This window comes from Stegodyphus dumicola, chromosome 5 (assembly GCF_044657685.1).
Source record: "Stegodyphus dumicola isolate Sdum_Otavi_A_Nest chromosome 5, ASM4465768v1".
NCBI classification, from domain to species: domain Eukaryota; kingdom Metazoa; phylum Arthropoda; class Arachnida; order Araneae; family Eresidae; genus Stegodyphus; species Stegodyphus dumicola.
This window is the reverse complement of record NC_140772.1, coordinates 232,100,171-232,388,528: the sequence shown is the minus strand read 5'-3', so window position 1 is coordinate 232,388,528 and position 288,358 is coordinate 232,100,171. Positions and strand designations below refer to the sequence as shown.

The following is a 288,358-nucleotide window of genomic DNA, read 5'->3' as shown; positions in this document are numbered from 1 at the left end:
TAAAAACGCCTCACCAGTGGTTTAGCGTTTAAGATTGCTGAATACTGTGAGTTCGACTCCGGCTGCGATCTCAGATAAGTGGGCTGGGTGCATGGTTAGTCTTCGTGAACCAATTCTCGCTTAGAAAGTCATCCATTAAGGCATCTTTTCCTTTATGGATTCCTTTCCAACTTATTTTTGTACAGCTTCGGAGTTTACCTAATTAGAATTAATTTAGTTTCTTATTTTCTATCTTAAGCGCAAGGCCCACCAGCGCCGTAGCGGTAAATTCGTTGAACACTAGTAGTTCGGTCCGAGATACGAATCCCGCGAACGGGCTAGCCGCATGGGCGTTTTCGTGGTTTTCCTCATGTGTAACGTGTATAAGGAGGCAGATTCCCTTAAAACGTCCTTCACGAAGGCATCCCTCTCCTTAGGCAGATAGCGCTCGCTTGAGGCTTAATCGCAAAAAACAAACCTTAGCAAACCATCTATCTTAAGCGCAAGTGGAGGCTTTCCTGTAAGCCCGAGAAGGGGCCGTCTGTTAGCATTTGGTTGAATAAAAGGGCATTTTAACCCTCCTTTGAACTTGTATTTTATAGTTGTAAGAAGACCAGCGAATAGTCTCTAGACACATCCTTAAGGTTCGGTAGCCAAGGACACATTAATTAACTAGAACTTTATAAGTTGTTTTTAAAAAGCTATCAGTTCCAAAGACGAATGCCTAACTTTTCTACTGTTATTGGCAATAACGCAGAGTCGTAACTCAAAATATGCAAGGTTACCCAGAAATAAATAGAGAATTAAAGGCAGTTTTAAAAAGCTTTAAAAATATACGTTTTCGCGCTGATGGACAAAATGTTTCTTAAAACAAAGAGTTTCTTAAAAACGTTTTAAGCATTTTTGTGATGGTTGCAGTACAAAACATTGTTAGACTTAGCTCCAAGCTTTTGAATTTACATAAAATATAGAAATAAAAGAAAAGATAAAACGCAACAAATTTTTTTTTTAAAAAAAAAATCTGAAAGTTATCAGATTTTACATTACGCTCAAAGGGGCGTTTTTTTAACGTTTTGTGTGTTACCTTTATTTATTAAATATCAGGTTCTTCGCACTTAAACCATAAAATTCAATTCAACAGCACTATCGCAAAATAATTTAAAAACCGCATTTCTTTAGAATTTCCGATACACAGTCTCGCGCGATGGAGATAAAATTATTTTTCTTTCCGGTTACAGTGTTGCCACTGCAAGTTTTGAAATCGTGGAGTTTGTTAATCAAAAATTCGTTGAAGTGTTATAAAATATAAAACCGATAATAAAACAAATTTCAAATTCCAAATTTGGGCTTCCAAATGGCCATATTCTGCTGGAAACGTACGTTATTTAAAATTAGATGGCTCTAGGTATCGTTGTTTTAACACAATGCGAGAATATAACACATTTATATAGATTCTCTGTTATTTAATTTCTTTAAATATAATCAGGTCTGCAATATTTGGTAGCAACATTTTGAAAAGTGATTCAACGCAGAATGCCTAAACGAAATTAATAGCCCTTCTGAGCTATTATGCCCTTTGGTCTAAAAATAGAAAAGTATACAAACAGCACTATAGATAGAGTAGAATGGAATAGCACTATAGAAAATTAACGCATGATCAGACATTAAAATGTAATTATTTTCAATGTAACTGAAAAAAATTAGAAAGTTAAGAATTCTTGAAGCGTAAAATAAACGGAAGACTTATTTTGAAGGCAGCAGCTGTACTGCAAACTATAGTTAAACACAAGTCGATAAAAAAAAATTCATTAAAAGTTTCCCCTTTTACTTGAAAATAAAGTTCATAGTTCATACCATTTTCATTTTTTATATAGATATAAAAATAGTAAAAAGACTGAAAAAAACCTTTGTGCAATTTTTTCAAAGTTAACCAATGCTTGTTTAACGCTTCAGATATCTTAAACTGCCGAAGCATGCAGAAAAAGTAAAAAAAGGAAGAAGAAATTTCACACTTTAAAATCGGAATGTGACGGCCACTTCAAAAACTGCATATTATTAGAGCATTAGAAAGATTTATTAATCTACTGTCTATTGAAATATTTATGAGACAATCGTCTCGGCAAGCGTTTTCCAACTTGCTCCGCCACACGCCATCGCCGTAATCGTGTGAGAAAATTTAAATTTCTAATTCTTCTTTCGCGCCTTCGGCTTTGCAGAACAATTACTAGCTTCGTAATTTATGGAAATCAATTCGACATGGGTCACGTGCGGTTAACGGTTAAAAAGTCCCTTCACTTTTGCGAGATTTTCTTTTCTCCCCGCCAGATGGCTCTCTGATGCAAATGAGCCTGATCTTCTTCTTTTCCAGATTGCACCAAACGGAGAAACGATTTCGAAATTAAGGCAGAGATTAATAAGTGTGGGAATAAAAGACGATTTCTGAGATTTCTTTTGAGAAAATGTATTCTGAATTGCATTTGCGTTTATTTGATTCTTCAAAATATAAGGTTTAGGAAAATCTTTCAGAGTCTATAGGAATTGCATTCAGATCTGATAAGTGTGGCACGATAATCGCACCAAGTACGACTTTTCTCAAATTTCAATTACCGATTTGTTTTTCTACATCGAGTCTATAGTTTTCTAGGTTGAATGAAGAGAAGTGAATGCACATTAAAAGAGATTCAATTTAAGTCAAATGCCAATAACGCGACAAATAATGTTTAAAAGATGTTGTAGTTAATTTTATAGGTTTTTCATAATCTATATAGTATATAAAGAAAAATGCCTGTGTGTTAGTATGCATGTTTGTTCGCGATTAACTCATTCACTGCTCTAGCTATTGTCACCAAACTTTCTACAATTCTTTTCTGGGTCTTGAGAAAGGTCGACGTCCACGTTTTTCAAAAAACAAAAATATCTAAAATCAGAGATATTAATTAAAAACTCGAAAAACGCTACTTTTCATCCTCATTTTTCCGAGTGGCAACAATATCGCACGCTGGGGATAAAAATCTGCTTTATTTCGAGAAGTGTTGCCACTGCTCGCTTTCAGTTCGTAGAATTTGTTAATAAAAATTTCTAAGTATTACGATGAAATAAAAATAGCATTGCGAAGCATTTAATACATTATTCCCGATTCCAAAAATTTGGGGAAGGCCATTTCGACTGTTCCCATCTTCGTACGACTTTAATTAGCCGAGATATTAATTAAAAATTCTAATTTTCGCACTCATTTTTCCGAATGGCAACAGTTTCGCTCGTTCGAGATAAAAATGTTTTATTTCGAAAAGTGTTGCCACTGCTCGCTTCCAAATTGTACAATTTGTTAATAAAAAATAAGTAAGTTTCGCAAAATCTCTATATATAAAGGAGAATGTCTGTTTGATTGATTGATTTCTTGTCAATTAAGATCCATTTTTTACCATAATTAATAGACTAAAACTGAAATATATATGAAATATTGGATGGAACTCGAGCTTTCACGATCATTTGATTAGAAAGACGATAATGATTAAAACTTCGTGCCATTGTTGCTGATATAATGAGAGAGAATTAGTTTATTTTTCGATCGCATTTTTTATGTGGGTTCCATATCGCATCAAATTGCAAAATATATGACTATGAATCGTATTTTTTACATCGTTACTAGAGAAGGATTACAGCGGTATCGTTCTCTCTATTGTAAAGTACATTACTCGCAATCTAACTTAACTGGCATCGGGTACTTCCGCTAGTACGCGATAAATGTAAGTCGTATTTCAAAATTTGTTTCTCTTTACGTATTTTATAACACGGTGCTTTTGTCATCTCTATTTTAATTCAGACAATTACGTACTCTTCATAAATTTAAAAATCATCGTCATGAACTTAAACCGTGATTGTCGTAAACTTAAAAGTCACTGCAAGAGACTAATGTTGTACATTTCAAAGTACATTCAAAAGTCATTTTCAAAGACTGTTATCACGTAATAAATGTAATACTAGATACTTATATAGTACTAGATCAATACATCCTAGGTGAAAACTGCATGGACAACCAATTAGAGTTTCTAAGACAATCAAATATTTGGGCATTACGATACTTTTATACCTCACCTAGATCAAATAAAGTTCGAATGCATCCATATTCTTAATAGACTTAGTAAAATGAATCTCCAAGGTAAAGTTCTTAAGAGTTCATATAAAAGAGCTATTGAGAGAAAGATCTTGTATGCATGTGGCGCATGGTGGATTGGAACGGTCCGAATGCGTAACAAAATTTTGCAAATTCAAAGAATCGCTTTATTGGAGATTAATAACTGTTTTAGAGCTGTTTCCACAGTAACTCTTCAGAATTTGGCTGGATGTCCTCCGATCTATATTTAAGCGGAAAAAGAATATGCTATCTTTAAATTAAAAGCTGGTAATAAAACTGTCCATTGTTTCAGTGAGAACTTCTCAGCTAGAGATTTTGACTTTGAGAAAGGTTTAGACATTAATCCAGCTTTATTGAAACGGTTGTTTTGGCATAAAGGCCTCCCTAATATGACAGGCTACACAGATTTTACAGATGGATCTGAATTAAATGGTCATGCGGCAGCCTTTTGTGTGTTTTCAAATGAGAAACTAAGTTTACAAAGGAAATATAGACTTTCTGACAATGCAAAGTTGGTGGCACAATGCAGATTTGGCTATCAGGCACAGTTGGTGGCCCTGCGAGAGTCCTTATATTGGCTTATTTCTAATTCTCCGCTAGATCCTGTAGAAATCTATAGTGACTGCGAAAGCGTAATTGTTTCAATTACGGATGTTTTCCCAAGTAACGATCTAAAAAAACATATAAAAGATATGCTCATTTTTCTTAGCGCTTTCAGAGATATTAAACTGTTTTGGACGAACAGTCATATTGGTACCATTGGTAACGAGTTAGCAGATAGATTGGCAAAGGCTGCCACTGAAAATCGAATTATTGATTTTGAAGACTTTAGACTTCTTTTGACAGTTTGAAATCCTTGTTGAAAAGAAACAGTTTGACTCTATGGCAAGCAAAGTGGAACGACCCAGATTCTAAAGGAAGATTCACATGTAATTTAATCTCAACTATAAGTGAGAGAAGATGCCTAAGTGACAAATATCTAAACCAAGCTTTAACTAATCATGGACACTTTTCTTTTTATTATAATAGGTTTTCGATTAAAAATTGTGCCTGTCCATGTGGCATGAGTAATGTCGATATTGAGCACCTGTTGTTTAGACTCTCTTCTATGAAAAATATTGTTCTAAGATTTATTTCAGATATTGCTAAATTTAATACTCTAAAGGATCTAAGTACAAATACAATGACTAAATTGAAATTATCAAATTTCATAAAATATGTATCTGCAAATGAAATGAATTTATATAGTGATTGTGTTTAAAATTTCCTTGTCTGTTTTAAGGAAAACTAGGATGTTTATGATATTCTGTTATTTTATTTCATTGTATATGTAAGTAACATATTTTTATGTATGTAAGTAACGTGTGTTATATTTTACAAAGTATGTAATAATGTGCTTTTGTTGGTGTAGCTGGTAAATCTCACCAGCTCCTAGACTTTAAGTTCATAATTTAGTTCTTTATTCTCTTTAAAGTTATTTCAGGTAGTATAGTGGTAGTTCTAGTGCTTAATGGTCCTAATTTAGCCCTTGTTTTAGATCTCAATGTTTCTTTAATTAAATAGCTTCACTAAGCCCTGTTAAGCCTCTAATGGCGGTACAGAAATCCTACCAAATGACCAATCATACTTAATAAGAAAACAAGAATACAATTTTAAAATCTCTTCTATGATCATGCAAAGCCATCTTATGTACGGTATAATAATTTTAGTATTCCAAGCCGATTCAGCAAATTAAAAATCAACGTCTTCTTTTGCACAGAGTCCATTGTTCACAGAGAGCCCAGTGTTACCAGTGTTCAAAGTCGTTTAACACTGGTAACATTCTGCAGTTCCATACAGCATCATTTACTAACATAGCGGAAATTTATATGCACTTACGTACATAAATAAAGGATGATGCCAGCTCCGGCAAATAAAGGTTCAGAAACAAAACAAACATGCTTTATTAATAAAGCCCATTTGTTAAACAAAAGATAAAGAACGAAAATGATGTTTTATGCATGATACCATTCATAAAAACTAGGATTTTGCTCCTTGGAACAACTGAAAAAAATATCTCCTTTATAAAACCTTAACATTACATTGTTGGTATGACGGCTAATAAATACATTGTATATCTCCCAGACGATGAAATACAGTCTCCACAATGCTTAGGCATGTTGAGTATCAAATTATCGAGCTGATCTTTGGGAAGATTACTCCACTCAGCAACAATGCTCTTTGAAGTTACTGTACACATGTAGGAAATGCTTGACAAGTTGCAATTCGTGGGCCAAGCATGTACCACACACGCTCTATCGGACTCAAGTCAGGTGAGAACACTGGCCATTCCATACGGGTGATTCCATACTCAGATTGAAGGCATTCCTTTACAATGCTTGCTCGGTAAAGAACGTGAGGATGGGCGTTCTCATCTATAAATACAAATTATGCTGTCAAGCCACCACTAAACAAACACACATGTTGTTGCAGAATGATGTCTCGATAAATTTTGCCTTTGATAGTTCCAATCTGAACATGTAGATCTGTTCTGCAGTTCAGTGCATTTCCAACCCAAACGAACATTCCTGCACCATCGTAACCGTGTTGTTTAATGATGTTGTCTTGGTTTTAACGGGTACCTGGAGTTCTCCATATGAAAGTCCGATGTAAATCAGACTGCAAGCTAAACCTGGACTCGTCGGAAAACATCACACAAGCCCACTTTGACAATGGCCACATTGCATGTTCTTTACTCCAGGCTAGCCGCTGGTGACAGTGAGTTGCCGTGAGCCGAACACATCTGACAAGCCTGCGAGAATATAGATTGAAGGCACGTCTATCTGAAACGTCTGTACGGAAAAAACTGTTTATCTCCAGCGCGCGAGACTGTATATTGGAAATTCTTAAGATATGCTGTTTTACTGTTTGCGCAATATAAAATCTGAAAGCTTTCAGATTTTTTTTTTCAATTTCCTGAATTTATCAGATGATTCCTTAAATTGTAAGATTATTTGAATTCTTTCGTTTTGTTTTGTTTTCCTTAAACACCATATAATATTGATGATTCAAAACGTCTGATGTTTTATGTTTTGTTTTCTTTAAACACCATGTAATATTCTAAACGTCTGATTTTGTTTTGTTTTGTTTTCTTTAAACACCATATAATATTGATGATTCAAAACGTTACTCTTTCTGACATTATTTCAAAGGGTCAGGTTATTTATTATAGTATTAGCAGAGCCGCTGCTAGAGTTAGTGAAGATTTTGCGCCCCTGACTGTGTGCTAAGAATGTAAAACATTTAATTCTAAAATTTTTTTAATCAGTTTGGTACCCTCTGGATGCCGCCCCCGGGAACAGATGTACCCCCTTCCCCCACCCTAGAACTGCTTTGAACCTAGAACTGCTAATAATGAAACTGCCACTGTGTATCATACTATCGCAAAGTGTCAGTCAGTCTATTACTATCAGATTTCTCAGATATTGAAATTGATAATTGGTTTCTATAAAACCAGGTGGAATTAAAATCGGAAATGGTCAAAAACCGAAACTGTAGCCTGCTTCGAAGTTGAGCTGAGCCTGCTGGGAGAATAATTCAGAGCTAAGCTGTTAACACAGCAGAATGCTGTGCAGTAGAGCATATGGTAATTGGTATTTTTGGTGATCTCATTCAAACAGATATGGTTTAGAAAAGACTTCGCATTGGATTTAATTTATTATTAAATAGATTAATAGTATCAAGAGTTACTGCTTGTTAAACATTTGGCTAGTAGTTGCGGAAAAGCGGTCATTAAAATTATCTAGAATCGTGTTCGGATCACTGCTCATATTTTAGAGATAGGTAGAATACATCCATAGTAATATGAGTGATACCAAACTCAATTAATCATCGTGAGTAATTTTCATTATTAGCAGTTCAAAAGCAGAAGCAGATGTTTGTGCTTATTCATAAGGTGCTATGATTTCGTATTTATGTTTGTTTTCTTTTCTGTTGTTTGCGCTTGTTTGATCAGAAAATCATAATCTCTAGAACACACCGCTTCTAATTTAAGTTACTTATACATCCATACGTTGAGGCGGAAAGCTTATGGCAAAAGCTGAGTTTAACACATAAGATGTCCTCTCCAAGACTGATTACTTAAAGTTTAATGAATGTGCCCAATAAGCAAATGTATGCTTGCTTTTACACCATACAATCATCTTGTGCTACAAAACGCCATGCTGACTGTTAACGACATCGAGATGAAATTTCTCAAAACTCTATGTTCTTAGTTGTTTTTAAATACTTTCTTTCCACCGACAGCGAGGCAGCCGATCCACTGGAGCAGTTGGCATATCGGCCAGGTAGCCCCGCTGACGGAATTAACTTGGTCCACACAGCACACTTTGGTGCATATTGTACTTAAGACGAATGCTGGGTAGGTGCAAACAAATGCTGGGCGAGTCAGTAGGGCAGTGATGGAAGAAAGGTGCATTGTGGGCGAGGAGAAGAATTTCAGATTCCCATTTACAGAGTTATAGACAAGTGGTTATAACTTAAGTGATGTCAATAGACATCCACAACGTGAACAATAAAGCAGTATTGTGGATAGTTAAAACACAGGTATAACTGAGTTATAATCCATTGAATCTCCCAAATACTGCAAACTTTCTCAAACGGTTTTTACCGTGCGCTGGATTTTGACGAGATTTGGTATGGAAGTTTAGCGAACTTTTGGACATTGTCAGCCCTAGCGGCGTTTCTAGAGTAAATTTTTTTTAAGGGGGCTCATACACCTTAAACCCCTCATGATCTTCAAATATGCGACTGTTGCAAGAATTGTGATATTTTATTTATAAAAGCAATTACTTCCAATATTTTACAGCTGACTACGTAACATAGCTGTTTTGGGAACTAGTAACCAGAAAGTTTGTGTTGCCATAAATATTTTTGTAATTTAATTCGCTTTGTGATAAAATTTTTCGTTATGTTTCCACCTTGCGTGCATGACATTTTAAAAATGGTTAATGGTACATACTTGAAAATTGATGGAATTCTTTATATGGGCACTATGTTCTAATTGAACCAAAAATTTGACAAATATTTTAATATTAAAAAATTTAAGTACGAAAACATTACAGATTTTTTTAATAAAATATATTTTATAAACTCTAATCCAAATAAAATAAAAATTTAACATGAAAGTCTTAGAATTTTTGGTTCACAGTAGTTTCCAAATGTTATAAAAGCTATATATTAAATATGGAATTAAATTATGGAACAGAATGTTTTAAACTGTGCTCGCAAGATGGGAACATGACGAAAAATTTTGTCACAAAGCGGATTAAATTATGAAAATATTTTTGGCAACACAAACTTTCTGATTACTATTTGAGAAAGCAGCTATATTATGTAGTCAACTGTAAAAAGTTGGAAGTAATTGCTTTTTTAAAATAAGTAAGTTATCCCAATTCTTGCAACAGTCAAATATTTGAAGATCTTATGGGTTTCAAGGTGTATGAGTCCCCTTAAGAATCTTCTGAATCAACAACGGCTATCGTACAAAATTGATGGCCATCTTGCAAATTCAACATACTAATTTTAACCTTAACCAGCTCTTAAGAGTTATTCTATCATGAAATAAATTTACATAAATGTATGTCCAATAGTAAAAGTACTGTAATGTCTACATATAAACAAAAGAAAGAGTCTGTGTGTCTTTCGTTCGCGCTGCGCGTAAGCTAATAGACCCAGGACTACGAAATTTGGTATACAGGTGCATCTAGACAGGAGCCAGTTCACCTCAAGCGATTTTTTCAAAATTCGAATCAGATATTTTTTTATTTTATCGCATCATTTTGAATAATTTCAAATTTAGAACTGTGGTTTTGGCAATAGTTTTTCATTCAAATTGTATACTGGACTGTTGATTATTGAAAATCAGCATTGTTGCCACTTGGAAAAATGAGGGCGATCATTCTGTGCAGTTTTTAAATTTCATGTTTTTCATGGCTACTGGACGTTCTGGCAATGTAGCTACTAGTAGATAATAAAAGTACTGTGAACATATAATAAAAACGAAACAAACATTTTTCTCCTCCCGAGAGACAAGAGAATGTAATATAGAATTCTGGTAACATTACTTCCTTACCTATTAAACTTCAATTTGCTAGAAACAGTTACTAACTTAATGTTAATAGGCAGCAAAGCTATGTTTTGTCATGTCGTGGTTATTTATCTCCCGCATCCACTTCTATTTGAAAATATTTGCATTCAATGCTACTAATAGTTCAAAGGTCAACTTTCACTCTTTCGGTTTTAAATGAACGCTTAGGGGGAAGTGAAGTGCATCCATCCCTCCCAAAGAAAAATCTCTTGTGGATGGGGGGGGGAATTGAAGTTTGGAAGGCCCATGAATAAAAAAAGAGGCGGAGCACGCGGTAAAAGCATGATTCTCTTGCAAGCTTCTTGAGAAAGGAAGGGAGATTCTGGTTGTCATGACGACGGCACGAGGACCCCTCCGAAGGGAGGTGCGAGGGATCGATCCCTTCCGTACATACAGGTGTTCTTCCAGATTTAGTTCCAACATCTCGCCAGAATACTTCAGAATACACTTCAGAATGTGCCCGAAATGCACTCTTCGTAAGATGAGGGCTGGAATACTAAACGGCGGACTGCAGAGCGGTTCAATTGATAATACATCTTCCACGGAGCAATGGTGCAACAGCTTGTGCGATCGCTGTCCTGTTGGCCATTGTGTGGCACATTCTCAGATTCTTCGACTTTCAGCAGTTTTATTACGCGATTAAATGTTAATGAGAAATGAACGTCCAGTCTTGTCGTTGCTCAGTTTTATTTGATGGATCTTTTAACATTATTCTTTGCTTGAAACTTCGATTTAAGCGCTGATTTGAACATCGATATTTAAATCTGTGTGCTTACATTATTCCCAAAATATCTAGTCATGAATTTCTATCGCGTATTTTAATAAAGATTTCAAAAGACGCAAATGAATTCGGGTTTCTGAATGAATAAACATAACTTATTTGAGTCTTGAAACATAACTTACTTGATTATTTGGCTATTATTTTTAAAAACGTAGCCTAGCCAGGTACTGTATCTGTGTTTATATGCATATTCCCATACATTCTAAATAACAACCGCCATCTAAACGATATGGTGAATACGAAACCTTCCACTATTTCTACATTTCCTGACATAGGAATTATATAATACAGATAAACTAAATTATATAAGAACGCACTACATTGAAAACAGCACCATAAAGTTTTACTTCCTTGTGCAAAGTAAAGTAAGTATTGTAATCAAGAAAAATTCCGGATATCATATTTTCAACGAAAATATCCATTTTAACGGCTATCTAATGCAATTTAACGACGTTTTTGCATGACATTTGTAAGGAAAGACAGAATAAAGGACTCTTTTTAACCAAACGGATAATAAAATTGATTTAAAATGGATTCAAAAGACATTTTTTTCGTGATGTCTGTACGTACGTATGTATGTATGTATGTAAACTCAAAAACGAATAGCCTCAAAAGAATGAAATTTTATATGTAAGACTGCTATAACATGTGGTTGTGCACCTACATTTTCAGCTGCAATCTGACGCACCATAAGTATATATATATATAAAGTGAGATCTGAATTATTTGAATGGGAAATATAGCTCTAATGAATTTCGAGGAAATAAGTTTAAATAAAATGCAGCAAAAAATGCTTGTTATTTACTATTCCGGTGCAAGGAAGTCGTGGGGCCGCATCAGATTTTTATACTGAGTAAATGACATATGTAAGCTTTTTTTGTTCCGGCTAACTATTAAAAAAATTAGGTTTACTTTGGAAATCCGAAGACATAACTGGTAAATGATTCGTTTCGATGGAAAAAATCTAAAGCCAAGTTTAACTTTATTTATGAATTTTAAAAATGCAGGAAAAAATGCTTTTGTTTAGTCCAATGCGGCTCAAATCAGTGAATTAGTTTTATTTGTGAATTAGTTTTAAAAAATATTTTTCTTATTGTTATAAAAAACATAATTAATAAATTTAATGGTAAAATACCTAACCAATTTTCTACCCATCTTCCCCTAACCTATTTACATGATGAGATAACCTCGTTTAACGCTGTTTCATATTATGCTCTACTTTGATGGATCGTATACCCCGCGTTAAGCGGGGTCTTACAGTACCTTCAAGTTACGGAAAGTACCCAAAGTCATTTTAAGATAAAACTAATTGAATAATTAGTACTGTTTACTCATTCAATATAAAGCAACACGCTTTAGCATTTCACCAATGAAAAAAATTACGTATGGTGTCTTTAAAACATTATATTCCTGTATGTTCACACGAATTTTGTGTTTTTAGATATTCTGAACTTTTATGGAATTTTTAGTTGTTTGTTAATCGAGTATCAAACAAAGATAAACCTCTCTTTGCAAATTAACAACAATATCAAAAAATTAAACGAATTTTGCAGCTCATTCAAATAATTTCTGGCGAAAAAGAATAAAAAAATCTGAAATGATTCAGATTTTAAATTACGTCCAAAAGGACGTTTTTTCAACGTTTTGTGTGTTACCTTTATTTATTAAATATCATGTTCTTTTCACTTTAAACCATAAAATTTAGTTCAATAGCAATGTCGCAAAATAATTTTAAAATGAGCCTATCTTTAGAATTTCCGATACACAGTTCGACGCGCTGGAGGTAAAAAGGTTCCCCCCCCCCGTAGAGTGTTTCCATTGTTCGCTTTTAAATCGTTGAATTTGCTACTAAAAATTCATTAAAATTTTGCAAAATATGATATCGATCATAAAACAAATTCCAAATTTCAAATTTGAGATATCAGATGCCCATACCGCAGTAGGATTACGCCTTTCAAAATTGGATGGCTCTAGATACCGTTATTTTATCACAACGCGAGAAATATACATACATTTATGCAGATTTTTCGTTATTTAATTTCTTCAAACATAATGCAGGACTCTAACATTTTGTGGCAACAGTTTGAAAAGTGAACCGACATTTATAGGAGTCCGACGCAAAATGCCAAAACGAAAGTAATAGTCCTTCGGGACTCAAATCGCTTTGAACTAAAAAGAGACTAATTATGCAGCTTGAAAAAAGAGTTGAGTTGGCAACAACTGTTTTGGTGACGTCATCCCACACACCTCTTCTACCTATGCGGCTAGTTTCGACTCAACCGATCACACCAGTTGGAAGTACTGCGTCATTGAGCGAACATGTGCAACCGCACTCTGCCTGAAAAAAATGTCTAATGTAAAAACCGAACAGCGAATCACATCAAGTTTCTTGCGAAACTTAAGAAATCACCCACGGAAACATTTCAAATGTTAACTGAGTCTTATGGAGATGAAACTTTGTCTCGTGCACATGCGTTTGAATGGCATAAACGGTTTTCAGGAGGAAGGAACTAAGCACACATGTCAAAATCAAAATCCAATGCAATCTCTTCTTCGACATTAATGGAATGGTAATTATTGAGTGGGATGCCAGCAGCCAGACTGTTAATCAGCATTACTGCATTGAAATTCTAAAAAGACTTCGTGGGGAAAAAAGGCCATAGTTGGGGAGTGATGGATGGTGTTGCACCAGAGCAATGCACCTGCTCACACCGCCCTATCTGTTAAGCTGTTTATGATCAGTAAAAACATTACTGTGATGGGGCATCCTCCTTATGCACCTGATTTGGCTCCATGCGACATTTTCTTTTATTTCCTAAAGTTAAATCTTGCTTAAAGGGAACCCATTTTACCTCAGCTGAAGATGTTTAGGCAAAAACGAAGAATCTCCTGAAGGGCCTTCCGAAAACCTAGTTCCAGAACTGTGACCAGCAATGTCAGCACAGAATGCAGAAGTGTGTGAATGCTGAAGGGGACTACTTTGAAGGTGATAATGTAACGAAGAACTGACTATCTGTTATACCAGTCTCGTTCTTTTTGTGTGTGTGTCACACCTTGTTATCTCGACACATCATATTTTAATTAAGTAAAATATTCTGAACCGCGCAGGTCCCTCAAAGAGATTTTTTATTTTCTCTCCTTTGATTACTGCGGTATTAAATGTCATTTTGACAAGGCAATTTGTGTTATTTTCTAGAAATGGCATATTTCTGCTTTTAATTACAGTAATTACTGCTTCTCATTGACAGAGGCTTCAGACTTTTATAGGTTAATAAGTCGAAAAATTGCATTAACCTCAGTTTATCGATTTAAGATCTGACTGTACTTCTCGTGGCATTCTCGTTTGCATGAAGTTAAAAATGAGTTTTTGACATAACTGGAAATACGTTTTTTTATTTTTATGCAGGTATAAAATTAACATTTTTTTGTATTTAAATAATTACCTAATTTCAAAAATTAAGAGTTAAAATTGAATATCAGTGTCATTCTTTATTTTTAATTCTAAGTTCTTTAAAATGTGAATTTACTTCAAATAAATCTGAAAGAAATTTAATTCTTCTTTTCAGTAAGAATTTTTGAAGAAAGGGTGAAAAGGCATTTAAGAAGGTTTTAGAAGAAGGTTTTTTCCTCCTTTTCCAACTTTGATATTTTTGTGATTTTATATACATTATTCATTATTCCGTGAAATATGTTAAAAATGCGTAACAAATTAGTGACATAAAAATGTTTTTGCACTGAAATAGAAGCAAACGTACCAAGTTTTTTTTTTTCACATGTTTCACAAAAGTTTACTTTTTCTGATATTAGAGACAGTTTTACGGTAATATGTTTCGTCTGACACGCCTGCACGTCGTTTGACACGATCGACTTGAGCCCACCAGGGGGCGAGCGGTAAAGTCGCCGAATACTGGTAGTTCGGTTTGAGGTACGAATTCTGCGAACGGGCTTGATGCATGGGAGTTTTCATGATTTTCCCCATGTGTACCCTGTAAACGAGCCAATTTCTCGTAGAAAGACCTCCGCGAAGGCATCCCTTCTCTTAGGCAGATAGCCCTCGAGGTCTTTGCAGTAAACAAATACGCACACACTCGATCGACTTGAATCAATAACTGCGAAGACTATTAAGGCCAGAGGAGAATGGATGAACAAAAGGCAAATCCGAACAACATTCTCTAAGAAAATTCACATAGGATTAAATCCGAAGATTCGGCTGGGCACTCCCTTTTTGCTGTGCTTTCGATCCAACTCTTCGGCAAATTTTGATTGATATATTTTTGAAAATGGGTTCTTGTTTTCGAGATAAAATTTTGACTGAAATATTCCTGCAAACAGTCTCAACAATGGTATCAGTTTCACATATCCGAACAACTTCGTTTATCATATGTCTCCAATACCTTAAGCATTTACAGTCAGTCACGATTGATGTATTAAAAAAGTAACCATGATTAGCTAAATTTCAAATCGATTTAAATACTCCAGCAGGAAATGCGGAAAATCCGAAATCTTTGAATGTGTAGTTATAAAACTCCATATTGTCATTTCTCCTATCACAGTTAAAAAAAATCAATGTTAAAAAATCTAAACGCTTTCAGATTGTACATTAAGCCCAAAGGGACTTTTTTTAACGTTTTGTGTGTTACCTTTCATTATTTAATACCATGTGATTCGCACTTAAACCATAAAATTCAATTCAACAACAATATCGCAAAATAATTTTAAAATGAGCCTATCTTGAGAATTTTCGACACAGTCTCGCGCGCTGGAGATAATTTTTTTTCCCGTACAGTGTTGCCATGGCTGGCTTTTAAATAGCTGAGTTTCTTAATCAAAAATTCTTTAATGTCTGACAAAATATGAAATAGATAATAAAAAATATTCCAAATTAAGGCATCCATATGCCCATATTTGCTGGAGGAATACGTTGTTCAAAACTGGATGGCTCTACAAACCGTTGTTTTATCACAATGCATACATTTACACAGATTCTTCATTATTTAATTTCTTTAAATATAAGGCAGGGCTCTAATAATTGCTGGCAACAGTTTGAAAACTAAATCGACGCAAAATGCCAAAACGAAATGAATAGCCCTTCTGGCATCATAATCATAATCTGTGACAACGTATATTAGAAACCATCATAATCTGTGACAACTTATATTAGATTTTACTATTTTTTTTAAAACTCTTAATCACAACTACTGATATTGATTCGCAGAGCATCACGCAAACTCTTCGAAATACAAAATAAAAGAACGGGAGAGAAGAGCCCTTGTCAAAGCTGTACGTAACCTTGCTATTTTTAAGAAATTTATTTTCTCTGTTAAGCTTTCTGTGTAACGTGGTAATATATCGAACGCATTAATATATTCTTAATGTGTGGTACATAAACAGAAACTGAAGGAACGCCTTCTGTGGACCTTATCTGACAGCAGCGAAGATGGAACATCCATCATTCTCTCCTCTAGGTGCCAAGCGCGGGCACGAAAACCGGAAGTTGAACCTCTTTAAATCTTCGAAACTAGTATTTTTACAGTAACAGGAAGTATTCCATGTTAGTGGAACGTGTCCCGTCGAACAATGAAAACGGTAAAGAAGTGATTTTTGTGTCATTCTATAAGAAATTCATTTTAGGAAATTGGTGAGAGAGAAAACGTTCCTGTTAAGAAGTTTGAGGATATTTCTTTTTGAATTCTATTTAACTGACATTCGTTTTCGCTACGATGTCATGCTACAAAGGTATCACTCGGAGAATAGAAGGTTTTAATTACGTCATTTGCAGGAAAAAATTACCTAAATGAAACTATGCTAAATGGCTCAACTACGTTTTTTAAGCTAAGTTATATTATTCACGAAGCATGGCATCTGCTATTAAATACAAAAGATTTTAAGTATTTCTGCTGTATGCTGTTTATTTGTTTTATTTATTATTTTTTTATTTTTTTATTTCATTTTAATGTTCCAACAGTTTCATTTATCTACGCAATGCTGATGGACGAAAGCTCCAAAGACTTGCTTATTTCTCCTTCCGCCTTAGAAAAGACATTTATTCTTACATTTATGCTTTTGGAAGCATCAGTTGTTGAACTTTTCAAGGACAGTCTTTTCTCAATATGATTTGTGTACACTATTAATACCAGAACTCAGTTATCTCAGAAAGTCCTCTCAAGTGGTTGATGGTAAAAGAAAAAAAAAAGAGAGAGAGAGAGGGGCGGGAGAACCTCGGACCACCCCCCGGGGTGTTCTCCCTCAAAATTGGGGTGGGAAGTTTAACAGTTAGCTAGGTTCAGCAATACCTCAATTACCTGTGGTACTACGGATGTGCTGGCCTAGCTTCTACCTGTACCTGTATGCTGTTTCGGTGCAAGGGTTGAAGTAACTATCATGAGATATGAGGGACGCAGCTCGACCCTCCTGCCAGACATTACGTCGCCCTATGGCCTTTTGAGGGCTGCGCAGAGCAAGCTAGAAGCAACACCTTCAACAAACAGACATAAAGAACATAACTAAAAAACAAAATTAAAATTAAAATCCCTACTGCAAGCTTATCGTGATTAATCTTCTCCATCATTTTCCAGTCTTTTAAAATCATTTAAAATATCATATATATTAAAAATATAATTTTTCATAAACTCGTTCCTGATATCAGTAAAATATTTACATGTTTCCACAGAATGCTCCGCAGTGCCCGGTTCTTTACAGATATCACAGAGGTCAGACTCTTGTAATTTAAATCTTTTAAAATAGAAAGGAAAACGGCCATGATCTGTAATGATTTGGTTAACGTCAATATCTGAATAGCATAAACCTTTTTTTAAGTTTAACAAATTTCATATAACCTTTATTTCTATCAGACCTTTCCCACTCACTCCTCCCTCCATTTATCATAAATATAATTTTTCGTAATAGTCACAGCTTTCCTTGTTGATCTCTGTACATCAATATCACGAGCATTAATTGATTATTTTTGCGATAGCGGCCATGTTTACTTACGTTTGAAACTTGGCAGAATAACGGATTTGTTGCCAATCTAGAGAAATTAAGCTTCGCAGCAACAAAGATAACGCCTGCTTTTATTACTGCGAATTAAATCATGCTCAGTCCATTCTGGAATTTATTCGAGGAAATAAGTGTTTAAAATTTACTTCGTAATTTTTAATAAAGATATTTTGAGCTTTTATGTATTTTTGCCTTGTCGCGAAGTGAGAACTGAATTCATTGAATGAGAAATACTGAATTGTCTGTGAAAAACTCTTCCTTTTTTGTTTTGTTTGCTTAATTTCTTTTATACATCGCTGTAGATTTATTGTAGTATTTGAATAGAACATTGTGGCAACGATTAAATAATTCTTTAAATGATATAAACTTTGTGCATTCTGATATTCTGATTTATAATATGAACGAAATATAACGTTGTTAAGTGATCCTAGCGATAGAGTGTCGCTATAATAAACAAATATAATAAATTTTAAAGAGTGCATTTATTCTATTGTAGTTTATGCGCGATCGACGAAGCAGATTTAATTGAATCCGATAAGTTTAAATGAAATGCAAGAAAAAATGCGTATAATTTAATATTCCATGGAAGAAAGTCATGTGGTATACAAATGAGATTTTTTTAAATATATTATAAGACTTGCGAATAATGACTGTTTATTAGGAATTCTCACCTGCGGTAAAAATTAATTTTATAACAACTTATAAATAATATTACATGATTGTGATAGACGGGATTGTAATATTTAACAAAAGTAAAAGGCAACTGTAAGACAGAGTTCTAAAGTTTTTAAAGTGTATGGAATTAAAGAATTGTAGCTTTATAAAGTTGGATGAAGCCGATGTCAAGTCCCATTATGTAGCGAAAGTTCTTCCCATATTTCTGTGTTAATGCGATAATAATATATGTTTAAAATACGAGTATAACCTTTTAAAATTTTCTTTGCTTATTAAAATAAATAAATAGCATTGTAGATTATGCAGTAATATATCTAGGACAAAAGCTCTTCGCAGCAGGTCAAGCATATGTCGTCTTGAGTCATGTGAGTGTATACGAGCCAGTTTCCCTTAGAAAGTCCTCCACGAAGGCATCCATCCCCTTAGGCAGATAGCTCTCGAGCCTTTGCCGTAATTAAATAACCTAACCTAACCTGGGTTATAATCAATAACCTAATCAATGGAGATGGAATATTAATTGAAGAACTGGACTGCTCGAAACTCATTGGAAAGGTCCCTTGCAATAATGAAGCATTACATGAGATGGATAGAAGGATAAATTATAGACCACCATCAGCTTCATAAGTTAGAAAAGAAATAAATGTAATGATATTAATAAAAAGTAACTAAAATAAAAATTTTCTTTTTTGACCTAAGTAGGAATTGTTGTAAAAAAATTTCTTTTACATTACTTGTTATACCGGAATTCCGTCAGTTTAAGGCCCCTGCCTCAAAACTGCATCGTTTACACATCTCAAGGCAAAAATAATGTATTTTTTCAATACATCACTGAAAAGTATAATATAAACATCAAATAACCATAAAGTTTCAAACCTAAATGCAACAATGCAGGAAATCTAAACGTATATTTTTATCAGAAACACCACGCATTTCCCATTTTTATGAGAAACATTGCATCTTTTCATGACAACTAATTAGGAAAACTTCAAAATCATCAAATTACCTGTAATTGTAAAAGAAGATGAAATGCAATCAATCAAACATTGCATTAAACGCATTGAGCAGTCTTTGTATTGAATGCATGTAAATGCAATTAATCAGTTTTGTAATGGAGACTTGAAATTCAATTAAGCACCCTTTTTGTTAAAGTGAAAGAAAGTCTCAAAATAGCGTATGAGTTTCAGATAGTAGTGAGTTCACTTTTAACTTTTGTATTAGAAATAGTTAATTATCTTAGCAGATTCTTTTCATGAAAATTCTGCTTTAATTTAAAAGACAGTACTCTCCGAATTATAATATACTCTTCCTCTCCAGACATATCATAAGTATTCACTACAGCAGCATATCTTTTATAACGAAATTCAATTAGTCCTGAAGAATTTTTTTAATCTTTTATGACTTTTTAAGCAAGGAAGTTTCAGATAGTAGTGAGTTCACTTTTAACTTTTGTATTAGAAATAGTTAATTATCTTAGCAGATTCTTTTCATGAAAATTCTGCTTTAATTTAAAAGACAGTACTCTCCGAATTATAATATACTCTTCCTCTCCAGACATATCATAAGTATTCACTACAGCAGCATATCTTTTATAACGAAATTCAATTAGTCCTGAAGAATTTTTTTAATCTTTTATGACTTTTTAAGCAAGGAAGTTTCAGATAGTAGTGAGTTCACTTTTAACTTTTGTATTAGAAATAGTTAATTATCTTAGCAGATTCTTTTCATGAAAATTCTGCTTTAATTTAAAAGACAGTACTCTCCGAATTATAATATACTCTTCCTCTCCAGACATATCATAAGTATTCACTACAGCAGCATATCTTTTATAACGAAATTCAATTAGTCCTGAAGAATTTTTTTAATCTTTTATGACTTTTTAAGCAAGGAAGTTTCAGATAGTAGTGAGTTCACTTTTAACTTTTGTATTAGAAATAGTTAATTATCTTAGCAGATTCTTTTCATGAAAATTCTGCTTTAATTTAAAAGACAGTACTCTCCGAATTATAATATACTCTTCCTCTCCAGACATATCATAAGTATTCACTACAGCAGCATATCTTTTATAACGAAATTCAATTAGTCCTGAAGAATTTTTTAATCTTTTATGACTTTTTAAGCAAGGAAGTTTTCGCGGCTTATTAAAGACAAGTCCACGCTCTTTCGTCTCTTCAAATTCCAAAGTGATAAATCAATTTCGCACCTTCCGTGGAGGTGTAACATTGCGGGGGTGAGGAGAGTTAAAAAAAAATTATAAGAGAAATTCTGTACTTTTTGTCTTTTTTTGATGGAGAAAGCATTTGTAGGGTTTCAGTTCCCCCAGACTTCATTTCAGACGGTGGACTTTGATCTGATGGGAGCGGTGCTCTTTGAAAGAAGACCCCCAGTGAGTCATAGCGTACGATAAAGCAAAATCAACAACGGCTGACTGAGTGAAACATTGATTAGTGGCTCTTTCTCGTAGTGAGCATGCGCGAAACCGCACGGCTGTATCATTCTATATCATTTTACGGATGTCCATCCAAATGCTCCCCTCCCTCCAGATTATTTTTATGTATGATAATACTTACTATATTTGCGACAATAAATCAGTTTTCCGGCTGAGAGACTATTTTAGTTGAATATCGCTTCACTAATCTCTCTCTATATATAAAGATAAATGGCTGTCCGTGCGTTTATTTGTTTGTTTGTGATTAACTTAGTCAGTACTACAGCCCTATCGTCACCAAATAATTTTCTACAAATCTTTTCTGGGTCCTGGGAAAGGTCGACGTCCCATTTTTTCCGAAAAAAAAAGGGCTAAAATCAGAGCTATTATTTAAAAACTATAAAAATGCTAATTTTCAACGTCTTTTTTTCGAGTGGCAACAGTATCGCACGCCGGAGATAAAAATTTGCTTTATTTCCAAAAGTGTTGCCACTACTCGCTTTCAAATCGTAGAAATTGTTAATAAAAAATTTCTAAGTTTTGCAATGAAATAAAAACAACATTGCCAAACATTCAATACTTTATTCCCTATTCCAATAATTCGTGGGAAGGCATTTCGACTTGTCGCATCTTTGTGCGGCTTTAATAATAAGCCGAAAAATAATTAAATAACTCTGAAAACACTCATTTTCGTACCCATTTTTCCGAGTGGCAACAGTGTCGCGCGTCGGAGATAAAAATGCTTTATTTCGATAAGTGTCGCTACTGCTCGCTTTCAAATCGTAGAGTTTGTTAATCAAACATTTGTAAGTTTTACAGAATCTTTATATATAAAGAAGAATGTCTGTTTGTGTGTTTGTTTGCGTTATTGATTTCTGAGCAGTTATGAACCATTTTTTTGCCACATTTAATCGACTGAAACTGCATGTGAAATATTCGTTGGAACGACCCTTTGATTCTGCGTGCCATTGTTGCTGATATAATGAGAGAGAATTAGTTTATTTTTCTATCGAAATTTTTTATGTGGTTTTCCATATAGCAACAAAGTGAAAAATGTATGACTATGAATCGTATTTTTTGCATCGTTATTAAAGAAGGATTACAACGGTATCGTTCTCTCTTGTTAGATACATTACTTTTAATCTTATTTAACTGGCAACGGGTACTTCCGACAGTGTTATTTAAAGAAGACAATGGACGACGACATGAAGTATCATTTATTATGAGCAGATTTTCAATTTTATTAATAGAGAAAACATAAGTGGATTGTTCAATATACATCTCTTCCCCGGGAAAAACAATTATACCTTTTGAGCAGAGTATTACAACGAATAGTGGTTCAATGTTTTGTGATTAACAAATGAGAGTTCTGCGTGGACATGATTCGCTACTAACCGTAAATGGTTGGACCACGAAGCGAAGCTAACATTCGCGCTTCTATTGGTGTTAAGTGCAAATGGGGTCGTTAAAACATAATAATCAATTTACTGATTCGGTCGGCCGTATTTTATTTCGCCGTACAGCTTCCTAAATTTGGGTCAGTGGAGGACTCGGCGGTGTTGTTTTGTCACGAAATGCTGCACCACTTATCCGCTAAACTTATCGACCCGCAGGAGAAAGAAATCCTATGCCATATGATATGTAAAGACCATTATACGGCCCATCTGATGGTAAGAACAAAATATCTATTGAAACAACATCTTTTCTCACCGAGAATTACTATACATTTAATTTACTTGAATCGAACTTTCTGCGAATAAATATTTTTAGTCCAAAGGGGTTTTGTCCTGAGGGATTATTGCTTCCGTTTTGCAATTTTGCGTCAAATCACTCTGAATGTCCGTTTCGCTTTTCAAACTGTTGCCACCGAATATTATCGCCCTGTGTTATATTTCAAGAAATTAAATAATGAAGAATCTGCATAAATGTATGTAGGTCTCGCATTGTGATAAAAACAATGGGACCTAGAGCCATCCAATTATGAATAACGTAATACTCCTGCGAATATGGGCATCTGAAAGCCCAAATTTAAAATTTGGGATTTGTTTTATTATTGATTTCACATTTTGTAAAACTTTAACGAAATTTCTATTAACAAATTCAAGGATTTTATAGCGAGCCATGTCAACGTTGTACAGAAAAAAACATTTTTATGTTCAGCGCGCGAGACTGTATCAGAAATTCTAAATATTTAAATTTATTATTTAAAATAAATTTAAAATTTAAAATCGCAAATTAAAATTATTTTGCGATATAGCTCTTGAACTGAATTTTATGGTTTAACCGCGAGGAACGTGATATTTAATAAATAAACGTAATACATAAATGGTAAAAAAACTTTCCTTTGGACGTAATTTTATAAGGTATTTTTCCCACCTTCTTAGCGTGCCTTCGTGGTGAAGTGGTCTGCACTCTCGACGCGTGTTCGAGAGGTCCGTGGTTCGATTCCCGGCGAAGGCATTACTCATTTTTCAAGTCTCCTGATTCCAAAAAATCCTAATGTCTCTAGAATAGAGCTTCTTAATCTTTTGACTAACGCGTGCCATCTAAAAAAAAAAAAAAAAAAAAAAAATTGAAAACCTTTAGTAGCACCACTACAAAGTACTACTGCCACCACCACTTTTGAACAAAGTTTAGATCGCATCAATTTATGAGTTAATCAGGATGTCGGGTTTTAATTATTGAATTTAATAGTTAAAAATAGTTTGCTTCTTTGTATACCACTTATTTTTCTCTTGCGTACCACCAGTGGTACGCGTACCACTGGTTGAGAACTCCTGCTCTAGAATTTAAAATCTGAAAGCTTTTAGATTTTCTTTTTAACTTGTTGCTTTGAACATTTTGTACCATAATAAAGTCTATCATTCAAGGCAAATGGAGCAAAAGAGCTAATGATGCAAAATACGCCGAAATTCGGAATTTTGGATCAGTTCATCAGATCGTCGCAACGTTAAATAAGAGAAGCTGGAATACTGGCTTTATAATAAGTTTTTAAGAGTATTTAATCCTGCATCAGACAGGTCATCTATTTTAGATAGGACGGTACCTTTACAAGTCCCAGCTATAACCGTGAAAGTTAAGCAGAAGAGACACTAACCTTTGATTCTTATGCTGTAGATCTCCAACAAACGAAATAAACCAAGTATGAAAGCCAACAAAGAAATTAACGGAAAAAAGATTTTGATGCGTTCTTTTTCTCTCTGAAAATGGAAGCTAATTTCTTCTTTAACTGTAATTTTAAGTTGAAAATTAACGATATTCCTTTTAATGTTTTTGTATACTTTTTATATTTTCAAACAGTGATACATTTAAGGTAAAAAATATGGGTCGAGAAGTGTTACTGCGAACTAGTTTAAGTAATCATATTGCCTTTAATTTTTTTCTAACATCTTTGCGGTACCTACCTCGTTATGTCTAACACTTCCAGCAGTTTGTCTTTCCTCATCTTGAGTCATTCTAAGTGTGTCCTCATCTTAAGTCATTCTGGATACAGGTTGTATATATACATATATACATATATATGATCATCTAAGTTCGAAAATAAGTTATTCTAATACTTGCGCAATAGCTGCAAAGTAAGATAATAATAATTTATTTACTAAAGAAATATTGATTATATTATCTCCTAATATTAATTTTAGTAGATGTATCTAAAAAGAGTGAATCCATAGGTAGGAAGTGTAATTCCGAAAATTGTTTTAAAGTAACTTGAATGTAAATTGTTAAATATGTTTTATGGGGACTTGAAGCAAATCATGAATAACAAAATTTCAATTGGAAAAAAAAATTAAATTAAAAGCAAGCAATTGATCGGAAATTAGTTGACTTTTTAAGGGAAACAAACCAACTCCCGTTCAATGAACAACAATTAATAAATAAATACGAAGGTGTTTCGTCTTTTAATCAAGTAATAATGGTGATGCCACACTGGCAAATTAAGTTAGGCCAAACACTTCCGTGAAGTGAAGATATTTAGAACCAAAGTAGAGTACCAAAGAACTCATTCTTATTAAGCATTTTTGCTAATACAATTTTGAGTGAAAAGCAATTTATGTAGTAAAATTGATAAAACGAGTAATTGTCCCCCGACACCCTCGTTTTTATGCATTTTAATTGAAAACTATTTGTAAAAAATTAAGCATTGGTAATCTTAATTGGAATTATGAAATATAATGCAATCTTTGCAAAAACAAATGAAATAATAAAAATTGAAAATTAATATATATATATATAATAAGAAAAGGGAATGTACATGAAGATATAAAAGGCCAGAAAAAGCATTAATTAACTTACGTTCTTTCTAGTGGGATTGGCTTCGGTGTCTTACTCAGAAGGGTTGTGTGTCCGAAATTCTTTATCGGCGCCGGGGGCTTTGAATTATTTCAGGCGAAGAATCCTGCGCCTAGGCTGCAATGATTTAATTAAACATAATTAGGAAATACTCCTATTAAACATAATTAGGAAATACTCCTATTAAACATAATTAGGAAATACTCCTATCAAACGTAATTAGGAAATACTCCTATTAATAACTCCTACTAAAATACTCCTATTAATAACTCCTACTAAAATACTCCTATTAATAACTCCTACTAAAATACTCCTATTAATAACTCCTACTAAAATACTCCTATATTCCTAATTAGGAAATACTCCTGATAAAATACTCCTATAAGCGGAAATACTACTATTAAAATTATTTTTCAAATTAAATTAAAAATAACTTGTGAAGCAAAAGTAAGATATGTATAATTTTAACACATTTCTAGAGTTACAGCGAAATAATTCAAATATTCGCAAATGGCCGACATAATAGGAAAACACATTAAGAATTAAAAGAATTCCCTAAGATAAAACTACGCGTTTATTTTCTTTATTTTCAAAGTACCAATCAAAAATCTTTTTTTTTTTTTTTTTTTTTTTTTTTTTCACCAGTAAAACACCGTTAAAGTTTTGTTGTGGCAAGCTTTGTTTTGTAATCTCATCCTCAGTTGTTTCACACAGAGACCAACGGAGAAACCTTACAAGTACAGGGAAACTTATGACGCACTTAATACGTTCGTTTAAAGTAACCGCATTGCGGTAAACAAACAACGATATTGGTAAATTGAATAACCATTCTAAAAAAGGGAGGCGTAATTACGAATTACTTAAATGTGGAGCAGCAAGAATTTCACAGAGCTGCAATCGGTAGAATCTTTCGTTACCAAAGTTATTCACAACGCTTGGGAAAATTCTAAAATTGCCATCTCATAAATGAGGATAGAAATCTCTCCCCTACGCGGGATTTACGAGAATATACGGACAGAATAATTAAACTAATGAAGAAATCTTAACAGATGCGCGAAAAGCAAAGTTTAATTTTGAAAGACATTAGAATAGCTAATAAACCTTCGTAATATAAACACTTGTAGATGAAGTTTAAAAGTTCATTATTCTCTGAGCAAACATCGCCCACTAACTGCGCTGTCTTATTTCATAGCTCAAATATTATTACTCCCGCACTCGAATAAAGAGAAAATATTTCAGTGAGGACAATTATATACACGAATGCAAACAGGTAAAAATACGAAGAGTGAATATTTTCTGTATCATATAGCATACCCAAATTAAAGCTGTGCTGATGAATTTTGGTTCTGTAAATAAACAGTGGAAATATTATGTAATAAATCTTCGGATACTAAAATAATTATATTTATTTTGCATATACGAACCATTGTTAGCTACGACTTTCTGACTTTTCTGCGGCAAATAAAGATACTTGTCTTTCTCATCCGACCCTTTAAAATACTGATATGTATGTACACCACATCGTTTTCTTGTACGGAATATTAAATTACACGCAATTTTTCCTGCATTTCATTTAAACTTATTTCCTCGAATTTTATTAGAGATGTATTTCTCATTTAATTAATTTAGTGCTCTTTTCGCAGCAAGGCAAAAATTCCTAAACTTCAAAATCTTTTCATTAAAAATTGAAAGATATAGAAAAACATAAAACACCAAATGCAGTTAAAACAACTAAAGAAACAATTTTTACAACTAAAATTACAGTTTGCACGTAAAAACAAGCAATTCGGCCAGCGGGCAAGAAGGCAGATTTTTTTCCGTGCACAAAACTTATAAGGTATTTCTCCCGCCTTCCTAGCGTGCCTTCGTGGTGTAGTGGTTCTGAAAGCTATGCCAGAATTCCAGAGGTCCGTGGTTCGATTCCCGGCGAAGGCGATTGATCATTTTTCCTCTTGCCTGCTTCTAAAAATATCCTAATGTTTCTACAGTGGCGCCCGAACTAAAAGGGCATTGGATGAGGATTCTCCACACCCAGGATTTGGCGATTGGGTCCCCTAAAACCCCAGTCGCCCTTTAAAAGGGGGAGTACATAAGGTATTTCTCCAACTTTCCTAGCGTGCCTTCGTGCTGTAGTGGTTCTGCATGCTGGGCCGGTCTTCCAGAGGTCCGTGGTTCGATTCCCGGCGAAGGCAGTTGCTAATTTTTCATCTCTCCGTCTTCCAAAAAATTCTAATGTCTCTACAAACTGAATGTTTCCTTTTGGTCCCACTCGGCAAAACAACACTGAAGGCGCAGAAAGACTTAATTCCCCATGCTGCTAAGTTTTAAATGTATACAAATATGGCTGTTATGGTAAAAAAAATAGGCTTAGCCGCAATCAAACAACTGTTAAACTGTTGATAATTCTATAACTATTGCATGCAGATTATTTCAAGGCATAAAAACTTTAACTGTAAAATAAGAATAACATAATTCAATCATTTTGAAAGCAAAAAATGCACAATTTACCAACATATAAGAATAAAAGAAATGACCTCACGGAGCGGAGTAATATATATGTACTTTTTGTGCGGCTGATTGCAACCAAAAAGGGAGGTGCACAGCTACATGTTGCAACAGCCCTGTATACAAAATTTCAGCGTTTTCAAAAGGCTGCTCTTTTTTTTAGTGATGCGAGGTACATACATACGTGACGTACAGTAACGTTAAATCAGTTTTATAATTCGTTTTGATGAAAAGAGTTCTTTATTCTGTTCCTAAGTACAGATGTCACACAAAAACATTTTTGAATTGCATTCGATAGCGATCAAAATGGATATTTTTGTTGAAATAATGGTACCCGGAATTTTTCATGTTTACAATGCTTCCTTTACTTCGTACAAGGAAGTAAAAATTATATAAAACATGTCATTTACCTGAATTCTGGGAATTATATGCTACCTAAGCATTCAGTAGTTATCCGAGTAACTTCATGTGTTATGAGAATCGTTTCTAAGATTGATTCAAAAGAGAATTTCAAATGAAAAAAAAATTTAAAAAGAAAATCTGAAAGGTTTCGGATTTTAAATTACGTCCAAAGGGGCTTTTTTTTAACATTTTGTGTGTTACCTTTATTTATTAAATAACACGTTCTTCGCACTTAAACCATAAAATTCAGTTCAAGAGCAATATCGCAAAATAATTTTAAATTGAGCCTGTCTTTAGAATTTCCGATACACAATCTCCCGGTCTGGAGATTAAAATGCTTTTTCTGTACAACTTTGCCACTGCTCGCTTTGAAATCCTCGAATTTGTTTTAATCTGAAATTCGTTGAAGTTTTACAAAATATGAAATCGATAATAAAACAAATTTCAAATTTGGGCTTTCAGATGCCCATATTTGCAGTAGGATTACGTCATTCAAAACTGGATGGCTGTAGGTACCGTTGTTTTATCACAGTGCGAGAAACATACATACAGTTATGCAGGTTCTTCATTATTTAATTTCTTCAAATATAATACAGGGCGATAATATTTGGTGGTAACAGTTTAAAAAATTATACAACTTTTTAAAGATTTCAACGCAAAATGCCAAAACGAAAACGATATTCCCTCAAGCACAAAACCCCTTTGGACTAATAAGTAGATGAGCTTGATTTTTGTTAACTTGATATATCAGCGTGCTAGAAAAGTGAGTACTTATTGCAAAGGATTTCGTCGTTTATTTTTTATTGTTTGCGGCAATACACGTCATAGTTCATTCTATTTGTTTTTCAAATCTGAAGTACAACATTTCTAAGAGATCTCACTAGTAACACAATCTTAATCTTTGATCAAAATTCTTGATTTTCATAACTTTTGACCATTGTTAAATTACTTTATTTTTCTGCTTTTGATAAACGTAGAAAATTTGTTTGCTGTTATTAAGATTTAATAAGAAAAAACGATTTAGTGAATGAGCAAAAAATTAAAGCACACGCTAGAATTAATTTTTGTAAATAGGTGAAAAGTTCTAGGCGTTTTAATCTGAATTCTTAATTAAATCATTGCACAGCCAGAGAATCAACATTACTAAGCACTTCAAGATATTAATTAAGTTTATTTTGTGACATTTTGCTTGAGCTTAATTCTAAAATTTTTTCTATCTTCAGCAATAAAATTAGACTTTGAAAAATTTTCTTTTTTCGTGTATTTCATGTTAAAAGAAAATGTTTTTTTATTTTTTTTTTCTCTTTCTCTCAAGACTTAAAATTTAAACTTTGAAAGACAGAAAAGGAAATTATTCTTGAATTTTTCTTTCTGTTGAGCTTAACGGACCTTGAAGCCGTCATTTTCTTACAGTGAGAGAAAGATAAGAAAATACGCCTAAACGGGCTTTTTTAACGTTTTGTGTGTTACCTTTATTTATTAAATATCATGCTCTTCTCACTTAAACCATAAAATTTAATTCAACAGCAATATCACAAAATAATTTAAAAAGGACATATATTTAGAATTTCGCATACACAGTCTCGCGCGGTGGAGATAAGAATGTTTTTTTTTCTCCGTACAGCGCTGCCGTTTCTCGCTTTGAAATCGTTGAGTTTCTTAGTCAAAAACTCATAAAAGCTTTACAAATTAAGGTATTTCTCCTGCTTTCCTAGCGTGCCTTCGTGGTGTAGTGGTTCTGTACGCTGGGCCGGTATTCCAGAGGTCCATGGTTCGATTCCCGGCGAAGACGTTGTTAATTTTTCATCTTGCCTGCTTCCAATTAACCTAATGTCTCTACAAGATAATAAAACAAATTTCAAAGTTGGGCTTCCAGATGCCCATATTCGGGTGGAGACGTACGTTATTCAAACGTGGATGGCTCTAGGTACCGTTGTTATACGTATAACAATGCAAGAAATATACATACATTTCTGCAGATTAGTTTTTTAATTTCTTTAAATATAATACAAGGCTTTAATATTTGGTTTCGACAATTTGAAAAGTGAGTCGAAATTTATAGTGAACCCGACGTAAAATGCCAAAACGAAATTAATAACCGTTTTAGGCCAATTGCACCTTTGGGCTAATAAAGGTATAGCCTTGGGAAAGATAGTAACCTTGGTCCGATTTCAAACAGATTCCCCATCACAAAAACATACGCACATAAAAATAAATAAATAAATAAAATAAAATAAAACAAAAGTAAATAAATCCTAAAATTCCTAGCGCGCTGCTTTCAGAAATTAGCAAGAAAATCAAAGCTGGAATTCAGAGTGTCATTTATATTATTTAAGAAAAGCCCTCGGGCGACCAAAATCAGAGGCGGCCGGACTCTCGCAATACCACGCCTAACTATTTTAAATTCATTGTAAGTACTTGTACTTGTCTTTTACGTAATTTGTCACGTGTAAGTACTTAATGAGTATGAAATAAAAATTTTATTAATCATTCAGCATTTTTTTTTTTAATTTGGGGGTGGTAATCTTTGAAAATCCGAGCAGCCAATGGCCTTGGAACGGACCTGATTATATGTAAGTAACGCTACGTGATTGGTAACGAACAAAGCTGAAGATAAAAATTCTGAATCTAGTTGCCGAATCTGGTTCTGAATTTGGAATATGGTTCTGAATCTGGTTAAAATTCTTAATCTGGTTGCTAACAGTGTTTTTCATAATTAGAGGAGCTAGTATCTAATTGTTACAGGAGTTAGTAGTAACACGCACGCTATGGTGGGGTGCTTAAAGGTTTTAGTCAGCATTTTCACTAAACATGATTATTCATGTTAAAAATGTTATGATTCATGTTAATTCATGATAAAGGACATTCAAATGACAAAGACTTATTAAAAGAAAGAACTTTTCAATTTAAAAACTTTCAAATGCTAAAGACTTACTTAAAGAAAGACAAAGACTTTTAAAGACAGACGATATTGTAAGGATTATGTTAATTTTATTAACAGTTAAATTTTGAGTTAAAGTTCCTTTCCTGTCGATTCTTAACTTCAACTTACTTCTTCCGGCCAGAACGTAGTTTTAGAATCACGTCTGAATACATAATGAGGAAGAGTGGTATTTAACCCCGAAGTTCTTCGGTCTTAGAGAGAGAGATACCAGGTATTATGTCTGCATGCGTCCGCCTTTTTAGGCTACTCTCTGGTAAGCTATTAGTATCACGCTAGGCCGTACTTTAGGCCCTTGATAGCTTCACAGTCTATTAACGTTACGGGGTAACTCTGTTAGAATTTTGATAGCTTCGGCTATACGTCTTTAGTTTAGATTAGTTTAGTATTATCCTTAGTCTCTTAAGTTCAAAGCCCAAGTGTCGGCTTTATTGTACACTCCAAGACGGAGTTTTTTGTTAAACCTTAGTTGGAATAATAAAGGGTTATTTTACCATTATATCTTGTTGTTTCCTGTCACACGAACTCGATCGATTATTCGCTTATCAGTTCTTAAGATTCTTCACTTACAACAGTAACTTAGAATTTACAAAGTAAGGAACTCTACAATATTATGAAGTTTATTTTCCTTTAACTATCATTTCATTTTAATTTAATTTTGTTCCTTATTTATGAATTTCTAAGCTATATTGTCATATTACATTAACAAAATTATTGCAAACGATATTATATGCACCGCTGTAAATGGTACCAATTGTAAAATTTGTACAAAATTAATGAATGCCGAGCCAACGAATGAAAGGCCCGATCCCCACCGGAGGGGATGGTCCTGGAGATATGGGTAACGATCATGCGCCGCTTGTTGAGCCACTCGAGCCTTTTGAGCCGTGTAGGGTGTTTTGTACTTGTACAATAGTACGACGAGCAATACAAATTGTAAATTTTGTACAAATTTAATAAATGCTAAACCAACCCATGAAGGGCCTGATTCCCACCGGAGGGGATCGCTCTGGAGATATTGTAGCGATCATTCGCTGCTTCGTGTTGCGCCACTCGAGCCTTTTGGGCCCTGTGGGGGTGTTTTTGAACTTGTACAGTAGCGACAGAGCAATACGTGTGTGAACAAATGCAAAGTCCTGGTGCTCCGTCCACTTTTCCCTGTCCCTGCATCAGTACGATGGAATATCATATTAGACACAATGCTTCGAACTGAGTAGTTGTCATTAAACTCTTCCAGATATTAAATTAGTACTCTCATCCTTTTCAATAGTAGAATTGCTTTTATCCCAACTGATGCACTAAATTATCAAGAATATGGATAATTATGCATCATTCCGTATATTTGCTCCATTAATGTATGCAATACATACTGTTAATCTTAACTGTGTATTTAATTTCTATACATTGTTTAGTATCTCGCAATTAGTTATTTATACTGAAATAATCTAATTATGTCTGTCTGTATATGTACCATTTGCCCTGTTTAATTTTCATATTCTGCCTATTGGTACAGGATATAGATTACATTTGCCAAGTTGGTAGCCATACTTATACGGTTAATATCAGGGCAAACACCAGGGAAGCTTTCTATTTTTTTTTCCTGTTAAAATTTATACCAATTTCACTATTAATATATTTGTAAAAGCAAGAAATACGGGTTTCTCTTCACAATGACTTCATTCGAATTCATTCGAACCTCGGACCGAACTACCAGTGATCAGCGACTTTTCCGCTAGGCCGCTGGTGGGCCCTTGGACGAAATATGTGAAGTTTGCTGATTATTATTGTATAAATGTATTTACCTTTTTTTAATTCATGTTAGTGGTCCACCAAATATAAAATTATATATGTAGTGGTTCGTGAAGTTCTATGACCGCTGCTTTAAACAATTATATTAAAGTGTATTTGTATCATTAATTATTAAATTGTTGAAGTTATTCTTATCAACACAGTATATATTTTTCCCCACTAGATCCAGAAAACAAACAGTATAGCTGTCTTTTATCTGACTCTATTATGGAGCTGATTTTCATATTTCCTCCTTTGTGCTCTTGTATTAGTTTAATGGTTCTTTTACGTTAACGAGATATGGTGATAATGTTCTTTAGTTCTTTTTCTGAAGTGACTCGTCTGAAAGTAGCGCTAAATCCTTTTACAGGTTCCTTAGTTCTTACAGAATTTATTTTGGAATTGTTATAAATAAACTAAGGCAATTTATTTCAAAGCGTTAACTTCACAAATTAACCTAGATGATAAAAAGTTTTTTCTTTTGAAAAAAATAAAGCAAGTTTAAGATGAAAAATTCAGCCTTAAAATAAATGGGAAATTACTTTAAGGCGGTAAAATAAAAAGATGTTTCGATCCATTTTTTTAGTTCCAAAGAAGATTCAGAGTAGTTTAAAATTCTAACAATTCCTGCTAAGCGCAGGAAAAAATTTCACAAATTCTTATCTTTTAAGTAAAACATATAAAGACCTGCCTGTCATCTGATCGTGCTAAGAAGCGCAAAGAATCTTATTTTGTTTAGAAAGCTGATGATTTTAGGATGTTATAATCATCCTCATCTTTTAAGAAAGTGAAGTATCACTTTGTAATATGTTTTCTGTTGCAAACGTTATGAATATTCAATATTTTAAGGTTTGGATTATAAGGTATACCTCCCGCCTTCTTAGCATCCCGCGCGCATCGAGAGGTGCGCGGTCCGAGTTCCGGCCAAAAGCATTGCACATTTCTTCAGTTTTCTGACATCGAAAAAATTCTAAATAACCCTACAGTGGCGCCCGAACTAAAAAAAAAAAAAAAAAAGTGGATGGTGATTCTCCACCACAAGGATTTGGCGATTGGGTCCCCTAATCACCAGTCGCCCTTTGGAAGGGGAGAATATGCGGTATTTCTCCCGCCTTCTTAGCCTACTTTCATGGTGTAGTGGTCAGCACACTCGGCGCGTATTCGAGAGGTCCGTGGTTCGAGTCCCGGCTAGGCATTGCTCATTTTTCATGTCTCTTGTTTCGAAATAATCTAATGTATCTACAGGATAAAAAATTAACTAATATTGTTACTTTTTTTTGCATTTATTTAGCTATTTTAGTAGAATTTTTAATTGAGATTGTTTTATATCCTCGTGCAATACAGCATGAAACCTATTTGAAGAAAAAGCTACGCCGAAAAATTAAAAATACAGGAGCATACGGAGCTTGTAATTGTACACTTTGGTTGCCGGAAAAATCGAGAAAATACCAGAATATTCTCGTGCTTGATTTAAAAAGCTTACAAAAGCTGGAAAAAGAAATCTCAATTCAGGAGTTGTTTAGAAAACTGTTGTTGTTTACTGTAGTGAATTCGCGGTGAGATTGGATCAGCTTTCTCTGTTTTGAGTTGTGTTCTGTAAAGCGTTATAGTTGTTTAAAATACACTGAAGTGACAAAAGTCATGGGATAGCAATATGCAAATATACAGATGGCAGTAGTATCGCGTAGAAAATGTATATATGCGAAGTGCTTTGGCAGGACTTTCATTTGTGTTCAAGTTATTCATGTGAAGAGGCTTTGACGTGATTATGGCCGCACGACGAGAATTAACAGACTTTGATGGCGGAATGGTAGATGGAGCTAGACGCATGGGTCATTCCAATTCGGATATCGTTAGGGAATTCAACATTCCGAGATCCACAGTGTCAAGAGTGTGCCGAGAGTATCTAATTTCAGGCACAACATCTCACCATGGACAGCGCAGTGGCCGACCACCTGCACTTAACGACCGAGACCAGCGACGTCTGCGTAGAGTTGTCAATGTTCACAGACAAGCAACACTGCGTCAAATAACCGCAGAAATCAATGTGAGACGTACGAGGGACGTGTCCGATAGGACAGTGCGGCGAAATTTGTCTTCCTTGGGCTATGCCAGCAGAAGACCGACTCGAGTGCTTTTACTGACAGCACGACATCGCCTGCAGCGACTCTCGTGGACTCGTGAGCATATCGGTTGGTTTCTAAACGAATGGAAAACCGTGGCTTGGTCAGATGAGTCACGATTTCAGTTGGTAAGAGCTGATGGTAAAGTTCGACTGTGGCGCAGACCCCACGAAGCCATGGACCCAAGTTGCCAACAAGGCACTGTTCAAGCTGGTGGTAGTTCCATAATGGTCTGGGCTGTTTTTACATGGCATGGACTCGGTTCTCTGGTGCCACTGAACCGATCATTGACTGGAAATGGATACCTTCAGCTACTTGGAGATCACTTACAGCCATTCATGGACTTCACGTACTCAAACAACGATGGGATTTTTGTGGATGACAATGCGCCATGTCACCGGGCCTTAATTGTTGGCGATTGGTTAGAAGAACATTCTGGACAATTCCAGCGAATGATCTGGCCACCTAGATCGCCCGACATGAATCCCATCGAACATTTATGGTTCATTATCGAGAGGTCAGTTCGTTCCCAAAACCCTGCACCGTTAACATTTTCACAATTATGGACGTCTATAGAGGCAGCATGGCTCAATATTCCTGCAGGGGACTTCCAACGACTTGTTGAGTCCATGCCACGTCGAGTTGCTGCACTTCGCCGGGCAAAAGAAGGACTGACAAAGTATTAGGAGGTATCCCATGACTTTTGTCACTTCAGTGTATAACTACTGTTGAGATATTGCGATATTGTACGAGTATCTCTGAGAAAACTTAAGCATTTTGTTTTTAATCTTGTGACAAGAATAAATTTTATTCACTTTTCATCGCACTTGTACATTCAATTTATTACGAACCCCTACGTACCCAACAATATATTTCATTTGCTTCTAAAATAAAATTTCGTGGCCTGCCATTGTAAGGATGATAATTATAATAACTGTTAAATTATCTGTTAATGAAAGATTAATAGATACGAGAATACACGGAACCTATTCGTCTCTAAAGACGATCACCTCTGAAACTCATCAGTATTACAGAGAATTAAAAATAAACATACATCATCTCTAAGTGGTGTTTTCCAGAGAAGACCAAAATTACCCAGAAATGCTAGTATCCGTCTAGGATACTGTATATTATTCTAAATTTGACTTACTTTTAAACGTATATTGTCGGTATCCCAATGATGCACAGTTTTCAAATGTTTTTCGTTTGTATCTTTTTAAAATTGTGATATACGAGTTTTGGGGTTCGTAGATTGTTTACCAGTTTGAGTCGAATCTTGAAATTAGTTTTAATCCAAATTTAACAAACGAAATTCATTGAAATTTCGGACACTGATACAAATGCAGTGGTAATCCGTTCCACGATGGCTTTCACTATGGGAATTGCCGTGAAACTGCTATTATGACATTCATTATGATTATGCGAGCTGTTGTTTACATTTAGTTATTATGGGGATAATTTTAATCTTTTCTTGAAACCATTCCAAAATCGCAAAATGTAATGGTCAGCACGCTCTGCGCATACGAGAGGTCCGAAGTTGGAGTTCCGGCGAAGGCATTGCTTATTTTTCACATCTCTTCTGCTTTCAAAATAATCCTAATGACTCTACAGTGGCGCCCGAACGAAAAAAAGTCGTGGATGATGATTCTCCACCACCAGGATTTGGCACGTAGGAATAAGGAATTTTTGATTAAGAAATTCAACGATTTCAAATCGAACAATGACAACACTGTACGGGAAAAAAATTATCTCCAGGGCGCGACACTGTGCACCTGAAATTCTAAAGTTATGATGCTTTGCTGTTCTTAAACATTTTGTGATAGTGCTGTTGAATTGAATTTTATGTGTTTTAACTGCGGAGAACATGATATTCAATAAATAAAGATAACGCACAAAACTTTAAAAAACGCCTTTTTGGAGATTAATATAAAATCTGAAAGCTTTCAGTTTTTTCTTTTGCTTAATTTTGTATTTTGCTAATTTTATACCAGATTTCTGCTTATTTAGTACTAAGTCCTAAAACTGATTAACATGGAAATGCATTTAATGTATTCCTGACTGACCAATTTTTGTAAATTATTTATATTTGTAGGCTATCGTATTATTTTAAACTTTCTTGAAATTCTTGCACCTCTTTACAGTATGTTTACATTATGTTTATTGAAAATATCTGCGTGTAAGAAGCCAGTTTACTGTCTGCAATATAACACCGTTTACCGTTTACTGTCTGCAATATAACAATCTATCGTAAAATTACGCATGTCTCTTTAAGGATACCATGAGCCTGTTTTTTTCAATTTCACGTGCTTCTTTTCGATATATTATGAAACTATAGTCTGAAAATTAAACGTTACGGTTAAAATTAGTAATTATTGCAAGCTAGAAAATATACATGAAAATGGTTTTATGTTAATAATAATTTCTGCAATTAAACAATTTAAGTATATTGATTTTTTTTATTTTCAATTTAATCGTAGTTCTTCAACTTTACCGTATACTTCTAGAATGAAAAAGCTAAAAAATTGCTGAAAATTCGAATTTCTAAAGCAGATCCAAATATAAGAATTAATAAATAAGGTATTTCTCTCGCCTTCTTAGCATGCCTTCGTGGTCTAATGGTCAGCACGCTCGGCGCGTATTCAAGAGTTTCGTGGTTCGAGTCCCGGCGAGGGCACTGCTCATTTTTCATTTCTCCTGCTTCCAAAAAATCCTATTGTCTCTACAGTGGTGCCCGAGCTAAAAAATAGATGAAGGTGGCGGATGATGATTCTCCACCACCAGGATTTAGCGACTGGACCTCCTAATCACCATTCGCCCTTTAAAAGGGGGGAGTATATACCGTATTTCTCCCGACTTCTTAGCATGCCTTCGTGGTGCATCGGTCAGCATGCTCGGCACGTATTCGATATTCGAGAGGTCCGTGGTTTCTAGTCCCGGCGAGAGCATTGCTCATTTTTCACATCTATTGCTTCCAAAAAATCCTAATGTCTCTACAAATATTAACAAAAATACATCAAATGAAAAATGTGTCTTGGATTATTGAAATGTTTATCTGAAATCAGTATTTTAAACTTCAACGTGATTTTATTTTGATGATTTTTGTGACTTTTTGCGTCATTTCTAAAATAAAAAATTCACTCTATTTGTTCTAGAATATTTTAGATCTTGTTCTGCGAACTTGTTAACGGCGCCTTAAAACTTGCTCTGTTCAAACAAAAAGCTTCATTTCGAAATTTAAAAAAAATCGAGCTTAAGATAAATAATAGTTAATTGACCTTCAAAGACTGCCACTTGAGTAAAAACTTTAAAAGATTTTTGTATGCTTTTACCTAAGGCTCAGATCTCTTTTCATAATAAAATGTAAATAGTTCCTAATTATGATAAAAGATGAAAAAAAGAACTCGAAATTGAAAAACTAAATTTGATTAATAAGCAAGAAAAAAATCCAGCATATCAATAAGCGAAAAAAACTATCTTATCCCTCGGCATTGAATTTTCCTTAATAATTGTATTAGGTGCAAAAAATTAGTATTTCGCGTAATTGCAAAGGCGTTAAATGAATCTTTAATTAATGTCATTGACAACAGTATTTTAGTTGCATCGCTACTTTGCATTTTATTGTGTTTCCTTAATTTTGCTTTTGTTACTCATTTCAACGAATTTTACAATGCCCCGGATGCAATAAAGTTGCTATGAGCGTTTATTTCACTTTTAATGAAAAAATACTGAGTTAACTTCTTTTAAAAAAATACACGTATATAATTTTTTAAAAACTGAAATCTCCGCACATGTTTCAAAATTAGTTCAAGTAAGTTATTAATGTAAGATATTGTCCATGGGCATAATTTCTATACATGCAAGTTAAGTGAAATAAATATATTTAAGATAAAAAATATGCAAATCAGCTTTATAATTTAATTTAGCAAAAGCCTCTTAATTTCTCATTTTCAATTTGGGTATTTCCCCTCTATATTCTAAAAATAGCAATAACTTTTCTGGACTGCGTCACTTCTAGATCAATCTATGTCACGTGGCTTGCATAACGCTGATGACGTAGCTGATTCGTAACCTAAATTCAAAAGTTCTAGAACTGAAGCACTTTACTTAATAGGCTGCCATTCTGGAAAATTGTGCACTTTAGCTTCCACCCTCTTCCTGTTAAGACGCTATTTCGTTCTTCTCTCTTCCTGTCGTAACATTATCAAAAATGTAAATGTTCTTAAGTAGACACGATTAGAATGCAAATGTCAATTGAGATAAAGGTGATTATTTATCTTACTCGAATGCCAAGTTTTTTTACTTCAGTGTGGATCTACGTTCTACGCCATTAGCATTACTACGTTTTTTTTTTTTATTTATTTTTTATTACACATATACTGTGCTCTACGCGATCAGGAAACCTCTAATTAACTTTAATCAATTTCAGGATCTTCCCCCTAGACCAATACTTTCGAGAACATTCTGGTATGTTATGTAACCGCTAGTATAAATACCGAATACGAGCCATTTTTTAATCAGACTGCTTCCTACAAGACTCTGCGCTACTCTTTCCATTACTCTTCCCTTGCTAGAATAGTTACGACGTCAAAATCCATTTAGCCTTAGTTTAATTTAAATCATTATTAGATATGTAATTTGGAGAATTTCATCTAAAGTAAAAATGATCTGCCATTTGAATTGAATAAAGTTCTGGAATTAAAACAGCTAAATTCTTCTTTGTCGTCATTAGATGCCACCTTACACTCAGCTACAACAATGCCCGGACTCTGAAGTAATTAAATCGTCCAGCTTTGACATTGTGCCTATCCGCAAAATCATCACACATAATAATATAAATATGTGGTCGATGGGACATAGATAGGATGTTCTTAGGATATAATGAAACGTGTTTAGGAGGTTAGTGTGATATCCCGGGATGTCCTGAGGATGTAGTAAGTAGGAGTTCATATCCTAATAACATCCCGTACGCTGTCGATGGTACTTAGTTAGGATGTCCTGAGGATATACTGGGATGTGACATTAAGCACTCGGGAGGAGGTGTTTAGGAGGTTCGAGAGATATTGCGGGATGTCCTGAGGATGTGCGCATATCTGCGAGCAACATCCTCGGGATGTCCCAAGGATGTTTTTTGTGCTATGCGGGATATATATATATATATATATATATATATACAGGGTGTACAGCGGTGACAAACTTTCAGGAGAGACAGAGTACGTCTACACAATGGGAAATCACATAGAAATGCGTGATCGGAAACGCTTTCCTGTCGCAATAGTGACGACATAAAAGTCAAGAAAACAAGGACACGAACGGGGTGAGAAAACATGTTTATTATTCGAAGTACAAGAAAAACAAAGAAAAACAACTTAAAGAGAATGTAATCATCATCAAGGAAGGTGTTCGAAATGACGACCCGGACCGTGATGCAGGAACCGTGCGTCATGCATCTTCCAAACAATCTTCCATGGGTCAGAGAAGTGAAGCCTGCATCACGGTCCGGGGCCATAATTTCGAACACCTTTTTTAATGACGATCGTTGTTCGTTTTTGTTCTTATTTGTAGGTTTGTTCTGTGTTAAACACGATAAAACATGTTTTGTCTCACCGTTTGTGTTCTTTTTTTGCATTTTGTGTCGTCGCTAACGCTCCAAGAAAGCGTTTCCGACCATACAATTGCTATGTGATTTTCCATCGCCTATGTGTACTCTGTATCTCCTGAAAGTTTGTCAACGCTTTACTGATACACCCTGTATAAAAAGGAAATGTCGTAATTAATTGAAAATATTTTGTTCCTTCTATATGAAGGCCTTAACTATTTCTTCTCCAGGTAAGGAATTACCAAACGGAGTACATGTAAATTTCATGAATCTTTAAATACGTTATCATAACGGAAATTAATATGATCAAGAAGAAAAAAAGTTCAAAAAAATCTAGAGAACATCATAAAAACAAAATAACATTTTACTAATCTCCTCTGTTTAACGCTTCAAACAGAACTTCTGTGTTTTGAAGCCTTAAACCAAGTTGATTAATGAGTTGTGAATACATGTTTCGTTCCTCTCTGAATCATTTGTGACTCAAAAACCACATTGTAGCATCAAACGCTTGGCTTGAAAATAACATTTTAATCGTTCTCAAATGCTCAGATCTTTGCCTACATGTATTCGTATACAATATACACTGGTGTGCAAAAATTAAGGACGAGGTCTAAAAATTAGCATATCAGCTGAACGAAGAGGCAGAGCGGACAGAAAGACCAATCAGGAGATTAAGTAAGGTGATGTACGGTAGCACATGCGCAGATATGCAGGTAGACGTAATGGGGGAGTGTCTGAGTAGTATAAAGCATGTTGTCGGTGTAAGATCAGTATTTCTGGCAAAGCGATTGCACGCCGTATAGCAGTTAAAATCACACCGAGTTGCTGCCTCAGCGAGAAATGGCGAATAATCAATCTGTTAGATGACATCTGGATGCTTTTACTCGAGGTCGAATCATTGGGAAGTTGGAGGAAGGCCGCAGTGTGACAAGTATGGCTGCAGAGTTCGGCATTGCTCACAGCATCGTTTCACGACTTTGGAGACAATTTCAAACTACAGGAACAGCTATCCGGGGATTTAGTAGTGGTCGTCCACGAGGAACCACACCCGCAGATGACCGGTATATTGCCTTACAGGCCAGAAGAAACAGGCGGCAGACAGCGGGAGAAATCGCTAGACACACGACACAGGCGACTGGACGACCGATATCGCGTTTTACCGTGGCCAGAAGACTGCGCGGTGGTGGTCTGTTTGCACGACGCTCTGTACGGTGTGTACTTCTAACGCCTGCCCATTGGAGAAAGCGTTTTCTGTGCTGCTGGGAACACCGGAATTGGAGAGACAATGAATGGGGACGAGTATTCTTTACAGATGAGAGCAGATTCAGTGTGAGTAGCGATTCTCATCGCATACTCATCTGGAGAGAGCGGGGAAGCCGCAATCATCCCTCGAACATCATTGAAAGGGACAGGTATGGAGGTGGCGGTGTTCTCGTTTGGGGAGGCATCATGCTTGGTAGTCGTACAGACCTTTACATCTTCGACGCAGGTTCAGTCAACGGGACCCGTTATTGTAACGAGATTCTTCTTCCATGTGTGCGTCTTTTTAGAGGCGCTATGGGTCCGCAGTTGCTTTTCATGGACGACAATGCACCATGGCATCGCACAGTAGCTGCCGAACAGCTCTTAGAGAGTGAGGATATTGAACGTATGGATTGACCGGCACGATCTCGGATCTCAATCTCATCCAGCATGTATGGGATTTTCTAGGCAGACGCTTGGCAGCTCGTACCTTACCACCAGTAACGATTCCGGAGCTTCGATTGGCGTTGAGCAATGCCTCAACAACTCATTGACACCCTCATTCTCAGCATGGGCAGACGCTGTGAAACCTGCCTAGCAGTCAGGGGAGATCATATCCCCTATTAAAGACCGAATGTTTCTTGCTGGACACCTTCAGTCGCATTGCGCTAAATGCTACTTTTTCAATAAAGCTTCTTTTTATCCCTCTGATTTCTCTTTTAGTAAGTGTTGCTTACATTACTCATGTTCTTACGTATTGGGGATCTTACGGCATTAAATGTGTTAATTTGGAAAGCTTTTGTACAAAGTTATATTGAAAAAACCGTCTCGTCCTTAATTTTTGCACACCAGTGTATATATATATATATGTAATAGATTCGCTAGTAGAACTCAGGCGATTGAATCCGTAATGAAAAGAAAGAAATTTGATTTCTTAGAGATGTTGAAACTCCAATCCACAATGAATAAGAAATTTGACAGTCGAGGTAAATTTAATTCAACTCAATTCAATTTCAGCAAACATGTTGCGGCCAGAAACAAGTTGGCACATTATTTATGACTGTTCCAAAAGTTTGCATTTTTGATAAATCTACAGTAAGAAAGAAGGAGCAGACAGACTGCAGTCCAGCTAGGCCAAAGCGTAGAAAGCAAGTGCGTTGTTTTCAGGCTGAAATCTTAATTCACATTGACTTAGTTTGAGTTCTCAATGCATTTTGATTGGATAATTAACACCGCTGTAAAATTACTATTGGGTGTTTGAGTTTTAATTCCATTTACATCACCAGAATTATGTAAGAGTCATACGACATGAATTAATCTCGAGATGACGCAGGGCAGAGAGATTATTGTATGTAAGATATAACAAACTACGATTTGCGACCTCAAAATTAACTATTCTATATTTGGTGCGCTTCCCCTAAATTCATTTGCTCTCCGAAATTCGAGATCTTTCCATGTCATATAATACCGCTTGAAAAAGGTAACTGAAACTAAAATTAACCAATCATAGCTTAGAATACTTTTTGCACTTAAGATGTTTAACTATCAATCTGGCCGTACTTCTAAAATTCCATCCGATCATCCATCACGCTATAATGGCCAGTCATCTACGCGGCAGTTTCTTCGGCCATGACTAAACGTGAATTGTTTTGACCTTCTGCCAAAAGTACAACATATTGCATATATATAATAATTTCCGTAAATATCTTGACCATTAGAAGATGGTTGCAGTGGATTTACTGTACCGTTAGATTGATAGCTCAATCTTTTAACTTGCAAGAGCTGGTAGCGTAGTGGATGCAAAAAGAGAATTAAAACTTGCAGACGTGACGTAGACAAGATATAATTTATTACAGGACAGTCTTGAGATACGTTTGCTCAATCACACATCATCATGAGTGCGATATGCATAACACAATTTTATATAGCTTATCACATCTTTAGTAAAGGGACGGCACCGAGCGGTGAAATAACACGTGCTACCAGAGCGTAAGGAAAGCAGCAGTGATATTTACAGTTGGGTCTTTGTTGAAATTTGTATCATTGATTGGATAAGAGCTGTCGCATTGCAGGATTACAAAAGATATCATGGCAGAATAATTTTGAGATTATTCTGCCCTTTAACTTCTTCAGGACAGGAACGGGAAATAACCAAATTAAAATTAGGAATAAAATGATCTATTTCCAAATTAAAGTTACTATATAGGAACTGACAAAGAATTAAATAATTGGCTTAGCATAAAAATCATAGTAATATATAATTTGATCATATTAAAGTTATTAGGGATGCTTTCTTAGAGTTGGCAACAAGAATTAAAATTCAAAAGCCAGATGTAAAATATCAGTAGTTTTCTATTATTATCTTGCATTTTGTATTTTGTGTGTCGTATGTGTATTTGCTGTCTGTTCAGTTCCATTAAAATGTATTTGTAATCAGAAAACCTCGTAGATTTAACTTCTGCCGCCCACATGGACTCTACATATATATATATATATATATATAGAGAGAGAGAGAGAGAGAGAGAGAATTGAGTGAAAAGTGCCTATATTTGAATTAATATTAATTTTCTTTTGCAGGCTTACTATCCATTAATATTTCCATCACAATAAATTAAACCATAAATATTTTAAATTATTATTAGCCCAAAAGGGAGATAGCCCATAAGGGTTATTAGTGTTAAAACAGCATTTTCTGGCGCTTCACTGTAAACGGCGAATCATTTAAAAAAATTTTGTCACCTAATAATATTATGGCCCTAATAAATATCGTATTATATTTAAAGAAATTAAATAATAAATAGTGAATAATCTGCATGAATGTATGTATGTTTCTCGCACTGTGGAAAAGTAACGGTACCTAGAGCCATGAGCTTTTGAGTAGCGTAATTCTCTACCCGAACATACCACCTGGACGCCCGAATTTGGAATTTGTTTTATTATCTATTTTATACTTTGTAAAACTTTAGCAAATTTTCGATTAACAAACAATGATTTCAAAGTGAGCAATGACAGTACTGTACGGGGGGAAAAAACTATCTCTAGCGCGCGAGACTATGTATCGGAAATTCTAAAGATATGCTGTTTTTAAATAATTTGAGGTATTGCTGTCGAATGGAATTTTGTGTGCTTTAAGTGCGAAGAACATGATATTTAATAAGTAAAGGTAACACACAAAATATTAAAAAAAAGACGCTCCTTTGGGCACAATATAAAATCTGAAAGCTTTCAGAATGTTTTTTTTTTTTTTTGGCTTTGTTTTTCTTCGTTTGAGTAATTGTTTTACTGGAAATACATTTGAGTTAATGATTTATTTTGTCAAAAACTCTCTGAACACTGCGGAAAAATAAAAATAAATGCTTTTATTCCAGTTTATCATTACAAACACTTTACTCTCAGTAAGTTAAGTATATGAACAATTTTTTGACATTTACAGAATGGGTTATATACTTATTTTTCTTTTCTTATTAATTTTTATGAAAGAAATACGCATTTTAGTCTCTTGATAGTAAATAGTGTCCCAAAATTAACGCAAGATTTGAATTTGGCGCCGTTTTTGCATTAAGTTGTTGGCAATGCTGAAAAAAGAACAGTTTGAAAGCCGAGAGTTTAGGATTAGTGAAAGTGGAGCGTTATACGATACAATAATGTGTCTTCATTATTGAATAATATAATGAAAGTTTAGTGACCGCAGTTCGAAAATTTTATACAAAATATGGTAAAAATAGTGTTTTAACCTCGTCAACTGTGAAAAGATTAATTGAAAAATTCGGGGAGACTGGATAAGTTGGAGACGCTAAACACACCGGTCGTCCAAAAGCAAGCCGTTCAAATCTCAATATTGAAGCAGTGCGTGAGAGTGTTGATGAAAAGCCAGGAACATCAATTCGGCGTCGTGGACAAGAATAGCAAATTTCAAGAAGCTCTCTACAGCGTATACTCACCATAGATCTTCATGCTTACAAAAATCAATTAACACAACAACTGCAGCCTAATGACTATGGACAGCGAAGAGAGTTCGTGGAATGGATCATTAATCATCAAAACGTGAATGCTGGTTTTTCGAGCAAAATAATCCTAAGCGATGAAGCACATTTTATCACGATGGCTTTACTAATCGTCAAAATTGCCATGTTTGGGGTTCGGAGAACCCACGTGTGATTAGCGAAAAACAAATGCATCCACAACGTGTCACTGTTTGGTGCGGATTTTGGGCAGGAGGCATCATTGGACCATACTTTTTTTAGAATGAAGCTGGTCAAGCAGCTTGGGCAAGTGTTAATGGTGCTCGGTATCGCGACATGATAACACAGTTCTTTCAGCCGAAATTGGATGATATAGATGTGGCCAATATGCGGTTTCAACAAGACGGTGCCACATGACATACAGCCAATGAAACAATTCAATTACTGTATGAGGCATTTTCTAATCGTGTAATCTCCCGTTTCGGTGATCAGAATTGGCCCTCTAAATCATGTGATTTAACAGCATTAGATTTGAAGTCAAAGATCCACGTCAACAATCCCACAACCACACGTGCATTACAAGAGGAAATTAAACGCTGCATCAGCGAAGTTCAGCTACAATTATGCAGAAAGGTCATGAAAAATTTCGACGAAAGGGTGTGTATGTGCCAGCAAAGCCGTGGAGGCCATTTGCCGATGTGTTATTCCATAAAAGCCCTATCCTATGTACTTTATGATTCCCTTAAAAAATATATATCTAAAGACTAAAAACTATCCTTTATGTTGAATTCAAATCTTGCGTTAATTTTGGGACACCCTTTATGTTAATATAAGTGACCGTATATGTGCCAAAAGCAATGAGCCTTTGTACTCGTGATTTCCTCTCGACAGCGAACAAAATGGTCTGGCAAAGGGTCATCCATTTTGATCTCCTTTTAACTTTTCACTTAAGAGCCATGTCATTGAAGGAAAGAAGTGTACTCTTTAATTAAGTGACCAATTGAAACAGGCAGTTCAAATACATTGTCTTGCTTTGTTTCGGGAAGTGGCGAAGCTCCCGAAACAAAGAGAAGAAGATGTTTGGAGGTTTTCCGGAATGTTGGTCTTAATAAATTAAGTTCCTTTCTGATGTTAAACTTAGGCATTTTTTTTTAAATTTTAGATGATGTTTACTCTGAGTAAACATTACATAATTTCAGAAATGCATTTAAGTAGAGTACGTGCCACAGCTAATTAAATAACAGCGTTACAAGTACCAGTTATATTGAATCATTATAAATGTGTGTGTAAATTGTATGCAAATTGTATAGAGACATGCAAATTGTCTCAAAATAGCCGTTATTTAAATTTTTCCTCCCCCCTCCTCCGTTTTAGCACAGATGGGCTATTAATTTCGTTTTGGCATGTCGCATAGGTTCACTAAAAAGGTCTCAATAACTTTTCATATTGTTGCCACCAAATATTATCGCCCTGTATCATATTTAAAAAAATTACATAATGAAAAATCTGCATGAATGCATGTATGTTTATCGCACTGTGGAAACACAACGACACGTAAAAGACATCAAGTTTTTAATAACTTCGTAGTCCTCCACTCGGATATGGGCATCTGTAAACTCTAATTTGGAATTTGTTTTATTATCTATTTCATATTTTGTAAAACTTTAACGAATGTTTGATTCACAAACTCAACGATTTCAAAATGTTCCATGAACATCAACATCATGTACAACTTCAAGCACGGATAATTTATAAGCGAGGAATTATGCTGGCACCGTTACAATGACTTACGGTATTTTGCGTCGAATGCCAGTATCACTTTTCAAATCCCGTTTTGAATCCCCCTTGAGAAACGCCCCCTTTGGGCATAATACAAAATCTGAAAGCTTTCTTTCCAGAAGCTTTTCCTCTGAGAGCTTTCCTTTTTGTTTTTATTTTTCCTTGTTTTAGTCCAAAGGGGCAATTTGCCCAGAAAGACTATTAATTTCGTTTTGGCATTTTGCGTTGGTTCACTATAAATGTCTGTTGACTTTTCAAATTCTGGCCACCAAACGTTAGAGCTCTGTATTGCATTTAACGAAATTAACTAATGAAGAATCTCCATAGATAAATGAATGTTTCTCGCATTGTGATGTAACAACGGTACCTAGAACCATCTAATTTTGAATAACGTAATCCTCCACCCGAATATGGGCATCTAGAAGTCCTAATTTGGAATTTATTTTATTATCTATTCTAAAGTTTGTAAAACTTTAACGAATTGTTGGTTAAGAAATTCAATGATTTCAAAGCGAGCAATAGCAATACAGTACGGAGGAAAAAAAATATATCGTATCGGAAATTCTAAAGATAGGCTCATTTAAAAAAAATTTTGTGATATTGCTGTTGAGCTGAATTTTATGGTTTAAGTGCGAAGAACATGATTTTTGATAAACAAAAGTAACGCTTAAAATAAAATGTTAAAAAAACGCCCCTTTGGGCGTAATGTTAAAATATGAAAGCTTTCAGATTTTTTTGGGGTATATGTTTTTATTAATTCAAAGAAAAGAAAGAGAAGTAAAAGTATCTCAGAGCATGTTTATCAAACTTTCATGAAACATAACTAAATATTAATCTTATTCTTAAATATGTTGCGAAGATGGCTTACCTATTTAATGAGATCTTGTTTAAACTTAAACATGTAATCCTGAAAATGAAATGAGTAATTCACGAAAGATAAAATTTACCCAATATGCCAACAATATTTTTTACAAAGCTAAAATATATTTTTTATGTGTATATTTCCTCTTCAAAAATTAACCTACAATTAGTCTAAACAAAAGCATCACTTATTTTTCTTTCTTTTAGTTGAAAATTAATGCTCTCCTTGGTTGATTTAATTAACTTTTATCTGAAAAGTATTTACTCGCTATTTTAGTAAAATTAGTTGCCTAAAATTTCGAAATGTTTGCATTCTGATCATTAACAAGTGAGTTATTAATAGATAAACAGACGTATTTTTCGCAATTATTTATTACAGGTGTAAAATTCTTTCTCCGTTTAATTTTCTGCTACTAGAATGAATTCTGAATTAGAAATATTTATTCTTTCAAAAGAGAACTAATGATTTCTCCACATTACAATTTCCTTCAATTTGAATCTGTTGTTTTTAACTTTCTTGCAAATATTAATATTGTTACGTTTTTTTCTGACACTAGTTATTACGTTATTTTCTTCCTTCACGTTCGTAAGGGGTTCGTGGGGATTTGGAGTGAATAATGACGACACTGGATGAAGTATCGAAATACACTTCATTTAGTCAATATTAATCAGAACAGCTCCAAAGTCATGTTTTACAGTCGTCGAAGATCTACTATAAACTCGCTAGAACAATCAGCGACACAGCCTTCACACTATCAGGCTATACCGGTAGAGACAGCTTCAAAGCACCAGAGTACAGCTCCCAACTCAGCTTGGTCGTTCTTGGAACTCTACGTACTCTCGAGACTCTCCACGCTACAACTCGCGATGCACTCGACGACACACAGAGCACAGCTCCCGACTCTTCGATTCAGTCGTTCCCGGAGCTCAGCATACTTTCTCGACGATGCACTAACCGCGATACTCTACGAGACTCCTTCGTTGAACTCGACGACCCACTCGGCACTCACTGCCCGGCTGTCAATTCGATCGACTCCGCAGGGATTGACTCGTAGACGAGACACACTCTCGATGAGGGACACACCCTCACTGACTGCGGACCAGCAAGGTTTATATAGCTTTCGGCTTGTGTTCGAGAATATTCTGGGGATAAACCGGTAAGAATTCGTTCCAGAAGGTTCTCCATCCGTCCGTGGCATATTGCCAATTTTGTCGCCAAATGTCGACAAATATGGTAACCCTGCCTTCCCTTGCCTTTTTATGGCAACCCTAAAACTGCTTTACGGGGAAGCTAACTGCATGTACATTTCGTAACAATATGTTTGTGACTTTTGCTTTACACTGAAGACCAGCTGAATTAAGGATACCTTGTACATACATTAGATACTTTTTGAAGCAGGGAAGATGAAAAATGAGCAATGCAAAGAGTTGTTTAAAAGAAAAATACACAAAAAAAATCAGTTTATCAAAGATAATAGCAAAATTTCAAAGATATAATAATAGAAAAATCTAACGCCGCAAAACCGCCAGAGACTCGCATAGATTTTCACGTATGTGACTTACACAGCAGCTTGCTGGAATATATAGCTGTACCAACTTGTGCATCTTGAATACGTAAAAATTCGTCGCCGCACTTGGCCCATTTCTTGGCAATGAAAAAGTATGATGCCAGAAATGGTCCCATAATTTGACAGAAAAAAATCGTAAGGCAGGAATTTATATAAGGAGTTTTTAGACGACTTTTATTGTAAGGATTAGGCCTTTTATAGCAGAGCTGGAGACAAAAAATGTGCAGTGTCCGCACTGGGATTCGAACTCTGGACCTTGCAACTGCTGGCTGTGCGTGCTTTCCATTTACCCCAAGAAGGCACGTGGTGAGGAGGGAGAATAATTTTACATTCTCTTTTACTTTTACAAAGTCGAAATGAAAGGCCGGTACCCAATCGCCAACCATTTTGGTAACGAATTATCATCCACCACCCTTTCATTCGGGCATCGTCATAAAATTTTTGTAAAGCAAGAAACCGGGAAAATCTGCACTAAACTCGCCAGGATTCGAAATTCGTGTCACCTTACAGTGTTTCTGGACCTATTTAAATATTTACGTAATAATTTGCTGACTACAAGAGATGAATTTTAGAAAATCATCTTCAACAGGTGTAGAAGCTAAGGTTTGTAGTTTATAGATATTCGTTGGATACCTCCAGAGACATAAACATGTCTGACAAGGTCGCTTTTCGTCACAATTTTAATATGTGAAATTTTAAATTTTAGTTGTCTTTAATATGTGGAAAAAACTATATTAACATAAAGTGTCATCCACTGCAAGTTTAAAAAATGTATTGAACTTGAGTGGATGAATAAAAAGTATTTTATTAACGACTGAAAATTTGAGCAAGATATAGGGAGAGTGTGAGCTAATAGTAGGAATTTAATAACTGCTATAAACTTAGGATAAACCTTACAATCTAAAGAATATAATTTTTAAAAAATTATAAATTCCATTAATGTTTCTTAAATGGCGAGTTTTAAGATTTCAATTACTATGGATAAAATGTTTTTCGCCCGTCACTCTTCGTTTTATTGGATTGTTAAAAAGTTCCCGTTTTTTATGGTTCCTGTATTTTGTTGGTGATATTTTTTAGGTGCACCAGTATACCTTTTGCATGCTAACAAACAGAAACCTGAGCGTTCGAAATTATAAATATGCGAGGCTACTATTTTATAATGGGCAGCAGCCAAACACCTCGTATTACAAAATATCTCTCGTCCCACTCCTTCCTCATAAAGCCCGACTAGTGACACAACACATTCAAACGAAGATCTTTGTGTGTGTAGATTGATCAGCTCGATTACTGTAATTAAATCCAATGAACATGTGTTGGATACTCGAGACAACCTTCAAGCTGCCAACCATTGCCACCGAACAACTTATTTCTACTTAAAAGTAATAATAATCATTACTTCTTTTGAGTTTATTAACTTCATCATAAACAGAAAAGAAAGACCAACTGTTCCTGCGTTACTGCAAAAACGGACCACATTTTTATTGCGTTGCCCCAACTTATTTTGTGCAAAGTCTTCTTTTAGCTAATGATCCGATGAAAAATACTTCCCGTATAATATATTTTATGCGATTTTAAAACTTACATATTTTCTGTCAAATTCCTTCTATAATTTTTTATTTTGTTTGTTTTTCCGATTATTCCATAATTTATGGAATTACTATAGTTGCTTTAATTTATGCATCATAGTTTATACAAGAACATTAGGAAAATTTTTAAGTATAGAATACAAAATAAAACTCAAGTTATATATCACTTATGAAATTTAAATATACTATAACTTATGAACTTATTAAAACTTATGAAATTCAAATAAATTACGAGTATAGCAATAATCTTATCTGAAAGAACGGAAGAGAGGAATTTTTTTCAAATCCGAGCAAAACTATTTTTATTCATAAAATAAAAATAATTACATAAATAAAAATAATTACATAATTAGGAAAACATAAAATGTTATAAAAAATGAGTTAAAATATAAATGATATTTGAAGTTGATCCAATTACGTATTAAATGAATTTTGAATATGGGTAGAAAACAATGTAATTCAGAAGAAAATATCTTTCAGTTATGAACGTGAGTTGGGTTTAATGTATAATAATTTCTTATTAACCGAATAAATGTTAAGGAAGAATAGTAATTTGAATAAAAAAAAAAAAATTCTGATGTGTGCACCACGTGACTTCCTTGTACAGCCTATTAAATTATACACATTTTTGGCTGCATTTCATTTAAACTTATTTCCCCTAATTTTATTAGAGATATAGTTCTCACCCAATCGGTTCTCACTTCGCGGCAAGAAAAAGAAACACGGAAAAACTCTATATCTTCATTAGAGATTTAAAAATAAGGAAAAAAATAAAACGCCAGATACAGTTAAAACAATTAAAAAACAATTTTTACAATTAGAATATAATAATAACTGCGCAATAACCAGCAGTTCTCCCAACGTGTAAAAAGGCAGATTTTTCGGTGCACACAACTGAAAGTTTCCTTTTGCTTCCATTCGGCAAAAAGACACTAAATGTGCAAAAACTGAATTCAGTATTCTGCCGAGTTTCAAATGTAAACAAATATAGCTGCTATGATAAGAAAAATTGCGTAGCAGCGATATTTGTTTAAATTTGAAACTTTGCAGAATTTTGACTTAATTCAGCGTCTGCACCTTCAATGTTTTTTTGCCGAGTGGGACGAAAGTAAACTTTCAGTTTTGTGCACCGAAAATTTTGCCTTCTTTGTCAGCTGAGCCGAACTGCTTGTTTTTATGTAGAAACTCTAATTTTAATTGTAAAAATTGTTTTTTAATTATTGTAACTGTATTTTCTGTTTATATTTTTCTATATTATTCAATTTTTAGTAGATGTGTTTTGAGGTTTTATGTATTTTTGCCTTGTCACGAAGTGAGCACGCAATTAATTGAATGGGAAATCTATCTCTAATGAAATTCGAGGAAATAAGTTTAAAAGAAACGCAGGAAAAAATGCGTATCATTTAATATTCCGTGCAAGGAAGTCATGTTTTGTACACATCAGATTTTTTGAATAATGGGATTTTAATACTTCTCCTCGGAAAGCGCAGAAACGTATCCTTCAATCCTCAGTCTGTTTACATGCGACATTTTGAACGAAGAATAAATTTCAAAGTAGCAGACGTTATTCTCATTTCAAATAACAAGCTGTCGTAAAAACTTCTTATTCTGAAACGTTTACTTTTGTTTTTTAATCTTTAACGGCATCATTCTAAAAATATGCTAACGCCCTCTGTATTACGCAAAGCGGTAAAGTGCATTTCTTCAAATAAAATGCAAACAAATGTGAACGAAATTTGAATTGTTTAAAACACTAAATTCTGGAATATTGTCAAACTGTGGTCTCAATTATGATCACTCGCCTCCTTGGTGATGGAATGACATCGTTTGTTTTAAACTGGTGATGTTATTATTCTTAAATATCGGATTTTTTTAATTAAAGATTTATTTTGATAAGTTACATGTAGTTCCTAACTCTGGATATTTTTTACGTTACTGCGTTTAAGAAAAAAAAAATGTCTTCAAACCAATGTTCAGATACTCCGCGTGCAAACTAATTGACCATTTCATTTACTATAATGATAATCATTAATTCATTTGACGCTATTTCGGCATACGCCATTAAAATTAGCGATTGACCGATAAATTTAATTGGAAGCGTTAACTGCTGTGGCGACGAGAATACCAAAAAATGCGTATTTAACGAGTCGTGACATCTAATCACCACGCGACTCGCTAAATGTCATTTATGCTTCGCTGTCATTAACAGGATGAGAATGCAGCCTCTAAATCATCGCCAACAGACTAGCTACGTCAGATGAACTTGTTCGGATTCTGCAACAAAGTTTAAACAACACCAGAATTAGCTTCAGATTCAGTTATATTATCTGTTGAGTTATGATGCGAGATACCGCTTTGGACCTCTTTTAAATTATTGTGCGTTTAAGGACAATTGTTTTGAGAACTGACACTGAGTCATATGACTGTTGCAAGCGATTTCTTGTAAGATATAACCTGAAGAGGCATTTTGCAAATACATAGTATTTGTAATTGCATTAAGTAGTGTAAAATGTTTCTCGTGCTTTACGAGAAGAATTTTATAACTACTTATGTAGAATCGTTAGGTTATTTTGAAGCAGAAGTTGTAGGATTCCCCACTGTGTACTTCTAAGTTACGGATGAATTTGAAGAATCTTAAGAAACTAGTAAGCGTACAATCACTTGAGTTCGTGAGAGAGAAAACAACAAGTGAGAAGGCTGAAATAACCCTTTACTATTCCAACTAAAGTTTAACAAAACTCCGTCTTGGAGTTGTACAATAAAGCCGACACTCGGGCTTCAACTTAGGAAACTAAGAATTAACTAATCTTAACTAAAGAGATGTAGCCGAAGCTATCAAAATTCTAACACAGTTGGCCCCTTAATGCTAATTGACTGCGAAGCTATCATCAAGGGCGTAAAGTACGGCCAAGCGTAATAATAGCTTACCGAAGACTAGCCTAAAAAGGCGGATGCGTGCTGCCAGAATATCTGATATCTCTCTCACTAAGACAGTAGAACTTTGCGGTTAAATTCCGCTCTTCCTCATTTGCATTCAGATGTGATTCTAAAACTACGTTCTGGCCGGAAATGGTAAGTTGAAATTAAGAAGCGATAGGAAAGGAAGTTTAAAATTTAACTGTTAATAAAATTAATATATTCCTTACAAAGTACATGAAAAATGAGTAAGGTCCAGGTTCGAGTCCCTTGCCGGGACTCGAACCTGGACCTTTCAAATACACTTCGAGCGTGCTACCGTTTCACCAAGAATGCATGCTGGAATAACTGTCTTTTATTGCATTTTTATTTGCATTAAGAACACTCTTAGAATTTTATATATTTTTATTTCGATTTTTTTACTTATAATTTTATTTATTCGGATACTAATTTTATGCCTTGTGATATTTTAATTCTATATGTCCTTGTTTTCTTTTACTTGATATGTGTTAATAGTTTGGGTTCTAATGTCGTGATTGTGCTTGAGTTTGGTTTTGACGTGGGATTCCTTGGTCGTATTCCTCTCATTTGTAATCTATCATTTGTAACCTTATGTACTCCCCCCCAACTCTCGAAACGGCAAGGCCGTATATATACGGCCTAGAATATTTTTTGTTATATTTGTAAGGACGTATATATACGTGCATATTAAAATATGGCCAAAAAATTAAGGCAATATATTAAAAGTATACAAATCCAGGTATAAAATACCAGAATAAATTTTACATTAAAATCAAGAAAATAATTTTTCTCATAGTAGTTTTGGGAAATTTGTGCTTTCTTACCGAAAACCCTGGCCGGTCAGAGGGTTAAAGGGCGACTGGGGATTAGGAGAAGCAATCGCCAAATCCCGATGGTGACGAATTATTGTCCACCACCTTTTTTAGTTCGGGTGCCACTGTAGAGTCATTAGGTTATTTTGAAGCAGGAGACATGAAAAATGACTCTCCCCAGAACTCGGAACCTGGATCTCTCGTATACGCGGCGCGTGTGCTACCATTATACCACGAAGACATGCAGAAAGGAGAGAGAAAATACTTGTTACTGTGTAAGCAAGTGCTAAAGAAACGTTCTGAATTACAAACAGTTTTAAAATAACAATGCATGTACATGTTATGTTTTCTTTCTTTTCCTTAAATCTTATGAATAAATTATTGAGCACCTAATTATTAATGCAACATTCAAGTACTTTTTTTTTTTTTTTTTTACTTCCTTGTACGAAGTAAAAAGGTCGTAACATCCTCAAGTAAGAACAGAGTAAAGGACCCTTTTCCCCACAAAAATTATAAAACTGATTTAAAATGAATTCTAAAGAGAAATTTTCGTGGCGTCTGTGCATACGTACGTACCTCGCATAACTCATAAACGAGTAGTCTCAGAACATTGAAATTTTGTACGTAGGACTTCTATAACATGTAGATGTGCACCTCGTATTTTGGTTGCAATATCCACTCTGTTACTCGGCTCAGTGATCTCAGTTGCGTTATCCTTATATGTTTGTAAATTGTGCATTTTTTACTTTAAAAATGATTGAATTATGTTGTTCTTATCTTCCGGTTAAGGTTTTTATGCTTTAATAAATCTGCATGCATTATTTGTGGACTTATCAACAATTTAAAAGTTGTTTAAGTGCAACTAAGCCTAATGAATTTTGCGATGGCGGACATGTTTGTTCACATTTTAAACTTGGAAAAATAGCGGATTTGTTGCCACTGTAGAGAAACTATCTGTGAAAAACTGTTTCTTTTTTGTTTTGTTTGCTGAACTTCTTTTATACATCGTTTTAGATTTAATTATAGTATTTGAATAGAACATGTGGCGCAACGATTAGATAATTCTTGAAATGATATAAATTTATATGCATTCTGAGTTATAATATGGACGAAATGTAACGCTGTTAAGTGAACCTAGCGCCAGAGTGTCGCTATGGTAAACAAATATAGTGAATTTTAAAAAGTGCATTTATTCTATTGTAGTTTATGCGCTATCGACTATGTAGATTTAATTCAATCTAATAAGTTTAAATGAAATGCAAGAAAAAATGCATATAATTTAATATTCCATGCAAGGAAGTCATGTAGTGTACACATCAGTTTTTTTTTTTTTTTTTTTTTTTTTTTTGGTAGTTATAGAATTGGTACCGGAATTTGTAATATGGAGATATATTTAGCATCGTTTCCCATTCCTATACCTGGAGACTTTAAAAATGCTAAACTTATAGAAATCGAGCTTCTATTAAGAACTCGTGTTCTCTGTCCGTAGTTATCTTGTATAAGAAAGACATTGTTAGAGTCTTTGTTTAGCTCACTAATATTTCAGCAAAATACATATGTCTTCAGGGTGTGAATTTAGTTTCATTTTTATCACCTGGTTTGCTTTAGTATATTTAATTAAGGGAAAGCACTCAAGAGATGTCTTCGTGGATGACATTTAAAGGAAGCTAGCTCAGGAGCTACACAATGGGAAAACCTCGAAAACGGGCCTTCAGCAGGCCCGTTCACAGGCATTCGACCCCAGGATCGAACTATCAAATTTCAGTGACTATTTGGGTACTAGGCGCTATTTGGGTTTATCGTTAATTCATTTGGAGTATACTGATATATTTTAGGACGAATTTAAGATTATTTATTATTGATGTATTTAGAAAATTTTCATATTATTAGGATATTTTAATATAATTTACAATTATAATTATTAATTTTTATATTATTACCATATTTTTATATTTAAGTATATTTTTATATAGGACATTTTTTAAATTATTGTATTTTAGGATATTTTTTAGTCCAAAGGGGCAATTTGCCCAGAAGAACTATTAATTTCGTTTTGGCATTTTGCGTCAATTCACGATAAGCGTTGTTTCACTTTTCAAATTGGTACCATTCAATGTTATCGCCCTGTGTTATATTTAAAGAAATTAAATGATGAAGAATCTGCATAAATGTATGTATGTTTCTCGCATTGTGATAAAACAACGGTAGCTAGAGCCATCCAAATTTGAATAACGTAATCTTCCATAGAATATGGGCATGTGGAAGCCCTAATTTGAATTTGAAATTAGTTTTCTTATCGACTTCATATTTTGTAACACTTCAACGAATTTTTGATTAAAAAGAAAGAACGATTTCAAAGCGAGCCATGGGAACACTATGCGGAAAAAAATTTTTTTTTTCCTCCAGCGCGCGGGTCTCTGTATCGGAAAATCTAAAGATAGGCTCATTTTAAAATTATTTTGCGATGTTGTTGTTGAACTGAATTTTATGGATTGAGTACGTAAAACATGATATTTAATAAACAAAGGTAACACACAAAACGTTAGAAAAACGGCCCTTCGGACGTATTTTAAATCTGAAATATTCGAAATTTTTTAATTTCGCATTACACTGTTTAGTCTTGGAATAAAAAGTGATAATTTCGTTTCTCCCATTACGAAGATTTTTCGGTAATATCTTTAGTGATATGTTTCACTGCTGAGTGTTCGGTACGTGTTGCTTTGAAGACTTTACTAAAAGCAAAATGATTTTTGCCATCAGACTATTCATTCAGTAAATGTTATAATAAATAGGAGAACACAAAAGTATTCAAGGGTAAAACATTTTTAATTTGCAGTATGAAATTTATTACATTAATTAATATTTACAAGCGGAACAGAAAATTATAATTATTTCCTGTTAAATCCAAGTAAAAATTTCTCAGTGATAAGAATTAGATCGAAAACATTATTTAAAAATGAATTACGTTTGGAATATATTTGTAGCAGGTAAATTCTGCTAAACCAGACTTGCTAAGTCACTAACAAAGTCTTAAATACTTTGTTATCAAGTTCAAGAAAGTAATGAAAGTCATTCATTACAATCTTTTGAGTCCAAACTGTTATGTTCACATTTTCTTCACCGGTTAATGAGTTTTGAAGCGTAAAGATCTCATTGATGTAAGACGGAATATTAATAATTAATCTCCTTCAGTATTTTCCAAAGAACGATCGAATCGAAAATATTTTAACTTAATGAGTTTTAAAGTGCCGGCGTGTATTCTTGATCTGATAAAGCACTCTTCCCAAAATACCTCGTTTAGAATGGAAAATAGAACAGAACATTAATAACGAAAATTGCGACTTTTTGCCTTTAATTTAACCTTTATTGGCATATTCGACTTTCGTTTGGCATTTGGTTGGAGGAACGATTAAGAACTTTTTGAGCTAATTCCGTTCTTTGTTTTTCGAAATTAATTCCAAAGAAAGGCTGTTACTGAATATTTAAATTAAAATAAGAAATTATAGATTTACTGCCTGATACGAAAGTCGAACGTTTTGACAAAAAACATTAATTTTATGTAACAGCAAACATTTAAATAAGCTCAGGTGCATGAGCTATAGCGAAGTAGGAGTATGTTTGCGAATGATAAAAAAAAATCCGCTTCTTTCTTTGAAACTGGAAACATAAAAGAATTCCAAATATTTTAAACAGCTACATATTATTATTTATTAAATGTGCATGATGCAGAATACTTTACATTTTGAATGACATCGTAATAGATACCCTCTTATCAATCGTTTAAATTTGGTTAAGAAAAGCACATTAACAAAATTAAATAAAGTTTATTCTTCTCGAAGATTTTGTGTCACACCATTTTCACGTTTTTCTTTTAAAAAATTTTTCCTGAATGCGTTTCCTCAACAAAATCGTCCTCAGGGCCATTATTACTAGTAGTAGTAGTAGTCAGTAGTAGTCTTTGTTCGTCGTCGTGTTAGTAGTAGTAGTAGTAATAGTAGTTTTTGTCGAACCGAAATCGAAGGTTTTGTGTCACATCATTTTCACAATAAGCATTGTTTCACTTCTCAAATTGTTACCGCTAAATATTATCGCCCTGTGTCATATTTATAGAAATTAAATAACGAAGAATTTTCACAAATGTATGTATTCTTGTCGCACTGTGATAGAACAACGGTATCTAGAACCATCCAATTTTGAATAACGTACGTTTCCACTCGAAAATGAGCGTCTGGAAGCCCAAATTTGGAATTTATTTTTTATTGATTTCATATTTTGTAACACTTCAACGAATTTTTGGTTAACAAACTCCACGATTTCAAAGCAAACAATGTTCGAAAAAGGAAACATTTTTATCTCCAGCGCGCGAGACTATGTGTCGGAAATTCTAAAGATAGGCTCATTTTAAAATTATTTTGCGATATTACTGTTGAACTGAATTTTATGGTTTAAGTGCAAAGCACGTTTAAGAAATAAAGGTAACACACAAAAGGTTAAAAAAAAAAGTCCCTTTGGGCGTAATGTAAAATCTGAAAACTTTCAGATTTTTTTATATTTAATTTTTAGTTATTGTTAGTATTATTATGAGTAGTAGTAGTATCATAAGAGTAGTAGCTAGTGGTAGTAGTAGTGCCAGGACTACTGTTCCTTTTACTTGCCTTTGGAAACATCTGCAAATCCTGAATGGAAACAGGAAGCTTAGTGAAACTTTAAAGTTTACGGCATTAACTACAAATGCAGTTAATGCCGTAAACTTTAAAGTAAAATGTAATTACTACTACTCATAATACAACTAGTAATTACTACTACTCATAATAATACTAACATAAATATCATTTATTTTAAAAACTTATGAATCCTTTTATTTAAATTACTTTACTTCGATTGTTCCGGGTAAAATCCTGGAAATTTACCTTTGGTAAATAAAATTTTAACAGAATTTTAATGAAACATCCTTTCTTGCTGATATTAAACTTCTATTGAATTTTTCATAAACGCTCATCTGAAAGAATAGAAATAAAGTTTAAAACTGTTCTGCGACTGTTTGCATTTAATAGAAAAAAATTTAAATAACGGTAATAAAAAATAAAGGGATTATTTGTAATATAAATTTTACATTTTAATGAAAGAGATTTTTCAGCCTTGTGCTTACTGTTTGTTAAAGTTTCGTATTTGTTTTAGTTTGCATTTTATAATTACCGATTCATAACTTTTATCTAAAACTATCCCCAAAGGAATATTTTGCCCTTTTTAGCTTAAAATATACACGATTATGGAATTGTAATCAAAGGAATATTTTTCAGTATGATAAGCTACTGCAGTTAATTTCGTTCGAAATAGGAAAATTAAAGATATCTAAACTAAAAGATCTACGTATGGAAGATTTTATTTGTTTTATCTCATCGTTCAATATTTAAAGCGATTCTTTGCCTTTAAACACATTCGCGTGATAGGAATAATTTTTATTTATTGCGTATTAGAAGCTATTAAATTTTTTAGAGATTGGAAATTACGTCTCGTTTCTGACAAATAATCAGTGCCCATAATTCCTCCGTAACTTTGCTAAAATCTTAATGAGCTCGATCATTCGCCTTTAGTTATGTTTCCCTTGCCATTACTAAAAGGTATTTTTTCGCAAACAGCCTCCATTAACTTTCTGTATTATGCAATCCAAATGACATTAGGGCAAATTTTTAAAAATGGCACCATGTCGATCTTTTTTAATAGCGCGGAAAACCAAAACAGAAATCTGACTAAAAAAGAAAGAAAAGAAAAAAAAAGAAATCTGAATAGGTCTTTTCCATTCCTTTCACCTTTTCCCCGATCGCGAACTACATTTCGCGGCAAGCGGTGTTCTGACTCCAGCGCACTTTGGACCGACACGTTGCAAAGAGGATGAATGCGGAGGGATACAACGAGTATCGATTTTCCCCCAACTTCCCCACTCCACGAGCGCGAACAATCCCTATCCACAGCAGCCAAAGAGACTCAGGAGCCGTTGGGAGAAGACGCCTCTACAGGGGCTCGTGCGGATTCTGCTACCGCCACCAATATGTCGTGAGTCGTTCAGTGAGCACGCTTTGGAATGGCTTCATAAGATGGCGCGTGAGTGAGGTGAGTAACATTCTTCTAAATGTGGCGTCGTTACTCGAAAACACTTCATTGACATTTGAGAACGAAATGGCTCACATGCACGAGACGGTTCCGCTCATTTCCATGAATGGAAAGACTTTTGTCACGGTAACGAGTTTAAGAGCTGTTATCGCCATCAAATTAGAGCCATTAATGCATATAACATTTGGTGAAGGTTTTATGACTATCACGGGGATTGGTAAAACATGAGCATTTTTTCCGTTTTCTTCACTCTAAACGTTTGCCGTAGGTTAGAGCATTTTAATTACGATACGACAGATACACGCTGATATATTTCGTCTTTTTTAATTTTTTTTTTCACTTTCACTGTTTATTTGCATTGTAATTTTTTCATTTGATTCCAAACATATTTAAATTCGTGACTGAGAAATAAAAATTTATGTTATTTAGTAAATTAAGCTTTTCTTGAAACAAGTTAATTTTTTAAATTTCCTTTAATTTGGCAGTAGTTCTAAAATCATGGGGAAATATGCAAATTCTGTTTGTTTCCAATTAAAAATAGAAGAAATATCTTAAGAAAAATTAACACATAGTTCATGTTTAAGTTAACTCCTACACCTTAAAACCATAAGGTGACTGTTGCAAGAATTGGGATAACTTATTTATTTTAAAAGCAATTAAAACACCTTTTTACAGCTCACTACGTAATATAGCTGCATTCTGAAATGGCAATCAGAAAGTTTGTGTTGCCACAAATATTTTTATAAATTAATCCGCTTTGTGACAAAATTTTTCGCCATGTTTCCACCTTGCGCGCACAGTTTAAAACATTCTGTTGCATAATTTAATTCCGTATTTAATATATAGCTTTTATAACATTTGGAAACTATTGTGATCCAAAGATTCTAAGAATTTCATGTCAAATTTTTATTTTATGTGGAGTTGAGTTTATAAAATATATTTTATTAAAAAAAATCTGTAATGTTTTCGTCCATAACATTTTTTAATATTAAAATATTCATCAGATTGTTGGTTCAGTTAGAAAATAGTGCCCATATAAAGAATTTCATCAAATTTCAAGTATGTACCATTGTCCATTTATAAAATATCCTGCGCGCAAGGTGGAAACAGGACGAAACATTTTGTCACAAAGCGGATTAAAATTACAAAAATATTTGTGGCCACACAAACTTTCTGGTTACTAGTTTCTAAACCAGCTATATTATGTAGTCAGCTGTAAAAAGTTGGAAGTAATTGCTTTTAAAATAAGTAAAATATCCCAACTCTTGCAACAGTCACATATTCTAAGATCATAAGGGGTTTGAGGTGTATGAGCCCCCTTAAAATATTTTTAGTCCAAAGGGCGTTAGCACATAAGGGCTATGAGTTATTAATTTCGTTTTGGTATTTTGCGTCGAAAACTTTAAACGTTAGAATTGTTGCCACTAAATATTATTGCCCTCTATTATATTTAACGAAACAAAATAATCAAAAATCATAAATATATGTATGTTTCTCGCATTGTGATAAAACAATGGTATCTATGGTAAACAGCCATCCGATTTTTAATAACATACGTCTCCACTCGAATATGGGCATCTGGAAGCCCTAATTTGGAATTTGTTTCATTATCGATTTCATATGTTGTCAGGCATAACGAATTTTTTATTAAGAAACTCAACGATTTCGAAGCGAGCCATGGTAACACTGCACGGGAAAAAATTCATCTTCCAGCGCGCGAGACTGTGTATCAGAAATTCTAAAGATATAATGTTTTTAAATTATTTTGCGATATCACTGTTAATTTGAATTTTATTTCTAAGTGAGAAGAACATGATATTTAATAAAAGTAACACACAAAACTTTAAAAACATGATATTTAATAACAGCTTTACAGACTTTACATTATGGCCAAAGGGGCGTCCCCTTTGGCCATAATGTAAAGTCTGTAAGCTTTCAGATTTTTTTTTTATTTATTTCATCACGTGTGAGAATTTAAGTAACTTCTGTTTCAAAACGCATCGACATAAAAAGCTTTGTGTTACTAATGGGCAAAGTGTTTTGTGTTTCAAATTTAATCAGAAAGGTCTGCAATATAAAAGATGCGTGTCATTACTCGGTTAAGCATAAAAAATTTGTCTTTCGAATTTAATCAAAAAATGAAAAAGAAAAGAAATCTGAAAGAAATGTGTTGCCACTACATGAATTAAAATATTATCTTGCATGCGGTAGTGCATTGTCGTTCGGCAAAGCGTAAGATTGTATTCAACTTTTCCTTCGAGTTTATTCTGTTATTAATTAACAAACTAAGTGATTTAAAAGCAATAAATTCAGGTCCATTTCAGTTATTATTAATTACTAACTTGACGCATGAAATCCTATTATCTGGAGTTATTAAAATCATTATACCTATTTCTATCTTTTATAATAACTATGTTACGTGGTTGGCCGCTCAAGCGACTAGTTATCTAAAAAGAAAACGAAATCTTAGCAGTTTAAAGGAATTGAAGCGTTAAATTAAAAAAAAAATAAATAAATATTACTAAAAGTTAAGTACTTATCTTATAACTTTATGAAAAATCCGAATCTTTTTAAAGATTTAATTTCCTTCTTCGATTTTGTTTTCATGACTTGTTTCATGCAACTGAGTTGTTAAAAAAATTAAGCACATTATTGATACGGTGGTGGTAATATTACGATCCAATAATTAAAAATTTTCAAAGCGGGAATACACTTCAACGGAAAGGTCTCAGAAGGTAAACGTAAGTTTACATTCTACTTAAGCAAGATAAACCGATATTTTCGTTTTGGCTAAGTTCAACTGCGGCGAGCTTCTTCAGTGTGAATATGATGAATTATCAAGGAAAACGTTGATCAATCAAAATAAAAAGCAAATGCTTTTAAGGAGTGTTGGAGCCCAAAAATCTTCAAAAAATTGTCATTTTGGATTTTTACATTTTCAAATTCTCTACACTTTTATTTTTTTTTAAATACCATTCTTTAATCTTTATGAAAATTAGAATTGTAAAAAAATCTAGTTTTAATTTGTCATCGAATGCTTTGATCAATGAGGATTTTTACATAAAAACGCGTTTTTCTCCCAACGTGATTTTTTTTATACTCGATGTACCTTTTCTCAGGAACTACTGCTCACAGGTATCTAAAATTTTTATGGATTATTTATTAGGTTTCCTAATATTTACTGAAATGAGCTTTTTGTGATAAACTAAGAAAACAAAATTAGCAATTTTTTTTTGTGTGAGAAAAGTGCTAAATTTTACTATGCCTAACAAAATATTCTGTAAATTGCTCTAGAATTCAAAATGTTTCAAAAGCTTATTTCAGTACAATTAGATAGGTATACTTTAATCACACAAGAAATTTCAAGCGTGTATTTACAGCAGACTTTGAGAAAAGGTACATCAAAAATGACCAATTTAACAATGTCAATATAGGGGTTGCTGATACCCCTTAATCAAAAAACCCCCGAAAAATACACCCGAAAATTTTGTACTTGATATGCATCTTCTCTTTCTCATAACAGAAAGAAATTTGTTAGTATAGTAAAAATTTCTAGGATTTCTGGAATATCAAATAGAATAATTTTGATGAAATTCTGATAATTTTCTTTGAATTTCAGAATAAAAAGACTGATATGCGAAGAGTCATTCGAACTATAAGAGAATAAGTAGGGTAATAACTCCTTTTTCTTATCATTCATCGGATAAAAAAATACCTAAACGGGCATTTAATGAGCCATTTAACAATAAAAGCTTTTATCGCAAGCATGTTGGCGGAGGACTTAATCCATTTACGTAGCAGAAAGACTATCTTCCCACAAACAGCTTTTTTGAAAGAACTTAACAGTTAGGTACGAGAAGGTTAGGTGCGTTGCATGTAACACGCATTTGGCTGTCTCGTTAATAATATCTACCAGCTGCCAAGCGGTAAAAATTACTGAACACTGGTAATTCTGTCCGAGTTTCGAATCCCACGAACAGCTGGCTACATGGGCGTTTTCGTAGTTTTCCCCATGTATAGCGTGTTATACGAGCCAATTTCCCTTAGACAGACCTTCCCGAAGGCATCCCTCCTCTTAGGCAGATAGCTCTTTAGGCTTTGCCATAATCACATACACCTCTCATTAATCATACGGTTTCACTGCTAATTACTAGGTTCTTAAGCAGCATTTCGATTGCTATTACTATATGGTACTTTTAGATTTTCTTCGTACTCATTTTTCAGAATGGCAACAGTCTGGCGAGTTGGAGATAAAATGCTTTATTTCGAAAAGAGTTGCGACTGCTCGCTTTCAAATCGTAAAGTTTTTTAATCAAAAATTTGTAAGTTTTACGAAATCGATGTATATAATTTACAAAGAAGAATGTCAGTTTGCGTGTTTGTTCGCTTTATTGATTTCTCATCAATTAGGATCTATTTTTGAGCACACTTAATCGACCAAAATTAAATATAGGTGAAATATTGGACGGAACTGGAGCTTTTACGACCCTTTGATTACAAAGCCGAAAATCGTTCAAAACTGCGTGCCATTGTTGCTGATATAATGGGGAAGAGTTAGTTTGCTTTTCTATCGAATTTTTTACTTGCGTTCCCTGTCGCATCAGACGGACAAATGCACGACTATGAATCTTATTTTTTGCATCGTTATTGGAGATGGATTACAGCAGTATCGTTTCTCTCTGTTGTTAGACACATTACTCTTAGTCTAACTTAACTGGCATCAGGTACTTTCGCTGGTTATATAACAAAGAAAATAACATGGGTCCTGCTTACGGAGAATAATGGACTGTTTCATAACTAATACGGTGAGAGTAATACGTTGGCTGTTTTATTTTTCATTAAGAGTTTTTTAATAGCAGTAAAAGGGAATAAATTTTGGCGTTTTATGATTAAATTAAGGAGAAATCCTCTTCAAAAGCCTTCAAATACTTGATTTTGTACCAACAGAAGGTTGTCAAAAACAAACGAAACACAGGAACAACAGGAAGCCAAGTTCTGTTAGCATGAACGGACTGGCTGCACTGCATGGGCGTTTTCGTAGTTTTTCCCATTTGTAAGGTGTATATGAGCCTGTTTCCATCAGAAAATCCTCCACGAAGGCAATCCTTCTCTTAGGAAGGTAGTTAATTTTGATTATGTGCTTTGCCGTAATCATACTAAACCAAACCAAGCCAAAATGAAATTTATTAAATATATCTGACACTGTCCTACGAATTATTTGAATCGAATGTTCTCCATTTTTCTCTTCAGACTGAAAATAAATTTACACATAAACGTACACCATATGTAAATAGCGTTAGTATTCGTAATATAAATGAATCTTAAAAAAAACTGAGTGGCTCATTTTACCGATATCAGCATTAAGTGTCCCAAACTTCAACTTTTATCTAACACTAAGATAAATTAATAATTGATTAATATAATTTACTTTGTGATTTTACTTGGAAATATCTATTATTGTAGTGGGAGACGCATCAGTCAAGAAAAACTGAGTTCTGACTCTAGGATATAAACAGTTCTCAAACTTTACCTGAAACAATTTCCATTACAGTATTTCAGACCTCAAATCTGATGAATTTTAAAATTTTATTGTGTGTATTTCATTATTTTATATGTTGCACAATATTTAACACTATAATAATGAGCAAACACTATAGCCAACTTTCGAATATATGTAATTCTAACTTCCATCTGTTAATATTTTTAATTTGGGGTTCAGCAGCAGGGCCTTTATGAAAACTTAGGCTAGGACCCTGGCGCACAAAAATATTTAGCTTGAAATTTGATCTAAAAATACGCTTACGTAACGACATACATAAATATATTAGTTTTTACTTCTAAAGGAAGTATTGTTATCGCGAAAATTTTCGAGTATCATATTTCAACGAAAATATCCATTCTGACCGATATCGAATACAATTTAATGATATTTTTGCGTGATATCTGTACGTAAGGACAGAACAAAGGACTCTTTTTCCCAAAATGGGTTGAAAAAATAATTTAACTTTTAATTTTTGTTTTCAAAATGAAAATGAAAATGATTAACTAAAGGCATAAAGCTTACACAGAAGATAAGAATATGTTATTCTTATCTTCTGGGTAAGCTTTTTATGCCTTTAGTTAATCTACATGGAATAGTTGTAGATTTATCGGCATTTTAAAAGCTGTTTACTTGCGGCTACGTCTAATTTTTTGTTACTATAGCAGCCATATTTGTTTACATTTCAAACTTAGCAGAACAGTGAATTAAGTTAATTTGTGTACCTTCAGTATCATTTTGTCCAGTGCAATCAAACGTAAACTTTCAGTGTGCACCGAAAAATTTGCTTTCTTACCCGATGACCGAATGGCTTGTTTTTGCGTAGAAACTCTAATTTTTAATTATTTTAACTGAATCTGGTATTTTATATTTTTCAATTTTTAGTAGATATATTTTGAGGTTTTAAGTTTATTTGTCTTGCCGCGAAGTGAGGGCTGAATTAATGGAACGAAAAATATATCCCTAATGAAATAAGTTTAAATGAAATGCAGCAAAAAATGCGTATAATTTAATATTCCGTACAAGGAAGTCATGTGGTGAACAACATCAGAATTCTCCCCCCCCATAAAAAGTTAAATATCGTATTAATTTGCATATTGCTTTCGGCTGTTTTAATATGCAACCTCAAACAATAAGTAGCACTTATTTTCTACCTAAGAAGCGTAATATGAAAAATAATTTCGCATTTTACCGTGTAATTTATTTTGTTTTCAGTTCCATTTCGGTTAATACTTCGCTTTTTTTATTTCAAAAATTACGATCATTGTTTCTAAAAACACTGTATTACTTGCATCAGCCTAAGGAAAGCACTGTAGCTATAAGGAATAGCTTTTCTTTCTCAAACACGAATTTTACACTAATACTCTAGAACAGCGGTTCTCAACCTTTTAACTAACGCGCACCAACTAAACAAAAACTGAAACACTTTACCAGCACTACATTTTACGATAATTATCTTTTAATTTCTCAATAGAAATATTTAAAAAATGTATTTTGCCATTTGAACAACCTATTGGTTATTTGTATTTAATGCGCACATATAAAAAAATTAGATTAAAATTAGGCTACCATTTAAATTATCAAAATATAAGTTATAATACTTTAATTCTAAAATTTAGCGTGAAATTTTGTCCTGTTTAAGCGAAATTAATTTCTTTATGTCTGTCTTATATCACTTAGCTTTAACCGGGAATTGGGAACCACTTTTAATTTTGTTCTGTATTTATTTTTCGAATATAACGTGGAGTATTTAATTATGGCAAGGCACACTAGGGCTATCTGCCTAAGAGGAGGGATGCCTTCGTGGAGGACTTTCTAAGGGAAACTGGCTCGTATACACGTTACACATGGGGAAAACCACGAAAACGCCCATGCAGCCAGCCCGTTCGCGGGATTCGAACCTCGGACCGAACTACCAGTGTTCAGCGACTTTACCGCTCGGCCGCTGGTGGGCAAATATATAACGTGGAAACAAATCCTTGTTCACACAAATAGGTTGTTCAAAGAGGCAATAAAAATTAGATAGCTTTATTTGAAATGCTTGAAATTATTTTTACAATTGCAACATTTTTCGGGTGTTATATTTCAACGAAAATATTCATTTCCACCGCTATCGAATGAAATTTAACGATGTTTTTGAGCGACATCTGTAGGTGTAGTCTTTTCCCGAAAATGGGTTGCAAAAAGAATTTAAAATGGATTCAGAAGAGAATTTTTTCGTGACCTCTATACGTACGTGTGTATGTATCTCAAAAACGAGTATCTTCACAACGCTGAAATTTTGTATATAGGACTGCTATAAGATGTAATTACGCACATCACTCTTTGATTGCAATTGGCTGCACCACAAGTATATAAATATATGTATACACCCAATCTGTTACTCAGTTTTTTTATTCTTATATTGGTAAATTGTGCATTTGTTGCTTTAAAAATTGCTTTAATTATGTTGTAGAGACATTAGAAATATTTTTGGAAGCAGGCAAGATGAAAAAATTCTAGTAACGCTTTCGCCAGGAATCGAACCACGAACCTGGAATACCGGCCCAGCATGCAGAACCACTACACTACGAAGGTGGGAAAAATACCTTATATACTCCCCCTTTTAAAGAGCGACTGGGGTTTTTAGGGGACCCAATCGCCAAATCCTGGCTGTGGAGAATCCTTACCCAACACCATTTTAGTTCGGGGGCCACTGTAGAGACATTAGATATTTTTTGAAAGCAGGCAAGATGAAAAATTAGCAAACGCCTTCGCCGGGAATCGAACCGCGGACCTCTGGAATACCGGCCCAGTGTGCAGAACCATTACACTACGAAGGCATGCGAGGAAGGTGGGAGAAATACCTTATAATGTTGTTCTTATGTTCTGGTTAAAGTATTTATGCCTTTAGTTACTCTGCATACAATAGTTGCAAAATTATTAACAACAACTTAAAAGTTCTTTAAGTGCGGCTAAGAATAGTGAATTAAGTCAGTTTCTGCACCTTCAGTGTCTTTTTGCCGAGTGGGACCTAAAGTAAACTTTCAGCTTTTTGCACCAAAAACTCTGCCTTCCCTCTGGCCGAATAGCTTGTTTTTGCATAGAAATTCTTCTTTTAAGTGTTTTATATATTTTTCAATTTGTAATTAATATATTTTGAGGTTTTAAGTATTTTTGCCTCGCCGCGAGGTGAGAACTGAATTAATTGAAAGGGAAATATATCTGCAATGAAATTCGAGGAAATAAGTTTAAATGAAATGCAGCAAAAATATGCGTATAATTTAATATTCCATAAGTAATGCTGTGTACACATCAGATTTTTTTTTTTTTTTTTAGATCTTCAGTTAGAGTTTGATCACAGAAAATCAGGAAATTTCTATCAGTTGTTCTTTTTCTTCACGAGATTTTTTTTTAAATTTAATTGCTAAAAATAATTTGTTTCTTTTCGTACCACCTATTTTTCTCTTACGTACCACCGGTTGAGAATCGCTGCTATAGAAAACAGAATAGTATGGAAGCAATAGTGGAAATTAAACAACCCGTTACTGAATTTAACACGGGTTCTGAAATAGGTGGATATATTGATCGACGCACTACAGCAGAACATAGAACGAATGTGTTAATTCTTTATAATTCGATTTATTCAGCTCTCTGCAGGATTTCATCATGATCTCTGACCTGAATTTTAGAGGGAAAAAAGAAAGACTCTCCTCAGTAACTGTTAAAAACGTATAACGCAGCTCTTTAGTGCTATTTTATTTTGTTATCGCTCAGGTTTTTGGAAGATACGCAGTGTTACATCAATCAGCTGTCATATTATCTTTTGGGGATAAGAATCGCCAGTTAGTTCGTAAGAAGTTTCATTTTCAGATATACTTTCTTTACATCAAGTCTGATAAAACTAGAATAATAATTGCTGATATTGCATTATCGAGGAAAAAATAAGAACGTAAAATTTGCTAAAATCGCTCTCTTTTACTATGAATCTTTCATAAGACAGCTGCTCTGGCTTTTTGTGGTTTCTGACTTGGGCATTGATCCTTCATGTATTATGTGAGTTGGAGATCTAAGCATCTATGAACTCAGTTTTTAAAGGGTTTCTAAGGAAAATAATTGCTTTAGTATTTGCATGGCTTCTGCAGAAAATAATTTCCGAAAAGATACCATTAAAAGAATGTAGTAGGTAGTTTCATTTTATATCTTTCAATGGATCCGTGAAACATTCTGGGGTGGGAAAGTTAACATACACAAGCGTCGTGAAGATAAAATCATATTTAGTATTCAACAGTACCAAAAAAGCTGACTTTGTTATAAGGTTAATAACTAGGGTCACGTCTTTTCTTGAAAACCATAAACCCATAGTCGCTAAATTTTTTTCGTGGAATATATACGATGGGGGACTTGGGTACCATGCCTTTAGCATTGTGGTTAATCGGCGTAGCGCCACATCTACCTATATCTAGAGTCAGCCAGAGACAGTGCTTAAATTACCCCGGAGCGCGGCTCCGGTACTTCTCAGTTTTTAAGATAAATTACAATTCTAGCCGGAGCGCACAGGAGCTCAAAATAAGATCAGCTCCGGTACTTCTTTTTATAAAACTTGTAGAGTTCCTCACTTTCTAATTCTAAGTTAATGTTGAAAGTGAAGGATCTTAAGAACTGATAAGCGAATAATCGCTTAAGTTCGGGCGACAAGAAACAACAAGATAGAAGGGTAACTAACCCTTTATTATTCCAATAAGATTTAACAAAACTCCGCCTCGGAGTGTACAAACAAAGCCCTCACTCGGGCTTGAACTTAAGAGACTAAGAATTAAACTAAAACTAACATTAACTAAAGAAATATAGCCGAAGCTATCAAGGTTCAAATCGCGTTGGCCCCTTAACTTATTTGACTACGAAGCTTAGCAAGGGCCTGAGTACGGCCGAGCGTTATAACAGCTTCAGAGAGAGAGTGGCCAAAAAGGCAGACGTGCGTAAATCAGAAACTCTGATTCTCTCTGACTCAGTAAGTAACTTCGTTGTTTAAATACCGCTCCTCCTCATTAAATATTCAAAAAGATTCAAAAACTACGTTCTGGCCGGAAGTAGTAAGTTGAAATTTAAGAATGTGACAGAAAAAGAACTTAAAATTTAACTGTTAATAAAATTAACATAATCCTTACAAACTGAACCCCAATTTCAAGGAAAAAATTAGAATTCCTAACGTTTTGGCTTAACGATAAGCAGACCTTGCAATACTCTATTTCCCTTGAAATACGAACTTATGAGAACATGAGACGTTTAAATAAAGTCCCCTCACTTACATTCGGAAACCTTTCCCTTTAAGAAGTTCAATAAATTTGGGAGTTTGTTTAGGAACGCGTAAATTTCTCGCCGTGCCATCGTATCTAGTGTACTGTTATCGATGGTTAGTCATCCTCGCAGGAAGGAACATTTGTGTCTTTAATGTGCGTTAAGTGACAGCGAGTACAGTAAGAGTGAAATACTGAGATAAACTGCTCAAGCACGTCCTATACATCGTCTTCATTGTAACCAAATACTTAGGGCGAAAAGCGTAATCAGCAACTTTGCATTCATCCTTAGGAGTTAGATTCAGTACTCATTTTAGCCCCGACATACAACCGCTTGATGGCTATAATTATATCAGCAGAGAGCCGCGGTCAAAGAGAACGTTCTCTCTTACCAAGATTCCCCTCATTTTTTTGTTTCCCCCCCCACTCATACCCTCATTCTGTTTCGCCCTGTTTTTAGCATTATTTTAATTTTCATCAGCTATACTTTAAGTATATTGAATTTTTGTGATGAATTTCCACCTACGATCAGAGCTTAAATTGGGCCTGAGCTCACCGGATCCCGGCTCCGATGCTTCTTAGTTTTTGTAATAAATTATAATTCTAGCCGGAGCGCACCGGAGCCCTAAATAAGACTTCACTTATATAATTAAATACCAATTTCAGTGGAAATTTTATTTCGAAAATTTTATTTTTAGCAATAAATTTATATTAAAAATCGCTTATTAAATTTTAATTTATGTCTTTACATTTAATTTAATTTTAATTATTTAATTATTTCAATAAATAATAATTAATTAATTATCTAATAATTATAACTTAAATTATAATTAATTATATAATAATTATTGACTAAATAACAATTTATAAACATTAAATGAATAGCTATTAATTAATTCATAATAATGAACTATTAAATTTTGAAATTATTAATGAGTTTAATAGTTATTTTATTTGTTTATTTACTCTTGTTCCTCTTTGCTGACGATGTTCCATAGAGAGTCCGGCACTTCTAATTTTAGAAATTAATCCCTGGCCAGAGGCCACACAGATGTCTCGCACCCAACGCCCGATGCATTACCCTGCTAGCCTGCCATACCAAATGGCCACTGAAAATTTATTTATACTCAAATCATAAATGACATGGCTAAACAGGGGATTCAGTCTTGCTACAAGCTTTGATCTCGTTAAGAGATATATACATACACACTGTACAATTAAAGAGTGCATACGTAGAGTAGATGGTGTACATGATATTCTATAGAAAATATTAAATACAGAATGATAAATACAAATTGAATACTAAAATACAGATTCAATACATAAAAGGTACTACTTATGAGCTAGGATAATTACATATTTGCGTTCACCGATCAATACTTGGAGGTTGCTCACTGCTGAGTAGGCTAGGATGGTAATACACATTGCACAATTATAGAAAATTTGCATAGGGCAGTTGGTATACATGAAGTACGATACAATGACTAAATGCGGGCGTGAGCTAATTACATATTAATTTCTGTGAACCAGAGATGAAAAGAAACTCAACATCCTCTGTGCTTAAGGGCCATTGTTCTATTCATCCTGCTAAGACTACTTGCAGAATTTTTGAGTGGTATACTGGTGTTCAGCAGAGATGACTTTTCCTGCTCTTACCAGTTCACTGAAGGAGTCCCTTTAAGGGCCAGACTTTAGAAGAAAACCCGAAGGAAATTCTCCATGCGAGAAAAAACTAAGTCGGAGATAGAAGAATAGAAAGCACTTTGCTTTCAGAAAGATTGTAGAGACATTAGGATTTTTTGGAAGCAGGAAGGATGAAAAATTAACAACGCCTTCGCCGGGAATCGAACCACGGACCTTTCAATTACGTGCAGAATGCCACACCACCAAGGCACGCTAGGAAGGCGGGCTAAATACCTTATAAGATGATAACAAAGTGCGATAGTGTAGGCGAGTCGCTAGATTCTGGGCTGCGAAGAAAGGGGTTCCGAATAGCCGTCAGTGAGTGGTTGGGCTGCATCACGTGCGGTGTGCACGTTGCTTCATCATTCGTGGAAAGCTAATTTTCCTCTCTGTCAAATATCGTCAACAGCGAGAGGGCTAATTTCAGCTTCTGCAAAGGGGACTTCAGAGTCCTAAATTTGGCAGTTAATTCAGTAAACTTTTGCATGAAGTGTCCTAAATCTTCATCAGCAAAAGAGTTTTTTTGCATGGAACGAAGAGGCCGTGGTATAGCAGCAGGCTGCGTTTTCCTATTATTTGGAACAGCACAGGAGGTTTCTTCAATCTTAATCAGACTTAGTTTCTTCGAAGGTGACGATTTGCGCATTTTTGGAAAAACAAACAGTCTTTGGAAGAAGCAATGTGATGTGATTTGCATCTCACACGGGTCGGCTTCGCTTCTTTAGGTAGCTAACAAGTATAGGTTAAGTGATCTTCACTACACTTGAGGCACCTAAGTTTGTTGTTACAAAACATTTGACCATGTCAGTGAAGTTGACATCTGACGTTGACATCTGACATAATAGGACGATTACCTTGGAGTAACGTCTTATCTTCATTTGCAGTCTCTAAAACATTTGAGACAGTAGATTTGCCTGCCCTCATCCGTGCGACGTACTTGCACAACTTTGCTGTTTTCTGTTTTATAAATGACTTTACGCAAGAAATGTTAAGTACTTCTGCATTTGCTTCTATAACAGCACCTGCATTTTCATTGGCTGGAATAAAACCAACATGAGCTTTCATTCAGTTTAAGAGACTTATACTGTACTCATTTTGAGGAAAGCACATTGAATAAATCTCGAGATGTTAGAAAAGGAGTGCCTGGCATGCACTAAAGGCACGATGTGTTTCTGTGGCTTTATCTATTTGTAATGCAAGTACAAAGTGGCTTCTTTCAAAATATCTTTAACCCTTTCCGGCACGCTACCTTGCAAAGTTGGAGTTTTGATTAAAGAGAAAAGGTAGGCAGTCTAATTAGGCTTAGAGGAGTACACAAGTAAAATTTTGTGATTTCGTTTAATTCTGTGGGTGTGCCCAAAGTGGGCACACTGATTGAATAGAGCTTCGAAAAGAGCATTGTTGTCAATGTATTAACCGATGAGATGCGGAGAAACAAAGAATGCAGACTCTCAGTTGTCCTAGATAATCGTTGAGCCCGGTCTGGGCATACCTAGGGTTCGCCGTTTGATTTTAGGCAAGATTTCAAGGTAAAAATTTAAAACTAGTATAGAATAAGGAGACTAGCATACAGCCAAAAAATAACATAGAAATTTATTTTCAAACAATTCCTTTTATATCCTAAAAAAAAATCTGCAAGATTTCTTTGAAAAATGTGGGTCTTAAAAAACTAAACATGGCTAAAATATATGGACTGGTTTGTGTTTAGCTGACATCTACTATAAATAAAGAAGGTTCAGAGTAACCTATAGTAACCTATAAATCATTTTTCATTCAATTTTTATGTGCGTACAGAAGGAAATTTTTAGGTGTGTCCAGACCGGACACACTCTGTGTCGCAAAGGGTTAATGAAAATGTATGCTTCTTTAGATGAAAAGTCTCAAATGTTTTGATAGGGTAATCTGACTTCTACATTTTGAGGAAACCTAACTATTAATTTTCCGTCCTAATCAAATTCCCGATTAGTATGTCTTCTGAATATCCTACTTCCCCCCCCCCTTTTTTTTCTTTGTTTAGTCTCTTAACGTCATGGCTCACTTGAACATGATTACGGATGTAAAAGTATACGCATGTAATCAACGGTATCTCGCATTTATGTTATTGTTCTGGACAAAAATTGAACGAAAGAAAGAAACCCAGAAGAGAATGATGGAATAATAATAATTAATTAAGTACAATACGTATATACAAATGCATAATAACAAAAGATTGAAAACTTTTCCCGATCTACTGAAATTTATTTTGCCACCTATGTCTTGGGAACTGCTATTGTGGGAAAATGTTTCTATCAAGTATATTTGAAAACATTAATTGTATTTAATTCTGCAATACGATCCCACCAGCGGCTGAGTATCAGTTCGAGGTTCGAATCCTGCGGACGGGCTGGCTGAATGGGCCTTTTCGTGGTTTTCCCAAAGTGTAACGTGTATACAAGCCAGTTTCCCTTAGAAAGTCATCCCCAAAGGCATCCTTCTCCTTAGATAGAAGCCCTCGAAGTTTTGACGTAATCACATAAATCACAAATTCTGCAATACGAAAGGTTTTTGATTTTCTTAGTATTCATTCACAGGAAAGAAATCTTCACCATTCCACTGGCTTTCATTTCTATATTAATATTAAAACTGAGAATTAAAAACATATATCTATCCCGCCGAACCGTCCAAATCATTCAAATTATTCTCATATTTAGCTTCATTTAGGATCAATTTAAGATAAATGTACCATTGTTCCAAATAAGTCTATAAGTTAGAAAGCGTAGTTCATAAATATGAACATGCTATATATTAGTAAAGCAACATTTAATAAGGACAGAACCTTCTTAATATACTTCATATATACAAAGATATAAGGATACATAATACATGGATCAAAACACTAACTTTATTTTGAAATAATTATTTAATTATCTTTTTTATCTGGTTATTTGACCCTTCTGTTCTAAAAATACTAACCGCTTATAATAAATCGCTCAAAATTCGTCATGATTGAATTCAAAATGATTCCATATTATGTGGTTCTTGCATGAAGCTAATGTCGCAGATACTTACATAAGCCAATAATATTTGAAATTTGGGAAACGAAATTTAACCAGCAGGAATAAAGTTGAACTAAAACTAAATTATCTTGAACTAGGTATTTTAGATGCGTTGTATTCGCTTTTTCTCGCTTGTATATTGGCAACTTGCTAATGCTTGTTGTTCTTTTCCCTATCCAACTTAATTAATTGTTATATAAATGTAGGAAAAATTCATATGTAATCAATACTGATAGGTAGACTACGTTCTCTTAATGCTACATAATTCATATTAAGAATGTGCTTCTCAAGAACAAAATATTAAGGGGGCTCATACACCTTAAACCCCTTATGATCTTCGAATATGTGACGGTTGCAAGAATTGGGATATTTTATTTATTTTAAAACCAATTACTTCCAGCATTTTATAGCTGACTCCATAACATAGCTGCTTTAGGAACTGCTCGTAGTAACCACAAAGTTTGTGTTGTCACAAATATTTCTGTAATTTAATCCGCTTTGTGACAAAATTTTTCGTCATGTTTCCACATTGCGCTCATAATAATTTAAAAATGGCTAATGGTACATACCTGAAATAGGACGGAATTCTTTATATGCGTACTATTTTCTCACTGAACCCAAAATGTGATGAATATTTTAAGACAATAAAATTTTATTGACGAAAATATTACAAATTTTTTTAATAAATTACATTTTATAAACTCAACTCCAAATAAAATAAAAATTTAACATGAAATTCTTAGAATTTTGGGTTCACAGTAGTTTCTAAATGTTATGAAAGCTTTATATTAAATATAGAATTAAATTATGCAAAAGATTGTTTTAAACAGTGCGCGCAAGGTGAAAATATGACGAAAATTTTGCCACAAAGTGGATTAAATTATAAAAAATATTTGTGGCAACACAAACTTTCTGATTACTATTTAAGAAAGCAGTTACATTATGTAGTCAGTTGTAACAAGTTGGAAGTAATTGCTTTTAAAATAAATATGTTATCCCAATTCTTGCAACAGTCACCTACTCGAAGATCTTATGGGTTTTAAGGTGCATTAGTCCCCTTAAATATTTACGTATTGTTAGGAAATGCCCAGCCGCGGTGAGAGAACTTCCCCACAGACCGGGATCATGGTTGCCAGAAAATGGCAAGAAAAGGCAGGATTGCCAGATTGGAGCGATATCGCCCATTTGGCGATATTTGGCGGCTGATTTGTTGATATCCCATAGACGGAGCGAGAACATTCTAAAAAAAAATTCTTACCGATCCGCCCCAGAACCCAGAATGTTTTAGACGGCAGCCAAAAGCTATATAAAGCCTGTCTGTACGCGGAGTAGCAGTGTATTATCAGTTTATCGTTGAGTTTATCGTTGAGTTTTATCGTCGGTGTAACGTGAGTATCTTGAGTGCGTTGAGCTCCGAGAAGGATCGACCGAGTCAAGAGCTGTATTTAGTGTTTTGCCGTTATAGTCTAAAGGCTGTGTTGCTGATTGTTTCAGCGTGTATGTCGTAGCGTTTCGACGGCTGTAAATGTGTTTTTGGAGCTGTGACCTGAGAAATATTGGCTAATGAATTGCGCTTTCATTCTTCGTCAAGTATTGTGGTCAATCACTCCAAATCTTCGAATTCGTAGACCGCAACAATATATTAAAATTTTTTATGCATCAAACTTCGACACTCCGTAATTGCATTCTTCTCTCCCTCGTCAACTTTGAAATTGACGCATATATAAATGATCGAAAAGAAAGCAATAAACGTAACAAACTGCATTTTTACTTGCGCTTAACTTAACATTAACTCATAGACAAAAAAAAAAAAAAAAAAAAAAAAAAATTAATTGCAAACGCTAGAGTGTGATAATGTTGTGAATGTTCAAGTATGATAATTGAAGGATTAAGATTACGAAAAGATAAAATAAAGTAAAAGGCCATAAAAAGGCAATAAAATATAATTTTGAATACACTAGAAGTAAACATTTAAAACAACCATCTCCAAATCAGTGTAAAATGATACACAAAACTGATAGCATGATTAGCCCTTTCTGTATACTTTTCATTACTGTATTTATCTTCAGTTGCTAAACAGGGCTGGTGCTTTCAGCGAAACTGTTTTTTAAAAAAATTGGTTCTGTGGCAGCTTATCTCTTTAAACTATATTTAAGAAAAGTCATTAAAACACTGTTTATTTGGAACGACAGTTTAGTTCTAGAAATCAATATATTTTATTAGTAAAGTCTCTTGAATCAATAAACAATTGAAAAATTAATTTTTTTCTGCTTTATTTTAAAGATATTTTAATTTTTTAAAGCCTAGAAACTAAGAAACATGAGATAATAAACTAAGCGTTTGCTGCGATTAGAACCACTGATTTTTCAGTTGCTAGTCGGATGAAACACTTGTACCTCGAAAGTATACACGAGGGAATGACATAATTCCTTGCATTCTTCCTCAAAGGGGCGACTGGGAAGAAACATGAGATCCAAATGTTTGCAATTTACCACCCACTGAACTTTAGTTCGAACGCCACTGTAAAATCTGTTAGGTTGCAAAAAGCAGGATGGATAAAGAATCAACTATACCTTTTTCAGGATTCGAATTACGGATTTATCATTTGCCGGCCGGATGTGCTAACTACTTGTACCACGAGAACGCTCATAGGGGAATGCAATAATTTCTACATCGTTTTCCCTCTTAAACAAACAGGCTTAGGCCAAAATGAGAAGTGAATGCGTTATGGACGTTTTATTGCGTAATCTATGAAGTACTAAGCTTTCGTCGCAAAGAATACTGAAGTACTACTACATAAATTATCTGTACAATTTGCTTTAGTGGAGAGTACTGTACTGTCAAAGCACGTTTGAAATGCAGAACACAGCCTAGTTTAGTGCTAATAAGTTGCTGGCGGGAAGTTGGACGACAGCCAAATCGTGATCCTAGTTGAATAATTAATTATAACAAAACGTGTAAAACATTTACTTTAGTATGTAGAGTCATTAGATTAATTGGAAAAGCCGGAGAGATGAAAAATTAGCATTCACCTTCGCCGGGAATCGAACCACCGACCTCTGAAATACCGGCTCAGTGTGCTGACCACTACACCACGAAAGCATGCTAGGAAGGCGGGAGAAGTACCTCATATACTCCCCCTTTTAAAGGGCGAGTGAGATATTCAGGAAACCCAATCGCCAAATCCTGGATATGAAGAAACCTCATCCAACACCCTTTTAAGTTCGGGCGCCACTGTAGAGACATAAGATATTTTTTGGAAGCAGGAAAGATGAAAAATGAGCAATCGCCTTCGCCGGGAATCGAACCACGGACCTCTGAAATACTGGCTCAGTGTGCTGACCACTACACCACGAAGGCACGCTAGGGAAGCGGGAGAAATACCTTACATACTCCCCCCTTTTTAAAGGGCGACTAGGGTTTTAGGGGACCTAGTCGCCAAATCCTGGGTGCCGAGAATCATCATCCACAACCCTTTTAGCTCGGGCGCCACTTGTAGAGTCATTAGGTTAATTGAAAATGCTGGAGAGATGAAAAATGAAAAATTAGCAATCGCCTTCGCCGGGAATCGAACCACGAGAAGTACCTCATAAGTAAAAATTACCTTTCGTAAGGATCTTTCGAACGAAACCTGGATCAACCACAAAGCAGGGACAACCACAAAACAGGGATTATTGAAAGCGAAGCAATCAAACTACACGGAGACTTGTCCAATATTGCAAAAGAAATCACGGAAATAAAAGTTTTTCGTACCTTAGTTCTTTGATTTGGGTGTTACCGATATTTCATCTGGATGAGAAAGTAAGTTGGATCATTTTTCAGGTCTTCTACTAAAATAAAGAATTTTCTGCGATTGGTAACTAATTGGCAGTCTGATATGTAGTACAAGCAATTTTATCTGCGTTTTCAGCCTTGATAGCTTCGTAACGGTGAAACTACTTCATCAGTGCCAACTGTATAGTCACTTTACACGATAAAGTACCTTACTGCGACGTTAAACATAAATCCATCCATTTTCGCCAGCAGAGTAATACATTTCGCAGCAGTTTATCGATTCCAAAATTTTGGCGTTTTTCCAAGTGTCACTTCGCTATGGCCGAAATAAAGAACATTTAAGTGAATAGACTCAAATCCAGACATGTGTCACCGGTGTTTTCCCCCTCCCATCGACATTTAAAGAAAACAAGCGCTTATTTGTATTCTTCTCAGTCAGCTTTTAGTGCATATGTTTTGTTCAGAACGTAAAATAAATGAACCGATTTTGTACATTCATTTTCAAGCCAGTGCGTTTAAACAAAGTTTCTTATCTCTGCAATGCGTATCTTTTAATTCGTTTATTTGGGTTCTAAAAGATCATAACCGTTATAGAATACTTTTGGTTTCAAATTTTGACAGCAATAGATGCTTGCGTTAGAATACCGGATTTACCCTGTTTTTCATTCATGGGGTCCTACAGAAGGTGTTCATAGCTCTTTGTAACGATTTTGATTTTCTCCGTGAATTTAAATACTAATTTTAGAATACGAATGGGACTGGCATCCAATTGGAATGAGGTTTAATGATCGTCTGCAAGCATTAAAGACACATTTTTTCTTTAAAATGTCGCCGAAAAATAAACAATGGATCGAAGGATATATTTTTTCGCTATCCGAAGAGAAAGACTCTTATCCAATTATTAAAAAGCTATGTGAAAAAGCGTGGTTATAATATTCCTACAGTAAAATAAGTGACATAATTAATATGAAAAGAAAGAAACGTAGTAAGTATTCATCTGACTGGGAAAAAGTCAAAAGCTACATAACCTACAGCTGCTATTAAATCTAAAGTCAGATTTTACATTTAATTACAGCTGTTATTAAATCTAAAGTCGCATCTCACGTTTTAAAGGAAAATCCAGGCCTCCAAAGTGCAATTGCAAAATCTTTAAATATCTCTGTAGAAACTGTGAAATACAATTTTAAAATCTGATTTAAAGCTAATCAAAACAAAAAAAAAAAAAAAAAAAAAAAACACGATGTTCGCTTAACGCTGAAACGTGTTTCTCGGCGTAAGACTATATGCAGGTTGCTGTATGACAATTATCTGGCAGGTGAAAAATGGACGTATATAGTTACAATGGATGAGGCTACGATATAATTATCTGATTTCAATAGGAAAAGATCGATTTCCTACCGAAAAACAGGATTAAAAGACTTAATATGTTGGTTCAGAGAAAAGAAGGAAAGTTTTCCTAAAGGTCTTAGGGTTATTACTGTATTATCTTATAACGCAAAACTTAAAATAAGGAAAGTAGAAAAAAAAAAATAAAAATCTGAAGGCTTTCAGATTTTACATTACTCCCAAAGGGGCTTTTTTTTAACGCTCTGTGTGTTACCTTTATTTATATACATTTTAAATATCATGTTCTTCGCACTTGAACCATAAAATTCAGTTTAACAGCAACATCGCAAAATAATTTTAAAATCAGCCTATTTTTAGAATTTTCGGTGCACAGTCTCGCGCGCTGGAGATAAAAATGTTTCTTTTCCGTACAGTGTTGCCATGGCTCACTTTGAAATCGTTGAGTTTTAAATGAAAAATTCGTTAAAGTTTTTACAAAATATGAAACAGATAATAAAACAAATTCCAAATTTGGGATTCCAGATGCCCATATTCGGGTGGAAACCTGTGTTATTCAAAATTGGATGGCTCTAGCAACGGTTGTTTTATCACAATGCAAGAAACATACATACATTTATGCAAATTCTTCATTATTTAATTTCTTAATAAGTAATACAGGGCTCTAATATTGGATGGCAACAATTTGAAAAGTGAACCAACGCAAAATGCTAAAACGAAAGTAATAGCCCGTCTGGGCTAACGCCCTTTGTCAAAATTGATTTGGATTACTATCAGAAATATGTTTTAACACCTATTTTAAAAGAAGAAATTCCGTCTCGTTATCCGAATAGTCTTCACTGTGTTAAGTTCCATCAGGATAAGGCTCCAACCCATACCTCTAAATCTACTGCTCTATTTTTTGAAAAAATGAGAAAGGAAACCGAAATTGAAGCCATTCCCTTTAAATGCATCCCATCCAAGTCCTCTGAAATGTCTGCCACGGATTACTGTATATTTAGACTTTTAAAACAAGCTATTTATAAGTAGTATCTCAAAACATTGAATGGAAGATTGTGAAAGAGGATAGAATAATATCAATTTTCATGTTTTAAGAAAAGGTCTTTTAGCTTGGAAATCGACATGTAATATGATAGTTCAACAAAAAGGCTATCAGACTGAACATATTAAAAAATAAAATTCTAAGATTTGTTTATACATAAATCTTTGAAAAATCGTTACAAAAATGTGTGAACATTCTCTGTATTTGATAGATGATAAAATAAGTGCTTGTTCAATTTCTGAACTCGGCTGCAATATGCAGCGAATTAATTCATTGGATTATAGTACTAAGTATTAGCAAGTTTAAGAGTAAACCCGTTTAAAAAGACTAAACAAGAATTCTTATATTTATTGATTAAAATTTATCCATTAACTAAATTTACCATGAAATATAGAAAGCAACAAGCACTAAGCAATCTAATAATTTTTTATGAGTTTGCAGTTTCATTCTGTCAGAAAATATTCATTTTGGGTACTTTTGTATTATCGCAACTACTTTGATAGAAGTTGCCAGATTTTCAAAAGTAACCAAACTGTGGCAATCATGCGCATAACAGTTCTTCGTATAACCCTATAGATAATGGTAAGTTTGAATTTTGGTACATGTTGTTTTGGTTGTATTAGAAGCTCTGTCGAGAAAATGCGATATTTTTCATCTTCAGCTGAATTTTGAAGTATTTACGTGTGCGATTTGCTAGGAGGCTAAAAACGTTTTGTGAAATTTTTGCAGGGATATAATATTTTGCTCCAAAGGCGAGAATGCTCAGATTCACATTTGAATGATGATGTATTTTTCAAAACAACCATTTAGAAAATGTAACGCGAAAAAGTGTAACGAACACATTGGCATTCGAAGCTGTAACTAGTTTCGAAAATTGTCGTCTGCCTTTAATTGCAGCCCTCAGATTTATATAATGCTGGAGTAAAGAAACAACGAGTGCTAAATCCTGCTTTGAAAGAGTTAGAAATGGCCAGTAAGTTTGTGGTTTGCTGGAATAAATACATGCGGTAGATACCATGTGTATGTTGGTTTATAAATTGTTTTCCAGGATAAATATCGAACTAAAATTAAAATATGTACCTAATAACGTATGGGTTGTGAAATAAATAACTTTCTCCGATTTGAAATTACAGTTCTTTTTCTCCTTAAAAAATCGCCAAATTGCGCCCAGGTGGTTGCGGTTTGCGATAATATAAGTATATATTTTTTTAACTATTACCATTTTATAATTTTTAATTCAAAAATATGCTTGATTATTTTCTGACTGATTTTCTAAAGCTGTAAACTTTAGAGAATCTTGTTATTGAGAGCATTCTACCATCTTCTCCGGTAACGATATATAAAATACGGTTTTTGGATGAATGCCTACCAGTAACAAGCTTAAATATTTCGAGAACCAATAATGACAGCGTCATCCGTTTTATTTTGCTAAGAAAAAAATATTTTGCTGTAAGAGACACAGTATTTATGTCACCTGATTAGATAGAAATTTCTCCACATAGTTTAATTTTACGTAGCAAAGTCTTGACAGATTTCTTAATAGAAAAATGACAGAATGGTTAGGAGCGTAAGCACTGATCTTCAGTCGGAGAACTTTGAAGTTTTTTTTTTTTTTTTTCTTTTTTTTTTTTTTTTTTTTTGGATTGAAACGTATAAATCATAAATCAGATAGATTTTTAGCCCAAAGGGGCTATTCATTTCGTTTTATCATTTTGCGTTAATTTGCTTTTCAAACTGTTGCCACCAAATACAGCCCTGTATTATATTTAAAGAAGTTAAATAACGAAGAATCTGCATAAATTTATATATGTTTCTCGCATTGTAATGCAATCCTCTACCGAATATGGCCATCTAATATGGAATTTGTTTTATTATAGATTTTGTATTTTGTAACACTTTAAAGAATATTTTATTAACAAACTCAACGATCTCAAAGCGAGACTTGACAACACTGTACGGAAAAAAAATTTACCTCCAGCGCGCGAGACTGTGTATAGAAAATTCTAAAGATAGCCTCCTTTTAAAATTAATTTGCGATTATTTCTGTTAAATTGAATTTTATGGGTTAAGTACAAAGAACATGATACTTAGTAAATACAGGTAACACACAAAATATATAAAAAGCTTTCAGTATGTTTTAATATGTAATTTTAAAATATCAGAGCATATCATCGCTTTTCCTGCAAGTGATAATAACTTAAAATGTATGTTTCTGGCACTGTGATAAAACGACGGTAACTACAGCCATGCAATTTTGAATAACGCACGTCTCTATCCGAATATGGGCATCCGGAACCCCAAATTTGGAATTTGTTTTATTATCTATTTCATATTTTGTAAAGCATTTATGAGTTTTTGATTAAGAAACTTAATGATATCCATGGCAACACTGTACGGGACGGGAAATTATCTTCAGCGCGCTATGTTAAATAAAGATTGTAGAGACATTAGGTTTTAATTTTTGGAAGCAGGCAAGATGAAAACTTAGTAACGCCTTTCTTGGGAATCGAACCGCGGACCTCTGGAATACGCACCCAGCGTGCGAACCACCGCACCACGAAGGCATGCCAAGAAGGTGGAAAAAATACCTTATGTACGCCCCCCTTTTAAAGGGCTGGGTTTTTTTTAGGGGACACAATCGCCAAATCCTGGATGGGGAGAATCATCATCCACAACCCTTTTAGTTTGGGCGCCACTATAGAGACATTAGGTAATTTGGAAGGAGGAGTCATGAAAAATTAGCAACGCTTTCGTCGGGAATCGAGCCTCGGACCTCTGGAATAGGCGCCCAGCGTGCAGACCACCACACCACGAAGGCATGCCGAGAAGGTGGGAGAAAGAACTTATAAGATAACTGTTAAAAACTTAGAATAAACCTTACCAATAAAATATTTATTCACTATAAGAAAATCCTCTTTCATTTTCACGGGGGAAAAAATTAAATTATTTTAATAATAATTAAAACTAAAGTTTATTCGCAAGTTCCTTTGTACTTTTGTACCTTTTCCCTTGAAATATAGAACTGCATTATTCCGTGCAATGTGTACACAGTTATCTAGGATATAAACACTGATGATGATGTATTTAAGAGTGGATACTATTTATCTCTATCATTGTCACTCTCCTAATTAGCAGCAATAACTGTCATTCCTTTTCTTACGCAAGGAAGCATTTTGCAAATGAGAAGACATTTTATCTTTCTTAGGAAGAAAACTTTTTAAGGTCATTGTCCTTCCGTTAATTACGTACATGGCATTAATTTTACTTTTATCCCAACTGCTGCAACCGTCGCTCGAAGACAAAGACATCCATATTTTCCGCTGCATTTATTCAAATTGTTTATGTAACTAAGTTATCGCATTTATTCCCGGAACTTCCAAAACAAATTGTATTCGACTCATTTTTCTGTTATGAAACTGTTATTCAAACAAACGCTGCCGGTTAAATTATTTCGATCCAATAAAATCATTCGCTGTCAAATAAGAAATAAACTAATCTGCTGTATTCCACATGCAACTCGTTTTCGGTAATGATTTCGCTTCAGAAAACAATTCCTAATTCTATTAGTCTTTTAATCTCATAAATCCCAAAGATGAACAGCTTTTTCAACTAAACGTCTCTTCATTTATCGTATATAATGTAATTATTAAGCGAAGTGGTAAATGCTTCCAATGGGAAGGCATTTCAGAAGTTTTGTTTGAAGATATCAACTCTGCAATAAATGTTTTCATCCTTTCTTTCCGAAATACAGTAAAAAGAAAGAGTATTTTTGATTATGCGCTTTCGTAAATACATTAAATCTGTAAATTTGGTTGACTTTCGATGATAAGAACTATCAGAGTAATCGTAACTTTTATTTATTTTTAATAATAGCAATTATTGTAATAACTTCGTGGTTTTCTTCAGGGTAAAGAAATCGACGGCGTAAGAGGCATTCCATTACATAAAGGCAAACACTTTTTACTTCCTTATACGATGTAAAGGAAGTATTGTAATCAAGAAAAATTCCGGCTGTCATAATTCAGTGAAAATGTCCATTGTGACAGCTATCGAATGTAATTTGACGATGTTTTTGCGTCACAGCTGTACGTAAAGGACAGAGCAAAGGACTCTTTTTTTTCCCCAAACGGATTATAAAATGGATTTAAAATGGATTCAGAAGAGATTTTTTCGTGATGTTTGTAGCTAACGTACATATCAGGCATAACTCAAAAACGGGTAGCCTCAGAACTTTGAAATTTTGTATATGGGACTGCTATAACATGTACTTGTGCATCTCCTTTATTGGTTGCAATCGGCTTCAACAAAAGTATATAAATAAATATATATAGAATGATCTAAAATTTATTGAACTCGAAAACAAGTTTTTCTAATACTTGCGCAATAGCTGCAAAGTAAGGTAATAGTAATTTATTTACGAAAGAAATATTGATTTTATTATCTCCTAATATAAATTTAGTAGAATGTATCAAAATGAGGGAACCCATAGGAACTTGAATGTAAATTATTAAAAAGCTTTTTAAGAGGACTTGAATTTAAATCATGAATAACAAAATTTCAAGCTTTGAAAAAGAAATTAAAAAATAAAAATAAAACAAGTAATTATCGCTATTGATTCGGAAATTAGTACTTTTCAAGGGGAACAAACCATCTCCCGTTCAATGAACAATAATTAATAAATCCGAAGGTGTTTCGTCTTTCAAGTAAGAATGATAATGCCAAACTGGCAAATTAAGTTAGGCCAAAATTACCCACTCTGTTACTCGGCTCCGTGAGCTCAGTTCTTTTATTTTTATGTATTGGTAAATTGTACGTTTTTGCTTTAAAAAAAATATTGAAATATGTTATTCTTACCTTCTGGTTAAAGTTTTTATGCCCTTTAGTGAATCTGCATCCAATACTTGTAGAATTAATTGCAATGTTATTAATAATAGAATAAATATTAGTATAATCAATAATACAAGAATTATTAATGAAAATTGTTTAAGAGCGGCTAACCTAATTTTTGTTTACCATAGCAGTTCTATAATTAAAACACAATAACACGCTGAACAAATACTAATTCAGAAGTCAAACAACAAAAATTTGAAAATATAACGCTGATTTTTGTTGTTTGACTTCTGAATTAGCATAGCAGTTCTGTTTGTTTACATTTGGAACTTAGCAGAATAGTGAATTAAGTCAGTTTCTGCACTAACTTCAGTGTCTTTTTGCCGAGTGGTAAATTTTCAGTTTTGTGCACCGAAAAATCTGCCTTCTTGCTCACTGGTCGAATTGCTTGTTTTTGCCTATAAACTGTAATTGTAAAAACTGTGTTTTTAATTGTTTTAACTGTATTTGAGGTTTCCCCCCCCCCTTTTTTTTTTTTTTTTCTTTTTTTTCTATATTTTGCAATTTTTAATGAAGATATTTCGAGATTTTATGCATAATTGAAGGAGAAATCTATGTCTAATGTAATTCGAGGAAACAAATTTAAATGAAATGCAGGAAAAATGGCGTATCATTTAATATTCCGTACACGGAAGTCATGTGGTGTCCGCATCAGATTTTTTATTTTACCATCAAAGATTCACCTATATTTTAATGGGTATGCCTAAAAAGTATTTTACTTTTTGTTGTGTTGATTATAACCGGTATAAAAACAATGAATATTATCAGCAGTTATTTCTCTTAAAAAAAATCCAATCCCTGCCCTCTCCCCAAAATGACTTTTCTGTGCAGTTAAAATAAAACCTTCTTAGCCTATAAGTTTGTGCAATTGAAAACCTGCACTCTACTGGTTTGCCACGAATGAACTCTTGAACAAACTTGCTCATGGTTCAGACAACCAGAACATATGAAATATCTTTAACTAAAGATGCATTAACATGATTTTGAAATTGCATAGCAGGTATGTAGATAATAAATAATAAAGGCAGCTCTTCTTTTCCAGGTATTATTAAGTATAGTTTCTATTCATTTACTAATGTATGAAAGCATAGCATCTTAAAAGTAATGCTTAAAAAATACTTGATCTATGTTAGTGGTTCTGAACGTTTCGACTAACGCGTACCATCTAAACAAGTTTGAAAAACCTTAGTACCATCACTACATTTTACAATGATTATTTTTCAATTTCTCAACAGAAATATTTAAAACAATATTTTGACATTTGCATAACCTGTTGGCTATTTGTATTAAATATGCACACTTAAAAAATTGCATTAAAAATGGGTTACCATTTTAATTATCAAAATTTAAGTTATTCTAAAATTTAGTGGGATTAGTTAATTATGTGTAGAATTTTAGTGTGAATAGTTCTAAACTTTAGAGTGAAATTTGGGACTGTTTTTGATAGAGATCAATTTCTTTATGTCTGGTGTTATTTTACTTAGCTTTAATCGCAAATTAGGATCCACTTTTAAATTTGTTCCGTATTGATTTTTCAAATATAACATGGAAGAAAATCTTTGTTCACATAAATAGGTTGTGCAAAAAGGCGATAAAAATTTGATAGCTTTATCTGAAATGCCTTTAAATTCCTTTTTTCGGTTCAGCCAAACTTCAACAAGTGTGTTATTTTTGAAATATTCAGTTACAGTTCGATTACAGGAGATTTCTATCGATTGTTCTTTTCCTTCAGAACATTTTTGAATTTAATTGTTAAAAATAGTTTATTCTATTGTTTCTTTCCGTATAATTCAATGGAGGACTTGACGTTTTAATTTTATTCCTAGAGAAGATGGGTTTCATAAAACGTTATGCAGAAGAGTCCTTAAAAATGATTGATCATAGCAACCATAATTGTTTACATTTGAAACTTAGCAGTATAGTGGATTTGTTGCCAACCTAGAAAAACCAAGCTTCGCAACAACAAATATAACGCCTTCTTTTATTATTGCGAATTAAATCATGCTTAATCCATTCTGGAATTTATTCGAGGAAATAAGTGTTTATGAATTACTTCGTAATTCTTAATACAGATAATTTTGATTTTTATACATTTTTGCCTTGTCCCGAAATGAGAACTGAATTAATTGAACGAGAAATACTGAATCGTCTGTGAAAAACTGTTTCATTTTGTTTGTTTGTTTTTAATTTCTTTTACATATCGTTTTAGATTTATTATAATATTTGAATACAACATGTTGCAACGATTAGATAATTCTTCAGAGGATTTAAATTTTGTGCGTTCTGAGTTCTAAACACGATGCCAGGAAACTGTTATCATCATGCGCCGTTTATGCTTCATTCTCACTGAGTCGGCAATTCACACTTTTGTGTAATAATTCCGACGATATGTTTATAAGTTGAAGTTATAAAATGAATGAGATGTAACGCTGTTAAGTGAACCTAGCGCCAGAGTGTCGCTATGGTAAACAAATATAGTAAATTTTAAAGAGTGCATTTATTCTATTGTAATTCTCCGTATAAGGAAGTCATGTTGTGTACACATCAGATTTCTTAAATTTTTCATTCAGAATTTATTTGATTTTATAGGGCAAAACTTTAGTAACAAAAATAGTTTCTTTAATTTAATTTTTTTTTTTTTTTTGCTTCTCTAATGCCCTATACATTTTCTGGAAATTTCAATGTGCGAAAAGTTTATAAAAGAAAGTTTACTGCAAAAAATGGTTGTTCTTTTTTGAACGTAAAAGCACCACCTTAAAACGATGTTTAAAAGTATGTTTCTGAAAAGAATGTTACTGGAAGCTGATAAAAGAAAACTTTAACCAAAAAGAATATTTTGTATAGCCCGTTTCTCACAGAAAAACGAAACCACGAGTTTTGAATGAAATACGCATTACTCTAGAAAACTGAATATCGTTCTTGAATATTTTTGTTGGTAAAATTTCCGCTCGAAAGAATTTTAAGGTAAGAGAGAAGAGAGGCCTTTGAGGTATGTCTCATTCTATAAAATCTTACAATTCTCAGAAAGCAGAACATTCTCCGCCAAAGGAAGGCCGCTCCACTTAGCTAGACACTTTCCCTCGGGAGAGAGTGAGGAGAGAGGGTTGCTATGGAAACGATCCCCATCCCTCACCCGAGGATGCGTTTCTACGTTAACGATCGGCATCCCCACTCACGACTCGCTTCAGGACACAAGTCACGCGGCTACAATTCGATTCTCGTTCTGTTGTCTCGCTTAATTAAAATTCGTTTCTCTTATAAGAAGAGCCACCTATCCGAGTCTGGAAATCGGTATACACCTTGTAAGTGTTCCTGATTTAAACTACACCTATTACGTCATCTGGAGAAGCATTAGATACACCTATTACGTCATCAAGAGAAGCATCTAAAGAAATCAATTGATTAAAGATACAGTCTATTTTAACTTTTTATTTATCCTTTTATGTGTAATGATTATGGTCCAATACATTCGTTCAGAGATAACATTTTCCTGGAATTTTTAAATCTTATTATCTAAACTGAAGATTAAAAAAGTTAAAAGAAAATAGAAAAAATTCTGTAAGCTTTCTAATTTTATATTACGCCCAAAAGGGCGTTTCTTAACGTTTTGTGTGTTACCTTTATTTATTAAATATCATGTTCTTCGCACCTAAGCCATAAAATTCAATTCAACAGAAATTTCGCAAAATATTCAAAAAGAGCATATCTTTAGAATTTTCGGTACACAGTCTCACACGCTGGAGATAAAAATGTTAGTTTTTTTTTTTTTTTTTTTTTTTTTTTTTTTTTTTCCGTACAGTGTCGCTATGAAATCGTTGAGTTTCTTAGTCAAAACCTCATAAATGCTTTCCAATGTATGAAATCGATAATAAAACAAATTCCAAATTTGGGCTTCCAGATGCCCATATTCGTGGGGGGATTGAGTTATTCAAAACTGGATGGCTCTAGGTATCGTGGTTTTATCGCAATGCGAGAATTATGCAGATTCTTAATATTTAATTTCTTTAAATATAACACAGGGCGATAATATTGGGTGGAAACAATCTGAAAAGTGAAACGGACATTTAAAATTTTCGACTCAAAATGCCAAAACGAAATTAATAGCCCTTCTGGGCTCACAACATTATGTTGCACTCTTATCTTGACTCTGAGCTTTGATTATTTATAAGTAAATAATTTTCTGATTTTTAATTAGCTTATTGATGTAATTATATGGTGATCTTGTTTGATTTGGGCTATTTTGTTTTAATTGAATATTTAAACTCCTTGTGAACCGCATACTGTTACAGAAGGTTTACAGAGGTAAGTAAAAAACAAAAAATACACCAACATAACACAAAATAAAAATAAACTTACAAATTTGCAGACGAGACGTAAGAGATAAATAAGCAGAAGAAAGATAATGGCATTTTATCTTCAACAAATACATGAAGAGGAGGGAATGTAATGTTCACAGAGTTTTAACTTAGAAATTAGTTCTTTTCGTCCTTCCGTGTGCTTTGAACAATAGAATAACAAATACTAATTCAGAAGTCAAACAACAAAAATCAGCGTTATATTTAAAAAATTTTCACAGGACTAGTTTCGATGGTTTTCCGAACCATCATCTTCAGCTGCAAAACCGCAAAATGCGGTTTTGCAGCTGATTTAAATATAACGCTGATTTTTGTTGTTTGACTTCTGAATTAGTATTTATTCGGCGTGTTATTGTGTCTTAATTTTAGAATAACAAATGTTCTACATTTGGTACTCCTCCGTAGCTGCAGAAACGCAAGTCTGTATTAAATAACACGCATATCTTCTGACACTAGATAAATTAAATTACCATGTTCAGTTAGAAAGTTAGTAATTTCAAAATTGCAGCAAAGTGTTTATTCTTCAGTCTGTGAGGAATGGAAGGAAAAAATAATTTAGCCAAAGAGGCAGCAGTTTTTGTGTAGTTCATTCGACTTGAGTTTTGTTTCATCCCTACTTTTTTTCTTGAAGAATGACTTAGGCAGTATCATTGCAATATTAACTTGAAGGTTTGTAGCTTGTCTTGCCAACCAAACAGCCCTTTCATTTCTTAGAATGCCAGTGTGGCCACGTACATGAGAAAAGATGACGTCAACACCTTTATTTATTGAGGTCTTTAAGAATGGCATGAGAATCGACAATTTACTTATTACATGAGAAGATATTCATAAAATAATATAAGGATGAAAGAGAATCCGTGCAAATAAGAAATTTGGCACTTAGCGAAGAGCTTTTAGATATCCACTTAATTGACTCATTAATGCACAGTAATTCGGCTTGGAAAACACTGCATTCATTCGGAATTCTCAAGAGTTTGTATTCCAATTCAGAACCATGATTGAAAAAGACATAAGCTAACCTAATTCGATTAATAATTTTACTGTCGTCTGTATAACATGTAACTGGGAAATTATCATCAACGAAATTGTCATAAAGGATAGTTTTCAATTTGCATTTTCCTTTAAGCTTTTCGTTATTTATTTGAGCTCTTATTGCTTTATTTGCCTTCTTAAGTTTTAATTTTCTAAGAGAGAATCATATAGTATTTTTACTTCCTTTATCTGAAATGTACCATGAAGCTAACAGGAAGAATTATATAATCTATATATATAAAGAAGAATGTATGTGTGTTTGTTCGCGATTAACTCAATCACTACTATAGCTATTGTATAGCTATTGTCACCAAATTTTTTCCAATTCTTTTTTAGGTGCTAGAAAAGGTCAACGTCTACTTTAAAAAAGAAAAAATAAATAAATAAAAGCTCAACTCAGAAATATTAATTAAAAATTCTGAAAAGGCTCATTTTTGTCCTCATTTTTCCGAGAGGCAATAGTCTCGTAGGTTGGACAAAAAATCTGCTTTATTTCGAGAAGTGTTGCCACTGCTCGCTTTCAAATCCTAGAGTTTGTTAATCAAAAATTTCTGAGTTTTACAGTGAAATAAAAAACTGTTCCCATCTTCGTATGACTTTAATCAGCCGATATATTAATTAAAAACTCCTAAAACACTCATTTTCACACTCATTTTTCCGAGTGGCAACAGTTTCGCGCGCCGGAGATATAAATCTGCTTTATTTCGAGAAGTGTTGCCACTGCTCGCTTTCAAATCCTAGAGTTTGTTAATCAAAAATTTCTGAGTTTTACAATGAAATAAAAATAGCATTGCCAAACATTAAATATATTATTTCCCATTCCAAAAATTCGTGGGAAGCCATTTCGACTGTTCCCATCTTCGTACGACTTTAATCAGCCGATATATTAATCAAAAACTCCGAAAACACTCATTTTCACACTCATTTTTCCGAGTGGCAACAGTTTCACGCGCCGGAGATATAAATCTGCTTTATTTCGAGAAGTGTTGCCACTGCTCGCTTTCAAATCGTAGAGTTTGTCAATCAAAAATTCGTAAGTTTTACAAAATCTCTATATATAAAGAAAAATGTGTGTTTGTTTATTTGTTTGCATTTGAATTTTTGATGAATTATGATCTATTTTTCGCAACGTTTAATCGACACAAATTGAATATAGGTGAAATATTGGATGGAACTGGTGCTTTTAGGATCATTTGATTAGAAAGAGGAATATCATTAAAAACTGCGTGCCATTCTTGCTGATATAATGAGAGAGAGTTAGTTTATTTTCTATCGAAATTTTTTATGTGCGTTCCTTATCGCATCAGACTGAAAAATGTATGAGTATGAATCTTATTTTTTGCATCGTTATTAGAGAATAATTACAGCGGTATTGACCTCTCTGTTATTAGATACATTACTCGCAATCATCGGGTACTTCCGCTAGTATTTATATAATTTATTATTTTCGTTATTATCAATGCATGTGATTTGGAAATTTTACTATAAAATCCAACCTATTTGGAAATTACGTGTTTGTATACTGTGTTATTTTGCTTTTAACCTTGTATATTCTATGAAAATAATTTTGTGGCTTTTGAAAAAAAATATATGCATTTCTTATCATTAAGATATCATTCTATTGTTAAGAGAGCTGAGAAGGAATTTTAGACAATTACCTTTTGATAATAACATAAAAAAATTATTCCGTAGCTTTTGATAAGTATAATAAAGTAAAGAACCAAATATTGTTTTAATTAATTACCTTCGAAGCATAACTGATAAGTTATATTTTAGTTTAAGCAACATACATACGATATTAAATCTAAATTTCTACGTTCAGTTTACTGCTTTTATCTTAATACTATTCACATGTCTTTAATATTATATGCAGGAAATCTCCGAAACCATATAAGGTATATTCTCCCTCCTCTCGACATGCCTTCGTGTTGTACTTCGGGCGTCTGAATACGAACTACGAGACTGTAATGTTTTTCAATTCCAAGAAACGTGAAAAATCAACTGTGTCCTCGCCGGGATCCGAAATACGAATCTTCCAGTTAGCTGAGCGTGTTAATCACTTAACTATTAGAACACGAGCTGTGAAATACAGTAATTTTTCATAAAATCTATAAGGTATTTTCTCCTTCCTTTCAGCATGCCTTCATGGTGCAACTGTTAGCACACTCGGCGCGTATTCGAGAGGTCTAGGTTCGAGTCCCGGCGAGGCACTGCGCATTTTTCACTTATTTCCTACTTCAAAATTCCTAATGACAATTAGGAATTTTGAAGTGAAATACTATTCAATTTCCTAATGATTCTACAGTGGCTCCCCAACTAAAAAGATGGTGGATGATGATTCTTCACCACTAGGATTTGTTGACTGAGTCCCCTAATCCCCAGTCGCCTTTTGAAAGGGGGAGTATATAAGGTATTTTCTCCCTTCTTCCAACATGCCTTCGTGGTGTAACGGTTAGAACACTCGGCGCGTATTCGAGAGGTCCAGGTTCGAGTCCCGGGGAGGGTACTGCACATTTTTCTTCTCTCCTGCTTCCATAAAATCCTAATGACTCTACAACAATACTTCAAAAAACCAACAATTATTATAGTTATGTTTCTTTAATATTGTGCAAAACATCATTATGCTTCCAGAAATTTATTCTTGCAAAAGTTCGAAAGAAATGCTTGATTATTCTGGTGGAGGTGATTTGGGAAGATGAATTTTACCATGACAACAGCAATGCATACGGGCATTACTGAATAACACAGCCTGACATCGCCTCATAACTCTTTACCTTTCTTTTGTACGCTTAATATTCTAAATTTTTTTAATAATTCAAATTTAATTAGTTTTTATTGATTAAATTACCTTTAATTAACGTGTTCTGCTTTTTAATTTGTTTCAGGTTCAAGATATAAACTTACTGTAATAGAATGAAAAAGAGCTCAAAACATTAACCAGTTTGAAATGTACTAAAAGGACTATTTCTGGTAAGTTGTCATCTAACTAGTTTTTCTATTTATTTGTTTATTGCTGTAGTTTGGATCAGTGCGTTTGAAAAGGATCGGTTCCCGCTTTGAGGGATTGAAATTGAGGTTATTTATACATTCGGTTGTGAAGAAAATAATTTAATAATAATTTTTAATAGGAGAATTAATTTATTTAAACACTTGACAAGTTTTTATTTATTATTTATCATTAAAAGGACTGCGAGGATTGTAATAAGTTGTATAATAAGTAATAATAGTTGTTGCTTCTTCAGTGTCTTCTCAGTTGCTGCCAAGAAGGGGAGAATGACGTTAATTATGAAGGAGGAAGTAAACAGGTGTGCTAGACGTCATAAAGGGGAGATATTTTTTAAACGAAACTTGTTTTTAGGTCTTGTTAAATACCAATATATGAGGCCAGAAATGAAAAACTTCTTACCTGATATTTCTTTTCTTAATTTCGCAGAAATCCTAGCACTATAGGTGCTTAAGAAAAAAAAAAAAAAAAAAAAAAAAAAAAAAAAAAAGCTCTCATGTGCTATTTACTATATTACAATGGAGACAAATTATATACGGTGGAAAAAGATCTGAGGAGCTCTTTTTATTTTATGTGTTATTAAACAGTATAATAATGTTAGTATGCACTTCTTCTAGAATATTAATAACATATATCTACTTATAATTGCAAATTATATTATAATTATATAATGATTTTATTGAATTTATTTGTTCATTCATATTCCCTTAATTATTCTAAAAATAAGGAAGGTTTGTGCCTTTCTTTAATTGTATATGGCAAAGCGTATGAGGGCTAGCTTTCGTGGAGAATTTTTTAGGGAAAAAAGGCTCATATCGACATTGCACTTAAGTAAAGCTACGAACTCAGTGTTAAGCTGTAGGGGCGCTGGTCCGATCCCTTTGTTAAATTTGCCTCTAATTTTCAGGCCCTCGTTCGTTTTGTTTTTTAGTTTATCTATTCGAATAGAAACACATGTTACTGACTGAACTTTCCATACCTTAAACTGAACGACCTCTAAACGCGATGAACAATATTTTTGTAAAGAGAAGAGCCTTTTTGACTGTACAATCAATTTTAGATTTAGCTACAATACCCTTAAATGGAAAAACTTTACGAAAATTTAATCCTGAATCTTATGTAAAAACGATTGTGAAAAATCATCGCTCGGCCTAGATCCTCCTAGAAGATCAAGTGATGTACAAGAAAAAAATAATATGCGACAAAAATGTATTTAGTATTATCTGCAATATTTGATAATGCTTAGATTTTTGCAAATTAAATTTTATTTTTCTTAATTTTTTAAGAATATTCTCTTATTTATTTACAGTTATTTGTATTTTTTTTCTAAGAACTGAAACATTTAATTAGACTCTGATATTCATATGATGATATGACTCTCTGATCTAATGTAAGTATGAAATCTTTGTTAAAATTTTCATTACTCACAGTAGCTTGAACAGCCAGCCTGTTCACCTGATTTGGAGAATTGAATTGGTAATTCACACTGGGAATGAATTACCAATTTGATCATTCCATTCTTTGGTCTTATCGATTTGAATACAGCGAGTCTGAGTAAGAAATATCTTTCGTTCAATATAAAAAAGACTATAAACGCATTTCTAGATCATTTTAAAATATAGTTTTGACTACTGTTTGAAGCTTATTTTAAAACATTTATTAACTATAAATATAAATATACATATTGCAGATTACAACGAGAATAACATATATGTGTCTGCAATCACGAGAAACTATTTGCTGTATATGTAGTAGTGCTTGGAATATATTTGTAAGGTATTTTCTCCCTCCTTCAAGCATTTCCTCAGGGTGTAACGGTTGCACACTCGGCGCGTATTCGAGAGGCCCAGGTTCGAGTCCGGCGAGGGCATTGCACATTTTTCTCGTCTCCTGCTTCATAAAAAGCTAACGACTCTACATATTTAAATAGGTAATTAAATATTTTTCTTCAAATAAAGATTAGAGCAGACTGACTATCAGCTTTTCATCGACTATCGTCATCTGTTCTCGTCAACAAATGATAACACCCTGGGTTCAAATTCCATTCAGATTCTTTAATATGATAAATGACGTTTTCCCAAATATCAGCAAATAATGAATTTTATTTCTTTAATATTATAATAGTTTATTGCTTATCAGTACAAAAACTGAACTAATTAAAGAATAAACTTATTAATAAAATGTACACAAACATCAATAAGGAAGCATTTATGACAACTATTTTTACTAATAGTTTTTACAAATATTTATACCATTAATGTACTTAATGAAAACCATTTAAAACCAAAATAAGATTTACATTAATGAATTACAGTTAAGAATAGTGGTTCCATTGTTCTGAATAGAATTGAAATAATTCGAAGATTAAATCTCATAATTTGTTTTGATGGTTTTGTACTCGTAAAAACTCGGACTGAAAAACCGTACCTTTTTCATCTTGCCTGCTTTCAAAAAATACCTAATGTCCCTACAGTGGCGCCCGAACTAAAAGAATGGTGGATGATGATTTCTCTCCACCCAGGATTTGGCGATTGGGTCCCCTAAAAACTCCAGTCGCCCTTTAAAAGGGGGAGTATATAAGGTATTTCTCCCGATTTCCTAGTGTGCCTTTGTGGTGTAGTGGCTCTGCACGCTGGGCCGGTATGCCAGAAGTCCGTGGTTCGATTCCCGGCGAAGGCGTTTGCTCATTTTTCAACTTGCCTGCTTTCAAAAAATACCTAATGTCTTTACAACTGAATAATTGTTTCATCCACGTGATAATATTAAGCTTCGATTACTATTTAACATTAATCTTCTCTTAAACAATCGGATTATTTTCAGCACTGTGATTAGACAATGCTTATAATAATAATCTTAACATCGCTAAGATTCACTTCATGGATTTCTATATTGATTTTTTATAGAGATGTTAAAAATTGCAAGTGTATATGTAAAACGTAACGTATAAAGTACGAGTCATGTATATGTACAGGGTGTATCAGTACAGCGGTGACAAACTTTCAAGAGAGATAGAGTATTGTAAGGATTATGTTAATTTTATTAACAGTTAGATTTTAAGTTAAAATTCCTTTCCTGTCAAATTCTTAACTTCAACTTACTACTTCCGACCAGAACATAGTTTTGGAATCTTGATGAATATTTAATGAGGAGGAGCAGTATTTAAACCAGAAGTTACTCACTGAGTCAGAGAGAATCAGAGTTTTTTACGCGCGTCTGCCTTTTTGGCAACTCTCTCTCTCTCTCTCTCAAAGCTGTTATTACGCTCGGCCGTACTCAGGCCCTTGCTAAGCTTTGTACCCAAATAAGTTAAGGGGCCAACTCGATTTGAACCTTGATAGCTTCGGCTATATTTCTTCAGTTAATCTTAGTTTTAGTTGAATTCTTAGTCTTTTAAGTTCAAGCCCAAGTGCGGGCTTTGTTTGTACACTCCCAGGCGGAGTTTTGTTAAATCTTATTGGAATAATAAAGGGTTAGTTACCCTTCTATCTTGTTGTTTCTTGTCACCCGAACTTGAGCGATTATTTGCTTATCAGTTCTTAAGATTCTTCACTTCCAACATTAACTTAGAATTACAAAGTGAAATACTCTATAGTATATCTAGACAATGGGAAATCACATAGGAATGCGTCGTCGGAAACTCTTTCCTGGCGCGGTAGTGACGACATAAAAGTCACGAAAAAAAGGACACGAACGGGGTGAGAAAACATGTTTATTATTCGGAGAACAACAAAAACAAAGAAAAAAACAACTTAAAGAGACAGCAATCGTCATCAAAGAAGGCGTTCGAAATGACGTCTCGAACTGTGATGCATTAATCGCGCGTCATGCATCATCCAAGCGATCTTCCATGCGCCAGAGAAATCAGGCCTGCATCACGGTCCGGGACAGTAATTTCGAACACCTTCTTTAATGACGATCGTTATTCGTTTTTGTTCTTGATAGCTTTCTGCTGTGCTAAACACGATAAAAACATCTTTTGTCTCACCTTTTGTGTCGTCGCTAACGCGCCAAGAAAGCGTTTCCGATCTATTGTACTATGTGATTTCCCATCCGTTAGGTGTACTCTGTATCTCCTGAAAGTTTTTCAACGCTGTACTGATACACCCTGTATAACGTAAACGTACTGCAAAGGAAAATGAGTCCCAAAAATGTTAATCCTCTTCTATTAAATTCCAAAAAGGGGTGTATCAGAAGGAAAATGAAAATTAAAATCGATTAAAATTGCATTTTCAGGTTGCTTATTGTATTGGACTGAAATATTCGAATGTGAATTATTTGAATATTTAAAAAAAAAGTTATAGATGAGAAAAAAAAAAAAAAAAACCGATGTTTCTTTCCTTGTAGAATGCACATGAAACAATTTTTACTTAATGAAATCTTAAATGTATTAGCTTGTAAGATTTTCACTGGAGTAATTCTCAGTTACTGTAGAAAGTGACGAATCTTAAGAACTAGTTAGCGAATAATCGCTTAAGTTCGTGTGACAAGAAACAACAAGATGGAAGGGTAACTAACCCTTTGTTATTCCAGTAAGATTTAACAAAACTCCGTCTTGGAGTGTACAATCAAAGCCGACACTTCGGCTTGAACTTAAGAGACTAAAAATTAAACTAAAACTAAAATTAACTAAAGAAATATAGCCGAAGTTATCAAAATTGTACTCGAGTTGGCCCCTTAACTTTATTTGACTACGAAGCTTAACAAGGGCCTGAGTACGGCCGAGCGTAATAACAGCTTTGAGAGAGAGTGGCCAAAAGGCAAACGCGCGTAAATCAGAAACTCTGATTCTCTCTCACTCTGTAAGTAACTTCGCGGTTTAAATACCTCTCCTCCTCATTAAGTATTCGGAAAAATCCCAAAACTACGTTCTGGCCGGAAGTAGTAAGTTGAAGTTAAGAATTTGACTGGAAAGGAACTTAAAATTTAACTGTTAATAAAATTAACATAATCCTTGCAAGCCTATTAATCTGTCTTGTGTTCAGTACCTTAGCAACTTGGGTTTTATCGAGCACCGTCCATATTAATGTACCAATTGTTTTTTTTTTTAATTTAAATGCTTGAAAAGTGATTAGAAAAGTATCTAGACTTCTTTTTTCCCCCTTAAATTCTTCATTTAAAAAACTGCATTTTCAACTATAGTCATGTGAAATAATGCTGTAAGTATAATTCCGTACTGAAAAAAGGAATGACTTGGAAATGGAATATCAGCATTCTGATTCTCTCTAAGATATTGATATTGCATAAATATATTTGTATCAGTGAACATTATTTTTTAGGATATTTTCTTTTGATATAGTTTAATGATTTCACATGTATCTAGTACGTATGAAACCGAAAATTGCATCAATAATAAAGGATAGACCGTCTAACTTTTGGAATTTGAATCGACTATTAAAAAAAAAAATAATAATGAAAAATTTCCTCAAAATTATGAGTTTATTAGAAAGATTGTACATTTTCATTTAATAATGAAACACGGCATCATTCAAATGACTGCCACGGGTGGCTTGACAGTAACCCATCCGATCAACCCAATTTTTCAGTACAATTTGGGCTCCAGTCGCATGAATGGCAACTTCGATTTCGAAATCCAACGGGGTCAAATCCCAAGTCCAGTTAGGCGAAATCACATTAAGACAGTATATTTACGCACATGCTTTAAAAAGTGACGCTATGTTTATTATTATTTTTTGAGATGTATGTACAGAAGTTCTCAGGAAAATGATAAACATTACAGGTACACCTCGCGGCAAATTTTTCTCCTAACCACATCCGCTTATTTTTCTTTCCTTCAGTTGCAATTATGTAAAAAGCCAAGAACAATTCATTATTTTAATCAAATGTGTCTCTTTAATGGGAAAAACTTGGCTGTATGCAGATTTTTTACTTCCTTATGCGAAGTAAAGTTGCGAAAATTGTAATCGTAAAAAAATCCGGGTGTCGTATTACAACGAAAATATACATTTTGACTACTATCGAATGCAATTTATCGATGTTTTCGCTTGACGTCTGTACGTAAGGGCAGAACAAAGGATTCTTTTTCCCAAAATGGGTTACAAAAAGGATTTAAACTGGATTCAGAAGAGATTTTTTCGTGACATCTGTACGTGCGCACGTATGTATGTATGTATCTCGCATAGCTCAAAAACGGGTAGCCTCAGAACGTTGAAATTTTGTATATAGGACTGCTATAACATGTAGTTGTGCACCTCCCTTTTTAGTTATACCAACGCTGTTACTCGGCTTGGTGAGATCAGTTTTTTCTTTATTCTTATAGGTTGGTACATTGCGCATTGTTTTCTTTTAAAAGGATTGAATTATGTTATTCTTATCTTCCTGTTAAGATTTTTATACTTTTAGTTAATCTGCATACAATTGTTGTAGAATTATCAACAATTTAAAAGTTGTTTAACTACGGTTAGGCTAATTTTTGTTTATAATACCAGTCCTGTTTGTGTGTATTTGAAACTTAGCAGAATAGTGAATTAAGTCAGTTTCTGCACCAACTTCAGTGTCTTTTTGCAGAGTGGGAGCAAAAGTAATGTATGTATGTATTTTAATTATGGCAAAGCACACTAGGGCTATCTGCCTAAGAGGAGGAATGCCTTTCGTGGAGGACTTTCTAAGGGAAACTGGCTCGTATACACGTTACACATGGGGGAAACCAAGAGGGAGCAAAAGTAAAGTTTCAGTTTTGCGCAACGAGAAAATCTGCTTTCTTGTTCGCTGGTCGGATTGCTTGTGTTTGCCTAGAAACTCTAACTTAAATTTTAAAAATTGTGCTTTTAATTGTTTTGACTGTATTTAGAGTTATATGTTTTTCTGTATCTTTCAATTTTTAATGAAAATAATTTGAGTTTTTATGTATTTTTACCTTGCCGCGAAGTGAGAATTGAATTAATTGAATGAGAAATCTATCTCTAATGAAATAAGCTGAAATGAAATGCAGGAAAAAATACGTATAATTTAATATTCCGTGCAAGGAAGTCATGTGATGTACATATTAGTTTTTTTTTTTTTTTCCTTAAACTGAATAGATTATTTTAGAAAAGAAAAAAGAAAGAAAAAAAAAAAAAAAAAAAAAAAAAAAACAGGCCTATGAAAATCCCGCGCATAGTATCTCCTCACTTAACAAGAAACAAAACAAAGCCAACAAAGCGTTCCAAAAAGAATTCTCGAGGGGAAATATTTTTATTAGTTAAAGAGAAACTCGTCATCAGTTGTAGATTTCAACAGCGTACCATGTTTAGGTACCCGCTGGAGTCATAATTTCGAACTCGTCGTAATAGCTGTCGTCTTTAGACTCCGAAACACCGAAACTGTCGTTACGATGCGCCCGATGAGTCGGCAATGCGGTCTCCTGGCGCTAGTCCAACGTTTTGTTTGCTAGAGCTTCTGCTGGTGTTGCGGGATTCACTCGACTACACCGGGAGTAGGCACGCTCTGGTTGCAAATGGCTCTTTGTTTTTCCTTGTTACCTAAAGCATCACAAAAGTAAATAATTTAACCGCCCGTGAAAGGAAAGTACTCGACTGAGACAAGCACTATCCATTATTAGACGGCGCACTTTTAACTCAACTAAGTGTAACAATGTATGGAAGAATAGATTATCTGTCTTCTTCGTTTCATTGTATACAGATACAAACCGAGGTAAACATAGCCTACATGTTCAGTTTGGTAAATAAGCGTATGTAACTTTCCAAAAAAAAAAAATCAGGCATTCTCTTAACGATTTAACTGCGGATAAATTTATAAAAGTAAAAATGACATTTGTTATGATGCAGTGCCATGTTTAACTTCACAAATAGAAAATACTATCTAAAGAGAGCATACTTAGATATTTATTGGTCCAAATGGGCAATTTGCCCAAAAGGACTATTAATTTCGTTTTGGCATTATGCGTCGATTCACGGTAAGCGTAGTTTCACATTTCAAATTGTTGCCACCCAATATTATCACCCTGTGTTATATTTAATGTAATTAAGTAAGGAAAAATCTGCATAAATATATGTATGTTCCTCGCATTGTGATAAAACAACGGTACCTAGAGCCATCTAAATTTGAATAACGTAATCTTCCACAGCATATGGGCATGTGGCTCTAATATGAATTTGAAATTTGTTTTATAATTGATTTCTATTTTGTGACACTTCAACGAATTTTTTAATAACAAACTAAACGGTTTCAAAGCAAGGAACACTCTAAGGGTAAAAAGAAACATTTTTTATCTCCAGACTCTGTATCAGAAATTCTAAAGATAGGCGCATCTTAAAATTATTTTGCGATAATGTCGTTGAACTGAATTTTGTGGTTTAAGTGTGATATTTAATAAATAAAGGTAACACACAAAGTGTTAAAAAAACGCCCTTTTGGACGTGTCTTAAAATCTGAAACATTTAAGGTTTTTCTTTTTATGTTGAACTGAAAGCGATGCGGTGAATTTATTATCAAATAAATTGATGAGATTTGTAACTTACCACATGTGTTATGCGTTCAAATCTTAAAACACCTGGAAAAATTTTCATCGCTTTCGTCTTTAATTACTATAGTTCAGACTTGCCGATACTGAAAATAGGGTTTCGGCTGTATTCTATCTCTTAGAACTAGAAAATAAAATAAAGAAAAACTTTAAAAAAAAATCTGAAAGACTTCAGATTTTACATTAAGCCCAAAGGGGCGTTTTTTAAACGTTTTGTGTGCTACCTTTATTTATTAATATCAGATTCTTCGTACTTAAACCAAAATTCAACAGCAATATCGCAAAATAATTTTAAAATGATCATATCTTTAGAATTTCCGATACACAGTCTCGTGCGCTGGAGATAATTTTTTTTTTTTTTTTCATCCAGTGCTGCCATTGGTGGCTTTGAAACTGTTGAGTTTGCTAATCGAAATTCATTAAAGTTTACAAAATTTGAAATAGGTAATAAAACAAATTCAATAAATATTCGGGCTTCCAAGTGCCATGTTCGTTCGGTTGGAGGACTATGGTATTCAAAATTAGATGGCTTTGGGTACAGTTGTTTTTTCACAATGCGGCAAACATTCATGCATATTCTTCATTATTGTTTTTTTAGATAGAATATATGACGATAATATTTGATGGCAACAGTTTGAAAAGTGAATGAACGCAGAAAAGTGAAACGACGCAAAATGCCGTTTTGAAACTAATAGCCCTTTGGGTCTGTCACCTCTTTGGGGTAAAAACATTTCGTAATCGGAAATAGAAGACTTATATATGGTGACAAAATATTAATCTGGTTGATATGTGATGAAATTTCTCATTCATTTGGAATTTTGTGAATGTCGTATATCTTTCAAACAAAGTAAACTTAATGTATAAATGAACTTTATAATAGAAATTTAATAGCCTATTACAATTATTAAGTACAATCATTGAAAAGACTAAAGAAGGTTTAATAAATTAAATTTAATGAGTTTTGTTCAGCATTTGTAGCATATAGACTCGTGTTATGAATCTTACCAAAAATCGTATGTTCTGAAACAAACTTCATAACTTTGCATAATTTAGTTAAAATCTGATCTGGTATTTATTTAAGATCTTTAAACTTCTGTAACATTACTGATATTTTCAATAAAGTTCCGTACTTAATTATAAGCGCTGTTGTGGCAGCGCGATCAAGAAAAAGAAAATGATTTAAGTTGCCATGAAAATCGCAGACGACCTTTTTACTTTTAGATTTTGCATTTTAACAGTTTGAGAGAACAGAATTAAAACAGTGTTGTGAGTGTTTTCAAAATGAAAGTAAATAAAATGTTTTCAAAATATAATTGGCTGAAGTTTTGTAACAATTGTCTATAATCAACAACATCTGGCCCTATAATGTTATTAAGCGTACTATGGATAACTATGAGATGTGAAAATTCAGCCTTCATTTTTGTGATATTCTACTACTATGCGATCAAAAAGTGAACCGTTCTGAAGATGTTCTACTGAATTAGCAACCAGTAATAAAGTAGGCGCATAAGCTTTTTTGGTCACTTACCTTCTTAAATGAATTTCTTATTATTTCTTATTTAAGTAAGAGTTAATTGTGTTGAGTTTTGGAACTGAGTTTTGTTCAAAAAATGTTTAAGAACGCGAGAAAAGTTGATTTCCAGTTTGCTGCTACAGAGTTAGGAGAGCTAGTAACAGATAGAATGACGATTGCAAATCTGATTAATTTTATATGTATATAAAGTATATAAATAGCAAAAGTATATAATATATATACACAAACTGTTACTCTGCTCAGGGATATTAGTTTCTTTATTCTTACATGTTGGTAAATTGTGCATTTTTCGCTTTAAAAACGATTGAATTATATTGTTCTTATCTTCTGGTTAAGATTTTTATGTCTTTAGTTTACCTGCATATTATAGTAGTAAAATTAACAACAATTTAAAATTTGTTTAAGTGCGGTTAAGCCTAATTCGTTTTTCCATAGCAGCCATATTAGTTTACAATTGAGACTTAGCAGAATACTGGATTTGTTGCCAATCTTGAGAAACTAAGTTTCGCAACAACAAAATAACGTCTTCTTTTATTATTGCGAATAAAATTATGCTTAATCCATTCTGGAATTTTCATTTAAGTTATTAAATTATCTCATATTTAATAATTAATTTTATTTTGATATTAGAAAAATTAGTTGATAAACCGTGATGGTAAGTAGACAGCTAGCAAAATATTATTTTTTGTCCCTTGTTAGAAAATAAATGGCCTAATTATGCAATGAAGGGTGTAAATGTACTTTTATTCATTCATGTTTGCAATATTATTACGTTAACTTGTAACATTCATTGAACGTACACAAAGTATGTATAACCGTATGCCATTATACTTTGGAGCACTGCATAATTCGTGAATAATAGACAATATGCAAACGTTTGAAGCCCTGAAGTGCTAAATAATTCCGATTTGACCCATTTTAAATAATATTTTTTACGACAACTTTCCTGGAATTTAGAATGAAGATGAAATTTCCCATCAAATTATCACTTTGAGTCATTCTACTAACTATGCCTCCGGATCCCATAAAACAACTCTCTTCTTAATTACGTCATTAAAAAATCTTATTTTCACTAATTTTTTTTTTTTTTTTATCTTTAGTAACCTCAAAAATATTTATTTCTTATTTTTTTAAGAGGTTCCGTTTCTTCGAGCCATTTCTTTCGAAATTTAGAGCCACAATTCCGGAGAAAATATTGACTGCTCGATTTTTTCTTTTCTCAGATTGAGCAGTGCGCCCAGAACAGGGGGGCTCTAGAAAAAGAGGGGGCTGTAATGACGCGCGCGTCGTAACCGTACCCGCAGGTGCCATAAGCAACACGCCCTGGCGATAAACGGTTCCTCCGGCGATTTGGATATTGGATGGGGTCGTAAAAACAGAAGCTGAGAAAGGAAAAAAAAATAAATAATAAGACGAGCTCTATTCTTAGGTGGTGGTAGTTGAGAAAAAATATTTTTTACTACTTCGCGCTGTCGGAGCGGAACGCTTTTTTATTGATACGTATGTCCTAGTATGGGTTCATTGCCGAGTATGGTTTATCGACGAGCCGATGAGTCGGTTAATACCCATCCATCTCCAATACACATACTTTCTTGGAGCATGTATTTGGGGTTGGGAACGGTCGGTTTAGGTACTGATTGGCGCTTTAACTACGGAATTGTAACTCTGACGTAAGGAGTTAGAAAAAGTTGAAAGGTTTCCTAACTGAGGGAACTCATGAAGATGAAACTATTACGCATCAGAAGGGTTTTAAAATAATGCGCGACTAAATATTTCTTGAATGACTGCTTTCAGAGTTCAATCTAAAAAAGGGAACACGTAAGGTCTATGATAATTTTAATTGCGCTGCAGCTCATGCAAGATCAAAGTTTTTATGCAAAGAAATCCTCAAAAAAGAAACGTATCTGTCAATAAGTTGTATAGACTTTAGGTTATTTTTATGCGAGAGACTTGAAAACTGAGCAATGCCCTCGCTGGGACTCGAACTTGGACCTCTCGACTGTGCAGGCTCCAATAAAATATTGGAGAAATTACAATTTTAACAATGATAAAAATTAAAAGACACAAGTGGGTTTCAATCAAATTTGTTGCCAATTATCAGTAGACCTAGACCTTGTTCGAGAAATGACTTCTGTGCATATCTTGAACCAGAATCCCTACCAGAATGACTTTTTAGTATAGCGATGTATGCAGGTGAGCTTCGAAGGAGTATTTAAGGGAAGTTCAACTTACTTCGAGAGCGAGTGCTTAGGAGTCCTTCAGTGACGCGTGTTTGCCTTTTGGCTTCTTCATTCTTGAACCTACTACACTGAGCCGTACTATGCGCGCTTGTTGATAATCGCCTGCTAGGTCAATTTAAGAGCCAACTACGTTATGTATTTGTGTTTAAGTTCGGCTAAGTCTATTTAGTTTAGTATTAGATTAGTTTCTTATCCTGGTTTAAAAGGACGAGTGGAGGCTTTCCTGTAAGCCCGAGAAGGGGCCATTTGTTAGTATTGAGTGAATAAAAGGGTGTTTAAACTCTTCTCAAGACTCTATCATACACACTTGAACACAGCAATAATTCGCTGCTTAGTTCATTACGTTCCTCGACATATTAATATAGATTAGGTACTGAAGAACATTACAGTGGTTATAATGAAAAGAAAAAGAAATGGGTACCAACTTGCAAAGCTAATTTTAAAAGCATTTTCGCAATTATAAACCTACATAAATCTTTTTCAACTGCTTAAGCTTTAAGTAATACTCAAAATTACAAAATGTATTTAAACTTAAATTATAGGAGTCTTACTCAAAAGTTTATTTTTTTAACCGTTGTTAAATTAATTATGTAGTGTTCAAAAGTATATTTCTCCCTGCTTTCTGCATTCCTTCGTGGTGTAACCGTTAGCACGCTTGGCCCGTAATCGTGAGGTCCATGTTCGAGTCCCGGCGAGAGCATTGCTCATTTTTCACATTTCCTGCTTTAAAATAACGTAATAACTCTACAGTGGCGCCAGAACTAAAAACAAAGGTGGTGGATGACGATTCTTCACCGCTAGGAATTCGCGATTGGGTCCCCTAATTCCCAGTCGCCCTTTAAAATGGAGAGTATATAAAATATTTTCTACCTCCTTTCTACGTGCCTTCGTGGTGTAACTGCCAGCACACTCGGCGAGAGATCTGTGTTCGAGTCCTGGCAAGGGCATTGCTCATTTTTCATGTACTCTTGCTACAAAGTAACCTGATAAATTTACACTGGCACCCGAACTAAAAGGGTGGTGGATGATGATTTTTCACCACCCAGATTGGGAGATGGTGTCTCTTAATCCTCAGTCGCTCTTTAAAAGCAGGAGTAAAGTACTTTCTCCCTGCTTTCTGCATGAATTCGTGGTATAACGGTTAGCACATTCGGCGCCTATTCGAGAGGTCCAGGTTCGAGTACTGGCGAGGGCATTGCTCATTTTTCACCTTCCCTGCTTTAAAATAACATAATGACTCTACAATGTGAGTTCTCAAACGCTGCCTGCTTATGTGCAGAAACACCTTCTTGAAGTATTTCTGTGGATGCTTTTTTGGCAGAAGTAACTCGTAATTATACTCGCTGGTTGTAACTATTTGCTACTAACTGTTTGTTAGCAGACTAACTTTTTGCTAAGGAAATGTAGAAAGTTTTCCTATTGTAAGATCACATGTCTAGTATAAATAACTCCACTGTTTTTCCTCTAACTCTGTTACTTCAACATTCGTTTGGAAGCTGAGAGACTGCGATATCGATTCTCTTCTTGGGGAAAGGATTCACAACTTAGCATAGGCAAAACATTTTATTCTGAACTATTTTTAAAGTTATTCCCGAGGTTTATTTATCATTATACCATATTTATTGTAATTTATCTATACTTTAAATTGAATTTATCCAACAGTTGTAACTTTTATCCAATAATGATACTTATCCAACTCTGCAGCTTCTGATGTTTGAAACTTTCTAAGAAAGAAAATAAAGATCATACTAAAATAAATTTGGGAAATAAGGTATATCGTATCTATTTTTATTTCATTGTACGAAGTAAAAAGGAAGTATTGTAATCGCGAAAAATTTCGGGTATCATATTTCAACGAAAATATTGATTTTCACCGCTTTCCAATGCAATTTAATGATGTTTTTACGTGGCATTCGTAAGTAAGAACAGAATAAAAGACTCTTTTCCGAAAAATATATATATATATATATAAAACTGATTTAAAATGAATTCTGAAGAGAACTTTTCGTGGCATCTGTGCGTACGTACGTATCTCACATAACTCAAACGAGTAGCCTCAGAACGTGAACATTTTATATGTAGGACTGCTATAACATGTTAGATGTGCAACTCGTATTTTGCTTGCAATCGGCCGCAACAAAATTATATAAATATATATATAAATATATATATAAATATATATATATATATATATATCCACTCTGTTACTCGGCTCAGTGAGCTCAGTTTCTATTCTTATATGTTTCTAAATTGTGCATTTTTACTTCCTTGTACGAAGTAAAAAGGAAGTATTGTAATGGCGAAAAGTTTCAGGCAGCATATTTCAACGAAAATATCCATTTTGACTGCTATCGATTGCAATTTAATGATGTTTTTGAGTGATATCTGTACGTAAGGACAGAATAAAATACTCTTTTCCTCCAAAAAAAATTATAAAACTGCTTTAAAATGAATTCAGAAGAGAATTTTTTCGTGGCGTCTGTACGAACGTATGTACGTACGTACGTATCTCGCATAACTCAAAAACGAGTAGCCTCAGAACGTTGAAATTTTTTATATAGGACTGCTATAACATGTACATGTGCACCACGTATTTTGGTTGCAATCGGCCTCACCAAACGTATATAAATATATTTATATATATATCCACTCTGTTACCCGGCTCAGTGATCTCAGTTTCTTTACTCTTATATGCTTTAAAAATGATTTTATTTTGGTTGCAATCGGCCTCACCAAACGTATATAAATATATTTATATATATATCCACTCTGTTACCCGGCTCAGTGATCTCAGTTTCTTTACTCTTATATGCTTTAAAAATGATTTTGCTTTAAAAAAATTTTGCTTTAAAAATGATTGAATTATGTTGTTCTTATCTTCCGGTTAAGGTTTTTATACCTTTAGTAAATCTGTATGGAATATTTTTAGAATTATCAGCAATTTTAAAGTTGTTTAAGTGCCGCTAAGCCTAATAATTTTTTTGATGGCGGCCATTGCTTGTTTACATTCATGCTTAATCCTTTCTGGAATTTTTTCGAGGAAATAAGCGTTTAAGATTTACTTCGTAACTTTTAATACAGATATTTTGAGTTTTTATGTATTTTTGCCTTGTCGCGAAGTGAGAACTGAATTAATTGAATGAGAAATACTCAATCGTCTGTGAAAAACTGTTTCTTTTTTGTTTTGTTTGCTTAATTTCTTTTATACATCGTTTTAGATTTAATTATAGTATTTGAATGGAACATGTGGATACGATTAGATAATTCTTGAAATGATATAAATTTATATGCATTCTGAGTTATAATATGGACGAAATGTAACGCTGTTAAGTGAACCTAACGCCAGAGTGTCGGTATGGTAAACAAATAGAGTGAATTTTAAAATGTGCATTTATTCTATTGTGGTTTATGCGCGATCGACGAAGTAGATTTAATTCAATCCAATAAGATTAAATGAAATGCAAGAGAAAATGCGTGTAATTTAATATTCTGTGCAAGGAAGTCATGTGGTGTGCACATCAGAATTTTTTTTCTTAGTAATATTGTCTAAACGTGTAGCTAAGTGGTAAAAATGAAATGCTCCTATAAACAGAATGTTAGAACAGCATCAGTAAAAGTCCGTGGGGCGTCGAAGGATTTATTTCTATGAAAAGCTCTGCAGCTGAAGTCCGGTAGCCAAAGAAAGAGGGTAATTAATGGTCTCTTACAGACTTTTGTTTAAAAGCTATGCCGATCAGGGACATCGTTAAAAAGGCTATTAAAAGAGCCGAGTGATGGAGTAATGTCACGGAGAGGTACTCAATCAATTAAGATAATCAATTAATGGATCTCATTGGATGAGACTGATTACAGAAAGAGTGTTTCAATAGTGGGTTGAAGAGCTTGCTGATTTAAGAATAGCGTATGGCCTTTTAGTATACCTCCCCCCACCCCTTTTCCTGTTTCTCTCACAAACCAAGCGCGCTGCTTATTTTATTTCATAATAAAAATTTTTAAATATTATTTAAGGTAAGCTTTAAAATTTTGTTTATATTTGTTTCTTTTTTGAATCATTCTGTCTAAAATAACACTATGATAACCAAATTTGTGTACCATATGTTGTAAGGTTTCCCTTAGTTCAATTAACCAATTATTGAAATTTTCCTCTTTGTCTTATCAACACAAGAGAATAATAAGTGCATTTTTTGTAATATACCTGCATTACAAGAGTTTTGAAGTTGTGAAAATGAAACGCTGTTATAAACATCATTCTCTTCTACGGCTTGATATACATGAATATCATATCTAGATATAACAGATAAGCCGTAATAGTAGTTGCATTATTTTACATTAAACTCTTATTACATTTTTTTTATCCTTTTCAACGAAAATCTGTTAAGAATTCCAAGCAAAGAACCACTTCCAGTTTATCGTAGTGTCAAAAATCTAATATATTGTTTTCAATCATGATTACGCGCATCGTATATGCATATACGAGTTTTAAATGCCAAATCTTAGAAACTCTGGCTTACTTCATTATAGAATTCTTCACGAAAATCTGTCCACAGCTTCATGTAAAGTATCGTTTCCGGTTTATGACAGTTTTAACCAAGATTTTAATTTGTGTTGCTGTTGAAACAGAAGTCTTAAATAGAAAATTGGAAAGTTTTGGATTATATTTTGTACAGTTTTTAATGAAAAACTGTTTGGGCTTCATGCAAAGTACCATTTCCGGTTGTCCATTAAAAACTATTATGCGCTTTAAGTGAAGTAAAAGTTCCAATTGTTCAGTTTTACGCAAAATCTAATCGACTGTATATGAATGCAGAAATCTTTATAAGGTATATTCTCCCTCCTTCCAGCATGCCTTCGTATTGTAACGGTTAGCACACTTGGCGCGTATCGAGAGGTCCATGTTCGAGTCCCGGCGAGAGCACTGCTCATTTCACGTCTCCTCCTTCGAAAATAAGCTAAAGTCTCTACAGTGGAGACTAAAAGAGAAAGGTAATGAATGTTGATTCTTCACCAGCAGGATTTGGCGATTGGGTTCCCGTATCCCCAGTCGCCCTTTTAAAGGGGGAGTATATAAGGTATTTTCTCCCTCCTTTCTGCATGTCTTCGTGGTGTAACCGTAGCAACTCGGCGCGTATTCGAGAAGCCCAGCTTCGAGTCCCGACGAGGTCCCGATTGCTCATTTTTCATGTCTCCTGATTCGACTCCCGACGAAGGCATTGTTCATTTTTCATGACTCCTGATTCCAGATAACCTAATGACTCTACAATAGCGCCCGAAGTAAAAGGTGGTGGACAATAATTTGTCACCACTATGATTTGGCGATTGGGTCCCCTAATCCCCAGTCGCTCCTTCAAAGCGACTGGTAATACAGGTAACTTTAAAAATACCTGGTAATACTTTAAAATACCTTCAAAGGTATTTTAAAGATATATAAAGTATATAAAGGTATTTAAATAAGAAAGGAATTTTAAATCTTAGAAAAAGTCGTGGAAAAAAACCTGAAGTTAACCTATCTTTATTCCAGAACACTTTGTAAAATGAGTTAAACTATGTATGAACAGTAATAGTATACTAAGTATGAACAGTATATTAAGTATCAGCAGTATACTAAGTATGAACAGTTTGACCACAAATATGAACTTAAAAAAACTTTTAAAAGGAAAGAAAAATATTTTAAAAAACGAAAACAAAATCATTTTGTTAATCTTCTTTTTTCGAAGCTTCAAACAAAACTTGTGAAGGGGGAGAAAAAGTGCTTGAAGCCTTCAACCAAGTTGATTAACTAGACCAGGGTTCCACTTTTTCCAGTCGCGACCCCCTTTTATTATTGAGATATTTTCGCGACCCCCAGGACCCATAATATTTACAAAAATTTTGTGGGGCTCCATAAGTATTGCGCAAATCCGACACATGCCTGAGTGAAACTGTCAAATTTTTTCCCTTGTGCTGTTATATACTATTGCAGTTTTAGGTCATTGACTTTAATTTGTAATTTCAAGACATAGAACAATGTGAAAAGTTTAAATAAGTAACAGACGAAATGACAGCGTCACTTGCAAAGCAAGGAAAATGAACATTTATATTATAAAAAGAATGCTTCGAAACTTTTTTGTTTTTTTCGTTGCCTTTGTCTTTTTATTGTCTTATCTTCATCTGTTTTCAGATACATTGTGTAAAATATTTGGTAATTGTGAAATTATTATAATAAGTTAAAGAAATATCAAAACTGTTAAAATTTTTGGCGACCCACAGTTTAAGAAAGCCTGAACATGTTTAGCCTGACATATTGCGACATGAAACATGAAACATGTTTAGCCTGACAAATCCATCTTTACATATTTAAACTTAACAAAAATCTCACTAGATAATATAAGGTATATTTATTAAAAAGTATTTTCTCGCTCCTTCCAGCATGCCTTCGTGGTGTAACGGTTAACACACTCGGCGCATATCGAGAGGTCCAGGTTCGAGTCCGGCGAGGGCATTGCTAATTTTTCCTGTCTCTTGCTTCGAAATTATCCTAATGTCTCTACATCTTAACTACAGAAGCAGAAAATTTTGGAAATTTGATGCAAGAGTTATCGTGGAAGAAAAAAAGTCATACACATGCAGACACACGTAGACATCGTTGTAAAAATAGTTGTAAAAACGTGTTGTGAGGATCCTATTTCGGGCTTATTCACCGAAAACTCACTATCGATTTTTTGAACAGGAAACCTGATCTTCCTTATCTATGTATTACATAGGTTGACCGAAAGTAAAATTGGTTAAATCAATTAAATAGTTTCCTGGTGTGTCTAATAAAATTAATTAACAGGATAAAAGAAATAGGAAAAACAGTGCAACATTAAAAAATGCATGGCTTTTGTAATTTGAAGAATTTAATAAATTTCTTGCTTATTCTGAGACGCGCGAATTTATTCAAAAAAGATCTCTTAAGCTGTCCCTGATTGATATTTGTCAAGAAATTAGCAAATATTTTATGAAATCAGTTAATCTCTTTAAAGGTGATATTCGGAATTTTCTGTAAGTATAATTCTGTAAATATAATGAAGCACGATCTACTTTAATATGGAGAAATACTGTTAAATAAACATGCTTATATTAATATGCTTATTAATTGCTTTCTTATAAAACGAAAACCTTTTTTTATCAGATGTTTAACAACTGCGCAACATTTAATTAATGTACCAATTCCCATAAGACTAACGAACAATACCCAATTCTTCCATCCTTCCCCAGCAAAAGGCGAAGAGGAATCCCGCTGAAGGAAGTGCTTGAAAAACTACGAACTGGCTTGATATTGTTTCTTACCTTTTCTTATTTGCAACAGCCTAAATTCCCAACAAAAAAATAATTGCTACAAACAATCATTTTTCCTCGTAAATGGGACATTTGGTTGATCGCAAAAAATGCAAATTTTAAAAACAAATCAGAAAATAACTGCGATTTTTATTTGAATTGAATCTAAATTTCGAATTGTGAAAAAAAGGAATCAATGCATACATCAAATTAAATTAACACTGAGGAGCTAAAACTTTGAGAGCTAGTTGTATAAAAACTTCTCGTGCGACTTTTCCAAAAAGTGACACTTTGGCTTAATTTGAGTCATAGATTCGAAATATGGAAGCAAATCAACATGTCATTTCAGAAGAAGTCCGATTTTGTCACAAAATACAGTTGTTAGAATAAAACTACAAATAAATGTAATATATATCCTATGTTGCGCTTTAGAGATATGAAAAATCAGAGTAAAATTTTGTCTGTTGCCACCAAATATTATCGCCATGTATTACATTCAAAAATACTAAATAATGAAGAATCTGCATGAATGTTTCTCTCAATATGAACAAACAACAGTACCTAGAGCCATACAATTTTGAATAACGTAGTCCTCCAACCGAACATGGGCACTGGGAAGTCCGAATTTTGAATTTGTTTTATTATGTATTTAAAGTTTTGTAAAACTTGTAAATTTCAATTGCTTTAAGACCATTTTGCTTCTATACTTTTTATTCCTATTTTTTCTATTCCTTGCAAATTTCCATTGCTTTAAGAATTACGAATTTTATATTTTCTTTTGATGACAGTTCGCAGGCCCTCTCGAATGTTATATCTTTGGAATCCTCTCTTAAAAGGCTTTCGAAAGATATAAAATGTAATATCAAATAGGCATTTATTCCGCCGATCGGCATTCACTTTTAACGGTTAGATACGTATGTTTTTTGTAAAACTTTACCGAATATTTGATTAACAAACTCAAAGATTTCAAAGCGAGCAATGTCAAGAGTGTACGGAAAAACAACATTTTTATCTGCAGCGCGCGAGACTATGTATCGGAAATTCTAAAGGTATGCTGTATTTAAATATTTTGTGATATTACTGTTGAATTGAATTTTATGTATTTTAAGTGCGAAAAACATGATATTAAATCAGTAAAGGTAACACACAAAACGCTAGAAAAAGTCCTTTCTGGTGTAATATAAAATCTGATATCTTTAAGATTTTTCTCTCTTTTTTATGAATGAATGATTGTACGCTTAATAAAAAATGTAACTCTTTTTTGTGCTTAACTAACTGCAGATGACAGATGATAACTCCAATATCCCATTGTCATCGGCCTGGAATACTGATGCTGTTTTAGAAATGTAGTTAAATGTAATCCAGCTCTCGATCATTAACCTTTTCGGTACCATAAATAAATCATTCTCGTCGATTATTAGCGTGTCATTTTGAGAGGAGCAACATATGCAAGAATAATAATCAGTAACATTTATCAACAATATTTTTGTGCTTGTTTTTGTATTTATTTTCAGCTTGAACATGATTCTGAAACCCCTGCATTTGCGTGTCCTCATTCATTAGGTTTCAATGTAATCGGTAAAATTCGTGCTGTGTTTCCTCTTCCCAACTTCCCCCCTTTTGGAATAGTAATGGAAAATTGGGGATAACCACGGGATGGAAAGTGATCTGAGCAAAACCGTATATCAATGACGACGTTAATTATCTAAGATATTTCTTTTTTTTCTTTTTTTTTTTTTACTTGCAGCCGTTCCAAAAATCCAATATTTTTTTATTTCCCCCCCCTTCCAGTTTTAGGCAGAAAGATATATATTATACTTGGGATTCAAGCAATATTAAATTCCCATTTCTTCAATTTCGATATAAAAAAAATATCTTTGCAATGTACGTATCAGGCATTTTACGTATCGAATCAGCGAACATTTTATCTAATTCTACCGTCAGCTGAGGTAACACAGTTACTGCAGCAGGGCTAGTAGTAAAAGTGCTAAGTTCTGGAAGCGGTAAGTTCTTAGAGGAAGTTGCGGCTGGGACATTTATCTGTTTTAGGGGGTTAAACTAGCCGCTGTCTCCCGTTCTGCTATCAACTAATTAATCAACAAAGTTACCTGCTACGCTGAGAAAAAAAAAAATGTGTAGTTTTTTTTTTTTTTTTTTTTTTTCGTAGATAGGAGGGGGAGAGAGGTAAGTCATACTCTTACTTCAGAATTTCCCACATTTAGTTCACAAGTATTCTCTCACTAATGAATTTATTTATAGTTATAAATACACGTTCTGAAATATCATTAAGTAATTACCCAGAAATTTTATTTTGGATTTTAAACTCATTACTATTATTTGAATCAGTTCTTTGGCGTTCATGGTTAAAGAACAAATAAATTTATTAAACAACGCTATTTATAAAATTATAAGGTATTTCTCCTAGCGTTCTCCTTCCTAGCGTGCCTTCGTGGTGAGGTAGTCTGCACGCTAGGCCGGTATTCTAGAGGTCCGCGGTTCGATTCCCGCTTAAGGCGGCGTTAGTGGCGTTAATTTTTCATTTTTCCTGCATTCAAAAAATACCTAATGTCTCTACAGTGGCACCCGAACTAAAAGGGTGGCGTAGATGAATCTCCCCACCCAGGATTTCGCGATTGGGTCCCCTGAAAACCCCATTCGCCCTTTAAAAGGGGGAGTATATAAGGTATTTCTCCCGCCTTCCTAGCGTGCCTTCGTGGTGTGGCAGTCTGCACGCTGGGCCGGTACTCCAGAGGTCCGCGGTTCGATTCCCGTTGAAGGCATTGTTAATTTTTCTTTTTTTTCTGCTTCAAAAAAGTACGTAATGTCTCTACAAAGTTTTTCTTTAAAGTTTCTTCTTCCTCAGCCCGCCCTTCGTAATGTAACTAGGAGTACGTCTTGCTAGCATTACGGAGGTCCGAAGTTCGAATTCAGGCTATGGCGTAGTTGAATTTTCTCACGTTTTTCTGTTCAAAAATTCTAGAAACTGATTCTACTCGTGGCGTTCAAGCAAAAATCCGATGAACGATTAGTTGGCTACTGAGTCCCCTTGTTCCTCAGTTCTCCTTTACATGGGGGAATATTCTAACTGGAATATTTTTTTTTAAATTTATAAACCCTATATGTATCCTAATACGTATCCTATTTTGCGCTTTCGAGACATGAAAAACACAAGTTAAATTTCGTCAGTCCGCCCAGTAGAACGGGATATATAGAACTGTCCCATTTTGTTTTCCTCTTGTGCAGAGCGTACGCTTAATATAAAATAAAACTTTGGGGGGGGGCACTGTAGATGATAACTCTGGTATCCCATTGTCATCTCCAATGCCTCCAACTTTGGAGGTAATATCTATCAATTTTAGTAACAACTCATGTTGAAAGATGCCATATTTTATATAAATATAATAGTGGAGAGTATAAACAATGTATTATAGACACGCATCTCTGTCAGTGCTTGATGATATGAAACTTCAAAGCACAGCAAATTTTTAAAGCTAACCAAATTCGCACTTTCATGTAATGGTATTTTTATAATTTGAAAAGGTTTTTAAATTTTGCTTTTCTGAAATGAATAAAACCATGTGTATGCATTTTAATTTTATATAATATATACGATTTTCGATATAATTTATTTGTGGCCGATAAGTTAAGGAAAAAAACCACGATCAATTAACTTCGGGATGGGAGCAATTACAGTAGACTGTACTTGAAACACTGCGTAAGGAATTCTCGCTACATCTTGAAGAACAGATGCTAAAGAAGAAGGTTTAAAGAACCTTTTTATTTGAACTAACGTAACAACATGCACGCACTCGGTGCTCACCGTTCACCACCACTAATGGCTAAACTAAATTGAACAAAAAATAAAAAAATGTAAAATCACAATAAATTAGGATGGCTGAACGACTAGCTCCTTAATTATCTTGTAAGAATCTCCACTGAGTACCTTAAGTTACAGTTGATTGTGAAGAATCTTAGAAAATAGTAAGCGTACAATCACTTGAGTTCGTGAGATAGAAAACAACAAGTGAGAAGGGTGAAATAACCCTTTATTAGTCCAACTAAAGTTTAACAGAACTTCGTCTTGGAGTTATACAATAAAGCCGACACTCGGGCTTCAACTAAGGAAACTAAGAATTAAAACTTATAAGGTATTTCTCCCACTTGCCTAGCGTGCCTTCGTGGTGTAACGGTAGCACGCTGGACCGGTATTCCAGAGATCCGTGGTTCGATTCCCGGCGAAGGCGGTTGCATATTTTTCATCTTTTTTGCTTTAAATAAACCTAATGACTCTACAAACTTAACTAATCTTAACTAAAAGGGTATAGCCGAAGCTATCAAGATTCTAACGGAGTTGGTACCTTAACGCTAATTGACTGCGAAGTTATGAAGGGCCTAAAGTGCGGCCGAGCGTAACAATAGCTTAAGAGAGAGTAGTCTAAAAAGGCGAACGCGTGCTAACCAGAATTTTGGTTCTCTCTTACTAAGACAGTTGTATCGGTGTATCAGTATTATATCAGTCTTGTATCAGTAGTGTATCAGTCATATTTGCATCAGTAAATGTTGTATCGATAATGCATATGTGATGTGTTAATTCGCAATAGCTTGAGTCTTTGTAACGTGTTATTCAATGGTTTTATTTACCGACTTGTACAAAATCATTCCCATTTACAATTAATCAGTATGAGTATTAATACCAGTAAAGTATTGTATCAGTATTAATATTAGTAAAGTATTGTAGGAGTATTAATATTAATAAAGTATTGTACATCCATAATGCATGAGCAATATAACAGTCTTACATCAGTAAAAGTATTGTATCAGCATTGCATCAGTAGTGTATCATTTATATTTCATCAGTAATGTACAAATAATGTAAGTAGAACCTTGATCTGTGATATTTTAATTCGCAATATTTTGAATCTCTGTAACCTATTATTTCGGGGATTTATTTACCGACTTGTGCAAAATCATTCCCATTTAATGAGTATTAATAATCAGTGTTATATGAATGAATCAGTACTGTTGCTGTATTAATCAGTAGTAATATCAGTATCAGTTCTGCATCAGTCATATTTGCATCAGTAATGTATCAGTAATGAATCTTGAATATTAATCTGTAACATGTTTTGTATGTCCTGTCGTGCACGTTGAACACCTTTCAGTAGGCATTATGTATTTTGAAGGGGTGCTATTGGTAGTGGTGGACGTGGTGCTATACTGATTAACCGTTTGGTAAAGGGATAGTTCACACGTCCTCTGTTCTCTCTCACTCACTAAACCACTCTTCCTCATTAGCATTCAGACGTGATTCTAAAACTACGTTCTGACCGGAAGTGTAAGTTGAAATTAAGAAGCGATAGGAAAGGAAGTTTAACTTAAAATTTAACTGTTAATAAAATTCATATAATCCTTACAATCTAAACCACTAAATCGGCTTCACACAGCCAAAGCCGAGCCTAGAATATCAATAGAATCCGTCTAATACCAACTAAAGAGCTAATTTCAAACACGTAGCATAAACTCGGATTTCACTCCGCTACTACTCCTCACGAACTCTTGAAACGCAGCTTAAATACTGCTTCTGAACACGCTTAGATTTCGCATGCTACGTCATTAAAAATTTACATTCCGGCAGGAAACTGAAATCAATAGGGAAATGAAATTGAAACTAAAAATAATTGGTTAGAATAAAATAAGGTCTAAGGGACGCGAATAAATACGGTAATTAGAAAAGTTAATAAAGATTCTAAAATAGTATTTGGAAAAAAAATTACTTTATTATTTTTGCATTGTATAAATTTCTATTCAGAGCGCCCCTACAATAAATAATGAATCAATTTTTATGTGAGAAATAGAAATGCTTCTCTACGCGAATTTTCAGTATAATCGTCAAAGCGGCTTAAATAAGCCTAAAATAAATCAGGTAAATTTTATCTTTAACTGAAGGGAAGCGTTGTACTCATTCTGGAGATCTCCAGGTTAAGAATATCAACTATTTCAGGGAAAATATTTACAATCATTTCAGATTTGTTAAATATTTCATTTGCTTAAAAATTAATAAGCGGAAAGCAAAGTAACATGTGTTAATGCACATTTTTAAGCACATAGTTAACGCGATGTGCTTTTTCAGTACTGCTAAATTTAACATCGCAATGAACAGGCGATTATTTTAGGAAGTAGCTTAGATAGTAGAAACTCCGTTCTTGCATTATTCGTATGATGGCAGGTTTAAGTTTCCATTCCAATATGTTTTATAGCATCAACAAAGACATTATAAGATATAATGTCTTTGCTAACAATTTAAACATGTCATAATGGCTTTGCTAACAATTTAAACATGTCTTATAATGTCTTTGCTGACAATTTGAACATGTCTTATAATGTCTTTGCTGACAATTTGAACATGTCTTATAATGTCTTTGTTGATATTATAAGACATAGTTTCAGCAGAATATATATTTGACATTATATACATGCATATACTGCCTTGCATTCTGCACATAGAGAATATACTTATGGTCAAAGACGTTCCATGTCACTATGAATTTAACACAAAGAATCTTGGCTGGCAGCGCTATCTTATTCTCTTTTGAAATTTCGCGGGATTTGTTGAAGAAAAATTTTAGAATCTTTCTTCTTCTTCTTCTTCAATGGCTCGACGGCCCTGTATGGGCCCTGGCCTTCTCCAGAAGACTTCTCCAGACATCTCTACTTTTGGCGGCTATTTCCCAGTTTTTAACCTTTAGAGTATTAAGATCTTTTTCGACACAATCAATCCATCTTAGCGGGGATCTGCCACGAGGCTTTATCAGAAAGATTACTGTGCAGCACCGATCTTCATTTATTCTAGCCAGATGGCCAGTCCCTTTAAGTCTCTGTAACGTAACGAATTTTACAATATCAGGTTGTTTGTAAATTTTATAGTGATCTAGATTAGATCTCCTTCTCCATGATCCATTCACTTGTAACTCTTAGAATCTTTCAGCTCATTATTATTATCTATATATGGTTTATTATTGTTTACCACCAAAAATTGCTTGTACGTGTAATGTTTGAGTCTTCCTAATATTTTTTATAACAGAAAAAGAGATTGAAATAATGGTTTTAAAGAAATTATAAAGTTGACTAAAGCAATGGATTTCTGGAGCAACATCATTTCATGCCACCTCCTAAGACTATTTGTTTTTTACTTTTGCATTCGAGCAAACCCGAAATGTGATTTCTCATTGGACTGTAAAGCCATTTCACTTTAGTATTTCCAATACACCTAAAAAGTGAACTGGCCGCTGGATTAAAATCTAAATTGTACACAAAGCTTTTGGAAAGGTGCCCCCTCCCAACACATAGTTCCATTTGTAAATTTGGAAACGTCGCATCGATTTTTCAATCAAGGACCTTGTTTCTGTGTTGTCGTCTGACATGAAGAAGGGGTGGGAGTAGTAGTAATTCATTTTCCATCCCCTTTCTACCCTTCATATTCCGAGGGAAAAGATGGATCACCCCTATACAACGCCCCCTATGCGCTTTTATTTCCCTGAGTTCTCTGCCTCTAATGATATCGAATGACACAAAGAGGAAGGGGGGGAGAGCACGGAATTGCGTTTAAGCACTCTATCCCCCCCTGTACCTCTCCAGAAAAGATATCTCGCCTGGAGGATGCTCTTTAGATCGCACTTTCAAGAGGGAGGGCGGCAGGGATTTAATACCCGTTGTGTCCTGAATGGGCATTTTAGCGCCGTGTGGCGGTCGCGAAGTGGAGTTGGCAACGGGAAATATTCGAGGACATATATATATTAAAGGGAGATCGAGTTCACCTGTAGGTATGAAACATCATTTCGTAATATGTTTTTGTGTTTTAAAATCGAGTGGTTTGTAAATAGCTTCCAAAAGAATCAATGCGTCATTTTTTAATTATTCACCTGCGAATGTTCCTCAAAAAAAACCAAATTCGCTAGTTTTAAGATTTTGAATAATGACATATTTGCTTCAACCGCTACTTTCAGTAGAACTGTTTTATAAAATAATTGATTTTAAAAAATAAATAAATAAAATAAAATAACAAAAAATAAATTAATATAATTAAAAACAGTAAAATAAAATAAGGTATTTTCTCCCTCCTTCCAGCATGCCTTCGTGGTGCAACGGATAGCACACTCTGCGCGTATTCGAGAGGTCCAGGTTCGAGTCCCGGCGAGGGCATTGCTCATGCTTCACGTCTCCTGCTTCAAAAAATCCTAATGACAATGTATGGAAAAAGCTATGTTTCATTATTTGTAAATGGATCCTTTGGGATACTTCTGATTTCTTACAAACTGCAAAGCGTGAGAACCATAAAAATTAAACACAATTAAATAAAAATTAAATATAATTAAAAAGTAAAGCTTATTAATTGATTAATGAATGCACAATACAAAGAACGCGTTAGTGCGTAACCCTATATTCTCAGAGAGGAACATGCCCAACAGCCTTTCGTCTTCCGCTAATTAGATGGCAATAGAATGAAAAAGTGAAAAAAATGAATAAAATTATGTCACTGCTTTAAGCAAATCAATTTTTAAACTCAATTACGTTATCATCATACAATTAAGAGTACGTGACTTATACCGTAACTTCTGCGTTAGAAGAAAACGTGTTTGCTTGGACATAATCACATTCCGCCCTAGGGATATGTGAAAACTTCGCAAGAAAGATAATTTCTTCTTTGCCCTCCTATAGGTGAATGCCGCATGGTTACTGTCGATAACATCGCGGACGAAAACATCGAGGAGGAAACAACGCAAGGCGAGAATATTGTGGTACAAAATATGGTTGGAGAAAATATTGCAAAGAGTTCGCAATTCTAAAACATTCGTGGGACAAAATATCGTAGTCAAAAATAAAGTGGTTCAGAAACTTCGCAGGTTAAAAACATCGTCGTCGAAAATATCGCGGTCAAAAATAAAGTACCTACAAATCATCGCATGAGGATAAAATCGCACACATGCTTTTTTCAAATCGCATTATGTAACTGACTTTCATCATAACTATCTAAAAATCTAAAAATCGATTGCACCGTATACATGAAACTGTTAATGACATTTTAAGAGTAAATGGAAACATAACAGTGCATAATTTTCATTAAAACAATATCAGTTTAACAAATGTGAAAGAAAATAACTGGATCATTAACTAAGCAATTTTTATAGTGGTAATCTCATGCAGTTATTTACATCTTCCTGTTTCTAAGAAAGTATTTTTCATAAAAAATTATCAGTTAAATTTTATATAAAAAAGGTTATTTTATTAATGAACTTTGTTAATTAACTGTATAAATTTAAAATTTTAATTAATTTTATACTCAATTTCAATGTTTAAATACTTAAGTTTCCTTCTTATTTTTTCAGAAAAAATATATTAGTTCGCTCAAAAATATTAAATATACTCGTAGAAATATAAGAATCCCTTTTTCCTTCTTGCGCTGTAAAATCTTTATACGAACATGCATTTACAATTTTCGAAACCTGAAAACGCTTGCGTGCGATATTATCGTCATGCGATGATTTGTAGGCACTTTATTTTTTACCACGATATTTTGAACGACGATGTTTTTAAACGGCGAAGTTTTTGAACCGCTTTATTTTCGTACACGATGTTTTTGAGCCGCATTATTTTCGTACTCGATGTTTTCGAACTGCGATATTTTCTCTTTACTCTCTTTTCTCCCACGACGTTTTCGCCTTGCGTTGTTTTCTCCGCGACGTTTTCTGCAGATAGCAATGTAATTTTCTAATTGAAATTTACTTACTTGCTTAAGGAATTAAGTTTAGCATCTCTTCCTTAAGCAAATAAGGGTAAAGGTACTGCTTAAGTACACACCAACATTAGCTACAGAAAGTTGCTTTTGTTCCTAAAGTACTGTTTCGTATTCAAAGTATTTTTCAAACAAAATCTTTAATAAAAAAAGCGAAAGAATTAATGAATGTAACTAATAATGTAAATAATTAATTCATATGTGATGAAACTATTTTTTCCCGCCAAGCTTAATGATACAGTTGTAAGACTTATGCAATAAATTGAATTTTTGTTTAAATGTGCTTCCCACAGTAAAAAGATTATTATGAAAGAAGCAACAGACTCAGAAGTCCACAAAGCACGAAATATCTCGAGCATTCGGACACCTCAAACTGTCCTTTAATGACTCTTAATAAGGGCCAGCTTGATGTGTTCGAAAGCTTGAGACTTCCAATACTCCTTATGGTCGAACCAGTTACCAGCTAGGTACGCGTATCTTGACAAAAGAACTACGAGTTGAAGCTATTAAACAAATGCATTAAATCGAAGAGTAATTGCATAAAGCTTAATAGCTATTTTTACTGTAACTTTTAAAGATTTTACTTTTATGCTCAAACATGGATAAATTAAATCAGTATAAATTCAGCTCGTCACGAGCATTTTCGTGGGATGCATGCAATAAACAATTTCTTGTGGCTCCAGATAGTTTTATTTTTACATACATACTTCGTTTTTCACATATCTCATACAGGAGAAGACAGGACTAAACATACTGAGCATAAGAATGAATAACGTGCTGAATCAGCTTAATCAGGTATTTTCTCCCTCCTTTCTGCATACCTTCGTGGTGTAACGGTTAGTACACTAGGCGCGTATTTGAGAAGTCCAGGTTCGAGTCCAGGCGAGGGCATTGCTCATTTCTTCAGCTTTCTGACATTGAAAAATTCTAAGTTACTCTACTGTGGTGCCCGAACTGAAAGGTGGTGGATGATGATTCTTCACCGCCAGGATTTGGCGACTCGGTCCCCTAATCCTCAGTCGCCCTTTAAAAGGGGGAATATATAAGGAATTTTCTCCATCCTTTCTGCATGGCTTCGTGGTTAAAGGTAGCACACTCGGCGCGCATTCGAGGGGTCCGAGTTCGAGTCTCGGCGAGGGCATTGCACATTTTTCACACCTCCCGCATAAAGGGGGGGGGGGGAACAATGACTCTACAAATGTTTGCAGTTCTACAAAATCGCAGTTTTTTGTAAGTAATAAAATGTTGTCTAAATCTCGATTTTGAATTGTTAATATTTCTATTTAAATTAAACAGTGTGTTGTTGGAAATAAAATATTTCAGTAATAACTACTTTTCTGGGTCGACTAAACTATACTCCTGTCTATTTCGCAGCATAAAATATACGTATAAATGTTCATTTGGAATGCTTCTTTCATAGCACAATTATAGCCATTACATTTCAGTGAATTTTTCCCATGCATTTCGCCTATTTGATACGATGGTTAAGTTGCTAGTGATCATGCTTAATTGCTAGAAGTCGACATGTCTACGTTGAGTAAGAACACTAAAAAAATAATCGATCCGAAAGGTCTTCTCGTTCAGGTGCTAACAATAAAATCGGTGAACGAGTCCTTCGAATACTTTGCATCCAAATTTGAATTTTGTATTCGATTGGCGCTGGACCATACATTTTGCCTTTTGGTTCTTACTCTCCTTTTATTTATCACCTTATCAATATTTAAATCCAATTTCCTGTTTATATAATATATATATATATATACAAGGCAATATTGGGTGAAATTGTAAAAGTAGAACAATAATTCCTTCCTTTTTATATCTAGGAACCTTAAGTTTGTAAGACTTTCACTGTGTAAATCTCCGTTACTGTAGAAAGTGGCGAATCTTAAGAACTAGTCAGCGAATAATCGCTTAAGTTCGTGTAACAAGAAACAACAAGATGGAAGGGTAACTAACCCTTTATTATTTCAATAAGATTTAACAAAACTCCATCTTGGAGTGTACAATCAAAGCCGACACTTGGGCTTGAACTTAAGAGACTAAGAATTAATCTAAAACTAAGATTAACTAAAACATAGCCGAAGTTATCAAGTTTCTAATGCAGTTTGCCCCTTAAATACCAGATGACTGCGAAGCTTATCAAGGGCCTGAGTACGGCTAGCGTAATAACAGTTTTGAGAGAGAGAGTGGCCAAAAGGCAGACGCGCGTAAATCAGAAACTTTGATTCTCTCTCTCTATGACCAAAGAACTTCGCGGTTAAATAGCGCTCTTCCTCATTATGTATTCAGACGGGATTCTAAAACTACGTTCTGGCCGGAAGTAGTAAGTTGAAGTTAAGAATTCGACAGGAAAGGAACTTTAACTTAAAATTTAACTATTAATAAAATTAACATAATCCTTACAAGTTATTTTTCTATTCCAAAGTTTATAAAGTCTTCAAATTTTAGCAGAGGTTACCTATCTCATATAAGCATGACAAAATTGATTACATTTTTCTTATTTCGCAAAGAAATACATATCTATTTAATATGGAACATTAATATTCTATGAAGAAGTTGACATTAAACAGTTTTACTGCATTAAAATGGCTTGAGACAAGATATTCAGTTAATACTAGAAAATAAATTAAGCATTTTTTTTTTCTCTTTTGAAACTTTAGGAATAAGTTTTGTTGATTTGGAAAAAGATAAAAAAATTTTGAGCTCATATTCTACTAACTCCTCTGTTGCACCCACTAAAGACTCGAAAAAAAACCATCAACAGGTATAGGTAGAAGCACAGAGAACAACTGTTCTGCGAAATCGGTGATTAAATGTTATCCTCGTTCGCTAAGCATCAGAAAGTAAACATTTCCGACACCCTCATACGGGTCTTCACTGGGTAAATTGAAATACTCAAAGTACACCTAGTTACATAACATGCAGCAGAAATTACGTAGGTATGAAAATAAGGGTATGAATTCATAACAGTAGTTTCTAAAAGCTTTCATAAACTATAGAAAGAAACGTATAGTCTTGATTTACTGGCGTACGTAAAGAGACAGGCGTGTGCACCAGAAACGTTACCGTATATTTTCGAAGACAGGAGGAGCACACAAAGATAAAACTAACTGGTATACAAACAATCGACAGTGTGAAATTATGCTTTACAAAAAATCCAGTAATGCATTATGTAAAGCACTATATAACTAGCAATATGCATGTAGAGTACCATGTACTGTACTAAGTACCAATAATGTACTGTGTAATCCAGTAATATAGTCCATGTCTTCCATGTGTAATGTTTTGTATAAATTAACGTATGATATAGTGCACTGTATCTAAAAAACACATGTATCTAAAAACCATGACACAACTATGAAAAGCGAACACACTAAAGTATAACGCATTTCTTACTATGTAATGTATACTATGTAACCCAATAATGTAATCCAGTAATGTATTCCAGTATTATATATAGTACTAAGTAACTATAATACCATGTAAGTAGTGTACAGTATACGAAGTGCCAGTAATGAGCTATGTATTCCAGTAAGGCGCTCTACATATGTATCTTTGACGTAAAGCGCATATATGTATCTTTGACGTAAAGCGCATATATGTATCTTTGACGTAAAGCGCATATATGTATCTTTGATATACATATATGTCATAATAAAAGCAAAGGAAATAACGGAGCAGTGTAGATGCACTGTAGATGCGTGATTAGATCCATTTTGAAGAAGAAGTAATCTGATTGCGTCGTAAGCTAATGTGTTGACTTCGTAAATAAAACTTGGCAGTAGAAGCGATTTTAATTCCATTTTTATTTCCAGTTGATATTTGTGGCCACAATCACTTGGCACTCTAGTCGTGCCTTTCCACGGAAGATTTACATTTTTGATATTGTTGGGATAGAAAGCAAGCCAGCGAAATTACATCTTAGCACAGTAGAGAGCAAAAGCTGAAGTGCGTAGTTATGCAAGATGGAGGCACGCGAAGAGAAAAGTTTTGGTTTACAAGGACAGTTTTAGTTCCCAATGATTACGTCATCAGAGCTGCGCCGATCGTAGAGTGATCTAGAAATGACGCAATGCAAAGAAGTTATTACGATTTTAGAATAGAGAGGAAGAATTAATGTTTATAGTTTAATTTATAATTTTGATTCATATATTTTTATCTTACATATATGTATCTTTGATATATGTATCTGTATCTTTGACGTATCTTTGACGTATGTGTCTTTGACATAGAGCGCCTTACTGGAATACATAGCTCACATACGTGTTCACATACGTGTGAAGACACGTATATCTTTTCACACGCGTATGTGAAAAGCGAACGTAGTAAATGTATTATATATTATGCAATATATTCAAAGTAATTGTAAACATAGTGCATTGAATAATATAATGTATGATTTAATGTTTTGTATTCTGATTAATGTATGTACTCTAATATAATAATCCCCAGTAATTCCATGTTATTATAATTTATATCCTATCGTTACTTCTAACTAATTAATCAAGGTAAAACGAAACTGCTTACCTTGTTCCAATGGGTTCGGCCAGGGCCACTGGATGCATTCTTCTCAGGGACTCTATCTGCAAATCTTGAAAGGGATAATCCATAAATGATAAACTTTCTTAACACAAACCATATTTAATGAATACGCAAACGGTTTCAGGATATTTACATAATGAAAAGGTTTAAATGTTCGCACGACGCAGCGTGCGTCGTAACATAATGCATGTATTGAAAGAAAAATATAGGATGTAATGTAAATGAAACTTAAGATACTACTATGAAACGGGAAATGTAACATAAAGTACAACCTTTCAAGAGTAACTGCAATTATATCCAATGTAACATCACGAAACACGATATCATTGTAATTTAGCTAATTTAAATATCCTATGTAACTCAGATGACCTGCATCATTAAAAATTGTGACTCTGTAAGCTTCTCTTCTGAAAGCGGGGGAAAAAAATGCTCTGACAGTCATTCATCCCACTGACCAGGCACAAAATCCGCTTGATTAAACTTAGGTCGGTAGGCTTGCCAGTGGCTCTCACTCCCACTAGTCGGTGAATTGCTTCCATTATTGCTCTGATATTCAGAAGACTGTGGTTTTTCCCCTATAGTTTTGTGTAATGGAATAGCTCAGAACTTAGCTTTTAGCTTTCAGTCCGACGGATTTTTATGTATCCTTATTACTACATAACTTTAAACTAACAATCCAAACTCTACGAGGATACAACATTTCGGATCCATCGCAGTTTTATCTCCTTTTATTAAGAGCGAACCAGTTGGACAAAATGTGCATGCAATAACTGAGCAAGCTAAGTGTTTTACAACTATCGTACTTTTATTCCGCTTTTACAATTTCTGTTTTCTTGAAAACTAATATTTAATCTAAGTCAAGGTAGAATTGCTTTTCAAATGAAGCTTAAAGCTGATTTTGTTCCCTCTGAATTATTGCTCTAATTAATTCTGTCCGTTATTTTTACTTCCTTGTACGAAGTATTGTAATTGCGAAAGTTTTCGGGTGTCATATTTCAACGAAAATACCCGTTTTGCCTGCTATCGAATGCAATTTAACGATTTTTTTGAGTAATATCTGTACCTAAGGACAGAATACAGGACTCTTTTTCCCAAAACGAATTATAAAGCAGATTTAAAATGGATTCAGAAGAGATTTTTTTTTCGTGGCGTCTTTGTACGTACGTACGTGTGTATGTATATATCTCGCATAACTCAAAAAGGAATAGCCTCAGAATGTCGAAGTTTTGTATGTGGGACTTCTATAACATGCAGATGTGCACCTCATGTAGTTAATTGCATGTTATAGTTGTAGAATTTAATAGTTGATTAAGTGCCGTTCAAACCTAATTTTTTTACCATAGCGCCCATGGTTGACACTTCAAATTCAGCAGAATAGTGGATTTGTTGCCAATCTAGAGAAACTTAGCTTCGCAACAACAAAGATAATGTCTTCTTTTATTACTGCGAATTAAATCACCCTTAATCCATTCCGGAATTATTATTTAAGTTATTAAATTATCTCATATATTGACTCAGCATGGCGTCCACAACAAATAAAGTCAGTTTCTACGTCTTCAGTGTCTTTTTGCCGAGTTGACCCAAAACGAAACTCTTAGTTTTGTGCACCGCCATCTGCCTTCTTGCCTGTTGGCCGAATGGCTTGTTTTTGCGTAGAAACTAATTTTTCTATACTTGTCAATTTGTAATGAAGGTATTTTGAGTTTTTATGTATTTTTGCCTTGCCGCGAAGTGAGAACCGAGTTAATTGAAAGAGAAATGTATCTCTAACGAAATAATTTTAAATAAAATGCAGTAAAAAGTGCGTATAATTGAATATTCCGTACGAGGAAGTCATGTGGTGTGCAGTTCAGATTTTTTTGTTTAATGAAGTTTAGTTTGTCTTTGGTTCGTTTCATTGCACTGAGTGATTTGAGAGAAAAGAGGTTATAAAAATAACGAATGTGATGCGAGTACTTATACAGCTTTAAGGAAGTGTTTTATACATTTAGATTACATTTTCGAAATGGATTTTGAGTTCTAAATGTATTAATGTTACCTTCATTTATTTAAAAAAAATAAATAGTTTTTAGGCGTTTGAAATCTTTCATTCCTTTTCACTTATTTCAAGTTGAAATACCTTTTCCAAACGTCGACATTAAATTCCGTTAGGGATAAATTCCAATTCAAAAGTATACAATCTAGCGAATGTTTTGCCAAGATAAAAGTAAAGCCATATTTCTTTCTCACTACTCCCACTCTTAAAAAGTTGCTCTTACCAAATTCCAAACGAACTTAGCTTCCTGAATCAATCTCCGATTTCTCTTTTACGTTTTAGCGGAAAAGCACCAATCCCCCGCGCAGAACACATTTCACTTTCATTACGGGTCTAAAACAAAATTTATAGACTATAAACTGTCTCCCTCACTAGTAACCGAAGAACCGCATTTTTTTCGAAATCTTTTAGACCTGTTTGTTTAAGAAATGTCTGCATTGGCCACGCCTTGTTGAAAGCATAATTTGTGCTTCTACTGACTCTATGACTGTATTAAATGGACTAGAACTCCGTTGCAGAGGATTAATGATTTTTACTGTTTTTAAAACTGAAAGACGATGAACCAAATGTGTTGGTTTTCTAAATGCTTTATGTCTTGCCCATTTATTTATTTTTTCCCTTCTCTAACTTGTGGTTCATACTCTGTCTAGCTCACAAGAAGTTCTTTCAAATCGAAGTGATTATTTGGGTCGAAAACATTAATGCATATTCATAAAGACTGGTGTCATTAAAAATTAACTATAAAGAGGTTAGAGCAAAAGTCCCCATCTGAGGAACGCAAAAATAAATAAATAAACACAAATAATTAAAAAAAAGTCTGAAATGTTTCAGATTTTAAATTGCGTTCAAAGGGACATTTTTTAACTTTATTTATTAAATATTATGTTCTTCTCACTTAAACCATAAAATTAAATTCAACCGTAATATCGCAAAATAATTTTAAAATTAACGTATCTTTAGAATTTCCGGTAAACAGTCTCGCGTGTTTCGTACAGTGTTGCCATAGCTCGCTTTGAAATCGCTGAGTTTGTTAGAAACAGATAATAAAACGAATTCCAAATTTGGGCTTCCGGATGCCCATATTCGGGTGGAGAAGTACGTTATTCAAAATTGGATGGCTCTATGTACCGTCGTTTTTTCACAGTGCGAGAAACATACATACATTCATACATACATTTCATTATTTAATTTCTTTAAATAAAATACAGGGCTGTAATATTTAATGGCAAAAGTTTGAAAAGTGAATTAACGCAAAATGTCAAAACGAAATTAATAGCCTTTCTGGGCTAATTTCTCCTTTGGGGTAAAAAAAAAAATTACGGCAGATAACGTAATGGCGGAAACAGTGGAGTCGTTATGAATGAAGGTATAAAAGCAAAATATTCAGAGACTTTAAACTGGTTATTGAATGAAAATGAAATTTGCTCATTACTCTTATGCACATTTTAATTTTGACAACTTTTCCCGCTAACACACATGTATGTACACATTTGACACACTTTTCCGCTCTGTCACATTGTGTAAGAAAATCTTTTCATTTACTTTTTCTTACAGATCCATTTTTCTTACAGATCTATTGATTTAGTATACGAATGAGGTTTTATATTGTTGAGTTCTGCGGGGTCGTGGATTTGAAATGATTGACGACAACACTTGATGAAGAATCAAAACCCATTTTTTTTTCGCCAATATTACACATAAGAGTTCCAAAGACACGTTTACAGTCTTCGAAACACTACGGTAAACACGCTAAAAACAATCAGCACCACAGCCTTCAGGCTACAACGGTAAAGCACTAAAGTACAGCTCCCGGCTCGGTTCGGTCGCTGTCAAGCTAACTTCTGAACTCACTACACTACTACTAAACTCAACACGCTCAAAATACTCTTCGTAATAAACTCACGATGCATTGCTACTCCGCGTACAGGTATCGTATATATAGCTTTTGACCTGCCTTCGAGAACATTCTCGGGAAAACCGGTAAAAAAATCGTTCTAGAATCCTATCGCTCCGTCTATGGCATATCGCCAAATGAGTGATTTTGCTCCAAATCTGGCAACCTTTCCTTTCTTTGCCATTTTCTGGCAACCCTAAACAATGACAATATTAATTCATTTAGCATTTTATTTCACTTAGTGTTATAAGCTTAATAGACTTACTTTCTCTATTTCTTTCTGTTTTTACAAACACTGATAGTAAAAATAGTTAGGATACATTAATGACGTAATATTTTGATTTAAAAAAATATATGTTATCGCTGCGTTTATTCGAAACAAATAATGTAACAGTCCAATTTTGTTTCCGATTTGTAAAAGATTTTGTAAAAGATCTATGTCTAATAAAAAAAGAATGAATGGAGCTGCGAGTAAAACAACAGAATATGGCAACATTAACGGCGAACAATTTAAATAATGCGAAAAATGTTTCGGTATGGAATTTTTCTATAGAATTACCGGTTTAAATTCTGTGGTCGAGATTTTACTTATAAGGTATTTCTCCCGCCTTCTTAGCGAGCTTTCGTGGTGTAGTGGTCTGCACGCTCAGTCCGTAATTGAGAGGTCTGCGGTTCGATTCCCGCCGAAGGAGTTGCATATTTTTCATCTCTCCTGCTTCCGAAAAAATACCTAATGTCTCTACATACTTATGAGATACGGGGGAAGGGTGATCTTCTGTGCGGTGAATGTCACTGCTTTGTCCAGAATTTTTGCGTTTGTAACCCTATATTATACTTAAATATGAAACGAAATTCTTTGAGCCACTTAAAAATTAAATTAAAACTAGAAATTTTAATTGTATTAATCATTCTTAATTTAAAATTATTCCCAATAACCATGAATTTACCTGTAGTAATCCTACAGAGCTTAAATCTTAAATGCATATCGGTATCGCAACGCAGGGAGGGGTTTTAAATGCGGACCAATAAGCTTCTACTGTTCTTGTGATGATGAATCTTTGAAAGCTGTTGTTTACATTTTATTGTGAAATATCCAGCATGTATTTGCATGCCTTTTCAGACTCTTTCAGCCAGCTAGTGAAATTGCCATAATATGTTTTTTAATTCGACTTCGCTATGGAAGATTCATAGTCACAATCATGGATTCTTTGGAAATTTTCGCAAGAAATCCACGATGTTTAAATTCTTTTATACAGAAAATTTCAAAAAAAAAAAAAAAAAAAAAAAAAAAAAAAAAACGTTCATTTAAAAAATAATTTATTGCTTTCTTTGATATCGGATTTCTAACTTAACAAGTTAATTTATTTTTTAACTTAATTTGAATAAATTAAAACTTGCCAAGTTAGAAATTCGATATCAAAGAAAGTAATAAATTGTTTTATAAATAAATTGAAGAACCCTGTATACAGTGTTTCACAAAAGTGATGGGACACTTGTGCTTTACGAAAGGAAACTGTGGTAAAATAAATTTAAAAAAAAAACATGTAAAAATTTTTTGTGGGTGTGTTTCATACTTAAATTTAGTAACAATTATTACATAACATACATTTTCTCAAAATATTAAAATAGTAATTTAATAAAAATACAATTGCTTAGAACGGAGCACGAAATGGCTCACATAAGTGATTGGACACTTACTTTTCCATTAAATATTTATCTAAAAATTTTACTTCTTAAAATGTTTTAATATTTTGTTGGATTACCTTTTACTTTTAAAACGTGATTTAATCTTCTTGGGATGGATTCGACTAATTTTTTTTGTGATTTCTGGAGTGATTTTACCCCATTCTTCTTGAAGCAATGATTTTGATTGTTGTTTTGAAGAAATGGTGTGTTTGCGAATTCTTGATTCCAATTCTTGCCAAATATTCTCTATGGGATTTAAGTCTGGAGATTGTGGTGGTGTTTTTATTATTTCAGGACAGTTATACAGCAGCCAGAGTCTAACGTTCAAAGCAGTGTGCTTGGGGTCATTGTCCTGGTAGAATTTAAAATCGTTACGAAGGATCAATTTTCGTGCTGAAGATTTAAAATTTTGATTTAAAATGTCAATATACTTGTACTGATCCATTATACTGTCAATAAAAACAAGATTACCAACTCCAGCGGACGACATACACCCCCATACCATAACTCCTCCTCCACCATGTTTTACTGTTGGCACCAAGTTCTGTTTTCGAAATTCTTTCCTGGGTTTTCTCTACACTAAGATTCTACAGTCAGAACCAAATATATTAAATTTACTCTCATCAGCAAATATAACTTCATTCCAGTAATCAGAATTCTTATTTATGTTGGATTTTGCGAAAGCTAGTCTGAGTTTTCTATTCTTTATTCTTTTCACTTACGAAATATTTTTTCCTGGCTGCTCTACCGTGATATCCAGCAGAGCGAATTACTCTTATAATAGTCTCAGGATTAACAATTACTCCATATAATGCTTGTAAATCAGCAGCAACTTTAGGAGCACTCATTCTTGGATTTTTTTTTAATATTTTGAACAATAATTCTCTTTATTCTATTGGATAGCTTTGATGGTCGGCCAGGTCTTCTTTTATCCTGAATCATATGATTCTTTTTATATCGTTTAATGATATTGAAAACTGCTGAATGACTCATGTTAACTGTTTCAGCAGTTTCTCTAATAGATTTTCCGAGTTCAATATGCAAATTAATAACTAATTTTCGAATTTCAGGCAAAGTTTCTTTTTGTTTAACATTTATGGCTCCACAGAGCTAAAAAAACACAAAAATTCCAAAACAAACTGGAGAGAAAGACTGCAGACGATTTTATAAATTATTGCCAATTGCTTTTGAGTAAAAATAAAAACCCCAAAAAATATTTTTATTGTAGTACGTAGTAGTAACTAATGGTGTCCCATCACTTATGTGAGCCATTTTTTGCTCCGTTCTAAACAATTGTATTTTTATTAAATTACTATTTTAATATTTTGAGAAAATGTATGTTATGTAATAATTGTTACTAAATTTAAGTATGAAACACACCCACAAAAAAATTTTTACATGTTTTTTAAATTTATTTTATTACAGTTTCTTTTTGTAAAGCACAAGTGTCCCATCACTTTTGTGAGACACTGTACATTCCTACATCTATGATTAACCCTTTGCTGCACAATGTGTCCAGGCTGGACACACCTAAAATTTCCTTCTGTACGCACAGGAAAATTGAATGAAAAGGATTTATAGGTTACTATACGTTACTCTGAACCTTCTTTATTTATAGTAGATGGCATCTCAACACGAACCACTCCATATATTTTAGCCATGTTTAGATTTTTAAGACCCACATTTTTCAAAGAAATCTTCCAGATTTTTTTTTAGGGTATAAAAGGAATTGTTTGAAAAGAAATTTCTATTTTATTTTTTGGATGTATGTTAATCTACTTATTCTATATTAGTTTTAAATTTTTACCTTGAAATCTTGCCTAAAATCAAACGGCGAACCTTAGGTGTGCCCAGACCGGACTCACGGATCATCTAGGACAACTGAGAGTCTGTATTCTTTGTTTCTCCGCATCTCATCGGTCAGTTCATTGACAACAATGCTCGTTTCAGCACTCTTTTCGAAGCTCTATTCACTCAGTGTGCCACTTTGGGCACACCCACAGAATTAAAACGTTAAGTGCTATCTTCACAAAATTTTACTTGTGTACTCCTCTAGACCTAATTAGACTGCCTACCTTTTTTTTCATCAAAACTCCAACTTTAAAAGGTAGCATGTCGCAAAGGGTTAAAGGAACTGCTATGGAACTTGCTTTCCGTTATATCTCAACTCTTTTATCCGTAACACCGACTACACCGAACGTCGTTTCTTCCGAACTTGGTCCCTTTTTTACATTTATGTAGTTGTTAGGATATAACTGTGCTCCAAATAAATTGTATCGTAATTGTCTTGATTGTAATCTTTAAACTGTATTGCTGTAGCACAGTTTTTGTGTCATGGTTTCTACAAATATGCAAAACTACCAAAAACAGATTTGAACTCTCCGGTATTTAAACGTAGAAATCAAACTGAAATTATACATTGTTTCTAATATGAGATTAATAGATCTTTAGCTGATTCAAATTAGACATTAAAGACAAATTAATGCATAAACAAGACGAATTCAATCGTATAACTTTTATAAACTTTTATAGATTCTAGATAAATGTTTTCAGATAGGATCACTAAAGTTGCTCTTTAAAAGAAGCATTACGTGTTAAATTTTTAGCTCAAGATTCTAAGGCGTTCGTTTATGGTAAGTTAAACGTGCTATTTTCAACTGTGACTTGCATACGCCCATGAGACAAAGCAAATTTTATGTGTTCAAATGATTTTTTTTTATTCAACAATTTATTTTCTTCCTACAGATTAAATGCGATTCTCGTTAATATGTAATGCAAAAACTGAATACGAAATAATACTAAAATAGTTTTTGCAAAGCCTTTACGAAGAACACATTAAATAAAGGTAGACTGAAATTTTGTGGAGCTACTGCATAAGAAAGTTAAAAACTCAAACATCATTTTATAATAAACAAAGTTAATTTTCTTACACTTAATGTTATTCATGTTAATTTATTAACATGAAATCACTCAAATAACCTGTCAAATTCTGATGCCTGTTTTATACATATTTTAGTATTTTTTTTAGAATTTAATAATAAATACTTTGGAATAAGGACTGCACACGTACCATATTTATACAAAGGACATATACCACCAAAATTTTAATGTTTCAAAACTTATACACTCTTTGAACTTCTTCCTCCTCTATGAAAACATGTACTGCTTGAAAAATTTGTGCCAAACAAATTTTGTAATAATTCTGTTTCGTAAAATAATTACGATTTTCTCAAAAACAGGTTTTTTTATTAAGAAATCCAGGAAAAAAGCACATTTCTGTTTCATAGACAATGCATTTTATTCTGCCTTTGTCTCTAAATAAAAGGTTTCATATCCTGCAAGTAATTATGCAGTTTCTATTGGATAACTGCTTACCGTATTTTACGGACTATAAGACGCACATTAATTTTTAAGCAATTTTAATAACATTTTTACCATTATTATTTTTAGATTGCAACCCCAGACTAAAAAAAAATTCTTAGTTTATAGTATATGATATTTCTCCCGCCTTTTTTCCATACCTTCGTGGTGTAATTGCCAGCACACTCGGCGCGTATTCGAGAGGTCTAGTTCGAGTCCCGGCGAGGGCATTGCTCATTTTTCATCTCTCTTGCTTTCAAAAAAATACCTAATGTCTGTACAATAAAACCGAGCTGTCCTTTAAAAATCCTTGAAAATCATCTTCTGAACTTTCTTCTTCTTCTTTCTCTTCATCGCCGTTGTTGTCCTCCTCATTTATAAGATGGTCTTCACTGCCATCGAGAGTATAATTTATGCCGCACTTCTTGAAAGATTTAACAATAATATCTTATTTCATTCTAAACAATGGGGCCCACCAGCGGCCGAGCGGTAAAGTCGCTGAACACTGGTAGTTCGGTCCGAGGTTCGAATCCCGCGAACGAGCTGGCTGCATGGGAGTTTTCGTGGTTTTCCCCATGTGTAACGTGTATACGAGCCAGTTTGCCTTAGAAAGTCCTCCACGAAGGCATCCCTCCCCTTAGGCAGATAGCCCTCGAGGCTTTGCCGTAATTAAATAACCTAACCTAACCTAACATTCTAAACAATGTTGCCAATTGTTGCCAGATACAGACAGGTTTCCCACGGCATCGAATGTATGGCCATTTTTAAGACTGGCGGGAATTTTAAATCAAACTCTGAACATTTTTATATTAATTTCGAGTATAAGAGGCACCTGATTTTTTGAGGAAATTTGTTCAAGTGCATCTTATAATCCGTAAATTACGGTATATCAATAATATTCCCTTTTATAATTGCATCACTCTTCTTTATAAATCTTAAATATTCTAAATTAATTCGGAAGTCGTTATCTTTTGGCTTATGTAGATAGCAAATTAAAATTGTTACGCTTTTGGGCAACATGCTCGAAACAAAAATGTTTCACCTCAACCAAATTCAAGAACCAGTTTAGAATAATCTTCAAGAAAATAAAATTTAGTTTAGGTTTAACGATGAAAATTGAGCTTTAACAGCATAGCTTTTAGAAAAAAAAAAAAAAAATGTAATGATCTGTAGTGATGTGAGATAAACAGGATGATTTTTTAAATATGTTTTAAGGTGTTAAACTGTGTAACTGAGTTTTTCAGATCACAGTATTTTTCCTATTTTTACTTCCTTGTACGAAATAAAAAGGAAGTGTTGTAATCGCGAAAAGTTTCAGGCAGCATACTTTAACGAAAATGTCCATTTTGACCGCTATCGAATGCAAGTTAACGATGTTTTTGCCTGACATCTGTACGTAAGGACAGAATAACGGACTCTTTTCCTCCAAAAAAAATTATAAAACTGCTTTAAAATGAATTCTGAAGAGAACTGTTCGTGGTGTCTGTATCTCACATAACTCAAAAACGAGTACCCTCAGAAAGTTGAAATTTTGTATATAGGACTGCTATAACATGTAGATGTGCACCTCGTATTTTGGTTGCAATCGGCCGCACCAAACGTATATAAATATATATATCCACTCTGTTAACCGGCACAATGATCTCAGTTTCTTTACTCTTATATGTTTGTAAATTGTACATTTTTTGCTTTAAAAATGATTGAATTATGGTCTTCTTATCTTCCGGTTAAGGTTTCTATGTCTTTAGTAAATCTGCATGCAATATTTCTGGACTTATCAATAATTTAAAAGTTGTTTAAGTGCAGCTAAGCTTAATGAATTTTGCTGGTGGCGGACATGTTTGTTTACATTTAAAACTTGGCAAGAAAGCAGATTTGTTGCCAATCTAGAGAAACAAAGCTTCGCAACAACAAACAAGCTTCTTTTATTAGTGCGAATTAAATCACGCTTAATCCATTCTGGAATTTATTCGAGGAAATAAGTGTTTCGGATTTACTTCTTAATTTTTAATGTAGATATTTTGAGTTTTTATGTATTTTTCTTGTCCTGAAGTGAGATCTGAATTAATTGAATGAGAAATGCTGAATCGTCTGTGAAAAATTTCTTTTTTGTTTTGTTTGCTTAATTTCTTTTTTACATCGTTTTAGATTTGTTATAGTATTTGAATAGAACATGTAGCAACGATTAGATAATTCTTCAAATGATATAAATTTATATTCATTCTGAGTTATAATATGGACGAAATGTAACGCTGTTAATTGAAGCTAGCGCCAGTGTCGCAATGGTAAACAAATATAGTGAATTTTAAAGAGTGCATTTATTCTATTGTGGATTATCGACGAAGTAGATTTAATTCAATCCAATAAGTTTAAATGAAATGCTAGAAAAAGTGCATATAATTTAATATTCCGTGCAAGGAAGTCATGTGGTGTACACATCAGATTTTTTTTTTTTTTTTTTTTTTTTTTTTTTTTTTTTTTATCGTACTACAGCACACCGACACGTAGGTTGAGATAAAAGATAGTTTTAAAGCATCTTCCTCCAGAATCTTGTTCCTTTCAAACTTCTCCTTACTCAAGATGCAAAAAAAAAATTTCATACTTTCAGTATTAATGACCCCTATTCAGGACCCTCTTGAAGTTAAACCTTTCATGGAAGACTTGAGTTCAACAGGATGTTCTCTGAAAGGTGTAGGAAGAAATGTTCCTACTATCACGAAACCGGCGGATGTATGTTTAGTAACGGTTAGTACACATCCGATAACAATGTGATAAGACACCATTTCCTGTTCGTAAATGAAAAGCATGGTATAGATCTCATGAATGTGTCAATAAATGTTTCTTAGTCCCGGTAAATAATATTTATGGAAGAAACACAGTTTCAGGATATGTTTTAAAATACTCCCAAACAGCAGCATTTAAAGAGATTAGGAATGTTGTATTATTTACATTAAAACGAATGTAAGTTGGATGACATTTCTCTGTCATCTGCATGCTGGCTTGATTTAGGATGAGGCTTACCCTATGGGCAATTTTGACTGATTTCTGCTTCCCATCATTTTAGTATACTTTTGTGCCATCTTTATAATTACATTAAAATGCTACTAAATATAAGTAATCATAAACAGCAAAGAACTTTGCATTTAAACGGTACCAGTCGTTCCTACAAAGACGTTCGTTCAACAATCGTTCCTACAAGACGAAGAAATTTTCATGACGATGAAAATTTAGCTTGAGCAGATAAAGCAGATGTCCATTAAAAGAATTTCTTTGCGTTGCGCACTCGATTCAGATCCGTTCCATTTTCATATTCTCTGGTAAATATGATATGATGTCAACTCAGAATAGAATAACAAAAATGTTACAGTTCTCGGGATCTACTGATGAAAGGAAAGCCCTATCGCATATTTTTCACTCTTTATATCATTTTATTTAGAAAAGGTTGTAGAATGAATTAAGCTTGTAAGATATATTTTGATTTTATAACAGTTATTTTAATTTGGTGAACCTTTCCTGCCTTATCTCGTTTCAACTTAGAACTCCTTATAGGCTTTAGAATCGCATTTAATGCAAATGAGGAGGAGATAGTATTAAAAAAGGAAGTTGAACTTTTCTTCTGCCTTCGTGGTGTAGTTGTTCTGCCCGCTGGGCCGGTACTCCAGAGGTCCGTGGTTCGATTCCCGGCGAAGGCATCTTGCCTGCTTCCAAAAGTCCTAATGTCTCTACAAATTTCGAGAGAGAGAGTTAGGAATCCTGAGTCAAGTGCGTTTGCCTTTGGCTAAGTTTCTCTAAGCTGCTGTTACGCTCGGCCGTACTGTAAGGTATTTCTCTCTCCTTTTTAGCGTGCCTTCGTGGTGTAGTGGTTCTGCACGCTGGGCCAGTATTCCAGAGGTCCATGGTTCGATTCCCGGCGAAGTCGTTGCTAATTTTTCATCTTGCCTGCTTCACAAAAAAATACCTAATATCTCTACAGTACTACAAGTGTCTCTACAGTTGGGCCGTAACCTCTCAGTGTCTCTACGCAGTAAAATACCAGTGTCTCTACAGTTGGTCCGTAATCTTAAACTAGCTGGCTAGTTTAAGATTACGGGCCAACTACATTAGAACTGTGTTACCTTCGCTAAATCTTTTAGTTAGTCATTAGTTAGTCCTTATTTCTTACTTTTGAGTTTAAGCCCAAGTGGAGGCTTTGCTATAAGCCGGAAGAAAGGGTCCAGCTGTAAATAGTATTTTGAGTGAATAAAGGGTAATAAACCTTTCTTGAGTTCCCTTATAGTTTGCTACGTTGCTCAACACTTAATTTAACAGTATAAAAATGAGGAACTCTATAAGCTGTGTTGGAGATAGCTGCAGTTTCAATTTCAATTTCAGATTATGCTTGCAGAGATATTAGGTATTTTATGGAAGCAGGGAAGATGAAAAATAAGCAATCGCCTTCGCCAGGAATCGAACCACGGACCTCTGCAATACCGGCCCCAGCGTGCAGAACCACTACACCACGAAGGTACGCTAGGAAGGCGGAAGAAATACCTTATATGCTATTCTTTTATACATTCTTGAATTGTCATTCATTAGCTGATTTTTATCCTCACATACTCACGTTCAGTTGTTTCAAGTTAGCAACAATATACATTAAAAACATCCAACCAGTTGCCGTTTTCAAATAAATCGTCGCCTACACTCACCGCTTCGTTCATAATTCTGTTATACAAGACGAACTGCAATAACAGACTTTGAAGGCCGCGTGAGGCACGCAGACTGCCTTTGAGGCATTTAAGTTATTTCTTTGAAAGGCAGAACTCCTCGAACATATTTCTTGAAATTCGATTTTTTTGAATAATTCGATTACATCCCTTGAAAAAAATGGGGACTGTTATAGGTATTACATATGTACTTTTTCAAGGTATTCCTGCAAAGTTTCCTGAATTTCACCTATGGACCTCTAGTCTCATGAAAAGAGCTCTTTCTAAGGGAAAACCTCCACGATTGATGGACTCTGAAAAGTAGTGGAAGAGGAATGGAAATCAGTACCCTTGGAAATTTTATGAAAAGCCCTTCTATCATGTAAGTCAAGATGCAGACTTCCTAGTCCAGAAAAAGGCTATCATCGAACATTTAAATAAATTATAGATTTAAAACATTAACTAAATGGCCACGAAACCGCTCTAAAAATATGCAGACACCCTTCTTTTGTGGTTTCATAATAAATTTCACTTCCGTGCCCCATTTCAGTTAAAGTGGGCATTAATTACGATATAATTTTCCTTTTTTTCTCCCTGTCGAAAACTAAATAAAAATTTATTACCCATTACACAGAATTCTCACCATCTGCATAAATTTAATTTCCTTCGTCATCAGCATTTCAAGTAATTAAAAAGAATTCCGGAATCACTAAAGTTGCGTTATCATGATTACATCTGAAACTCATTTCAGTTTCCTGAGATTCAAAAGTGAGCTCATTTGACAAGAAGTTTTGACACGGCCGCTGTTCAAGGTGTGACTTAATTATTTTAACTTTTCCTGTTTAATGAATCTATATTATCGTTTCGCGTCAAATAATGACCTTTAGATTCACAAGATGTATTTTTAATCTTCTCTTCAGAATATGCTTTTTATCCAAATTTAATGGGCTAAAACTAACAATAATTTGGCCATCTTTAACGCATGCTGCCGTTCATGTGGCCATCTGTAATGCTGATTTTTCTCATTTGTTTTAAAAAACTTTTATTGTAAAACAAACATTTCAACTGACTGTGCGGCCTTGTGCAAGAGTATAGCCTTTTTGGAACTATGGTCATGATAATCTCACTCACGTTATTATACTTCTATTTATTCTTGTAATTATTACTTTTCATAGCTAGAAAAGAAATTTATAATAGAATGATTTAAATTAATTTTCACTGAGCTTAACATCCACACAAGGATAGCAAATCTGAAAACAGCTGTTGAGAAATTCTCATTTGCTTTTACACGCAATAGAACACTGGCATAGTTAAATTCGCCATCTCTTGGATTTCCAAATACATTCTTAGAGTTTCCTCACAATATATTCGTTTCTTGTAAACAGCACAATAACTTAAAAAGAAAAAAAAAAAATTAAATTAAAAATCCGAAAGCTTTCAGATTTTATATTACCCCCAAAGGTGCGTTTTTTAACGTTTTGTGTGTTACATATACTTATTAAATATCATGTCCTTCGCACTTAAATCAGAAAACTCAATTCAACAGCAATATCACAAAATATTTAAAAGAGCGTATCTTTAAAATTTCCGATACACAGTTTCGTGTGCTAGAGATAAAAGTGTTTCCCCTCCCCCCGTACAGTGTTGCAGATTCTCGCTTTGAAATCTTTGAGTTTGTTAATCAAAAATTCCTTAATGTCTGACAAAATTTGAAGTAGATAATAAAACAAATTACAAATTAGGGCTTCCAAGTGCCCATGCTCGGTGAAGGATTACGTTGTTCATAATTGGATGGCTTTAGGTACCGTTGTTTTACCGCAATGCGGGAAACGTACATATATTTATGCAGATTCTTCTTTATTTAATATATTTAAATATACCACAAAGCAATAATATTTGGTGGTAACAATTTGAAACGTGAAGAGGACATTTAAAGTTTTCGACGCAAAATGCCAAAACGAAATTAATAGCCCTTTGGGCTGAAAATATTTTGTCATTACGAGCTCCTGTTTCATGAAGTAGATGTTTTTGAAGAATAAGGAATGTAAAATAAAAACGTGAAGTGTTAGTGTCTCATTTTCTTCGAATCCATGTGAATGCACGAGCGCTCAGATAGGGGATTCAAACGCTCCCCTGGCACGCAAAATGGTTCATGAGATTATTTTAAGTGACTAATAGCTAAAAGAAATACTTAAACACATTGTTTTATCATTTCAGAAACATTTGGTGCACATTAGTGTATTTAGTTTATCATTTCGGAAACATTAGTTTTCGGTGGAATTCCAGTTTTTGTAAACTATAATACATTCACAAAAACTGGAATTCCACCGAATATCGAGACATATATGCAATCTCGGGAGGTTAAAAAAAAAGAGAGACACTTGAGACGTTTACTTTATAAAAATATTGTCTTGACTAATGATGAGACAGTGGTAGCCCATTTACAGATGGATTTAACAAAATTTTAGTCGAATTGTAATTGAAATTGTTGTATACCCCCGTGCAATGCAGAGCGAGACAAATTTTAAGAGAAAGTTGTGCCGGAAAAGTAAAAATACGTGCATTTAACTTCGAGTAAATGCATATCTCGGTAGTTCGCAGAAATTGAATAAATGTAATCGACCACTATGTTGGCTGTAACCGTAGTTCCATCCTCTTATTGCTTTTCAGAAATCTAGAGAAGCAGAAAGTACTAGAATTTTCTCTCGACCGGTTGAAAACTATAAAAAGCCAGAGATGGAGCATCTCAGCTCAGTTGTTTAGTTACTGTTGCGATTTGTTTAGTTCCGCGAGAACTTATAAGGTGTATTTCTCCCGCATTCCTAACGTGCCTTCGTGGTGTAGTGGTTCTGCACGCTGGCCCGGTATTCCAGAGGTCCATGGTTCGATTCCCGGCGATTGCTCATTTTTCATCTTGCCTGCTTCAAAAAAAAAAAAAAAAAAAAAAAAAAAAACCTAATGTCTCTACAGCCCGAAAGGGTGTTGGCTGATAATTCCCCTGACCCACGATTTGGCGATTAGGTCCCCTAAAAACCCCAGCCGCCCTTTAAAAAAGGGGGAGTATATAGTAAGGTATTCCTCCCGCCTTCCTAGCGTGCTTTCTTGGTGTAGTGGTTCTGCATGCCGAGCCGGTGTTCCAGAGGTCCGTGGTTCAATTCCCGGCGAAGGTGATTGCTCATTTTTCATCTTGCCTGCTTAAAAAAAAAAAAAAAAAAAAAAAAAAAAAAAAATACCTAATGTCTCTACAGCCCGAAAGGGTGTTGGCTGATAATTCCCCTGACCCACGATTTGGCGATTAGGTCCCCTAAAAACCCCAGCCGCCCTTTAAAAAAGGGGGAGTATATAGTAAGGTATTCCTCCCGCCTTCCTAGCATGCTTTCTTGGCGTAGTGGTTCTGCATGCCGGGCCGGTGTTCCAGAGGTCCGTGGTTCAATTCCCGGCGAAGGTGATTGCTCATTTTTCATCTTGCCTGCTTAGAAAAAAAAAAAAAAAAAAAAAAAAAAAAATTGTATCTAATGTCTCTACAAACCGAGATTAGCTTTCTCTTTAGACTCGCTTTGTATTGCGTCGTATTTAACGTTTTTAGTAGTTTGAAGTATAACTACTGATTATACTGCGTGACATTGTGAACACTTGTACGGAAATCTCTGAGGGAAATTACAGAGTTTTGATATATTTCCTTTGATCAGAATAAATTTTATTAACCTATTATCGGACTTGTGCATTCAATCTATTACGAACCCGTGCGCTTGCAATAGTATCATAAATAATTTTTCTCGCTAATGAACAGAAGTCACAGCATAACAGATATTCATCTCATCTCTGTCCTGGGAAACTGTCAATGCGCACAGCTTGTCTTCAGAGATCCGAAAAAGACACCAGGTATCGAGACGAAAACAACAGGTATCCATCTACTTCCTTATATGCTTTCTTATATGCTTTCTGTTTCTTACTTTTTAAATTTACTCATTTAAAAGAAGAAAATTGGTTAGGTATGGAAATGGATTTCCTTTTTTTCTTGTAACCTGTTGTCTACCAATGACTATTTGGCACGTCTGAGATGCTGAGTTTGACATGGCTGATCTAGAGGCTCCACTGACCTTGCCTTTTTCATGCGTGTATAAGAATTTATAAGGTATTTCTCCTGCCTTCCTAGCATGCCTTCCTGGTGTGGTGGTCTGCTTGCTGGGCCGGTATTCCGGAGGTCCGTGGTTCGATTCTCGGCGAAGGCGGGTTGCTCATTTCTCATTTCTCATCTCTCCGGCTTTTCCAAACAACCTAATGTCTCTACAAATTTAGCGTCTGAAGTTAATTCCAAATGTTATCGACCATTACAGAAGGTCTACTATAGACAAATTAATCAATTGAAAAATCAGAAATGCTGGTTAATATGCAATAGTTAACTTACTGCTGAGAAAGTAATTATACGCTGCAGTTGTGATTCAGTAATATCGATCCAAAATTGTATTTTACATAACTTGACTTGTCTAGATATTTATACTTCTCACATTAATTAATTATTACAGTTAATCGCTCTAATTTTATAATAAAAAGATATCTAACTTGAATGGCCAATGTTTTGACGAAATTAAGAGGCTTTGTAGAATTCATATGTAATGCCTGCGCCTAGAATGATGCATTGATCGCAGATCGTGTTTTTCTGATTTTTAACTCTTGAAAAGTAACTGAAATTTTTTATATTAAATAATATATCATGAACTCTTATTATTTTACCTAATTTTGATATGAATTTCGCATCATAAAGAATGAGATTCGAATTTATAAAAATGTTTGTTCATATTGATAACTTGTATGGCGTATTTTAATTTTATAACAGTTATTTTAATTTTAAAAGTCTTTCCTTTCAATTCTTGTTTCCCACTCACGACTCCCTACCAGAATGAGTTTTAAGAATCGCGTTGAATGCAAATGAGTTAGAAACAGTATTTAAAGGCTGTTTCATTCTTGAATCTATTACGCTCGGCCGTATTGTACGTGCATGTTGATATTCGCCGGCTAGTTTAAATTAAGGGCCAACTACGTCAGATATTTGAGTCTAGCTTCGGCTAAGTCTATTGTTACGAAATGTCAAGGCGCGGTAAGATAGCTTCCCCGCAAAGCAATTTTAGGGTTGCCGTAAAATGGAAAGGAAAGGCAGGACTGCCATATTTGGCGAGAAATCGCCCGTTTGGCGACAAAATTGCCGAAATGCCATAGGCGGATGGATAACCTTTTGGGACAATTTCTTACCAATTTAGCCCAGAATGTTCTCGAACACCAGCCAAAAGCTGTATAAACCCTTCTGGTTCGCGAAGAGTCAGTTCCGAGGTTTTTACTAAGAAACTTCAGGAATTCACGAACATGTGAAAGACTTTCGAAGTGATATATAGTAGCAAAAGCCGTTGAGGCTCAAGGCTACTTATTCAACTGATGATCTGTGATCTGTGGAGAGTCAGTTAGTAGTTAGTTAGTGTCTCGTCAGTATTGAGTTAGTTAGTCCATGCGAAGTCTAGCGAGTTGATATTCTGTCATTGAGCGAGTGAGTCAGTCAGCGAGTGCCGAGTTGGTCGTCGAGTCCACCGAAAGAGTCTCTTAGTGTATCGCGGTTAGTGCATCATCGAGAGAGTATGCTGAGCTCCTAGAACGACTGAATCAAGGAGTCGGGAGCTGTACTTTTGTGTATCGTCGAGTGCATCGCGAGTTGTCGCGTGGAGAATCTCGAGAGTACGTGGAGTTCCGAGAACGAGCGAGCAGAGTCTGGAGCTGTACTCTGGTGCTTTGCAGTGAAGCTGTCTCCACCGTTATAGCCTGATTGCCTGAAGGCTGTGCCGCTGATTGTTCCAGCGTGTTTATAGTAGATCTTCGACGACTGTAAAACGTGACTTTAGAGCTGTCCTGATTAATATAGGCTAAATAAAGTGTGTTTCGATACTTCATCAAGTAGTGTTGTCATTATTCACTCCAAATCCGCATGAACCCTGTACAAACGTAAAGGAAGAGAAAAATAACATAACACTATTTTAGTTAGTATTAGATTTGTTTCTTATTTTCTTATCTTGATTGAAAAGCCCGAGTGGAGGCTTTCCTGTAAGCCCGAGAAAGGGCCAACTGTTATCATTTCTTTGAGTGAATAAAAGGGTGAATAAAAGGGTATTTTAACCCTTCTCGAGTCTACGTTGTAAGTACTTGAACTCAGCGATAAGTCGCTACTTAGTTCACTAACACATTTTATCATAGACAAAGTAGCGAAGGACATTATAAACATAAAGCAAAAATCTGAAAGCAGCCTTTATTGCTAAAATGTTAAATTTCAGAAATCGAAATAATATTTTTAGTTTATTGTGTATTTAAGCAATTTGAAATTTAAACGTATAAGACCTGGAGCTTAGGAAAATAATACTAACCAGATATAAATTGTTTTATCTGCTGCTCTTCATTTTTCGTAGACTTCAGAATAGCATTTGAACAAAATACGAAACAATGGTAAACTTTTCATCATTTATTGTACATCTCTTGACATCTTAAGACTCGGTCAAGACAGTTCCTTAATTAAATGCAAGAGGATGCGTGCTGGCACTCCGAAATGTCTTGAATACCCAGGATTTATTGCACGACTTTATAGCGCATGATTTGTTAGCAGACCAAATATAGTTTATGACAAAGCGTCTTCATCAGGAAGTACCTCAGGGTGTGAGATTTAATCCACCGGTGCCGGAACAGATAATGAACTTGGTTCCTTTCCGCGTATCGAGTGTCGTTTTATGGATCGCCAGTAGCCATGGAAACGAGAATTTCCGCCATGATTAATCACCTAGCCTTTTCCCAGGGGTAAATGCACGAGGGGATACTCACCCCCCTCTTATTTACAGTGTCGCTTTTTGGAGGCAATCGATTACTCGTTTTCGATATTCATATCGTTGATTCGTCGCCAGGTACAAAATGCGGAGTTAGCATTCCAAGTTCTGAAGTCGGATAATGAAGCGGTCGGGGGCGTTTTTAAAAAATTCACTCAGTCTTCAATATTAAAAAAAAAAATGTACTACGCGCAAACAAGAATACAGTCGTAAAAGTTCCAAGAGTGTACCAAAATTCATATATTGAAAAAAATTAATAAATTATTTTTGAGATCCTTAATGATGTACTATTGCCTTCGTTCTAGGAAACGCACGCAATACTAGAATGCCCTGTAGGAAATCTAAAAATTTTCATTTTTGAGTAGTTTCTTTAGCTTTCTGATAACAACGTATTTAAGATTGTTTTTTTATTTGCATTGTGATTCGAAACTTCTTTTGAATCTTGCTTCAAAATCATCGCGCTCATTCTTTCCGAGAGTCTTGGGTTAAAAGAAGTATTTCTTTATTGAAAGCGCTTTCATTTTGCTTCATTGTGTCGAAAGGAATATTCAAAGTAATTTAAAAGGAAGCGAATCCAAATAACTAATAAGAAGCTTATACTGAACTTGAGTGAAATATCCAAATATAAGTGCAAGTAAGTGTTCCCATCTCGCTCTTCAAATACACAGAAATGCGATATGTTTGAAGCTCTGTTCTGCCAGTTTTTCATGTTGCTGCTATGCGAAAAAATATATTGCTGCGTCTGATCTGCAACGGCCTCTCCAGAAGATTATTATTAATTAAAAATTATATCTCAAACTGTAATCTGCTTTCTTTTGAGGTGTGTCTGTGTGTGGTATGGATAGGATTATTCACTACTGCCAGGTTATTCAAAGCGGAGTCGGGATCAGATGGCAATGCCTGTTCATCGTCCTATGCAAGTGCGCAAAGACTACGAAAGATGTAAGACCAACACAGAAGTTAAGAACATTTATTTTATCCATCAACGTGTAATAATTGTGATATTATGAGAGGTCACACTGCACCATGAGTTTGACGTCGGTGCCGCGTAGAATTGCGGAGATTTTGAAATATTCCGGAAATCTGTCGGATGTCCACGGCAGCTAGGCAGATGCGTGAGCAAGATTCTCACTATTCTAGGGTATGTCATACATCAACTCTTTTATAAGATACCCGAAAAAACTATCCAAGAATGACAGATCTGGCAGTCGCGCAGCCAATGAATGGACTCCTCACGTCGGATCCACAGTTTCCCAAATGTCGCATTTAAGGGCTCCCGAACGTCGCGGCTTGAGTGGGTTGGTGCCTCATTATGTTGGAACCACATGTCATATAGTCCAACGACTGCTAGATCTGTTGAACTTTCAAGTGTTTGAAAACATATCCTCCAAAAAAATCGAATAACACCTTCCATCCAAATGAATAGGCAAAAAATGTGGGCCTGTGTGCTCCACAGTGCAAACATCGGCAGCAAACTGTTTTTGTGCTACATATGTTCATGTATTTCCCACCATCCGTAACTATGAGTTATGTGCATTGTAGCCATTTTCCGTGGTGAATTACACTGAAACATGAAAATGGGGGGTCCGCCACATCCTTCTGCAGATACATTTGAGCAAAAGAAACCCTCTGAAAGTAGACATCTGGCTGCGGTAGCAGTACGCACTGCTCATGATATTGGTTCAATTATTTCGAGTTCTGGATCCTTGTAGAAGACCTATGCGAATAGCTATTGCATGTGCACTGGCGTGTGAGTTCCTTCTGTATGACGAAGTACCATTTCTTCTGCTTCACAGATCCGTGCCGTACGTCCCAATGGACGTTTCTCGAAGACGTCTGTTCTATATAATGTTTGATGCAGTCATGCAAACATTTGGCCTCTCGGAATGCAACTCATAGGATAGCGCTTCCGTTATAGGCGCCCAGCAGGATCGGCCCAGCAGGTATCATAATGAAACACATCGCGTTTTCTCTCAGACTCGAACTTGTGACCTGATTATTATAATGCTGGTGTTAGCCTTACTGTCAGAAGAATACATAGAAGGAGACTATCGAGCTTTCCAGGATGACGAAGGTATCATATTTCACATAAAATATTGATGTAAATTAAAAAATATGGTTTAAAAAAACACCTCCAAGTTTAACCCTTTCAGGCACGCTACCTATAAGTCGAAGTTTTGATTTTAAAAAAAGGCAGGCAGTCTAATTAGGCCTAGAGGAGTACACAAGTAAAATTTTGTGAAGATAGCACTTATCGTTTAATTCTGTGGGTGTGCCCAAAGCGGGCACACCGATTGAATGGAGCTTCGAAAAAAGTGCTGAAACAAGCATTATTGTCAACATACTGACCAATGAGATGCGGAGAAACAAAGAATACAGACTCCCAGTTGTCCTAGATGATCGGTGAGCCCGCTCTGAATCCGCTTACCTAAAATCAAACGGCGATTGATTTTAGGCAAGATTTCAAGATAAAAATTTAAAACTAATATAGAATAATGTTTTTCCCTTACTGTTTTCAATATTTCTTATTTTATAAATTAAATAGTTGGATAAGTGCCTTAACGAATATTGACATTCATGAGTAAAAAAAAATGTCTTACATGAAATTAAAAGAATGTCTTAACTTTATGTTTTTAGCACAAAATATTGTTACATATCTTCAGCACAAAATATTGTAATTAACATAAAATATCTTTAGCACAAAATATTATTAGCATAAAAGCCCAAACTACTGTACCGTCTGGGCGCCATTCCCCGCATAATAGTCGCACCTAGACTTTCGCAATGAAAAATTGGCAAAAAAAGTGTGTCTACTAAGGTGTGTGTGATTATGGCAAAGCCTCGAGGGCTATCTGCCTAAGAGGAGAGAGGCCTTCGTGGAGGACTTTCTAAGGCAAACTGGCTCGTATACACGTTACACATGGAGTAAACCACGAAAACGCCCATGCAGCCAACCCGTTCGCGGGATTCGAACCTCAAACCGAACTACCAGTGTTCAGCGACTTTACCGCTCGGCCGCTGGTGGGCCTGTCTACTAAGGTAACTGTGTTGTTTGCCTTTGTGGACGTACTGTTTCAATTAAACTTAAACTGCTGACACTACTGCAAATTTTGCAAGCAAAGGCTTGGAAACTTTTGTATTTAACTTCATAAAATATAAAGAATACTTCAATATCTAGAAAATTTGCTTTATGAGACGATATAAGAAGTTAAATTTTATGTTTGTGTGAACATAATTTTATGTGAACTCTCCCATTCATAGCGCTTAGTCTATTTTCCTAAAATTCTACGCCTTATTTTGAGAAACTCTAAAACTGTAAGTATATGTCTGGGATTAAAATTTAAGAAAAAAAAAAAAAAAAAAAAAAAAACCCGTAACCGTATTTCTCCGTCTGAATCCATAATTTTAAAATATTATTTGTCAGTGCACCGTGCGTGTGGCTTTAAGAAAAAAATAAAACAAAATTAATGTTTAACCTCAGTTGCTGAAACTATAATTGGTAGTTTACAATAGATTCTCGATTTTAAGAACTTGTACGTATTACAGATCAGCAAGTTTTTAAAATGACCATCAGGTAAACAAGAAAGGCTGCGCGGTAGTTCGTAAAAACGCGATCCCATCGCGCTTGTTTAGAAATCGGTGCAAACTACATTTTTAATCGCTGTGAAAATGACTCTTACAGTAATCCTCCCAGGGATGATGATAATTAAAAACTTTGTCAGCAAACGGGGTGCGAATTTTTTTTATCTTTTATAACTGCCCACACTCCATGAAAATACAATAAAGAGCGAGCGTTCAGGGTCATTTGTGGGTGTGTGACGACCCCGCAGGCGAGGGGGAAAAGAGGCATGAGATTGGAAGGGAAGAGAAATTTGGAGGGGAAATTTCTCTGTCACTGCTGCTAGGGTTGTTCTTGAGGCCTGGCTGGCGGATGTTCACCTCTGGTAATTATTCGGTTTGTCGCCAAAAGCGCTCCATTACGTCGTGCCTGGAAACTGGAAAACAAAAGGTTGTTACTCCAAATCGTATAAGAAAGTGTTTTTACTAACTATAACCTGACTAATTTCCTTTTGATTTCTGTTTGTTCACTACCTTAGCTCAGCTTTAAAACTAATTATGCCTTTTTAATCTGTCGTTCCCGAGGAATTATGAAGTTAAAAAATGATTTCTTTTTGGCCTACAAATAATTACATAAACAGAAAATGAATTAAACAACACAATAACGGAGGGTATTTGTGTCGGTCTGATTGTAAAAAAGAACATAATGACGTAAAAACATGACTCCTAGATAAGCTACTGTTGCTTTTATTTGTTATTTTCCCAGTAAGAATTTTCCGCGAAGTTTCTCGGCCTGTACACTTTTTTATTGGCTCACTGCAAATGAAGTCTTACCTAAACAGAAACATACTGTGCCCTTGAAACCAATAATAAACTTGATCATTTCTATTTCAACGATTATGTCTGCTGAATATTTAATTTTTCGAGCTAGTCTGTGGTCAAAAGACTAACTGATCCTCCATAAAAGTAAAACTAGATATGAAATCTACGTACCGATTTATTTTATATAAAACTAGCGGAAATATCGGATGCCAATTCAGTAACATTAAGAGTAATGTATCTAAGAACAGACAGAAACATACCGCTGTAATTCTTTACTAATAACGACACAGAAAATACGATTCATAGTCATACATTTCTCAGTCTCATGAGATATGGAACTCACGTAAAAAATTTCCATAGAAAAAGAAACTAATTCTCTCTCATTATATCAGCAACAATGCCACGAAATTTTTAACGATTTTCGTCTTTTTAATCAAATGGTCGTAAAGGTCAAGTTCCATCCAATATTTCACCTACATTCAATTTTAGACGATGAAATATGGCAAAATAATGGATCATAATTGATTAGAAATCAGCAACGCGAACAAACGCACAGAAACAGACATTCTTCTTTATATGCATAGATTTTGTAAAACTTACAAATTTTTGATTAACAAACTCTACGATGTGAAAGCGAGCAGCAGTAACACTTTTCCAAATAAAGCATTTTTATCTCCAACACGCGAGATTGTTTGCCACTCGGAAAAATGAATGCGAAAATGAGTGTTTTCAGAGTTAATTAATATCTTGGCTGATTAAAGTCCTACGAAGATGGGAACAGTCGAAATGGCTTTCTTTTTTCGAAATTTTTTGAATTCGGAATAATGTATTTAATGTTTGGCAATGCTGTTTATTGTAAAACTTGAAAATATTTCATCAACAAACTCTGCGATTTGAAAGCGAGCAGTGGCAACACTTCTTGAAATAAAGCAGATTTTTATCTCCAGCATGCGAGACTGTCTCCATTGGAAAGAATGAGGGCGAAAATTAGAATTTTCAGAGTTTTTAATTTAATATCTTCAATTTTAGCTTTTTTTTTTTTTTTTTATTTTCTTTTTAATGGACATCGACCCTTCTCAGGGCCCAGAAAAGAATTATAGAAAGTTTGGTGACGATAGCTATAGTAGTGACTGAGCTAATCGCGAACAAACAGACATTCTTCTTTTTACGTATAGATTGCTGAAGAGATTATCTTTGAAATGGAAATTTATGTCCATGAACACCATTACAGAGATAACCAATGAGCCATGCGATCTGTAGACCTGAAAATGAGTGCCCAGCTTATTGATGACTCGAATAGGCCAAAAAAGTTATACATTACCAAATCTTATTATAAATTAGATGCAAAATCTGTCGAAGTTATATATATTTTGACAAGCGAAATATGTATTCGAAGATATTCCTTACAAATAAGTTAAATAATTTTAATTACGTTTATTTTAGTTCAAATTTCCGTTTAGTTTCTTGGCAAAAACATGATTTTTAACGTTTTAGTTGACATGTTTGAGCAACAATCTATTATATAAGGGAAAATTTTCTTAGTTTCATTCTTTGTTAAAACTATGAAGTTAAATCTTTTTTTTTCCCCTGATTTTTCTTAGTTTTAATAAAGAATGAAACTCTGGGAAAAAGGATTTAAATTCCAGTTCAAAGAAAGAATTTGCTCAGAATTTTGAAACTGCTAACATATAGTGCATTTGTTTGTAAAAATATGAGCACCCTAGAAACTTTGCTATCGGAGTAATTTGTATTTATTGTTGCATATCAAATATGGTGGCTACAAAAGGAAAAAACAGAAATAAAAAAAGCGAAAATCTGCCTTTATATAAATCTTTCTTCGCTTAAAGCTAAATGGGAGGAGAAAGGGGCGAAAGTACCTTTTAAAAACTTTTTTTTTTCTTAAATAGATTTTTGTTTTTCACTCATACAGATCATGGGCGGAGAGATTACCTAAAACGTAGAACAATTCTTTTTTTGGGGGAAAGAAAACCGTGGATATTTTGATCAGAAAGATAAATATTTGGTTTTTCTAACAATGAGACATTTGAGAACTTGCATGAATAAAACTGAAATAATTTTAAATTTAAAGTTTGGAAGAGTATTAGTTTGTTTACATAACTTTCAAGGAAGGTATTCATATCAAAAGAAATTCATTTCATATCATTATTAATACAAAATTTGGCATTTTTAACGTTGCTAATATTGAAATTAAAAGTGGATTTTACTAAAACTAACATAGCTCTAGAGTAGCAACGCCTTTTATTTATTTTCTCCCTTTTAAGGTTGGTTGGTTGATGTGATTACAGCAGAGCCTCGAAGGCTTTCTGCCTAAGGGGAAGAATGCCTTCGTGGAGGATTTTGTAAAGAAAACAGACTCGTATACACGTAGGGAAAACCACGATAACGCCAATGGTGTGGTGTATTTAATTATGGCAAAGCACAACTAGGGCTATCTGCCTAAGGGGAGGTATGCCTTCGTGGAGGACTTTCTAAGGAAAACTGGCTCATATACACGTTACACATGGGGAAAATCACGAAAACACCCGTGCAGCCAGCCCGCTCGCAGGAATCAACGCCAATAAAGCCAACCTGTTCGTGGGATTCGAACCTCGGACTGAACTACCAGTATTCAGCGACTTTACGCTCGGCCGCTGGTGTGCTTTATCCCTTTTAAGAACTGGAATGTACAAATATTTGGGTACTTTTCTGTTTTTCCGGCGCAAACGATAAAGTCGCCAATAATGGTTTAACTGATGCCAGACGGAATATCTTCGCTGGTAACCTTTTACGCCTCAGTTTCAAAACAAGTTGAAGCCATTTCTTATCAGATTATTTCTTTCAATACTGGCATACAATAATATAGAATTTTTACACGATATTTAAATTTTATCCCCTAAGACAATTCACGGTAATTAAGTCAATTAGAATGCAATTAAACCGCTCATCCGAAGGCGAAATCAAGTGTTAAATTCATCAATTCTAATGAGAATGCACTAGCGAAGTAAAGCACTGCGGTTTTACATAATTTCTGAGTAAGCTATTCGTACGAATTGAAATAATTCTTGCATTTAAACTTCTATTCCAAATTAAGATTTAACTTGAAATTAATGTAGATAATTACTGAGCGAATTAGATTTTAGTAGCGTAGTTTACGTGAGATGAGATTACTTGGGGTCGCGTGATACGAACCGGCGAATCAGGATTTTGAACTATGAAATCATAGTAAATTCTTAAATTAATGTCTTTTTACAAATTTATTGTCTTTATTTATTGGCTTTTTACAAAATTTAAAACCATATTAAAATGTTTATGCCTTCAAAATAAAAAAAAAAAAAAAAAAAAAATTCTTAGAATTAACATTTTTTATGTGTCTATTGTATGTAGTCGCCAACAAAGTCTGCTTGGCGAGATTTGCGCCGGCGAAATGGAAAAGTACCAATATTTGCATATAAAACGTAATATGTACTTAAAAAATATGAAATACCTAAAATATTGCAACAAATTTGATCTTCTATTATTATTCTATAAATAAATGAAAAAATACTTTCGAATTCCTAACAACAATTTAGAGTTGGTTATCAAAACGAATTTTTAGCCCAGAAGGTCTATTAATTTCGTTTTGGCGTTTCATTAAAAACAGTGTTTCACTTTTCAAATTGTTGCCAGTAAATGTTATCGCCCTGTATTATATTTAAAGAAATTAAATATTGAAGAATCTGCATTAATGTATGTCTGTTTTTCGCACTGTGATAAAACAACGGTGCCTAGAGCCATCCAATTTTCAATAAAGTTCGTCTACACCTGAACATGGATATCTGGAAGCCCAAATTTGCAATTTGTTTTTATTATCTATTTCATACTTTGTAAAGCATGAGTTTTGGATTAAGAAACTCAACAATTTCAAAGTCAACAATGAAACCACTATACAGGAAATAATAAATAAATAAATAAATATTATCTCCAGCGCACGAGACTGTGTATCGGAAATTCTAAAGAAAGTCTCATCGCGATATTGCTGTTGAACTGAATTTTCTGGTTTAAGAGCGAAGAGCTTGATATTTAATAAATAAAGGTAACACACGAAACGTTAAAAAAACGCCCCTCTGGGCGTAATCTAAAATCCGAAAGCTTTCAGATTTATTTATTGAAATTTATTTATTTATTGAACTCTTGAAAAATACAGCGTTTTTGTTTTAAGTGACCAAAAGCCGCTATTTATAATTACTGCAGCAATAAGCGGCTTGAAGCAACTTTTTTACTGTTTTACCGCTGAAAAATAATTTGAATGAAAAATGAAAGTTCTTCCATCCCGTCCCCCCCCCGAAAAAAAAAGAGTCACGCAATCCATTGCTTAGCACTTTCATGACTGTATCCAATCTAACAGCTAGAAACTTTCCTTAGCCAGAGATGTACCTGTAGCAGTTAACAATGGTTAGTTGCTTGAGACTATGGCCAAAGTGGAAAACCTCGCGTAAAAATTTCTCTTGTCATAAATTATTTGGTTGTCTAAAAAAGATGTTTAAATCGTTTTAACTGTGATACTTACGCTTGAAGACATACATGTTGTCCTTTTCAATTTTTAAATGCATATGTTAGCGGCAATGTTTAAAATCCGGCATTCTACAGAATGCCTAAAACCAGCCGGTAATGTATGAAAAGATTCATATTTCACACATTTCCTAGGCATTCTATAGAATAAACCGGAAGCGAATGAAATACATTTCCGATTCGTTTCGAAGAACCGAAACAACTTAGCAGAAGTTAATAAATGACGTGAAAAGGCCAAAATGACTACTAAGAAGGAACCAGGGGACTACTGGCTGCTCAATCGCTAGGATGTGATGTTTGTTGAAAACAAAAGTAGTACATTCATTTAACCTGTTAAAGATAGCGTCAGCACTATAGATTACATCATGGACGATGAGTTATTTCTCGTACTTCATGAAAACTCATTTGAGCACTGGACACGGATGACGTGACAGAATGTTCAAAGGGTTTTCAACCAAATACAAAAACATTTACACGTAATGATATTGAACTGTACAACCACCTTTGTGAGGCCTGCCAGAAAAAACAAAAAGATATTAAAAAGGGCATTTTGCTGTAAAACTCATGATTGTTACTGAATTTAATTTCCGTTGTCAGGTTGATTTACAGTTTCAGACAGATTAAGTTCAGCCAAATTTATTATGTTGTATAAAAAGCCATCTCACTATTTTTCTTTTACATATTTCGAATAACAGTTTTTTAATGGCACTCTTTCATTAATTTTTTTTAAATAACATTTGTGTTTTTGAGGAATTAAAATCTTTGAAATAAAAGCCTAATCATAAACTTTTGCCTAAAATCGTCCGTCATTATATGCAATGCCTAGCTAATGTTCACTGGATCTACAGAGTACTTGTATGCAAGTAATTAATTTTCAGAAAAAGATATTGAAAAATAGGCAAACTGAGAACCGAATTGGCTTTTGATGCTTCGGAAACTGGTTACAGGAATAAGTAATTTGATTAAAGCCTTGATATTTTAGTAGCCTACAGTCTCGAAGCATTATTAACTATCTCTCGAACAAACGAACGTTAGTCTTTTTTAAGTCTTTTACACGGCAGACAGCTCGAAACTAGTGGTGAATTTAGCTGATGCTTATTGAATTTCAGTAATAATTCCCTTTTTACTCCCTTGTACGAAGTAAAAAGGAAGTATTGTAATCGCGAAACGTTTCAGCCAGCATATTTTAACGAAAATATCCATTTTGACCACTTTCGAATGCAATTTAACGAGGATTTTGCGTGATATCTGTACGTAAGGACACAATAATAGACTCTTTTCCTCAAAAAAAAAAAAAAATTATAAAACTGCTTTAAAATGAATTCTGAAGAGAATTTTTCGTGGCGTCTGTACGAACGTATGTACTTACGTACGTACGTACGTATCTCCCATAACTGAAAAACGAGTAGCCTCAGAACGTTGAAATTTTGTATATAGGACTGCTATAACATGTAGATATACACCTCGTATTTTGGTTGCAATCGGCCGCGCCAAACGTATATAAATATATTTATATATATATCCATTCTGTTACCCGGCTCAGTGATCTCAGTTTCTTTACTCTTATATGTTTGTAAATTGAACGCTTTTTGCTTTAAAAATAACTGAATCATGTTGTTCTTATCTTCCGGGTAAGGATTTTATGTCTTTAGTAAATCTGTATGTAATATTTTTAGAATTATCAGCAATTTTAAAGTTGTTTAAGTGCCGCTAAGCTTAATATTTTTTTTTGATGGCAGCCATTGCTTGTTTACATTTGAAACAGCAGGATAGTGGATTTGTTGCCAATCTAGAGAAACTTAGCTTCGCAACAACAAAGATAACGTCTTCATTTATTATTGCGAATTAAATCATGCTTAATCCTTTCTGGAATTTTTTTCCGAGGAAATAAGTGTTTAAGAGTTACTTCGTAATTTTTAATACAAATATTTTGAGTTTTTATGTATTTTGGCCTTGTCGCGAAGTGAGAACTGAATTAATTGAATGAGAAATACTCAATCGTCTGTGAAAAACTGTTTCTTTTTTGTTTTGTTTGCTTAATTTCTTTTATACATCGTTCTAGCTTTATTATAGTATTTGAATAGAACATGTGGCAACGATTAGATAATTATTTAAATGATATCAATTTTTGCATTCTGAGGTATAATATGAACGAAATATAATACTGTTAAGTGAACCTGGCGCCAGAGTGTCGCTATGGTAAACAAATAGACTGAAATTTAAAGAATGCATTTATTCTATTGTGGTTTATGCGCTGTCGGCGAAGTATATTTAATTCAGTCCAATAAGTTTAAATGAAATGCAAGAAAAAATGCATATAATTTAATATTCTGTACAAGGATTTTTTTAGATTTTTTCTTTTAATGTAAAGTTACAACACCCAGAAATGGACGATAAATCGCCCTTCCGGGTGTCCCTCTCTCTCACGTCAGTACTTATCCCAGACACGTGCCAGAACTGATGCGTCCCCCATCTTCTACCCTCAACCTACGCAAAGAAAGGGGAGAGGTTAGCTTCACATGTCAGTCATTCTCTGCCCCCCTTTCCTCATTTCGCGGGATTAATTACGCTCGAGCTGTTGCTGGAATAATGGAAGTGTAAAGAGGGGAGAAAGAAGAAGGGGTGAGAAAATCCTCCTCCCAAGTTTTCTTTCCGAATTTGAGGAGAACCATCTTCTAAACGGCACAGTACCTGAATACTTTCTATGGGGCTAGGAAGTATTCTTACCTCCATTATACTCTCACCGTATGAAAGAGTAGGGGACCGAAAATTCTCCTACCGCGTGTCCACCACGAGAATCGAATGCTAGAAAATTAGGTCATTTTATGCAAGTGATACAAAAATGCATTGTAATGAAAAAAATGGAAACTTTATTACATTTGTATTTCTCAATATCTTGAAATTGTAAAAATTCGAAGCAAAGAAAAAGAATAAATTAATTGATTTTTTAAAATTTAAATATATATTTGCCGGCGTAAAGACGCACTTTTTTTCTTTGAAAAATACAGTGGATGGACAAAAATATGGAAACACCTTGTGAAATGCATGTTTGAAAAGAAAAATCGATTTTAATGAAATATGTAGGTGGCGCTGACGTTTTTGACTACTGACGCCACCTATACAACTTCGTAAATGTGCTAAACAGTTCAGTTGTTGTCGGAGTACTGTTATGTGAGGTTGTCATTGCATTATGTCAGAGTTAACAGACTTCGAACGTGGGCAAATTGTTGGAGCACGTATGGTAGGTGCTTCCGTAAGCAAGGTAGCCGAGGTGTTTAGTGTTTCAAGAGGTACTGTATCGAAGATTTATTCCGCATATTTGAAAAGCGGAAAAACATCATCTGCTAAATCACAGCGCGGACGAAAGTGTGTCCTGAGTGATCGTGACAGACGATCATTAAGGGCAGTTGTGACGAAAAATAAGAAGACCACAGCTGCAAAAGTTACTGCTGAAATGAATGTTGTGTTACCGAACCCTGTGAGTACCAAAACAATTAGAAGGGAGCTTCATAAACAAGGAATTGCTGGCCGTGCTGCAATTGACAAGCCACTCATCAGTGATGCTAATGCCCGTAACAGGAAAAGGTGGTGTTTAAGTCATAAAGCCTGGACTATAGAGCAGTGGAAGCGAGTAATATGGTCTGACGAGTCTTCTTTCACATTGTTTCCCACTTCTGGCCGAGTTTACGTCTGGAAAACGCCATCTCAAGCCTATAATACAGACTGCTTGTTGCCAAGAGTGAAACATGGCGGGGGTTCTGTTATGGTTTGGGCAGCCATATCGTGGTTCTCTGCTAGCCCCATGATAACTGTGTCAGGGCACATGACTGCCAAGACTTATGTGAACATTTTGGCCGATCAAGTTCATCCCATGGTACAAACTTTGTTCCCCGATGGTGATGGTGTCTTCCAAGACGACAAAGCCCCTGTTCACACAGCTCACATTGTCCAGGAATAGTTTTCTGATCACGAGGATGAGTTGTCCCATCTCCCCTGGCCACCACAGTCACCAGACCTGAATATTATCGAACCTTTGTGGTCTACATTGGAACGGAAAGTGCGTTCTCGTTATCCACTGCCAACATCGTTATCTGAACTTGCCACCGTTTTTCAGGAAGAATGGTATAATATTCCCTTGACAAATAAACAGGAACTGTATTTATTCATTCCGAGAAGACTGCAAGCTGTTTTGGATGCCAACGGGTTTCCTACATCATATTAAGCAAAGAAACATGTTTTTTTAAAGGTGTTTCCATATTTTTGTCCAACCCCTGTAGGTCTGAAAAGCGGGGTGCGTTTTTTACATCGATGTTCAGTTTTTAATTACATTCATTTCTGCAAATTTCCTCTATTCGGAGTAGTGCGATGTTTTTTTTTTTTTTTTTCCTTGTTTCCCTGCGGAGTATAGGAATATTACAGTTAGAGTTCCAAAATTTTGAGGTTACACCATCAGGAAGAATGAAGAGACCTAGCATAACCTAAACAGACACTGGTTAAATCACTTAAGAAGTGTGGCATTAGTATTGCACTGGAAGGTACAGAGAACAATTTGTTGCGTGAGTACTCATGCTGATTTAGAAGAGGTTTCAAGTCTCTCTTCATTTCGCTCTGGAGGGTTTTGACGAAGATAATTAAAAACTTTACTTTCCCAGATAGATAAGGTATTTGCAGAAAGTATTATTTTGTATTTGTATTACTTTATATTTAAAATGCTGTAAATTCATTATAATAATCATATACACCGGCAAATACGGTAGTCGGAAATGAATTGTTCGTAAGTGAGCAAGAAAAGCCATCTGTTTGGCATTCGTCGAAGCATGCGGGAAAATGCTGTTAATAAAGAAAACGCATCACAGAGAGTTTACCTGTGAATTACTTCTACACAGATACTTGCGCACAGCATTCATTTGCTTTTGATTTACATCTTAATCGATACGTAAATTTTCCAAAAGCACTTCCTAACAGCTTCATTACCAATGTCATCCATAATTAACTAGTCGCACTTTACTAGTCGTTACAATGTTAATTTCTTTACGAAAAAGTAAAAGAATACCTTCTCAAAATTGGCAACAACAATGCAACTTCCAAAGCTGTAACGGCCACTTGCATTTTTATTATTAGTCCAAAGGGGCATTTTGCCCAGAAGGACTATTAATTTCGTTTCGGCATTTTGCGTCGGTTCACTTTTCAAATTGTTGCCACCAAATATTATAGCCCTGTATTATATTTAAAGAAATTAAATAATGAAGAAGATTTATGGATGTTTCTCGCATTGTGATAAAAACAACGGTACCTAGAGCCATCCAATTTTGAATAACGTAATCCTACAGCGAATATGGGCATCTGGAAGCCCAAATTTGGAAAATGGAATTTGTTTTATTATCTATTTCCTATTTTGTAAAACGAATTTTTGATTTACAAACTCAACGATTTCAAAGCGACCAATGGCAACACTGTACGGGGGGGGAAAACATTTTATCTCCAACGCGCGAGACTGTGAATCGGAAATCCTAAAGATATGCTCATTTTAAAATTATTTTGCGATATTGCTGTTGAACTGAATTTTATGGTTTAAGTGCGGAGTGCGAGATATTTAATAAATAAAGGTAACCCAAAAATGTTAAAAAAAAAAAAAAAACGCCCGTTTAGGCGTAACGTAAAATCTGAAAGCTTTCAGATTTTCTTTTTTATTGTATTTACCACGGATTTAAAAATATGGGCTTGCCTAATGAATCAAATATCTTCCATAGAATTTCTTCAGGAACGAGGAATTATTCAGTTTAAAAAAAGGGCACTAGAAACCATTAAATGATTTTTCTTTTCTGATTTCTTTGGCAAGTAGTTTACTTTGCATTGAAAATTTCTAATTTAATAATCTGTTATTTTTTCACATGGATTTTTCTTCGACTTAACCGTCTCGTAAATATTTTGGTGATTTTTTTTTATGCTTCGAATTTTTAACCAGATCGTCAGCTTTTGGCGATATCTGAATCCGGTCACGATAACAGACCATATTTATGTACGTATATGAGCATTCAGAAGTATTTCTGAGAGAATCCGACTCCATTTTATTTACTTGAGGGAAATGTACAAAAATACTTAAGAAGAGTTCTCGATTCAGCACCGGGAATTCAACCTAATCTCTAATACTAGCTTTCCATAGTTCTAACTAATTAAAAGACAATGGTAGGCTTCGATAAAAATCTCTTTCTTACCTGATAATGAACACTTGCTGGTTAAATTTTCCAATCTTAAGAACTTTCCGCCTAGTTAAAGAGATAATTGCGTAACTTTTATGCCTGAATTTTTCAAGTGGAGATAAATCACTTCTAATGACCAGTTTCGACTTAATTCTGCTTAATTAAACTATTCACTAAAATTGCTATAACGAATGCAGTTTGTGAGTTTCGTTCTGTTTGAGAGAATAGTTTATAAATCTGTTGAGCTATAACCATAGTGTGTCCGGAACTTTGCAACTTTAGAACATTAGAAACTATACCAACATGGCGACCCACTTACACTAATTGGAATTTATTATTCCCCTTATGCGTATAGCTGCTTTGGAGGAAGAAAACGGGCAGTAAAAATGCTAAGAGAACGTTCTGTGATAATGAAACAATGCTAAATAAATGTTTGTAATGTTACCATTAACAATTATTTGATAGTTTTAAATTGATTAATAGTTTAAAAACATATGTATACGATTGTATGTCAAAAAGCTTGCAATCTACTCTTTGGTAAAAGCCGATCTGCCTTAGTTTATTAGGAATATCAAAACCGATCTTATAATGAAAGGGCTGAATCCAAGCAAACGTGTTCATATAAAGGTTTGTTTTATATGATTTCGGCAAAAGCCTCGAGGGCTATCTGCCTAAGAGGAGGGATGCCTTTGTGGAGGACTTTGTAAAGGTGTGGTGTATTTAATTATGGCAAAGCACACTAGGGCTATCTGCCTAAGGGGAGGGATGCCTTCGTGGAGGACTTTCTAAGGGAAACTGGCTCGTATACACGTTACACATGGAGGAAACCACGAAATAGCCCATGCTGGCGGCCTGTTCTCGGTATTGTGACCTCGGACCGAACTACCAGTGGTCCAGCCACTTTACCGCTCCGCTTGCGGGTGCATCTAACGATACAGGGTGATTCTTTAAGAACTGACCTATTTCATTGGGCTGTAAAAAGTATTCGATTTTAGTGCGGTTTGCGGCAAAAGATTTAGGAAGAATGAAAATTTAGTGGTCCATCTCGTTTTCTGAATGTGCAACGCTGCAAAATCATTGGTTCCACTATATAGCGAGACCAATATTTTTCGAGCGAACCGTGAACAACGAGCGCTACATGCACATTTTTAATAAATTTGTAGAGCAGCTTGATGATGTGGAACTGACTGAGGGGTATTACCAGCATGATGGTGCCACATGCTACAGGTCAAAACAAAGTATGGATTTGATCAGGAGTTTTCTTTGGAGACCGCAGTATTTCCAAAGGTTTGTGGCCTCCACGGTCACTAGATCTATTTTCCTCAGATTTCGTCTTATGGGGTTTTCTAAAGGGTCATGTCTATCGCGATAAACCACGGACACTGGACGAAGGCCAACATTTCTAGGGAAACTGCAAACATCACTGCCGACATATTGCGGATTGTTGCAGCCAACATGAAGCGGCGAATTCGGCTATGCCTACGCCAGGAGGGTGGTCATTTACTCAACCTACTGTAAAATAAATGATTATAAACCTTTACATACCTTTACTAGTGTGTGTGTTTTGCCGCATGGCAATCGGAGATTTTAGCAACGTTTTATGGGTGCAGACTATCCCTCCTTGTATAGAATTTAGCGGTTTTCGTTATTTCTTCTTTCTTTTCTTTTCTTTTTTTTTTTTTTTTTCGGGTTGTACATATAAAAACGGGAAGGAACACTAAATTTTTTTCCTTCTTGAATCTTTTGCACAGCATTAAAATTGGATACTTTTTAACAAAATTACAGCCCAATGAAACAGGTCAGTTCTAAAAGAATCGCCTTGTATTTTTTCACAGTTAAATTTTCATGTTCGGGCTTAAAGCTCAAAACGTTTCAAAGACTTATTTTATTAACGAAATCTGTAACCGATATTGTTACGTACATTACGTATTTAAATCGTGCACTAACTGAAGTTTCATTATCCGGGAAACAATTCAATTCAGACGTGTTCTCTACTGTAAAATAAATGATTATAAACCTTTACATACCTTTACTAGTGTGTGTGTTTTGCCGCATGGCAATCGGAGATTTTAGCAACGTTTTATGGGTGCAGACTATCCCTCCTTGTATAGAATTTAGCGGTTTTCGTTATTTCTTCTTTCTTTTCTTTTCTTTTTTTTTTTTTTTTTTCGGGTTGTACATATAAAAACGGGAAGGAACACTAAATTTTTTTCCTTCTTGAATCTTTTGCACAGCATTAAAATTGGATACTTTTTAACAAAATTACAGCCCAATGAAACAGGTCAGTTCTAAAAGAATCGCCTTGTATTTTTTCACAGTTAAATTTTCATGTTCGGGCTTAAAGCTCAAAACGTTTCAAAGACTTATTTTATTAACGAAATCTGTAACCGATATTGTTACGTACATTACGTATTTAAATCGTGCACTAACTGAAGTTTCATTATCCGGGAAACAATTCAATTCAGACGGTGCAACACCTAACTCAAAATTCTTTTCTCGTGCAATCAGGTAAAGTTTTTGTAATACATTTGTAATATATAAATAAATTTTGTGCCCAGTATATTTTAAAAAAAAAAAAAAAAAAGTGAACATTTTCTCACGCATTTAAAGAATCAGCAGTTGAAAGTTGTAATGTAGTATTTATGCCTCGAAAATGACCTTTCTGATATGACTTCGTTTCCCAGATAGGCGAGGAAGAAGCATATCAGCAACATCGTAAGTGTTAGAACGTGGCCGCAGACCTCTGCCCGTGTTCCGTTCAAATAATTCCTGGTCTTATCTAGTGACTGTCATGCTCTAGGACGAAAGATTTGTCTCGACTGGATACGTGTTCAACATTCCAATGGCTTTCGAGCGTGTTTTCCTCCCAACCTCACAGTCGCAGTATTTGCACGCTAGTTTCGACATCCGGACTCTGGTTTCTTTCATTCATGATACTCTCGTAGTTACCCTAAAGAAATATGTAAATTTTGAACAACTATATTGTTTCACGTCTGTTCTCATTAACGTTTTCTGCAGTTTAGTGTCAGTAATGTACGATTTTTCTGATAATGTAGTACTAAACAGCAAATAACTTAACAATACATGTACAGCAATAAAAGTATTTTTCATGTGTAATTATTAGTCCAAAGAGGCAATTTGCCCAGAAGGGCTATTAATTTTCTTTTGGCATTTTGCGTTAATCACTACAAGCGTTGTTTCACTTTTCAAATTGTTGCCACCGAATATTATCCCCCTATATTATATTTAAAGAAATTAATGAAGAATATGCATAAAGGTATGTATGTTTCTCGCATTGTGATAAAACAACGGTATACCTAGAGCCATTCAATTTTGAATAACGTACGTCTCCACCCGAATATGGGCATCTGGAAGCCCAAATTTGGAATTTGTTTTATTGTCGATTTCATATTTTATAAAATAATGCATTTTTGATTAACAAACTCAAGGATTTCAAAGCGAGCAATGGCAACGTTGTACAGAAGAGAACATTTTTATCTCCAGCGCGCGAGATTGTGTATCGGAAATTCTAAAGATAGACTCATTTTAAAATTATTTTGCGATATTGCCCATGAACTGAATTTTATGGTTTAAGTGCGAAGAACAGGATATTTAATAAATAAAGATAACACACAAAACATTACAAAAAAATGATCCTTTGGGCGTAATGTAAAATCTGAAATCTGTCAGATTTAATTTTTTTTAATTGTTCGTGTTATGAACTTAAACCCAATTTAGTCCAGTTTTGATATTTTCCAACAGCCTTGGCGCAATTTGGCAAATTTTTGTAGGAAAAAAAAAAAAAATAAAAAATAAAAAAAGAATGGTAATCTTAAATCGGAGAATGTTTTTACTTATTTCATATTATACATGTTATTATTTATACATTTTAATTTTAGTTCGATATTTATCCCGAAAACAATTTATAAAACTACGTACAAATAAGTTTTTTAGGTTAAAATAGCACGCCAAACAAAAATTTATTTAAAAGTCAAACAACAAAACAATCAAACGTTTGCACTTCGGCAGCTGAGGCGGAAGGTTGCGTAAAACCATCGGAACTAGTCTCGGAAATTTGAAAATATAACGCTGATTTTTCTTGTTTGATTTCTAAATTAAATAAGTTTTAGTTTCTCCTTTGTTCTGCATATCTTCCGCATGTGATTATCCTAGTCTGTCACAGTCTTACCGGCCATTTCTAAGCAAAATTTAACATTCGTTAACTCTTTACCGCAGCAGTGTCTGATTGCTGTAGTATAAATGGCATGTGACAGTTCTCGAACCAGTTACAGCTTCAAATGCCGACGTGTTCGGTACGCATTTTCCACGTTGCATTTCCAAACATGTTGTTTTCCAAAAAACATATTGCATGTATTTGCAATTTTGCAATATAAATTCATTGTTACCATATTTCCAATTTTTACTTTTATATTTTTTATAATAGTAATTCTCATTCTCTTTGACCAATATGTAATTCATTTATAAAATTTTAATTTTTCAACTCCATTTTCTCATGAGAAATTTGCGATATAATAGATTTCTGAATATAAATTATTTTATGTACTACAGATTTCAATGTTTCATTGTATTATTATTGCTACTATTAGTTGATTGCGATTACACCGAAAAGTAATTTCAAACTGATTAAAAAATACTTGCCAAATTTGCAAAATATTTTTTCAGAATAATATTATGAACCTTTTATTAGTCCAAAGGGGCCTCTCCTTACTTCCTGCCTCCAATGGATTTGACCATGGAGGTAGGAAGTAAGAAGGAGTCGCCCTAAACAAGTTTCTCCGTACCCTGCTCTGAAGCACCGGCGATCCCTACGTGGTGACCAAAACATTGGGTCATTTACCATTGAGTTCTATGGGATTTGACGCGTTCGGGTGTAAATATTTTGTAATTACGTCGCAAATATACATATAAATATATATATTTTCTTTTTCTACAACACTTCAGAGTCCTAAGTATGTGAAAACAACATATTTTTAAACAACATTTCATTCTGAACGGAATTAAATGCTATACTTTTCACAGGAGAGTTTTCTCAGAATGGTTAAATTTGAATGAAATATTTTCACAAGTTTTCGTTAATTACATTAGAAAAAAAAATTAAGGTAATTCGATTTTATTCGGTTAAGGTATAAAAATTAAGATCAAAGTTTATTGTATTATTAATATTAAAATTATGCATTATTTCTTTTCTATTTATAGAGCTTCTTCCTAAAATACTTTCTTAAATATGACATGATTTTTTGGCTTCTTTTAAATCGAAAAATGTAAGTCAATTTATAATTAATGCTCTATTCGGTTCATTTTAAATTAGAGAATTATTAGGAAAATAGTATTTGACTTTCTCTGAACATTTCTGAAAGGGAATAAAATAAGTTTTTTTTTTTTTTTTTTTTTTTTTTTTTAAGTATTATTTAAAACTTGTAACTGAGTTATTATAAAATGTAAAGGGAATAATTCTTTTAATTATACTTATCAGATTTTTTTTTTACCCCTCATTTCAACAATTCATATTCCAAAACTCTTTATTACGTTCTTAAGTGCGCATCTCATAGCATTTGCTTTACAATACCTTTTAACAGATTGCTTTCCAATACGAACAATTCTTGCTTAAATAGTTTTATAACGTATTTGTCAACAGGATTTCAATTTATGTTTACAATTCAATATTAAGGTTATTATATATTTAGATAACATTTATAATCATTATAAATTAGATACATTTAATCATTAGATTTCTTCACAGTACTATCACAGTTGTTTATAAGTGAATAAATTCTTCATTTCAAATACATTTATAAATAATTTAATGAATATTTAAGTATTCTGTCAAAGGCAGATACATGCTTTTTGCAAGCACATGCATAAATACACATGCATACATATTTCCTATTTATCATCTCCGGCATGTGCAAATCTTTAATTTCTGTGCATTCACTATATTTTTCGTGTAAAGTAATTTACACTAATTTAGCATACACCCGAAAGTTTTACATAAAAAATATATATGAATATAATTTGAATGAAAATTATAAGTATTATTTTTAATACCCACTCAAAGGTCAGTTTTTCTTCAAAATTCCTCCACGATGGCATCTCTCTCTTTAGGCAGATAGCCCTTGCATGCGTTACTCTATTTAATAAAAACTTAATCTGACCTATGTGCCTAATTACAAATATTTTAACATACATAATTTTATATTTACATTTAGCCATCAAGTTTCAAACTTTTCAAATCTTCTAGAAAATAAATTTTGGCAGATCTCTTTTAGCAATTTTCTTAAAATCTATATTTTTGTAGTGCAACAGCTTAGAATTTTATAAAACAAATTCATAATCAAAATCGCTGTTGTTAGTTATCGAAAAATAACCAAGATGTGATTTTTGCGTAAATGTCAGTAAACTATACAAATTGCTATTATCCATCACACTATGAATGTTTCTTTCATGCGAGAGTGTCCCTTTTTCGATTTCTATGGAACTGTCGTGTATCGAAATACTATCAGAATTTTGTCAAGCGAGCTTCTGAATGTAAACAAAAAAACACCCAGTCTGGTGACCCAAGCTTCAAAGCAGTGCTTCACTTCTAGCGCGGAATGGCCCCTCCTCCCTTTCCTACCTCCATGGATTTGACCAAGGGGAGTCAAACCTCCAAGGACACCTTCGATATCAAACCATGTAACGTCCCCACAACCAAGGGACTAACAGGGCAATAACAGTACGGTCCCTACCGAGCCTGAACCTACCATCGTTACGCCTTCGTCCGAACGGGGCGCATATAAGCAAAATGTACACTGCTAGGACAACGGCTTGAATTTGGCCAATGACAGTCCAGATGAGGGTCCCATTAACTCCGCCCACATGAGTGACGTCATATTTCTGACGTTTGTTTACATTCTACTGTTCGGAGTTACGAAGTGCGTTTTTTGAATGTACATTTAGTTTTTCGGAATATATATATGCGTATATATCTGTATATAACGATTTAATGTTTGTTTCGGAATATTAAGGATTATTCTACTGTTCCAATACAAAATTAGATCTAGTCAGATAGAAGTAACTGATGGCTGGAAGATACTATATGTAAAGTGTGATTTACAAATTATTCTGAATATTGATATTCAGAAACTTATGTGATAATGACTTAACTCATCTACTATATAAAATTTACCTGCGGGAATTAAACAAAGTGAAGTTAATATTAAGTTAGTGAATCCAAGTGCTATTTTGTGTCAGTAATTAATGCAGTAAATATTTTGAATCAAAATGCCACCAGTAACTATTGCAGTGAATTCACATAGTGTGTGTCAAGAAATCCTTAAAATACATTTCATATATATCTATCTGAATATTTACAACATTAATTGTGCTTTGATTAAGAAATCAATATGCTTTACAAGATTCAATATGCTTTCTTAGAAATAAACTTCATTTCATTATTAGAACGTAAAGAGTATAAAAGATGAAAAAGTGTGTCCACTCTAATGAACATATTGGAATGTAATTTAGCTGTGAAACTACTGAAGTTAAATGATGAACATGTTATTTAATAAGAACTGAATATATTTGAGATATGCTACCAGCTCTGATATTTCAAGACTGTTGGATATGCTTATCTATGAAGATTAAATCACTATTAACTGACAAATTATGGTTCTGATAAAGCATATATCATATTTGGAATCATAGAAAGGAAGTTCATTGTTTTTCTGAAATGTAAAGAAAATAATACTGAATAACTGTAAGTGCTTAGTGTAATAGACCTACTGAAATCTAATTTAGCTATAAAACTGCAAATGCTAAATGATGCTGAACAAAATTTAGCAAGAAATGAATTTAGTAAGATATGTTACCAGTAATGATATTTCAAGACTATCGAAAATGCCTAACAATGAGGTATCATTACCTGTTCTAAGGTGTAACGCTGAATTGAATAAGTATACTTTTATTTCTAGGAAACATACCTTCAAGTGAATTGCTTGAATTAATCAAATTCAATTTAAAAAAACCACTATTAACTGACATTATAGTTCTGATAAAGCATTTATAATATTTGGAATTTTCATTGTTCAGTATGCATTCTTAGAAAGGAAGTTCATTGTTTTGTTGAAATGTTAAGAAAATAATAGTGAATAACTGTAAGTGCTTAGTTAATAGACCTACTGAAATCTAATTTAGTTATAAAACTGCAAATGCTAAATGATGCTGAACATAATTTAACAAGAACTGAATTTAGAAAGATATTTTACCAGTTATGCTATTTCAAGACTATCGGAAATGTCTAACAATGAGGTATCATTACGTGTTCTAAGGTGTAATGTTGAATTGAATCCAATAAGTATACTTTTATTTCCTGGAAACATACCTTCAAGTGAATTCTGTGAATGTGTGTTTATAGTTCTTTACATCTAGTTAAATACAGTGAAACTTACATAAGCCAAAACTGAATGGATTAAAAAAAATAACTTAAAGTTGTATTTCAAATTTTACATTTTGTCATATTAAAGACTGATTACCTGGGTTTCCACTGATGGTTGGACTTGATAAAATATGCCTTGAACAGGCAATTTTTTTTTCTTTTGAGAAAAAGCATTTACTATTGATTTTCTTACATTAGTATGTATTTTTAACTGTGAAGTTTGTGCATTTAAAAATTGTAATGACATGCAGATTATTATATTTTCATTTATTTCCAATTTCATTAAAAGTATTTTTTTACAATTTACTGCCTGATTTTATACATTATATGTATGAGTAATAAATAATTATTGTAAATATGCTTTGTAACTTATATTGTGATCTTTATATTGAAACAACTTATATATTATATATGTACGAGTCATGCATCAACTCATGGCAATTGAAATTGAATTGTTAGTAAGAAATTAATGATAATAAGATGCATTGATATATCTAATAAGATGTATTATTGATGACAGTACATAAAATTAATCAAAACTGTAAGATATATGATTAAAAGGTACTATTATATTTTCGGAACCAGATTTTGTATGGATGGATGTATGTATTCATGTTACGTGTGTGTATGCACACACACATATACACACGTGCATAGGCCTACCAGTAACAGAGTGGTGAAATCTTTGAACACTGAATTCGAATCCAGGCAAATTCTTTGGCTTCATGGGCATTTTCGTGGTTTTCGCCATTTGTAAAGTGTATACCAGCCAGTTTCCTTTAGAAAGTCCTCCACAAAGGCATCCCTTCCCACAGGCAGATAGACCTAGTGTACTTTGCCATACTAAACTAAAATGAAATCCAAACCACTCGTGGATACATACATTACATGTTTGAATCCTGTCCCGAGAACAGAAAAGTACCGGTTAAAATTGGGCTTTTAAAGATATGTGAAAAGAGTTTTGAATTAAAATCCAGACTATAATTTCATTATCTTGTAATAAATATATTGGACTTAAGATTGCACTGCAACTATTTAATATAAGTTCCACTAAGCTGTCAATAATGCTTTACATTAAGTACTGAAAATCAAGATCAGAATGTTATGAATTAGTATTATTGTTCGCATAAGTGCTTCACATTTAGAAGTCCATTCTATTATCAATAATTTAATATCCATCCTTAATAAATAAGAACAATATGATACTAATTATTACATTTATTCATTTACAAGTTCTATGAATTGCAATAATTTCCTTTTCCAATATCTTCGTTTACAAAATACTTTCAGTCTATAATTCCTTTTTTAAATGTTAATTTCTCTTCATCATAAGTAAAATATATGCACACATTATTGATGAAAAATTATTTAATTAAAATGTTCAAAGTATATGTTACAAAAAACAAACATATTGACGTCTATAATACATTTATTAAAACTTATTTATTTACTACACTGAAATAACCAAATTCTCAGATTAATAGATAAAGTTTGAAAAGCAGAGGTCTAAGAAAGCGTGTAACATTTATTTTACATAAGAATGACTGTATATATGTTACGGTGAAACACCGAAATCTGGAGAATGTCGACATTCACCGGTGAATGTCAACATTCACATAGTCGCTTGGTGTATGTCCGAAATATTTTCCAAATATTTTTATTTCTGACTTATACCGGTAAATGTCGACATTCACCATGTGCAATTGTGAATGTTGAACATATAAGAATATTATATTTTCTTCTCTGTAATTCAGTCTCGAAAAAACACACTTGAGACTTAAAATAAGAACATAAGAACTTAAAACATACAGTATATTCAAAATGAGAAAGGAAAATAATAGAAGTTAAAAACTTAATAAATTATGTGATTCCAATCTTATTTATTGCAACAACATAAACTATAATTACTCTTTGAATTGCACAAGAGGTCCTTGCTTTTACAACTGCATTTATTTGTGGAACACTTCCTTTTGCAATGACAGCGTGTACATATACTCCTCTCTTTTCGACCTACACCAGAGCATATCTGTGATTGTCGACATACACTGGTGAGGATCCGAATGTACAAGAATGTAGTGCAATATTCGATCTTTCACCAACGCATTTGGTGAATGTTGACATTCTCCGTTGAAAGTCGACATTCTCATTTTTCGGTCTTTCACGGTAACATATACATAATGATAACAAGTTATCTTTTACTCAGACATTTCATGCTAACCTGTTTTTATTGCATTCCAGTTTTAAAACTAAGTATTTTTAATGATTTTTCTACTACTGTTTCAAAATTCTGATTTTTATGCCAGTCAGAAATGATTTTCTTCGAGTATACAGAATTAAATTATTTATTTCTGGATTAGTCATCGAGTAATTTAAAATATAATACTTAGTATTATTACAAAATTTAAGAACTACAACTTTTAACATGTTGCTTTTTATCACATAAAAAAATTAACCAAAATGTAAACTTGTAATATTGAAAAATTTCTCTCTTAAGTAAAATTATTGCCACTACATAATTTCAGCACAAACTCAATATTACAGTATATAAAAGAATACAGTGTTTTGCCTGTAAAATTAATAATACTTACAGATTAACACAACCACCTTAGCTCAACTTGGATTTAACACATGAATATGTAAGAATTATTCATTGGGTGCAAGTTGTTGGTTTTCACAACTTTTCTTAAATAGATACCCAAATTACTGATATCTATCATAAGTTGGCTAAGATTATCAAATTATGAAAAGAAAACATACTTTAGAATTTGAAATATAAATTTTAATTATTAAATAAGGAAATAAAGCACGTTCATCTCCAAATCTTTCTGTAAGCGGTTTGTTTTTCTTGAAAAAAAAAAAAAAAATTAAATAATTTCAGAGACTCGGCATCACACAAACTTTAGCAGCATCGGCTATCTACCAAATGCATTTCCTTTTTCTTTCTTTTAGAAATTTTGTATTCCTGTAGAGTTTCCACTCTAGTTTTTTCCATTGTTAATAAATTCCAAAGAGCATATTTTAAAATTAAGGCAAAAAATATCACAATTTGTTCATAAAAAATGTTCAAACTTGAAATACAACATAAAGAATGTATACAAAAATGGCGACATTGTTCTATTAAAGGATTGTTATGAGTATGGTTGCTAGAGTTAGGCACATTTTAAAAATTTGACGAGTTCTACTGAGGTGGTTGCAAGTAATAAATTAATTGCATTGTAATATGTGCATTTTTACTGTTAAGAATATAAAAGTTTTGCTTATAATAAATATCTGAATATGCTAATTATTTATTTGCCCTCTTATGTAATTTTGATAAATTAGACACTATTTTACATCAGTAATCTTCAGACTAATTTTAAATTTAGTTTCAGTGTGAATTTCTTTTGTTCTCTGCTTTCTTATGTTTAAATTGACGTCATGTAAAGCAACATAAAAAATAAAACTATTAAAGAAATATATGAAAAGCAAACAAATGAACAGACATGAAAATTTATCAGTTCAGTTTCATAGATATTCTGTACAATAAAACCCTAAGTTAATTAATAGGTGAAACTAATGAAACGTACAACTTCACATACAGGATCTGTCAGAAAAATACATAGAAACTTTAATAGATGATATCTATATATTGGTTTCTAAGTTGAATTACCTTTATAATATGTAATATGATATTTCCTTAACATGTGTACTCTCACATATATGTAATACATGACAGTGAACCAAAATGGATTTGAAGGACTCTGAGGGATGTTGTGTAGTATAAGAAATCGGTTAGGCTAGAGGTCCTTCATCAAAAAATTATGGCAGAATGTGCAGCAGTCGCCTCAGACACATTGACTAAACATTGTTCAAAAAACTGCTCAGTATTGTGCTATAACTCTAGCTGTTAATGGCTACCGCTGTGACTGAGCAATCTAAGTAACTGTACAGGTACATATTCATAAATATTTTTTATTAAACCTAGCATAGCCTCTGATATGTATGATTTAATTATAATTAAGTTCAATACTAAAGCACAAGAATTTTCGGCTAATCTTTGGAATATGGTAACAGGTAGTTTGGCGACATTTTGGTAAGGCGATAAATGTTGCTAGCTAGGACTTTAGCAGTGTACATGGATAAGGTCAAGAGTGTGCGCAATGCCATTTTTGTGCAATTCTGGAATTTTTTTTTTTTTATTGAAAATAGGTCAACGTGTACATGGATAACGTGTATGTGCAATTCTTAAAAACGCTGCAAGCAGTGGGCGATTCTGCACTTTCTCCCAATTTCGCACCTAATCTGCGTCATGATTAAGCACTTTTGTTCCATAAAAGTTCTAGCATAAGCGTAATTCGGCTAGCAGATTGTTTGAAAAAAATGTTGAGTTTAAAAAAAAAAAAAAAAAAAAAAAAAAAACCTGCCTTTTCTTGGTGAAAATAAAATGGCGTACTAAAAAAAAAAAAAAAATAGCAGGTTGCTGTAGCAGAGTTGGTCGCCAAATTTTCGACAAGTTACCATAATCCGAAGATTAACCGAATTTTCTTTTATTATTAAAGTGTGTGCATTTTTTTGATAGGCCGTTTATAAATATAGATGAATTTTACTTTAATAGGACCGATGGCCAGACCACCAGCACCTGAGTGGTAAAGTTGCTGAATACTAGATATTTAGCCCAGGGTTCCAATTTTGCCGAATGCATGGGCGCTTTCATGGTTTTCCTCAAGTGTAATGTGTTTAAGAGCCAGTTTCCCTTTGAAAGTCTTCCATAAAAGCATCCCTCCTGTTAAAGTTACTCAAGTGCTTTGCATAATTAAATAAACCAAACCAAACCGATCATGCTACTTGGCCGGTCAAAGGGATAATATGTAAGAACCTAAAACAGTATTAAAATTAATACACTGGATTTTTGTGGATGCCAATTGCCTTGTATTTAGCACACATTTCTAATTAGCATCTATGTTCCCCAAAGCCTTTTATCACTTGAGCAAAGGATCTTTTGTCAAACTTGTGACTCTCATACATTTTTCTGTAAACTTTAAATTTAAAACTGTGTAACTTCATGTTCCCTTAGGTCAAGGATGAATATTCCATAACATGTGAAGAAAACATATTTATTTTCTCATATGTCGAACCTTTTTCAGTATTATACTCAAATATAAGGCTTCATACATACTATATTTAAAGTTTATATATATATATCAATATACCAGAGCCTGATCTTTACATTAAAAAAAATCACATCACAGGAAACGAAATTTGAGATTAACATTACATGATATTCAAATTTATGTAATTTTAATTTCAGCTTTAACATTATTCATTTCCTAGATTAAATCTTAACATGGACTATTTAGATAAAGCTCACCAGCGTCAAGCGGTTCATTCGCTGAACACTGGTAGCTAGGTCCGAGGTTCGAATCCCTCGAACAGGCTGGCTGCATGGACGTTTTCATGGTTTTCCCATGCGTAATATGTATACAAGTCAGTTTCCCTTAGAAAGTCCTCCATGAAGCCATCCCTCTGCTTAAGCAGATAGCCCTCGAGCTATAAATTGCTATAAATCACATAAACCAAATCAAACCCTGCAAAAAAGTTAGAAACAGATTATCATTTTAACACAGTAAACTTTTTCTTTGTGATCACTTCTGAAACTGACTACTTCTCCTCAATACACAAATTCTGGTACTGAACATCTTCTTTTTGAAATGACAAGCTTTACACAAAATTAAAATCATGTAGAACTGCTAGTGGTCATCTTAGAGAGAGTTCACTGTATTTAATAAAGGTCAGAAATTTATTCAACTATTTCTAAAAACGCAAATTAATCAACAAAATCTGTACTTTGTTTCTGTAAGCATAATTAATAACAACTTCTGAGTTGGATTTAGTATGTATGATTACAGTTTGTTACATTAACGATTGTCATTTGCTTGACAGATATGAAGAATTTCTTTTGAGGAGCTGTTTTGCTTGGAGGGTTGGTTTGGTTTGTTTGATTATGGAAAGCATACAAGGTATATGTGGGAGGTATGTCTTTGTGGAGGATTTTCTAAGGGAAAAACTCTCCACATTACGCATGTGGAAAACCAGGTAAGTGCTCATGCAGCCAGCCTGTCCAACTGAAATCAAACTCAGAGCGAACTATCAGCGTTCCAGTCACTTTACCACTCAGCCGCTGTTGGGCTGTGTGGGGAGGGCCATGAAGGCTAGGTTAGGTTAGGTTAGGTTATTTAATTACGGCAAAGCCTCGAGGGCTATCTGCCTAAGTGGAGGGATGCCTTCGTGGAGGACTTTCTAAGGGAAACTGGCTCGTATACATGTTACACATGGAGAAAACCACGAAAACACTCATGCAGCCAGCCCATTCACGGGCTTCAAACCTCGAACCGAACTACCAATTTTAAGCGACTTTACCGCTCGGCCGCTGGAGGGCTCGAGGGCCATGAAGGAGAATAATTACATGCACTGAAAACTGAATTCTAAACTAAATGCATAAAGAAAGCAATGGAAATTCACTTATCAACACTAGTTCTTTATGAAATTAAAATACTACTTAAAATAAATTTATAAAGCTATTGAATGGAAATTTTCTGTTAACATATTTCAGACATGTGTAAGGAGTAACAGATTAATTATTTCTAATATTATTACGTAATTTTCTTATAAAGGAATTAAAAAATGAAAACAAACAAAAGCTTCTTTAGAGAAATTATTCTACTATTAAAAACCATATACTACTGGAATTAACATCCCACGTTATCCAAAATTAAATAAATGCATTTTTAAGTGATAAATCAAGTTGTGCAGAAATATTAAATATGAATATATTCATCTTAATTATTTAAAAAAACTGAATGTGAAGATGGGAAAAATTAAGAGAAAAAAAGCTTTGTAGATTATTTGCTAGAAATCTGACATTCTGAAAACTGAATACACACACACTCATATTTATATGCATAAAACACACACATATTGATAGATATAATTCACATATGATTAATTATATATTGAAAATATATGTATGTGAGCATGCGTGTGTATACACACTCACGCATATAGCGATAAATTTTGTAATGTTTGAGACATAAATTTATATTCCTTCTGGAACAGTAAGGAAATAATACTTTAAAGGAAAATTTAAAAAATAGTGTCACTAGAACAGATTTACGTTGCAAAGTAAAAATGTTTTTCATTCAAACAAAGCACTTCCTAACGCCGAATAACAGAATGTAAACAAACGTCAGAAATGTGACATCACTCATGTGGGCGGAGTTAATGGTGATCCTTATCTGGTTTGTCATTGGCCAAACTTAAGCCGTTGTTCTAGCAGTGTACATTTTGCTTATATGCGAACGGGGCCTAATGTACGAGTGTGCTGCAACCCTCCTGGCCTCATGGTTAACGCAGGACACCCAACACATACAAACAAAAATACAGTTAAAAGATTAAAACAAAAATACAGTCAAAAACTTTAAACACATATTCCCAGTACTGTTCTATTGCCATTTATAAAGTTAATCAAATCCTTTGCAAATCTACTCTTTATACCTACCATCGTATAAACGATGATTCTAGTCTTTGTGAAGACTTTATATTCCTCAGATGGTGAGGGAAAGCCTAGCCAAAACGCCAGGATTGCTTCCTATCGAACCCCACCGAGGGGGGGGGGAGAAGATTTTTATTACAGTAAATTGTAAATATGAGAATTTTAATTTATTTAAATTGGTTGTATTTATTACTTCTCTTTATTTATAGTTGTGTATTTAATTATTCAATCATTTTTAATAACTCACTTTGAAAATTGTTTGCAGGTTATTAATGTTATTTAATTACTTTATTGCTCGTAGACAGAACTCCAGAAATTTCTTTATATACTGTATTAAATAAATCCTTCTAACTTCATTTTATATATACACACGTTTTTGCTTCTTAAACTGAGAATGACGATAAAATGCATCCAATCGATTTTGATTATGCTTTGTTAAAGCAACAGGAATGTAACCCCCCCAAAACCTCAAACGTTTGTCTAAAAGTTATATTACATATACATTAACCCTTTGACTACTAACGGGACATATAAAAGTTTAAAAATTACTGCTGAGTCGAAGATTGCTAAGAATCTCTTGAATGTTGGGGATCATCTGCCAATAGTTGGAAAATCAAGACGCCGCTATGCTCGTTGTACACAAATGAACACAGGGAAAAGAACAAATATGACGCGCAATGTGTAATGTTGGGTTATGTAAAGAATGCTTTACCTCGTACCATACAATGCAAATCTATTTCATATAATAAAGTTTTCCAGGATGATAGGTGTGCTTATAGTAAGTCTATCGCTAAATGTGGGACATATGTATCCGACCATTAACAATGTCCCAGCCCTTGGCTTGAAAACCCTTTGTCGAAAAAATCCCAAATGCTAAATATGCCTTATTTGTGACACATTTTGTTCACTTGGATAAAAAACGGGCTAAACATTTTTTTTTAATTCTTAGTCAAAGAGTTAAATGAAAGAAAATTGGTCTGACAGTTCTTTAGTATTTTAGAATGCTCCTGTTATACCATCATTAAATGATTTAAGGAAAAATTTCGAAGCAATTACATGAACTTGCTGAAGAAATATTTTACCAACTGCACTTAAACACACTTTTCCTTTTATGTTCTGTTCAACTTTCTTCGAATTTTGCACCTGTCTTGTAAATATTAGGTAGTTCAACGTTTTATAATTTTATATTTGTCAAAATCGGGTAATTTCCCATCGTCAATTAGTAGAGTAAATAAAAAAAAATTTGGAGCTTCCAATCGACAAGTAAAATTAATTATTGCTTCTAGCATTTTAAATTTAATTTATTCATTTATAGGTAGTTCTCTTGGTGGTTTAAATTTATTTATTTACTATTAGTTTACCAAAAAAAGATTCATAATTATTTAACGCACATTGGCAACGACAAAAATTAAGTTCTAAGTTTGCGTGCGGTTTCATATAAAAAGTATAGTAAACAAATATATATAATTATATGTCTGTTTGTATATTATGTACATTTCCTTTTCATACATTTTTACCTTTACCTTTTTATCTTCTGTGAATATAATTTTATTCACCTTTTCTTACTTGTTTAATTGTTTTTACAAAGATTGCATTATGTTCATTATTTTTTTCAAAGTTTTACATTGAGTTAATATGATTAAAGGCAAAGGTGTCAAGGGCATTTTTCTCAGGTAAGAAAATACAAATCCTATGTAACACGATTTTGAAATTTATTTCTAAACTCGATCAAACAACCACTTTCTTACTAAATTCTACCACTTCTTCAGCGCTTTTACTTCAATTCATCTCACTTAAACTCTACTTACTTATCTTAAACTTATTTTACTAAAAAAACGTTTTTGGAATAATAATTCTTACTGTAGAAAGACGAAAAACCTTCGCATATATTAATTATTGTTAATTGATCGGAAGTTGGTTTGTTCCTCTTGAAAAGTCAACTAATTTCCGATCAATGACAATAATTATTTAGTTTATTGATTACACTTTTAATTTTAATTATATCTTTTTAAAAGTTTCCATTTTCAATTTTTTCAAGATTCATTTTTGATGTTCCCATTTTAAATTTTTTTTTCGGTATTCAATTTTTAAATGTGAGTTACTTCATTTCAATAGAATCCTTAACTACGTTTATCAAAGGAGATAATAAATAATCCATTAGTAAATAAGTTATTATTTTATTACTTTGCAGTTTTTACGCAAGTATTAGGCAATTTATTAAGATTAATTAAATTGCTTATTTAATTCTTTATATATAGTATATATATATTGGTTATCCCATTATTGTTATAGATGCATAAATATGAATAATACTGCTTTTTATTACTATTTATTTCACTTTAAAAATGCATGAGCTTAACCCTTCACTTTTTTCCTCTTTCTTTCTCCAGAAATTCTATAAATTTACCGAGGTACAGACACAAGATGGGTACTTGATACACATAGTGAATGAAGGAACGCACTGCAGAAGTTTAACACCTTTTCATTAGGGTGAGTACTCACGTGTTTCTAGATCTGTTAGAAAATAAACGCAGCAATTTGTGAATTTTGAAGTGTTGCATTTTCTTCTATTGGTTAAAAAGGAAAGGATCTGAAAATTGCACAACAGAACATCTTACTTACCACCAGCTGAGTTGCTGTACCGCCTGTTATATGACTATGAACATTTGTACTCAGTTGGTGGAGCATGCTGTTGTCGCTAGACCTAGTCAAACATCTCTATAGAATATTAAAATTTGCAGCGAAATTTATAAAGTTACTTCGGAAGATGGGTATTTGTGACCTGCGGTTATTAAAGAGATCATGTCAAGACTTTGCCTAATGACGATTTTGGCGATGTTTTACGCATTGTGATTCTGAGTTTACACAGAATGTTTACTCTAGAAGTCGGCGGTAACTTGGATATAAGAAGTTGTGCATTTCTGGGTCTGATCCTAGTACACGGTTAGGGACGTAGCTGCACAGGGGGCAAGGAGGGCATTTGTTTCCTGGTGCAGCTTCCAGTGAGGGCCAAATTGATGTTATGAATTTTTAGAATGAAATGTTTTCCTTTCTTGGCAAAAGGGAGGGGGGATCCTCAGTTGTTTCCGGGCGTTCAAAACCGTAGCTACGGCTCTGTACACGGTACACATGGGATTTGGCAACTTGTAATGTATCGTATGGGTTCAAACATGTCATTTTGGTGTTAACAATTTTCAAAATAGCGTCAAGGCCGTGCTGTATACTAAGATTTTACGGAGCATCTTTTTGCATTCTTGTTTCGAATGTTCAGTTATCTCAAAAAGAGGTTATTATAGATGAAATATTCCAATATTAAGAAATTTGACATTAATTCATATTTCGAGTATTGTTTTTATTTATGTATTTATCTTCCTCTCGTATTTTTCCTTCAGTTTGTTAAACCTTTGATTTGAAACTTTTGATTTATTTATGTAATCCTTATCCCCATACACAAGCATATAGACGAGAACGAGCAGTTTCTTCAATTTCCCGGATTGGTATTTTTTGAAGATGCAATTTCAAAGCCTTTTATTTAAACTGGAAGAAAAGGAGATGGTGTTCCCCTCCTATTGAAATAATACAAAAGGAAACGGAATCTCGGGGAATAGCATATCGCGTATTGCTCACCTGGGCAAACATTAGTTCCTTTTTTAATCTAGTGGATTACATGGTAAACGCAGAATAGTAAAACAGTATAGTCAGCAGAATAAGAATTGTAAATTGCTCGGTAGAGATGGAAAAACACAGTAGACATAGAAAATAAAGATAATACTTGTACGAAGTAAAGGAAGCATTGTAATTGTGAAAAATTTCGGAAATCTTATATTCTTTTCCCGGGGGCTGGGAACATATATGTCTCATGCATTGACTACCTTAAATAAGGCTCAAGGACTTTACAAGACCACTTTAGAGACTTAAAAATTGCTGAATAAAGTGGAATGGAATGCAGAAAAACCTATCGCATCGTTTTTCTTTAGTTTCCTGCCTCAGTACTCGTTTAAATGGCGGAGATGAATGGAAGATTAATGTCTACAGTCCACGGGAAAAGGTTAAGAGAAATGTACATTTTGACAGTTCCCTAATTCTTTCGGACGATATTTTTGCGTGATATCTGTACGTACAGAATAAAGAACTTCCTCCCCCCCCCAAAGTTAACTGTAAAGGTGATTTAAATGGTTGTTTGCGCTACGTCTGTACGTATCTTCTATAACTCAGAAACAATGCATATATGCATGTATCTTCTATAAATCAAAAACGATTAGTTTTAGAACGTTGGGACTGCTTTAACATCTAGTTGAGCACCTCCCTTTTTATTGCAATCGACAGTACCAAACAAACACACACACATATACTATATATATGCAAGAAAAAAGATATGTAAATCAGCTTTATAATGTAATATAGCAATCAATAGACTCTTAATTTTTGGTTTTTAATGTTTATATTTCCCTTCTGTAGTCTAAAAATAGTAATAACTTTTCTGGACTGCTGCTTTTCTAGATCACATGGCTTGCGTAACGCTGAGTAGGTAATTCGGAACTTGAACTCAAAATTTCGATAAGTGAAACCTTTCTCTTAATAAGCAACCAAAACCTTCTCTTCGTGAGCCTCCATATTAAATAATTGTAGCCGAATAAGATTAAATATTCAACCTTATTTCAATTCATATTTGCAGCCACAATTTACTTGGCACTCTAATTGTGCCTTAAATGAGACATTTACATTTTCGACACTGTTGCGGTAGAAAAGAGCAGGGCAAAATAGCGTCCAAGCGGCAAAAGAGGTAGAAGCAAAAATGCTCAGTTAATCCAATATGGAGGTTCACAAAGAGAGAAGGTTTGTGTTTAAACTGCTTATTAAAAGAAAAGTTTCAGTTCTTGAAATTTTCAACTCAGGCTCCGAATTATCTACGTCATCAGCATTACGCTAGCAATGTAACATAGATTGATCTAGAGATGATGGAATTTAGGAAAGTTATTATTATTACTATTTTTAAAATACAGAGAGGAAATACCAAATTAAATATGAGGAATTGAGAGGCTATTGCTATATTACATTATAAAGCTGATTTACATATTTTTATCTTACAAACATACAAATATGTATATATTTTTATAGTCTTCTTCGCTTTTTATTTTAATTTTGATTTTTTTTTTTAATTTAATTTTTTAGTTACGTTCACAAAGTTTAAACTCTATAAGCTAGTAGGTCCTCCCTTAAAATCTTGTAATTTTGACTAATAGCAAATCGTTTTTTATTTTATTTTGTCCATTGGCATAACCAGACTATTATGTATAGTTTTTTCTTACACCTTAAAGTGTTTTTTCAAGCGGACGCGTCGGGAAATGGAACAGAAAATTGAGACTAAAGTTTATGACTAACTTTTTTCAATTAATATTCAAAAAGAGTTTCGTATACAGTTTCAATTGTCTGTTTCGACGAAACGCTATATGGAATTAGCTGGATTCGAAAATCATTATAAAAATTTCCCCTGAAGCGTCAGTAATGAGATTCGAATTGGGCTAATCTACCATTTACCGCTTTTTTATTTTTGTGTTTTTGCTTAAGTCTTATGTCACACTTTTATTCTATTGTTTAAAGTTTGCCTTACCTTGATCAGCATATTACTTACAATTAGTTTTGAATTTTCTTTGTAAATATGCTAGTGTTAATATTGTTTATTTAATGTTTACACTTTTCATTGCCCTTTATTTTACTTATTTTAAAATTGTCACCGGAACCACAGTATCTAAGCTACTTTTTAGCGTTGGCACTAAGAATTTTCTTTTAATTTGTTTTCTAAATTTTGGAGCTCAATGCGCAAAGTACTTAACAACAAAGGTCTCTTTTAGTTTGTTCTCTTTTCTTTAATTATCAAATATGTATATATATACACACACACATACCCCCTTTATCCGGCCTTTATTTTCGCAATCCTTGGTAGTAGTCATTTAAAATATGAGTTCGTCATTTAGAACATTTTTGTAATTCCAATTACAAAAATATTTTAAATGACGAAAATAATCCTTTATCGCCAATGTCAAATATTTAAAAAAAATAGTTTTAACCATACAGCGTAATCTAATTTTTAATGCGCTGTCTCATTTTCTATATTTATATTCGGGAAAGTTTTATAATTGCTATGAAAAAATAAAATTGTAAAAAGTTTGTCCCCCGTACGACTGACATCGACCAGGATATTTTATTTAAAAAATTTGCTATTCTTAATGTCATTTTCAATTTCCCTCGAGGAATCGGTTAAATAAGTTATGATAATTCCAGGAAATACGTTTAAAGCAAAAGCAGCAAAAAATGTGTATAATTTAATAGGCAGTACAAGGAATCATGTGTATCCATATCAGTTATTTTAAATATGTGTTTATAGACCTCTTAATAACATTTTATACTTCATCGGAAAAGCATTCTTTCTCCTCCTAAAAAAAGAAAAAAATTATGCAAGGCTAAAATGCTACCCCACTATTTTTTTTTTTTTTTCCTTTTTTCATTTCTTTTCGCTGGGCTCATCTTATCTTCAGTCATTATTTCCCCGAATATTTTGAGTCATTCAGTGTAATTTTTGAAAAAAAACGTGCTTTCAGCTTAAGTGAGTGAGTATGATTTCTAACATTTTTAGAGCAATGACATTTATAGTTATACGCAGAACTTAAATTGCAATATGCTGAAATGAATGGCGCTAGGTCCACGACAAGACAGTTTAGAAATGGAAGAAGTTTGATTAGCTAATAAAACAGAATTTTTTTTGACCAAGAATGATTTCAAAAAGAAAAATTTTCGTTGACTCGAAACGAAGTAGCCAGAGATTGCTTGTGAAGTATTAAATTATGTTACTTCATAAAATGAATAACAATAATATAAAAAATAATTTTGAAAACTATAATTAACACTGATATTAATGAATCTACTCATACACTCATTTTAATCTCATAAATTCTTTTGCCTTTTGACAAAAACTAGAATACACAGCATAGTTTTCCCTCTGTCGAAATTTAATTGTCGTAAAAAGGGGGTGAGTAAATACAGTAGATTATATTCCTCACTGCGAAAGGTGAAGCACAATTTTGATTTAATAGATTTGTTTGGAAATGAGTCCTGCTTTTGCCAACTAATACCCCACTGTAAACTTTATTCGGCTAAATCATTTGCCATTCCGTAGTGTCTCTCCTCCCGAAAAAAAGGGGGCGACGCTGAAAGTTTTCAGATTTTATATTACGCCCGAAGGTGGTTTTATTTTTATTTTTTTTTTTTTTAACTTTTTGTGTGTTACCTTTATTTATTAAATATCATGTTCTTCGCACTTAAACCATAAAATTCAATTCAACAGCAATATCACAAAATAATTTAAAAAGAGCTTATCTTTAGAATTTCCAATACACAGTCTCGCGCGCTGGAGGTAAAAATTTTTTTTTTTTTTTTTTCGTACAATGTTGCCATTGCTGGCTTCGAAATTGTTGAGTTTCTTAATTCAAAACTCACAAATGCTTTACAAAATGTGAAATAGATAATAGAACTCATTTCAAATGTGGGCTTCCAGATGCCCATATTCGATTGGAGATGTACGTTATTCAAAATTGGATGGCTCTAGGTATCGTCGTTTTATCACATTGCGAGAAATACATACATTTACGCAGACTTTTCATTATTTAATTTCTTTAAATATAATACAAGGCGATACTATTTTGTGGCAACAATTTGAAAAGTGAACCCCGCCTACTGTGAAACGCCACAAAATGCCGAAACAAAAATAGCCCTTTCGGCAAAATAAATAAATAAATAATAAAAAATAAATAAATAAAAATAAAAACAATATGTTGCTTAACAAAAGAAAGTTGCATTTTGGTAATGAGATTACAAATCGTTTTTCTTGAATTGCTAATATAAGGTTCCTGTTTTCCTCTAAATAAAACTATAAATTATTACCAGATTCGTTTACCCCTCGAACAGTAGAATTAGAGCATGGGAGTAATTTCCAGAAAAAAGATCAGAGTTTTCGTAAGAAAACATATTTTTCATAAAAAGAACTATAATTTTCTTGAATGCGTCACGAGACTTACGTTTCGCAAGGTCTACTACTCTCAAAACCAAGATAATATTCCAGCAATACAATAAACCTGAAATAGAACATTTTGTACAGCATACCATGGTTTAAATTGCTTGGATCAGGACTTTCTATCTCTTTACAGAAACATTTATTATCAAACAAAAAATAATTGAACACAAACAAAAATCTTTGAGTGTATTTTTAAACATTTAAACTGTACACGTGATTTAAATAAATTTATTATCAACTTAATCTTGAATATAGGTATGAAAATGACGTACCGTACAAACATCTTAGATGTACCCTCTTTTCTGCCGCGCTTTAATGGGAATCTTTGCCAAATAATAATCACTGTTTTGAATTCTTTTTCTTTTAATCGCGTAAGTAGCTTTCGACAAACATTCCACATTCAGTGCTGTGCATTCACCTGAAAAAGATTGAAACAAAGGTATAATACAGATATTTTCTTATCAGATAAATGAAAATACTACATGTATGTAATGAGGCGTGAACAGTAAATATCTGCTTGGCGGGGTAAGGGGATATAAAAAAAAGAAAAACTTCGCAAGGCAGCGATACTTATCGTAGGTGTGAAATGTTTTCACTCTGCAAGACACGGAAAGATGTTTTCCATAGGAAAATATGAACACTTTTATCTCACGTTCACTAAAAGAAAGTCTTCGCGTTACTCCTAACAAATGTTTCGCTGCGTAGGTAAAACTGACTTAAAGACCTTAATACGAATAGTATCTGATTATAGATGCTAGTAAATCGATATGAATTTATTTCAGTTTTCAATTTAATTAATTTCAGAAGTATTTCAGGCACATATTTTAAAAGCAATATTCGAATAATTTGACGTTTTAACAGTATGATAATTTATTTTTAATGTAATAATATGAAGGCGAACAAGCATTTCATTTTCACAAAACACGCAACATCGGCGTTTAAAACTTTGAAAAAACTATAAACAGAACTTACTATGGCTTAATATTTCAATTTTTGAAGCTTTTCTTTAATATTTCTTCTAAAGTTCCTGATTTATATCGAAACAGAATCTAAGAAAACACTTTTTCTGTAAAGGCAAATGACACGGCCATGAAAGATTAAAGTCCTAATTAGCTGTTGCCCAGGATTTGAGAGCATGCATTTCTGCTGCCGTTTCAATAACTGACAAACAGAAAGAAATCAAGTTTCTACCCAATCAGCTGTTATTCCCTCAGATTAAATCGTGAACTTTAAAAATACTTCTTTAGAATACCTACGAACTATCATACTAATTGAAGACTGGAAATGTTTTCGTTGACTGTATTTACGTTGAATACAAGCTCATTAATTATAATTTTTATTACTAAATTCTAAATATTTGTGTAATTGTAAAGCATTATTTTTATTCTATCTGCGAATGGAACATTTGATTTTGGAGCCTTGGCGCGCCTACCCCTAACGTTACCTGCCCTTCTGCCTTTCTAATTTTCGTATTTCTTTTAGGAGTAAAGTAAGATTACGTCAACTTTCAAATTAGAGAATATTCAACCATAACCTGGCTTTCATTTTCATTTCATTCATTAAGTAAAGAAAGATTTATGCATTTCAAGAGACAATTTGGAACATGTTTCTAATATATAGAGCTTGTAGAGATATTAGGATTTTTTTTTTTTTTTTTTTTTTTTTTTTTTTTTTTAAGAAGGTGTGAAGTATATGCAATGCCCTCGCCGGGACTCTGACCTGAACCTCTCGAATACACGCCGAGTGTGCTGTCACACCCCGATTGCATGCTGGAAGGAGGGAGTAAATCTATACTCTCCCCCTTTTAAAGAGCGACTGGGGATTGGGGACCAATCGCCAAATACTGGTGGTGAAGAATTATCATCCACCATCTTTTAGATCCAGCGACACTGTATAGACACTTAAGTTATTTTGAAGCAGGAGATGTGAAAAATGAGCAATGTCCTCGCCGGGACTCGAACCTGGACCTCTCGAATACGCGCCGAGTGGGTTAACCAGGCGCGTATTCCAGTGGTCCAAGTTCGAGAGGTACAGGTTCCACTACTGCATTACTGCATACTGGAAGGAGGGAGAAAATACCTTATTAGGTCACTCTTGAAATTTTTGAGATATGCATTGACGAGAAGTGGTAGAAAAAAAATTAACCGTTAGATTTGAAAATATGTAGCTTAGCAGATGATTTTTGACTGGCCAAATGCGAGAAGTTGAGCGTAGAATAAATTTCAGGCAGAAAGGAAAATGGAGTTGACGCGAAAACATTATCGCTCTGTGATTTTCTATAATTTTAAGGTAGGATTAGACCAAGAAGAATTTCGTCCAACGTCTACATTAGCATTTGAAAATGAATTCTATTTCGTGTATATCATCTTCAGATCGTTTACAGAGTTTCATAGATGTCGCGACTCTCTTCGGGATAAAGAACACAGGACATTGTCAACTGTAATCCCGGATAATGTATCTGGCATACGGAAAATTTTAATCGATCATAATCGCTCCATCAACCAGATGATACAGAAAGAATATAACATTGGATCTGCCACCATATATAAAATTATTCATGAAGAACTACATATGAAAAACTAGTTGTCTGTTTCGTGCATATCATCTCAGATCGTTTACAGAATTTCATAGAGGTCGCGACTCTCTTCGGGATAAAGAACACAGGTCATTGTCAACTGTAATCCCGGATAATGTATCTGGCATACGGAAAATTTTAATCGATCATAATCGCTCCATCAACCAGATGATACAGAAAGAATATAACATTGGATCTGCCACCATATATAAAATTATTCATGAAGAACTACATATGAAAAACTAGTTGTCCGTTTCGTGTATATCATCTCAGATCGTTTACAGAATTTCATAGAGGTCACGACTCTCTTCGGGATAAAGAACACAGGCCATCGTCAACTGTAATCCCGGATAATGTATCTGGCATACGGAAAATTTTAATCGATCATAATCGCTCCATCAACTAGATGATACAGAAAGAACATAACATTGGATCTGCCACCATATATAAAATTATTCATGAAGAACTACATATGAAAAACTAGTTGTCCGTTTCGTGTATATCATCTCAGATCGTTTACAGAATTTCACAGGGGTCGACACTCTCTTCGGGATAAAGAACAGACAGGAAAGCCATTGTCAGCAGTAATCCCGGATAATGTGTCTGACATATGGAAAATTTTAATCGATGATAATCACTGCATCAACCAGATGATACAGAAAGAACATAACATTGGATCTACCACGATACATAAAATCATTCATGAACTGCATATGAAAAACTAGTTTGCCTTTGGGTTCCTCAGTAAGCGCCAAAAAGAGAAACCTGGCAGAATCAGTTAGGAAACCTTTAAATTACTTAAAGATGGTTGCCACCGCATTATTTTTAGAATCGTAACTGGTGATGAAACGTAAATTCCCTTTTTTGACATTCCAACAATTCAAGAAAGTAAAGTATGACTCTTTACAGATGATCCCATGCCCAAAAGGGTGAAAAAGCAGCGTGCCATGAAAACGTAATGTATGCCGTTTTCTTCAGAAGTGCAGGACTGGTCAAAGCCATCAAGCTGCAAGGACAGAGGATGGTCACAGCTAACTGGTACACCAATAAATGTCTTTAAGAAATTCTTTAAGAAGTGATTGTTAGAAAACTCATTCTCCACCATGACAATGCATCTTCTTCTCATTAGCAACATTGACGTTTGAGCTTCTTGAACAAAAACACATCAAGGTGACAGAACATCCACCCTATTCACCTGCTTTAGCAATAAATTTTGGTAATTTTTAACCTAGAAAGAACTTACATGGGCATCTCTGGAATTTTCCTTCCGGAGATTGATGAGACTATAAATGCATCTTTTTCATCGATTCCAAGAAAAGGATGGCATACAAGTAAGTATAGCTATAAAAATCTTTGTGTATCTCAAAAATTTAAGAGTGTATTCTGCGTAAGTGCTTCAACTTCCTCTTTTTAACATACATACAAATGGCCAAAAACGGGAGTGGCAAAAGAAAAAGTTCACCAAAAGTTTTCCGTAAATATTCTTTTTATTCCTATGTCTTATCATTCCAAATCTTGATGCATTGCACTACAAAATAAAAACATCTTTTCAGGATAAGTATTTCACAGTTATTATTCGTACTTTATTCCATTTTGCCTGCATTTGTATGTCTAGATTTCTTCCACAGAAAAGATGATCACGAAGTATAATAAAAATTTATTGCAAAGAAGCAGAGTACGAGAAAAGAAATTCAAAATAACAGATAGAAGGTAGGCAATGAAAAGAGAGAAGGAGAAAACATATGCAAATTATACATGAGGGCCAAACTGGGAGAACAACAATCGTTCTAGACTTATTACGAAAACACTAGCAAAGCAGGCTCACAAAGCGCTTCAGAAACATACTATTAAAGGTGTACCATATTTTGTCTTTGAAATTTTTTATGTTCTGTACTAATATTAGCGGAAGTACCCGATACAAGTTAAGTTAGATTGAGAGTAATGTATCTAACAATAAAGAGAACGATACCGCTGTTTTCTAATAACGATGCAAAAAATACGTTCCATATTCATACATTTTTCAGTCTGATGCGATATGAAACCCACATAAAAATCTTCCATAAGGCAAACTAGTTATCTCTCATTATATTAGCCACAATAGCACGCAGTTTTTAATGTTTTTCCTCTTTCTAATCAAATGGTCGTAAAAGCTCGAATCCCGTCCAATATTTCACCTATTTTCAATTTCAGTCGATTCAATGTAGCAAAAAATGGATCATAATTGATCAGACATCAATAACGCGAACGAACGCACACAGACAGACATTTTTCTTTATATCTATATTTTGTAAAACTTACAAATTTTTGATTAACAAACTCTACGATTTGAAAGCGAGCAACGGCAATACTTTTCGAAATAAAGCATTTTTATCTCCAACATGAGAGACTGTTGCCACTCGGAAAAGTGAGGGCGAAAATTAGTCTGTTCAGAGTTTTTAATTAATATCGGCTGATTAAAGTCGTACGGAGATGGAACCGTCGAAATGGCTTCCCAAGAATTGTAAAACTTCGAAATTTTTTATTAGCAAACTCTACAATTTGAAAGCGAGCAGTGGCAACGCTTCTCGAAATAAAGCAGATTTTTATCTCCAGCGTGCGAGACTGTTGCCACTCGAAAAAATGAGAGTGAAAATTAGCGTTTCAAGCGTTTCTAATAAATGTCTCTAATTTTAACTCTTTTTTTTTTTTTTTTTTTTTTTTTTTTTTTTTTTTTTTTTTAAGTGGACTTCGACTTTTTCCCGGACCCAGAAAAGAACTGTAGAAAGTGTGGTGACGATAGCTATCGTAGTGACGGAGTAGTGAACAAACAGACCTTCTTCTTTATATAGGTATAGATATACATGATTTTTTGTTTCACTAACTGTCTCATCTATTGCGCTTTTATGTAAATAAGCTAAGCCTTGATATTTCTTTGAAACTTCTTGTAAAACTTCTACTAAAATTTCTTGTAATTTGTGTATAATAGCAATACTCAAGTAGATGCCCCCAAAAAACTGATTGTATTTTGCTACGATAACAAAGTGATGATAATTCCTACATCGGCGAGCCATAATTTCTCTTCATTCACGCGCAACGCCACACTATCGTTTCTCCCCCATATTTGCAGACGTCTTTACGCTGAGATTCGAGGGCTTCATTGTTCTAACCGATAGACTATCTCGTTTATGACAAGGACAGACAACGGATATCCCTCTTGATAGGTACTAAAACTATCTATTCGTGAATAGAGCGTTTAATCGTGAAGTCGTGGCACGTCTACCTCTTCCGCCACCTGCCCTTCTAATCTTCCGCCTTCTTTTGCGCTTCATTTTCTACGGCCTAGAGCTGGCATGGATTCTGAAATTAAGACCATCTCTGGAGACATTTCTTTCTTTCGTTTCTTTGCTCTTTACCTTCATTGTTTAGAATGATTTATTTAAAGGTATTTAGTAAAATTATAGATAATTATAAGTGAATGCCATCAATGTAATAGAAGGTGAGTTTTCTTTTAATATTAGCTTGTTATCATGCTGATGAACAAATAAATAAGAAAGATAGGAAACGGGGGGGGGGAATAAAGCTTGTAAAGAAAAGTTTTTCCTCGTAGTTGTTTCCACCGACACTGCTCAACAAAATTACGGTATAGTGTGCGTTGTATTTCTTTTGCCGGAGACGGAGACAGAGTGGACAGAATGCATTTATATCGCCTATTTATACGTAATTACCGTTTACATGTAATAAAAATGGACATATGATTGATGGAGTTTCTTGAAGCGAAACAATATATATGAAACTGTGAACTGAAATATTGGGATATTGGAGGAAAAATTGTGCAAAGAAATAACTTTCGTTAATACTTGTAAGGATCATTTGTTCAAAAACCATTCGCCATCTTTCAAACAGTTTCATTAGTCCACTTTTGATTAAAACGGTTAACTAATTAAAATTATTTTTTTCCTTCAAAAACATTTCCTAATGGGAATTTGGCATCGTTATCTGAAACGAAGATCCTCCAATTACAATATACATATAAATAGAAGTAGTTTTTGGATTTATTTCAAGTAAGAAAAAAATTAAAGAAAATTCTACTAAAACAGATGTGTTTGTTTTCCGCTGCATAACAAATTACATGTTGGTGCGATATTTGACACTGCCGGACATGTTTAAAACAACATGTTTTAAACATGCTCTTCAACATGTCTCAACGTTGAACGACATTTGGTTTTAATTAACGTTGAAGCTGAAAAGGGAGTTTCATAAAAATACGTAGTACTGACTAAGAGAAGAATATTTAATGCCATTTCAGACATAGTGAGAAATCTAGTTTTAACTCCGATCCAGAATTCATCAAGGATTTTTATGAAAACTCAAGTTTTAAGTTTGGATAGACTTTACAAATTCCTTTTGAACTTTGTATAACAGGTAATTATTCGCATTAATATCAGTTAATGTAATGTCTAAACTTAATAATGTCAATTAATGAAATTTCTTTAAAAGTCTTATGAATGCTCTTTCTTTAAATTCAACTATCGAACTGAATTTTCGCAACCCCAAAATTTCGATTTGCGACCCATAGTTTAAGAAAAGTTTAACAAAGTTTCAGTTCCAGATTATCTGAAATTAACTGTATACAAGCACATTTTTCCCTTAACAATTAAACATTTTACGACTATAGCAATATAAGTTATGTTTAGAAATCGCAAACACTTTTCTCGTTAGTTTATTGTTTTAGTGAACAACTTCTGATTACGCCGAAGTCAGCCCCGACCTACAAATTATGCTTCCTCTAAACGAAGTTCCTCCTCATCCACTCAAGATGGAGATTAATCTCAATCCATCAAATAAATGTAATTCATGTAAAATGGAAAGACAGTTGCGGGTAGCTCTCTCGTACAACATACATATAACTGATCTTTCGAACAACGATAATCATAACACCTGACAATCGACTTATTTTTTAAACATATTGGATTTACTCGATAACTTTATGCTTACAATGGTTATGCACTAGTTTGTTGCGTAAGATATACAAATAAACAAATAGTTATGGTCATGGGATTAGAAGGAAAAGTGTTCCGAATATGAATGTGTTCCACTGAATGTCGAGTTGTCTGGGTAACATAGGTGCCTGAATATGTTTAAAAAAAACCTTGTAGAGTCAGTAGAACTTTTTTCGAAGCTGGATACGTAAAAAATGAGCAATACCGTTGCCGGGACTCGAACCTAGACTTCTGGAATACTCGCCGAGTGTGCTACCATTACACCACGAAAGCATGCAGAAATGAGGGAGAAAATACCTTATACACGTCCTCTTTTAAAAGGCGACAGGGGATTAAGGGACTCGGTCTCCAAGTCCTGGTGGCGAAGAATCGTCGTCCAGCACATTTAAGTTCGGGCGCCACTCCAGAGACGCCAGGTTCTCCGATGTTATTTGCGCGAAAAATGAGCAATGCCCTCGCCGGGACTCGAGCCTGGACCTCTCGAATACGCGCAGAGTGTGCTACCGTTACACCACGAAGGCATGCAGAAAGAGGAAGAAAATACCTTATAATCTTTGGTTAATTAAGCAGCATTAGTCAGCATTTTCACTAAACCGCATAGCATGTTATCGTGTTTAATGAAAATAATAACACCAACATTTGGATTGCAGATTGCTTACAATGTTTGCGTTAGCTTTGTTACCGTAATATGAACTCTTGTCTCTGATATTGTTTTTTAAAGATTTTATATTGTTTTTTAAAGATCTGAAATTTGTTTTTTAAAGATTTTTGAGTTACGTTTGAAAGTTTTTAATTTGTGGAGAGTTAATTCAAACTAAATAAACATAGTTACAAATATTGCATTCTAAGAGACAGTCGAATGAAATTTTAGATTTCTGTATTTGGGGAAATGCATTCCCTCAATGATATAATGACAACAGCAGCAGTCGTGGGAATATTTATCTGGATGTATATACTATAAAGAATTGTGAGCTCTAAATGTACCAGTACATCTAGTAGGCAAATGGAAAATCTCGAATTCTATTAGTGGTATGGGATGGTAAATTTTTAGTGACTCCACTCGTTCAAATGCCTATTTATTCAGCCACTTTTCTTACGAGATTCATTACCGGCCATGATCCTTTCCCTTCTTACTTTGCGAAAAGATGTATAAGCAGAACAGATATCTGCATATGTGGCGACACAGGACATCCAGACCACTACCTCACCAAAGTGCCCCCCTGACTAAGGACTGGCACATTAAGTTGCCTACAACGGAGGTAGCCACTTTCAAACGCTTCCTGGTTAAGCAGCTCTCATTGCTTAAAAAATTGCATGTATCATGACGAAACTTGAGGCGCTGGGCCAGGACCTTTGTCGTCCAGAATAATAGTAGTATGTTTGCCTTGGAATCTGCTGACATTCTTGTGCACTAGTGATACCCACAAAGTCTTCTAGCCACAGCCTGTATACATGAAAGCTCTTTCTCACTTTAAAGCATGGCACTACTTCCATTTGTAACAATGCAGATATTAACTCCTATACAAGTCACCGTGCATAATTAGTGTAGCTACTCTACACAATGTGAAATGCGTGTTGCTGCATAACAGTGAAGGATAATTGCAGGGTTCGGACAACACCCGAGTAGTCTTAGAAAGCCGTCCGGGTTTCCAGCTCTGCTGTCACCTGTCACCTGCCTATTTTAAGAATTATTCTAAATTCGTCATATGATATAGTCTATACTAGCTTAATGTAAAACTTGTTTTGTTAGATTTCCCTCCTTTCACAACGGTACAAAGTTTCGAGATCTTGTCTCATCTGGTGGGCTGATAATTGATTTACCCACTACACAGTAACCCTTCTAATGACCCTTTTTCTAGATTTCTTCTTTTTCTTCTAAAAATCGTTCTCCCTCTCTGTCCTCCTCTTTTAATAATAAACTTAAATAAATCTCCTTCTAAAGAACTATCATCAGCTTTATTCTTCTGTCCTTTTCTCCTTGCTCTATTCGGTTAGTGATACCTGTGTAGTCTTTAATGAAGTTCTGGTGCTCCCAACCCTTTTAACTGTAGCTGCCTGTTGTCTCTTTCGTGATCTGGTCTTATCCGGTGGGCTAGTAATTGATTCATCCACTACACCCTTCTATGGAACCCTTCTAAAAATTTCGGGTGTCGTATTTCAACGAAAATAACCATTTTGACCGCTATCGAACGCAATTTAACTACGTTTTTGCGTGACATCTGTACGTAAGTACAGAATAAAGGACTCTTTTCCCCCTTTCTTTTAATAAAACTGATTTAAAATGAATTCTGAAGAGATCTCTTTCGTGACGTCTGTACGTATGTATGTATCTCGCATAACTCAAAAACGAATAGCCTCAGAACGTGGAAATTTTGTATTTAGGACTGCTATAACATGTAGTTGTGCACCTCCCGTTTTTGGTTGCAATCGGCCGCACCAAAAATATATAGTTTATTTACTAATGGATTATTTAGTATATTATCTCCTTTGAAAAAGTACTTAGAATTCTAGTGGAATGAAGTAACTTTCAAGCATATTTAAAAAAATTAATCTTGAATATTTTTTAAATGGAAACATGGATTCATATTTGATGTACTCAGTTTTTTGTTCTATATGTTGGTAAATTGTGCATTTTTTGCTTTAAAAATGATTGAATTGTTCATTTCTCCCGCTTAACTCCCGGTTTTATGCCTTAGTTAACCTGCCTGCAACAGTTGTAGAATTATCAACTATTTAAAAGTTCTTTAAGTGCGGTTAAGCCTAATTTTTGTTTACCATAGCAGCCATACTTAGCAGAATACTTTGAAACTTAGCAGAATAGTGAATTCAATTTCTGCACCTTCAGTGTGTATTTGGAGAGTGGGACCAAACATAAGCTTTCAGTTTTGTGCACCGAGTCTTCCTTCTTGCCGTTTCTGGAATTGCTTGTTTTCGCGTAGAAACTCTTAATTTGAATTGTAAAAACTGTTTTGTGCATTTTTGCCCTGCCTGAAATTAAGAATTGAATTAATTGAATGAGAAATCTATCTCTAATGAAATTCGAGAAAGTAAGTTTAAATGAAATGCAGGGAAAAATGCGTATAATTTAATATCCAGTAGAAGGAAGTCATGTGGTGTGCACATCAGATTTTTTCCGGATTGAGTAGATGGTTTTTAAAATCGACCGCATTAATTCTGATCTTGTAAGGTATTGTCTTCCTCCTTTCTGCATGCCTTTGTGGTGAAACGGTAGCACACTCGGCGCGCATTCGAGAGATCCGGGGTTCGAGTCCCGGCGATGGTACTGCACTTTTCACCTCTTCTGCTTATATATATATATATATATATATATATATATAAAAAATAAAAAAAATAAAAAAATAAAAAAAAAAAAAAAAAAAAAACGTAATGACTCTACAATGGCGCCCGAACTAAAAGTTGGTGGATAATGATTCTTCGTCAACAGGATTTAGTAATTGGATCCTCTAATTCCCAGTCACCATTTAAACGGAGGTATTTTCTCCTTCCTTTCTGCAGCCCACTAGCGACCGAGGATTATAGTCGCTGAACACTGGTGGTTCGGTCCAGGGTTCGAATCCCACGAACGAGCTAGCTGTGCGAGGGTTTCCGTGGTTTTCTCCATGTGTAACGCGTATAGGAGCCACTTTCCGTTAGAAAATCCTCCACGAAGGCATCCCTCCCCTTAGGCAGATAGCCTTAGTGTGCTTTGCCGTAATTAAATAAAAGTAGACCATTTTTTCTGCATGCGTTCGTGGTATAACTGTTAGCACACACGGCGCGTATTCGAGAGTTCCATGGTTCGAGTCCCGGCGAGGGCATTGTTCATTTTTCATATCTCCCGCATAAAAAAAAATTCTAATGTCTCTACAAGCTCTATATATCTTGTAAATTGATTCAGATGCATTGAACTTTCGAATCTAATTGAATGTTTTAGTGAAATAAGAAGAATAAATGGTCTAATTGTTTTGAATACAGCCTCCGAGTTATTTTAAGTGTAACATATAACAGTTCCTTCAAAATGAAATCCCTCGATAACTGTGCAAAATTCTTACTTTAATGTTTCGAGAATAGTGAAGTTAGAAGATTGCAATTAAGATAACGTATACGAATGTTCAGAATCATCATAGCGTTTTTTTTTTTTTTTTTTTTTTTTTTTTCAACGTGCAGAGTGAAAATATAATGCGCTTTTTAAAGTTCCGATTTGAAACAGTTTACATTTCTTGTTCATTTCTTCCGCGATCGATTCCCAGCTTCTGTACCATTTCTTTGGTTGCTATTACAAATACCTTCCTGTTCAGGTTTACTGCTGTCAGTTTCTGGGAATCCATTTTCGTTTCCCATTTTCATTTCCAGAACCGTTTCCGCCATTATACCTTAACGTTTTTCTTGCTTATATCTTACTACTTAGGACTGCAATAAGAAAAATTACGATTTTTGTGCTTCTAAAAATGATATTTTGTGTGACCACTCTCGCATGTCTTAAAATATTAAATACGGATAGGAAGGTTGCGATATTTCACGGGCAACTGTAACGTCTCTGCAACGACCGTGATTATTCTTGCAAATTATTCTTTTAATGTGTGAACTTCCGAAGTGAATTGCCATCTTATTTTAATTTTTGTGAAATCGCCGCTTTGTGGCATGTTGGCACTTTGCCCGGGCACTTTGACTTATTTCGGAGGATCGTCTAATATTCGGGAACAAAGTACAGCAAGCATAAAAAAAAGCAGGGTGACAAAATGCAGATATGGAAATTGTGAGAAATTTAACTGTGGCTGAAAGAAGGTGGGAAAATTGATTCCATACAAGCGTATAAATTTCATGAGAGTGCTTACCATCTCATTCGTTTCGAAATCACACCCATAAATATTAACTGAGCTATTGCGTGTAACGGAGAAGGTCTGTGCTAGAATTTTCTAACAAAGTTGAAGAAGAACGTGCCTAGTAGTTCATTGTTACGTTCTTCTTTCATTTTATTTTCCCCGACCTGGCATGGAATTTGGGTAATTTGTAACAGTAAAACATATTTGATTCGACTGAATTCTTTTTAATGTTGGTTTTTCAGGCAAATGTTCCCGTAAGAGATTTGTCTCTAAATATGTTGCGTAACAGGGTCGTAATTTGCAGAGAAAATGATGTTTCGTGTCGTTAAAGGAAATAAAATGCTCTCGTTTGCGCATAACTCTTTCTCTTTTTTTCTTTTTTTCTTCTCTTTTCTTTTCTGTTGCTCTTTTATGTATAATTCTAATTAAAATACAGGATTTCCTATAAAGGTATACCTGCCTTTAAAATGATTAAAAAGCCCTTAACGCAAGTAACATTAGCGGACAGGTTATTTTAATTCAAAAGCAAATTCATCAGGTTATAAGGTATTTTCTCTCTCCTTTATGCATGTCTTCGTGGTGTAACGGTAGCACGCTCGGCGTGTAATCGAGAAGTCCAGGTTCGTGGGATCTCAGAAACGCAACTCGTGGGATCTAAAAAATACAAATATTTAAATATGTGCCACTCGGTTAATAACTTAAAGGCCTAATATGCCTGGCTGCCGCTGTCACGGCTTCTAACCCCCATGCGTTATCGATTTCAAAATCCTTCACCAAACCAAAATCGGCACACACGTGGACAATCCTGCAAATAAACAGTTTTATGACGACCGCTACAATACGCCGCTAAGATGACATCCTTCTTAGATCGAGCCATGCGGAATGCGGAATTGAGTGTCACACCACCCGGGGGGAAAAAAGCGAGAGAGAAATAAAAGAAAATGGAAAGAAATACAGATATAACAAGAAAAAATTAAGATAGACACATAAAAGTCTGACAGAGCTCAAATTTTAACGGTCACCCAAAACGGTGTCTTAAGGTTTTTCTTCGCTCTCACTCAGTTCACAGCCTACCATTCTGCTGTTGTACTCACTCCCGCTAACCCATTTTTTTTTTTTTTTTTTGGTCTTTTTACCTTTATTATTAAGCTTCGTTTTCGTTGCACTTACGCCATATACAATCAATAGCATTTTTCTCTTTTCTCAGTCTTTTCTCAGCTTATCATATCAATGTGCAGTTTTCTTAGGCTTGCAAAGCTCTTATTTTTAACGTTTAAATTTATAAATTAAATGTTACGTCCTTAGAACTTACGCATATTAAAATTCGGTTGAATGGCAAATCATAAAATATTTAAAAACAGCTATACAATTTCACGGGCTAGAGATAATGGTATTTTAATCCGTGCGATATTGCGACAGCACGCCTTCAAATCGTTGAGTTTGTTGAAAATTCATTACAGATTCATAAAATAGTAAACATAAAATTCGAAATTGAAAATTCGGGCTTCCAGGTGCACATGTTTAGAGACACTAGGTATTTTTTTTTTTTTTTTTGGAAGAAGGCAAGATGAAAAATGGCCAATCGCCTTTCCCGGGAATCGAACCACGGACCTCTGGAATACCAGCCCAGCCTTCAGAACCACTACACCACGAAGGCACGCTAGGAAGGGAGAAGAAATACCTTATATACTCCCTCTTTTAAAGGGCGACTGGTGTTTTTAGGGGACCCAATCGTCAAATCCTGGGTGAGGAAAATCATCATCCAACACCCTTTTAGTTCGGGCGCCACTGTAGAGACATTAGGATTTTTGGAAAAGCCGACGAGATGAAAAATTAGCAACCTCTTCGCCAGGAATTGAACACGGCCCTCTGGAATACCGGCCCAGCGTGCAGAACCACTACACCACGAAGGCACGCTAGGAAGGCGGGGGAAATACCTTATATATATTCTGGTGGAGGACTAGGTTATTCAAAATTTGATGACACTAGTTACCGTCGTTTTTTTTCCGTGCGGTAAACGTACATACATTCATGCATATTCTTCATTATTTAATTTTTTAAAAAGTAATACAGGGCGATAATATTTCGTGGCAACAATGTGAAAGTGATTCAGACATTTAAAGCGGTATGCCACCAAATCCCGTTTCGAGACTAATAGCCCATTCAGGCCAGCGCCCTTTTGGGCTAAAAAGAGCATAAAAAATTTACATATTTTGCATTGTGTTAGAACAGCAGTATTACAATAAAAATCACGCGAGTAGTTTTAAAAAATTAGCTCCTCCTTGTTAATTGAATTTGATACATATTTATTAATATATCTTTTTTATTATAATTATTTGAGTCTTCCTTTCAGATTTCGAAATTTACGTTCATTCGAAATAAAATTCGCCTATTTTAAAAGATTTATTTTTACAATTTGTAATTTTAAATAATTTTTATAAATTTGTCGAAAACAATTTTTGAATTATAACCTATAAAAATTTTACCAATATCTTAAAGTAAGTATTACCAAGCATACCTGCAAAAAATTAGAGTATTTTATTCAAAATTTACTGAGATATATCTGAATTTGCATACTGAAACGTTTTGAAATTTAGCATACTTATTAAAAGCAATAATAACACCAAATGTTGTTTACGCACTTTGTTAAAATTATTTGAAATTATGAACGTCGACATTTTTTCGCTCGTGTACAATGAAAAAAAAAAAGTTATGTATACAACACATGACTTCCTTGAACGGAATACTAAATTATAGGTATTTTTTCGTGCATTTCGTTTAAACTTATTTCCTCAAATTTCATCGGAGCTAGATTTCTCATTCAATTAATTCAGTTATCATTTCGCGACAAGGCAAAAATACATAAAACCTCAAAATATCTTTATTAAAAATTCAAAAATATAGAAAAATATAAAGCACTGAATAAAGTTAAACAATTAAAAACAATTTTTATATTCAAAATTAGAGTTTCTACATAAAAACAAGCAATACGGCCAGCGAGCAAGAAGGCAGATTTTTCGGTGTACAAAACTGAAAGTTTACTTTTGGTCCCACTCGGCAAAAAGACACCGAAGTTGGTGCATAAACTGACTTAATTCACTATTCTGCTAATTTTCAAATGTAAACAAATACGGCTGCTATAGTAAAAAAATTAGGCTTAGCCGCACTTAGACAATTTTTTAATTGTTGATAATTCTACAACTATTGCATCCAGATTAATTAAAAGCATAAAAACTTTAACTGGAAGATAATAAAAATGTAATTCAATAATTTTTAAAACAAAAAATGCTCAGTTTACCAACATATAAAAATAAAAAGAACTGAGTCGCGGAGCCGACTAACAGAGTAAGCAGACATACACATATAATTTACAGAAAGAAACATAATAATATACATATATCTGTATACTTTTGGTGAGACCGATTGCAACCAAAAAGGGAGGTGCAGAACTACATAATATAGCAGTCCTATATACAAAATTTCAACGTTCTGAGGTTATGCGTTTCTCAGTTATGCGAGACGCAACGTAAGTAGGATGTCACAAAAAAATCAGATACAGAAAAATCTCTTCTGAAACCATTTTAAATCTTTTTTTGCAACACATTTTGGGAAGAAGAGTTCTTTATTCTGACCTTACGTACTGAAGTCACGCAAAAACTCGATAATCTGCATTCGATAGCGTTTAATATGATTATTTTCGTTCGTATAATATAATACCTGAAATTTTTCGCGATTGCAATACTTCCTTTACTTCCTTATACTTCTCACAAGGAAGTATAAGGATAGGAGAATAAGTTTCTGTAAATTAAGGAGTTCGCCAAGTGAATTATTCTTGGCGCAAGCTGAAAAAAATGCGCCAAGATAAATTTTTTAATTTCTCACCAAAAATTAAAAAATTCAATATCAATAAATAATCTGAGTAGCAGAATGGAAATATGGAAAATTATTTGTATGTTATTTTAGAAAAAGTCCAATTTTGTGTCAGAATACCTATGTTAGAACAGTGCTCTATATAAATCTAATATATATCCTATTCGAGACGTCTATACATATCCGCTTTCGAGACATGGAAAAAAGTTAAATTTCGACAATCCCTCCAGTAGAGCGGGAGAACTAGAAATGTTCCATTTTTTTGGTGTAGGTGTACATAATAATACACAATAAAAATAATGATATAAGATACAGAAATAAGATAAATGGTGCGCAAAGATACTATATACGCTTTTCTTAAAGATAGCAGATTTTACTAATGACAGGAAATTCCAACATATGTGCAAACATGGCAGTTAATAGCTTTTTCAGCCCTAAACTGTGCAATTTTATTTGAAAGCACATTCTTTACCCAAGCCATCTAGTGCTCGGGAGTTGGTAATTTGAGATGATGGTCTTGAGTAACGGGACTTCCGAATATGCAGCGATCGGGATTGCTAAGCCCGTCACAGATATCCGTATCACTCTACCCACATCGGCTTAGATAGAGAAAAGGGCCATGACATGTTAGAAACTGAATCAACTTTATCAGAGAGAGCTTTATCAGGTTTCTGTTTTGTCCCAACTTTTGGCATCAGCCGATGGTACGCCCGCCTGTCGCAGCTGAGTCACAGCGTTCCTGTCACTGCGAGATACCTGCAGTTGGACTGTTTCAGAAATGCGAGTGGAAGTGAAATAGGATGCTCCAGAAGGGATGGATCATTGGCCACATTCTTCGCAATGATATCTGGCTGTTTATTTCCTAAAGTACCAATGTGCTTAGACACTCGGCACGGAGTAGGCCTCTTATAGGCTGGACACTCAAAGCAGCACTTTACGTATTTGGTTGGTTTGGTTGGTTTATTAGATTAAAAATTATTTGGCAAAGCATTCGAGGGCTATCTGCCTTAAGGGAGGGATGCCTTCGTGAAGGTCTTTCTAAGGGAAACTGGCTCGTATACACGTTACACATGGGGAAAACCACGAAAACACCCATGCAGCCAGCCCGTTCGCGGGATTCGAACCTCGGACTGAACTACCAGCGTTCAGCGACGTTACCGCTCGGCCGCTGGTGGGCCCTTTACGTATTTGGATAAGTAAGCGGCCTTGGCTTCACTTGCTGGTACTGAGGCTAGACTATATATCACTCGACGACTGCTACTGATTTTTGTTTGAACTACAGATGGGCTCGCTGTATAAGGTATGTTCTCTCTCCTTCCTGATGCCTTCGTGGTGTAACGGTTAGCAGACTCGGAGAGTTCGAGAGGTCTAGGTTCGAGTCTCGGCGAGGGTATCGCTCATTTTTTTATGTCTTCTGCTTCAAAAATGCCTAATGTCTCTACAGTGCCGTCCGAAATAAAAGGTGGTGAATGATGATCCTTCATCACCAGGATTTGGCGATTGGGTCCCCTTATCGATCCCCAGTCGCCCTTTGAAAGAAGGAGTGTATAAGGTATTTTCTCCCTCTTTTCTGCATGCTTTCGTGGTTTGAAAAATTATTAAATCTTTTGGATGCCTGTTTTATATATTTCCTTTGCAGTTATGTTATTCATAACTGGAAAGAAATTCTATATTTTAAAAGCCAAAATTAGAAGTCCAAACAAAGTTCAAAGCAAATATGCGTAAATATTGCTTTACACTAGGGCTTATATGAGATTAAAAAGTGTTTTTAGGAACTATAAATCATATTGTCAAATGTGTACCAAAATAGGAGTTAAAATGAATTATGCATCTTTTATTTTTTAAGTTTGTTACATCAGTGTTTACCCATATTTTGAGTATTTACTCGTCTTTTGTCATAGATTAATGCAATTTCCACATGAACATATTTTGAGAAAAATTAAATTTATCTCGGCATACAAGATATTTAAAAATGAGAAGAGGCAACTTGTTATGCAAGCAGGGAAGACATACAAAACTGTGTGCCTGGCGTTAAAACTGCCTGTATATACCCGCCTCCTTAAATTATTTTCAGCATAATAAGTATTACTGATGGGCTTTGTATATGTCTATTTCATGAAATAACCTAATAAAAGATAGAATATTTTTCATTTTTTAAGTGATTAAAACATAATATATTTTTATCTTTCTGCATACTTTATTTTCACAGTTTTTGATTATTATATGTTATATAAAATGTAAGCCTTTTTCATTTTAAACTGCGTTTTACTTTTCTGGATGGAGTTGGCAAAAATGAAGTACTATAAACATCCAATTCGTTAAAAACTTTATTTAATTAAAGTGCAGAGGTAAGACCAATTTCATGCAATTAAAATATTTATCGATTTAACGAGTAAGTTTATGTGAAAATTTTAATATTAGAAAATTTTTTTTTCATCGTGAAAACTCATTTCTTCTGTTAAATAGTCATGAAAAACTAATATACGAAGTTTAAAACTTTGTTTTTACTTTTAATACGCATTTTTCATCCTGCATATCATTCATTTAAAGTTATTTTCTCGAATTTCACTAGACATATATTTCTCATTCAATTAATTTATCTCGCACTTCGCCGCAAGATAGAAATAAATAAAAACTCAAAATATCTTCATTAAAAATTGAAAGATATAGAAAAACATAAAACACCAAAAATAGTTGAAACAATTAAAAAAACAACAATTCTTACAATTAAAAGTACAGTTTCTCCGCAAAAACAAGCAAATCGGAGAGCGGGCAAGAAGGCAGATTTTTCGGTGCACAAAACTAAAAGTTTCATTTTGGTCTGACTGACTGAAGACACTGAAGGTGCAAAGATAATTCACTGTTCTGTTCAGTTTCAAATGTAAACAAATGGCTGCCATAGAAAAAAAAATTAGGCTTAGCGTACTTAAAGAACTTAGAAATTCTACAACTACTGCAAGCAGATTCTACAACTACTGCATGCAGATTAACTAAAGACATTCAAACCTTAACTGGAAGCTGAGAATAATATAATGCAATGATTTTTAAAGCAAAAAATGTACAATTTACCAAAATATAAGAAGAAAAAGAAATCTGAATCTGAACTCACAGAGTTTAACAGAGTGGGTATATATATATGTATATATACTTTAAATTAAATGTTGTATCATCTTAAATTCACTTAGTGCGAAATCGAGTTAATCTACTACTTGCGCAATTGCTGCAAAGTAAGTTATATATATACCTTTGGTGCGGTCGATTACAACCAAAATGTTAGGTGCACACTATATATTATAACAGTCCTATATACAAAATTTTAACGTTCTAAAACTAGTCGTTTTTGAGTTATGCGAGATATATAAAAAAATTTCTTCTGAATCCATTTTAAATCAGTCTTATAATCCCGTTTGGGGAAAAAGAGTCTTTTATTCTGTACTTGCTTAGAAATGCCAAGCAAAACACTGTTAAATTGCATTCTATAACAGTCAAAATGGATATTTCCGCTGAAATATGATACCGGGAATTTTTTGTGATTACAATACTTCCTACATGGAACTAAAAAGTGTAGGAAGATTTGAAAGTCCCCCTGAATGTGGACGCCAGATGTTCCTTTTAACTTGCATAAATCAGGCCCTGTAGGCAAAAATTAATAATATAGATATTATAGCATCATTTCTAGGCAGTATAGAAGAAAAACAAATCTGTGTGGTTCCTCCTCTCAGCATCATTTTATCTCAAAGCTTTGAATGTGTGTCCACGGGTGACTCGACAGGCATCTTAAAATCAATCTACTTCATGCCTGTACTACGTCCATCTACTTTTTCATGATCGTGGTTATAAATTCCACGTTTTTCTTTAAACTTCTTGAGCGTTACATAACATAACTAGAGCATAAATAAACTATTTGATGTAGCCCGAGGAAGGAAAATCTTGCTTCAGTTTATCTCAATGTCTGCTTCACGAACACATGTTGTTTTCCTTACAAGACACTTTGAAAAGCCCTTTCAAAAGTGTGTAGCTGTATATATTGTTCTCTCTCTTTCTACATATGTATATATTGTTGGGTGCGTACGGGTTCGTGATAGATTTAAGAAGTCCAATGATAATTTGAGAAAATTTAATCTTATCAACAGAAATATATCAGAACTCTGGAACTTTCGCCATACATATTTGTACAAGTGTTCGAAATATCACGCAGTATAATCAGTAGTTATTCTTCAAACTACTCAAAACGTTAAATACAAAGCAATGCAAAGTGCATCTAAAGAGAAAGCTAAATTCCAGATCTCAGTTCGAGCGGAACTAAACAACTGGCAACAACAGTAACTAAGCGACTGAACTCGGACGCTCTCTCTCCGGGCTTTGATACCTTTCAACCGGTCGCGAGAAATTTCTAGTACTTTCTTCTTCTTTAGATTTTTCGAAAGCAATAAAAAGATGGAATTATGGTTACAACTAACATAGTAGTCAAATACATTTATACCTATTTATTAAATGTACATGCCATTGTGTTGTTACTTTTCTGGGATAGCTTTCTCTTAAAATTTGTCTCGCGCTACATTGCATGGGGAACCATAACAATTTTAATTATAATTCTAATAAAATTAGATATACAAATTCAAACTCGGAAGCAATGATCAGGAAGCAGGAATTTTGATTACGTAGAAGTGTTGATCCATAATGACTAGGAAATTGGAGGCGAAGGCAGATTAAATCTTCAGTTTTATTTTTAGCAAACATGTCGCGGCGACAATCAAGTTGGCACATTAATTGTGCCTATTTCAAGAGATTTTACATTTTAGATAAATTTGCAATAAGAAAGAAAGAGCAGACAGACTTCAGTGCGGCCAAGGCGAAAACATAGAAAGCAAGTGCGTAATGTTCAGGATGAAATCTCAAGTCAGACTGAGTCAGTTTTGGTTCTCAAAGCATTTTGATTGGACAGTTAAATCTTGCTCTAAAATTACTATTGGCTGGTTGAGTTTTAGTTCCATTTGCATCATCACAATTACGTAAGAATCATATTATATAGAATAGTCTCGAAATGACGCAGTGCAGAGAGGGGTTACTATTTTTAGAATAGAGAAGGGAAATTAATTTTAATCTTTAACATACTCTTTATTTTTCTTACATATATATATTAGTTTCTATGACAGAAAAGTGAGATAATAGAGATCCACATGTTGTTTACGTCTCAGTTCCTATGCAAACAGAACTGAATGAAATATTTACAAAATACATCAAACAAGAGTACGATGAATGGAGTATTGTGTTGCCATTGGCTTGTTTGAGAACCAGAAATTAGCTGCGTTATTGAAAAGGCATCATTTTCCGATATCTGGTTTATTGAAATAGAAGCTTCTGTTCCTCGAATGAAGGGACAAAATCTCCATAAAATTAATCCCGCCCGTTCTATGCACTCGACGGCAATCCGGCCGTTCAATCACCGACGCGTGCTGGGCTTTTGCCTCCAGAATGCGAATCGAGACTCTCTAACGCTTTTAGGCAGCGTACTCTATTGTATCAAAGGCAAACTTCTCGTCGAACAGATATTCCGTAATCGGATTAGACTGCGCTTCCATTCAGAAGCAGACGCCTTGTTAGCAGCCACTGCAAGTCACTCCGGAATTATTAATTAAACTAATATACCCTGGTTCGTAATTGCTTCGATGGCCTGCGTCTGCCAGCTGCCACAGAACGTCGGTTTATCGCCCGTTCATTGGACGGGGAATGGGAAGGTGACGTCACAGGACCGTTTTCTGATAGACATGAAAGGAAATTAAACGCTAGCTTCTACACGCAGATGGATGCTGGGGCCGCACCGATAGATTAAGTCGAAGACGGATTGGAGTGACAGCCAAACTCGATATTAATGAGTCGCGAAATTATAGTTAGTTGCAAAATTCTTTAGTTTTTCTGGCCCCGGCAAGAATCACTGCACCTTCGGAAAAAAGATAAACGTTATGATGATGTTGAAAGATGTATGTCTGACGCGGAAACTATGGTAATTTCACTTTGGATCATAGCATGGTTAAGAAACATTTAGATAACTACGTCAGTTTTGAAAGCAATTAGTATTTACATGAATGCCAGATGTGATGAGTGGTTTCATTTAAAGATTTAGTGAGAGCGATCAGAATTAGCTTAAAGTGAAAGTTGCCTGTTCCTTTCCATGCAACCAAAATTTTTCTCTTTTATTTAGAAGGAATTTCTCCCGCCTTGTTAGCATGCCTTCGTGGTATAGTGGTCAGCACACTCCATGCGTAATCGAGAGGTCCGTGGTTCGAGTCCTGGTGATAGCATTGCTCATTTTTCATCTGTCCTGCTTTCAAAAAATACCTAATTCTCTACAGTGGTAAATGATGATTCTTAACCACCAGGATTTGGCGATTGGGTCCCCTAGAACCCCAGTCGCCTTTTAAAAGGGGGAGTATATAAGGTATTTCTCCCGCCTACTTTGCATCCCTTCGTGGTATAGTGGTCAGCACACTCGACGCGTAGTCGAGATGTCCGTGGTTCGAGACCCGGCGAGGGCACTGCTAATTTTTCCTCTTTCTTGCTTCGAAATAACCTAATGTCTCCACACAAAAATTAAAAATGCATCATAATAATTTGCGAATTAATTAATTTATATAACTCCAACAGTTTTGAAAGCAATTAGTATTTACATGAACGCTAGATGTGATGAGTGGTTTCATTTAAAGAGTTAGTGGTGATCAGAATTAGCTTAAAGCGAAAGCTGCTTTAAAAATTTTAATGTATCTTAGTAACTTGTAAATTAATTAATGAGTTTAGAAATTTGTTTGCTGGATTCCTCATATGTTTTGTATTCTGTTAAGAGAGATTGCACTGTATGTTACGTCTTTATTTATTAGGCGAATCTCGAATTTTAATTAATGATATACAAAGTGAATATATCGTATTTTAATTGGCAAATATTTTGCTGAAGTGTTCAAAATAAATTTATCTGTGTCATTATATAAAATTAAGTATTGTACTCTTTGGTACAGTTAAAATTCAAAATTGCTGAACATTTCTTAACGTTAAGCAAGTAAAAAAGAAGTAATATATATATATATGGTGAACTTCCTCTTGGAACTTCTTACAAAGTAATATATAAGCATTTAAACAAACAAAAAGGCGTTGTTGTCACAAGAAATATAAATGAAACTGAACGAAAGAAAAAATGTTTTTCTAACGCAAAGGATAGATAAATCACTAATTTTCGTACTGAACAGTGTAATTAAGAGACAAAATGCATTAAGGTATAATAGACGAATAAAAATAGCCGAAAAGAGGCGTTAGAGTGTTTTTAAATTTTGATATGTGTATGTGTTAGCGTCTCAGGTATATGTTACTTTCTCTTCTAAGAAACGGTGGAAATACTTTCATGCTTGTTCGCTCGATACTGATGAAGACAACACTTTGAAATAATTACTTAGTTTTGTGTTATTTATTTGTTAATTTAACTGTTTAAATGTGCCGAACCTGGAATGTGCTTAGTGACTCTAACTGGCGTACCGACGGGCCCGATTTCGAATTCCAGAGAAGGCATCGATGTTTGTAAATGTATAGTGTCTGTGCGGCATGGGATGACTCTAAATATGCGGCTAGCCAAATGTCCTCTCGAGAGACTGGTGGTAGAGGAAGAGGAGGTGAGAGACTCTCAGACCCCTCCTCCGCGGGTGCTGTCTCTCAAAACTAGGGGGAAGGGACTGAGTTAAAGTCGGGCCGTTCTCTATATTGTGCTCAAGGCTCTTGCCAACGACAAGCGCATTTATGTCGCGGGCTTGTGCTGATTATTGTCAAACAAGTAAGAATGGTAAAACAGGTTCTAGAATTCAGAACATAGCCGTTTCTGACGTGGCATTTATATCTGGTAGAGAGAAAATTTAATCACGATAAAGTAACGTGACAAAGAAATTGTTCACAGTGCTGGTAGTCCATTACAAAAAGCTGGAAGAAAACATTTCATTTTCCTAAGAGAAAAATATTGAAGAAAAGTTACGGCGTAGATAACAGAAGGTGAATGTTAACTTTAACCCTTTCCGGCGCTCTATCTTTTAAAATCGGAGTTTTGATAATAATAATAATAATAATAAAGTAGTCAGTCTAATTAGGCCTAGGAGAGTACACAAGTAAAATTTTGTGAAGATAGCACTTAACGTTTTAAAGCTTCGAAAAGAGTGTTGAAACGAGCATTCTTGTCAATGAACTGACCAATGAGATGCGGAGAAACAAATAATACAGACTCTCGGTTGTCCTAGATGATCTGTGAGTCCGGTCTGGGCACACCTAGGGTTCGCCGTTTGATTTTAGGCAAGATTTCAAGATAAAAATTTAAAACAAATATAGAATAAGTAGATTACCATACAGCCAAAAAAATAACATAGAAATTTCTTTTCAAACAATTCTTTTTATACCCTAAAAAAAAAAATCTGGAAGATTTCTTTGAAAAATGTGGATCTTAAAAATCTAAACATGGCTAAAATGTATGGACTGGTTTGTGTTGAGATGCCATCTACTATAAATAAAGAAGGTTCAGAGTAACCTATAGTAACCTATAAATCCTTTTTCATTCAGTTTTTCTGTGCGTACAGAAGGAAATTTTTAGGTGTGTCCAGACCGGACACACTGTGCCGCAAAGGGTTAATGTAAAGACTTATCATAACACGACGTAAGACGACGTTGCCGAAACACAAGCATTCAGTCAGAAATGAATATTGCTCATATGTGGCTCTCGAAATGATTACACCTAATATTTTCCTTATACAAAGTGCGGGTAATTTGTGTGGGTTATTTTCTGCGCTGTTTCGGTCACTAACATTCATAGTGTCCATTACCCTCTTGAATTCTGCCAGAGCAACTGACGTTACGCATTTCGTAATTCTGGGCACAGCAATGTCAGCATTTCATGACTCGCACTAGCGGAGGATGCAGTTACGCACAGGAGAAAATTTAAAGAGAATTCCCAGTGAAATCTTAATGGATCTCTCAAATATGCACAATATTATTTCGCTATTCTTGGCAAGAGTTGAATGCGATGCAGGAGTCTACTATAGAATATAATACAGAATGCGACGCACTAACCTACTATAGATCTATATACTATAGAATATACCATCGAAATCCAATTCATTAATCTACTGTTTTACAGAGCTTCATAAGAACTTCTCTATTTTTTTTTTTTAGCCCAAAAGGCACAGAAGAGCTATTAATTTCCTTTTGGCATTTTGCGTTGAAAACGTTACATGTCTGTTCACTTTTCAAATTGTTGCCACACAATATTATCGCCCTGTATATTTAAAGAAATTAAATAATGAAGAATCTGAATAAATGTATGCACGTTTCTCGCATTGTGATGAAACAACACTACCTAGAGCCATCCAGTTTTTGATAACGGTAATCCTCCAGCAAATATGGACATCCGGACGCCATAATTTGGAATTTGAAATTTGTTTTATTATCGATTTTATATTTCGTTACACTTCAACGAATTTTTGATTAAAAAACTCCACGATTTCAAAGCGAGTAGTGGCAAAACTGTACGGGGGAAAAAAAAAAAAAAAAAAAAAAAAAAAAAATATCTCCAGATCCTCCAAGACGCAAGACGGTGTATCGGAAATTTTAAAGATAGGCTTATTTTAAAATAATTTTGCGAGATTGCTTTTGAATTTTATGGTTTAAATGCGAAAAATGTTATATTTAATAAATAAACGTAATACACAAAATGTTAAAGAAAACCCCCCTCTGGGCGTAATGTAAAATTCTGAAAGCTTTCAGACTTGTTTTTAAATTTGTAACGAATATTATTTATTTCGTGTTTACTTGGGGTGTAATGGTCAATATTTTAGTACAGCAATCTAAATTCGAAAGTTCGTTAAGGGCAACAGAATATTTTTCTACCTTTTAGTCTAAAACTTTGGATATATTTTTCATCGGTAAAACTTCAACCGAAATCTCCAAAACTCGCGCTCGAACAACTAAAGAACGGAAACGATAATGTATGGGGAATCTAAAACTCGTCGATTTAAAGATGATTAGGGGCTAGTGTTGTAAGTTTTATCCTAAGATTTTACGGGTACTTTTAAGTTAAATCTCCTTTCCTATCCATCCTAATTTCAGCTTACAATTTCCCACCAAAATGTGTTCCTAGAATCGCTTTTAATGCAAATGAGTAGGAGTAGTATTTAAGTTGAAGTTTTACTGACTTCAAGAAGGAGCATCAGAGTGTCTGACTAGCGCGAGCTTGCCTTTTGGCCACGTCCCTCTAAGCTGCTACTACGCTCGGCTGTGTTTTGGACCTTTGATAGCGTCGCTAGATAATTCGATATTTAGGTGCCAACTAGTTGGATTTATGTTAGCTTCGGCTGCATCTCTTTAGTTAAGCATTAGCTAAGTTCTCATTTCTTTCACTTTTGAGTTTAAGCCCAAGTGAAGGCTTTGCTGTAAGGCATGAGAAAGAGTGTTATTATTTATTTTGAGCAGTAAAGGGTAATTAACCCTTCGCAAGTTTTAGATTTCTGTTACTGAACTTAAGCGATTACTCGCTTAGCTGTCCACTAGGTTCTTCCACAGTGAAGTTGTAGATAGGAAGGAAGAACCCCACAACGTAAACTTAAATGCCTTTAAGTGTGGAAGCCTGTCCAAAAATTAGAGTCACTTCCTCGTGTGCTGTTGTGCTGGAATGGATAACATATCGGGCCTTCAATCCGAAGGTCTTAAATTCGAATCCGTGCCTGTTTTCCTTCGATGTCTTGGTTCAAGTTCTATTTCTTTTGAACACCGTCACCAAGACTGTACTGAAATGACAAATTTGACCTCCCACAATCACTAAAAAGAAGACAAGAACAGTCAGTCCATCGAAAAAAAGTAAAAGAACCTCTAGGCTCTTTACGAACGTTGACGCGGAAGGAAGCCTTCGTTCTGACTAATCTCGATCTAATCTCGTTTATTAGGACGACTATCTTCTTTCTTGGCTTATTTTTAGGAGGTACTTTTTTCCCATCTCTTTCTTTACTGCCTCCCGGCACCTAATGAACAGGGGATTAGAGTTTCCGAGGATCACCACCAGGATTTCCCTTTCCGCGGGACATTTTAATTGAATACTAGATCCGTCTGTTCTTTGATGGAGGGAGGGAACGGTGGAGACCTGAGCAGCCGAAGTTGCGCGGGGTTTTAATCAACTTAGGTACCGTCAATATTGGACTCTGCTTACGAGATTGGGTCTGTTTTCTTTCATAAGCGTTTGTTTCAAAATAGTTTGAAACTAAATTTTTGAGTGATGGAGGGATAAAATAGATTGCGTCTGTCATTCGAAGCTTAGTAAAAGGAGATCATCCTAAAATGCACTCTAATAAGTTAAGCGGAAAATAATGGATTGAGCTACTTATCTCAAATTAACGGAAAATCCCTTTAATTTACCTCATTCGTTTTCGCAAGAAAAATGGAATTACCGTTAAATTATTGCATTAATGGATGATAATCCGTTTAGTAAGTTAACGCCTTACTTCGTCTCTCTTAATATCGATTTATTTAAAGCTTAGTACCGGAAAATGGAGTATAATTTTTTATCTGCTAGAAGATTGCGCTGTAATTTATTAGCTACTTTTAATATTTTTACTAGGTTATCCCAAATTACACGAATGTTTAAACCTCTTTTTAAACTAATAAAAGTATCTATTTTGGTTAACAGATGAAGACAGAATCATCTCTTTCTGCTGAACATTTCAGTGCCATATCTGATTCATTGCAATTAAAAGCTTAAAAGCGTGCTTTTATCAGTTAAATCGATACCTTTGGACAGTTCACTAAATTCCCTTTTCCTTGAAAACTGGAATAGTAGCAACTTCACAAAAAAAGGCGTTAAAAGTATTCTTTATTAACTCTTTAAAATTTACAGCTCGACGCTAATAAACTACGCTTCTTCTTGGGCGGTAACTGAAATCAGTTGATGAAGCTAAAAATTTGAAGGTATGAACAAGTGATAGAATTAAACTACAGGGCTCAGCTAAATCTCGTTTCTTAAAACCCCGTCGAAACTAGTGGTAGCAAGTAAATGCAATTAAGCCACGTGAACCAGCAATACTCTGAAAGCAAACGTGTTTAAACAGCAGAGGTGCGGCTGTAACCTAACTCTCCCTCTTTCCTACCGAAACTCGGTTTTAAAACTATTTCTTCAAAGTGGAATTTGCATTCCTTCACGCGCGCTACAAAAATTTAAATAGTTTGGCATCGACAATCAGGGGAATGAAGGTTTATAGGAAAGTTTAAAATTAAACTTTAACATGTCAGTTAAAATAAGTATAAATCCCTACACCTTAACTGAAATGAGAATTCATGCTTTAGCAGAAATTATTTTTAGGAATGTTACTCTATAGAAATATTATTACAAATTCAATAACATTTTACTAGTTTCAGAAATTTGTGAATTGAAATAAATCATTTTATTCATTTAGATGCATATAAAGGGTGGTGCACTGGAGTAGAATTTGGAAATGCCGTAATGCACTGCAGGAACAAAATCTTATTTAATTTCGTTCTGACCTTTATTTTTGATTATTACCTAATTTGGGATATAAGAAGGTATACCTATGCCATTTACATTAAAAAAAATTATTATCTGTAGCCCACATGACTTCTTAAGTTTCAAATGTAAACAAATATGGCTGCTACGGTAAAATAGTTAGGCTTAGCCGCACTTTAACAACTTTTTAATTGCTGATAATTCTAGAACTATTGCATGCACATTAACTAAAGGCATAAAAACCTTAACCGGAAGATAAGAACAACATAAATCAGTCATTTTTACAGCCGAAACTGGGAAATTTACCAACATATAAGAATTAAAAAAAAAAATTAAAAAAAAAAATAAAAAATAAAAAAATGAGCCCACTGAACTGAGTAACAGAGGGGTAAATATATATATTTATATACTTTTGTTGTAGCTGATTGCCCCCACAAAAAGAGGTAGACAACTACATGCTACAGCAATTCTATATGCAAAATTTCACCGTTCTCAGGCTACTCGTTTATGAGTTATGTGAGATATATACATACGTTCGTATATAAGTACAGACGTCACGAAAAATCTCTTTTGATTCTATTTTAAATCAACTTTATAATCCCTTTGGGGGAAACGAGTCCTTTTTTCTTTCCTTACGTACAGATGTCATGCAAAAGCAACGTTAAATTGCATTAGATAGCGGTCAAAATGGATATTTTCGTTATATATTCGAAATATGGTACCCGGAGTTTTTTGTGATTACAATACTTACTTTACTTCGTACAAGGAATTAAAAAAACCCTCACTTTTTGAAAATAACGTCTTCTAAATGGCGTTCTTTTCTGAGGTAACATTTCTGCATTCGCGAATGGGCGATTCTCATAACTTTCTGAAATATGTCCGCAAAAACAGATCGAGTATATTCACATATCACAGGTTTCAGTTCATCCATCATCTCTGAAGTTCATCGCATATCGCACATTTGAGACATCCACAAGTTTTCAAGGAATTTTGTATCTTTGTTACATCTGGCTAAAAATGTTTCAGCAAACGTTTACCGATTGTTAAGAACCACTATCCTGCAATGTACGGATTACCTGGAGTTTTTATGTGGATGCAGTTTTAAATCTCCATGCAATATTCCTCCTAAACTCCGATGTGTTAATCATAATGACTTGGCATGTCGTCGTACAGAATGTTGCGAACTTTGCTCGATTGTTGCATTTACTGCTTGAAGTCTGTGGAGTTCATACCGTTTTTCTTGTTTCTTGGCAAGTTTAATCTTGACCGCGTTGCTCCAAATCTTTCTACCCATTTCTTGACAAATAAAATGGTATTGTATAAGCATGTACAATACCATTTAAATTGTGTAATGTAACTCACACGTAACGTAATGTAACAATTTCATTTGTGTAATGTAACTCGCATGTTTCTGTAGCAACTTTAGCATGGCCTTACAGTGTCGCTATATTTAACAATGTCAGTGTATTACGTGCGCCATCCTGTATATACATAAAGGATTATATTAAAGGATATGCCACGTAGCCAGTGAAGAATTACAAACGATGATCAATGGCATTCGTCGGAATACAATTTCAGTATTTAAATATAACAGACAATTACGAACGTTGTCTTTTTTAAGCAGTGGTAAGATTATGAAAAATGTATTGTTTAATCTCCTGCTACTGTAAAACGATGTTTTTTTTAAAACGGCATTGTTCTGAATGTAAAGGTTGTGAAATTGTGTTTCGTTGTATTTGCAAATATAAAAACTGAACTTTTCACCGAGAAGTTTTCACTTGCTTTTGATCCTGTTCCTGTTGGTCCGTGGTCGACTTTCACCATGTTTTTAGTTTCGCATTTTACTTTTGTTTTTATTTAAAATAAAGTTATTTTTATGTTTTGCCAAAGTTCTCCACCTTCCTTTAAACGGACCTTCTGACAAGTGGAGTCATGCGCCAGTTAAAGTTCACAGTATAAACAGGTAAGACCTGATGTTCTGGTTAATTTCTTATAATGTAGAAAAGAGTTGTAAAGTTTTAGCGAGGTCAGCATTCCCTTTAAGCTTCACATTGATTTCTGTGAAATTACACAGATGTTCCTGTTTTAGTAGATTATGCATAGAAGATTTTAATGGAGTAGAATTTTGTTTATTAATAAGTTAATATACATGTATAATAAAGTTCAATATAATTATTGTATCAAACAATTTGCTCCAGAGCAGGGGAAACCACACATTTTATCTTTCGAAATGCCTAGAATTTGAGCGCGAAATTATAATAAAACTTTAAGTTTATATACATCGCTTACATCTGTTTATCCTAATATCAGTTGCCCACCAGCGGCCGAGCGAAAAAAGTCGCTGAACACTGGGAGTTCGGTCCGAGATTTCAATCCCACGATTTATTTATTATTAAATTATATTTACTGCCAACTGATCTTTTTGATGCATCCGATTCTATTCAAAACTAATACGATCATATTTTTGTAGCTGTATGAATCTCTCTTTTGGAAAATTTCGGTTCGAAATGCAGCAGTTTTATGCCTTTGATGGTACATTGTAATAATTCAAATAAGAAAGTACTTAATTTATAGCAACTTTATCGAATTACGGCCAACGGGGGCAATCAAGATTGCCAAATAACCCGGGCAGTTTACTGATATTTGCAATTTTAAAACTTCCAGAAACCGAAACAATAAAATGGTAATGTATTAAAATCGAGAGTAAATATATCCAAATTTTAACTCTAAATTTAACTATTTAATATCTAAATTTAAACATAGGCGGCGCAAGCAACCGTCTGTGCCCACCAGCGACCGAGTGGTAAAGTTGTTCAACACTGGTAGTTCGGTTCGAAATTCAAATCCCGCGGACGGGCTGGCTGCGTAGGCGTTTTTGTGGTTTTCCCCATGTGCAACATGCATGCGAACCAGTTTTCCTTGGGAAGTCCTCTACGAAGGCATCTCTTCCACAGATAGTCCTATAGGCTTCGCCATAATCACATAAACCAAAACAAACCAAGCCTCATATCAGTTGAAGGAAATGAGTAAAAGTAATTCAGACGCAAGTAAACAAGCATTCCTTAAATACATACGCAGATTAATCAAAAATTAACATAAATTTTTGTAGAGGTCGCAGGTAAACAGAAATAATTTTCACAAGATGTATATAATTTTATGACGGTCTATAAAACGTGGTTAAATCCCAATTTATAGTTAAACTTCAAAATAACTGAAGCCGTGCGCACAACATATACAAAATGTCTCAAAACAACCCCCTCCCATGCGATCAAAAGCATATACTGGAAATTAAGCCCGTGACGCTTCCATCCTGAGATAGGTTCTTGACATACGAACATTCACGTGACGTGATGTTGTCATTTTCATATAGCATACGTAAGTAGATATAATTTTACGCACGCAGATATCATTTACATAAAGTAGATAAAGCAATATTTCTTGCAATCTCGACTCCTGGGAAAGTTCCGAAAAGGCTTGCTTTCGGGTAAGTGCGCATGTGTGGCATTTATCATATTATGACGAAGCCTTTCGTCCTTTCTCGTCGAAATCGTGAAGGGTGTCGCTTTGTTATTCTTTCATTAAGCTTTCCCTGTACAAACAAAAGTATTCTCCTCTTCTTACATTCACATTATTCGATACTAAAAAAATATTTCTTCCTGTGGTGAGTATCCCAAACTTCTTATTATGTTTCTCTCCTACTATTAATACAAGTACTACAATCAATATTTTAACAAACTGACTTATTAATAAATTTATAAACGGACTTAATTTCCATAATTAACCAACTAATGCATCAAGATTTTATCTCGTGACAAAAATATTCGTGAAAAGCTGTAATAAACAAATTTCATCAAAATTACGAAACTTGTAAAATTTTATTACACACAATTTTATAAATTTTTAGCTTAAAGGCTGTTAGCCCAGAAGAGCTATTAATTTTCGTTATGAAAGTTTGTGTTGAAAACTTTAAATGTAAATTTTTAAATTGTTGCCAACAAATATTATCGCTCTATGTTATATTTAAAGAAATTAAATAATGAAGAATCTGCATAAATGTATGCATGTTTGTCGCCCTGTGATAAAATAACGGTATTACTAGAACCATCCAATTTTGAATAACGTAGGTCTCCACCCGAATATGGGCATCCGGGAGCTCGAATTTGGAATTTGTTTTATTATCGATTTCAAATTTTGTAACACTTTTTGATTAACAAACTCAACGATTTCAAAGCGACCAATGGCAACACTGAACGGAAGAAACATTTTAATAAAATAATAATAAAACATTTATTCCAGCGCGCAAGACTGAATTCTAATCATATGCTGATTTTAAAACTATTTAGAGATATTGCTGTTGAGTTTAATTGTATGGTTGAAATGCGAAGAATATGATATTTAATAAATAAAGGTAACACTCAAAACGTTAAAAAAAACACCTCTTTGGACGGAATGTAAACCTGAAAGTTTTCAGATTTTTAAAAAAATTTTCTTTTTTAATACATTTATATTTTTTTGCGATTTCCTACAACTCTATCAGCTTCCGTACGATCACGCTGCATTATTTTCTGGATTTTACTGAGCGAATGATTTAATTTTTTATTTATTTATTTATTTATTTTTTATTTTGACTTTACATTACTCAAACCTTGAAAATTTGGTTTGCTGTTTTCTACATCTGTCCTTTCAGAAAAATCATTTTAACAACGTTTTCGCATCCTTTTATCCTTTGGAATATGCTTACGAATGCTTGTCAGTAGGTGTTTGACTGTTAGCGTTTTTTCCGTCTTTCGTACATCTAAATCACTTATTTTTTACTGTAATGCACAACAGGAAAGCCATTCAATGCTCTATAACTTATATAAGAGGCAAAACCATCAGTAACTGATAATAGAATTCGCTAATGTTATTGATTTTTGTTGTACCCTTTCTAATGTTATTATATTTTCCCACTGATTTCTTTAAACTGCTTGTCACTTTGGTTAAATAGACATTTCGATTGATTTATACAATATGAATGTTTATATTTACTAAGTTATATGCACATATCGCTGGTCGAGATGTAACGGATGTTCGAAAGAAAGGGATGCTGTAATGAAAAGTGGAAATTTTTTTATTATGGTGACTAAAGCATTTCAGAACACATTTTTAAATATTCGTATTTTAAGTATTTAAGTATTATTATCAATTTCATATTTTGTAAAACTTTAAGGAATTTTTGATTAAGAAACTTTACGATTTCAAAGCGAGAAATGGCAACTCTGTACGAAAAATAAACGTTTTTATCTCTAGCCCGCAAGCTTGTGTATCGGAAATCCTAAAGACATGCTTTTTTTAAAAATTCATTTTACGATATTGCTGTTGAATTGAATTAAGTGCGAAGTTTAAATGCGAAGAACATGATATTTAATAAAAGCAGCACACAAAACGTTAAAAAAAAAAGCCTCTTTGGGCGTAATGTAAGCCCTTTGACTAAAAATCCTAAAGTCCTTTGGGTTTGAGGATTTTTAGTCCAAAGGGGCTTTGTCCCTGAAGAACTATTGTTTTCGTTTTGCGTTGATTCACTATAAACATTCGTTTCACTTTTCAAACTGTTGCCACACAGTGTTAGAGTCCTCCATTATATTTGAAGAACTTAAATAATGAAAAATCTGCATAAATGTATGTATATTTCTCGCATTGTGATAAAACAACGGTTCCTAGAGTCATCGAATTTTGAATGACGTAATCCTCCTGCGGATATGGGCATGTGGAAGCCCAAATTTGGAATTTGTTTTATTATCGATTTCATATTTTATAACACTCTAACGAATTTTTGATTAACAAACTCAAGGATTTCAAAGCAAGCCGTGCCAACGTTGTACGGAGAAAACATTTTTATCTCCAGCGCGTGAGACTGCGTATCGGAAATTCTAAAGATATATGCTCAATTTAAAACTATTTTGCGATACTGAATTTTATGGCTGAAATGCGAAGAACGTGATATTTAATAAATAAAGGTAACAGACAAAATGTTAAAATCGCCCCTTTGGACATAATTTAAAATCTGAAACCTTTCAGATTTTTATCCTATTCCTTTTTTTTGACAGAATATGCTGTTTTTGAGCACGATGTACATCAACTGATATGTTTTTCTCAATTAATATTCCTCCCTCACTTCGAGATATTTTTTTAAAACATAATTTAATTTGATGCTTATCGTAATGGCATACAGCTCTATATAGGGCAGGTGGGGGAAACCTAATTAAAAAAGAAAATTACATTCTTTCTTACCTTAGTTTAAAATTTAACTTACGTTAACTGCTAACCTTTGACAAAAAATCACGATGTAAAATGGCTTGCTTGATTAACATGAATATTTACCTGACAGAAAAATAAAATGCCTTCAAAAAAAAAAAAAAAAAAAAAAAAAAAAAAATCAACAGCACTAAAAAGTGCAAAACTGAAAAATGCTTTTATACATCGGTTTTAAAACCTTAACAATCCAGAAATCCGGATGTGCAGCGTGGTGGAGAAGAATACTCAATCTGGTTGTCCTTCATTTTCCCAGTATTTCATGTATGGAATATATATTTCTTTACAACAGTATATATTTCAGTATGGAATATATATTTCATGACAATAGTATATATTTCAGTATGTAATATATATTTCATTAAACTATATAAATATATATTTCAGTATGGAATATATATTTCATTACAACAGCACACAAACTAAAAAAATTCATGTATTCGTCCCTGAAAAAGATTATGAATATCATACCTGTGCTCTTACTAATTAGTCATGTTGTCTATTAAATATTTATGCATATTTAATTGCATCTTTTACTTTTTAAATTATAAACGAAGAACGGTAAAGATGATTTTAAGTAGGTCATTATATTAGATACGACAATAAATTGTCTTTTTACTTCCTTGTACGAAGTAAAAAGGAAGTATTTTACTTTGGAACTCGTATTTCTGCTGGGAATAGCGCTTTTCGCATTACTGTGGATACCGAGGTACTGATAACTTTTTATACCAGTTATTACATTTACGGAACTTGTTAGATAGCTGACTAAACGAGGTACTGAAAAATAAGTTTTGTAACAATATCTAGTCAGGTTATATATAGTGTATAAATTGTAAAACAAGAGGAATAATACGTGATTTAATGCCAAGTTGTAAAAAGGACATGGACGTATCGACTGGGCTTCCGTTCTAATATATCGCTTCGCATTGCTTTGCTTTCGGATCTGTTATCACAATTTATCGAAAAAAATAAAACTGAGATTATCCAGAAGTGCAGCTCGGAGGAGGAAGAATCCCCAATCTGATTGTCCTTCATTTTCCCAGTATCCCTCCCTCTGTTGGTAGACAAGAGAAGAGATGATGGATAACGAGCGCGTTGACGCGTCTTTCTGAGGAGACAAATGGCAACCTGCTGTCCTCCGGAGAGTTCCCTCTCCCTTCCTTTTCATTCACTTTATCCACGGCTAACGCATTTTCTTTCATGGCAGGGTACCATATGGAAGTGTCCATGGGTACCAATCCTCTTAACACTTCTAACCCAGTTCCTCTGACTAGGAAGACGTCAAGTTTTCCACTGGCTGTTTGTTGACTAAAGTTTGATTCGAATCTTTATTATCAGAGCCTGTGTTAGGATTTCCATGCTTGGAGAAGAAGTGCGATTATACACACATCAGAGAATAGTGGTAAGTTTCTTTTTTTCTTTTTTTAATAACTATTCAAAATCAGCTAAAAAATGATGATTTTTTGACACCACTGAATTGAAAATCTGAAGCATTTCTGTAATGTTTCTGATTCTTCCACAAAGTATAGAATTCTTGTATCCATACCTACTTAAAAAAATAGGAAATTTATAGAAATCTGGGAATCGGAATAAACGTAAAACATATTTACTTCCTTGTACGAAGTAAAGCAAGTATTGTAATCACGAAAAATTCCGGGTTTCATATTTCAACGAAAATATCCATTTTGACCATGTTTTGGTGTGACATCTGGACGAATAAAGGACTCTTTTTCCCAAAACTAATTATAAAACAGACTTAAGATGGATTCAGAAGAGATTTTTTTCGTCGCGTCTGTACTTACGTACGTACGTATGTATGCATATATCTCGCATAACTCAAAAACGAGTAGCATCAGAACGTTGAAGAATAAAGAACATGCAAAAGATTAAATTAGCAGCGTAAATTAATTTCCCTTTTCTGTTCTAAAAATAACAACATCTATTTGCAGTGCGTCATGTCGAGAAAAATCTGACATATAACTCTTACGTAATTCTGGTGATGTAAATTGAACTAAAACTCAAGCAGCTAATAATACTTTTACAGCAATATTAACTATCCAATTAAAATGCTTTGAAAATCAAAACTAACTCAGTTTGACTTGAGATTTCATCCTGAACATTACACACTTGCTTTCCACGCTTTGGCCTAGCTACACTGCTGTCTGTCTGCTGCTACTTTCTTGCTACAAAGTTATCAAAAATGTGAGCCTTTTGGAACAGGCCCATTTAATGTGCAGACCTGTGTGTAGCCGTAATATGTTGCTGAAAATAAAACTGAAGATTAAATCTGCCTTCGCCTCCGATTTCCTAGTCATTGTGGATCAACACTTCTACGCCATCAAAATTCCTGCTCCTGAATAAAATGACGCAGTGCAAATAGATGTTGCTATTTTTAGAATAGAGAAGGGAAATTAATTTACGCCGCTAATTTAATCTTTTACATATTCTTTAGTTTTCTTACATATATGTATTTAAAGTAAAGTAAATTAAGAAGCTCATGACTTGCGCTAAAGCTGCAAAGTAATAAACCAATATAATTCATAATAATTTATAATAGGAAAACTTTCCTGTACCATCTCCAAGGAATACAAATTCAATTTAAAACCATATAAGAATATTTAGACAAAATTTAAATAAGTATTTTAAAAAGTAATTTCAATCTCTTTGTTTGAAAATATAAACAAAACCTGCTAAGAAAAATCTTTAATCGCAAAAATACCAAAACCAGAAGTAAAAATTTTAAGTATTGATAAAGTAGCTATTGTCATTGATCGCAGATTAATTGATTTATCAAGGGGATTAACCACTCTGCCATCAATTAACAACAATTAAATGAATAGAGAGTGTTTCATCCAGGACTTCTATTTATCCCTGGTTTCATCTTACTTCCAAGCAAGCATTAAGGGGACTCGTACACCTTAAAACACATAAGATGTTCGAATAGGTGACTGTTGCAAGAATTGGGATAACTTATTTATTTTAAAAGCAATTACTACCAACTTTTTACAGCTGACTACATAATATAGCTGCTTGCTGAAATAGTAATCATAAAGTTTGCGTTGCCACAAATATTTTTATAATTTAATCCGCTTTGTGACAACATTTTTTGTCATATTTCCAACTTGCGCGCACAGTTTAAAACATTCCGTTACATAATTTAATTCCATATTTAATATATAGCTTTTATAACATCTGGAAACTACCGTGAACCTAAAATTCTAAAAATTTCATCTTAAATTTTTATTTTATTTTGAGTTGAGATTATAAAATGTATATATTTATTAACAAAATTTGTAATGTTTTCGTCCATAAAATTTTTCAATATTAAAATATTCATCAGATTGTTAGTTCAGTTAGAAAATAGTGCCCATATAAAGAATTCCATCCAATTTCAAGTATGTACCATGAGCCATTTTTAAAATATCATGCGCGCAAGGTGGAAACATGGCGAAATATTTTGTCACAAAGCGGATTAAATTACAAACATATTTGTGGCAATACAAACTTTCTGGTTACTAGTTTCCAAAGCGGCTATATTATGTAATAAGCTGTAAAATCTTGTAAGTAATTGCTTTTAAAATAAATAAAATATCACAATTCTTGCAACAGTCACATATTCTAAGATCATGAGGGGTTTAAGGTGTATGAGTCCCCTTAAAGTATTTGCTAGATCCAAACCATAAGTCACAATTAATACTCAATCCAGATATAGACATTATTCATTTAAACTAAAAGAATCCTGTTAAACAAAATAGCAAATAATCATAAAATTAAAGTTTCTCATTAAGAACACAATTAATCTGAACGAGATGCTTACTTTAGAAGACATATCCCCAACACTCTCATTTTAAAACTCAAAAATACCAGTAAACATATTAGAACATTAAAAATTAGTTTAGAATGAAAAGAAGACCAAAAATATACAACCTTAAAATAAAAATTTAAAACAAGTAGTTAATTAGAAATTTAAAGATCAAACTCATTAAGTTAAAATGAACAAACCTGCCTTCAATATTTTAAAACCGAATGGCTGGAAATTCAAGTATTAAGTGATGGAAGTAAAAGGGTTTTCGTAAAGTGCAGTTATATACCCACTCTGTTACTCGATTGAGTTCTGTCTCTCTCTCTCTCTCTCTCTCTTTTTTTTTTTTTTTTTTTTTTGTTGTTCCAAAATTTCGTTTTGAATAAATGCAACATACAATAAAAATAGCTGTATAGAAATTTATATCACTATCTCTGCAGAAAAGTAGGAAAAAAAAAAGAATAGGAAATATATACACATATAATATGTGGGATTTTATTTCCATAGCTTAACATTTCTTCTCGCGCGCTGTTTAATTTTTAGTTGTTAACTGCACGAGTGAAATTGGTTGAACTCTCGCCACTTTGTTTTATGAGCGGAGATGTAAGATGTTATAGATGCTCTAGATATCGGATGTTATAGATGTTGTGTTAATAGATATACGCTGTTATAGATTTTGCGGTAATAGATATACGATGTTATAGACGTATTAATTGTTCATTAAATGTGTTTTGTTTGAATATGAATTGTAATTGCCAAACACAAGAACCCACATAAAATAAACACACATAAACACGCATAAAATACACATAGACACACACATAAAATGAACAGTAACTTAATTAATTAAATATATGTAATAAAAATTTAAAAAGAAATGTCGAAATTAAATTGAAAAATAGTTTTTTTCGTTATGAATATTTAACCAATTTCTTTTCCAGGTAAAGGAGATTTTGGAAAAAAAATATATATATATATATATATATATATATGTATAATTTAATGAAGTAATGGGGAACATAAATGAAACTAAATTTAATTTTTTTTTTTTTATGATTATCTCCTAGGAAAGGAAACGTAAAACTACTGCAAATTGAAACTGGGAAATGTTAATACTTAAGAGGACTGTGTTAAAACTATTAAAAACTTATAATAAACTTTAAAAAAGGGTAAAACTCGCAATGAAAATTAGGCAGAAAAGCAAATTTCTTTCGGCATGAGATTTTAAATTAAACTCCATCAATTTCGAGGACCATCAGACTCTTTTCAGGAGGAGAATAAAATTGTGCTCGTGAAGAGTTTGGACCTTTGCGAATAATCATTCTTCGGAAGTCAGGTGGGGGGAAAATGTTTATCTTAGTTTGATCTTTCTAAGAAATGGTTTTGTGTTATTTTATCAACACAAAAGTTAAACAAATGGTAAGGGACTGGCAATGATTAGCGATAGAAAACCAACTAAAAAATTCGTTAGTTCGGTCCGAGGTTCGAATCCCGCGAACGGGCTGGCTACATGGGTTTTTCGTGGTTTTTTCCATGTGTAACGTGTATGTGAGCCAGTTTCCCTTAGAAAGTTCTCCACGAAGGCATCCCTTAGCTCAGGCAGATAGCCCTCGAATCTTTGCCGTAATCACATAAACCAGACACAGCTAAACGTATTCAGCATTTTGTTGGTGAACATAAATGTGCAATTTCCTTTATGAGGAAAGGATGCGGTAGTTTTTAAAAAAACTAACATGTTCAGGCAGCTTTTATGTTTTGAATATGCAAACCACAAATCGATAGTTACAGAAGGGGGAAAAAGTGTTAGTAAATTGAAAAGTCTTGAATTGAACTATTATAAGAAGCAATGAAAAAAAAATTAAGACTTAGTTATACCAAGTCTGTAAGAGCATCTGAATTATAAATTTCGAATAAAAAATAATAATCATTTCTTTTTTGTACGTATATTAGATCTAGATAAACGGATATGAATGTGTAGCATGCGAAACACAAATAACAGCTATACAGGGTTTCTGCGCATATTCTGTAACTTAGGACCCGAACACTTAAAACGTATTTTCGTAGTCGAAAAATCTATATATAATGCAATGTATATCAACAATGCATGCCTGTGAAAGTTAAACGACACGCATACTTATATTAAAAAAGGTCACAAAACAGAAACAGCGAATTCCTTGCTGGTGAATATGTGTGTTGTCGTTGTAACTCTAAAGAACAGTGATCGTAAGAATGGATTAGTATGAAGCGCGGAAGGAAGCCTCTTTGAAATAAACACGAGTAAATGGTTTTCTAGAGCAAAGATGGTTAATTTAGCCCAGAAGGACTTATTAATTTCGTTTTGCAATTTTGCTTGGAAAGTTTTAAAAGTCTGAATCACTTTTCAGATTGTTGCCAATAAATATTATTGCTCTGTGTTACATTTAAAGAAATTAAAAAACGAAGAGTGTGTATGACTCTTCGTTATATAATTTAATTTAATTAATATTTAATTAGAGTATGTATGTTTCTCGCATTGTGATAAAACAGTACCTAGAACCATCCAGTTTTGAATAGCGTACGTCTCCACCCGAATACGGGCATTTGGAGTTCGTTTTATTATCTATTTCATATCTTGTAAAGAATTTATGAGTTTTTGATTAAGAAACTCAAAACGAGCAGTGGCAACATTGTACGGAACAAAAGTACTTTTATACCCAGCGCGCGAGACTGTATCGGAAATTCTAAAGATATGCTCATTTTAAATTATTTTGCGATATTGCTGTTGAATTGAATTTTATGGTTTAAGTACGAAAAACATGATATTTAATAAATAATAATACACAAAACGTTACGAAAAAGCCCCTTTGGGCGTAATATAAAATCTGAAAACTTTCGCATTTTTTTAAAAGAAACGGTTCATAAAAAATAAAAATATTAATTATCTTCGTGCAACATCTTACGTTCTCAGACCTTATTGAATACTGTAGCTTCTTTCAATGTAGCGAGATGAGAGTCATCATAGATTATTGACCTTAATAAGTTCTCATTGTTACCGAATAAGTAATTACTTCTTTGCATGCTGATCCTGAATGGACATTTCCTTTTCATGTAATTATTTCTGCAAATATTGTTATCCTCTGATACATATTGTTGCCAATAAAACACGGATGATTTCAAGCAGAACTGAATGGGAAAGTTTGTCTACCCGTTGTATTCAAATTCAACTTGTAAATAAAATACCGAATACATATTTGGGATGTCTTTTATTTAGTCATCAGTTTCTCATGAAATTAAGAAATTGATTAATTTCGTAGGTTTCAGAAAACAGATTAGGTTTTAAGTTATTGAATCTGTAAAATACTTTTCTATTGTTGTACATAATTTAAATTACATTTTAGTGAAACATTGAAATCGTTGAGTTTCTTAATCACAAACTCATAAATGCTTTACAAAATATGAAATAGATAATGAAATAAATTCCAAATTTGGACTTCCAGATGCCCATACGTACGTTATTCAAAATTGAATGACTCTAGATATTGTTGTTTCATCACAATGCGAGAAACATACGTACATACATTTATGCAGATTCTTTATTATTTAATTTCTTTAAATATAACACAGGGCGTTAATATTGGGTGACAACAATTTGAAAATTGAAACAACGCTTTCAGTGAAACGCCACAAAATGCCAGAATGAAATTAATAGCCCCTTATACCCAGGGGCTCAAAACCTTTTTTTACGTCATCCCTTTCACCATTGCTAGACTTTCAGCCGCCTCGCCCCGTTCCAAAACTCGAAAATTACATAATCATTTATTTAAATATGGATTATTTTTAACGTGTTTTAAAACTTAAGATAAAATATAGAAAATGTTAATAAATACCAAAACATGAACCAAAGTATTTCCTCTGAAACTAGAATCTTTAATTTTGAGCAAAAAGAAGAAATATATTCATTCTTGGGGAATGCGCAAGCTATATATGTTTTTTCTCGGTTTGTTCCATGTGCACTATGACTGCGAGCCAATTTTCCTTAACAAGTCCTCCATAAAGGCAACCCTTTCTTAAACAGATGGCTTTGAGGTTGCTTTTCTGTAAACAAACAACCCAAGAAATAACCTTAGAAGGTAGGTCTACTCTTAAATATTTTCGTTTTCTCAAAAATTAAAAATTATGCTTATTATTTCAAAGTGGACTATAAATGCAGTTTCAAAGTGAGGAATGACATGTTAATTGTATTGTTTAATTTCATGTATTGTTTTAATTTTGAGACAAATATATTCTTAAAATTATTTATCTACTTTTTATGATGCCATCCAAATCATTCTTTGATGAACCTCGTATTTTGTAGCTGTAGATTATATTATTATTTATGTGTTTTGCTTAATGCATTACATGGAAGGGAGGGATGCCTTTGTAGAAGACTTTATAAGGAAAAATGGCTCATATTAACACGTTACACATGGTAAGAAACCACAAAAACGCCCACGCAGCCAGCTCTTTCGCGGGATTCGAACCTCGGACCGAACTACCAGCGTTCACGGACTTTACCTCTCGGCCGCTGGTGGGCGTTGTAGATGAAATAAGGTGTGATAATGTCAGCATTCATTTCTTCGGAAAGAAGACTATTAGTGATTATTTACACTCATGTCCATAAATTAAGGATAATTCGGAGTCACGCGGAAATCGAACTCTAAAATAAATATATCACCTGTAAAATCACTACACACATCTTCAAGAATCATATGCAAATTTCAGGAAGTAACCAGATGACACCGATGGTACGTCACAATGACGAGAGTGTAAGAGAGTGATATATAAGGAATACAGGCAAAGAAGTAAAATTGTTCGCAGACGCTTTATAAGCATTTCGGTGCAATAACCGAATAGTTATGACACAAAGGACGCATTTGGATGATTTTTTGCGTGGTAGAATTATCGGCCGTCTGGAATGTGGGCGTACCCAACTGGAAGTATCAGACGAACTTGGAATTTCCCAGAGTGTCAACTCCAGGCTTTGGCAACGATTCCAAGATAATGGTGAGTAGACGTTACAGCACAGGTCGCCCCAGAGTTACAACGCCGAATGAGGACCGGTATTTTTCAGTTACTGCTAAAAGAAGCAGGCGGAGCACAGCTTCAGACCTGTCTCGTCAGCTCTCTTCAGCCACTGGTACGACAATTTCAAGGTAGACCGTGTACAGACGCTTAGGACAGATTGGTCTATATGCTCGTAGACCTGTTACATCAATCAGATGCGTTCCACTTACTGCAACTCACTGTCGCCTGCGGTTAGCCTGGAGTAGAGAGCATGCATTGTAGACACCGCAACAGTGGGCTTGTGTGATGTTTTCAGACGAGTCCAGGTTTAGCTTGCAGTCTGATTCTCGCCAGACTTTCATATGGAGAGCTCCAGGTATCCGTTACCACCAAGAAAACATCATTAAACGACACCGTTATGGTGGTGCACGAGTGCTTATTTGGGGTGGAATTATTCTGGGTTCCAGAACTGACCTGCGTGTTCAAATTGGAACCATGACAAGCCAAATCTATCGGGACGTCATTCTGGAACAACATGTACGTTTGTTTCAGGGCGCCATGGGCGCACAATTTGTGTTTATGGATAACAACGCCCGTCCTCGCCGTGCAAACATCGTAAGCGAATGCCTTTAATCGGAGGATATCACTCGTATGGACTGGCCAGCATTCTCACCGGACTTGAATCCAGTAGAGCACATGTGGGACATGCTTGGCCGACGAGTTGCAGCCCGTCAACCTCCTCCTACAGGTCTACCGGAAATTCGGAGAGCATTGCTTTGTGAGTGGGGTAATATCCCCCAAGATCAAATCGATAATTTGATACTCAGCATGCCTGGACTGTATTGCATCGTCTGGGAGACATACAATGTATTAAAAATCATACCAACCATGTAATATTGGTTTTTTGTAAATAGGTTTTTTTTTTTTTTTTTTTTTTTTTTGTAATTTGCTCCAGGGAGAAAAAATCGCTAATTTTTTTAATAATATCAAACATATAGCATCTTTTTTTGCTTTTTACCTTTTGTTTAATAAATAAGCTTTATAAATAAGTCAAATTTGTTTTGCTTCTAACTCTTCCTTTGCCTGATTTTGCATTATCCTTAATTTATGGACATGAGTGTATTTATATATGAAGTCTGGCAAGGCTCCGAAATTGAAGCTTTGCTGAAGTTATATTATTGTAGATATCAGATGAAGGCATTATTTATAATTTTGGATTGTGTCATTTATGTCTTATTTAGTGTTAGTTATTAGTATGAATCTTCACCTTTCACTAAATTCTTGAAATATTCTAAGATATTATTTAATAATTTAAGTTAAGTTTTACTTACAACAGAGTACTGATAAATTTACATTAATTATCAGTAACATTTTTATTTTTACCAATGTAGCACTTTTTCCCCAAGTGTGATGTGAATACGAGCTAATTTTCCTTAGAAAGTCCTCCATGAAGGCATCCCTCCTCTGGCAGGTAGCCCTCTCTTTGCCGTATTCAAATAAACAACCGACGTAGCTCTTTAAAAATGTTGCGTTACCAAATTTTTTATTGCAGTTTTTCTGTAATAAAAACTGAACTAGAAAAAAAGCTCAAGTTTGGAAAAAAAAAAAGTTTGCTGTCCCGACAAATAAGTAAAGACATATTTTAAGCTAGCTGCCCCAAAAAAGATTTTAAAAAAATGTCTTTCTGTTTTATTTCCTTTTGGGCTTTAAGCCACATTTATCTGTCAGCAAAATAAAGGATTGATTTCTTTTTCATTTCTCCTCTTTTTTTTTTTTTTTTTTTTTTTTTTTTAAGAAATGTGTGTATATGTTAACATGCATATATATATGTGTCGCTTTTAATTTGCAATAAAAGTATCATCATTTCTCTTAATTTCCATTTTATAGGAGGTAAAATTTACGATGCGAAAGTTACTTTCGAGTAACTGAATAACTACATTTAAAATGCATAGAAGTAAAGCATAAAATCGCAAGCTTTTCTGTGCGAAGCCTTGTTTCAAAGCTTCTCTTTCAAAAGAAGCTGCATTCAAAACACCCTATTAAAGTTCTTTATTAGTGTAATGAAATCACTTCGGAATCCACGTTTTTCGTTGTTAAGGATTTCATCTGCGTCTCGACATCGCCCCGACCGCGCTCCCGGCAGGGTCGAAATCTATAAAACAAACCCTAGAACCTCGACCGATCGTTTGATCTGACAAATGCGCAATTTGCGTCGCGTACTGCCCCCAAAATGGCGATTTCCAACCAGGAATTTATTCCGATAATGACACCGCGTGGCAACGTTATCTGAACGCGGAGCACGTGCGCGCCCCCTCTCGGTTTATTCTGGCGTTTAGTTCTATGCGAGAAATAATTGGGAGGCGAAATGGATTCCGTAAAGGAACGAACTTCCCGTGAATATTTGCTCGGAGAGTACTACGTCTCCACTTTTTTCTGCTTTCTTATTTTTTTTTTTTCAGCGTCACGCTGGTTGCTCAAAGCTTTTCTCAATTTGGTTCGATATCCTTGCGTTCCGCAGCTCCAGTTTCGAAGCATGGAATTGTATATCTGAATGTAGAAATTTTGAGCTGGGAGTCCACGGCAGCATTTAGTATTAAAGTACTTAAGTTCAGAGAATGCAACTGAAGAAAAGCTTTAATTATTCTTATGGGTCCTATTATAAACAAATAACTTGTATTCGCACTAAATGGATTTAAGATCATACAACATCTAATATATATATATATATATATATATAAAGAAGAAAGTCTGTGTGTTTATGCGCTAATAACTCAGTCACTACTATAACTATCCTCAGCACACTTTCTACAGTTCTTTTCCGGGTCCTGGAAAAGGTGACGTCGAAAAGGAACGACGTCTTGGAAAGGACGAGGTCGAAAATTGCTAAAATCGGAGATATTGAAAACGCTCATTTTCGTCCTTATTTTTTTCGAGTGGCAACAGTCTCGCACGCTGGAGGTGAAAATCCGCTTTATTTCGAAATTTGTTGCCACTGCTCGCTTTCAAATCCTAGAGTTTGTTAAGAAAAAATTTCTAAATTTTATGATAAAATAAAAATAGCATTGCGAAACATTAAATACATTATTCCGAATTCCAAAAATTCGTGGGAAGGCATTTCGACTGTTCCCATCTGCGGACGACTTGAATCAGAAATATTAATTAAAAACTCTAAAAACGCTTATTTTCGCACTAATTTTTCGAGTGACAACAGTCTCTCGCTTTGAAGATAAAAATGCTTTATTTCGAAGAGTGTTGCGATTGCTCTCTTTCAAACCGTAGAATTTGTTAATCAAAAATTTGTAAATTTTACAAAATCTATACATATGAAGAAGAACGTTTGTTTGTGTGTTTGTCTGTATGTTCGCGTTGTTGTTTCTGATCAATTATGATAATTTTTTGGTACATTTAATCGACTAAAATTGAATATAAGTGAAATATTGGATGGAACTTGAGCTGTTATGACCATTTCATTAGAAAGACGAAAATCATTAAGAATTATTCATTGGTGCTGATATAATGTAGAGAAAATTAGTTTATTTTTCTATGGAAAATTTTTATGAGGGTTCTGTATCGCACAGGACTGAAAAATGTATGACAATGAATCGTTATTAGAGAAGGACTACAGCGGTATCTCAATCTAGCTTCCGCTAGTAACAGATATTTTAAAACTGTGCAGAATTTATTACGTTACAACAGCATTATTGCTAAGTTTCCATCCTTTATATATTTATATAATAATAAAAAAAATTATGAAGTAAAACACCGATTAACAGAACTTCGGAATTTCTGACCTCATCGCCTATTTAGCTATTATTGACTTATTTTTGTGATTATTCTGATTATAAGCAAAAGAGGAAGCTTCTTGTATTCTTATATATTCTGATGATTAAGTAAGATCGAATGGCTGGCTGTCAATTTTTGTTTACCTGTCCCGGAAGTTTTCTGTTCCTTAACGTTTTATCCATGCCACTCAGGTGGTATAGTAATTAGGGGAGGTAAACCGCTGAGTTGGCTTCCGACCCAGGTATAGATATATCATGCAGAATTGGTTACCAACTCGGCGGGAGTCAACGACTAGCTACCAGGCCGCAGCCCTAGGCAGCCCCGGCTGAGCAGACGACATTTATAAAGTGCAAAAAAGAGATATACATGCAGGGGAGCCTACTGCAGTACCGAAGTGCCCATGTTCGAATCCCGGAGAAGGCATAGATGTTTGTAAATGTATAATGTCGGTGAGGCAGGGCGGCATCTTAGATATGCAACCAGTCGAAAGGCCTCTCGTGTGGTTTGGTGGAAGAGAAGAGGGGTGGGAAACCTCCGGTTCCCTCCCCCTCTCGGGGTGCTCTTCCTCAAAATTGGGGTGGATAAATACAAGTCCAACCCCTCTTTGGAGTAGGCTCTGGCAACTATTGTTCCATACAGTAGGAACAAGACAACAACTATTGAAATAGTGTGTATCACCCTGAAATTCGTGATCTGTAAGGCATGCGAAATGTCAGTCTGCGTAAAATCAATTTAGTGCGCATATTTCCATGTGTGTAAAAAGCCAACATTCAAAGAGAGATGGTGATTTTATATCTACATCTATTTTATATTTGGCCAATTATAGCAAATCATTGCCGAACACGGCGCACCGAATGCCGAACGGTAAAGACGCTAAACACTGGTAGGTTCGAATCCCGGGGCATGGGCGTTTTCATGGTTTTCACCCATGTGTAACGTGTATACGAGTCAGTTTCCCTCAGAAAGCCCTTTCACGAAGACATCTTTCCTCTGAGGCAGATAGCCGTCGAAGCTTTGCTGTAATCACATAAACAAATTGAACAGAAATCAGCAGTTATCTCACATATGATCTGCTGTGTTTCTAGATTGCATGTGATAACTGAATCCGCTGTTCTTCCACATCATATACCGAGTTCACTTGATTTCGTCATAAAGTATATGTGTATACTTTTGTAAGTAATGAGAAAAGGATGAAAAAGATGATTAAGAAAATTGATGATGATTAAATTTAAAGCTCAATGATTTCATGTTATTTTTCTCCACTGTTTCGATTAAGGGAGGTTTTCTTGTTTCCTGGTAACACACTTTGTTCTTTTTCTGTCTCATGTGTGCTCTGCACTTGTACGAAGTAAAGGAAGTATTGCAATCACGAAAGATGTCGGGTTCATATTTCAACCAAAATATCCATTTTGACCGCAATCGAACGCAATTACGTACACATGTCATATTTTAACATGACATGTGTACGTAAGGACAGAATATGGGTTCAGAAGAGATTTTTTTTCGTGATGTCTGTACGTACGTATGTATGTATCTCGCATAACTCAAAAAAGAGTAGCTTCAGAATTTTGAAATTTTGTGTATAGGACTGCTATAAATGTAGTTGTGTACCTCCCTTTTTGGTTTCAATCGCCGCACCAAAAATAAATAAATATATATCCACTCTGTTACCCGGTTTTGTGAGCTCAGTTTCTTTATTCTTATATGTAAATTGTGCATTTTTTGCTTTAAAAATGTTTTAATTACGCTGATCTTATTTTCCCGTTAAGGTGTTTACGTCTTTAGTTACTCTGCATGCAACAGTTATGGAATTATCAATAATTTAAAAGCTGTTAAGTGCGGCTGAGCCTAAAAGAGCATCCATATTTGCTTTTTAATGAAGATATTTTGAAGTTTTAGGTATTTTTTCCTTGCCGCGAAGTGAGAATTAACTAAATTGAATGAGAAATATATCTCCGAGGAAATAAGTTTAAATGAAATGCAGCAAAAAATGTGTATAATTTAATAGGCCGTACGAGGAAGTCCTGATGTCTACATCAGATTTTTTTATATTAGAATTGCCTATCTTTACAACGTTATGAAAAACATTTTAAATGATACTCAGACATAGCAGAACATTTCTTACTTTTGAAACGACAATAACAACGAAATAGAAGTATCATTTTACCTTTATTTAGCATTACTTTCCAGCTGCACTCTTTAAAATACAGCACATAATCAATTCTTTGCAGCACATATATTCTTCAATCAAATGTATAACTCTTGGCAACTATATCCTGTAAGTTATAATGGAGTTGCTATAACGTTACAAGTGCAACTGAAAGTCTTCCATCACAAACATAAACAGCGTCTAAAAATACGACAACATCCGTTTCATGGTGTCAACGCCGAGCAATGACTGCCTTTCTTACAGTCAAAATAAAAAATCGGACTACGAGGGAGTATGCGCCCATCGACGTTGTCTCCCGAAATATAAATAATCCTGGGAAGTGCGGTGTTGAAAGGTTTACTTCGTTCGAGACTTTCGGAAAGTGCAGTTCCATGCGAGGAGGTTTGAAAGCCTCGGTTGTGGCTTCTCGTTGGATGAATATTTGAGGCATGCTCTTCAAAATATTTTTTGGTATGTTGTGGTTTGAGTTTTGACAATAAAGTCCAGGCTTACAGATTGGGATATCTCTCGCTTAGCCTGAAGTATACTTATTTTTTGTTATGGCATAGAGATTGTAGTTAAAGTTTTCGTATTCGAAATTCTACTTTTACGGGGTGTCTCATCGAGACCACCCGAAGTCTGCACAGCCAGATTCCTGGCTTAAAATACATAAAAAGTGCCCAAAGAACTGTACCTATACGATACATAGTATTGGGGATAAATTCGGGGTCAGTCCATAAGTTCATGCGCATTAAGAGCATGCGTGGAATTCACTAGGACGCATTTACTAAAAACAATACAATTTTGAACCTGTTGAAACTTGTCATCGTTTGACTAACATATTATTCAGTTCATTACCAACTTTTGTAAATATCGAACGCATTTTAGTACCCATAGCAGATGAATAGAGATAATCAGTACAAATGTGCTGTGCTACATTTTTTTATTTTCGTGTGGTGAATCTGCCAGGTTTGCAGCGATAAAAATTAATAGTGTACACGGTGAACACACTATTAGTGTAAGAACTGCCCATAAATGGTTTAAAAAAATTTTAAGTTGTAAAAAGCAGCATGGATGATGAACCCCGTTCAGTACGTTTTGGAGTGTTAGAACCAAATCAAAAGATTCATTCAGAAGTTTATAGTGAGCAACTTTGCCGTCTAAACTCAGAATAGATCAACAAAAGCCCACGATCGGTGAATATCAAGAAGTGTTGTTTCATCTTGATAACGCTAGACCGCATACGGCTCGAAAATCGCTGCAAAAATTAGTGAATTTAATTGGGAGCTTTTGCCCCGTCCTGCTTACTCTCCAGATATTGCCCCAAGTGATTTTCACTTATTTCGTGCCTTACAAGTTTTTCTTTTTTTTTTAATTTTTTACTGGGAAAAAAAATTAATTCTAAACAGGATGTACACAATGAACTTTCAAGTTTTTTTGCATCAAAACCAGAATCTTTCTACAGCAATGGCATAAAAAAGCTGCCTGTAAGATGGCGAGACTTTGTACATAATGGAGGAGAATATATAATTGATTAAAATGTTAAATTGTGTTTTTTATATTATTTAAAAATTTACCAAAAAATGCGCACGAATTTATGGACTGACCCAATATATTTATCATATCCTGTGTAATAAAAAAAAAAAAAAAAAAAAAAAAAAAAAAAACTTTAACTGTGGGTCGTACAGATACAGTTCTTTGGACATTTATCACATGTATTGGTATTTTTTAACAGTACCTGCATGATCCATGATTTTGGAGATAAATGAGAAAAAAAAAGTATGGCGTCATATCCAGTGCAAGAAAGTGTATTCCAAGCGAAGAATCTGGCTCTTAAGAGTTTGGGCAGTCTTTTAATGGATAATTTCTTTCAATGATTTGGAATACCTTGATTAGTAGTCCGTTATCACATCGGCAATCAATACTCTTTTAAACAAAACGATTAAAAAAAGTAAAATACGGTGACGGTTAGCGCGGTATTTAAACCAATCTTCATATACTTCATCCATCATCAGGTTATAAGGTATTTTCTCCCTCCTTTCAGCATGCCTTCGTGGTGTCACGGTTAACACACTCGACGCGTCTTTGAGAGGTCCGGGTTCGAGTCCCGGTGAAGGCATTGCATATTTCTTTAGTTTCCTTACATCGAAAAAATTTTAAATGACTCTACAGTGGCGCCCGAACTAAAAAGGTGGTGGATGATGATTCTTCACCACCAGGATTTGGTGAATGGGTCTCCTAATCCCCAGTTTCGCTTTAAAAGGGGGATTCAGCATACCTTCGTGGTGTATTGTCCAGTTTCGAATCGCGGCGACGGCATTGCTCATTTTTCATGTCTGTTGCTTCCAAAGTAAGTGTCTCATGCTTCTCGACAAGGTTATATATTTTAATGCGTTTTCAAAAGATCTTCAAAGTCTCAGAAGCTGTAATATGAGCAGCCTTTAAATGAACTTCTGTTTCCGCATTTTAGATATAAAAAGAATAACAGATTTATTTGTTTCAACAATAAACTTACTAGAGGCCATTGAGTGCTTAGCATCATTCTCTCTGCATCGAAATGATCTGCATCGAAAAGGAAGGTCAATTAAATGCGTAAATGAAGCCATACAATGTACTGCCTTTGAATTTTGACTGAAAATTTATATAGCTAGAAGAAAACTTGTACAGTTTCGTCAGACCTTTGTAGTACCTTATTATATTTTCAAGAGTGCCCCCTATCCTCAAGTCTCTCCCTTTTCTGTTAAAAAGTCTCTGATAGTTGTGGAAATTTCTGTAGAATGAATAGACATTAACTCTTCCTATAAGCCCATGAATACTTGTATTTATTATGCAAAATCCGTTCTCTTGCCCAAGGATGCATATACGTCAGAAAAAAATTAAGTTCTCATGGCCTTCAAACACTAATATCTGTTCGTAGGCTTATGACAATTAAGTAACGAAAATTAATCTACATTTATGCATAAAGAAGAAAGTGTTTATTCGCTAATAACTCAGCCACTACTATAGCTATCGTCACCAAATTTTCTAGAATTATTTTCTGGGTCCTGGAAAAGATCGACGTCCACTATTCCCCCCCCCCCAAAAAAATAGCTGAAATCGAAGAGATAAATTATAAACACATAAAACGCTAATTTTCGTCCACATTTTTCCGAGTGGCAACAATGCTGATATCGGCAACATTGGCTGCGTGCCATTGTTGCTGATATAATGAAAGATATTTAGTTTATTTTTCTATCGAAATTTTTGTGGCTTCCATATCGCTCAAAATAATGATGTATTTGTTTTTGTTTTTGCTGACCCAAATGGGCAATTCCATATGTCATATATACCATATGATTCTATGATTACCTTAGTCAGTTGTCGTACATGTATTGAATATTACTTTGTTTCTTTGGCAGTTTTATGCATTACAATGACGTATCATATTCCTTATGACGTGTAATATGCTATTATACGAATTTTCAATTGATGTCATGAGTAAAATAACACATTGCTCTCAATCGAACTTAACTGGCATCGGGTACTTCCGCTATTAGTAAATAAAGTAAAATTGGTTCTTACCTTAAAAATAGAAGTATGCTATGTAACGAAAACTGACAGGAACTGCTTAAAATTTTGAAGTTTGAAAATATTTAGACAACTAAAGAAGTATGTGTATATTTTGATACACGCAGGTTGATAGAACACCCATTTGTACCTTACATAACCACGTTAAGAAAAAGTGGTCTTTCATAGAGTTTATTTTCATTTCGGCAAGCGTATTGTTTGGAATCGCGCTGTTACATTGTGTACTCTGTCTCAAAGAATCCTAATGACTCTAGAAAGAGATAAGTGTTTAAAAAAGTATAATAAAGTTTGGAATGATTTTGCCATTACAGTATTTAAGAATAAATATTCACGGTAGCTCGTTTAAATTTATAAAACAGATGACATATTTAAGGCCAGTGGCTATTAAGATTTAGTTATTAAATTAACATATTTAGCTTGCAATGTGGATTGATGTGACATCGGACTTCTCAGATTCTTAACACCGAAACTTGCTCAACCTAGCCGGAGAAGGGATTTGAAACAAAATTTGCAGTTTTGAAACCGTATTTACATAGCAGAGTTCGTAAGATTTATTATCTCGACTCGTCCGCTGCTTTCGACATGGGATTGGCTTATTTAAACAGCTGTCTTATGCAGTCCGTTTCCGAATTCATATTAGAAAACCCTAATCTTTTCCAAAACTTCCTCTTCTTCCGATATCGCATTATACTTGCGGTTCTGTAATAAACAAAGAGGCAATTAAATTCATCTACCGTTTTCCTAGGTCATAATAACGAGATAAAATACAGATAACTTGTACAGAGTAATATGCCATTTGCTACCAAGATGTGCTTGACAGTTATATATTCATTTTTCTTTTAATCGCATTACCTCATTCTTAGAAGAAATGTTGCAGTTGTTGCAAATGTTGAATGCTGTGAAGTTGCTTTGAATCATATAAAGGATGTAAATACATAAAATCCGCTGTTAACACGGAAACTATGGTAAACTTATCCATTTCGGCGAAAAAAAGTCTTTACCATCATGATGAACGTGCGTGCTTCATTTTCTGCGTGTCGGTCAGACAGTGAGTCGACAGTCGGCATCATAATTTGACTTTTAGGGATAAAAGCGCGCTGATTCATACAATCGTTTCTCTCATGGGTCATATGACGCCATGACGGTCATATGACGTCTAAGCATCTGCTAACCTCAATTTGAGTTTTACATCAATTTAACATAAGCTGGATATAATAAATGTCCAGGTAAGAAATAACCATCGCGCAACTTCTCCATATCAATGCGCGCCAGCTTTGCGCATTTTACAGGAAACTTCAGATATTTTTACGTTATATATACATGGTCCTTATAGATTATTATAACCATGTTCGAGTATAGTATAAAATGAAGTGTGTGTGTGGATTGTCGTATTAAAAGAACAAACAATGTCGTTCCGCTGAATTCGAAAAAGCTCTCCGTTTTTGCTAATATACTCGTATATATAAACTTGGAGTATCTTAAGTTAAAAGTCAAAACAAGGCAATTCCTCAACAATATTAATAACTGCACCCTTGTATAAGAGGTTTCAATATCTAAATAATTCAAAATTAAAAAAAAAATTCTGAAAGGTTTCAAATTTTAAATTACGTCCAAAGGGGCGTTTTTTTAACGTTTTGTGTGTTACTTTTATTCGTTAAATATCATGTTTTTCGTACTTAAAACATAAAATTCAGTTCAACAGCAATGTCGCAAAATAATTTTAAAATGAGCTTATCTTTAGAATTTCCGATACACAGTTCCGCGCGCTGGAGATAGAAAGATTTTACCCCCATAGAGTTTTTGCTATTGCTCGCTCTTAAATCGTTGAGTTTGTTAATCAATAATTCGTTAAAGTTTTACAAAATATGAAATCGATCATAAAACAAATTCCAAATTTGGGCTTCCAGATGCCCATACTAGAGCGTTTTAACACAATGCGAGAAACATACATACATACATTTATGTAGATTCTTCATTATTTAATTCCTTTAAATATAATAGAGGGCTGTAATATTCGGTGGCAACAATTTGAAAAATGATACAGCGTTTTAAAGTTTTCAACGCAAAATGCAAAAACGAAAATAATAGTTCTTTGGACTAAAAAAGGATCATAATAATACAAACTCTAAAACTAAAAATGTACAAGAAATAAAAATGTAAAAAATAATCTCCTTTTATTGAAACTGCAGAACTCATAAGGGGAAAATGAATTAAAACTTCCTAAAAGTTGACTAATATGCTTCGAAAACGTGTCTCGTTCTCCTGATCATATTGAGATCAAAAACTGAAAAAAGAAGCAAAGTTCCATTACATTAAAATTCATATAAAACCGAAAAAAAATGAATCTCAAATGTACCAAGTCTCAAATGTACGATGCAAATATCTCAAATGTAAGGTCATAAATCAGCTAGCGCAGGATGGGTACAAAAATGTGTTTTTATTTTTTTCTCTTATTAAGGTTCTTTATATACATATATATAGGGGAACATCTATTAACTCTGCAATTTTATGGATTGCTTTTTAGGCACATTCACTCAAATCATGTGTCGTAAAGCCCAAACAGTTCCTTAATTTCAAGTTCATTCAGTTCCATAAAGATTGATTTCCGAATTTTATATCGTAGAGAATTAAAAAAAAATTCCTCACAGGCTATTTGCATAAAAAAATTTAATTCATGTGATTATTTACGTAAGTACTTGATATATAAATTGTCCTATTTCCTTCCCATAGCTTAAAGATGTCCAGAATACTCGACTAAAGAATTTTGGGGCTTAGAATGTTTTTAGAATGTGTGAGAAAATTTAAATTTGATTGTGTAATGATTTTTTCCCCTCCTTAATAAGGAGCCCACCAGCGGCCGAGTGGTTAAGACGATGAACACTGGTAGTTCGGTCCGAGGTTCGAATCCCGCGAACGGGCTGGCTGCATGGGCGTTTTCGTGGTTTTCCCCATGTGTAACGTGTATACGAGCCAGTTTCCCTTAGAAAGTCCTCCACGAAGGCATCCCTCCTTTTAGGCAGATAGCCCTCGTGTGCTTTGCCATAATTAAATAATCCAATCCTCCTTTATGAGCTACATTCAATGAAAATTCAATTTTCGAAGTACTGTTTTAACACGACTATTTAAAATGTGCAGTGTCTCTTCATACGATCCCATATTTGTACTACTCCCTCAAGGGCACTGCCTGCCTAAAAATGATAATTATATGTAAATACTGAAAGAATAAGTAAAATCTCCTTTCCTTCGTTCGTACTGAGCTTCACAATAAGCTCGGATGTATGCGCATATTTCAGAATTGAAATGAGGTATCTGAGGAATACGTGCTTAAATTTTATTATTATCTCTAATTATTTAATGGCAGAGTAACTATCATTCAGATTCATGGTCTTTGGCCTAATGCTTCCGCTGCCGATTCTGCTGTTAATGTTACTTAACGTAAAAAGCCTGATATTTGAACCAAGTCACGTTGGGAAATATACCCTGTCTCGCGACCTCAGCGTTGTTGTATCACACGACAGCAACATTATGTCACTAATGTGTCATATGCGAGTCATTAAAGTTCACTTAATGTTCCATTTTCCTGTAGATTCCGAAATGTAACAAGATAATTACCACACTTCATTTCCTCGAGCATTTAGGCTCCCTTTCATTGCTGGAAGAATAGATGCATCTTCTGTTCTTAAGTCTGAAAAGCGTTTGTTTCATACAACGCTGTTTTCGTGATTACAGCGGGAACTTTGTAGACGTTCTTCTGTCATTTCGCTCATTTTGCGTTTAGTTACGATCCAAGGTGAAGGCGGAAATCTCAGCATGAGCCATATCACTAAAAGCATTTTTCAAGACAGTCGGAGGGGACACAATAAGATTTTAATCCTTGTAAAATCAACTGTTGTAAAAATACTAGATTTTAAATCCTTTATTCTTAAACAAATATTTGTTAAATAAATACATACACACACACATATGCATGCAAGATAAAGAAATATGTAAATCAGCATGATAATTTTATTTAATAATAGTCTCTTAATGCCTCATTTTTAATCAGCGTATTTCCTCTTTATTCTAGAAAAGTTAATAACATTTCTATGTAAATCAATGTCAGAGCCTGCGTAACGTTGATGACGTAGTTAATTCGGAACCTACACTCTGAGAACTGAAAACTCGCTAACCTAAACTATTTCCAACATCTAAATTACTACGATTATTCCGACAGGATTTATGTCTAAAGAAACTCCAGCTTCAACGAAAGTTTTGCTTGTTTCAATCAAAGCGTACTTACGTTACAGTCACTTCCGTGAAAAAGAAATGACGCTGGTGGAATGGGTTTTAAATTTTTCAACAAGTATTTCTGTTTAATTACTATAAATTTGGATTTCGGTTTGCTGATTGAACATATCAGTAGTTTACAAAACCAATTAATCATTCCGATATCTTTATTTAAGGGTTTGGAATTTATTAATTTTATTGGTTGATTTAATTTCATATTTTTGAGAATAGAATGGGATTAAACTTTTTATTACAATGAAGTAATTAATTTATTCATTTATTAGTACAGTTAAAATGCTTCAGAGATACCAAAGCAGTACAAAACAAAACTTTGAATGGAATCAGATTTTAAATTATTTCCAAAAGTTTTTTTTAACGTTTTGTGTGTTACCTTTATTTATTAAATATCATGTTCCTTGCACTTAAACCATCAAATTCAGTTCAAGAGCAATATGGCAAATTGATTTTAAATTGAGCCTATCTTTAGAATTTCCGATACACAGTCTCTCGCGCTGGAGATAATTTTTTTTTTTTTTTTTTTTTTTTCTGTACTAAGTTGCAAATGCTCGCTTTAATATCCTTGAGTTTGTTAATCAAAAATTCGTTAAAGCTTTACAAAATATAAAATCGATAATAAAAAAAATTCCAAATTAGGGCTACCAGATGCCCATATTCGGTGAAAGATTACGTTACTCTAAATTCGATCGCTCTAGGTACCGTTGTTTTATCACAATGCGAGGAACAACATACATTTATGCAGAGTCTTCAATATTTAATTTCTTTAAATGTAATACAGGTCGATAATACTGGGTGGCGACAATTTGAAAAGTGAAACAACGCAGAAAGTGAAATTTATAGTCAGTATGGGCAAATTGCTCTTTTGGACAAATAAAAAACTGCTGATAGCTTTATTGAATTTTATATAGATAATACTATTTTTATGGAAAAGAAAATGAATTAAAAAATTATGCTATTAGAAATTAATTTTCATTAATTATGTTGAATAAATTCAGTAACGAATTTTAAAAAAATCAAGCATTTTAGTTATGGAAGGTTAAAAAATAGTAATGTAGTAATATTTATGATTTTAAATTACTGTCAAGAATTCTGAATTATTATGAGAATGTATAAATATGAACTAGGAATGAAATAAATTTGAATATTAGTATTCAAAATGAAAAATTGCGACTTTTGAGTATTTGTAGGGTTATTAGGTAATTTTTTGAAGCAGGAGACCTGAAAAATACGCAGTGCCCCTCCCGGGGCTGGAATCTGGACCTCTCGAATACGCGCCGAATATGCCAACAGTTACACCACGAAGGTATGCAGAAAGGAGGGAGAAAATACTTTATAAGATATCTTGCAGAGGATATCCTCAAATTTATTAATGCAAATAGAAGTGTAATTGGAATTGTGATCTGATGTTGCCCTTTTTTTGTTTGTATGTTCATGAGTGCTTGTTATATGTTGTTCCTTATTTGTATTTGTTAATTTCTTTTTGGGGTCTAAGTATATCCCTATAGCCATACCCATACCTTATACACACCCCTTTTAAAGCGTTAATGGGAACCCCAGTAGCCAAATCTTGGTGGTGAAGATTCATCATCCATCACCTATCTACAGTCTACATCCAACCTGTCTACAAATGGCTCGGGCGCCAACTGTAGGGAACAGAAAAATGAACAGTACCCTCGCCGAGTCTCGAGCCTGGACCTCTCGAATACGCTCTGAGTGTTACACCACGAAGGCAGCAGGTATGCGGTAAAGTCGCTAAACATTGATAGTTCAGTCCAAGGTTCGAATCCCGCGACCGTGCCGGCTGCATGGGCATTTTCTTGGTTTTCCCCATGTTTAGCGGGTATACGAGCCAGTTTCTTTAAAACGCCCTCCACGAAGACATCACTCCTCTTAAGCAAATATAGGCTTTACCGTAATCGAATAAACCAAACCAAACTTTTATATTGTAGAAACAGTAGGTAATTTGAGGCCGGAGAGATGAAAAATTTGCAACGCTTTCGCCGGGAATCGAACCACGGACCTCTGGAATATGCGCCCAACGTGCAGACGACCACACCACGAGGGCATGCCAAGAAGATAGGTTAAATACCTTATATGCCCTTTTAAAGGGTCACTGGGGTTTCTAGGGGACCCAATCGCCAAATCCTGGGTTAGGAGAGTCATCATCCGTCACCCTTTATTTCGGGCGCCACTTTAGTGGCATTAGGTGTTTGAGGCCGGAGAGATGAGAAATTTGCAACGCCTTCGCCGGGAATCGAACAACGGACCTCTGGAATACGCGCCCAGCGTGCAGACCACCACACGACAAGGCATGCCAAGAAGGTGGGAGAAATACCTTATAATATAAAGCAAAAATTATAATTTATCTTTTCTTATAAATAATTTTTTTTATTTATTTCTTATATTATAATTTATCTTTTTATTTTATTTAAATTATAATTTATTTTTTTATTTATTTAATTATTATAATGTATCTCTTAATTCTTCATTAGTCTGAGAATGAAGTTTGCAGCTAAAAAACGACTTGGAATTTCAAAAATTTAATTTTTTCCCAGTGAGATTAAGATGAAAATTTTCAACTAGAAGAATGTGCTTAGAACAACCTTTTGATCATTATTTTTTCGAAGCTAATTCCATCGAACTGTCGTGCAGATGAAAGTTTCAGCTCTACCGGAGGCATAAAAGCTTCAGTTAATAATGCTAACGAGATAGCTAAAATCGAAATAGCTATTTACTAATTAACTGAGTTATTAACATGAATAGGACTCCCATTTAAATTCTTTGTTATTAATTATGTACCTTGACGATAATCCACCTGGGGGGATGGAACTGCGTTATTGACACTTTACTTAGGATAAAACTATGCATCTGCCTTCCGGATCTAGAGTGTTAAATCAAAATCATGTAACGTAGAGCAAATAATGTAACTAAAAATCATTCTTCTACAGAAATTGCAACTCGATCCATGTGGTGTGAATAACCTCGAAAGAAAAGTAAATACACCACGAAAGTGCTCGCCTTTCTTACCCGTGTCCATAAACTAGACATTCGATTTTCAGCCTCATTGAATGACAAATTCATCTGAAACTGTGTTTGGACAACTTCGCGGGTGGGGGCCGCGACACATTTCACTTCACACATGAAGTAAACAAATAACACTCGAACAAGGGGAGGGATGACAACTCATTTCTCCATTCACTATGCAACCCCTCTCTTTGTGGTCCTTTGTGTAGAGCTTCGGTGGGAGGTGTACAATGGATGCGTTATGCGACAGCTGCCCATGATGATAATAAAAGGGAAAAAAAGGCTGTGACCCTTAGTGTACCGCAGGAAGGGGCCAAAATGGATTCCACCGAGGCTATAATTCAAAGGTAAGAGATTTTTGATGAAGTGATTTCTTCACGGTGGCCCGTCGCGTTCGATCAGAAGTACGTGGCTTTTTAACAATTCTGACGTTGGTTCTGGAACTTCTGTCGAGGTCTTTTGTGATGAGATTTAGATTTTTAATCTGATCCGCTTTACCCGGCTCCTTGCTGTCGAATGTGAGATTTTCGGGTCAGATAATTTTTTATTCTATAATTTATTTTTAATTTTAATTGGAAGGTAAGTTACTTAGCTATTGCGTATGTGAGGGCTGTTCATTACGTCACATGGAATTAACAGCTTGGTCAGCCATAACTGATAAATAAAATATCCCTGATGTAATGTTGTATTTTTGACCAAGTATTACTGATTCAGAAGTCAAACAGCAAAAATCAGCGTTATATTTTCAAATTTTCACAGGACTAGTTTCGATGGTTTTACCGTGAAGGAGACAGGATATAATGACTAGATAAGATAAGAAAGCCTGGACAGAAAATAAGCTAGTGGCGCCATTTGTTGATGAAACCAGAACTAAAACATAACTTCTTGAATGGCCGAAGGCAAAGACGGATTGGAATTAGGATCGTTAACTAGAACAGAAAGATTTTTTTGAATGTGAAATGGCTCTAGAAAATGCAGTTCTCCAATGGAAGATGTTTTTTGAATAATTTTGGCAGCAGAAAAATTGAAAGTGTGATTTTCGGATATGAATGACATATTTTGTTCACCTTGGATTCAAAACGAGGTAAAAAAATCTTTTTTAATTCGTAGTAATAATTTCAAGTGACCGACTCGAGTTCCGAAAATAAAGTATAATATATAAAAATAAACTATAAAACATAAATATGAAACGAGCACTTAAAGAATACATAACAAAAACAAAAAATGAATAATAACCATTAAAATTTTTGTTTGATTAAAAAGCTGCAGTAACGAACATGCTTTATTTTAAATAAAAATTTCAAGGAGAAATCGATAAGTCTGGCTACACCGATGCATAATCCATAAATCCTCAAAAATGGCTTTGCTATTTTGTCCGTATTCGGTTTAACTTACAAATACGATCAAATGTTCTCATACATGAAATTTATTTTAAGGATAGGAGCAGCTTAATTACAGAAAATACAGGGTGCTTGAATTCGTCTTAAAACGACTAACTATAAGGCAGACTTGACTAAATAGAAATCACAAGTTCAGCAGTATGGAAGCTATTGATATCGAAGAGAAAAATAAATTTCGTTGTTAAGATTGTATTTGTAATAATTAGAATTTCAATTTTTATGCTTAAAGTGTATTGTAGTTCTTTTCTTAATAAAATGTATTTTATATGTCCATTAAGAAAGATTGTTCTCAAATGAAAACACTACTGACCCGAAACGTCTTTTTAATACACGCACTTTGGTTGATTTTGACCTGCAGCCATATAAAAGTTTCCGACGGAAACGCCACGGTTAGAGGTTAGGATTCTAAAGATTCGAATGATGAAATATAGGATTTGAATGTTCCATTCCTTATAAAAAGCAAGATGTAACTCATAATCCAGTACGCAGCACCTGAAGGCTAATTTTGATCTCAATATATTAATCCGTTTGTTAATTTTTGTGAGAACATTAAACTCATACTTTATATTAATTTAATTATAAAAACAAATTTTCAAGCGTCCGAGCGGTAAAGCCACTGAATACTGATAGTTCGGTTCGAGGTTTGAATCCCGCGCACGGGCTGAATGTGCGAGCGTTTTCGAGCTTTTCCCCATGTGTAACATGTACCCCAGCCAGTTTTCCTTAGAAAGTCCTCTACGAAGGCATCGCTCCCTCGAGGCTTTGCCGTGATCACATAAACCCATATAGCAGAATAATGTTTAGTAGTTAGATGTTAAAATTTCATTGACATTATTTATCTTTAATGTACGGTATTTTTAATTAATTACTAATGCTTTTTGTTCTGATAGTTAGTTCTATTACATTAAAAAAAAAAAAAAAAAAAAAAAAAAAGCAACTACTGAGGGGCGCAAATAATTTTAGCTCCTTTGTTTAATGGACATGCATTCGCATTTTCTTCCATCCAGAACTGTTCCATTAACGTTTTAGCTATTTTGATTATACTTTTAATGCTTTACCTTAATTTAGAAATGCTGCACTTTTTTTTTTTTTTTTTTTTTTCGTCTTAAGTTTTATTATAAAATGAAAACTTTTCTTCAATATAGGAATATTCAGCCAATTTTTTTGTAAGCTTAAATAATATTTTCTTTTACATAGTTGCTCAGTTTTCTTAAATAAAGAAATATTTATTGATATTTTTACGCTAATATTATAAATTCGACCATTAATTAATTCTATTAATACCATTAATTAGAAGTTTCCAAACTATGTTTCAAGTCCTTCATTAGAAACTCCACTGTGTTATTTATAATAATATTCCTAAAAAATTTCTGTGGTTGGTGACATCCGAGTAGCAATAAGGGTGGAACACCTTCTGTGCTACTTTCTACACCCCACACATCACGACTTTTGACAACCAGGTGTATCGACTGCAACCCACTTTTCGCGGCCCGCTGTGTCAACATATGTTTTTGACGCCGTGACTGACGGTCAGTCTTCACTGTCCTTCACTCACGATGCTCGTGTTCATCCACTTAAAAATACATTCAGAAAGATAATCCTAGAGCAGTGAACTCGGTCGTTTCAGCTGCGCCATAAACCAAAGCCACCGACTGTCTATTAATAATGTTTCTCCTTGAACGATGTACGAATTTGCACTTACTTAGGATCACAAATTTCTCAGTTTTTGTTGAAGCTACATTTCTCATTTTAGGCTTAGGGAAATTGCTTTGTATTGTTAAATTGTTAGTGATGGAGTGAGTAATAGAGCACAAAGTGATCGAAATGTGTTGGCTATAAGCCATATTTCTGCAGCAAAACATTTGACGGCGACTATTTTCCTGTGATTGTCCATCATTGAAAATGATCGGTATTTCTGAGAATATAATTAAATAACGAACATAAACAATACAATAAGGTCAATAAAAGTAATCATGTTCGCTAAGGCTACCACGTCGACAAAAGTCAAAATTCATGTGCATCCGTAGGCGATCGTTTTAAAGAAATTTCATTTTAGTTTCGAGCAACAAATGCAACAAATGTAATAAGAACAAACCAATACCAGCAACATATGTAATAAGAATGTTGTTTAACTCCGGACAGAACAATTGCTGGCCGAAACGGGGAATTTCGATGTTGTAGTTGGTTCTTAACTTTCACCTAAATAAGGGCCCACCAGCGGCTGAGGAGTAAAGTCGCTGAACACTAATAGTCCGGTCCGAGGTTCGAATTCCGCGAGCGGGCTGGCTGCATAGGCATTTTCGTGGTTTTCGCCCATGTGTAACATGTGTACGAGCCAGTTTCCCTTAGAAAGCCCTCCACGAAGGCATTCCTCTCCTTAGGCAGATATGCGTCCTGGACGCTTTGCCGCAATCATATATGTAAACCAAATCAACCACTAAATACACTGGTGTGCAAAAATTAAGGACGAGACGGTTTTTAGTGCCAAAGATTTCCAAATCTACACAAATGATACCGTAAGCAAAACTTCCAAAAAAGAAATCAAAAGGATAAAAAGGAACTTTATTGAAAAAGTAGCATGGAGTTCAATGTGATAGAAGGCCAAACCATCCATATGTTAGGTGTCCAGCAAGAAACACGCAGACTTTAGTAGGGGATATGTTATCCCCTTACTGCTGTGCAGATTCCACATCGTTTGTCCATGCTGAGTATGGAGTTGTCAATGAGTTATTGAGGCATTGCAGCCCATTCCTCTTGTAGCGGCAATCGCAACTCTCGAATCGTTACTGGGGAAAAAGAAACTCGTTACAACAGCGGTCGTCGGGGACTGAACCTTCTTGGAAAATGTGAAGTTCCGTATGCTACCGAGCATGACGCCTCCCCAAACGAGAACTTGGCGACCTCCAAACAAGTCCTATTTGATTATGTTAGAGGGGTTATTTCGTGTTCCCTGCTCTCTCCAGATGTGTATGAGTTTACAATCACTACTCAGACTAAATCTGCTCTCATCCACAAAGAGTGCTGTATCCCATTGGATTATCTGGTCTAATTCTGGTGTTCTCTGCGCCACAGAAAAAATCATACATAACGTACAGGTGGTTATGCAAACAGACCACCATTGTGCAGCCTCCTGACTATAGTAGGATACGATACCGGTTGTCCAATCGCCTGTTCCATGTGTCTTGACATTTCTCCGGCCGTCTGCCACCTATTCCTTCTTGCCTGTACGGCAATACACCAGTCGTCTAGTGCCGTGGTTGCACGTGAGCGACCTCTGCTGAACCGTCGAACAGCTGTTCATGTAGTTTGAAATGCTCTCCAAAGTCGTGAAATGATGCTGCGTACAATCCCGAACTCCGTAGCCACACTTGTCACCCTTCGACCTTCCTCCATCTTTCCAATGATTCGACCTCTGGTAAAATCATCCAGATGTCATCTAGCAGATTGTTCAACATTTCACACCGAGGCGTCTATGTCTTTAAACTGATATACGCCGTGCAATAGCTTCCCAGAAATGCTGAGCTCACACCTCCAGAGATTGTTATACCCCTCCGACACTCCCCATTATGTCTAGCTGTATATATGCGCATGTGCTAGCATATCTGACCGTAGTCCATCTCCTGATTGGTCTTTCAGTCTGCTCTTCCTCTTCGTTTCGCTGATAAGCTAATTTTTCAACGTCTTCCTTAATGTTTGCACACCAGTTATACGTTTATAAATGCATCCATTAATTTTGTTCGTAAATTACTTCTAACTGATTAAAGCATTATGAATGTTTCACTAGCTAGAATAATAGAATTAAATTTTTAGAGAACGAAAAGCTATTTTCGTAAAATTCTGTACTTTTTTACGCAGCTTTATGGACAGAAATATAGATATAAGGAAAAACGAGTCTGCAGCTACCTTTTTCGGACATTCTGTACATATTACTGCACATTTTGTAAGTTACAGTATAGTTACAAAAGCCTGATTTACACTATCAAGTATTGAATAAAATTTCGCTATGTGGGATAGCAAAATATTGATCCTAGTTTCTCACAGAATTCTTCAGTCACATCTTTATCTTCAGCAGTGGTAAAAAGGATACGACAGTCGTATGCAACGTTGCATACTGAATAGCATTTAAAGAAAGTCCAAGTAAACAAAGCCACTTTCTACAGGTCTATAAATTGCCCAAATTTCCAGCGACATTGTCATCTACAAAGTCGTTTGATGGTATCTGTCCGAACGAGCCAGCAATTTAAATGAGAATTGGTTTGTTATGTGGTCTTACGTAAAGAAACTGCTTCATTTCTCTTCCCCTAACTGCTAAATAAACTTGAATATTGAGGCTACGTGGCATAATAACGGATGACTAAACGTATACTAGAAGCGTCCTTTACATTTTTAAATTTCATTCGGCTTCATGTCGACTGTGCTTGCTCCTGTGCTTTTAAAAATCTAAACATTAATGTTTCCCCCTTTTTCTCTTTTAAATTTATGAATTTTGGAAGACAAATTTGATGCACTTTTACTGTGTGCAGAAGGCAAACGTTGAAAGAAATCCCTGCTAGGCAGATATTTTGAAAACTTTGCGTTTTTGCTCGTGTGTTAGCAAAAGTTCGTTTTCGATCAACAGGGTAGAAGCCAGTAACAATTATTTCTGTGTGAAATGTAAACTCAGGTTTCCTATCGCCCTGGATTTCATTGAATAGGTGAAGTTTACTAAGTAAAGGTATACCTCTAAAAGCTTATTAGCTTATTTCAAGTTTTACGAATTGCATATTATCGTTAAATAAGAAAATTTGAAAGGCTTCAAATTTTAAATTACGTCCAAAGCGGCGTTTTCTTAACATTTTGTCTATTACCTTTATTTGTTAAATATCACGTTCTTTGCACTTAAACCATAAACTCCAATTCAAGAGCAATATCGCAAAATAGCTTTAAAATGAGCATTTCTTTAGAATTTCCTATACAGAGTCTCGCGAGCTGGAGATAAGAATTTTTTTTTTTTTTTTTTGTTGTTGTTTTGCTTTTTGTATAGTGTTGTCATCGCTCGCTTTGAAATTATTCCGTTTCTTATTCAAAAACTCATAAATGCTGTATAAAATATGAAACTGATAATAAAACAAATTCCAAATTCGGGTTTCCAGATGCCATTATTCGGGTGGAGACGTACGTCATTCAAAATTTGGTCCCAGCGCGAGAAAGATACATACATTTATGCAGATTTTTCATTATTTAATTTCTTTAAATATAATTCGGGTCTCTAATATTTGGTGGCAACAATTTGAAAAGTGGAACGCCACAAAATCCCAGGATTTCGTTTTGGGCTTTTTCTCGTTGATTTTTCCTTTAATTTGAAAATATCATGAAAACTCTTTACTCGTTTCGTCTTCTTAAAAAAAAAAAAAAAAAAAAAAAAAAAAAAAAAAAATCGTGTTATGCAAACAATAATTTACTGACCATAATAGAGCCTTTTTTTAATAACATATTTTCCATATATGAAATATACAGGGCGTAGAAAATGTATATCCTTTGTTTTATTTATTACACATTTATTTATCATCGAAACTTCAAAATGAATGCATTGTTAAAATGAATGCATTGTGTTCAAAATGAATGCATTGTTCAAAATGAATGCATTGCATGGTGTTTAGTTAAGAATATGTTCAACGTGTTTACGATTTTATTCCACATCCTCTTGTAAGCGAACCTTTGAAACTCTGGTACTCGTCTCTTGAAATTGCACGATAAAATATCTGAGTTACGCTATATTTTCAAGCTTTCATGCGAATACCTTATCTTTCAAAAATCACGTAAAAAGAAATCACATGGATTAACATCTGGGCTATGCTGGGGAGACAGAATTTCTCACTTTCGTAACGTTCAGGAGATTGATGCGATATTACAATCACACTGCAGGAAATAAGAACAACACTTGCAGTGTGTGGGCGGGTTCCATCTCTGACTATGTAAAGGGAGACTTGCTGTCATTTTCAAGTGTGGGACCACTTGACGGGAGTCGTTTATTCGTATCTAACGCAGAGCCAATGGTTTCTAATTGTTGAAACAATCTGCGAATGGCCTGGTTAGAGCAGCTGATCTAGTACCAAATTGTGCATGAAAACGTCTCAGTAGCACCAGCGAACACAAAATTCAACATTACACAGGGTGCATCAGGGTAACTTCCTTATTTGAAACACGCGACATTTATTCCAAGAAGGATGGGGTGGCGCTCATTGAAAACAGCGGTGTCTGAAGTTTTTTGTCATGTACGTTTAGTACCGATCATGCAGAGACGAGACTGGAGCGCGCGTACTCCGTGGAGTCGTACTTTTCAACGTACTGCATTTTCGTCCATTTAAATTGGCAGTGGTACAAAAACTTAATCCACGCGATTTTCTTTCACGAGAAAATGCATGCGAACTCGTTCTTGACAATACGCCTCATGATGCCGTTGTGTTCTTTAGCGATGAGGCTCATTTTTATCTTTCCGGTTGCGTTAATAAACAAAACATATGCGATACTGGAGTGGCACGAATCCCTGAGAACTTCATGAGCAGCTCCTCAATACAGAACGTGTGACTGTTTGGTGTGCATTGTCCAGAATAGACATCATTGCACCATGATTTTTTGAAGAGCATTTTCCTGGACGCCTTATCTCCTCACTGGGTGATCTTCAGTGGCCAGCGCACTTGCCTGATTTAGCCCCGTATGATTTCTTTTTGTCGGGCTATCTGAAATCTGTATCGTCTAAAGACTCTGGCTCAACGATTTCAAAGCGAGCAATGGCAGCGCTGTGTGAAAGAAAACATTTTATCTCCGCATGAGACTGTGTATCGGAAATTCTAAAGATGCGCTCTTTTAAAATATTTTGTGATATTGCTGTGTAATTGAATTTTATGGTTTAAGTGCGAAGAACGTGATATTTAATGAATAAAAGTAACATACAAAATGTTAAAAAAAATCTCTTTGGGCGTAATGTAAAAACTAAAAGCTTTGATTTTTTTTTTTTTTTTTTTTTTTTTTTTGTGTGTGTGATTAATTTCACTTTCAAATCATTGCATTCTTACAAAGCAGCTGACATAACGGTATTTACCTCCCTTGCAAAAAGAATGGTAATTCTTTTGCGTATAACGGCTACATTTCATGCTTATGCGCGTGAGCAAGCCTTGTTTAACGCGAAATCTACTCATAAACGGTGTCAATGGAATTTTATTGATACACGTGTTTCTAACCTGCCTATGAACGCATATCTAGTCTCTTCGCTTTCGCCAAACGGAGAATATTTCTGCTAACAAGAAAAGGTAATCATTGGGGAGATGCTGTGTTTTCTGTAAAAATTTTGAAATACTGAAAATTTAAAACGAATTTAGTAAAGAGCGTTTCTTTGTTGCAAGACTAAGATAAAGAATATCAAATGAATTCTTTCTTTTCCTAGAATGCAATCTGGATACGAATAGCTTAATCAAGTTAAATCCATAGATTATTTAGATAAATAAGAAATTCGGGGTGCTCAAATATAGTATACTAGCGGAAGTACCCGATGCCAGTTAAGTTAGATTGGGACTAATGTATCTAACAAGAGAACGATACCGCTGTAATCCTTCTCTAATAACGATGCAAAAAATACGATTCACGGTCATACATTTTTCAGTCTGATGCGATATGGAACACACACAAAAAATTTCCATAGAAAAATAAGCTAATTTTCTCTCATTATAACAGCAAAAATGGCACGCAGTTTTTAATGATTTTCGTCTTTCCAATAAAAGGGTCGTAAAAGCTCAAGTTCCATCCAATATTTCTCCTATATTTTAGTCGGCTCAATGTGGCGAAAAATTCATAATTGATCGGAAATTCAAAAAGAGAACAACACACAGTCTTCTTTATATATAGATAGATAGAATTCGTATAAAACTTGCAAATTTTTGATTAACAGACTCTAAGATTTGAAAGCGAGCAGTGGCAACACTTCTCGAAATAAAGCGGTTTTTTATCTCCAGCGTGCGAGACTGTTGCCACTCGGAAAAATGGCGAAAATGAGCGTTTTCAAAGTTTTTAATTAATATCTCTGAGTTTAGCTTTTTTGTTGAAGGGGGGGATGTCGACCTTCCCGAGGACCCAGAAAAGAATTGTAGAAAGTTTGGTGATGTAGTAGTGACTGAGTTAATCGCGAATAAACACACAGATATTCATCTTTATATATATATATATATATATATATAGATAAATTGACAGTAATCATATCTTAGTCAATATGCTTTTCAAATGCAGAATGGAGCGTGTCTTAATTAAACGTTCAATCTGAAAAAACACATAAACGTTTTTTCTTTTGTTTCCATACAGTTTCATTTTTTTATGCATTTCACTGCCATAAATCATAATTGCTGATAAAGACAGAAATATCATCAAATCATTGCTGATGGTGTGAATGCTTTTTCTCGATTATTGATGAAAACTTTAACCATCGATAATAATGACAATAGATACAAAAATATCTATCACGTATGTCTGGCTACATCGAGCTGTCTTTCAGAAGTGAAAAATGCGAAAGGGCGGTGTATTCCGGAGACGAAAAAGAGTTGTGAAAAACTGATAACTCCGTTATGAAAAACTGATAACCTCAAGGAGATCGATAAAGTGGACAAAATCTAAAGGCCAGAAGAATTCATTTACATTTAGGTTGGAGTTTGATTTTTCACTTTTCTTCAGTTATTTTCCACCTTATTCTCGGAGATTTGCCGCTCGGGGGGATTTTCCGTGTGCACTTTTGTTTTTCTCGCTTTTGGTGCCTCTCACATTTAGGGCTTCCAATAGCGAATATCCCCGAGATTTATCGCTTTTCTGTCGCACTCTCGGTAAGGGCAGCTCGTGCTTCCGAAAGCTGATGACTTTTTGCTTTGAAAAGCATCACGCATATTTCACAGTTACTTATTTCTAGACCTTTCTCCTGTTTCCGATGTGGATTTTTTCTATTAGTTCGGTCAGTCGTAAGAAATGTGTGAAGTTTTATTATATTCGATTATGATAAACCAAATAATGGTGTTTAAAAAAGCAGATTTTGTTTTCAGATTATAAATGAAATTAGCTTTAAATATAATACCCAAGATTATGGAATAGACACGAAATAACTTGCTGTTATATGAGGATTGCTATTTATATTTCTGGCCTAATAATGAAAAAGCAAATGTTTATGATCGAACTTGGTTTTATTGTTTTTCAAAATATTCTCCATGAAGAACAGTACACTTTTGCACGCGTTTGAACCAATTTTCGAAGCACTTTTTCCACTCCGATTGAGGTAACGCCAAAACATGCAGTTTGAATGTTTCAACCACTTCTTCAGGTGCCGCTAATCGCTGACGACGTTATTTATTTTTGATGTGCGGGAATAAAAAAAAAAAAAAAAGTCATTGGGTGCCAAATCAGAGCTGTACGGCGGATGAGCCATTAATCAATTCGATGTTTCGGCCCATCAAAAATTCCTTTGCTTGAGCCGATATGTGAGAGCTCGCATTGTGATGCTGAAGAATGATTCGCCTCTTCTGCTTTTTCGAATTTCTCCTGTGACTTCTGGGAAACAAATGGTCGTGTACCATTCGAAATGGACCACCTTGCGTTGCTTTAACGCCTCGGTCGCCACGTGATTGGTAATGCCGAAGAAACAGGCAACCATTTGCTTCGAGGTGCTTCGTTTACGATTAACTTCTGTTGGATTTGGTTCGTCTTGGAAGACCCATGCATTCGACTGTTTAGTTCCGGGTTTATATGCACAGATCCATGATTCGTTACCTGTGTAGATGTTATAAACAGCCTTTAATGCACCTTCAAAGTATTTTTCCAACATTTCCTTACACACACGAGTCTTCTTTTGAGAGTTTGTCAGATTATGCGGGATCCAAAGTGAACAAATGTCCATGTAATAGCTTATTAATGCTTGTCATATTAATGCCCACAGATGCCTCAATTTCACGGTATGTCACATGATGTTTTTGCTTTATCGGTTCACGCATAGCATGGAATTTTTCTGTCACAACAACCGATTTTGGACGACTTTCAGAAATTCGTCCTGGACGAGCGTCGACCACGATTGATTGTTTCGTTACATCAGTTTTTTACAGTGCTATATAAAGAATCAAGTTCTTTATATAGCACTGTAAAAAATAAAGAATCAAGAATCAAGTTCATCGAAGCACTCTTTTCTTGCTAATCCACGTCGAATGTTATGAAAAAGAATCGCACGAAAATGTTCGCTAGTCAATTCCAATTTTTTGACGCAGATGAATTCTTCAGTTTACTGTAAACCAGACAAATCACGCTAAATTGTCAAAACATTCTGAAGAAGTTATGGTGGTTAAAAACATCAAACTTTCGCTTGGAATCCTCTGCGGTCGCCTAGCGATACTTACTGTTGCCAAAGCGAGAAATATTAATAGCAACCTTCTTATTACGCAGACTATAGCAGATTTCAAGTTTATGAATATCTTTCAGTATCGTCGAAGTAAAAGTCTAGTGAATTGAATACATTAAACTTTAAAAAAAAAAAAAAAAAAAACCCTCTTCCAGCAAGTAAATTCTTTTATTGCTGAGTAAGAATTTCTTTACAAAATTAATTTCATCAGTTTATCAAAATGTGCTTTAAAGTCGCATAGATGTGCTTTTCAAGCTTATAAAGTATTTCTCCCGCCTTCTTAGCATGCCTTCGTGGTGTAATGGTCAGCACACTCGGTGCTTATTCGAGAGGTCCAAGGTTAGAGTCCCGGCAAGGGTATTGCTCATTTTTCATCTTTGCTGCTTTAAAAAAAATACCTAACATCTCTACAAGCTAGAAACATTAAAAAGTATAAGCCACAACGTATATGTTATATCATTCCCATTTTTTATATATTTTGTGGAATTAGTGTAAAAGTACACGAAGCAAATTTTTTAAAATATTTTTTTTTTCACACTCGAACTGAGAATATAAGATTTTTACCTCTGACGCTACAACCACCTTCTGTTGTCGCAATTTGTAAACGTCAAAAAAGCATTCTTTTTACTAGGGTAGCATTCCTATGCTGACGGCTATCATGAAAAATAGCATTTGAGAAGGCAGATAGATTACAAAACAGATAAGCGACAACTGAAACAAAATGCAGTCTGTCGGTAGGGAATAATTCGCTCGAGCGTAGCGGATCTGTTTTCCGATGCAAGATACGGTAGTGTACCGAGCAGCAGTCGCAGGAAACTGATAATCGCAACCATAAAATTCTAACCTAGCGAAGGAGTCTAGAAAGCCTGCTTATTCCATCTTCACCGAATCGGATGATGGATCACCCCAGAATTCCGACCTGGGGTTTCAGGTCCCTCATTAATCGGCCAATGCATCATCGTTTCAGAGCCCACTTTCCTTTTTCGAATATGTCACGCTCAAAATACTCTGCGACATCATCTTACTAGTGGTGTGAGTCATCGCGCTGACTGAAGCCGTTAACTTTTAGTAAAATTAAAATTTCAGCTTCGTCTGGTATTCATAGAGCTGAAGCTTATCGTAGCAATATCTAACTTAGTTACGTATCATGGTGTTGAGTTCATTATTAAAAGCTTTTAATTTTTTATAGAATTAATTTACAAATAGATCGAAGTTTTAATTTCGCGCTGCTTAAGCGACATAAATGTGTGTTTTGCTTCTGAATAAGTACTAGAGTTTTTGATAAATTTTAACACTGGTTCAAAAATTGCATAGCTGTGTTCTAAAAGCGTTGTGTCTTGAATAATTTTGATTTTTTTTATATTACTAGCATTCAAAATTTTGTTTACATTAAATCTTGTTTTTTGTTTACAAAATCTGTTCACATGGTGTCTGTTGACTAAAATTAGATAGTTTCAATGATTAAAAAAAAATAAATAAATAAAAAAATCTGAAAGCTTCCAGATTTTATATTACGCCCAAAAGGGCGTTTTTCTAACCTTCTGTGTGTTACTTTTGTTTATTAAATATCATGTTCTTCGCACTTAAACCACATCAATTTCCATTCAGCAGCAATATCGAATAATATTTAAAAACAGGAAAACATCATATCTTTAAAATTTCCGATACAGTCTCGCGCGCTGGAGATAAAAAATTCTTTTTCGTACAGTGTTGCCATTGCTCGGTTTGATATCGTTGAGTTTGTTAATAAAAGGTTCGTTAAAGTTTTACAAAATTTGGAACAGACAAAGAAAAAAATCGAATTTCAAAATTTGGGTCTCCAAGTGGCCATGTTTGGTTGGAGAACTACGTTATTCAAAATTGGATGGCTCTAGGTACCGTTGTTTTCTGACAGCGCGAGAAACATTCATGCAGGTTCTTCATTATTTAGTTTCTTTAATACATAGCGATAATATTTGGTGGCAACGGTTTCAAAGTGAATCAACGCGAAAAGCGAAAAGACGCAAAATGCCGTTTTGAGACTAATAGGCCTTTGGGCTTAAAAAAAAAATTATTTATGTATATATACTAGCGTGCTTGTATTTATATAAAGAGATATGCGAGATACTGAAGAAATATTTGAAGAAGATGATGGATTGTAAAATAATAACACTAAAAAAATGGTTAAACATATCTAAATAATTCTTATTTTAAATGTTTTCGTCTCTGGTCTTGGTACATTTTGATATCTATTCCATTACTTCGCCAGGTTTTAAAGCCCGAATTATTTTTGAGTTTAACAGCTTTGGTGTAATGAGTTTTTAAAACCCTGACAATCTGTTCCGTTGAAGCTGTGATAGGCATTTATATCCACCAGCGACCGACTAGTCAAGTCGCTGAACTCTGGTAGTTCGGTCCGAGGTTCCGGAAACGGGCTGGCTGCATGGGCGTTTTCGTGGTTTTCCACATGTGTAACGTGTATACGAGCCAGTTTCCCTGAGAATGTCCTCTACAAAGGCATCATCCTCTTAGGAAGATAACTGAATACATAATACATACGATAGACATTTAGTTAGATACGTAATACCGATATACATAATAATACGATAGACATACACGTAAACAGAAGTACATAAATATCGTCATTTCTGGTGACTAATAGAATTTGGGTAAATCGTATATAAAATATTATTTCAATTTCAAAATTTGGAATTTATTCGATTTTATGTCCTCTCGCCCCCTTTTTTTTTTAAATATCCGAAAATAGATTGGAGACTAGCTAAAATTTTCTTTTCAGATTTTAAAAAAGTCATTATTTCCTTTTCAGCTTTTTTGCTATGGCTGCATTGCACATGACCTTTGCGATGTTTGTTAAAATATCTTCTTTCGAACTGTGGTATCTCTCTACTTGATCTGGCGATGCATTATTACTACGATGCTCCAAGTGACGTATAAATAAATTCCCTACAAACTGGGCGGTCGAAATTGTGTGCGCACTATCTCATCCTTTTCACGAGCGGTGAAAGGGTTAAATCATCGCTTAAGCCAAAGTGCGGTCTGCTTTAAAAGTAAAAATGAAAATACAAGCAAAAGTGTTTTTCTTTAACCATTTTTTTTTTATTCCCCCGAGCTGTGAGTGGAAAAGAAATTGAAATTATTTTAACTCTCTTGTTGATTATTTTTTCTTTCTCATCCAAAGAAAGCTGTTATTTATTGTTATCCTAATTTTCATTTCTGTAGTTACCATACATAGAGCAAACATTGGTGGCCTGGAAAAAAGTACTTATCTGAATCTATTTACAGGCATAAATTTTAGCTGCGAAAGAAATTTTAGTGCGATATTCCTCCCCCCCCCTTAAGGTTCGGAGAAAGATTTTTCTGTCCGAAGCAAGCAATCTACTTTATATTTACGCCGCAAATAACATTTCTTCCGAACCAATTGCTTGTACGGTTTGTTTTAAAATTATGTTCCGTTTTCTGCTGTGTCAAGTTTATAAGGATATTCCATTGTTTTAAGAATTAACTGACTGGCATTGAACAAAAACAAAATACGGTTTTGTAATTTTATAAGCCGCAGTTACCGTGTAATTTATTTTGTAGATTGTTGTGTTATTTTGTATTCCTGCTTACGAACAGACTATGGAATGCAGTGTTCCTATTTTAACTCTTTGTCTACTCATGGGACGTATGTGTCCCACTAAAAGTTTAAAAATGACTGGTGTGTTAAAAAGTACTTAAAAATCTCCTGAATGTTCGTGACCATTTTCCAAATATTTAGAAAATGGAGAAGCCTTTGTGCTCGTTCTACACAAATGAACATAGAGAAAAAGACAAATACGATCTGACCAATGTGTAATGTTGGGTTAAGCAAAAAATGCTTTATCCGGTACCATACGATGTAAAATCTATTTCACAGGTGACGGAGGACGGGGACGCCTGGTGTTTAACAGAGGTAAACAGGCATATGTCCCGCGTCCTCCACTATCCAGAGGCAACAACTCCCTGGAGCCGCAAGAGGCCGCATCGGGAGTTTATATAAGATTTAAGAAAAGTTTACAAGGCCATACAGGGGCAATTGTTTTACATTAAGTTGGTGGATTACATATGTGGTTGAGGTGACATACAAAGTACATTGCATAGTGAATAACACATAAAAATACAAAATAGAAAACAAATACATACACGAACGCAACCAAGTAAACACATAACATACACATATACACACACATAACACATAAAATAAGAACATAAGCATATAATATAAAAGGAGGATTGAACGCCTACGAATTACTCTAGAACGTGGTACATATCGCAGGGATAAATACTTGAAGTTGTTTAGGTACATAATGCGGGACTTAATGCATAGTACATAGATGTTTAGTGCATTACTTATATGTCATCATAATGTACTAAATATATTGCATATATTTATTACATTATGATGACACATTACACTACACAGTATTTACTACAAAACGCATTACTTAAGATATAATATATTAGTAAAATTATAAATTTAGTACAATATGATGACACAATACGTAGTAATACTATACTTGATTCAGTACGCAATACTTGAGACTTTATTATGCAGAACGTAGTGGAAGTATGAACAGGATGACACAGTACTTAAAATACGATGTACAATACTTACGTCATATTACTTAATACTTAAAATATGTACAGGATGATACATGAGGATATACAGGAAATATATGCAGAATGACATAATACTGAAAATATAATGCGCAACACTTAATATTTAAGTCATGATGCTTAATACTTAGTAGTTAAGATATATACAGGATGATACATGCAGAATACAGGAGATGTATACAAGATGACACAGTGCTTAAAATATATTTCACAGGGTAAAGTTTTCCGGAATAATATGTGTGCTTATAGTAAGTCGATCGCTACTTGTGGGACATAAAGTAGTATGCCACCTTTAACTACGGCCGGGACGGTTACAGCCGAAAACATCGCGGCAAAAACATCGCGGACGAAAACGTCGCGGAGAAAACAACGCAAGGCCAAAAACGTCGTGCTACAAAACATCGTGGGAGAAAACATCGCAACGAGAAAACATCGCAGTTCTAAAACATCGTGGTACAAAACATCGTCGTCGAAAATAAAGCGGTTCAAAAACTTCGCAGTTTAAAAACGTCGTCGTCGAAAATATCGTGGTAAAAAATAAAGTATCTACAAATCATCGCATGACGATAACATCGCAGACATGCTTCTTTCAGGCTTTAATAACTGTAAATGGATATTCCCATATTGATTTGTGATCGCAAGATGGAAAGAAGGATAATTTTTACTTTCATACTTTTTATTAACTAATAAATTTTTGCTGAGAAAATAAGAATGAAACTTAAGCATAGAAAATTAATGCCACTTATAGCACTTAATAGAATTTTAAACCGACATAGTTAACTAACAAAGGCCATTAATAAATCATTTTTATAAAGTTTTTAATGGTAATTTTTCATGAAAAGTATAATCTATAATTTGCATTTAATTTTTTATGCTTAAGTTTCCTTCTTACTTTTTCAGCAAACATTTATTAGTTAATAAAATATGTGAAAATAAAAATTATCCTTCTTTACATACTGCGCTCACAAATCATTATGGGAATATCCATTTACAATAATTAAAACCTGAAAAAAGCATGTCTGCGAAGTTATCGTCATGCGATGATTTGTAGAACTTTATTTTTTACCACGATATTTTCGACGACGATGTTTTTAAACTGCGAAGTTTTTGAACCGCTTTATTTTCGACGACGATGTATTTGTAGCACGATGTTTTAGAACTGCGATGTTTTCTCTTTGCGATGTTTTCTCCCACGATGTTTTGTAGCACGACGTTTTCGCCTTGCGTTGTTTTCTCCGCGACGTTTTCTTCCGCGATGTTTTTGCCGCAATGTTATCGGCGGACACCGCCGGGAAATATGTGTCCCAGCCTTTGGCTTTAAAACCGTTTGTCAAAAAAATCCCAAATGCTAAATTTACCTTATTTATGACATATTTTGATCACCTGATTAGAAAACACGGTGTTTAAAAATATTCATAGTCAAAGGGTTATTATTCATAATATTTAATTAAGATTTTTTCCTATTTATCATGTTAGTGTCTCTTGATAACAGCAGTTTGGCTCCAATATTTTACGTTCGAATTCCTTCGGGCAATCCGTCCACCAGCGGCCGAGCGGTAAAGACGCTGAACACTGGTAGTTCGGTCCGAGGTTCGAATCCGGCGAACGGGCTGGCTGCATGGGCGTTTTCGTGGTTTTCCCCATGTGTAACGTGTATACCAGCCAGTTTCCCTTAGAAAGTCCTCCACGAGGCATCCCTCCCTTTAGGCCGATAGCCCTCGTGTGCTTTGACATAATTGAATAATCCCTAATCCATCCCTTCGGGCAATCCCACATTAGAAATAAATTCAGAATTTAAATTTTGATTGTATTTTTTACTGATTTAACGGATCGATTGATGTCTGTATCTATGCTGACGGCTTGTTCTGAGACTGATTTGCCTAATTTTTCACTCCTTCCGATATCATTATTCGGAAAGTTTGAGCTAACACGAGACTAAAGTTTGAAAAAATAAATAAAGTAAATATGAAAATATATCTAGCATCTAATTCAAGAGATCCAATCCAAGAGCTATCTCTGAAAAACCTTAAATTCAAAAGTATGAAAATGACAACAATTCTTTTCCACGAAAGAAAAGAAAATTTCAACCGGAATTAGTAGTCTAAGGCAGAATAAAATAAGATTTACCTTTTGAAACCGTCAGACGAAAACACAATTTGAGTCTCTGTCCTTCACTTTTAGAAAGATGTGAGGTTTAGAATTCAAATTAAGTTACTACTCTGATGCTTCAGAAAAGAGACGCCTAGTTTAAATTCATGAATAACTAAGCGTTTTTTGTTGTTTTAATTCTGTATCTCCCTCCATCGTCGTACGCGTAGTTTTATTATTTCGCAAGCAACTGAGGATGAAAATGAAGAAATGGGTGTCAAAGAGAACGAATGGAAAGGTGTATTCATCATTTCGCGCTACTTGGATTGAAAGTCTTTATCACGAAGTCATTATCTTCCTTTCGAGCGAATTAATAACTTCTTTTCTGAATGTTTCCACCCTGGGAAAACTACTAAGAGAATCGAGGAAACGAAGTGCTTCTTTGTGTAGTAATCCCTAGTAATTAAACAATCTATACTATTAAAATCTGTGCACATCTGTCTGTCTGTTTATTTGTGGCACCATCTCCTCCGGAACGGCGGGAAGTTGTTTCGAAAGAAGTACACTGCGCAGAAAAACGGACAGTTCTATATCTCCCTTTCTACTAGGCCGATTGACGAAATTCAAACTGCATTTTTCATGTCTACAAAGATACGTATTAGATTTATATATAGCATTGTTCTAACACAGGTATTTTCACACAAAATCGAAATCAGAAAAAAACTTTTTTAGAATGATATGCCAACTGTTTTCCATATTTCGATTCTACGACTCAAATTATGCCAAGTTATGTAAAAATCGCACGAGTAGCTTTAAAAAATTAGCTCTTGAAATTTTAGCTCCTTAATGTTAATAGAATTTAGTGTATATTTATTAATATCTCTTTTTTTATTAAACTTATTTGATCCTTCCTTTCACATTCCGAAATTTAGGTTCATTCCAAATAAATTTTGCTCATTTTTTAAGATTTATTTTTAAAATTTGTATTTTTAAATAATTTTTATAAATTAATCGAAATGCATTTTGAATCATAAGGTATAAAATTTTTACCATAATCTTAAAGTAGATGTATTTCTAAGCATACCTGCAAAAAATTACAGTTTCTTATTCAAAATTTCCTAAGATATACGTTAATTTATATTTCGACGCGTTTTGAAGTTTGGCATTTTCGTTATAAGCGATAATAACGCCAAATGTGCTTTACGCACTTCATTAAAATTATTTGAAAGTATGAAAGAAATGTCTTTTTTCCGCTCGTGCACAAAGAAATAAAGGATAGGAAAATAGGTTGCTATAAATTAAAAAGTTCGCCAAATTAATTATTCGTGTCGCAAACTGAAAAAAATGCAGCAAGATAAATTTTTGAATTTCTCCGTAAATTAAAAAAAATTTGGCATGTCATTTCAGAAAAAGTTAGACTTTGTGTCAAAATGCCTGTATTAGAACAATATATACTATAAGTCTAACATCTATCCTAAGTCGCGCTTTCGAGACAAAATGCAATTTGAATTTTGTCAATCGGCCTGGTAGAACGGGAGATATAGGAACTGTCTCTCTCTCTCTTTTTTTTTCCTTCGAAGTGAACCTGCCGGATTCGAAAAATTCGTGGAAAGTGATTTCGATCATTCTCATCTTCGCGCGACTTTAATCAGCCGAGCTATTAGCTTAAAATTCTGAAAACACTAAAACTAAATTCTGAAAACTTTCTGCATTCATTTTTCTGAGTGGTAACAGTTTTGGGAGTTGCTAGAGATAAAAATGCTTTACATCGAAAAGTGTTGCCATTGCTCCCTTTTAAATCGTACAGTTTGTTAATTGAAATTTGTAAATTTTACAGAATCTGAAATAAAAATAGCGTTGGCAAACATTAGATATATTATTATATAAGCTCACTTTCTAACTTTAATCAATCAATCAAACTTTTTACATCTCTTCTGCATCACTGAAGACGCAACTGAGGCATTACAAGCCTACTGAGACTCCCCCATGTCAGGCAGGGATCAGGTTCACAGCAGGTGTGTCACTCGGTGGGCTGAGGTTCTGGGTGCACAAATTCCAACTTTACCACGGCCCCTTTATTCGAATTCCACTTTGGAGCTTGAACATATTCATTCTGTCTGGGGAACCGGAGCCTCACCCGCCGGATCCTAATGCATCCGAATCGTGGCATCGCCTCACGAATCTTTGGCCTCAGATGATATTGCTCCTAAAACCTCCGCTTATTCGGCCGGGCCCGAGGGATCACCACTCCCTGTTTTCGGTTTTTCGACGGAGGCGTGACCTGATGACCTGAAGGACTGACTGGTCGTTTAAATGTTCCCGCCAGTACTACACGGGCAGCGCATCCCATCGGGACGTTACCTAGCAAACTCGGTGCCGTCCAACACCATAGTGCTGTCCCACACCAAGCTACAGAACCATCTGGTATACGTCTTACGCCAAACCCCGGTAGTTCCAGCCGCATGAAAGACCCAACCCCGCGTTCTGGAACCGCCAGGTTCGTGATTTTATACCCCCATGGCCGATACTGCCTAGGTACAGATCCTAGCCAGTGGCTTCGCAGAATTCTCTACGTCGACCCCCGAGGGGTTTACGTTGTAAAGGGCGCTAACGTATTAACCGTTGTAAAGGGCGAACAAACGATCTTTGCTTTTATCATGTAAATTTTGGGGAACAGGAAATGAAATGTCAGTCTCTGTGTTCCTTTCGCCAGAAGGGAAACGAATAGGGCGATCGCTTTGTGGAGAAAATGGCGGCCGCCGGGTGAAAAGTTTACTTTTGGAAATCCTTCTTTAATAAAAAGTATTTTATTGATACTAGTGCAGATGTGTCGGTATTACCAAATAAGTATGCTCTGTGTTGCAAGCCTTCACAGAGTTTGGTTTTATTTGTCGCCAATGGAACTAAAATTCCCACATTTGGCACTAAACGCCTTACTTTGAATTTAAACTTACGTGGTACTTGGTTATTTGTCATTGCAGATGTAAATCAGCCAATTTATAGGTGCAGATTTCCTTAAGAGATACGGTTTGCTTGTTGGTGTTGCGAATAATTGCTTTATCAATTCTAAACTAATCTGTCACCACACGGTAAATTGTTTGATAATTCTTTTGTGTACTGTTCGGTGATTCTAAGTTTGATAGATTACTAGTTGAGTATCTCGAACTGGCTAATCCTTTTTATGTAACTAATAATAGCCAGAATTCAAGAATTTTCCTATATGTTGAGATTAAAGGTCCTGCCGTGTTTTCTAAACTTCGCCGCCGCCGGATTTATTCCAAGCGGCAGTTCAGCAGTCCAAGCGGCAAAGCAGGAGTTCGAGTTCCTTATGTCACAAGGAATCGTTCGGCCGTAAAGCTAATGGTGATTATCGCCGGCTGAATGTTGTGACTATTCCTGAACGGTATCCTGTACCGCATACTATTAAGACTGTACACAGGTGTGTGTTTGAAAAAATATTTTTTCAACACTCGATTTGGCTAGGGCGTACCATCAAATTTCTGTTAATCTAGAGGAAGTGCCTAAAACTGCTGTGACCGACCCATTTGACGTATTTGAGTTTCTTAAAATGCTGTTTGGTTTACGAAATGCAGGTCAAACATTCCAAAGATTTGTTCATTAAGTACTTTGGTTTAGATTTTTCATTTAATTTTTAATAGACCGAAAGAATAAGGGTGAAAACTGAATCCTGCTAAATGTGTTCTTGGAAAGAACACATTTAGCAGGATTCAGGTATGATTCTTGGTATGATTTCTTCGGTATGATTTCTTGGTTCAAATAAGAGAATAATTGTCTACCTGAGGTTTCAGAAAAACTATCCTACCATAAGTAAATCCTCTTCACTTTGCGTAAACCTCGGGAAAAGCTGGGTATTTCAGTTAAGTTAATTATATTACATAAGTTTACAAGGATATAGACTGGATAGCATGCCATTTTCAGACAATTATTGGATTCCAGAGATTTACTAATTCTTTGACATAAAAATGACGTCCGGGAGACGTCATTCATTTCATGTGCCATTGTAGACTTTGGCGTCTTCGAGACGTCAAGAACTGTCTTCGGCCAACGCCGCCTAGTATATTATTATTGTTCTATGGCAATGCATATTTGAAAATATAATATTCTGTTTCTAAGCTTGCACATGAGTGTCTTTAATTGAACCAAATTAAATGGTATTCTTCGGATGCGTCGACGCGTATTTTATTTGTATGTCAAGGGGTTAATAAGTACTTGTAAAGACGACGTCTAGACATTGAACTTTCTAAAACCTGTTGACAATGGTAGCGTACGCACGGAAAGATTCTTAACTTCCAAAATACAGTATTAGTTTAACTGTTCTGGGCATAAAACGGGTATTTTAAAATGCCGATAGAGAAGCAAAAATTAATTTCTATTGCCTTAAACATTTTAGTTGTATGAAAATATAGTCTACATTAAACATATGTATTTATAAAACACGTGCAATTTTCACGCAAATAAGTTAGTATGTCATGGCAGATGATTTTTTAAAGTAGGAAACTAAATGTGTTCTACTAATGAAAATGAATATAATGCAATACTTCCTGAGAATCGAGTCCTTGTATACCTCGATCCTGACCCCCCCCCCTCGTTGTGTAGAACCAATCGAAATTATACTTGGCATGTTGTTTGTCAAGTCCATAGCGGCACAGCGGACTCAACCTTTGCGTCACGTTAATCACGAACTGTGTGACAAATGTTTACTCTGTAGAGTATTAACTACTTTAATGAACGATGAGTTTCGAGAGCTGCGAGAAATGTCACAGGTTCCGCTAATTAGCTCTGTAATTTGCTTTAGTAATTAGCTTATCGAGAGAGGAATGTTCGGGATTTGTGCAACTGGACGTTAGAAATCCGGAAGTCATTTATAGAAGTGCTAAAATTTTAAAACGTGTATGAAACTGAAAAGTTCTTTAGGGACAACTTAAATCATTTTATATTCAAAAGGAAATTAATATTGGTTATTGCAGATATGAGTTTATATTTTATGAAAATCTACGAAGCTGTTTCGTTAGAAGCACAAATTATGGTACAATGATAAAAATACCGAATTTTTAATAATGGTGACATTTTACAGTATATTACTGTTTTAGTTTAATAATTCAATTTTTTTATTAGAAAAGGGGGTCTTAGGTATTAACGCCACCGCAGCAGAATTTGCGCTGATGCCCCCAATAAAGAGCAATCCTGTTGTTCACACGCAGTTAATCTTTTGGATTCCTTTTTGCCTTGTTGTTTGCTGATTTTTGATGCCATTTTTTAGCGCTACGAAAATGCGTCTTTGGAATTTGTTAAGCACAGAAGATTCAATTTTATGTACGAACGAAAACGTACCAATTCGCACGATATGAAACTTTATTTTGGTAAACGAACGTTTTGGAAATGTAATTTAAGACGGTGTGATCAGCATGTGGGACTTAAAAAAGACAACTGTTTGAAGGAAGCAGAATTCCATTTTGTTCAGATTTGACGTTCATATACTGCTGGTGCGAGGAGTTGACTTGATTAAATTTTGTGAAAAGGAACTTGATTTGTCGCATAAAACTGTTATAGATTGGAACAATTACGTGCGTGAATTATGTGTCTTGGATTTGGAAAATAAACCAAACAAGAAGGTAGGTGAACCAGATTGCGAAAATTGATGAATGTTTACTAAGCGTAAAAATAATTGTGGTCGAGTATTATCGGAACAGTTGGGTTTTTGGTGGTACATATAGAGAAACAAAAGATTCGTTTGCTGTCACTGTTCCTAATAGAACTGGCTCTACCCTTCTTAATAAAATTATTGAAAACATTGCAGATGGTAGCACAATTTATTCTGACGGTTGGAAAGGTTACCAAACCAATAGAATAGAAAAAGGATTCCTACATGCTAAATTTAATACTTAAATTCAATTTTATTGATGCTGATACAGGAGTTCATACACAAACAGTTGAGTGAATGTGGGGCAGTGCTACATGGAGGAACAAGAGACATAGGGGGACAGCGAGACATCATTTAGAATTTTATTTATCATAGTTCATGTGGCGACAGCATCAGGTCAAAGAAATAGACTGTTTTGAATCTATGTTAAACTCTATACTGGCCCATTTTCCACCGAAATCCGATTGACTACTTTGATTTTAAATAAAGTGTTTTGATGTTTGAAAGTGTTTTGATTTTAAACAAAGTGTTTTAATTTATGATTTGTCGCAAAAAATTTAGGTGTAGATTGGCGGCGCTTAAAAACCGCCAAATCTGCAGCTGCGGTGGCGTTAATACGTAAGTATCAAAAAAGGTGACCTAAATTGTGTTTCCATGTAATTCCAAAGCGAAATGAATGAAATTCACTTGTACTCTCTATGTAAGAAGAATTTTGATATTACTGTTGTTATTGTTGCTTATCCTAATACCTTAAATGCAATCAGACCTAAGAAAACAATAAAGGGTGGACCAGTGAGACATGTAACTGTTAGTCACAGATTGGCAGCTTTGGTGAAAGTGCAATTTCGGCAAGTTCCATCCTAGTGCTTATCGAGAATACTTTTGGGGAATAGAATTCAAGAGGGTCTCTCATCTCTTAACCGTCTATCGACTTCTCGAGAAGATTTTAGGTCTGATGGAGTTTAAATGCCGCTATTCCGTTTAAAAGAACACTGTAGTCACAAACGTCCATACCTTATCCAAGGATTTAGGACGTTATCACGTAAGTTATTATTCAGAAATAAAATTTCTGTGTGAAATAAGTTCATTTTTTATATCCGCAGATTGTCCTTGAATATTTGACCAAACAAAATTTTCCAAGTGATAGTGGTCGACAGCTTCACCTCACAAGTATATCTAGAATTAGATAGAAGACAAATGGAATTGTATATAAAATTATATCTCAAGCTGCTTTCGTACTGATGATTATCCTCTCAAAATTTCCGTTGACTATGATTATAAAAATTTATCTCCCTAAAAATAAGAAATACATTACTTTCGATTTTAATGCTTTATAAAGGAAACTAGTTACATAATTTGCCTTGTATTATTTCTGAATCCTTTTTAAATACTGTTTCCTTCATATTTTCCTGTATCATGCCACTTGCAAAATCATTAAAACTTAACTGTATATTGCAAACGGAAACTTAAAAAAGAAATTATTTAAAAAGATGCTGCTAATAGTGTTACTAAAGTACTTAACGATATTTACTTTGCAGGCTTCTCGCATTAATTAATAACATCATTAAGTTCAGGTACCTGGTGGCACTTAATTAAATAAGTGTATCGTAGTGCACTTACGATATTTTAATGAATTACTTCTGCTTAATTCGGTTTATATTTTAAATACTTTCAATGCCTTTTGATTATAAGACTTGATATTTTGAATTATACGAATATAATCCTTAATTTTTTATGTATTGCTGACAAATTATTCTCTATTCTGTTGAAAATTACTTGTCTTTTTCATAATTAATTTTTTGAAACTGCGAATTTTTTTTATGGAATTATTGTATTTGCAAGTTTTGTTATTCTGTCATCAAAGAAAGATAGCAGGATAGTTGAGGTTCTGTTGCCTCAAAGATCGCTTAAACAGCATCGATAAATCTCAGTCATTAATAACAACGCCCTGATTCCATCCCTACACTAACGTCTCGCTCAGGATAGGAATTTCCTTTCTAATTCCCAACCAATCCATTCTGTCAGTTAATTCATAATGAAAGAGCTTTCCCAAATGCCTGCTAAGAATAAATATATTTCTCATCCATGGAATTCTTTCAATTGAAATTGTAATGAAATGAATCGGGTTGCACAAATGCAAAGCGCAAGTCCTGTTTTTGTGTCTGAGCTCATGAATTTTTACATTTCTTTTATCTTCAGATGCACTAAAAACGGTGTTTGCCTTTGAATTGTTGTAATATTACTGTTATTAAATGCCAATTCAGAAGTTTCCAATGAAATAGTACTACGTCAGAGATAATGACATTTCCTAAAATTCTTCAATACTTTATGTATTAATTAATGTTCATAATTTTCTTTTTAAAGATTTTTTACTTAAAAGATTTCACTAATGGTACCTAATTTGACTAAGAAGCATTAAAAATAGTTTGCGGTTCCTTCTTATCACACTCATTCGAAGTTTTAATGTAAAGATGAAGCAGTAATGTTGTTTAGCGTAGAACGTAGAATTCGTAATGACTAAGAAATTTGGCAGTCGAGGCGGTTTTAATTCCATATTTATTTAAATTTGCATTTATAACCACAGTTCACTTGGCACTTTAATCATGCCTATTTTCAGAACATTTGCATTTTTGAATACTTTTGCGATAAAGAGAGCACAGCTGCGTCCAAGAAGCACAGAGAGTGAAGCTAAACGTACGCATTTATCCAATATGGCAGTCTGTTAAGAGAAAGCTGTTGGTTTATGTTAGAAAGGTTTCAGTTCTCAGAGTTTAGGTTCCCAATTAACTACGTCATAAGCGTTACGAAAGCTTTGTGGCAAAGATTAATCTAGAAATGGCGAGGTGCAGAAATGTTATTATTTTTTATAATAAAGGGGAAACAACTAAATTAAAAAGAGGAATTAAAAGGAAATCTAAATTAAATTATAAAGGTGATCTAAATATTTTTATCTTTTGTGTGTGTATATATACAAAATTACCAAACATATTTCTGGAAATTTTATCGGCATTAAATTTAAAAATTTGTGAGTATTACATCTATAATTGACAACAGCATCTAGTTTGCTTTTACTTGTCACATTATTTTTACACTTCTATAACATTCTGATACCTGCCGCCGTCTCTTGCACCTTAACAGTGTAATAGCCTGTTCTATTCACGTATTTAAATTCAGTGCAACTTAATGTACTTGTTGTGGCTCATCTCACTTGTCTGATAGTAATATCGGAACAAACCCATGAAATACATACGTAATAAAACTGTATTACATTTTTTATCTTGCATGTAATTTGAAATTAAAATGTAAAGCAACTTCAAAGGTCCACCAGCGGCAGAGCGATAAAGTTTCTGAACACTGGTACTTCGCTTCGAGGTTCGAATCCCGCGAACGGATTGACAGTTTTCGCGATTTTTCCCATGTGTAAAGTGTTAATAAGAGCGAGTTTCCCTTAGAAAGTCCTTTACGAAGGCATCTTTCGTTCCATTTAGTCCCTTAAGACGGAACATGTAAATAATAATAATAAGCAACTTCAAATATCCCATACAGGTATGGCAAAGTAGAACAAAGTGGAAAGAACAACAACCAAAAAAAAAAAAAAAAAAAAAAAATTGCAACCAATTACTGTACAAAATTGACATACGTGAAAAATTTCTAAATATTAGATAATTTTGTGAAAAAATAAAATTAGAAAGAGAGAGCAATTTTGAAAATAACCAAATAAACGAAAGCTGAAGAAAAACGAAATTGGATCAAATAATCTCTTCAAAAAATTATTCAAAAACTGTAAATAAATAACAATTTTGATAAATATAAAAGTAAATTGATTTCGCATTTCTCAGGAGACTAAGGGTTTGGTGTTTCGAGAAATATGCAAGAAAGTAAACGATTTTATTTAATTAAAAAATTTAAATATGAATATCATAATTTTGATTAAAAAATAAATTCTAATTTTAAAAAATTAAATTGCTTCTTATTTGGCCACCTCTACAATTCGGAATCTAAAAAGCAGTTCGTGCTTAAATTAAAAATTACAGTAACTTTTTGTTTTCTTTAAAATTGTATATAATGCACGTTATAACCAATATGTATAAATTTAAAAGAAAATAGTATAACTATTATCAGCCTAAAACATATTTTTTATTCTCCTGTTACACACATATAGTATACATAGTATACATAGTATACATATAGTATCGAATAAAGTCCAGTCTCGCATCAGAAAGCAGAAACTCCTCGGACTCTTCCAGTCAGTCATCCTACTGTACTCTTGAGAGAATACAGCAGGTGGCAAATTATTCAAGCCCTGATTTAAAATCAGGCGCCTAGTCCGTACCAAACGAAGTTTTTAATAACTTAATCGAAGCTGGGAAGTTGAACCTTTAATTATTTGCATCGATGCGGAAATCAAGAGTTAATTATTTCTGCTAAGCCATTTCACGAAAATTCAACAATTACCAAATTTAATTCAAACAATCCAATAACAAAAGAGATTTTTCTTAATATTGCTGTGCAGTGCATATATAATTACTTGTTTTCAGAGATAGGATTTTAATGCGATATTCAAATAATATAAATTACTATGCAAATGAAGAATTTCAATTGATTGCAGTGTTCCGCATATACCGTTTCATGTATCATTAGAGAAATATGGACAACTATTTCTGTATTTCTGATTAAAGAATACTTTTACGATTCTGTTTTCTGTTTCTGAAAGGATTCATTGTGTTTATCAGCCAAACCTTTTCTCGAGTGAAAGAAAATATGAGTTATTTTTAGTTATATGTTATTAGAATATCTATTGGTGTTTTTACACGGATAAGATAAATTGTCGCCTCTATATCGAAAGATGTCATCAATCGATCCGCACCATTTTGTGTAGACTTTTGAAAGGAATAGCCATAGGTATTAAAAAATATGCACTTTTATTGCATAAAATACGTAATTAAGTCAATAGAGTTTGATAACATCACACACGTATACACAGAAATTATTACTGAAAGGTACTGTGCCTCGTTTTTTTTTTTTTTTTTCCCCATGATTTCACACGTTCACGCCGGCGCGTACCACCGGTAGCCCGCACTAGTTTGTCTCATCGGGCGGCGCGTACCACCGGTGGGCCGCACTAGTCTGTCTCATCGGGCGGAGCGTGCCACCGGTGGTACGCATTCGATTGTGTTATTAGACTCTGAAAATTAAAATAATGAAAAATTAACGTTTATTTATTATAAAAACTTTTTAATAACAATTATAATTAATAGCTATTAGCAAACGTACAACTCGTATACAGGTCTGAGCAGGTAATAGTCGCGTGCCGCCAGATGAAACGCGGCAAAATTTCGAGCGCCGTCTCACGGCGAAGAACATTAAAATTGGCCCCGGCGTGAACGTGTTAAATAAATAATTTAACATCTGAAAGTTTAGTATGCTACTTACTAACGAAATTATGCGTTTCTAGATGCATTCATTTAACAGTAAAATAAGAAACAATAAAAAAATCTGAAAATCTGAAAGGCTTTAGATTTTAAAATGACGTTCAAAGAGGCGTTTTTTTAACATTTTGTGTTTTACCTTTAAATATGTTCTTCGCACTTAAACGATAAAATTCAGTTCAAGAGCAATATCGCAAAATAATTTTAAAATTAACCCATCTTTAGAACTTCCGATACAGTCTCGCGCGCTGAAGTTTTTTCCCGTACAGTGTTGCCGTTGCTTGCTTTGAAACCGTTTAGTTTATTAATGAAAAGTTCGTTGAAGTGTTAAAAAATATGAAATCGATAATAAAACTAATTTCAAATTCAAATTAGGCGCATCTTCCAAATTTTGCCACTAGGGGCGTTGCTGTCTTTGGCATTAGGTCGGGCGTTAGTCGATTGACTGTACCGTTACCTCAACTGCATATCTGCAGCTGTCTCCGTTCGCAAAAATTTGCAGGTTAGAAGGACTTTCCTATGCATTCTGTATATAGTATAGCAGCTGTATATATAGTGTAACATCCTCTTAAACTTTCTGCACAGCATGTGAAAACTAGTCATAGCACAAGTCTGCCGAATTTTACGAATGAACTCCATACTTTTTCAAACAATCTGGCACTGCCTTGAATCCATTTTGGAACAAAAAATCGGCATGAATTAATTACATGCAATTTTTATAAGCGTATATTGCACTACGCTTGAACTACTTATTCACTTGTATAAATTAAGTGCTAACATAAAATTGAGTCATTAATGTACGAAATGTTATTTCTCCAAAAATCACTTGCGTTTAAAGCGTTTTCTTTTTACTTTGTTTACCAACCGTAATCATTGTCGCTGCAATTTGTTTTCATCGTATCGCGATATCTTTTAAATCTCTAGGAATGTTTAATTGGGATTCGATGCAAGTCAGTATGCTTTACTTTGTGAGGAATAATTTCTTTTTACATTACGAAATAAGTTATATCTTGGAGTCGGGAAGATATTTATCCTGCATCCTCTCTTTTCCGTCAGTGAAAGTGTATTCCAAGTCGCCAGTTGCTATATTATATAAAAGTTTCAAATAAAGGCTTAAGCTTATCAAGAAGTACTCAAAATATGAAATCTAATCTGAATATGAAATGTAACAGTTCTTGGAGTAGCTGTAGACAAGGTATACAGTTATTAGCTGGTATATAAGGCGGTGATTATTTTCATCTAAAAATGTCCTTTCGAAAACCATAGTCGTCTTATATTTTAATACAATGTTAAACTTGTGAATATAATTTATTATTATTAGTTCAAAGGGGCAATTTGTCCAGAAGGACTGTTAATTTCATTTTGGCATTTTTCGTTGGTTCTCTATAAATGTCTATTCACTTTTCAAATTGTTACCACCAAATATTATCGTCCTGTTTAAAGAAATTAAACAATGAAGTTTTCGCATGAATGTATGTATGTTTCTCGACACTGTGAAAAAAAACAACGATACCCAGACATCCAATTTTGGAAAATGTACGTCCTCCATTCGAATATGGGCATCCGGAAGCCCCGAATTTGTTTTATTATCTATTTTATATTTTTTAAAAGCCCACTAGCGGCCGAGCGGTAAAGACGCTGAACACTGGTAGTTCGGTCCGAGGTTCGAATCCCGCGAACGGGCTGGCTGCATGGGCGTTTTCGTGCTTTTCCTCTTGTGTAACGTGTATACGAGCCAGTTTCCCTTAGAAAGTCTTCCACGAAGACATCCCTCCCTTTAGGCAGATAGCCCTTGTGTGCTTTGCCGTAATTGAATAATCCCAATCTCATATTTTGTAAAAGTTTAACGAATTTTTGATTAACAAACTCCGCGATTTCAAAGAGAGCAATAGCAACGTGGTACAGAAAGAACATTTTTATATCCAGCGCGCGAGACTGTGTATTTAAAAAAAAAAAAAAAAAAAAAACTTTAGACTTAATTTAAAATCTGATGCCTTTTAGATTTTTTTAATTATAATTTTAAACGGTAGACAATCTATCGTTTATAAGTATATCAAAATAATTATCACTTTTATTTTTGTTTGGCACGTGTATTGAGTTTTAAGGAAACAGCAGCGAGCTTTGAAATGCGCTGATTCAGACACATTCCAATGGGTTTATATGTGGATACTATACAATTTCAGTCACCGCCGAAATTGTTTTTAAACATAAAAAAAAGTAAATGATTCATAAGTTACAAAACCATTGTCATCAGAAGGCGGTCAATAACGGGATAAAATACAGCAGCTATAATCTTGCTGCACTATTTTTCATAGCGTTTCCCTACCATAAACGTAAATAGACGTGAGTTTTTGGGTAGATGTTTCATTGCTTACCCTGTACATTATTATGGTTTTCTACGAGGAAAACCTGAACCTGCGAGTCGCAGGGAATCGAATCATGGATCTCTCATTTGGTAACTGAATGTATTAACATTGCGCCGCAAGAACGGAGGATTAATACTATTTCGGCGGACCACACAACGATGAGAAAATTGTGTGCGTGTGGTCCCCGATAGTCACTGTTTCCATAAGCTTTCACGATGTGTCACACGACATGGTTCTGACTTCGCAAAAGCAAAATAATTCGTTCCAGTTGACAGTACAAGAGACATAACTTCACGATCAATGTTACGAGATTTTAACGTTCTGCGCTGTGTCTGTGGTCAAAACCTCTCGATTTCAGAAGGGCTGACGAACCAATGATCTTGTTTTTCCTCTGATATCATTTAACGTGTAACAAATCGGAGGATTAAATTAAGTTGTTATGAATAAAGATGTAAAATACAACTGAAAAATTAAGGAGGCGTAGCTAATTCAGTTTTCCGATTTTTTTTCCATCGGAACAACACACCAAAATGCTCTTGAACTCTCGCCTGGAGAGCCTATTGCTAGCAGGGAACACTTTACTCAAGTATCGTGTACACTAAGACCCCGCTTAACGTGGGGTATACGTTTCATCAAAGTAGAGCGTAATATGAAACAACATTAAACGAGGTTATCTCACCATGTAAAGAATGGGGTTAAGGGAAGATGGGTAGAAAATTGGTCAGGTACCCATTAAATTTATTATGTCATTTATAACAATAAAACAAATTTATTTCTTACAAATATAGAAACATGATAAACGAATATACATATAAAAATAAATAAAATTGTTAGTCAGTATATTTACATTTCAGATCATTCAGTCACTTCTGTATTTCCAATTTTCTGCCTTTTTATCAAGAATGTACCTAATGTAATTTGCGTTTTCCTTTTGCGCTCTGTAAAAAGTTGTTGGTAAGTGGATAAGGCATCCATAACACCCCGTCTTGTCTTTGAACCTCTGTCAAAATTTGGGTCATTTTCAATAAATTGGTCCATAATTTCTGTTACAGTGGTCAAACTAGTTTTTAGAAACGCTATTGAAAGTTCTTTTTGCTCTTCTTCAGAATCGCTACTTTCAATATTTTTGTATTCTTCTTGGTCCGCTAATTTCTTGAGCTCATCTTTAGAAAGACTTGCTGCTGTTTCTTGCACTATTCCTTCGACATCTTCCACATTTACCTCATCTAAACTGGTTTGTTTCTCTAATTCCACTATTTCATTCATATTGACAGAGTGTCCAGTGTCACCGGCCTTGCTTAGATCTGGCCAAATGTTCTTCCACACCCCTTTCAAACATTTTTCTGTTACCTCATTCCAAGAAAGATTTGTTTTCTACAGCATGCATGATATTTTAGTTTTTCCAAAACTCTCTTATTGATTGCTACTCTTCTCCGTCCGTTTTTTTCAAACATCTGTCTAAATGTTCGCCGCAGGTAATAAGCCTTAAAATTTGATATAATGCCTTGATCCATTGGTTGGTTTAAGGCAGTTGTGTTAGGCGGCAAGAAAACCACTTCGACTGGGATGCATGCTATTAAGTTAGATAAATTCGTTCGATGGCTTGGAGCATTATCAATTAAAAGTAGTGTTCTTAATTCCAGTTTTTTTTTTTTTTTTTTTTTTTTTCGCAATAGCGTTTAACAGACGAGCAAAAATATTCAGTGAACCAATTCTGGAAAATTTTCATAGTTATCCATGATTTTTTATTAAACTCCCAAATTACAGGTAAAGTTGATTTGGAATTCTTTTCATCGCTCTTTGATTTTTGGAATGGTAAGCAAGTAGTGGTTTTAATTTGAAATCTCCGCTTGCATTACCACCCAGTAGAAGTCTTAAGCGATCTTTTGAAGCTTTAAATCCTGGTGCACGTTTTTCTTCACGAGATTGAAATGTTCGTTTTGGCATTCTTTTTTCTAAAATAGACCTGTTTCATCAACATTAAAAACCAATTTTGGAGGATAGTTTCCTCGTTCAATTATTGTTTTTAATGTCGCTGGGAATTCATCCGCCGCTTTCGTATCCCCACTTGCTGCTTCTCCTGTAAGCTGTATGTTATGAAGATTATTTCGATGTTTAAATCTATTAAACCATCCTCGACTTGCAACGAAAGTTTCACTTGTGTCACTTGCCTCAACCTGAATGTAATTAAAAATTCTTCTTGCTTTTTCCATCATAATAGATTGGCTTAATGGCAATTTCGTTGTCAATCCATATAGAAAGTCGTTTTCCCATTTCATCTATTGTATTGTTTCTAGAACGGGTAATTCTAGTTGCAGAGCTTGTCGGAGTTGCAGTTGCCAATGACAGTATTTTCTCTTTTTTCTTAAGATTAGTCCTTATTGTTGAAGTTGCCAAATTCAATGCAGCACCAATTTGAGTTTGACGTTCACCAATAACCAATCTTCTAATTACTTGCATTTTATCTTCTAGGGAAATGCTTTCTCTTGTTGCTTTATTTTCGTGTTTTTTATCACCCATGATAAAAACTAAAAATCATAATAATTGTCACTATATCAGTCACTATATCGTTATATTATATAAATTTATACTTACAATAACGTCAACAAATGTTTGAAACGATAAAAGTACGCTCATATAACACCGCAGGAAAGAAGAAAGAGTGTGTGTGTGTGTGTATTTAACTATGGCAAAGCACACTAGGGCTATCTGCCTAAAGGGAGGGATGCCTTCGTCGAGGACTTTCTAAGGGAAACTGGCTCGTATACAGAAAGAAGAAAGAGATGAACTGCTTCGGTTATCGGGAAGCCTAACGCTACCTGCAATTTCGGGAAATCCCACAATTCAAATAAAATAAACAAACCGAAACAGCGTTGAGCGGGGTCTTACTGTAATTTTTACTACATAAATTGGCTATTCACTCAAGATTTCTGAAAAATCCATTAACTTAACGAAAATGCTACACTCAAAATGAATTCTTTAGAAATTTACTTAATTTGGCTTTAATATCTCAGGTTTTCTAAAAATCCAATAACCTTTCGGAACTACAATTAGCCTTAACTAAATTTGCCAGTTTGGCATCATCATTCTTGCTTGAGTAAAAGACGAAACACCTTCGCATTTATTAATTATTGTTCATTGAACGGGGGTTGGTTTGTTCCCCTTGAAAAATGAACTAATTTCCGATCAATGACGATAATTGCTTGGTTTATTAATTTTCTTTTTCAAAGTTTGAATTTCTATTTTTCATGACTTAAATTCAAGTACCTTTAAAAAAATTATTTAAAGGTACTTGAATTAAAGTCCCTTAAAAAATTTTCGGAATTCAATTTCATACTTCTGGGTTACCTCATTTTGATACATTCTACTAAATTTATATTAGGAGATAATATAATCAATATTTCTTTAGTAAATAAATTATTATCTTACTTTACAGCTATTGCGCAAGTACTAGAAATTTTTTTTCGATTTCAATGACTTTCAGTTGATTCATTACTATATGTATATGTAAAGAGCTTCTCGTAATTGTAATAAATATGTTTTGAGTTAAAAAAATGCAGTAAATATTATGCAACTTCATAAAATGTACTAATCATTGTATGGTGTCAGAAGCGCTACCTGCTGCACAGTACCCACTCTATAATTCCTTCAACCGCATATTTATTATTGATCAAACAGTCGTCAGAATTCGTCGAAAGAAACAGTCGTCATATTTTTGTTGCTTCAAAACTGAAATATATTTTTATACTTATTAATATTATGAGCTTTGCGACTTTTTTTGTGTGTGCATTTTTTATTTCATACAAGTACATGCATTTGTTTTTATTTAATAAGAATCTGTATTCCTGTAAAGTACAGTAAGAGTAAATATTGGATCGAAGAGTAATTGTAGACAGTAAACAAATAAAAAGAAAAAGAAATTAAAAGCGTCATCTTCCATTAGCTATTGTTACAAAACTAGGATCATATTCCTGTAACTTGGGCCACTTTTGCAATTGCATTTCGTGCAGCTTGAACACGCCCCATTGAGTAACAGCCTCGCGAGATGGATATCATTCCAATGGACTTCCCTTTTAAGAACCTGTTTTGGGAATGTGACAGGGGTAAACAAAAGGTGTCTTTCTGGGTGCAGACTTTAAATTTCGCTGAACTGTCGCCTTATCTTCTGCTCCTGAAGTATGTGAGTGAGTGAGTGCTTTTGGGGAACGTCTCAAAGAAGATTATCGATGCCAAAATCAGTCTCGATGCGCCCGTGGATAATTCTTCTCACCTCTCCCGCTGAGAAGGTCCAGCAGTGTTTCCAAACTCTATGGCCAGAAACACGTACGTATACAAATACTAACGAAGATAAGAGACAGATACTGTAAATAGGGTACGTAGCTCCTGTGGCAAGGGTCAAACTTGCGCTCCATTCGTTTTCTTTTTTCGTTTAAAGATAAAAATGTTGAAACCAAATTTTCTATGTCAAAAAGAGTTCATTTTTGAATCTGCTGTAAGATAATTTATTTGTAGGTTTTTCATTTATTTTATTTTCATTTTTTCCTGCATTTCATTTAAACTTATTACCTCGAATTTCATTAGATATACATTCGTCATTCAACAAATTCAGTTCTCACTTCACGGCAAGGCAAAAATGCATAAACTCAAAATATTTTCATTAAAAATTGAGAGATAAAAAAACCAAATGCAGTTAAAACAATAAAATTTTTTTTTTTTTTAGAATTAAAATTAGTTTCTACGCAAAAACAAGCCATTCGGCCTGTGGGCAAGCACGCAGATTTTTCGGTGCACAAAACTAAGTTCCCTTTTGGTCCCACTCGGCAAAAAGACACTAAAGGTGCAGAACTCACTTCGACTAAGTTTCAAATGTAAACAAATATGGCTTCTATTGTACGAAAAATTAGGATTAGCCGCACCTTAAGCAACTTTTAAATAATTAATGATAATTCTATAACTATTGCATGCAGGTTAACTCAAGGCATAAAACCTTGACCGGAAGATATAACGCAATTCAATCCTTTTTAAAGCAAAAAATGCACTATTTACCACCTTGTACGAATAAAAAAACTGAGCTCACGGAGCCGAGTAACAGAATGAATATATATATATATATATATATATATATACTTTCGGGTGCGGCCGATTGCAGTCAAAATAGGAGATGCACAACTACAGCTTATAGCAGTCTTATGTACAAAATTTCAAAGTTTCTAAAGCTACTCTCTTTTGAGTTATGCGAGATACATGACACTGCAATTATGCATAGTATTTATGCATTTCTTATGCTTTAAATTATTATTAAATGAACTTATAGACTCTATCAACTACCTGGAGTAAAAAAATTAATGATGAGGTGACTCGCCAGCTTGACTTTGCCGCACAGACTGATTGCACTTTTGCGCCTTCGGGGGAGGTGCTCTTGCACTTTAATAAATTAAAATTACCGCGAATGGCCATGTAGGCAAAGTAGATCGGGCTGGTAAAAATTCACAGTAATTGTACACCAGAAGTGAAAAGAGGTAAAACCGTAAAGCTGGAAGCT

The 288,358-nt window shown here is 34.2% G+C and overlaps 1 long non-coding RNA gene across 1 annotated transcript; it reads left to right on the top strand.

Annotated features, from left to right (window-relative positions):
• Positions 1-61,498: 61,498 nt before the first annotated feature.
• LOC118194472 (uncharacterized) lies at positions 61,499-184,570 on the top strand. The gene is made up of 3 exons (XR_015041043.1): positions 61,499-61,621; positions 96,477-96,561; positions 184,468-184,570. It is a non-coding gene; the product is annotated as an uncharacterized LOC118194472 (long non-coding RNA).
• Positions 184,571-288,358: the final 103,788 nt, after the last annotated feature.